A 243,793-nucleotide genomic window follows, 5' to 3' on the forward strand; every position below is an offset into this window, starting at 1 on the left:
GGAAATGTGAACTGGTGACAATAGATTTTATAGTTATTGTTAGAATCCTTACAAGCTGTTAAGTCATTAGAATTGATAGAGACAATAATTATCTAATTTAGCATGGTTCGGTACGATTGATCTGATCTTACAAGGAGATGTTATGGGCCAGAATTGAAACAAGGTACTAAGTGGAATTGATAGAAACAATGCTTGTGTTCACATCTTTAGAGAGCTCATATAAGCAAGAAGCTCTTAGGGCCAAAGAGCACTCTGGGAAAGCCAGAAGCCCTCTCTCAGAGGCAGGACAGATTCATTCCAACTTTCACTTTGGTGCTGGCTGGAGATATTTGGAAGAAGAGAAGCCAAAGCTGGCAGAGACAAAAGATTAGCAGCAAGAGTTCTTAGAACCAAGTAGATAGATAGGCCTCTAAGAAAGCTAACCGGGCCCAAGGAAAGCGATAAGAAATAAATGTTTGGATTTTATCCACTTGCTGTATTTGGAGTGATTATTACTCTGAATTGAAACTAAGGCTGCCTCCAGAAAAACCTCCCTGAGAAACCTGCTCCCAGATAGAACCATTATATAAAAGAAGAGAACACCACAGTTATGATCTCAGTTTATGAGAAAATATGCATGCTAAGCACTACCCCAGAGTGCTTATTTATTGACACAAAGTTGTTTCCTGAAACTCTGACCATCATTTTTTATCCTTTATTAGGCAATTCAGAAAATAGTTCAGATCCCCTGTTACCCTATGACACAGCAGTCTCCAACACTGCTACAAATTCTTTTTTTTCTTCTAAAACTAAACACAGACACATAACACTTTGAGTTTGATTCTGACTTCTACAAGAAAAGTGAATATTGAAATAAAAGAAATAACATGGTTTTTTTTGGTTTTCTAGTACATATAAAAGTTATATTCCCACTATACTTCAATCTCCAAAGTATGTGATCATATTTATGTATAAAAACATTGTAGAAACCTCAATTAAATTCTTTATTGACAAAAAATTCTAAACATCATGTGAGCCTTCAGTGAGTCATAATCTTTTTTGCTGGTGGAGAGGTTTATTTTGATGTTGATAACTATAGACTAATAAGGGTGATGATTATTAATGGTTTGGCTGGTTATTGCAAGTTTTTGAAATAATAAAATAAAGTTTGCCCCATTAGTAGACTTTTCCTTTCATGAAGATTTTTCTGTACAGCAGAACTTCTTTCAAAATCAGCTTAACTCATTTCAAATACTATTGCAATTTTATCAGCTATGTTTATGTAATATTTTTCAATATTGGTGAGCATCAAGTAACAGGAAGACCTGAGAAGAGGGAACTGAATGGAGGAATAGCCCATTGCAAGAGCACTCAGAACATAGAACATTGATTAAGTTCCCCATTTTATATTAGCATATTATATTTTGGTGCCAACAAAACAATCACAACAATAACATAAAGATCACTTATAACAGATCATTAGAACATTTGTGATAATGATGAAAATTTGAAATACTTAATAAATTACCAAAATGTGAAATTGGGAGAATGTAAGTATATGTTGTTGGGGAAAATGGAGCCATTAGACTTGTTCCATGCAGAATTGCCACTAATTTGTGATTTGTAAAAAACAAACAAACAAACAAACAAATAAAAAGCAATGTCTATGAGGTGGAATAAATTGAAGAGCACAATAGAACAAGTTATTTCCATACAATTTTGATCTATTAAGGACTGTAAGTCTTTGATCATACTGAAAATATTTTAAGGATTACATGTCCTGACTCATCTACTGCATGCTGTCTTTATTTTTCTATTTAATATTTTAATTTTTTTCCAGTAACATGGAAAAAATTACATTTTTTTAAAAAACCTTTGAGTTCCAGTTTCTCTGTCTTCTTCCTCGCCATTCCCTCACTGAGAAGGTACCTGTGAAATTATTCAAAATATTTCCACAAACGTCATCTTGCAAACAAACCAAAAAAAAAAAAAAAAAAAAAAAAAAAGATCTCCCCATAGATCTCCCCACCACACCAAAAAAAAAGAAGAAAAGAAAGCAAAAAACTATACTTCAGTTTGTATTCAGACAGTATCAGTTTTTTCTCTGGGTATGGAAAGCATTTTTCATCATAAATCCTTCAGAGTAATCTTGGGTCATTGCATTATAGACAGTAACAAAGTCCTTAACAGTTGATTATTCCATAACATTGCTATTAGATTATTGATAGTAAATTTCACTTTACTTGGATTCATGGAGGACTTTATGGATTTTTCTGAGAGAAAACTGCCAATCATTTCTTATAGAACAATAATATTCCATCATAACTACATACCACAATTTATTCAGCCATTCCACAGTTGATGGGCATCCCCTCAATTTCCAGGTCTTCTTGAGAAGAATTTTTGAAAAAAGTTCTCTTGGGGGCAATATTATCAAACAGAATTTCATGCTACAGAAAAATCTTTCATGAAAGGAAGAATCAGTTGAAGGAGCAAATTTTATTAGTGTCTTATTTTGAAACTTAGCATAGGTGCTCAATCATTCAGCCATCGTCATCCTGATTAATTAGCAGCCATCAACAGCAAAGAGACCAGGAGACTTAGGCTATATAGACATTTCCTTGAGGGAAAAGGAAAGGATATTTGAACATTTCCACATGAGAATAGTTCTCTCTCTCTCTCTCTCTCTCTCTCTCTCTCTCCCTCTCTTTAAACATATATATATATAACAGATAAGGACTTTTTCAAATATTTCATGGAGTGTGGAGAATTTGCATATTAGAAGAATGTTGTTTCTGAGAAAGAATCGTAACTCTCTACAAAATCCTATTCCAAGGGAATACAGGGGTACCCAAAATCAAGTAGTAGTCAGAATCATAAGAACAAAACAGACCTCAAACTCTGAGGTTCCTAAAAGCAAATCAACTTCAGATGAAACCCCAAAGGGAGATATGAGCTGGTCCCCATGTCACAAGGCTTTCTTGAAAGATCTCAAAAAGGATTTTCAAAGAGAGTTAGGGAAAAATGGGAAAAGGAAATAAGATCTTTGCAAGAGGGGATAGAAAAGGGAAAACAGAAATTAACTTAAGAAACCTCATTAAAAATAGGTCTGATGAAACGGAAAAAGCATATACCTCCCTACAAAATAGAGTTGATGAAATGGAAAAAGTATATAACTCCTTACAAAATAGATATGAAAAAGATGCCAATTCATTGAAAAACAGAATTTGTGAAATGGAAAAAAATGCAATGAACAAACTAATTTCACTAAATGAAAAGGGAGCTAAAAAGGTAACTGAAGAAAATAATACACTAAAAATTAAAATTGAACAAATAGAAGTGAAAGACTCAATAAAACTTCAAGAATTAATCAACCAGAATGGGAAAAAAAGGTAAAACAAAAGAAGAAGAAAATATGAAATAACTCCTGAGAAAAATAACTGGCCTGGAATATAGATCTAAAAGAGACAGCTGAAGGATTATTGGACTTCCAGAAAGCCAGAATGAAAAAAATAGAGCTTAGACATTATCCTTCAGAAAATCATAAAAGAAAACTGCATTGATGTCCTAGAATCAGAAGGCAAAATAACCATTGAAATAATTCAATGATCACCTCCTGAAAGAGAGCTCAAAATAAAAACCTCAAAGAGTATTGGGGTTAAATTACAGAAACATCAGATCAAAATAAAAATATTGTAAGTACCCAAGAAGAAACAACTTAAATACAGAGGGGCCACAATCAAAATTACACTAGGACTTTGCAGCTTCTACTTAAAGAATCAAATATTATGATAGGCAAAGGAACTTGGAGTACAGAAAAGAAAAACATGTCCAGCTAAAATAAGCATTATCTTTCATTTAAGAAGATGGACATTTAATGATACAGGTTTATCTATTTCTGCTGAAAAAACCTGAACTGAACAAAAAAATTCTTCTTGAAATACATAATTCAAGAGAATCATAAAAAGGTAAATTATATATCTGTTATGGGTATACTTAAAGAGTGCTGGTATAATTTGATTTTATTATGATAATATGAAAAATTTCTAATGTTCTTGGTTGGTTTTCTGGAGGTCTCTGGGGCAACCTTCTTTTCAGTACAATAATCACCACAAGAATAGCCAGGTGTTAAAGTTCAAATCTTTTATTATCTTCTTCAAAGTCTTGTCTCCTTGCTTGGGGCTTCAGCTAGCTTTCTTAGAAGTCTTCCAGAGTATTGGTTTCAGTGAAGAAGCTAAGGAGGACAGCCCTGCCAACAAGGTGGTGTGAGATGGGATGAATTAATCTGTCTCTCAGTCTCCCAGGAGAGCCACCAGGAACCTGACCAAAGATAGAAAGAATCTCTCTCCCACCTCCAGTCCGTTGTCTTCTCTAGCTCTGACTCTGGCTGAGGCTCCCAGTTTATTTTCTTTACACTATGTATACACCAATCATTATATTACTAGGAAAATATTATTTGTTGTAAGATTAAATCAACCACACTGAACTTAGAGAATTATTAAGCACCATGCTAAACTAGATAGCCATTATCTCATCAATTCTACTGACTTAACATGTAAGAATACTTGTTTCAGAGTTCTGGACCATAACAAAAAGTAACAAGACATACAAAGGGGATTGTACTGGAAAAAAAGGAAAATGGAGGTAACATTAGAGAACTTACAACTCATGAAGAGGCAAAAAGGACCTATTATAAATGAGGGAAAGAACGGAGAGGGTGAGCTTTGTGTGAATCTTACTTTCAACAGATTTGGGTCAAAGAGAGAATATCAGAAATATTTGCTTTCAAAGACAAACTTGTCTCACCTTATAGGAGAGGAAAGGGGAAATCAAAGAGGAGTCTAATAGGAGAGAAAACAGAAATAGTAAGAGAAAGATATAAGAAAGGGAAAGGGGGCTCTAAAAGGGAAGGGCTATCTGAGGGAGGTGATAATCAGAAACAAAACACTGTGGAGTAGGAAAGGAGAAAGGAAAGAAAAAAGCCAACAGAATTGTTGCAGGCAAGATTTTTATACCAGCAAAATTAATGTAGGCAAGATTAGAAGGGAAGCAATAAATTGGAAAATATTTTTCTGTTTAAGGGTTTTGATAAAAATCTTATTTTTAAAATATATCGAGAATTGACTCAAATTTATAAAAAATCAAGCCATTCTCCAATTGATAAATGGCCAAAGGATATAAACAATTTTTAAATGAAGAAATTAAAGCTATTTCTAGTCATGTGAAAAGGTGCTCTACATCACTATTGATTAGAGAAATGCAAATTAAGACAACTCTGAGGCATCATTATCTGAATCTCAGATTAGATAAGATGACAGTAATACATTGTTGGTGGAATTGTGAACAGATATAGATATTCTGGAAAGCAATTTGGAAGCATGCTCAATAAGTTATCTAACTGTGAATATCCTTTAATGCAATAGTGTTTTTACTGGGATTATGTCCCACAGAGATCTTTAAGAAGGAAAAGGGATCCAAATATGGAAAAATGTTTGTGGGATCCCTTTTTAAAGTGGCAAGAAACTGGAAACTGTGTGGATGCTCATCAGTTGGAGAATGGTTGAATACATTATGGTCTATGAATGTTATGGAATATTATTTTTCTTATTTTTTATTAATTAATTTATTTTTTTAATATTTTTTTATTGACAGAACCCATGCCAGGGTAATTTTTTACAACATTATCCCTTGCACTCACTTCTCTTCCGATTTATCCCCTCTCCAAGATGGCAGGCAGTCCTATACCTGTTAAATAGGTTACAGTATATCTTAGATACAATATATGTGTGCAGAACTGAAAAGTTCTCTTGTTGCTCAGGGAGAAGTGGATTCAGAAGGTATAAATAACCAGGAAAGAAAAAGAAAAATGCAAGCACTTCACATTCATTTCCTAGTATTCTTTCTTTGGGTATAGCTGCTTCTGTCCATCCTTGATCAATTGAAACTGAGTTAGATCTTCTCTTTGCCAAAGAAATCCACTTCCATCAGAATACATCCTCAGAAATTATCATTGTTGAGGTATATAATGATCTCCTGGTTCTGCTCAATTCACTCAGCATCAGTTCATGTAAGTCTCGCCAATCCTCTCTGTATTCATCCTGCTAGTCGTTTCTTACAGAACAATAATATTCCATAACATTCATATACCACAATTTACTCAACCATTCTCCAATTGATGGGCATCCATTCATTTTCCAGCTTCTAGCCACTACAAACAGGGCTTCCACAAACATTTTGGCACATACAGGTCCATTTCCCTTCTTTAGTATCTCTTTGGGGTATAAGCCCAATAGAAACACTGCTGGACAAAGGGTATGCACAGTTTAATAACTTTTTGAGCATAGTTCCAAATTGCTCTCCAGAATAGCTGGATGTGTTTACAATTCCACCAATAATGTATCAGTGTCCCTGTTTTCCCACATCCCCTCTAACTGGATTATTATTTTTCTATAAGAAATTGTCAGAAGGATGATTTCAGAGAAGACTGGAGAGCTGTACATGAACTGATGCGAAGAGAAATGAAGAGAACCAGGAACTCCTTGTATATGGTAATAACAGCATTAAACAATGATTAATTCTGATGGATGTGGCTCTCTTCAACAATGAGATAATTTAGACTATTTCTAATGATCTTGTGATTAAAAGAGCCATCTACACCCAAGGAAAGGATTGTGCGAATTGAATGAAGACCACAACATAATATTTTCACTCTTTCTCTTGTTTGCTTGATTTAGTTGTCTTTCTCAGTTTTTTTCCTTCTTGATCAGATTTTTCTTGTGCAGCAAAATAATTGTATAAATATGTATACATATATTGGATTTAACATATATTTTAACATATTGAACATGCATTGGATTACCTACCATCTAGGGGAGGAGTTGGGGGGAAGGAAGGAAAAATTTGTAACACAAAGTTGTGCAAGGGTCAATGTTGAAAAATTACCCGTGTGTGTGTGTGTGTGTGTGTGTGTGTGTGTGTGTTTTAATAGCCTTTTATTTACAGGTTATATGTATGGGTAACTTTACAGCATTGACAATTGCCAAACTACTTGTTCCAATTTTTCCCCTTCATCCTCCCACCCCCTCCTCCAGATGGCAGGATGACGAGTAGATGTTAAATACATTAAAAAATAAATTAGATACACAATAAGTATACATGACCAAACCGTTATTTTGCTGTACAAAAAGAATCGGACGCTAAAATATTGTACAATTAACCTGTGAAGAAAATCAAAAATGAAGGTAGGCAAAAATATAGGGATTAGGAATTTAATGTAATGGTTTTTAGTCATCTCCCAGAATTCTTTCACTGGGTGTAGCTGGTTCAGTTCATTACTGCTCCATTGGAACTGATTTGGTTCATCTCATTGCTCGGGATGGCCAGGTCCATCAGAATTGGTCATCATATAGTATTGTTGTTGAAGTATATAATGATCTCTTGGCCTGGCTCTTTTCACTCAGCCTCAGTTCATGTAAGTCTCGCCAATCCTCTCTGGATTCATCCTGTTGGTCATTTCTTACCAAACAATAATATTCCATAATATTTATATACCACAATTTATTCAGTCATTCTCCAATTGATGGGCATCCACTCAGTTTCCAGTTTCTGGACACTACAAAGAGGGCTGCCACAAACATTTTGGCATTTACATGTTCTTTTCCCTTCTTTAGTATCTCTTTGGGATATAAGCCCAGTAGTAACACTTCTGGATCAAAGGTTATGCACAGTTTGATAACTTTTTGAGCACAGTTCCAAATTGCTCTCCAGAATGGCTGGATGTATTCACAATTCCACCAACAATGAATCAGTATCCCAGTTTTCCCACATCCCCTCCAACATTCTGCATTATCTTTCCCTGTCATTCTATCCAGTCTGACAAGTGTGTAGTGGTATCTCAGAGTTGTCTTAATTTGTATTTCCCTGATTAATAATGACTTGGAGCATCTTTTCATATGGCTAAAAATAGTTTCAATTTCTTCATCTGAGAATTATCTGTTCATATCCTTTGACAATTTATCAATTGGAGAATGACTTGATTTGTTATAAATTAGAGTCAATTCTCTATATATTTGGAAATGAGTCCTTTATCAGAAACTTTGACTATAAAAATATTTTCCCAGTTTAATGCTTCCCTTCTAATCTTGTCTGCATTAGTTTTGTTTGTACAAAAACTTTTCAGTTTGGTATAATCAAAATTTTATATTTTTTGATCAGTAATGATCTCTAGTTTTTCTTTGGTCATAAATTCCTTCCTCTTCCACAGGTCTGAGAGGAAAACTATCCTGTGTTTGTCTAATTTATTTCTAATCTCATTCTTTATGCCTAGGTCATGAAGCCATTTTGACCTTATCTTGGTGTACAGTGTTAAGTGTGTATCAACACCTAGTTTCTGCCATATTAGTTTCCAATTTTCCCAGCAAATTTTGTCAAACAGTAAATTATTATCCCAAAAGCTGGGGTCTTTGGGTTTGTCAAACACTAGGTTGCTATAGTTGTTGACTGTTTTGTCATTTGAACCTAACCTATTCCACTGATCAACTAATCTATTCCTTAGCCAATACCAAATGGTTTTGGTAACTGCTGCTCTATAATATAATTTTAGATCTGGTACAGCTAGGCCCCCTTCATTTGATTTTTTTTTTTCATTAATTCCCTTGAAATTCTTGACCTTTTGTTTTTCCATATGAATTTTGTTATTATTTTTTCTAGGTCATTAAAAGAGTTTTTTGGGAATCTGATTGGTATAGTGCTAAATAAATAGATTAGTTTAGGTAGTATTGTCATCTTTATTATATTTGCTCGCCCAATCCAAGAGCATTTAATATTTTTCCAATTGGTTAGATCAGATTTATTTTGTGTGAAAAATGGTTTGTAGTTTTGCTCATAAAGTTTCTGATTTTCCCTTGGCAGATAGATTCCTAAGTATTTTATACAATCAGTAGTTATTTTAAATGGAATTTCTCTTTGTAACTCTGACTGTTGGATTTTGTTAATGATATATAAGAATGCTGATGACTTATGTGGGCTTGTTTTATAACCAGCAACTTTGCTAAAGTTGTGGATTAGTTCTAATAACTTTCAGTAGAATCTTTGGGGTTATCTAAGTATACCATCATATCAGAAAAGAGTGACAATTTGGTTTCCTCATTGCCTATTCTTATTCCTTTAATCTCTTTCTCAAGTCTTATTGCTAAAGCTAGCATTTCTAATACAACATTAAATAATAAAGGTGATAATGGTCAACCTTGTTTCACTCCTGATCTTATTGGTAATGGCTGCAGTTTTTCCCCATTACATATGATGCTTACTGATGGTTTTAAATAGATCCTGCTGATTATTTTAAGGAAAAGTCCATTTATTCCTATACTCTCAAGTGTTTTTTAATAGGATTGGATGTTGGATTTTATCAAATGCTTTTTCTGCATCTATTGAGATGATCATATGGTTTTTGTTAATTTGGTTATTAATATGGCCAATTATACTAATAGTTTTCCTAATGTTGTTCCAGCTCTGCCTTCCTGGTATAAATCCTACTTGATCATAGTGTATTATCCTGGGGGTGATTTTCTGTAGTCTTTTTCTAATAACTTATTTAAAATTTTAGCATCAATAGTCATTAGGGAGAGTTGTCTAAAATTTTCTTTCTCTATTTTTCAACCTACCTGGTTTAGGTATTGGTACCATGTTTGTGTCATAAAAGGAATTTGGTAGGACTCCTTCACTTCCTATTTTATCAAATAATTTATATAGCACTGAGGCCAATTGTTCTTTAAATGTTTGCTAAAATTCACATGTAAATCCACCTGGTCCTGGGGATTTTTTCTTAGGGAGTTGATTAATAGCTTGTTCTATTTCTTTTTCTGAAAGGGGACTATTCAAGAAATTTGCTTCCTCCTCTGTTAATCCGGGAAGTCTATATTATTGGAGGTAGTCATCCATTTCACTTAGGTTATCAAATTTATTGGCATAAAGTTGGGCAAAATAACTTTTTATTATTTCTCTAATTTCGTCTTCATTGGTGGAAAGTTCTTCCTTTTCATTTTAAGACTACTAATTTCATTTTCCTCCCTTCTTTTTCTAATCAGATTTACCAAAGGCTTTTCTATTTTATTGGCTTTTTCATAGAACAAACTCTTAGTTTTATTAATTAATTCAATCGTTTTTTTTACTTTCAATATTATTAATTTCTCCTTTTAATTTTAGAATTTCCAATTTAGTATTTGATTGGGGGTTTTTAATTTGGTCTTTTTTTAGTTTTTTAATCGTAAGCCCATTTCATTGATCTTCTCTTTCTCTGTTTTATTCAAGTAATCCTCTAAGGATATAAAATTTCCTCTTATTACCACTTTGGCTGCATCCCACAAATTTTGGTATGATTTCTCATCGTTGTCATTATCTTGAGTGAAATTATTAATTGTATCTATAATTTGCTGTTTCACTCAATCATTCTTTAAGATGAGATTGTTTAGTTTCCAATTACTTTTTGATCTATTTACCCCTAACTTTTTGTTGAATGTAGCTTTTATTGCATTGTGATCTGAAAAGAAAGCATTTACTATTTCTGCCTTCTTGCATTTAATTTTGAGGTCTTTATGTCCTAATATATGATCAATTTTTGAATAGGTTCCATGAACTGCTGAGAAGAAAGTATATTCTTTTCTGTCTCCATTCTGTTTTCTCCAAAGATCTAACATACCTAATTTTTCTAATATTCTATTTACCTCTTTAATTTCTTTCTTATTTGTTTTGTGGTTTGAATTGTCTAACTCTGAGAGTGCAAAGTTGAGATCTCCCACTAATACAGTGTTGTTGTCTATTTCGTCTTGCAACTCTCTTAACTTCTCCTTTAGGAAGTCAGATGCTATACCACTTGGTGCATATATGTTTAGTATTAATTTTGCTTCGATGTCTATGCTACCCTTTAGCAAGATGTAGTTTCCTTCCTCATCTCTTTTAATTAGATCAATTTTTGCTTTTGCTTGATCTGAGATAAGGATGGCTACCTCTGCTTGTTTGACTTCACCTGAAGCATAATAGATTTTGCTCCAGCCTTTTACCTTTACTCTGTATGTATCTCCCTGCTTTAAATGTGTTTCTTGTAAACAACATATTGTAGGGTTCTGACTTTTGATCCAGTCTGCTATCTGCCTCCTCTTTATGGGAGAGTTCATCCCATTCACATTTATGATTAAAATGACTAATTCTGTATTTCTTGTCATCCTAATATCACCAGATTATGCTTTTCTTTTCCTTCCCCCCAACCCTCTTTCCCCTTTTTAAATTTATGTTCCCCACTTGTATCACAATGCTCACCCTCTTTAGAATCCCTCCCTCCCCCCCCATTGAATCTTTTCCCCTTTCTTGTACCCTTCCCTTATTACTCTTTTTCTTTTCCCTTTTCCTCTCCACCTTTTTAATGAGTCAAGAGAGAATTTACTCTAAAACAAGTATGTCAATTATATTATCTTTGAGACGCCTCTGATGAGAGTAAGATTCACACAGTGTTCCTCCCCCTCTCTAAATTCCCTCAGATATGATAAAGTTCTCTTCATGGGATGTGGTTTCCCTCTTTTTATCCCCCCTTCCTCCTTTTCTGCCATCATCCCTTTTCCATATCTACTTCCCTTTTTTATGTTATATCAGTAAAAGCAAATTATACAAGTAGTCTTTTTGTATATTCACAGCAGAATTCCAATTCTCAAGAGTTCCTTTTACCTTTTCTGCATCTCTTGAATCCTATATGAAATTCATTTGTTTCATTAAATGTCCATCTTCTTCCCTGGAAGGAAATGCTCAGTTTATCTGGGTAGGTTATTCTTGGCTGCATTTCAAATTCTTTTGCCTTTCAGAATATTAGATTCCAGGCCCTTCGATCCTTTAATGTGGAGGCCAGATCTTGGGTGATCCTTATTGTGGCACCTCGGTATTTAACTTGCTTTTTTTTTTTTTTTTTTGGCTGCTTGTAAATTTTTTTCCTTAATCTGATAGTTCCGAAATTTGGCCACAATATTCCTTGGGGTTTTTATTTTTCGGTCTTTTTCAGAAGCTGTTCAATGAATTCTTTCAATGCCTATTTTACCTTCTGATTCTATTACATCTGGGCAGTTCTCTTTGATGATTTCTTATAAAATAGTATCTAGGCTTTTTTTTTCAATCATAATTTTCAGAAAGTCCAATAATCTTCAGATTATCTCTCCTAGATCTATTTTCCAAGTCTGTCATTTTTCCAATAGATATTGCATGGTTTTTTCCAGTTTGTCTTTTTTTTGGTTTTGCTTGACTGATTCTTGCTGTCTCAATGAATCATTAGTTTCTACTTGTTCAGTTCTGATTTTTAATGAAATATTTTCATCATTAGCTTTTTTTTTTTTTTTACTTCTTTCTGTATATGTCCTATTGAGTTTTTAAATGAATTGTTTTGCTCTTGGAGGTTTTTTTCCATTTCACTAATTTTTTTTAGTGAGTTATTTTCTTTTTCCAATTCACAAATCCTACTTTCTTGCGAGTTCTTTGTCTTTTCCAATTCACAAATCTTACTTTCCAGAGATTTTTTTTTTTACTTTTTCCAGTTCACAAATTTTGTTTCCCTGCACTTCCTGGGAATTTTTTATCTTTTCTAATTCATATTTCAGGAAGTTGTTGCTCTCTTGTAAAGCTTCTCCTTTCCCAATTTTTCTTCTACCTCTCTTTTGAGACTTTTAATGGTCTCTTCTATGAGAACATTATGTAAAAGGGGACAGGTAACATTCCCCTTTGGGATATTGTCTGGTGCCTGTTTGCTATTTTAGTCTCTTCAAGTTTGCAGACCTGCTCTTTTTCTGTATAGAAGCTGTCGATTTATTCTTTTCATTTTTTTGTTCATTTTTTAAAGCCTTTAGGGTATGCCTATTAGGCAAGGGGATTACCAGCTTCCTCTGCAGAACAGGGAGAGATGTAAACTGGCTTCCAGCTCCAAGGTATGGGAGTGCTCTGGGTGAAAGTTTCCCATTTCCCCAACTGGAGGTGATTTAAGACTGGCAAAGCTATTGAAGTGCCCAGTTGAGCTGTGTGGTTTAGTGATTGTCCTAAGGCTAGAGACTAAGCAGTGAAAGTGTCACTGCCCCAGGACAGAGCCCCTTGTGGGGCTGTGGGTATTAGCAGCTGACAGCAGATAGCCCGGCTCTACCAGAAGTCTCTGTCCTGATGCAAATCTCCCTGCAAAAGCTCTATTGCCCCAAGCTGAGCCCCCTATTGTGCAGATTAGAGGCTGCCCTGGGCTGTGCCCCCCTGGTGTGCATGTTCACAACTGTCCCAAGGAAAAGCCCCATACTGTGGACTAGGAGCTTGTGCTGAGATCTGTGCTCTCATTTCTGGTTTGGGGCTCTGCTTGAAGCCTTAGTTCCTTCCCTGATTGTGCTGATCTCCCTCCCAGTCCAGAGGACAAACTTTTTCTGGTGAGACTCCAAATTTTCTTCAGCTGGTGAGTTGTTATACTTCTAATCTTTATGAATTGCAGCAGTCAAGCCTATTTTTGAGGCTCAATATAATATTGATAAAGAGGGTAAGAGAGGAGCTTAGAAAGTCATCATGTGCCTTCTCCACCATCTTGGCTCTGCCCCCCCCACCATATGTTTTGTAAATAAAAATTTTCAACTAAATAAATGAATGAATGAATAATGGAAGAAAAATGTCATCCCCAGGATAACACATCATGACCAAGTAGGATTTATACCATGAATGTAGGGCTGGTTCAATATTAGGAAAACTATTAGCATATTTGACTATATCAATAACCAAATTAACAAAAATCATATGATCATCTCAATAGATGCAGAAAAAGTATTTGAAAAAATCCAACATCCATTCCTACTAAAAACACTTGAGAGTGTAGGAATAAATGGACTTTTCCTTAAAATGATCAGTAGTATCATCATCATCAAGCATCATAGGAAACATTCCCAATAAGATCAGGAGCAAAATTGCCCACTATCACCATCACTATTCTATATTGTATTAGAAATATTCATTTTGCCAATAAGAGAAGAAAAAGAATTAGAGAAGGTAATAAGGAAACTCAATTATCACTCTTTGCAGAAGATATGATGGTATACTTGGAGAACCCTAGAAAATCAACTAAAAATGACCAGAAACAATTCACATTAGCAGAGTTGCAGGATTCAAAAATAATGAACATAAATCATTAGCATTTTTATATATTACCAACAAAGTCCAGTAACAAGAGATACAAAGAGAAATTCCATTTAAAATAGCTGTCGATAGTATAAAATGTTTGAGAATCTATCTGCCAAAGTCAGAAACTATATGAACAGAAACACAAAACACTTTCTACATAAATAAAGTCAAATCTAATCAAATGAAAAAATATCAAGTACTCATGGGTAGGCAGAGCAAATATAAAAAATAAAGCAAAAACATTACAATGTATATTTTAATAACAAGATAAGTAAATGCTATAGTTCTGGTTAGAGAATAGGGGAATGAGAGAGAAAAGCCTTTGGGAAGGTAATATTACCAAAGTAGTACAAGAATAGCTAATCATAGCAACAGCTGACTAAACATAGGAACAATTAATGAAAGATAAAAAATTGATAAGAAAATGAATTACAGTAATCATTATATATAAGAATTGCATAAAATACACATATGAAAATGAGAGGCTGGACAAAAATATCATAAGCTTTAAGAAAATTTTTTAAAAAATTGAAATTGAAACCACTGAAATTGAAACATTGAAAAGGAAACAAATATACTTGAAAGATTCACACACAAGGAATAAGTTCCAATACTAGACATATATGTGTCAAATATCATAGAGTTTTAATTTGTAAAGAAAAAATATTAGTAAAAATATCTCTTCTTTCAGAAATCTTGGTGATTTTCTTTGAAAAAATTATTAAAAACAAATATATGTATTTATGTACATGTATGTATGTGTGTATATATATATATATATATATATATATATATATATAGCTACTCAGATAGAATGGACTGGGTATTCCTCCACATCTTGGCACTCCTGGAGCAAGGATATCTTCTCAACAAATATTGCATTACAAAAATGTAAGAATAACAAAGAATTAGAGAAATATAGAATTAGTTAAATATTTGTAATTCTAGCTATTGATCATGATTGAGCAACATCAATGAATGCTTTTGATCTAAATGCAATTTCCAACAAAGAGCTTTCCTGTTTTTCAATTTTTAAAAAAAAATAGGGAATTCTTCCCATTATAATTTTTATATTCAGGCTTCTCAAATACTGATATATTGAGTTCAGCTGAGTCTAATCCTTTCTTATCTAATCAGTTCCATTGATTTACTTTTAAAAAAAGAATCAAATAATTTTAATGATTTTTGCTTTAGAGAACAAATTGACATCTGAAAATACTATTTACATTCCATTGATACTTGTTTTCCACTATTTATCTTGAGGTTCTAGATATTTTTCTTACAAATTAATTTTGTTTTTTGTTTTGTTCAGTCCTATAAAGCATCCCATAGTAGTTTAATTAGTAAAGCAATAAATGTATAGGTTAATTTAGTTAGTAAAATCATTTTATTATATTGACACTGTATAGCAGAAAATATTAAATATTCCCTTAGTTTGAGTAATTATAGTGTCACTTTTTTTTTCTTTAAAGAGCTATTTGTGATTCTTCATGATATAAATTTCAAGGGTGCTTTGTAGATAGATTCTCATTTATTGTATGCATCTTATAGTTATTTTGATTAGAATTTTCCTTTCTATTATTTCCTCCTGGAGTTTGATTTTGCTATAGAGAAATATTACTGATTCCTTTATGTTTATTTTGAATAATATTACTTCTCTGAATCAATTTCTTTGCCTGTTCTCCAAAGCAAAAATCATGTTACCACCAAATAAGTTTCACTGTGTCACTATGATAGGGGTATCCCACATTATTTTGTATATTAGGGTTTCATTTTTATTTACTCATTATTTCAATTTGCTTATTTTTCTGCAAAGTTTTTCTCATGGAGATATTTTCTTCTTTCCCTATTTGATTATTATTTTCTTTACTTAATATAGTACTTGCTCTTCTTTTTTGATGTGGTGAATGAGCATTGCTTTGCTTTAATGAAATACTCAAAATCTGTCATAACATGTAGAATTGATAGTTCATTCAAATGATAAAGATAGTAGTGACACATCTTTGTTTAGAGACTTCAGTGATCACTGGTAAATCACATTGGAAGGACAATTTCAATGATTCATCCAATTTTTGGTAATGATCTTGGTATTTTTGTTTACTTTTTTAACTCTTTTAGGGATGATATACAAAAAGAGGTGTAATTCAGTGAATGGGCTATATTTGACAAAGTGCTATCCTAACTCTCCCACTGCCTTTCAACAACGTGGTATGAATTTTAGCTGGGTTCCTGCCATCTTGTTTATTTCAGTTTTAGTGATTGCCAAAAAACATAGTGATTAGCATCTGTGGACCTGATTTTTGTCTTTCTAGTCTATAGAGTGCTAACTGCCTCCACTTTTTTCCTTTGTGCTGAATGGCTTATCAACTACTGAGAAGACCTTTTAGCTCTGTATAAATCATGAACCCTGCAAGAGCCAGAGTTTCATCAAAGGGCAAACCAGTTACATCCTGCTCTACCTTCTCACATTTATGGGTAATCAATGTCAATTTAATTGTATTCTTCATAGTTATATAAAATGAAGGAAATTTGTGATATATATTAGTAGTTTTTATTGAGCTTTGTCTTCTAATAAAAAAAGAAAAGTGTTTTTTAAACTAGAGAAAGTAAAGAAAAAATTTACAAAAATGAATATTATCCCTCCAAAAGCAAACACAACTTAAAAGCATATAATATATTACTAAATGAAAGTCAAATCCCCAGGAAATCTTGATATGAAGTGGAATGTCAGGAAATATGAAATTTTGAATAAAAATTGCATCCAAAAGATAAATGAAAACTGCAGAAGGCAGGCTAATGCTTCCTGTGTAGATAGATAGATAGATAGATAGTCATGACGAGTTTTCTGAGAATTTTTTTTTTACAACTTTCTATATTTGTTCTTCCTTCTAAACTGGTTCCATTATGCTATGATAAAAATCCCAATTACAAATAAGAACTTCACAAACAATTGAATATGAAGAGTAGATGGAGATCTAGAACTGAAGGTCTTAGATGAAAAACAAGTGTCTGGCCATTTCTTACATCCTCTGACTCTAGGGTGGACCTAGTAATCTGAAAAGAAGCAAAAGAACTTCTTATTATTGCATATGAGAAAACTGGAAGAAAGGGAAAACGTTAACAAAAAAGCATGATGAGTTCCCTTCAAACTTCTTTACCCATTCATAATTATGCATCATGTATGAATAAGTGAGATGTATAAAAATCAAAGTATTTAGAGTTGTAATTGATCAATCACTTGGTCAATAAATATGTATTATTAATATAATTTATAAGCATTTAAGCCTACTTATTCCAGACACTATTCAAGGACAGACAAAAGACAATCCCTTTCCCTCACAATCCAAGAAAAGTGGCAATATTCAGAGCAATATGTACAAACAAACTATAAGCAAGAAAGATAGACAATAAACTCTTGATTAGTAAAGACATCTTATAGAATTTCATATTTAGCTATTACTTGAATGAAGACAAGGAATCTAGGACACAGGGAGGATAATGAAGGGTAACAAGAAAGAGAGAGAGTGAGAAAGAGAGAGAGAGAGAGAGAGAGAGAGAGAGAGAGAGAGATTGTCAAAAGTCATTTTGCTAACCAGGGACAACTGAGGAAAACATTGGGTTGGGGACTGGCCAAAAATGCAGTTTCGATTGCAGGACAGTTGAGGCAAAATAAAAAGTATTCATTCACCTAAGGATGGAAAAGGAAATCCAGAAAAACAAAACAAAACAAAACAACAACAACAACAAAAAATTAAGTCAGGAAGCACTGGAGCAGATAGAGGTCCCCAGGAATCACTGAATTAAAGATTGGTGTGACCAGCAGCACTATAACTCAATAACCAAGAAAAAAATTTAAGGAAATAAATAAAATATTGGAAAGTTTAGTAATCTTAACATCTGGATAATAGGAATGGGAATAGAAAGCATTATACCTATTCTTAGCTATGCATAGTACCGTCATTAAAAATGACTATATCTTAGGAAATAAAAATCTCATAAACAAGAAAAGCAGAAATATTAAACATATCCTTTTCTAACCATAATAAAAAAATTAATCAAGGATGGGCAGATAGAGTAGCCTTAAGGAATGCTACAATATATAACCAATAATTTCCCAAAAGATAATAACAGTAGTGAGATCACTCATTAAAACTGTTGGGTGCAGCTGAAGAAATTCTCAGATTGAAATTAATTTTTCTAAATGTTTATATCAATAAAAGAGAAAAAGATCAAATCAACAGATTGAGCATGCAACTAAAAAATCAACAGTTAGAAGCTCCAACTAAAAGAATTCTAAAAACAAAATATAAAAGTAAAAAACAAACAAAAAATAAACATCAAGATATTTTTTAAAATAATAATTTGTTTTAAAGAAAACAGAAAACTAAATTTCCTGTATTGAAATTTTAAAAGATAAATTCACAATCAATAAATAAAAAATAAAAATAATTACTTGAAAATATTTTCCCAACTATATGCCAACATACCTGACAATCTACATGAAACATGCATATTCATCACAATATATGCATTATCTTAAGAGAATAACATAATATTTAATTATGATTTATTATAATTAAATTTATTATCATAATAATTATAATTATAATTAAATAATGATATCTTACAAAAAGAAACTGAATGGGCCATAAATGAACTCCCTATAAAAAAACCTTGGATCAGACAAATTCATGAAAAATTCTGCAAACATTTATAGAACAATTCAAAATGAAATAAATTGTGTGAAAAAATAAATAATGAAGGATTCCTACCAATGTACAAATATAGTTTTTGTACCTAAGCCAGATGGAATCAAAACAGAAAAATAAACTGCACACCAATTTTCCTAATGATTATAGATGAAAAAAACAGAATAGCAGCAAGGAATTGTGTATAATGTCATAAGAATCATATATTATGACCAAATTGACTTTATACCCAGAATGTAGGGCTAGTGTAATGTTTCATGAATCATAAGTATTATTAATCATATTTACAATGCCATGTTATTATTTCAACAGATACAAAGGATAAAAAAAAGGGTTTTCCAAAATAAAATACCTGTTGCTGTTAAAAAAAAAAATGGTGGAAAGCACACATAAATGGAGATTTCCTTGAAATATCTATCTAACTTCTAAAAAGTATCTATTTAAATTCAAGAACAAACATTGTGTATAATGGGAATAAACTAGTGCCCTTTCCAAAAGATCAAATTTGAAGCAAGGATAGACATTATCACTAGCATTGATAATGAAAAAACAAACTTATCAGTTTTTGAAGATAACTAAATCTGATAGAAATAATTAACAACTTCAACAGCAAAATTAGAACATTAAAATAAATTTACAGACATAATCAACATTTATTTTTATTGTGAATAAAACCCATTAGGAAGAGCTAGAGAAATCTAATCAAAATAACCACAGACAGTATAGAATACTTAACAATTTATTAACCAAGCCACAAAGAGTAATATGAACACAATTACAAAGCATAAATCTAGTGATACTGCTTCTAGTTCCATACCTGCAAAGAGTTGAAAGAAAGAAAAAAAAAAAAGAGTCAAAGGATCCATTCATATATATATATATATATATATATATATACATATATGTATATACATACACATAAACTATTCATATTTTGTTATGGTGATAAAAGCTTTTAATTGAGGAGATTCTTATCTATTGGAAAATGACTAAACAAAGTATGAGATATGAATATGATAACACCATTTTGTTAGTAAGAAATTATGAAGCAGTTGATTATATAAAAATCTCAATTTTTAATATCTGCCTCAATGTCAAATGAGCAGAAACAAGAGAAAAAATTTAATAGTAATAGCAAAAATATAAAACTTTCAAATACTTAATAACTCTCATTAACCCAGTGAAAAATCACAAAGTCCAAAAGATTCATGATAAAACATGTTATCCACCTCTAGATGGAGAACTGATAAGCTCAGAGCACAGATTGAAGCAATTTATTTATTCTTTCTTCTCCCACCATCACCATGGGGAAAGGTGGAACATTCCTAATATGGAAATTTGTTTTCTATGCTTATACTTATTTGCAAGGAATTGTTATTCTTACCTTCTTAACGGGTGAGTGAGTGGCAGAGGGAGAGAATTGGAATTAAAAATAAAATAAAACTTAATTTAAAAATCAAGAAGTATTTAAGAATCTTTTTTCTTACATGCCTAGGTATCAAGAACTGTCATTTCCACATATGATGTAATCAAAAAAAAACTTGGCCTAAAAGAGCTCTAATTCTATCAGATAAAACATAAACAGATAATATACAAAAGAATGTAAAATGAATTATAAGGTAACATAACTATAATTGTAATCTGGTGGAAACATCAGAAGCTAGAAGGATGCAAAACATCTTTATATAAAAGATGTCAGGTGAGCTGATTTTTGAAAAAATATATATGCTGAGAGGCAGACATAAAGAGGAGACATATTCCATGCATGGAGAAAACATTATGCAAAGGTCCAGAGAAGAGAGATGAAATGTTACATGGGATGAATTGTAAGAAACTCAATGTGACTGGATCAAAAAGTGTGTGAAGAAGAGTATGATATAATAATTTGGGGTTGGTGCATTAGGACCATGCTGTGAATGAATTGAAATGTCAAATAATATTTGTATTTTAACTTAAAGATGATAAGAAATCATTCAGATTATTGAGTAGGGGAGTGACACAGTCAAACCATTGATAGTTCAAATGAGAGGTCATAAAAGTCTAAACTATAATAATGATAATATTAACATAAAGAAGAGTGCTCTGGAGGTAGAAATGACAAGATTTAGTAATTAATTATTTGGGGTAGTTGGAGAAAATGAAACAATTGAGGATGATTAAATTTTTTAAAATTTTTAACTAGAAGAATGATACTCTCCTAAACAAAAACAAGAAATGTTTTAAAAAGTTATATATGTTAAGAGGAAAAAGTCCATTTTGTACTTGTTCAGTTTGAAATGTCCACACATAGATAAAAATTTGAAGTATTTTAGAGATTATGTGCTCAAATTCAATTATTGTGCTGAAGAGGTAAACATGGAAGAACATGATTAAGTAACTTTCCTATTTTATATATGGTAGCAAGTAGCAGAACTTCTAAATGACAAATAAATTAGCATCTCAGGATCTTCATTTTTTTCCCTTATAAAAATTAGTGTTTTAGACAAGCTTAACTCTAAATTCACTTTCTACTCAAATATATGAATATTTACTTCTATGATTTCAAGTCCAATATTATAAATGGCCTTCAAAACCATATACAACAGAGGAAATGTCACTCAAAAGTAAAAACAGATGAGTATTGTAATCAGTAGAGTTAAATTTAACATTATACATATCCTCAGAGTCTGATAGAGTGATATGCTTGAGAGGCAAGAAATTTATAATTATACTTTTTTTTTTAAATTAAACTCAGTTGACTTAGGTATGATGTAATAGAAAAAAGGAGTAGACTTTAAGTTGATGGGCCCAAATTCAAATTCTAATAAGTCATTTTGATTGCTCTAGACATTTTAGTTTCCTTATTTGTAAATTGAAGATTGAAGTATATGACCTCTGTTGATCCTTTCAAGTTCCACTTCATGGACTTTGACATTATAAATAACAAATAAAGGATGATTTCCCTCCCTTTTGCCATTTCCTCTCACTTAAATTCTCACAGTATAGAATGGAAGTACATGTTCCTTTTCCCATTCTTATTAATTGAAATAGCACTTTTGGGTCATTAGGTGAGTGGTAAATTGGATATTTTTTATTTGTCTCACTAAAAAAATAACTAGCTATTTATATATTGGCTTCTATTTTACTCATTATGGGCTTTTTGCTCTGACAAAAAAACACATCTCCTACCTGCTTATGCTGTTTACTGTGTGGAAATCAAGTGCTAAAACCTTAAAAAATAATACTAAGATAACTCATTTATTTTGGATCCAGAATTTATTAAACATTTATGATATGCAAGGAACTTTATAGTCAGGGACCAAAAAAAAAGTGGTATATTTTTAGTGATCAGTTGGTTCCAGTGGATGCTGCAAATTTTTTGAACTATTGCACAAAATACATATTGATTGATAAAAGATCATGGCTGCTATGTGTCTCCAAATAAGAATAAAATAAAAATATTAAAAATGGCTTTCCAAAATTCTTTTTCTCTGTACCTTTACTTTTGATTTACCGAACCAATAATTTAAAAAAGTAATTATAAACAAATCCAAGTTTAATTGGTATTAAAGATGTCCCTGAATACATATTTCTCACATACCTGGACATAGCATTACTGTTATATTAGAATAATACTTTGAATTCCAACATGATGTGATTTTAATAATAGTTCTACAGTTCCATCACATTTTTTCTCAGCATAGGATATAATGATCATAATATTTTATGTTGATATTTTATTGCTGAAAGCTAAAGCAAATTTACATGACTTTTTGGTACTATCTACATAAAAACCTATTTATAATCATAATATTTCTATGTGAGATTAAAAAATCAGTTTTTTTTTGTCCTCATTGTACAGAGAAAGAAACAAGTTCAAAGATCAAAGAGTAGAAAGAGAATTTCCAAATCATCAGGTCCTCTAGCTCCATCATCCTTACAAGTAAGGAGATAATGATTGAGAGAAGTTAAAATAACTTGTCCAATATCACAAATAGTAAAGAGAAAGATAAAATTCAAAGTCTAATCCCCTGATTCCAGATACTGTGTACTTACTATGATGCAATATGAACTTCCTAAGGCCAAGAGGCTAAGTACTTGGACTGAAGTCCATTAACAGGTTATATAATATGGAAAGTTTTTTATTCTAACTCTGCTGTGCCTGTTACCCAAGCCCTTCCCCTCCTCATAACTCTTAAAATAGAAGTTATTTCTAAAGTTTTTTCCTAAACCTTAATTCTATATTGTTATCTATGGTAGATTATTACATAATAATTCATACAAATGGTGCTTTAAAATGTTCAAATTATGGATAGATGCATATTTGTCTGTGCATCTGTATATTTGTATTTGTGAATATATGTATATGTATATATAAACATCTAGGAGCTTAACAAGATTTCCACAAGGAAGATATTACAGCTATTATTATTCCCATTTTACAGATAAGGACATTGAGTCTTAGAGAAGTAATTTTCTGATAATTCCATATCTACTTACTGTTAAGGTTCAAACAGCCCTCTTCTGAGTATAACTTCAGCATTCTTTATCCTAGACCAAATGACCATTCAACATTAGAACTAAAAATTTATCATAAAGTGTGAAGTTAAAATAAAGAATTTTCTTTTAAATTTAATAATGAGAAGAAATCATAGGCCTTGGTGTGTTCATCTCTATCACTGTGGGCAAAGTTGGTGAATTCTTTGCATCTAGAATAGCTGGGGGGGGGGAAGGAATTAAAAAGGTCCTCACTTTCTAAGTTAACTATGCAATTAATAGAAAAATTTATGTACATGATTATATATACATTTACAAGAGGAAAATTGAGAAATTCATATGCAAATTTTTATCATTTGTTTATAATCCAGTTTAATACAAAAATCATTTTTATAGAACTCTTTTCATTCATGCAAATCAACTCATAGGTTTGCAGAAAATGTGGGTTTTGTATGTAATATATTCTAGGCTATATATATGTGTGTATACATATATATACATACATACACATATATGTTATTCTTTAAAACAATAATAGAATAAATAAAATGAAATTAATTTTATTGGGTCCTCAGGCCACAATATCTAGATGATATATTTTTACTATTGTGAGGCAATGAGGAGTTGTAGTGGATGAAATGTAGTCCTTGGAGTCAGGAAGACTTGAGTTTAAATCCTTCCTCAAACACTTATTATCCATATGACTCTGGACAAGTCACTTCATCCTTGTTCTTAATTATAAAATAGTTAAAGAACAACATTTCTTTTGAGGATTGATGTGAGGACCAAATGACATAACATATGTAAAACTATTTGCAAACTTTAAACTGCTATATAAATGCTATTAGAAACAAAAAAAGTTGCTATTCTTTTTTAAATTTTTTTATTATTAAATAATATTTTTCAAGTGTTTTCCCCCATTTACATTTTCCACTGATCCACTTCTCTATATCTTAGCCAGTAGCACATAGCAAATGAAAAATGCTTATATTATAGTTTGAGATCTGGCATTGCTAGGTCATTTTCCTCAGTATTTTTCCCATTAATTCTCTTCATATTTTGGACTTTTATTTTTCCAAATAAATTTTAAAGTTTTTTTTTATCTCTGTAAAATATTTTTATTAGATTGCTGTGGTACCAAATAAGGAATTTGAATAGAATTGTCATTTTCATTGTTAGCTCAGCATATCCATGAGCAATTGATATTTTGCAGTTGTTTAGATATGACTTTTTTATCTAAAATTTGTTTTGTAGCTGTGCTCCCTGTATTTGTCTTGGCAGGAAGACTCACAAATATTTTATATTGTCTACAGTTATTTTAAATGAAATTTCTTTTTTTATCTCTTCCTGTTGGGGTTTGTTGGTGATATAAAGAAATTCTGATGATTTGTGTGAGGTTTGTTTTATCTCCTGCAACTTTGCTAAAATTGTTAATTATTTCAAGTAATTTTTAGCTGATGCTCAAAGGTTCTATTTTTATATCATCAGATCATCAGCAAGAAATGATTTTTTATTTGTTGCCTGTGTTTCTTTTTCTTCTCTCATTGCTATATTTAACATTTCTAGTACAATAGTGAACAATAGTGAGGATAATGAATGTCTTTAAGTCACTTTGTGACCCTTCTGAAATGGCTTCAAGTTTATCCCCATTACAGATAATACTTGTTGATTTTAGATAGATATTTCTTGTCATTTTATGAAATATTGCCTTTATTCTTAACCTCTATAGTGTTTATTATTATTATTATAGCTTTTTATTTACAAGTTATATGCCTGGGTAATTTTACAGCATTGACAATTGTGAAAGCTTTTGTTCCAATTTTTCCCCTCCTTCCCAACATCCCCTCCCCCCAGATGGCAGGTTAACCAATACATGTTAAATGTGTTAAAGTATAAATTAAATTCAATATAAGTATACATTTCCAAACAGTTATTTTGCTGTACAAAAACAATCAGACTTTGAAATGGTGTATTATTAGCCTGTGAAGTAAATAAAAAATGCAGGCAGACAAAAATATAGGGGTTGGGAATTATATGTAATGGTTCATAGTCATCTCCCAAAGTTCTTTCTCTAGGTATAGCTGGTTCAATTCATTATTTTTCTATAGAAACTGATTTGTTTAATATCATTGCTGGAGATGGCCACGTCCATAAGAATCGATCATCATACAATATTGTTGTTGAAGTATATAATGATCTCCTGGTGTTGCTCATTTCACTCAGCATCAGTTCATGTTCATCTCTGCAGGTCTTTCTGAAAAGATCCTGCTGGTAATTTCTTACCAAACAATAATATTCATAATATTCATATACCACAATTTATACAGCCATTCTCCAATTGATGGGCATCCACTCAGTTTCCACTTTGGGGCCACTACAGAGAGACCTGACACAAACATTCTTGCACATACAGGTCCCTTTCCCTTCTTTAAGATTTCTTGGAATATAAGCCCAATAGAAACACTGCTGGATCAAAGGATATGCACAATTTGATAACTTTTTGAGCATAGTTCCAAATTACTTTCCCGAATGTCTGGATGTATTCACAATTCCACCAACAATGTATCAGTGTCCCTGTTTTCCCACATCCCCTCCAATATTCTGTATTATCATTCCCTGTCATTCTAGCCAATCTGACAGGTGTATAGTGCTATCTCAAAGGTGCCTTAATTTGCATTTCTCTCATGACGGGGAACATCTTTTCATATGACTAGAAATAGTTTCAATTTCTTCATCTGAGAATTGTCTGTTCATATCCTTTGATCATTTATTAATAGGAGAATGGGTTGATTTCTTATAAATTAGAGTCAGTTCTCTATATATTTTGGAAATGAGGCCTTTATCAGGACCTTTTACTATAAAAATGTTTTCCCAGTTTATTGCTCCCCTTCTAATCTCGTCTGCATTAGTTTTGTCTGTACAAAAATTTTCAATTTGATATAATAAAAATTTTCTATTTTGAGATTAATAATGATCTCTAGTCCTTTTGTCATAAATTCCTTCCTCATCCACAGGTCTGAGAGGTAAACTATCCTATGCACTTCCAATTTATTTAAAATCTCATTATTTATGCTTAGGTCATGAACCCATTTTGACCATATTTTGGTGTAAGGCGTTAAGTGTGGATCAATGCCTAGTTTCTGCCATAGTAATTTCCAATTTTCCCAGCAATTTTTGTCAAATAGGTAGTTCTTATTCAAAGAACTGGGGTCTTTGGGAGTATCAAACACTAGATTATTAAAGTTATTGGCAGTTTTGTACTTTGGATATAACCTATTCCATTCCTCAACTAGTCTATTTCTTAGCTAATACCAGATGGTTTTGATAACTGCTGCTTTATAATATAATTTTAGATCTGGTACAGCTAGGCCACCTTCATTTGATTTTTTTTTCATTAATTCCCTTGAAAATTTTGACTTTTTGTTTTTGTGTATGGACTTTGTGGTTATTTTTCCTAGGTCATTAAAATAGTTTTTGATTGGAATAGTGCTAAATAAATAGATTAGTTTAGGTAGTATTGTCATCTTTATTATATTTGCTTGCCCTATCCAAGATCACTTAATAGTTTTCCAGTTGCATAGATCAGACTTAATTTGTGTGCAAAGTGTTTTGTAGATTTTGTCTGATTTTCCCTTGGCAGATAGATTCCTAAATATTTTATACTATCAGTAGTTACTTTAAATGGAATTTCTCTTTGTAACTCTAACTTTTGGATTTTGTTAGGGATATAAAAGAATGCTGATGACTTATGTGGGTTTATTTTGGATCCTGCAACTTTGCTAAAGGTATGGATTATTTCTAATAACCTTTTTGTAGAGGCTCTGAGGTTCTCTAAGTCTACCATCATATCATCAGCAAAGAGTTATAATTTGGTTTCCTCATACCTACTCTAATTCCTTTATTTTTCTCAACTCTTATTGCCAAAACTAGCATTTCTAACACCATATTGAATAATAACAGTGAAAGCGGCAACCTTGTTTCACTCCTGATCTTATTGGAAATACTTGCAGTTTTCCCCCATTACATATGATGCTTATTGATGGTTTTAAATAGATGCTACTGATTATTTTAAGGAGGAAAAGTCCATTTATTTCTACTCTCTTAAGTGTTTTGAATAAGAATGGATGTTACATTTTATTAAATGCTTTTTCTGCATCTATTGAGATGATCATATGATTTTTGTTAATTTGGTTATTTATATGGCCAATTATACTGACAGTTTTCCTAATATTGAACCAGCCCTGCGTTCCTGGTATAAATCCTACTTGATCATGGTATATTATCCTGGAGATGATTTTCTATAGTATTTTTGCTAATCTTATTTAAGATTTTAGCATCAATATTCATTAGGGAGAGTGGTCTATAATTTTCTTTCTCTGTTTTCAACTTACCTGGTTTAGGTATCAGTACCATGTCTATGTCATAAAAGGAGTTTGATAGTACTCCTTCATTCCCTATTTTTTCAAATAGTTTATATAGCATTGGGGCTAATTGTTCTTTAAATGTTTGGTAGAATTCACATATAAATCCATCTGGTCCTGGGGATTTTTTTTTAGGGAGTTGATTAATAGTTTGTTCTTTTTCTTTTTCTGAAATGGAACTATTTAAGCAATTTACTTCCTCCTCTAGTTATGTGGGAAGCTTATTATTTTGGAGATAGTCATCCATTTCACTTAGGTTATCAAATTTATTGGCATAAAGTTGGGCAAAGTAACTCATTATTTATTTAATTTCCTCTTGATTGTTGGAAAGTTCTCCCTTTTCCTTTTTAAGACTACTAATTTGATTTGCTTCTCTCCTTTTTCTAATCAGATTTACCAAAGGTTTATCAATTTTATTGTTCTTTTTTTTCATAAAACCAACTCTTAGTTTTATTTAGTAGTTCAATAATTTTTTTTACTTTTAATATTATTAATTTCTCCTTTTAATTTTAGAATTTCAAGTTTAGTAATTGATTGGGGGTTTTTAATTTGATCTTTTTCTAGCTTTTTAAGTTGCAAGCCCAATTCACTGATCTTTTCTTTCTCTATTTTATTTAAGTAAGCCTCTAAGGACATAAAATTTCCCCTTATTACTGCGTTGGCTGCATCCCACAAATTTTGGTATGATGTCTCATCATTGTCATTATCTTGAGTGAAATTATTAATTGTGTCTATAATTTGCTGTTTCACCCAATCATTCTTTAAGATGAGATTATTTAGTTTCCAATTACTTTTTTGGTCTATTTACCCCTAACTTTTTGCTGAATGTAGCTGAATGCATCGTGATCTGAAAAAAAAAAAAGTATTTACTATTTCTACCTTCCTGCATTTAATTTTGAGGTCTTTATATCTTAATATATATTCAATTTTTGTGTATGTTCCATGAACTGCTAAAAAGAAAGTATACTCCTATGTGTCACCATTCAGTTTTCTCCAAAGATTGATCATACCTAATTTTTCTAATATTCTATTTACCTCTTTAATTTCTTTTTTATTTATTTTGTAGTTTGATTTATCTAATTCTGAGAGTGCAAGATTGAGATTTCCCACTATTATACTTTTGCTGTGTATTTCTTCTTGCAACTCTCAACTTCTCCTTAACTTTAGTGGTAGATGCTATACCACTTTGTGCATATATGTTTAATATTGATATTGATTTGTCGTCTATAGTACCCTTTAGCATGATATAGTATCCATCCTTCTCTCTTTTAATTAGATCAATGTATGCTTTTGCTTGATCTGAGATAAGGATGGCTACCCCTGCTTGTTTGATTTCACCTCAAGCATAATAGATTCTGCTCCACCCTTTTATCTTTACTCTGTATGTATCTCCCTGCTTTAAATGTGTTTTCTGTAAACAACATATTGTAGGGTTCTGACTTTTGATCCAGTCTTCTATCTGCCTCCACTTTATGGGAGAGTTCATCCCATTCACATTTATGGTTAAAATTACGAATTCTGTATTTCCTGCCATCATTATATCCTCACATTGTGCGTTTCTTTCTTTTTTTTTTTTTTTTTTTTTTTTTTTTTTTTTTTTTTTTTTTTTTTTTTTTTTTTTTTGCCCACTCCTTACCCCCTTCCCTAGTATTAAACTTATGGGCCCCACTTGCATCACACAGCTCTTCCTCTTTAGGATCCCTTCCTCCTCCTTTTGAATACCTTCCCCTTTCTTGTACCCTTTCCTTATTGCTCTTTTTCCTTTTCCTTTTCCCTCTCTCACTTTTTAATGAGGTGAGAGAAGATTCTCTGTAAAATAAATATGTCAATTCTTTTCTTTGATCCTATTCTAATTAGAGTAAGATTCACACAATGTTCTTCCACCTTTCTAAGTTCCCTCAGATATGATAGGTTTCCTTTGTCTCATCGTGGGATGCAGCTTCCCTCTTTTTACCTCCCCTTTTCCCTTTTTCTGACACTATCCCCATTCCATTTCTACTTCCCTTTTTTATGTTATATCAGTAAAATCAAATTATACATATAGTTTTTATGTATATCCACAATAGAAATACAGTTCTCAAGAATTCCTTTTACCTTTTTCTGCTTCTCTTGAGTGTTATCATTGGAAATCAAATTTGTGGTTTAGATCTGTTTTTTTCCCTTAGAAACAAATGGAATTTTTCTCTTTTATTAAATGTCCATCTTCTTCCATGGGAAAAAAAAATTGCTCAGCTTAACTTGGTAGTTTATTCTTGGCTGCATTCCAAGTTCTTTTGCCTTCAGGAATATCAAATTCCAGGCCCTTTGATCCTTTAATGTTTTGGCAGCCAGATCTTGAATGACCCTTATTGTAGCACCTCAGTATTTGAATTCTTTTTTTTTTTTTCCTGGCTGCCTATTGTAATATTTTTTCTTTAGTCTGATAGTTCTGAAATTTGGCCACAATATTCATGGCAGTTTTTATTTTAGGGTCTTTTTTCAGGAGGTATTCAATGAATTCTTTTAATGCCTATTTTACCTTCTGGTTCTATTACTTCAGGGAAGTTCTCTTTGATGATTTCTTGTAAAATAGTATGTACGCTCTTTTTTTTATCATAATTTTCGGGAACTCCAATGATTCCCAGGTTATCTCTCCTAGATCTATTTTCCAGGTCTGTTGTTTTTCCAAGTAAATATTTGACATTTTTTCCCTAATCTTTCATTTTTTTTTTTGTTTTGCTTGACTGATTCTTGATTTCTCAATGAATTAGTCATTTCTATTTGTTCAGTTCTGATTTTTAGTAAGTTATTTTCTTAATTAGCTTTTTAAACTTCTTTTTATATATGTCCAATTGAGTTTTTAAATGAGTTATTTTGCTGTATAGAATTTTGTTTCCATTTCACTATTTTTTTTAGTGAGTTATTTTCTTTTTCCAATTCACAAATCCTACTTTCTTGGGAGTTCTTTATCTTTTCCAATTCATAAATTCTGTTTCCCTGTACTTCTTAGGAGTTTTTTACCTTTTCCAATCCACATTTTAGGAAGTTGTTGCTCTTTTGCATAGCGTCTCTTTCCTTTCCCCATTTTTCTTCTAGTTCTCTTTTTAGGTTTTTAATAGTCTCTTCTAGGAGAGCCTTTTGTGTTGGGGACCAACAATTGTCTGGAGACTGTCTGCTATTAGTCTCCTTAGGACTGAAAACCTGATCTATTTCTGTATAGAAGCTATCAATCGTCCTTTTGATTTTTTTATACTCATTTTGTGAAAGCCTGTAGGGTCTGCCTTCAGGGCCATGAGGTTACCAGCTTCTTCTGCAGAACAAGGGTAGATGTATGGATGGGAAGCTGTCCTGCCAACTGGCTACAAAAAGCAGTGAGGTATGGGAGTGCTCTGGGAAAGAGTTCCCCCCAAAGTAACTCAGGCCTTCACTACAGAGCTGCAGAAGTGCAAAGAACCCTGCTGTGTGAGTTAAGGACTGCCCTGGGGTTAGCAGCTGGGCAGTGAAATTGTCACTTCCCCAGGCCAAATTCCACTGTGGGGCTGTGGATATTAGTGCCTAACCATCAAACAGCCCACAGGGACTGGAAGTTTCCCTGCCCAAGGAAGCAAGTTCCTGCTGGAAAAGTTCTATTGCCCCAGGCCGAGCTCCCCTACTGTGAAGATTAAAGGATGCTTGAGGCTGTGCCCCCCTGCTGTGCAGATTTGTAACACACCCGCAAAAGCCCCATACTATAGGATGTGGCTGCAAGGCTGTGTTATGGTCTGTGCTGAGTCACTTCTGGTTTTGGGTCGTTATAGCCAGATCTTGTTATGTTCTGGCATCTTTTAGAGAGTACCCTCTGTCCTTGACTTTAATTTCTCTGCTGGTTTACTGCTTTATAATTAAGGCAGAGCAGTTAGCCTATGGGAAAATCATCTCTAGCCGCAGATATCACCCCCGCCTCTGGTCTGCTCCAGACACTAGTCTCTCCCTGCCAGCACTGGTCTGTTCCTGGCCCCTCATGCCAAACCTTTCCTGGTGATCTTCCTGGCTATATCTTCAGCTGGTAAGTCATTGTGTTTCTAAACTTCGTGGGTTTGGTTGTGAGAGCATGAGAGGAGCTTAGAAAGTCAAGTGTGCCTTCTTCATCATTTTGGCTCTGCACCCCCTATAGTGTTTTTTAATTAGAAATAGGTGCTGAATTTTGTCAAAATCTCTTTAGCACTTATTGAGATAATCATATGATTTCTGTTGGTTTTGTTTTATAGTCAATTACATTGATAGATTTTCTAATATTGAATAGCCCTGTATTTCTGTATAAACCCCACCTGATCACAATGCTTAATCTTTGTGATATATTGTTGTTATAACCTTGCTATCATTTTATTCAAAAATTTTTCATCAATATTCATTATGAAATTTCTTTCTGTTTTGCCTCTTTCCAATTAGCTATTAGCAGCCTATATGTGTCATAAAAAGAGTTTATTAGGATTACTTCTTCACCTATTTTCCAAATAGTTTACATATCATTGGGATTAATTTTCTTTAAATATTTGGTAAAATGAAGTTGTAGACCCATATGGCCCTAGGGACTGGAGGTAATTAATGGCTTTTTCAATTTTTGTTTTCTCTTAGGTGGGGTTATTTAGCATTTCTATTTACTTATCTGTTAATGTATGTAATTTGCATTTTCATAAATACTAATAAATTTCAGATTGCCATATAATTGGGCAAAATATTTCTTAAAGAATTATCTTTTAAATTACTTTTTATTGACAGGACCCATGCCAGGGTAATTTTTTACAACATTATCCCTTCACTCACTTCAGTTCCGATTTTTCCCCTCCCTCCTTCTACCTCCTCCCCCAGATGGCAAACAGTCCTACACATGTTAAATAGGTTACAATAAATCTTGGATACAATATATGTGTACAGAACTGAACAGTTCTCTTGTTCCTCAGGGAGAATTGGATTTAGAAGGTATAAATAATCTGGGAAGAAGCATAAAAATGCAAGCAGTTTACATTCATTTCCTAGTGTTCTTTCTTTGGGTGTAGCTGCTTCTGTACATCCTTGATCAATTGAAACTAAGTTAGATCTTCTCTTTGTCATAGAAATCCACTTCCATCAGAATACATCCTCATACAGTATCATTTTTGAGGTATATAATGATCTACTGGTTCTGTTCATTTCACTCAGCATCAGTTCATGTAAGTCTCGCCAATCCTCTCTGTATTCATCCTGCTGGTCGTTTCTTACAGAACAATAATATTCCATAACATTCACATGCCGCAATTTACTCAACCATTCGCCAATTGATGGGCACCCATTCATTTTCCAGCTTCTAGCCACTATAAACAGGGTGGCCACAAACATTTTGGCACATACAGATGCCTTTCCTTTCTTTAGTATCTCTTTGGGGTATAAGCCCAGTACTGCTGGATCAAAGGGTATGCACAGTTTGATAACTTTTTGAGCATAGTTCCAAATTGCTCTCCAGAATGGCTGGATGTGTTCACAATTCCACTAACAATGTATCAGTGTCCTTGTTTTCCGACATCCCCTCCAACATTCCGCATTATCTTTCCCTGTCATTCTGGCCAATCTGACAGGTGTGTAGTGGTATCTCAGAGTTGTCTTAATTTGCATTTCTCTGATCAATAGTGATTTGGAACACTCTTTCATATGAGTGGTAATAGTTTCAATTTCATCATCTGAAAATTGTCTGTTCATATCCTTTGACCATTTGTCAATTGTAGAATGGCTTGATTTCTTTTAATTAGAGTCAATTCTCTATATATTTTAAATATGAGTCCTTTATCAGAATCTTTGACTGTAAAAATGTTTTCCCAATTTATTGTTTCCCTTCTAATCTTGCCTGCATTAGTTTTGTTTGTACAAAAACTTCTCAATTTGATATAATCAAAATTTTCTATTTTGTAGTTAATAGTGATCTCTAGTTCTTCTTTGGTCATAAATCCCTTCATCTTCCACAAGTCTGAGAGGTAAACTATCTTATGCTCTTCCAATTTATTTATAATTTCATTCTTTATGCCTAGATCATGAACTCATTTTGACCTTATCTTGGTGTACTGTGTTAAGTGTGGGTCAATGCCTATTTTCTGCCATACTAATTTCCAATTTTCCCAGCAATTTTTGTCAAACAATGCATTCTTATCCCAAAAACTGGGGTCTTTGGGTAGGTCAAACAATAGATAATTAAAGTTATTGGCTGTTTTGTCCTTTGAACCTAGCCTATTCTATTGATCAACTAGTCTATTTCTTGGCCAATACTAGATTGTTTTAGTAACTGCTGTTTTATAATATAATTTTAGATCTGGTACAACTAGGCCATCTTCATATGGTTTTTTTTTTCATTGATCCCCTTGAAATTCTTGATCTTTGTTTTTCCATATGAACTTTGTTGTTTTTTCTAGATCATCAAAATAGTTTTTGGGAAGTTTGATTGGTATAGTGATAAATAAATAGATTAGTTTAGGTAGTATTGTCATCTTTATTATATTTGCTCGCCCAATCCAAGAGCATTTAATATTTTTCCAGTTGGTTAGATAGGACTTAATTTGTGTGGAAAGTGTTTTGTAGTTTTGCTCATAAAGTTTCTGACTTTCCCTTGGCAGATAGATTCCTAAATATTTTATAGTATCAGTAGTTACTTTAAATGGAATTTCCCTTTGTAACTTTGACTGTTGGATTTTGTTAGTGATGTACAAGAATGCTGATGACTTATGTGGGTTTATTTTATAACCAGCAACTTTGCTAAAGTTGTGGATTATTTCTAATAACTTTTTAGTAGAATCTCTGGGGTTCTCTAAGTATACCATCATATCATCAGCAAAGAGTGATAATTTGGTTTCCTCATTGCCTATTCTTATTCCTTTAATCTCTTTCTCAGCTCTTATTGCCACAGCCAGCATTTCTAATACAATATTAAATTGTAATGGTGATAGTGGGCAACCTTATTTCACTCCTGATCTTATTGGGAATAGTAATAATTTTTTAACTTCTTTTTTATTGGTACAGATTTCACCCCTTTTTGTTTTTAATAATGCATAGTTAATTTCCTTTCTTTTTGTTCAAATCAAATTAACTAATGGCTTATGTATCTTTTTTTCATAAAAGAAGTTACTAGATTTATTTATTGGCTCAATATCATATTTTTTTCATCCGATTTTATTTTCACCTTTGATTTTTAGGATTTACAATTTGGTGGGCAATTGGGGATTTTTAATTTGTTACTTTAAAGGTATTTTTATTTGTTTGTTTAGTTTAGTTTAGTTTTGCTACCTGCCCATTTCATTGATCTGTTCTTTTTGTATTTGTTGTAAGATTTTAGGGAAATTAATTTCCCCCTAAGCACTTCTTTGACTGCATCTTAAATTTTGGTATACTGTCTCTTTGCTTTCATTGTCTTTAATGAAATTACTAAATGTTTCTGGGATTTATTTTTTTTTTTGATGACCCACTTGTTTTTTAGCATAAGAATTTAATTTCCAGATAATTTTAATTGATCTTTTCACTGCCCTTTATTGAATATAATTTTATTGCATTATGATCCAAAAAAAGAATACATTTAATATTTCTGCTTTTCTGTATTTAATTTTGAGGTTGTGTGTCTTATTAAATGGCCAGTTTTTGTGTGTCAGGTGCTGCCAAGAAAAGTTAATTTGTGTTCTTTGTGTTCTCATTCTGTTTTCTACAAAGGTGTCTTATATCTATTTTTTCTAATATCCTATTTACCACCTTACTTTCTTTCTTTTTTATTTTTTGGTTGGATTTTTAAAGTTCTGAAAGGGAACAATTGAGATTCCCCCATTACTATAGTTTTGTTGTCCATTTCTTTCTGTAACTAACTTAACTTCTATTTTAAGAATTTGAATACTAAACACATGGGCGCATTTATATTTAGTACGGATATTATTTCAATGGTTATGGTGATTTTTAGCAAGATATATATTTTTTTCTTATTTTTTTATTCACTCTGCTATCTGCTTCTGTTTTATCAAACAGTTTTTCCTATTCACATCCATAATTATGATTACTATATGTGTATTTCCCTTTATCCTATTCTTCTTTCTCTTTGGCTTCTTGCAATATCTTTTCCTTGACTTGATGTGAATTTTTTTTTCCTTGGAGTTCTTATTTTGGGATCTTTTTCTGAGATGATCAGTGGATTCTTTAAATGCATATTTAAATGCATAAATGCCACAAATACAGGACAGATCTAACTACATCTGGATTTTATGGCACCTCAATGGTTTTGATATTGTCTCTCCTGGTTCTATTTTTTATTTCAGTTGTTTTTTTATTTATTATTATTTTTATTATATCTTTTTATTTACAAGTTATATGCATGGATAATTTTACAGCATTGACAATTGCCAAACCTCTTGTTCCAATTTTCCCCTTTATTTCCCCCACCTCCTTCCTCAGATGGCAGGTTGACCAATACATGTTAAATATGTTAAAGTATAAATTAAATGCAATGTAAGTATACATGTCCAAACAGTTATTTTGCTGTAGAAAAAGAATTGGACTTTGAAATAATGTACAATTAGTCTGTGAAGGAAATCAAAAGTACAGGTGGACAACAATAGTGGGATTGGGAATTCTATGTAGTGATTCATAGAGCTCTTCATGGTTTTTCTATTTCCTTTCCCTCTTTCTCTGCTCCCTAGTATTTTGCTTCTGACCACCACTTACCAGAAACAGCCCTTCCCCTTTAAAGCCCCTCTCCCTTTCTTATACCTTTCCCCTACTACTTCTGTTTTCCTTTTTATTAACCTCCCTCTTTCCTTTCCCCTTTTGCCTCTCACTTTCCTACATAATGAGAGAACTTTCTCTGTGAAACCAAATATGTCAAACATACCCTTTTGAGTCAGTCTGAGGAGAATAATATTAGTTCTTCTTTGCTTCTTCATGAGATGTAATTTTCCTCATTTTGTCTTCATTTTTCTCTTTTTCCAGTATCCCCTTTCCATCTCTACTTTCTTTTTTATATTATCACAGTAAAATGAAATTATACCTGCACTCTCTAAGTATACATGTAACACTTATTGTGTATCTAAGTTATATTTTAATATATTTAACATCTACTGGTCATCCTGCCATTTAGGGGAGGGGGTGGGGGGGGTAAGAGGTGAAAAATTGGAACGAGGTTTGGCAATTGTTAATGCTGTAAAGTTACCCATGTATATATCCTGTAAATAAAAGGCTATTAAATAAAAAAAAAAGTATACATGTAACAGAGATATAGTTCTCAGGAGTTCTTTCCTTTTAATGTTTTTATCCTTCTCTTGAGTTCTGTATTTGGAAGTAATTGTTTTCTTTAGGCTTTTCATCATAAATAATTGAAATTCACTGTATCTTTGAACGTCCATGTTCTTCCCTGAAAGATAATGCTCAGTTTAGCTAGATAGTTTATTCTAGGCTGCATTTCAAGTTCCTTTGCCTTTCAGAATATCAGATGCCAGACCTTTTGATTCTTTAATGTGGAGACTGCTAGGTCCTGGATAATACTCATTGTGGCATCCCAATATTTGAATTGTTTCTTTCTGGCTGCTTGCAATATTTTTCCTTGATCCAATATCTCTGAAATTTATTTACAAAATTCCTGGAATTTTTCACTTTGGGGTCTCTTTCAGTAGGTAATTGATGAATTCTTTCAATGGTTATTTTACCTTCTGATTCTAGGACATCAGGACATTTTTCCATCATAATTTTCTGAAAGATGAAGTCTAGGCTCTTTCTTTTGATCATGGTTTTCAAAAAGTCCAATAATACTTAGATTGTCTCTCCAAGATCTATTTTCTAGGTCAGTAGTTTTCTAATTTTATTTCTTTTTTACATTTTCTTCTATTTTTTTTCTTTTTGGGGGGTTTTACTTGACTGATTCTTGATGTCTCATTGAATCATTCATTTCCATTTGTTCAGTTGTAATTATTAGTGAAATATTTTCTTCAATTACCTTTTTTTAGTTTTTTTTTTTTTTTTTTTTTTTTTTTTTTTTTGCATTTGGCCAATTGAATTTTTAAATGAGTTGTTTTGTTCTATCATTTATTTTAGTTTCACAAATCCTTTTAAGGAGTTGTTTTCCTTTTCCATTTCATAGTTTCTGTTTCTCAGGCACTTGTTTTCCTTTTCCATTTTATCAAATCTATTTTTATGGTAATATGCTTTTTCCATTTTACTAAATCTATTTTGTAAGGAGTTTTTTTTGAGATTATTTCTGTTTCCTTTTCCAAATCCTCTTGCAAAGTTCTCATTTCCTTTTCCTATTTTTCTTCTAACTCTTTTATGATTTTTTAAAATTCTTCCAAGAGAACCTTGTAAGATGGCAACTAATCCATATCACCCTTTGGGGCTTCATCTGGAGATGATCTCCTTTTAATATTCTCAAGATTTGAAATCTGTTCTTGTCTTTCTTCATAAAAATGGTCTGTGGTCAACCATTCTGGAGAGCAATATGGAATTATGCCCAAAAAGTTATCAAACTGTGCATACCCTTTGACCCAGCAGTGTTTCTACTGGGCTTATACCCCAAGGAGATACTAAAGAAGGGAAAGGGACCTGTATGTGCCAAAATGTTTGTGGCAGCCCTGTTTGTAGTGGCTAGAAGCTGGAAACTGAGTAGCTGCCCATCAATTGGAGAATGGTTGGAAAATTTTGGTATATGAATGTTATGGAATATTATTGTTCTGTAAGAAATGACCAGCAAGATGAATACAGAGAAGCTTGGAGAGAATTACATGAACTGATGCCAAGTGAAATGAGCAGAACCAAGAGATCATTATATATGTCAACAACGATACTGTATGAAGATGCAATTTGATGGAAGCGGATTTCTTTGACAAAGAGACCTAATTCAGTTTAATTGATCAATGATGGACAGAAACAGCTACACCCAAAGGAAAAAAAAAACAGTGGGAAATGAATGTAAACTGTTTGCATTTTTGTTTTTCTTCCCGGGTTACTTCTACCTTCTGAATCCAATTCTCCCTGTGCAACAAGAAAACTGTTTGGATCTGCAGACATACATTGTATCTAGGATATACTAGGACATATTCAACATATATAGGACTGCTTGCCATCTAGGGGAGAGGGTGGAGGGTGGGAGGGAAAAATCAGAACAGAAGTGAGTGCAAGGGATAATGTTGTAAAAAAAAATTACCCAGGCATGGATTCTGTCAATAAAAAGTTACTATAATTTAAAAAAAAAATGGTCTGTGGTAAGAGTTCTTTTTGCTTTTTGCTCATTTTTTATAAAGGTTGAGGTCTGATTTTAGAACAAAGGAGAGATTTTCCAAATTTCCTCTACAGGTGACAGTGACTACACTGGGTCAGTGCTGACTAACTTCCCATGCTGGGTGGGCATAACCAAGTTCTGTGATATTCTGGTATTTAGGGACTCACTATTTGCCTTTTCTATTTAGCTGTTTTACAGCTAATGTGTTGATTTGCAACCAAGACAGAGTAGCCAACCCTGCTGTACATTCTTTTCAGTAGACTCTCTGGCTGCTGCAGAGACGCACCACTTTGGGTCCCTGTGCTTGCCTGCCCATGAAACCCTGTATTTCCATGCATATACTACGCCCACCTCCCTCTGTCCCCAATCTGTATCCAACAAATCTTTTCTGGAGATCTTCCAAATTATCTTCTGGTAGAAATTTGTTACACTCCAAATATCTGTGGGTTTTATCACTCCCAAACCAGTTCTGTTGCTGGATTTTCTGTTAAATTGAAAGACATGCAGAGAGTTGCAGAGAGTTCAGAAAAAAAAAGATGTTTCTCCTCTCTACCATCTTGGCTCTCCTTCCCCCTTCAATTCTAACTTTTAAGGAGTTGTTTTCTTCAATCAGCTTTTATGTTTTCTTTTTCATTTGACCAAGTCTGCTTTTTAAGGATTTTTTTTGTGTTTTTTAAATCTCTTTTTTATCATTAGGTTAATTTTGCTCTTCAAGAAGTTTTCCAAACTATTGTCTTTTTTCACAATTCTCTTGCATCACTTTCATTTTTTTCAATTTTTTCTAACTTTTTAATATTATTTTTATGCTCCTTCATGAGCTCCTTCTGGACTAAAGAACAATTGCAACTTTTTTTTGAGATTTTGGTAATAAGTGTTTTGTCCTCTTCTGTGTTTGTGTATTGGTCTTCCCTGTTAGTATGATAACTTCCTGTGGTCAAATTATTTTTTATTGTTTTTTGTTCATCTTTTTTTTTTCTTTTGATCTTTTTTTTCATTTCTTTCAAATTTGAGCTCTGCTCCCTCAATGGAAAGAGTACTATCTCAAGTTTTTGGTTTGTTTATTTGTTTGTTTTGAGGGAGCAGTGGCTGAAGACCCTGATGCTGCACTGATGTGGCCCTGAGACCCACAGGACATCCTTGAACTTAGTGCTGGGATAAAAGATTTTTTCACCCCTTGCTGATTTGACTTTTCCAGGACCTGTGTTGGGGCACTATTTTATGGTAACCTAAGATGAACCTGGGAGAATTATAGTAATTCACTGTTATTCAACTCCTAGAAGTAGTCCCATTTGTTTTTATTTTTAAAATATTTTGGTAACCACATTTCCTTTGAAATCTTCCTTATTTTATTTTATGCATTGAAAAACATATACTGAGAAAGGATACATAAGCATTACTAATTTACCAAAGGGATCTGTATTCCAAAATTCTTAATTTTGTTGTATAACTCTGTCCTAGTTTGCTAAGGGAATGTTTTTAGATTTATCATTGCTCTGTTTTTGTTTTGTGCTTTTTGTGTCATTTTTTTAGAATAAGATTTAAGAACACAAGCACAGAATATCTGAATGTTGGAAAAGATCTCAGCACCCTTGAGCCCAACAATTCCCAAAAGTAATTTCTACTATAATATACTACATAAATGATAATCTAGCTTAAGAGAATACTTCATGAAGACAAATCTCAACTATCCATTTCATTTTTGCAAAATGTCTTAACATTGTCAGGAAGTTTTTTCCCCCTAATACTGAGATAAAGTTTCTGCTTTTGTACTTCCAATTCATTGTTTATGACTATGCCTACTTTTGCCTAATTATTGCAATTTCAGATCTTTTTTCTTACTTACTGAAACTATATGAATAAATAAATGAGATAAACATTGAAAACAAAAAACTGATTGGGATATTTTCAAATTATTAGTATTCTTATCATCTAATAGATCAAATACCAAGCTTTATTTCTCTTTGATAAATACGTAATCCTACACAGTCTTGGTTTTTATCACTTGATAAATAATCTAGAGAAAGCCATTTAACCTCTCTGATGTTAGAGGCTTAAAAGATAAAAAAAAAATTGGTGCATCTTAACTACTTGCAAAGAATGAATGTATTTTGAAATTGATACTATTTGGCAATGTTTAAGCTTCCTTTAAGAAACATGTTGGATAAATAGTTGCTCTATTGCAATCATTGATTTCATAAGAGAGTAATAACTAGGTACCATGTCACAATCATTCAACTCATATTGAGGTTATTTTGCAGAGAGATTTGCTAATACCATTGTGTTCCACAACAATCTGCACACATCATCATGTATAAGATGATAAAGAGTATCAGGTCACTTGTTATTGTCTCCATGTAATGTCATTTTCCAGAGGCATTGGTATTCTTAACTCCATTGACATTTCACTCTAGTCAACATATGCTTTGAGGCAACTTTCTTAACTGGGATCCAGGTAATCAGTAAAGTACAAATTTAGCCAAAAAGATATATTTTCTTTCTAGCCATTTATAAACCCCCAACTGCATTCATGCAAATGCCCATATCAGAATCTAAACATATTGTTTTGGGGCATGATTTGAAGCATTCCTTTCATATATCTTGGATTGACCCCAGAGAGAGAACAATTCTGCCTTTCACAGCCTTATTAAAAAGCAATGTGAGAGAAAGAAAGGAGATAAGAGATCAGAGGTGTAGAGAGAAAAATGTGGATTTTGAAAGTTGTGCTAGATAATCAATATAGCTAAAAATATTTTCTTTCATGAGCATTCAATTCTCCAACAGAGTCTGAATGCTGATCATTTATTGCTTGTTTTAACCACCATTTCTAAGGATTTGTTGTTTATACTTCATACAAACAAACAAATAAATAAATAACTCTCATTTCTCAGAAGTGCTTTCACTACAAAGCTAATTCTAATACTGATGTAATTTTTCTGAGGACTAAGTTAGGTTTTAAATAGAGAAATATAAAGTCAAAAAGCAGATTTGTTGCTGCTTTGTAATTTTATCTAGTGTTTAATCCAAAAAAAAGATACAAGCTTAGAAAATTTTACTTTACTTTTCAGTTAACTCTGCATCTGCTAGTCCTATATCCCTTTCTCCCTACTCCACCAAAAAGGACCAGTTCTTATCAAATCCATTATTCACCTTTCAATTTATCACATTGTCTAATTGCCAATACAATAATTCTAGTCATAGTTCATAGATACATTTTGACCTTGTATTCAAAGAGTAAATAGTTAGTAGTAAAGTTGTTGTTGTTAAACTCTTGATAATTGGAAAGAACTCTAGAAAACTGCATTGATTATGGTATTGTATACAAACATTAACTGTATGATCCTGCAGAAGACACTTACCCTCTGCCTCAGTTTCCTTCATTATAAAATGAAGATAATAATTCCACTTTTAGGGTTGTTGTGAAAATAAAATAAAGTAAAACTTGCATAATGCCTGGTAAATATTAAATGTTAGGTAAATTTTAGTCATTATTACTGTTTTTATAATTATTATACAGTTAAATTAGCTATTATTTTTGCTTTTTAATTTTCATCATCATTATTACACATGTAAAATTGAATTGTATGGGATTTAAATGTATTACAGTTGTTTTATTTCTTTAAAATTTTATTAAAGCTTTTTCTTTACAAAACATATACATGGGTAATTTTTCGACATTGACCCTTGCAAAACTTTCTGTTCCAAATTTCCCCTTCCTTCCCCACACCCCCTCCTCTAGAGGGTAGGTAGTCCAATGCATGTTAAATATGTTAAAATAGATGTTAAATTTGATATATGTATACATATTTATACAGTTATCTTGCTGCACAAGAAAAATCAGGTCAAGAAGGGGAAAAGACCTGAAAAAGAAAACAAAATGCAAGCAAACATCAACAGAAAGAGTGAAAATGCTATATTGTGGTCCACAGTCAGTTCCCACAGTTCTTTCTCTGAGTAAATATGATCTTCTTCATCACTGAACAATTGGAACTGATTTGAATCATCTCATTGTTGAAGAGAACAATGTCCGTCAGAATTGATAATTATATAGTCTTGTTGTTGTCATGTATAATGATCTTCTCATTCTGCTTATTTCACTTAGCAGTTCATGTAAGTCTCTCCAGGCCTCTCTGGAATCATCCTGTTGGTCATTTCTTATAGGAAAATAATATTCCCTAGCATTCATATACCATAATTTATTCAGCCATTCTGCCATTGATGGGCAGATATTATGATATTAATATATAAACTCAAAATGTAACAAATAGACACAATGTAGCCCTTAATCTATCAACAGAATCTAGGCAGAAATTGAGAATATGTAGGGTTATACGGTATAATATGATATTAATATATAGACTCAAATTGAAAAATGGTAAATTATATGTAGACACCTCTGGTATAAGTGGTATTTGTGAATGTCTGCAAAGATTAGCATAAGAAAAAAATGTTTACATATATACTGATCTGTCTGGCTTAACGTAAATCCCACTCAGAATCCACCTTTTTAGGAGAATTCTTCCCCAACCACTGAACTCTCTTTCCTTCTTAAATTATTTCTTATTGATCCTGTATACATCTTGCTTTCTATATATATATTTTTTATATATTGTCTTTGCAACTGGATTGAAAGTACCTTGAGGACAGGGACTATCATTTGCCTCTTTTTGTATCCTCAGCATTTAGCCTAATTTCTGACATATATCAGGAAATTAATCAATGTTTATTAATTGATTGATATATATGTGATGGGGGAGAGGAGGCAGGAAAAGGATTGCACAATATACACTTCCTACAATAATTTACACAATAATTTATTCAGAAAGAATTTCAATTCTTCTCCTATGACTTAGAATAACTATGATAGGGAGAGCAATCAGGAATTAGTTGGATACATGAATTATAATCTGGGTCTCCAAAGACCCAAATTCTGAACTTTATTACTAGAGAGCATAATCAGCGCACATATACCTTGTAGCAGCAAAAAATCTTTAATGGGGTCAAGTTTCTCTCTCTAGTCACTCACAAAGGGAGTCAGAGGATTAGAGAATACTATTTACTACCTCTTGAATGAATAGGTAATTTGGTAACTACTTTCATATTCACATTGGTGATATAGGAAACACTGCAAATCTTCTAGAAAATACCTTGGAATTAGGAATTGGCTTTGTGGAGTGAAAAAGGTTAGTTGGTATTACCTTAACCCAATGAAGAAGTTGGTATTTCTTCATTTCTACAAGTCAGAAGAAGGGAGAAAAACATTCTGCTTGTCCAGTGCTAGCTGCTTTTATCCATACTATCTAAAGGATTATCCATGATTTAAGCCATCTCTTCTATTTTTCAGTCTCCAACTATTAACTACTACTGGGCTCTATAAGGTATGTCTTAATTTCTGGCTATGCAGGTCAGTCATTTGCTTTGGTTAGAGAACTTTTTGTTTCTTTATAGATTTCTGTAATGTAATCTTTTCAAATGTATCCAGTGGGTCATTTTAGCTTACAGTGCAGTATCTATTTGAAAAAGCAATTCAGCCCAATCATCTAAATTGGAGTCCTTCATTTCCTTCTCTCTGGGATATTGAAGTTTTTAAACTTTCTCTCCTTTACCTGTTGCATATTTTCTATTGCATCTCAGGCAGCTAGGTGGTACAGTAGATAAATGACTAGACCTGGAGTCAAAAAGAGTTGGTTCAAATCAGTCTCAGACATTGGCAAGTTATTTAACTTCTATCTGCCTCAGTCTCTTCAACTATAAATGAGAATAAAAACAACACCAGACTAATTATACAGGATTGTTGTAAGGATAAAATGAGAAAATATTTGTAAAACATTTAGCATAATGTCTGGCACATAGTAGGAATTTAACAAATGCTTATTATCTTCTCTTTATGTGGCTCTTTTAATATGTAATTTAATTTAAATTTCATTAATGTACAGTACTGTGATGTACAAGGAATCTTATCAAATGAAAAATCTCAGACATAGAGAGACTAAGGAACTTTGAAACATAATACAAGCTAACAGAAGAATAAGGACCAGAAATCAAGCCTACTCTATGATCTTCAAAACATACTTCAATATATTATATTAACAGTTCTCAGTTATTTATAAGATATAAAAATGTTATTATTGGGTGCATGCAAGTGATACAGTGGACAAAGTACTAGAGTTAAAATGAAGATGAATTTAAATCTTGCTTCAAGTATTTTATCATTCAGCTGCATTTTCTTTATCTATACAATATATATAATAATAACAGCTACCTCACAGAGTTCTTTTGAAAATAAAATAAAATATGTAAAATGTTTTACAAACCTTAAAATTCTAAATAAATCTTAAATATTTATTATTGTCATTATTTCTGATGTTCCTTTGCATTCTCCATTTACTTTTTAACTACCTCCATTGCAAGCAGCTTTCTTTTCTCATTTCTGTTCCATTCCCCCTTTTTTGTCAAGATGTTTCAACAATAATAATTACTTTTTCATGATACTTTTAAAACCCTGAAACATAAGTGTTTTCCTTCACCACTTACACAACACCACAATCCAATTTTTTTTATCTTAAATATGTTTTGTTTTTCCCTTATTACACATTAAAAGAAATTTTCAAACTTTTAAAAAAGTTTTGAGTTCCATATTCTATCCCTTCTCCCATCTCTTCCTTCCTTTCATTCTTTTTGACAAGAATAGAAGAAAGAAGGAAGCAAGGAAGGAAGGAAGAAGAGGAGGAGAGTAAGAAGGAAGGGGAGAAGGGAGGAAGGAAGGAAGGAAGGAAGGAAGGAAAGAAGGAAGGAAGAAATGAAGGGAGAGAAAAAGGAGGGAAAAAGGGAGGGAGGAAGGAAAGAAGGCAGAGAGGGAGGAAGAGAGGAAGGAAGGGAGGAAGGAAAAAAGGAAGGGAGGGAAGAAGAAAGAAAGAGAGGGAAGGAGGAAGGAAGGAAAGAAGGAAGGAATGAAGGAAAGAAGGAAGGAAGGAAGGAAGGAAGGAAGGAAGGAAGGAAGGAAGGAAAGAAGGAAAGAGGGAAATCATTCGGTTTGTATTCAGATAGTATTAATTCTATGAAGGTAACCAGTTAATTTCATCATCAGTTCTTTGCTATTGTTTTAGAAAAATGGATTGCTGAGAATAGCTAATTTATTCATAATTCTTTATTGTATAACATCATTATTACAGATATACAGCATCCTCCTTATTCTGTTGACTTTATTTGCATCAGTTCATGCAAGTTTTTTTAGTTTTTTTTTAACTCACTCTGTACAATAATATTTCACAATCATTTATTAAAGCTTTTTTATCCATTCCTCAGTTGATGGCCATTCCCACTATTTCTAATTATTTGTCATTAAAGAATTACTATAAATAATTTTGTACAGATAGGTCTCCCACATACACATCTTTATTCCATTGGATAGAGACTTAGCAATGCTATTGGTGGGATCAAACAGTGCATAATTTTATAGCCCTTTGAGAACTGTTCCAAATTACTCTCAGGTATGGTTGTGTTCCCAAGTTCACCAACAAGGCTTGGTGTTTCAGTTTGCCCAGAATTTTCCCAACATTATTTTTCTTCTGTGATATACTAGCCAAACTAATAGATGTGAATTGCTACTTCAGAGTTCTTTTAATTATACTTTCTCTAATCAATAATGCTTTAGAACATTTTTTCATATGACTATAGATAGCTTAGATTTCTTTGAAAACTACCTCTTTAATCAATTCCTAATAAAAATACTAAAGAGCATAGGAGTAAATGGAGTATTCCTTTAAATAATAAGCAGCAACTATCTAAAATCATCAATAAGCATTATATGTAATATGGATAAGTAAGAAGCATTCCCAATAAAATTAGAGGTGCAACAAGGATGCCAATTATCACCACTATTATTAGATATTGTACCAGAAATTGTGGTTTTAGCAATAAAAAAAAAAGAAATTAAAGAATTAGAATAGGCAATGAGGATATAAAACTTCTACTCTTTGCAGATGATATGATAGTATAATTAAAGAATCCTTGAGATTCATCCAAAAATCTACCTGCTTTAGCAAATTTTCAGGATATAGCATAAATCTACATAAATCATAAGCATTTCTACACATTTCTAACAAAGTACAGCAGCAAGAGTTAGAGAAATTCCATTTAAAATAGTTATAGACAAAATAAAACATTTGGGCATTTACTTGCTGAGACAAACCCAGGAACTATATGAATACAATTAAAAAGACTTTTCACAAAAATAAAGTCAGATCTAAATGCAGATTGTTGGAGCGGATGTGAGAAAACAGGGACACTAATACATTGCTGGTGGAATTGTGAATATATCCAGCCATTCTGGAGAGCAATTTGGAACTATGCTCAAAAAATTATTAAACTGTGCATACCCTTTGACCCAGCAGTGTTACTACTGGGCTTATATCCCATCTTAAAGAAGGGAAAGGGAACTGTATGTGCAAGAATGTTTGTGGCAATCCTCTTTGTAGTGGCCAGGAATTGGAAACTGAGTAGGTGCCCATCAATTGGAGAATGGCTGAATAAATTGCGGTATATGAATATTATGGAATATTATTGTTCGGTAAGAAATGACCAACAGGATGATTTCAGAAAGGCCTGGAGAGACTTACATGAACTGATGCTGAGTGAAATGAGCAGGACCAGGAGATCTTTATATACTTCAACAACAATAGTATATGATGATCAATTCTGATGGACCTGTTCCTTGTCAGCAATGAAATGGACCAAATTAGTTCTAATGGAGCAGTAATGAACTGAATCAGCTACATCCAATGAAAGAACTCTGGGAGATGACTAAGAAGCATTACATTGAATTCCCAATCCCTATATTTTTGCCCACGGCATTTTTGATTTCCTTCATAGGCTAATTGTACACTATTTCAGAGTCTGATTCTTTATGTACAGCAAAATAATGATCTGGACATGTAGACTTATTTTGTATTTAATTTATACTTTAATATATTTAACTTGTATTTGGTCATCCTGCCATCTAGGAGAGGGGGTGGAGGGAAGGAGGGAAAAAATTGGAACAAAAAGTTTGGCAATTGTCAATGCTATAAAATTACCCATGCATATAACTTGTAAATAAAAAGCTATTAAAATTAAAAAAAAATAAAGTCAGATCTAAACAATTGCTCATTGTTTGAGTAAATAATCTAAATCCATTGCTCATGAGTAAGCTGAATTAATATAATAAAAATTATAATTCTACCCAAATTGGTCTACTTGTTTAGTGCCATATCAATCAACCTGCCAAAAAATTATTTTGTAGTGATAGAAGAAATAATAAGAAAGTTCATCTGGAAGAATAAAAGATCTAGAATATTGAGGGAATTAATGAAAAAAATACAAAGGACAGTGGCTTAGTAGTAGCAGACCTCAAATTTTATTATAAAGCAACAGTAATCAAGATCATTTGGTACTGAATTGGGTCGTGTTCCCTTTAAGAAACTGTATTTTCTATTGATCTGTGATTCCTTTCAGATTCCCAGCCCCTCCTGGCTGAGGCATATCCTACCCAGACAGGTTGTCTTTCCCAGATGCCAGAGCCTTTGATTCAATTACAGATCCTGGTCAAAAAGCATCCCTTTGAATTCCAATAGGAGATCTGGGCTTGTCCATTCTGACTTGCTTGGGTTCTCCCAGCCTCCACTGATTCTGATCTGCTCGGGCTTCCCAACTCCCACCAATAAGCTTCCTTAAACTAAAGTCTTTGCAAATGGACCTTGGCACCCCTCTTTATTGCCAGGACCTTCTGTCCATTGACAACTGCCTTCTCAGTGCAAAACTCCATTTTCCATATAGATCTGCCACTATAGAAGTCAGTCTCTTGGTAAACTGATTTCTATCTAACAATAAACTTTCATTTTGCAACTAATATTCGGGAATGAGTGAATTCTTTCACTCCTAAAACCCACAGCCAATTTAAAGGGGATTCTTAATAGTCTTTTATAGCCACTAACTTCTAGACCACCAGGAATCTTGACCACTTTAAACCTCATCAGTACTAATCAAAATAGAATATTGGATCATGGAATAGGTAACACATATATTACACAATCATCAATGATTATAGTAACTGAGTATTTCATAAACCCCAAAACTCTAGCTTCTGAGTTAAGAACCTTTCTGTCCCCTTTACACTATTCCTCCCTTCCAATACCCTTACTCTTATATGTCTTTCTAAATTTGGAAGACTTCTATACCCTTCTAAATATATACATGTTTATGTATTTGTGTGTGTGCATATATATATATATGCACATACATACATACATACATACACATATAATTGATCCCCAATAAGAGTATTGTTCCAACTTGTCTCTTTTAAACAATAAAGTGTTTCAAGGTAATTTCAATAGATTAGGAATGGAAAATGCCATCTGCATCCAGAAAGAGAGAGAAATAATTTGACTGAAGGTGGATTTAAAACATATTATTTTCAACTTTTTAGGGGCTTTTTCCCCTTTTACTTGTGCAACAAGACAAATATGGAAAGGTTTTTAAATGATTTTATGTGTGTACCTATACAAGATTGTTTTCTTTCTTGGGGACAGCAGGGGCAACTAAGGAAAGAAGGGGGAAATTTTGGAACTCAAATTCTTACAAAAAGTGATTGTTAAAAACTATTTTTACATGTATTTGGAAAAAATAAAATAATATTAGGGAAAATCTGTTCATATCTTTTCATTATTAGTTGGATACTAACATATTTTTATAAATTTCATTGATATCTTTATATATTTGAGCAACAAGGCCTTTTCAGAGATACTTGTTATTTTCTTTGGTCCTAAGTACTTTCCTTATCCATAGTTCTGATAAATAAACTGTCCCATGCTCTCCTAATTAATTTACTCATGGAATCACTATTTATGTGTGAATTATGTACCATTTTTGTTGTAAGATGTTGGTTTATATTTAGTGTCTTCCATATTCATATTCTAATCTAACTGTGATATTATCTGACACTATTATAATTCAGTCACTTTGGAAGAAGACTAAACATGTGATTTTATTGATGTAAATATTTCACAGAGAGGAACTTAACTCTACAGATGTGATTAGTGGTTTTTTGGTAACTTGAATAATGGGGAGGTAACAGAATCACTCAGAGATTAAATTACTTTCTAAGTACCACATAATAAATATGTAGCTGAGGTCAGACTTGAATCCAGGACTTTCTGATTTAGATTAGCTGAAAATTCAACTTTCCTATGTTTTCTTCTAAAAAGCATGTTTAGAAAGTTTAACCAATATCAGCAGTGTGTTTTGTGTGGGGGAAGTAGCAGTTATTAGCATTAATATAAAGGCATGACTAAATTTTGCTTTATCAAATCATTTTCTTTTTCACAGTTTTGAAACTTATCAGTTAATTCAAAACACCCATGAGAAAAGACATTTAGCAGTATTCAAATATCTCATAGAAGACATTTTTGTTTGTTGCAAATGGTAAAGACTCCACAATCCTGTCTCTGTTCAATTTCTGAGCTTCATTATATTTTGCCTTTGAGAAAACTTACAGAAGCTAATGTGGTAATGATCAATCACTTTAAAATCTTCAAATTTAAATATTGTCACCTGAAATTTAATGAAGTGCAATTTAATATCGTGGTTACAAATTTGGGTATTTTTCTTGTATTGAAATACCCATGGCACTATCTTTGAGTATATATGCAAGCAGGTACCTTTTCTTGTTAAAATAATGCAATCTGATTTATAAAAGAGAAATATGTGTGACTATATATGACACATATTTGTGATAAATTCATAAGATAAATATGTTTATACATAGTACAAAACAGATGAATGACAAAAAACTCATAGGAATTGTAACAAATAATTATTTCAGTACTAGTTAATACAGAATGACTATCTGTGCATTAATTACATCACATTATTCCCATTTCTTTTATGTAACTTCACTGGCAGTGAGGATGTTAAATCAAAGTAACCAGGACCAATGAGAAATAAGATCTCTTTCTGTATGTAGCTGTTGAAGAATTATTTCCCTTAGGGGAAAAGCAAGCAATACTGAATAATTGCAGTGTGATCAAGAAACCAATGAATACAATTAGAGTTAGCAAGCCCAAGGAATATTGATGATATCTTTGATTCTTTCTTATAACTTCAAGATTCTTGTGACCTCTTTGGGATGTGCATTTCCCAGAAAAATTTTAAAATATATATGTCTCATAAATGGACAAAAATCATGTTGTATGAATTGGTTTTTATGTAATTAATAAAATTATGGGTGTCTTATTGAGATTCCTAAATATTTGGTCTGTGAGTTTTTACCTAATTCTATTTTGTTACAACTATAGAGGGGGAAATGAACAACAGAGAACATGGGGTTTAAATAATTGCTTTCTTTAGATGAGGAAATGTGCATTTTAGAGAAATTACATTATTTGTCCAAACTTCAGATGAAGCCAACGAACCTAAATTCTCTGACTTCAAAGTCCAGTGCTATTTGTACTGTGTTATATATTATAGGATAGCTAAACAAAACAAAACAAAACAAAACAAAACAAAAACAAAAACAAAAACTTTATAGTAGTTTGTTTTCAACCTTGTACAAGATTTGAAAATCTCAGTAGTTCTTAGTTCATACATACTAAAAGTTAAGAGTCTGCTAGTCAGGAAACTGATAATTTACTAAACATTTACTATAAGGCAGACGCTGTACTCAAATTAATAAAGGCAAATTAAAAAGGGCAATATGCTCCTATTGATCGAATTCAATTCTCCATCTAGTACTGCTATTTCACTCTTTTCTTTTAATATTAGTGCTGGGGTAAACAGAAAAGTCCCTGAATCCCCTTAGTGTTCAGGCTTACTTTATTAAAAAGAAACTTTTTTTACCCCAGAAAATTTGTAAATCAAGGGGTCATAGCCTCTGACAAGAACAGTTTATTAGTATACTTGGTATTTCTCTGAATCAGTCAGAACTTTTTCGACTCATATATTTTGAACTGGAAGGGACTTTTGAGTTTAGTTAGCCTAATCATTTTATTGTACAGATAAAGAAACTGAGACTCAGGGTAAGTGACTTGATAGTAAATGGCAAAAAGGGATTTAGAACTATTTTTTTCTAACTGCAAATGCAGCATTCCTTTCATTTCATTTGTAAGAGAATAAAAAAAATTCAGTGTGAGATCATTCCAATGATATATTTCATTCTAATAGTGATGCAAGAGGATGTTTTCTGGCAAGATCATGATAATTACTTCCCATGATAGCAATATTAAGTGCTTTTAAGTATGATCTCAACATTCTTGTTTCTCCTGTTATGGAGATGTCCATTACCTATAACAAGACAGCCAGCTGATAATAAGAAAAACTAGGTTGATGTGGCCAGTTTCTCACTTCTCTGAGTTTTGTTTGCTAAACAGAGTTTATCTTTCGGTTGCTGGTGTTTGAAATACCTTTGTTGAGATAATTTTGGTTTAGTTCCTTGTTTATAGGCTTCTTAGCTTTTATCCTAAACTAAATTCTATTTACCTCTTTGACTTCTTTCTTATTTATTTTGTGGTTTGATTTATCTAATTCTGAGAGTGCAAGTTGAGATCCCCCACTATTATAGTTTTGCTGTCTATTTTTTCTTGCAGCTCTCTTAATTTTTCTTTTAAGAATTTAGATGCTACACCATATGGTGCATATATGTTTAATATTGATATTGCTTCATTATCTATGCTACCCTTTAGCAAGATATAGTGCCCTTTCTTATCTCTTTTAATTAGATCAATTTTTGCTTTTGCTTGATCTGAGAGCAGGATGGCTTCCCCTGCTTTTTTGACTTCGCCTGAAGCATAGTAGATTTTGCCAGCCTTTTACCTTTACTCTGCATGTATCTCCCTGCTTCAGGGGTGTTTCCTGTAAACAACATATTGTAGGATTCTGGCTTTTAATCCATTTGGCTAATCACTTCTTCTTTATGGGGGAGTTTACCCCATTCACATTTATGGTTAAAATTATCAATTCTGTATTACTTGCCATCTTGTTAACCCCTGTTTATGCTTTTCTCCCTTCTTTCCCCCTTACCTCCTTCACAGTATTAAACTTGTGAACACCACTTGCTTCTCACACCCCTCCCTTTTTAGTATCCCTCCTCCCCACCTTAGAGTTCCTCCCCCTATCTTACTCTTTTCTCTCACATTTTCTGTATTCCCTTCTGCTTAGCTTATTCCTTCCCTTTTCACTTTTCCCTTCTCACTTTTCAATAAGGTGGGAGAAGTTTCACCATGAATTGAATATGTCTAAAATTTTTCTCTTTAAGCCAATTCTGATGGCAGTAAGATACCCACTATATTTATCCCCCTCCATTCTTTCTCTCCGATATAATAGGTTTCCTTTGCCTCTTCATGCAATGTAGTACCCCCAGTTTACCCTTTTTCTGGTACAATGTCCTTTCCACCTCTAGTTTCTAGAACAAGGTATACATGTATTCTTTATACATCTTTACAGCAGAAATACAGTTCCCAAGATTTTTTTTTACCTTTTTAGGTTTCTCTTGAGTTCTATATTTGTAGATCGAACTTTTTGTTAAGTTCTGGTTTTTTCATCAAAAAATAGGTGAAAATTGCTTATTTTGTTGAATGATCATCTTCTTCCCTGGAAAAAGATGCTCATTCTGGCTGGGTAAGTTATTTTTGGTTGCATACCGCATTCCTTAGTCTTTTGGAATATCATATTCCAGGCCCTTCGATCTTTTAATGTGGATGCTGCTAGATCCTAGGTAATCCTTATTGTGCTTCCTCTATATTTGAATTGGGTTTTTCTAACCCCTTCTAGTATTTTTTCCTTCGTCTGAGGGTTCTGGCATTTGGCCACTATATTTCTTGGTGTCTTGATTTTAGGATCCCTTTCAGTAGGTGATTGATGAATTATTTCAATGTCTATTTTATCCTTTGTTTCTATGACTTCTGGGCAGTTTTCTTTGATAATTTCTTGGAAAATAGTGTCCAGGCTCTTTTTTTCATCATATTTTTCTGTGAGTCCAATAATTCTCAGATTGTCTTTACTAGACCTATTTTCCAGGTTTGTTGTTTTCCCAAAAAGTTATTTCACATTTTTTTCATTATTTGATTTTTTTTGAAATTCCTTGACTGATTCTTGTTGTCTCCCCGAGTCATTCAATTCCATTTGTTCAATTCTGATTTTCAATGAAGTATTTTCTTCACTTACTTTTTTAATATCTTTTTCTAATTGTCCAATTGAGTTGTTTTCTTCTATGGAATTTTTTTCCATTTCGCCAATTTTATTTTTTAGAGAGCTGTTTTCTGTTTCCAGTTCACTAATGCTATTTTTCAAGGATTTGATTTCTTTATCCACTCTTTCTTTAAATGAGTAGGATGACTTCTCCAGACTCTATTGCCAAGCCTCCCTCTCCTTTTCCCATTTTTCTTCTACCTCTCTTGTGAGAGTCTTTTTAATTTCTTCTATGAGATTCATCTGTGCTGAGGAACAGATGATCTCCTCCTTTGGGGATTCACCTGGAGACAGTGTGTTTTTAGTCTCCTCAGGGTTTAGAGTCTGCTCTCTATCCATGTAGAAGCTGTCAGTGGTTAAGGTCCTTTTCAATGTTTTGCTCATTTCGTAAGAGAAAAATCAAAGACAAACTAGGAAAGAAATAAAGAAAAAATCCCAAAAGGTATCTGCTTTTTTGGGGGGAGGGGCTGGGTGGTATTATCAAGCTTCCTCTACAGACTGCAGGGGGTGTGGTAGAGGTGTGGGGGGGGCAGCAGCAAGACACTAGCAGGACAGCGATGGCTGTGCTGCACCTGTGCTTTGAGACTCTTAGAGTGTGTTGAGACACTCTGGGGGAGGGGTGGCCAGGTCTTGGAGAGACTCCAGTTGTTTGGGGTTATATTCTTCACCCCAGGTGTTTTTAGCTTCTCTTCTGGGCTACTGACTTGCTGCCAGGGCAAAGTATCTAATCCTGTAGCAAAGCTCTCCCCACAAAGATGGCTGAGATCACACCCCACCCCACTCCAGTCTGCTTGGCTGTGAACTGTCTGTCAAGCTATCCTTCCTGCTGCCTGCATTCAGCCAGCACCTGATCTAAAACTGTCCTTGCCCTCAAGCAAAAACAGACCTTTCCTGGTGAATTTCAAGGATATCTTCTCTTGGTAACTATTTGTGTTTTTTTTTTCAGTCAAACATTAATTCAGAGGCTTATCATGAAATGAATTCTGAGAGAAAACACAGAGCTTACACAGCTGTGTGCCTCCTCTCTGCCAGATTGGCCGCAAGACTCCCTTTTTATTTTTAAGACTAACAATTTTATTTTCCTATTTCCTTTTTCTATTCAAATTTACCAAGGGTTTATCTGTTTTATTGGTTTTTTCATAAAATCAACTCTTAGATTTATTTATTAATTCAATAGGTTATTTTAATTTTCAATTTATTGATCTCTCCTTTCATATTTAGAATTTTAAGTTTAGTTTTTGATTCAGGGGTTTAAATTTGCTCTTTTTCTAACTTTGTTAGTTGTGTCCCTAATTCATTAGTTTTCTCTTTCTCTATTTTATGTAAGTAAGCCTCTAAAGATATAAAATTTCTCCTTATTACCACCTTGGCTCCATCCCACACATTTTGCTATGTTGTGTCATTATTGTCATTCTTTTGGGTGAAATTATTAATTGTGTCTATGATTTGTTGCTTCATCCAATCATTCTTTAGGATGAGATTATTTAATTTCAAATTATTTTTTCATCTATTTTCGCCTGGCTTTTTATTGAATATAATTTTTATTGCATCCTGGTCTGAGAAGAGTGCATTTACTGTTTCTGCCTTTCTGCATTTGAATTTGAGGTCTTTATGTCCTAATATATGGTCAATTTTTTTATAAATTCCATGCACTGACAATAAAAAAGTGTACTCCTTTCTATCTCCATTCAGGTTTTTTCCAAAGATCTATCATACCTAACTTTTCTAGTGTTCTCTTTGCTCCTTTAAGTTCTTTCTTATTTGTTTTGTGGTTTGATTTATCTAGTTCTGAGAGTGCAAGGCTGAGATCTCCCATTATTATAGTTTTGCTGTCTATTTCTTCTTGCAGCTCTCTTAACTTCTCCTTTAGGAATTTAGATGCTATACCATTTGGTGATATATGTTCAGTTTTGATATTGCTTCATAATCTATATTACCCTTTAGCAAGAAATAGTTTCCTACCTTACCTCTTTTAATTAGATCAATTTTAGCTTTTGCTTAATTTGAGATCAGGATGGCTACCCCTGCTTTTTTGACTTCACCTGAAACATAGTAGATTCTGGTCCAGCTTTTTACCTTTATTTTGTATGTATCACTTTGCTTCAAGTATGTTTCCTGTAAACAACATATTGTAGGATTTTAGCTTTTAATCCAGTCTGCTATCCACCTCTGCTTTATGGGGGAGTTTACCCCATTCACATTTATTTATTATTTTTTTAACAAATAAATAATATATGAGCATATACATATATAAATAAATAATAAACACATTTGTTATTTATTAATACTACTAATTCTGTATTTCCTGCCATCTTATTATCCCCAAATGATGCTTTTCAATTTCCTTTCCCTCTTAGCCCCCTCTCCAGTATTAGACTTATGAACTTATGAGTACCACCTGCCTCACAGTTCTCCCTCTTTAGAATCCTTCCCTCCACCTTGAAGTCCCTACATTTTTCTTCAACATTTTCCTTACTATTTCTGTATTCCCTTCTGTTTACCCTACCTTTTCCCTTTTCACTTTCCCCCTCCCACTTTTCAATGAGGTGGGAGAAGTTTCTATGTAAACCAAATATGTCTAATATTTTCTCTTTGAGCCAAATCTGATGAGAATAAGATTTGCACTGTGTTCAACCCCCTTCCTTCATTCTCTCAGATATAATAGGTTTCTTTTGACTCTTCATGAGACGTAGTTTCCCTCTTTTTACCTCCACTTTTCCCTTTTTCTGGTAAAATTTCCTTTCCATCTCTAGTTCCTTTTTTATATTATAACAATAAAGCCAAATTATTCATGTACTCTTTATGTATACCCGTAACAGAAATACAGTTCTCAAGAGTTCTTTTTACCTTTTTATGCTTCTCTTGACTCCTATATTTGGAGGTCAAACTTTTTTGTTTAGCTCTGGTTTTTTCATCAGAAATAAATGGAATTCACCTATTTCATTAAATGTCCATCTTCTTCCCTGGAAGAAAATGCTCAATTTGGCTAGGTAAGTTATCCTTGGCTGTTCTTTTGTCTTTTGGAATATCAGATTCTATGCCTTTTGATCCCTTAATATGGAACCTGCTAGATCCTGAGTGATCCTTATTGTGGCTCCTTGGTTTTTGAAGTGTTTCTTTCTGGCTGCTTGTAGTATTTTATCTTGGTTTGATATTTTTGGAATGTAGCCACAATATTTCTTGGAGTTTTGATTTTGGGATCTCTTTCAGCAGGAAATCAATGAATTCTTTCAATGTCTATTTAACTTCTGTTTCTATAAGATTTGAGCAGTTCTCTTTGATGATTTCCTGAAAAATAGTGTCTAGGCTGTTTTTTCATCATGATTTTCAGGGAGTCCAATAATCCTTAAATTATCTCTCTTAGATCTATTTTCCAGGTCTCTTGTTTTCCCAAGTAGGTATTTAACATCATTTTTCTATTTTTTCATTGTTTTTTTTTGTTTTGTTTTGCTTGACTAGTCTTGGTGTCTCCTTGAGTCATTCAGTTCCATTTGTTCAAGTCTGATTTTTAATGAATTATTTTCTTCATTTACTTTTTTATTTCTTTTTTGTATTTGTCCAATTGAGTTTTTAAATGATTTATTTTGTTCTATGGAATTTTTTTCCATTTCAGCAATTTTTTTAAAGAATTATTTTTTTCCAATTCACAAATTCTGTTTTCCTTGGAATTATTTACCTTTTCCTATTCACAACTTCTTTTTTCCTGGGAGTTGGTTATCTTTTTTCAATTTGCAAATTCTGTTTTTCAGGGAGTTGATTTCATTATCTACTCTATCTTTTAATGAGAAACATGATTTATCTTGACCCTCTTGCAAAGCTTACTTTTCCTTTCCCCATTTTTCTTCTAGTTCTTTTTAAAGATCCTTTTTAATTTCTTCTATGAGAGTCTTGTGTGATGGGGACTAGATCATATGTACCTTTGAATCTAGAGACATTGTTTTTAGTTCTCCTTAGAGTTTGAAGTCTGCTCTTTCCATATAGAAAGTAAGAAATTATCAATAGTTAGAGCCCACTTTACCTTTTTGTTCATTTTTTTGGGGGGAAACTATGGTCTGCTTGGGGGGGGGGGCAGGCAGTGGGACAGTACCAATTGCCTGCACTGGGATTAACAGTTGTGCTGAAATCAGCAGCAGTGGAAAAGCAGCTAATAGGTCTGTGCTGGGAGCAAAAACTTCAACTGCACTGGGTCTAACAACTGCAACTGCGCTGGGACCAATACCTGTGGCTGTGCTTGGATCATGCTAAGTCACTCCGGGCATTGGATGGGTGTGCCCAGGTCCTGAGAGAACCTAGCATTTTAGGGGTAAGGTCTTTATCCGCTGTGTTTATAGCTTCTCTGCTGATCTACTGACTTGCTGCCAGGGTAGAGTAGCTCACACTGTGGTAAAGTTCTCCCCATAGATTTTCCACTAGCAGATATCTCACCTCCCCTACCCCCCCGATCTGTTCAGTGTGAGCTATTTCCCATACTCTCACTGCCTGCCTGAGATCTATGTCTGGCCTAACCCTGTTCTGCCCCATGCACAAGCTAAACAGACCTTTTCTGGAGAATTTCAAGATTATCGTCTTTTGATAATATGTTGTACTCCCAATATTCATGGGTTCTGAAAGTCAAGCACTAATTCTGAGGTTAAATTTCATTAAAAATAGATAAATGGAAAAGGGGGAAGTTTAGGAAGATGTGTATGTCCTTTCTGCCATCTTGGTTCCTTTCTCTGGCTCTGTCTGTCTCCCTGCCTGTCTTTTTCTGTATTTTTTTTTGTTAATCTCTATCTCTCTGTGCCTCTTTCTTTGTCTGTACTCTGTTTTTTTCTATCTCTCTTTGACTCTTTCTCTGTCTCTCTGGGTCTGTATCTGTCTCTTTCATTTGTATTTATATCCCTAATTAATGGCATAATATCAGGCATATTTTAAGTATCCAATAACATTTTTGGCTACAATATAGACATTATCCACCTTATTGAATTTCTAACACTAAGACTTACCTCAATTCCAAAAGCTTATTATAGGGCACACAATTTTTCAGTCTTGTCCTGGTACGAGGGATATGACTATGGTTCAATTATACATTAATCTACCTGATTCTGCCTTTAGTATATTTATATTTGCTGAGAGAGTAATGGAGTTTTATATTATTACTACTTTCTGTAAAGTAATTTATACACTTTCTTCTTTTGACTTACTTTAATTGAATATAAAAATAGAATTCCATGTTGTCATTAATTAAAACAGAATTATATGTCTGAAATCTGGAAAAAGCATTATGAAGTGGAAAGAATAACTGATTTGAATTTTAAAAAAGCTTGATTTGAATCCCAGCCCTGGTTGAAATATTGGTCCTACAATTTTCTGCCTGTATAACTTTGAACAAGCCACTTCACATTCTAGTCCTCAGCTTCTATATCTATAAAGAGGAGTTTGGACTAAATGGCCTCACCAATCCTCATCCTAAATCTATTCTCCTGGATCCTTTCACTTCATAAACAAGAAAACAGAAGCTCAGAGAAGGAACATGCCTTATACAAGGTGTCACAATATCTTTATAGTAAAGTTAAAACTAGATTTCAGTTCCCTGATTTCAATCTGATGCCCAGTGTTTTTGGGGGGATAAATTGTGATGATTCACTTTCATTACTCTGATACATGTGCTTACAATTAGAAATGTTTTCTTTTATGTAGAGTTTTAGAGGTTCCCATAAAACATCATCCATATTTCCAAATAGGAAAGATATCAGAATTTCATTTAATGTTCCAATGGAATAGCAATTACAATTGTCTAGCTTCTTGATGACTTATCATTTCATTTTCCCTTAGCTGTTTTTTCTAAGTAACAAAGATTTTTTTTTTAAATCTCAGTTCTGTTCAAAAACTAGAAAGTACCCTAAAATATATGAAAGCTTATTTTTTAATTAAGGAAAAGAGAAAAGTAAGAGAATATTTTGCTGGTCATTTAAGAACTATAACATTAGAATCCTACAAAATAGACTTTTCAGAGCAAGAAAAAAATAGAACTTTATGCATTTCTAGTAAAAATTAATAGCAAAATGATGCATAGTGACTGTTAGAGCTTAAGGGAAAAATAGAAATTTTCCTCCCACCTCATTCAATTTTCTTTTATTTAACATTGACAGATCATTCTTTTCTCTCCTTTCCTTAACTTTGCTAAGTAAAATCTATAGATATAGCCCTTACTTAGGATCTTTTCTACTGATGCACTCAGATGTATTGAAGGCTTCAAAGAAATAAATATTCATAAAAGGAAAAAAATCACTTTTTTGTCCATTTTGAAGATTGAATCAATCTCTTTAAAAAAAATAAAATAAATGCCCTGAGTGCCAATTAACACTAACTTTTATCAATGCTATGATGAAACTAAGCCAATGTTCTACCAAAGTGAAGAAAAGGAATGGAGTTTGGGGGAAGAAAGCACATTATGATCTTTTTCTAAAGACTTGTAGCAATATGTGTCCTAAAGATTATATAGGATCAATGAATAAATTGTATTAGTAGGCAGCATATTTTGTGGGACTATAAACTAACATACTAATCAAAAGATTTGACTCAAGTGCTGAATCTATCACTGACTAGGTGCAACCTGAGCTAAGATATATTTTTAAAATTCCCTTTTTAAAAATAATGGAGTAAATTATTTTTCATCTCATTAAACTCTATCCACATTCCAAGCAATTGGTGAGAAATAGATAAGGTGAGGAAGATGATAACTCATCTATTATAATAATCCATATGTTATAAAACATTAAAAATATATTAAAAAGCATTCTTTATTATTTTTTCTTTCACAAGAAGTTTATTGTGAAAGAAACATCTGATTCAAGTTATTATTAAGCTCATTTTAAAATGAGAAATTGGATATTGTGAAGGCCCAAGGTCATGGTCAACTAACATTTAATAACTACTATATTAGGTGGTATGCTAAATTGGGTATACAAAAAAGAAAAGGAAAAGACAATCCTTGATCTCAAGAGGAAGGCTTGCCTTATTTTTTCTCAGGTAAGGCTCTTTTTAACTTCTAGAAAAACAAACAAAAAACTCTCTCCTGTCTTGTTTTAGAAAGTACTTGTAATGACCAGATTAAATTGAAAACCTACAGGTAGCAATCATGATTTTAACTGGAACAGATAAAAAGACAGTAAGCAACTTCAATTACTGCTGTTTATTTCAGAGCCAGACCATGAACTAGCAGATAATTAATAGAGAAAGTCATTGATAAAGGGGTGAATATATCAACACACACACACACACACACACACACACACACACACACACTCGCACATACATTTTCCCCATGCAGAATGACTACCAATTGCTTCACTGATTCTTTTCCTTAGTTCTGCTCTAGTTGCCACTCCCCAGAGTTTCATGTCTATTACATCTTCTCCCCAGGCCACAGTACTACTAGACTATACATCCTCTGTTGTTCCAAATGAACTGGAGATCCATGCCAGAGATAAGTAGCAGGATCAGTAAATGATAGTAAGTCACACAGAGGCAGAGAGTGAGAGATATACCTCACTTGCTTTGTCTAGCACCCGGAACAGTATCCTTCATTGGAATAAATACTAAAGAAATGTTGTCCAATGATTATAATAGCTGGAGGTATGACTGCTGCCAAACAAATAATCTATTATACTCTGATCCTTTTATAACCAGCTAAAGAGCAGCAACAAATTTTATGGAGATTTTTGCAGACTATATTAATAAAACTTATAATTTGATTTTTCTCTACTTTCCATGTATGTCCTTGTTTTACACACCTTGTGACTGACTCAGAATTGCCCTTGCCTAGGCAGAAATGTTCTCCCCACCAGTTTCTTCCCTGCCAAGATCAGTCATAGGGTTATCTTCTGCTTTCTTTTTCCACTGAGCCTGTTAGAATTTAGTGTTAAGTAGCTTCCAGATTTCATCTTCTCACATTTCTTCTATATCCCAGTATTTCCCTAAAGATCCTAAAATTCTCAGTATTCTTTCAAAGGCTGGCAACAACTTCCCATGCAGTCTCTGAGCCAAGAGGAAAGATCGCTTTATACCTTCCTCTGCAATTACCACCCAGCAAACATCTTTTCTACCTTTAAAATTGACTGCATCTTGCTCAGATTTTTGTTGCTGTCATTTATAATTGTACTAGTCACTCTCTCATTAACTTCAGTACTTGGCTATCATTCTTCTTAAATCCAGTTACATTTCCTTCAAAACATTAGCCTCAAAGTTATTTAAACTTTGCAGTTTCGATGTCTTAATACTACTAAAATCATACACTGGAGATGTGGTACCTTAAATGGTCATACCAACCAACTAAATTTTGACTAGATTTTTTATTACAACTATTGCAAAGCCTTACCAAGTACCTATTAAGGCCAAATAATTTCATTCAAAGTAAAGAATAGATTAATAGGAATAAATAAGAACTCCTGGGTATTTGAATCCTGAAATGGAAAAAAGAATGGTTTAGCTTTAGTTTATAAAAAACTAGAAAAGCAACATGCCATACTGGGCACAATTGGCCTTAGAATCAGGAAGACACATGTTTTATGACTCTCTTGAATTTTGTGTTTGTAGATTAAAATTTCTTTTTAGTTCTGATTTTTTCAATAGAAATGACTAAAAATCTCTTACTTCATTGAAGTTCAATCTCCTCCCCTTAAAGATGATTGCTGGGTAGTTCATTCTTGCTTGCAATCCCAGGTCCTGGGTCAGGATTACCCTGACTGCTGCTCCTTGATAATTGAATTGGTTTTGTCTGGCAGCCTTGCAGTGCTGTGTCCTTGAAATTATAGTTTTGGAGTTCTGAAATAATGTTCCTTGGAATTTTCCTTGTAAGATCTCTTTCCGAAAGTGATTGATGGATTCTTTTAATGAGTATGTTCCCCTCTGTTTTTAGAATATTGGGGATGTTTTCCTTGATAATCTCTTGTAGAATGCTATCTAGGCTCTTTTCTTAGTCATGCCCTTCAGTCAATAATTTTTAAACTGTCTCTCTGGATTTATTTTCCAAGTCAGCTGTTTTGCCAATGAGTAGTTCTCATATCTTCCATTTTTTTTATTACTTTTAATAGGTTTGACTGATTCTTGCTGTATCACAGTCATTAGCTTTCATTTACCTTGTTCTAGTTCTTAATGTGTAACTTTCTTTAGTTATCTTTTGTACCTCTTTTTCCATTTTGTTTATTCTACTGTTTAATCAGTTATTTTCTTCAGACAATATTTTTCCTTCCTTTTCCAGACTACTGGCTCTCTCATGCATACCTTTCATTTCTATTTTTCAGTTTTTTCTCCTAACTCTTTTATTTGCCTTTTGAAATCTTTTATGAACATTTTTAAGAAGCCTTGTTGGGGTTAAAACCAAACCCAACACCCTATTAGACCTAAACCTCGGACTTATCTTCGTCCTTTCCCTATCTGGCCTATCAGTTTACTCAATCCTATGATCAGGATGAGCCTCTAACTCAAAATATGCCTTAATTGGAGCTCTACAAGCAGAATTTATAGAAGAATTGCATATGTTTAACATATTCGATTATTTGCTATTTAGGGGAGAGTGGGAGGGAAGTGAAGGGGGAAAAAAGTTGGAACATAAGGTTTTGCAAATGTGCATGTTGAAAATTATTCATGCACATGTTTTGAAAATAAAAAGTCTTAATTTAAAATAAACTAAATGTAAAATTATAAATTGTAGAGTAAATGCAAATCTACATGGATGGAGGGAGATTTATATCAATGAAGAATTAGCATAGTAAGGAGAAAGGTCTATTAGCACCCCAGTATTGAATTTTGTACTTAGTTTCCAGATAATAACAGGATTTAGAGCCAGATGAATATGTTTTAGAGAATATGGCCCAGAGAAACAAATGCTGTGTCTAAGCCCAGAAGGAGAAGGATATGTTTGATATTTATTATTTTTATAATCTTGAGTCTTATTCTTTGTCTTTCTGGGCCTCAGTTTCATCAGCTATAAAATAAGACTATTGAATTAGTTTCACCTATCAGGTCCCTTTCCAATTCAATGACTTCCATAATATATCCAAGAAAACTTCCAGTTCTTCAGTAAATTTATCCTGAACATACTCTTTTCACGAATGTCCTTTTTATACTATTATCACTGAGATATAAATTTATTCATGAAATCTCAGTTAGCATCCATCTGAATGGTAGAGAAAAGCTTGCCAAAACCTGTCACTAAGATGATTATGGAAAAATTACCAGCTTATGGATACATTATAGATTATATCTTATATCACCTAGGAAAGGTTATAAAATACATTTATCACAAAGTTTTTTTTTTTTTTTACTTTTCAGGAAGTTGCATGGTTCCTTTCATGTACTATTTGAGAGATAGAAACCAATAAATAATGAAATAAATAATTGTTTGAAAAGATGATGAGCAATAACAAGTTTTGAATATTTGGAATATGACTTAAAATGTAAGAAAGAAGAGCTTTTGGCCCAAAATGGAATACAACTAGAAAAGATTGGGAAAAATAAATTTTCTTAGTCATGCAAATATAACTGTTTTACAAATACAGAATGAATATGTATATTTCCACCAAGCTACAATGTTGCAACAAAAGTTTATCTGCAAAAATTGAGAATAGATAAAAATCTACAAAAGGACTAATTTAAACTCATAGTCTCAGATTTCTATACTTAATTTACAGATTATAAGTAAAAAATAAATGAATACTCATGTAAAGTTGTTGGAATCCTAGTGTCAACTCAACTTGAAACAAAGTGAAAACTCAAGGGTAATTTCAGGGTCCTGGTGTTAACTCAATAGAATTGATACAGTGCTTGTTGGCTCACACCTTAGAGCGAATCCTTGCAGGGTGATGGGTTGCTAATACTGATAGACAATAATGCTTGTGTTCACACCTTTAGAGAACTCATAGAAGCAAGAAATATTTAAGTACTCATTGGCGTTCACACAGTTTAGTATGAGATATCTGAATTTACACCTCCCTTAAGCCCTGCCTCCAGAAGGAGGAGTTAACCTTTGGGAGATCATATATATGGAAGAAGCTCTTAGAGCTTAAAAAGAATTTCTCCGGAACATTGACTGGGGTCGGAGAGGAACACTCTGGGAGGAAGCCCACAAGCCCTATCTTTGAGGCAAGAGAGATTCATTGCATCTTCCACCTTGGTTCTGGCTGGAGGCTGAAGAAAGCAGAGGCAGAAGCCAAGGACAAAGCTGCAAGAGCTCTTGGAACCAAGCAAAGAGATAGGCCTGAGCTAACCGGGCTATATTGAAGGACACAATAAAAGATCTGAACTTTTATCAGCTGGCTGTGATTTTAGAGTAATTATTTACTTGTAACTGAAACTAAGGCTGCCCCATAAAACCTCCCCAAGAAACCTGCTTTCTCCCAGAGAGAACTATTATTATTATTTTAAAGAAGAGAAAAACACCAACATAAAGTGAAAATGTAAGTTCAGAGTTATTATTAAAACTTAGTTTTTAATTTTATTTTCCTCAATTATATATAAAAAAACAACATCTTTGTCATACACATTCTTTTTTTTTTCTTTATTTCATTTTGAATCATGTTGGGAAGGAAAAGTCAGAACAAAAGGGAAAAACAACAAAAGAAAAATAAAGAGAAGAAAAAAGTGAACATAGGATGTGCTGATTTGCATTCAGTTTCTATAGGTCTCTCTCTAGATATGGATGGCATTTTCCATCCAACATTTAATGTGATTGCCTTGGATTAATGTACTCCTGAGAAGAAGCTAATCTTCTTTTTTTATTAAAGTTTTTTTATTTTTCAAAACATATGCATGGACAATTATTCAACATTAGTCCTTGGAAAAACCTTGTGTTCCAGTTTCCCCTCCTTCCCCGCATGCTCTCCCTTAGATGGCAAGTAGTCCAATATATGTTAAACATGGTAGAAATATATGTTAAATCTAATGTATGCATAAATATGTATACAATTATTGTGCTGCACAAGAAAAATCAAATCAAACCAGTAAAAAAAGAAGCAGAATAAAATGCAAGCAAGTAACAACAAAAAGAGTGAAAATACTATGTTGTGTTTCCCTCAGTCCTCTCTCTAGGTGTAGACAGTTTTCTTCATCACTGCACTATTTTATGTATATCAGAAATGATCATCATATAATCCTGTTGTTGCCATGTATACTGATCTCTTGGTTCTGCTCATTTTACTTAGCATTACAAACCAAATCTTTCATAGTTGATCACCACACATTCTTGCTATTATTGAGTACAATGTGTTCCTAGTTCTGCTTGTTTCTCTCAGCATCGCTTTGTGCAAATCTTTTCAGACCTTTCTAAAATAAGCTTTTCATAATTTTAGAACAATAAAATTCTATTACCTTTATATGACACATCTTGTTTAGCCATTCCCCAGTTTATGGGCATCTACTTATTTTCCAGTTCTTTTCTATCACAAAAAGAGTTGCTACAAATATTTTGCACATTGGATCCTTTTCTCTCTGTTTCCTCTGACTTCCTTGGGATACAATTTCAGTAATGGTTCTTCTGGGTCAAAGGGTTTACATAGGCATTTGTGCCATTAGGCATCGTTCCAAATTACTCTTCAGAATGGTTGAATTATTTTACAACTCCAGCAATAATGCATTAGTGTCTTAGTTTTCTCACATCCCCTCCAAGATTTATCATCTTTTCTTGTCATTTTAACCAATCTGAGAGGTATGAGGTGGTTCGTCAGAGTTGTTTTAATTTGCATTTCTCCAATTAACAATGATTTAGAGCATTTTTCCATATCACTGGCTATAAAGCCAGGCTAAAAAACGCTGGCTATAAAGATTTTTCTCATCTTTGAATTTCCATTTTAACATAGTTTCTGTTGGTTTTATTTGTGCAAAAGTTTTTAATTTCAGTGTAATCAAAGTTGTTCATTTTGCTTTACATAATGTTCTCTAGTTTTTCTTTGGTCATAAATTCCTCCCATCTCCAAAGATCTAATAGGTAAATCATCCCTTGCTCTTCTAATTTATTTATAATGTCATCCTTTATGCTCAAATCATGGTACTCATTTTGACCTTATTTTGGTATGGGATGTGAGATGTAGATCTATGCCAAATTTCTAACATTATTTTCCAGTTTTCCTACAAATTTTTGTCAAATAGTGAATTTTTATTCCAGAAGCTGGAATTTGGGTGTTTATCAAATACTTGATGATTGTTTTTCTTTCTTTTTTTCTTATTTTGTGACTTTTAAAGTCATCCTCTGTTTGGGGGGTACAGGGACAATATCCCAAAGTTCTTGTGCCATTTTCAGCCCTGGCTTTGACCACAGGGGTGCCTTGTGTTTGATAGTAGCATGGGATAGCCCTACCTTCTCTCTCCAGGAAACAGCTTGATTTTGCTAGCTGGCATTTTGCTTTCTGCAATGGGACTGGGAGCTGCTCCACTGCTCTGCTATGCTGCTGAACTAGGACTGAGGAACTTAGTTGCTCTTACTGACTTTCTCAGACTTCATATGAACTGGGCTGAACACCCTTTTTGCCCCAATGAGACTGACCTTTCCTGAAGTCCTTCTAATCCATCTTGAACTGGAGTGTGGTTTCATTCCATTCAAGATCTTTTCAGAAGCATGATTTCATGTGATTTTTGAGGGAAATTGGGAAAGCTCAACAAACTCCCTAGCTTCATTCTGCCATTTTAGCTCTGCTGCCTAAACTCTCTCAAGGCTTCTTGAAATAAGACCCAGGCCAACATTATAGTCCTGGTGACATACTTAATTAAAAAGAAATATTATAGGTAAATGGATGCAGATCAGCTTTGTATGATAAGAGAATATTTTCATGGATAAGCATCTGGAACCAAGAGACAATGCTAGAGAATATTTTGATAAATATGAATAGACTAAACATGTTGTCAAATCTAGTAAAATACAATTTAATAGAGATGAATATAAATTCTTACACAGATTAATAACTCAATTTCAAAAGTACAAGATTCTGGAGGGATGGATGAAGAACAGTCAGTATGAAGAGATCTGGGGAACACAAGTGAATTTAAGTGCAACATGAGTCAACAGTAATGTAGAAGAGATTATTACTCAAACATCAATTATATAGCTGACTCCTGAGGTCTCTTTTATCTCTGATGTGTTCCAATTCTGTGAATAGAAACTCTTTTTGATTAGAAAGCTGTTAAATGTTCTCTTAAAATAATGGATCTCAAAGTTTATTTTTGGGGAGTGGATTTTGGTTTTGCTCATGCCACCCTTTTCTTTTATTTTCCTTTTTTTACTATAAGGAAACACAGACAAAATTGATAGAGTTCAGAGTCTTATACATATTATTGTGAAAGTAAATTTCATACACTTCACCAAACACCAGACAAGGCCTAGCAGTAAACTTCTCGATATTTGTTATCTTAGAATGATCAAATATTAGAGATGGAAGGGAACTTAAGAATTGCTTAGTTTATATTTTTCTGGATAAAGAAATCAGGGGCCTTGTAGTTAAAGCAATTAAAATGGATTGGTTAAGATAATAAAATAAGTCAAAGAGAAAAAATTGGACTACAATTCAAGTCTCCTAATTCTCAATCTAATCCTCTTTCCTCTATGATGTGTCTTTTGCTTTATATCTCACATTCTCAAAATCCTGATCAAAATAAGTCTTCATCAACATAATTGGGGAATTTTAACCCTATACAAAAATTAAGCTGAAAAATGTTACAATGTTAAGAACCAAGCACCTGAATATCAAAGAAATGGGCTAGGTATCAATGTTTAACTCATCCTTGCAACTCTAGTGAAGTAAGTCACTACAATTCACCATTGTCATTTGTATAATGAATAGCTTTGGGTCTTCATTTTTATTATTTTGCCATTTCTAAAGGTCACTAAATTATTATGAGATTATCCCCTTGCCCAGTCATTATGATGACACTATTTTTTTGTTTCTACAACTGTTGAAAACTGGAATCAAGATTAGATGCAAATTAGCACCAATTGAGTTTACTTTTCAGAAACTCAAGCAGTGAACTGTGAAATGATTGTGAAAAGGGAATATTTATTCTTTCTGACTCAGGGCATCATGATGCTGTTTTCAGGTAGGGAAAAAAATGTATAATCTTTCAAATTACAGCTGTGTGGCTAATTTTTATAAGCTTCAAATAAGTTTTAGAAGCATTAAAATCAGGAAAGAGGAGGTTTTCTTTTCTTAGCCCTTCTCCTTTTCACAATACATGACGTCTATTTCCTACCGTATTTTGTTATGTATAGAACTGCAGTAATCATTGGTTACTCTATAGGGATTTTACTGTTTATCATGTCATGTAAGTCAGGCACAGACTGGAAAGAAATTGTTTGCTACTCCCCAAAAATATGAGTGATAATGGCAATTGAGAGAAACATTGGGAGAAACAAAAGTGAAATTAGATTTTCACTGTATTCAGTGGCACATGGGCCACATTTGTATTAAGGAAAATATCACTGTGGGAAAAATACACATATAGAAAAGAATCAGTAGGATCACCTCCCTATTTTTTTCAGCTTTTGAGATTTCCACCACTGAAGATATGATGTGCAATATGAAGATATTTGTGCTAATGGGTATTCTCATCATTTGAGGCAAATAATGCTGAGAAATTATGTCTTATCACAGATGGTGGGCCATTAAAAACACTAACAATAAAGAAGGAAAAAGAGATGAGACACTTCAAAAAAAATTGTGTAGCTTATACTACTGCTGTGCCATATTAATATTTTTTGTAACTCAGTGAGAGAAAGAAAGCAGCACTATAGTGCTGAGTTAAAACAAAAAACAGATATGAGTTAATTACAGGTTAGGACATATGCATTCCAATGTTACCGGGAACCTGAAGTTGTAAAACCTGATTTTAAGGAGTTTACTTAAAAATGCAAGGCATCATGCAAATTTAATGATATGTTATGATTCATCTGAACTTGTCAAATGTCCCCAAGCAGCGATAATCAACTTTTCAATGTCAGATTCATTCACTCCACGAAGAATCCTAAAATAACCATTCTCTCCCCATGACTTTCCCCAGGAATTGGCAGCAATCTGCAGAGAAACAGAAGTGTAACTATTCAGGTAGGTTACTTGTAAACTGCTACAATCCTACATAAAAAACACAACACTTAAATGTAATTGATTGGTTAGAAAAAAATGTAGTAAAATAAGTATTTATAAAGCATCACATATATTGTAATTTTCATCTTTTATTATTTTATTCATTTGGACCCAGTGATACAACAAAATTCTGGCTGTTAGCCTCCATTTTAATAATGTGGTAGAGTCATCCAGTAACAGGTATTTTCTCTTCTATTCCCCAATATTTACTCATCTACTTATTTTGCTCAATTGCCATGAGTATATATGCCTCTGTATATGATGACAAATGAACAAACATTTTGCAAAAAAGAAAAGCAAGATATATCCCTTGGGCAAAGTCTGGGTATAGTGTGAATACATTCATACCTCTTAGAAAATCCTAAATTTGCCTTCATATTCCTATCATTTTCCTTATGGAGTGAGTACAATAGGGAAAATCAAAACTAACTGGAATCTGGGCTTGCTAAATACCAATTATTTGTTCTATCTATCAGGTGACTCTGTGTTAAACAACAGATGCCTTGGGAAATTTTATTTTCAAAATCTCTTTATAATATTTGTAGTCTTTCCAGAGTAAGGTCTGACTAATTCAGAACTTAATTTTGGTATATAACATTAATATATTGTTTCCAGTAAAGAATGAACATTTAATTATCTAGAAATAAGACAATTGCAAAGTTTGTGACAGCAGTTTTTAAATTATATGATCTTTTAGGTTTCTAATCATCCAAGAAAATTGGCTAAATATCATAAGTAAACTAACATATAACAGAAAACATAAGGAAGGAGGCAAGAATTTTACGAAACCAACAAGTTCAGGATCCACAATTTCACAAGTATGAGAACGCCTTCAACCAATCTGTGAAGAATGTATCCATTTTCTAGTTCAACTTTAGTAGAATAATCAATTTATCAATTTAATCACATTTTAAAATATGACACATATTCTGAAGGCTGTGAGATTCCATTAACATTCTAAACATTCCCTTAAATACAAGTAAAAATCAAAAAGAATGGAAAACTTATGTTCAGACAAAAAGTTTTTGGTGTGGGAAAGTTAAAAGGGAAAAATGTCTAAAATCATTAAATTTCAATTGTACTGCTTTGCATCAGTAATTTCTTTGAAAATTTCCTTCTGAATTTCTTTTTTATATTTCTACCAATTATATATAAATAATTTTGATGTCCATTTTAAAGTTTGGAGTTCAAAATTCTCTTCATTAATTGAAAAGTCAAGCAATTTAAAAGTTACTTAGATATGCAGCACATATTTCATTATTAGACATGCTATGAAAAAACATAAGCAATTAAAAAAAACAAGAAAAAACATTTTTAAAAATTGATTTTAAATCTGCATCTAGACCAAAGAAATTTTTTCTCTGAAGGTGAATATCATTTTTTTATCATAGGTTATTCAGAATTGTCTTACACCATTATATTGCTGCGAATCGTAAAGTTTTTCATAGTTGACACTACAATATTTTTGTTCGCATGTACAATGTTATCTTCGTTCTGTTCACTTTGCTTTGCATCAGTTCAGGTAAACTTTTTCAGGTTTTTTTTCTGAAATCTGCCCACTTATCTTTTCATGTAGCACAAGGATGGTTCATCAGAATAATATATCACAATTTGTTCAGCATTCTTAACTGATAGGGCATCCCTCAATTTCTAGTTCTTTGCCAACAAAAAAAGAGCTGGTATAAATATTTTTGTTCAATAGATTCTTTTCTTTTGATCTCTTTGAAGTATAGATTCAATAATGGAATTACTGGGACAAAGGATATGTTGAGCTTTTTTGCCTTTTAGACATAATTCCAAAGTGGTATCCAAAATTATCGGCTCAAAGTACTTCAAAATTATTCAGTGTAAACTGAAGTCCATTAATACCCTAGCTTTTCCAAATCCCCTTCAAAACTGCTCCATTTACTTTTCTGTCATATTAGCTGCTCTAATAGGTATGAACTTAGGTAACTTAGAGATATTTTATTTTGTATTTATCTAATAAAAGCCACTTAAGGCATTGTAATATGACTATAGATCACTTTGATTTTTTTATTATTAAAACTTTTTATTTAAAAAAGCATATGGTGGGGTAATTTTTTCAACATTGACCCTTGCCTAACCTTTTGTTCAAATTTTCCCCTTCTTCTCCCAACCCCATCCCCTAGCTGGCAGGTAGTCCAATACATGTTTAATATGTTGAAATATATATTAGATCCAATATATTAATACATACATATACAGTTATCTTGTTGCACAAGAAAAATCAGATCAAAAAGGAAGAAAAAGAAAAACTGAGAAAGAAAACAAAATGCAAGCAAATAATAACAGAGAGAGTGAGAAAGCTATGGTGTGTTCCATGCTCTGATCCCATGGTTCTCTCTCTGGATGTAGATGGCTCTTTTCATCACAGTACAAGTGGAACTGTTTTGAATCATCTCAATGATGAAGAGACTCATGTTTGTCAGTAGTGATTGTCATATAATCTTGTTGTTGCTGCATATAATGATCTAGTTCTGCTCATTTCACTTAGCGTCAGTTCATGTAGATCTCTCCAAGCCTCTCTGAAATCATTCTGCTGATGGTTTCTTACAGAAAAATAGTATTCCATAGCATTCATATACCATAATTTAATCAGCCATTCTTCAATTGATGGCCATCCACTCAGTTTCCAGTTTCTGGTCACTACAAAGAGGGGTACCATAAAGATTTTTGCACATGTAGATCCCTTTCCCTCCCTTAAGATGTCTTTGGGATATAAGCCCAGCAGAAACACTGCTTGATCAAAGGGTATGCACATTTTGATAACTTTGGGGGAATAGTTCCAAACTGCTCTCCAGAGTGGTTGCATCTGTTCACAGTTCCACCAACAATGTTATCAATGTTGCAGTCTTCCCACATCCCCTCAAGATTCATCATTATCTTTTCCTGTCATCTTAACCAATCTGACAAGTGTGTAGTGCTATCTCAGAATTGACTTAATTTGCATTTATCTGATCAATAGTGATTTGGAGCACCTTTTAATGGGGCTACAAATAGTTTCAATGTCTTCATCAGAAAATTGTCTGTTCGTATACTTTGAACATTTATCAATTGGAGAATGGCTTAAACTATTATAAATTTAAGTCAATTCTCTATATATTTTAGAAATGAGGCCTTTATCAGATCCTTTGGATGTAAAAATGTTACATGTAAAAATGTTAGTTATCACTTCCCTTTTAATCTTGTCTGCATTGGTTTTGTTTGTACAAAAACTTTTTAACTTAATATAATCAAAATTATCTATTTTATGATCAATAATGGTCTGTAGTTCTTCTTTGGACACAAATTTCTTCCTCCTCCAAAAATACGAGAGGTAAACTATAGTATGTTCTTTTAATTTGTTTATAATATCATTCTTTATGTCTAGATCTTGAACCCATTTTGATCTTATTTTACTATATGATGTTAGGTGTAGGTCTATGCCTATTTTCTGCCATGCTAGTTTCCAATTATCTCAGCAGTTTTTGTCAAATAGTGAATTCTTACACCAAAATCTGGGGCTTTGTCAAATACTAGATTGTTATAGTCATCGGCTATATTGTTTTGTCAACCTAACCTATTCCACTGATTGACTTCTCTATTTCTAACCAGTATCATATGGTTTTGATGACTATTGCTTTATAATATAGTTTTAGATTTGGTACAGCTAGACCACCTTTCTTTGCTTGTATTTTCATTAATTCCTTTGAACTTTTGTCCTTCCAGATAAATTTTGTTTTACTTTTTCTAATTCAGTAAAATTGAGTATTGTCATCTTTATTATATTCGCTCAGCCTATCTATGAGTACTTGATATTTTTCCAGTTGCTTAGATCTGACTTTATTTGTGTGGAAACTGTTTTACAGTTTTGCTTATAATGTTCCTGACTTTCCCTTGGCAGATAAATTCCCAAATATTTTATACTATTGACAGTTATTTAAAATGCAATTTCTCTTGTATCTCTTGCTGTTGGATTTTGTTAGTGATATATAAAAATACTGATGATTTATATGGATTTATTTTGTATCCTGCAACTTTGCTAAAGTTGTGGATTATTTCTGATAGCTTTTTAGTTGATTCTCTATGGTTCTCTAAGTATACCATCATATCATCTGCAAAGAGTAATAATTTGGTTTCCTCATTATCTACTCTAATTCCTTTAATCTCTTTCTCATCTCTTATTGCCAAAGCTAGTATTTCTAATACAATATTGAATAATAATGGTAGTAGTGGGCAACCTTGTTTCACTCCTGATCTTACTGGGAATGCTTCCAGTTTCTCCCCATTATATATGATGCTTACTGATGGTTTTAGATAGATGCTTCTAGCTATATTAAGGAAAAGTCCATTTATTCCTATACTCTCTAGTGTTTTTAATAGGAATAGGTGGTGGGTTTTATCAAATGCTTTTTCTGCATCTATTGAGATGATCATATGGTTTTTGTTAATTTGGTTATTGATATAATCAATTATGCTAATTATGAACCAGTCCCACATTCCTGGTATAAATCCTACTTGGTCATGGTGTATTATCCTGGGGATGATTTTCTGTAATCTTTTTGTTGATATTTTATTTAAGACTTTTGCATCAATATTCATTAGGGAGATTGGTTTATAATTTTCTTTCTCTGTTTTCATCTTACCTGTTTTAGGTATTTTATTATTACCTGTTTTAGGTACCATGTGTGTGTCATAAAAGGAATTTGGTAGGAATCCTTCATTCTTTATTTTTTCAAATAGTTTATATAGTTTTGTAGTTAATTGTTCTTTAAATGTTTGGTAGAATTCACATGTAAATCCATCTGGTCCTGGGGATTTTTTCTTAGGGAGTTGTTTTATTTCTTTTTCTAAAATGGGACTATTTAAGCAATTTACTTCCTCCTCTCTTGATTTACTAGCTTTTTAAAGATCCTTTTAAATTTCTTTTAGGAGAGTCTTGTGTGATAGGGACCAGGGTATATCACTTTCTGTGGCTTCATCTGGAGACAATCTCTTACTCCAGTAAGAAAAGCATTTCCAAAAGTTATGTTATTACATTACATGGATGACATTTTGGGGTGTGCACCTGAGGAGCAAATATTAGAAACATATCTACAAATTGCATATAGCTCCAGAAAAAATATAAATGCATGCTCCTTTTCAATATTTGGGACATGAAGTATATCCCAAGGTGCTTACAACATAAAAACTTTCTTTAAGAACAGAGAAATTGAACACCTTAAATGACTTTCAGAAATTGATAGGAGATATCCAATGGATGCATCCAGGGTTAGGCTTAACTAGCTATTAATTACAACCATTATATAACATTGTAATGGGAAACACTGCCCTAAATTCACCATGCCAGCTTACAAAAGAAGGTCAAGAGACTTTTAAAGAGGTTGAATTGGCTTTATCCAATGTGGTTGAAAGAGTCACTCAGAAACCCTTGGAAATATCAGTTTTTGCTACAAAAGAGGCACCCACAGCAATTTTTCATCAAAGACACAGTGTGATAGAGTGGCTGAATCTCTCAGCACAACCAAACCAAAGACTGACTCCTTCCTTACCCAGTGCTTGTAGCTACAATCTTATTAAAGGTCATTAAGGAAGTAATATAATTATCTGGGATAAGACTTGACAAGATATGCAAATTTATACCAATGCACAAATTAATGTATGCTGTGAAACCATTCCAGAGTGGCAAATTTTATTGGCCACAGCTCCAAATTTTATACACACATATCCAATAAAGATAATCTGGCTATTACATAATTGGCGATGGATTTTTGAAGAAGATTTCTAAGCTTCCTCTTAAAGGACCACCTATTTTTACAGATGTATGCAAATATAACATTTGTGCCGTATACTCTCATGACTTAACTATAAAGAAAGTAGTCAGAACTCCTTTTCAATCCACTCAGCAGAATGAATTGTATGCAATCATGCTAGCTCTTATTATCCAGGAGATGTAAATATAATATCTGATTCAGCTTATTCAGTAGGTGTGGTACAAAGAATTTCCACAGCCAAAATAAAATTTGTAGCTTCTAATATATATAAGCTCTTTAAGGAAATTCAAGAGCAAGTATTAAAGCCTCAAAGTAAGATTTATATCTTGCATATCCGCTCTAATAGTGAACTTCCAGGTCCTATTTTTTATGGACATTCAAAGGTAAATAGCCTTCTAACCATGTTAGCCAATACTCCTTTATTTCAGGCAGCCCAAGAATCTCATTTTAAATATCATCAGGTTGCTCAAGCTTTACATTTGCAATTTGGGATAACAAAAGAGGAAGCTAGGAGCATAGTAAAGCCTGCATAGCTTGTCTTCCTTTCCAAAATCCTATGCTCCTTCCAGGGAAGAACTCTAGTGGTTGAGACCCAATGAAATTTCATAAATGGATGTGACCCATTATAAAATATTTTGGTCATCTGTCTTTTATCCATGTTGCAGTAGACACCTTTTCAGTATTTATGTTTTGCAAGACCAGTAGCAAAACAGATTGCGTGAGTGGTTACTGAATTCCTTATACAAGCTTTTCCAATCATGTGTATACTATAAGCAATAAAAACATAATGGACCTGCATATACTTCTAAACATTTTGGATACTTTTGTGAACAGTATCAGATTTTACACACCACTGGCATACCTTTAACTCCTCAAGGACAGGCAATAATAGAAAGGAGAAACAGAGCCATCAAGACACTCTCCAAAAACAAAAGAAAGATAGAGCCACAGGTAACCCTAGAGAATTCCTAAATTTAGCTCTCTACATTATTATTTTTTTTTATTTTTGACAAAGATGCACTGGCTCTGGCTTACAGGTTTTATAACCCACTGGAAGAGCAGTGTCCATGGCAAGCAGCTCCACCATCATTAGATAATCGCCAGGTGATGTGGAGAGATCCAGAAAAATGGTGAATGGAAGCAAATAGACAGTTTTACTGTGTGGGGGAGAGGCTTTGCTTGTATCTCTACAGATAGAGAAGAAATCAGATGGGTACCCATGAGCCATATTTGCCTTCTCTATCAAAGAGAGATGGAGCAGACCCCTGAAACAAGGGAAAACACCCAAGAAACATCTGGTGGTTCCATCTCTGACTACACGTGCCACTGAAAGAGCATGGCTGTTAACCCAATGTGTAAGGCAAATGACTCATGAACATCAAAAATTGTTGATGAGACTGTTTCAGGGCTTCAAAACCTGCAGGAATCATTGGTTTCCCTGACACAGGAAGTAATGGACAATAGATTAGTTTTGGACTATCTCTTGGCTGCTGAAGGAGGTGTATGTGTTATTTAATACACCCTCTTTCTAAAACTTATGGACATGTATAATTCCTCATGTTGATTCACATAGTTTGTTACATCACTACTAGTCTGTGTTATATTACTATGTTCTTGTGTAATACCTCCCATGCTGATGGATTTATGTATACTTGTTTCAAGTAAAACAAAAGAAAGTGGAAGACGTAGAGGGCCACAGAGAGTGGAAGAACTCTGAATGAGGTATAAGCCCCTTCAGCCCAGAGAAAACTTGCTAAAAATATCTGGTTTGGCTCCCCATATTTCCCTATGTAATTTCTCACTTCTTCTCAGACAAGTCAAGCAAGGATGGTGTGGCCACCTGTGTTGTACATGAAGCAAGGATACTTACAGCAGAATGCTTACTCAGTGTGATTGATGAGATGATGATTCTCTAGTTCACACATACTTAGTGTGATATAATGATGTAATCACTCTAATTGGCATGTACTTAGTGTGATGTAATGATGTAATCACTCTAATTAGCATATAATTAGTGTGATGTAATGATGTGATCATACTGAGGTATTTAAGAGCTGAGAGGACTGAAACAAGATCTCATATTTCAGATTCAGATATCATTCTTGTACTCAGACACAGACACAGTAAAGACACAGAAGATGGAGATAGAAACAGAGATTTCCCCTGGTGAGTATTTTGCCTTCCTCACTCCTCCACCTAAGACCAAGGCTCATCCAGAGTTCCCCAAAAGAGCTAATCTGGACATTGCATCTTTCCATCTGTATATATGAGTTTGAAAATGTTCATTTTATTATATTTGTGGTAAAAATATTCTTTTAGCTCTTTTCACTTTATTATATATTCATTTAATATGAGACTTCCGGTGTTTCTCTGAAATCATATTGTTGTTGTTTAATTTTTCCCAAAAAATAAATAGGATATTACTTAGAAGACTCTGTCTTTTTCACTGTATTTAATAACTATGAATTTTAAAAGACACAGTGGTGGTAAGAATAGAGAACAGTGGAAAAGAGCAGGAGAGGGAGAGAAAACACAATTATAGATGCATATTATATGCCAGGAACACTATAAATATCTCAATGAAAACTTTAACTTTTAAGATTTCAATCTAAAATTCTATGAGGGTGATCTTTTTGGAAGTTTTATTTTGTTTGGACTATCTACTCCACACTATTTTTATAAAGAATTCACATATTTAAAAAAAATTACTAATAGAAATAATGTTAATCTAATGATCATAGGTCAAAATTAAATCATTTCTACTTTCAAAAAAATAAAGATAGTATTGATTTGGGAGTAGGATTCTAACTGAATAGGATGATTCAATAAGAATAGTTATGTCCTAGCATCAGTCATTGTGACCCAGCTCAGTTGGATAAAAGTAGAAAAGAGGAGCATACTTGAATAGAACACAAAATAGAAGATAGTAAGAATGAACAGGAAAGCAGAAAGACTAAGCTTCAAACCACAGAATATTATAAAGAAAATGTTTTTGAACCAGATACTCATTGTCATAATCCTATAATATATGAAAAATATTAAATGAACAACAAAATGATATCTGCAAAAGTTTTCCCCATCCACTCATCATTATGATATTTATGGCTGGGAGAATATTTCCCATGAAGGAAATTTTCTTTGTATTGTGTCTCCTAAAAGCTTGAATGTTGGCTTAGTAGTGTGACAGTATCACCAAAAAATATTGCTTAAAATGAGTGTGCTTTTCATAGGCATATCTTTAAATTAACTAAGGATTTTATGTTGTTGTTATAAGGTGATGACTAATGGTGACATTAGATATTAAAAATAATTTTTATGTTGACAAGAATTGGAAATTGAGTGGATAACAGTCAATTAAGCAATGGCTGGACAACTTATCGTATATGAATATGATAGAATGCTATTGTTCTATAAGAAATGATGAACAGGCAGATTTCAGAAAAACCTGGAGAGATTTACATGAACTCATGCTGAGTGAAGTGAGTAGAACCAAGAGAACACTGTACACAGCAAGAGCAACATTGGCTTATGATCAACTATGATAGACTTAGCTCTTCTCAACAATGCAATGATCCAAGAAAATTCTAAGAAACTTATGATGGAAAATGCTAATATCCAGAGAATAAAATATGGAGTCTGAATGTAACTCAATATATACTGTTTTTACTTTGTCTTTCTTTTTTATTCTTTCTCATTTTTTTCTCTTTTGTTTTGTTTCTTCTTTTACAACATAGCTAATGTTGGTATATGTTTAATATGGTTGTATATGTATAATCTTATTTCCAATTGCTTTCTGTCTTAGGAAGGGGAGACAGAGAGTGACAAAAAAATTTTGGAACCCAAAAGCTTACAAAAATGAATGTTCAGAACTATCTTTACATATAATTAGAAAAAATTAAAACATTATTTAGAAAGGGGAAATAACTTCTATATCAAAACAAAAGGTATTGACAAAACATTTTTAAGGCTAGGATTCTCCTTATGTAGGGATTGGTTGGAAGAAAGAGAGAGAACAAGATGAAAAAAAATGCCAGCCATGTAGATACAATGCCAAAGCTGGCATAACCTGCAGAGGAAATTGCAATATTAAGAGATCTCAGCCTACACCCTACAGCACTAAGTGCTATACTCTGGACAACAACTTTTGTGCCATGAAAAACCATCAATAAACTATATGATGTTTCTCTCTTGTATCTAGCAGGAAGTAAACATTCTTAAAAGTGTTATTTAGAAGAAAATAAAATCCCATAGGGTCTTTCTGTGAGGGTATGAAGTTACCCTTCTACATTATGTTAAAGACTCAGGAAGTAAGTAGGAAATGATGTTCCATTTTCTCCTTGTATTCATGTTGAGGGTGACATTCATTTAAGAATGAACACCATGGGCTTTTAATATTTGATTCATTCTTTTTATACTGCCTTGCTATTGCATTTCATGATATGTTTTTAATAAGTATGTGCGAGAATAATATTAAATGCTGTTCTTTTTAAAATTGTTATTGTTATTTTTTAACCTTAGGAGTAAAAGTGAAGGAAACTATTAATATGAATTAGTGAGTATGATGGATTCTGTGCTAGAGAAACATCAAAATCATGATCTTGTTTCAGTGATTTACAAAAGTAAGTCTGCAGATAAATAAAAGTGTTTCTTCTTATACTCTAATTGGAAATTAATTGAAAATGTTTACATACCCAAAATTTTTCTTTTTTTCCTTGTGCTCCTCTGAGTATTCCCCATCTAGATAAAGGATGTTTCAAAATAAAAAAAAAAAGAAAAGGAAGAACTGTCAGACTTCTTACAACTTAATGAGCAGTATGTATCCTAAAATAACAAGTTTTTGAATTTTTCAATTCTTTTTAAAGTCCTGTATAACCATATGACCCTCTCCGTTCTCTTCCAAAGATCTCCTCGTACTGAATCTCAAAAAATTATTATCTTTATCAGAATGAATTATTTCCAAATTAAGGTCAATTCACCAAATATTCATTTACTAGCTAGATGGCTCATTACCTGGAGTCAGAAAGACTTGAGTTCAAATATGGAATCAGACTTTCGTTAGTTGTCTGGACAAATAATTTAAGCAATATGACATTTGGTAAATCAATAACAGCATTGGATTTGTTTTCTTTTTCATAAAATGATTGTGCTCAAATCAGCAACCTCCAATATCATGTCCATCTTTTAATCTGTGATCGTAAGAAGTCATATTTTCCCATATAATTGGCATGGCACAATTCTTTAATAATAAACTTTATATTCATAGATGTTCTTGCAAAAAGGAAGAATATACATATGTGTGTGTTTATATGTATGTATATATATATATATATATATGTGAGTGCATTTATATATGTGTGTATATATATATAATATATATGTAAATGTGATTTTTGGTGTGTTATTTGAGGTCCTGTACTTTTTACCATTTTATTTCCAATATCCAAAAACTTGCCTTTAGAAATAATTATTTTGGATTAAAGTATTAATTATCATCATATAAAACTAAATTATACCTAGATATAACATATTCTCACACTTGATATGAATTAGTTTCAACAAGAGAGAAGTATCTGATAAGTCTATTACATTAAACCAGGGTCAAGTGGTTTCCTAGGAAGGATACACTTTCCAGGATGGCCTTGAACATCAATGGGCCAACATGCCAATATTTTTTAATTATCTTTTTTTTTGGAAGGAATAAAAGGCTAAATAATTAAAGGGAATGTGGGAGGACCTCAAGAGGTAATTTATATTTATATCATATGGAACATGAACATGACTGAGTGAGCTGGACATCTTTTCCACTTTGTCTTTATTTATCTGACTAGGATCAGGGGTCCTCAAACTTTTTAAATAGGGGGCCAGTTCACTGTCCCTCAGACTGTTGGAGGGCCAGACTATAGTAAAAACAAAAACTTTGTTTTCTGGGCCTTTAAATAAAGAAATTTCATAGCCCTGGTTGAGGAGGATAAATGTCCTCAGCTGCTGCATCTGGCCCATGGGCCATAATTTGAGGACCCCTGAAAGATGCTTAAGCATAATTCTTGGGTAACATAATCTCAGGCTTGAAAGTAACCTTATGAATATAACAAGTATGGAAGTTTTGGATCTCACTGAATCAGAGCTGAACCTTAGTAAGAATTTCAGGGAAGCATCCCAATGCTTTTGGAGAAGATGCAAACTGACTCTGCCTGGCCTGGTAGAAACATATACTAGAAATTATTTGTAGAGTCAAAATATAATTTAAAATTTCTAATTACCAACTCAAAAAATAAAATATAGGTACTTTTTAAAAGTATCAACATAATATTATATTTGTAGTTAGTATAATCACATTTTAATTTCTTTTGTAATTAATATGCACATGTAAATTTTTATAAAATTTCTGTCCTGTACTTGATTTATATTGCTCATTGCCTAATATATATTATAACCTACCATTTCTTTCACTTACCTTTTTTGCGAAGCCTAAATCTGAACCCAAGTCTTAACTTTAAATAATATGTTCCTGGAATTCCAGGGTCAGTGTTCAAAGACAGAATGATTATCATAAAAAGTAATATATCTTCCATATTCTTAAAGTCCAGGGTTTCCAAGACTGAATAGAGTGAACATTGTATGTAGGTGAAGAACAAAAGGATGTCCTGGTGGAAATGAAATTTTCACAATACCCCAACTGCTACAGATAGAGAAGTTTTATATATGAATGTTTGTGTGTATGTATATATATATATATATATATATATATATATATATATATAATTATGACACATCTAAAATATAGTATACACTATATGCATATTTTAGTATACACAGACACATAGATACACAGATAGATAATGTTTTAAAAATTAGCAGTTAATATTGTTATTTTTCTTGTTCTTATTGCTCTGCAAGTCTATTACATACATTTCTAAAGCCTATTACTGCATTCAAAGACACAATATATGTATTAAACATATACTATGGGCAGAAAATTATGCTAAATACTTAGAGAAAAAAAAGTTTAGCTATAAAAGGAATAAATGGGAATGTGGCAGGGACTGGGGCCAATATTGTAGGGCAAAGGCAAAAGCTCAACTGAACTCTCCAAAATTCCAATGGAAAAATGAATTTTGAAGGAGCAAAACAAAAGAGTGGAATGAAAGAATTTTCCAGCCCATAACTGATTAAGAAATGAGCATAAGGTCCATCCCATCAAAGAAACAGGCCAAAGTGCAATGCAGTGCTGGCCATGCCATGACAACTACCAGTAGGTTTGGGAAGTAGTTACAACTGTAGCAATTTTTATCCCATAAGCACTAAGGGAGTAGTCAAATAACTTGTCAGAAGAAAGGATCAGAAGACACTTTGCTGTCACTGGGAGCAGGATCTTGTTGCATTGCTTATACAGATTTTTGGGTTGAAGTCCCAGGGTGAAGAAGAGTTAAACCCAGAGGGGTAGGGGCCCTAGGCTTAGTTTCAAGCAAGAGTGCTTGAGGTCATTTGCCAGGGCACATGAACTCTGGTCTACATTAGAGTTTTAAAAAAGAGAACTAGTACTTGAAATTATAGGAGAAAAGTGACCCACCTCAAAAGGAAAAAAGGCACTTTTGGTCACAGGTAAGGATCACAGTTAAGGGACAGTGAAGAGTACCTGTCGGGGAGGGGTCCTCAAAACTTAGAGTACAGATGAGTTCCTTAGATCAAAACACCTTGACAGAACTGAAAACTTTTAGATTCCCTTCCTCTCCACCACTTCCTTGAACAAGCTCTGAAAACAGTAGCAAAAAAACCAACCCTGAAATTTGGGATAGTACCCCCATCACCCAAGGAGCAGAACAAATCTTTAAAACAAAGTTTGATTTTTTTAAAAATCTGGAAAAATGGGCAAACAACAAAAAAGAACTTGACTATAGAAAGCTACCATGATGATGAAAAGATCAAGAAGAAAAAAACTCAGGGAAAATCACATAAAACCAAACCTCTGAATAAAGTCTGATGAAATGAAGACTCTCCAGCTCAAGAAAAATTGGAAGAACTTCAAAAAAGGTCAGTCTCACTGGAGTAAAAGGGATGTTCAGCTCAGCTTAGATGGTGTATAGGAAAGTCAATAAGAGGGTCTAAATCACAGCAGATCAGCAGCTGAGACTCTTAGTCCTGGCTCCATGAGGAACAGATTGGTGGACCAGACTCAAGTGCAGCTCAGAAAGCAAATTGTCAGCTAGGGAAACTAAGCAGTTTTTTTTTTTAAATATAACTATAGTAGCTTTTATTTTTTATCTGAAAACTACCTGTTCCTGTACTTTGATCATTTATCTTTTTTTTTTTTTTTTTTTTTTTTTTTATTTAATACCCTTTATTTACAGGATATATACATAGGTAACTTTACAGCATTAACAACTGCCAAACCTCTTGTTCCAATTTTTCACCTCTTACCCCCCACCCCTCCCTAAATGTCAGGATGACCAGTAGATGTTAAAATATATTAAAATATAACTTAGATACACAATAAGTATACATGACCAAAACATTATTTTGCTGTACAAAAGAATCAGACTCTGAATTATTGTACAATTAGCTTGTGAGGAAATCAAAAATGCAGGTGTGCATAACTATAGGGATTAGGAATTCAATGTAATGGTTTTAGTCATCTCCCAGAGTTCTTTTTCTGGGTATAGCTAGTTCAGTTCATTACTGATCCATTAGAAATGATTTGGTTGATCTCGTTGCTGAGGATGGCCTGATCCATCAGAACTGGTCATCATCTAGTATTGTTAGAAGTATATAATGATCTCCTGGTCCTGCTCATTTCACTCAGCATCAGTTCGTGTAAGTCTCTCAGGCCTTTCTGAAATCATCCTGTTGGTCATTTCTTACAGAACAGTAATATTCCATAATTTTCATATACCACAATTTATTCAGCCATTCTCCAACTGAGTGGACATCCATTCAGTTTCCAGTTTCTACCACTACAAAAGGGCTGCCACAAACATTCGTGCACTATACAGGTCCCTTTCCCTTCTTTATAATCTCTTTGGGATATAAGCCCAGTAGTAACACTGCTGGATCAAAGGTATGCACAGTTTGATAACTTTTTGAGCATAGATCCAAACTACTCTCCAAAATGGTTGGATTCTTCACAACTCCACCAACAATGAATCAATGTCCCAGTTTTCCACATCCCTCCAACAATCATCATTATTTTTCCTGTCATCTTAGTCCAATCTGACAGGTGTGTAGTGAGTATCTTAGAGTTGTCTTAATTTGCATTTCTCTGATTAATAATGACTTGGAGCATTTTTTCATATGACTAGAAATAGTTTCAATTTCTTCATCTGAGAATTATCTGTTCATCATACCTTTGACCATTTTCAATTGGAGAATGGCTTGATTTTTATAAATTAGAGTTAATTCTCTATATATTTTGGAAATGAGGCCTTTATCAGAACCTTTGACTGTAAAAATATTTTTCCCAGTTTATTGCTTCCCTTCTAATCTTGTCTGCATTAGTTTTGTTTGTACAAAAACTTTTCAGTTTGGTATAATCGAAATTTTCTATTTTGTGATCAGTAATGATCTCTAGTTCTAGCTTTGGTCATAAAGACCTTCCCCTTCCACAGGTCTGAGAGGTAAACTATCCTATGTTCCTCTAATTTATTAATAATTTCATTCTTTATGCCTAGGTCATGAACCCATTTTGACCTTATCTTGGTGTCGAGTGTTAAGTATGGATCAATGCCTAGTTTCTGCCATATTAGTTTCCAATTTTCCCAGCAATTTTTATCAAACAGTAAGTTCTTATCCCAAAAGCTGGGATCTTTGGGTTTGTCAAAGACTAGGTTGCTATATTTGTTGACTGTTTTATCCGTTGACCCTAATCTATTCCACTGATCAACTAATCTTTCCTTAGCCAATACCAAATAGTTTTGAGTAACTGCTGCTCTATAATATAATTTTAGATCTGGTACAGCTAAGCCACCATCATTTGATTTTTTTCATTAATTCCCTTGAAATTCTTGACCTTTTGTTTTCCATATGAACTTTGTTGTTATTTTTCTAGATCATTAAAATAGTTTTTGGGAGTCTGATTGGTATAGTGCTAAATAAATAGATTAGTTTAGGTAATATTGTCATCTTTATTATATTTGCTCGCCCTATCCAAGAGCATTTAATATTTTTCAATTGGTTAGATCAGACTTAATTTGTGTGAAAAGTGGTCTGTAATTTTGCTCATAAAGTTTCTGAATTTCCCTTGGCAGATAGATTCCTAAATATTTTTATTATCAGTAGTTACTTTAAATGGAATTTCTCTTTGTAACTCTGACTGTTGGATTTTGTTAGTGATATATAAGAATGCTTGATGACTTATGGGGTTTATTTTATAACCACAACTTTACTAAAGTTGTGGATTATTTCTAATAACTTTTTAGAATCTCTGGGGTTCTCTAAGTATACCATCATGTCATCGGCAAAGGTGATAATTTGGCTTCCTCATTGCCTATTCTTATTCCTTTAATCTCTTTCTCAGCTCTTATTGCTATAGCTAGCGTTTCTAATACAATATTAAATAGTAACGTGATAGTGGGCAACCTTGTTTCACTCAGATCTTATTGGGAATGGTTGCAGTTTGTCTCCATTACATATGATGCTTACTGATAGTTTTAAATAGATGCTGCTGATTATTTTAAGGAAAAGTCCATTTATTCCTATACTCTCAAGTGTTTTTAATAGGAATGGATGTTGGATTTTATCAAATGCTTTTTCTGCATCTATTAGAGATGATCATATGGTTTTTTTAATTTGGTTATTTACATGGCCAATTATATTGATAGTTTTCCTAATATTGAACCAGCCCTGCATTCCTGGTATAAATCCTACTTGATCATAGTGTATTATCTTGGAGATCATTTCTGTAGTCTTTTGCTAATATCTTATTTAAGATTTTAGCATCAATATTCATTAGGGAGATTGGTCTATAATTTTCTTTCTCTGTTTTCAGCCTACCTGGTTTAGGTATCAGTACCATGTCTGTGTCATAGAAGGAATTTGGTAGGAATCCTTCATTCCCTATTTTATCAAATAATTTATATAGCATTGGGGCCAATTGTTCTTTAAATGTTTGGTAAAATTCACATGTAAATCCATCTGGTCCTAGGGATTTTTTCTTAGGGAGTTGTTTAATTGCCTGTTCTATTTCTTTTTCTGAAATGGGACTATTCAAGCAATTTACTTCTTCCTCTGTTAGTCTGGGAAGTCTGTATTTTTGGAGGTAGTCATCCATTTCACTTAGGTTATCAAATTTATTGGCATAAAGTTGAGCAAAATAATTCCTTATTATTTCTCTAATTTCCTCTTCATTGGTGGAAAGTTCTCCTTTTCATTTTAAGACTACTAATTTCATTTTCCTCCCTCCTTTTTCTAATCAGATTTACCAAAAGGCTTATCTATTTTATTGGCTTTTCATAGAACCAACTCTTAGTTTTATTAATTAGTTCAATAGTTTTTTTACTTTCAATATTTTTAATTTCTCCTTTTAATTTTAAATTTCCAATTTAGTATTTGATTGGGGTTTTTAATTTGGTCTTTTTTTAGTTTTTTTAGTTGCAAGCCCAATTCATTAATCTTTTCTTTCTCTGTTTTATTCAAGCAAGCCTCTAAGGATATAAAATTCCCTCTTATTACTGCTTTGGCTGCATCCCACAAATTTTGGTATGATGTCTCATCATTGTCATTATCTTAGTGAAATTATTAATTGTATCTATAATTTGCTGCTTCACCAATCATTCTTTAAGATGAGATTGTTTAGTTTCCAATTACTTTTGGTCTATTTCCCCTAACTTTTTGTTGAATGTAGTTTTTATTGCATCATGATCTGAAAAGAAAGCATTTACTATTTCTGCTTTCTTGCATTTAATTTGAGGTCTTTATGTCTAATATATGGTCAATTTTGAATAGGTTCCATGAACTGCTGAGAAGAAAGTATATTCCCTTCTATCTCCATTCAATTTTCTCCAAAGATCAATATACCTAAATTTTCTAATATTCTATTTACTTCTTTAATTTCTTTCTTATTTGTTTTCTGGTTTGATTTGTCTAATTCTGAGGTGCAAGGTTGAGATCTCCTACTATTACAGTTTTGTTGTCTATTTCTTCTTGCAACTCTCTTAACTTCTCCTTTAGGAAGTTGAGTGCCATACCACTTGGTGCATATATGTTTAATATTGATATTGCTTCGTTGTTTATGCTACCCTTTAGCAGGATGTAGTTTCCTTCCTTATCTCTTTTAATTAGATCAATTTTTACTTTTGCTTGATCTGAGATAAGGATGGCTACCCTAACTTTTGACTTCACCTGAAGCATAATAGATTTTGCTCCAGCCTTTTACTTTTTACTCTATATGCATCCCCTGCTTTAGATGTGTTTCTTGTAAACAACATATTGTAGGGTTCTGACTTTGATCCAGTCTGCTATCTGCCTCCTCTTTATGGGGAGTTCATCCCATTTACATTTACGGTTAGAATTACTAAATCTGTATTTCCTGCCATCCTAATAACCCCAGATTGTAGCTTTACTTATTCTTCCCTCCCCAACCCTCTTTCCCCCTTTTAAACTTATGTACCCCTCTTGTATCCCGATACTTATCCTCTTTATAATCCCTCCCCCCCCCTTTGAGTCTTTCCCCCTTCCTTCCCTTATTACTCTTTTTTTCCTTTTCCTCTCCCCCGTTTTTAATGAGGCGAGAGAGAATTTTCTCTAAAACAAATGTCAATTATTTTTCTTTGAGCCAACTCTGATGAGAGTAAGATTCACACAATGTTCCTCCCCCTCTCTAAATTCCCTCAGATATGATAAGTTTCCTTTGCCTCTTTGTGGGATGTGGTTTCCCTCTTTTTATCCCTCCTTCCCACCTTATTCTGCCATCATCCCTTTTCCATATCTACTTCCCTTTTTATGTTATATCATGTACAATCAAATTATACATGTATTCTTTTTGTATATCCACAACAAATACAATTCTCAAGAGTTATTTTACCTTTTCTGCATCTCTTGAGTTCTATTCTTGGAGATCAAATTTTTTGTTTAGTTCTGGTTTTTCTTCAGAAACAAATGGAAATTCATTTGTTTCATTAAATATCCATCATTTTATTCCCTGGAAGAAAATGCTCAGCTTAACTGGGTAGTTTATTCTTGGCTGCATCTCAAGTTCTTGTGCCTTTCAGAATATCATATTCAGGCCCTTCTTTCCTTTAATGTAGAGGCAGCCAGATCTTGGGTGATCCTTATTGTGAGCACCTCAGTATTTAAATGGTTTTTGGCTGCTTGTAAATTTTTTTTCCTTAATCTTATAGTTCTGAAATTTTGCCACAATATTCCTTAGGGTTTTTATTTTAGGGTTTCTTTCAGAAGGTGTTCGATGAATTCTTTCAATGCCTATTTTACCTTCTGATTCTATTACATCTGGGCAGTTCTCTTTGATGATTTCTTGTAAAATAGTATCTAGGCTCTTTTTTTCATCATAGTTTTCAGAAAGTCCAATAATCCTCAGATTATCTCTCCTAGATCTATTTTCCAAGTCTGTCGTTTTGTGAGTAGATAATTCGTGGTTTTTCAGTTTGTCATTTTTTGTTTTTGTTGACTGATTCTTGCTGTCTCAATGAATCATTAGTTTCAATTTGTTCAGTTCTAATTTTTAAAGAATTATTTTCTTCAATAGCTTTTTTACTTCTTTCTGTATATGTCCAATTGAGTTTTTGAATGTATTGTTTTGGTCTGTGGAATTTTTTTCCATTTCACTAATTTTTTTTTTTAGTGAATTATTTTCTTTTTCCAATTCACAGATCCTACTTTCTTGCGTGTTCTTTGTCTTTTCCAATTCACGGATCCTACTTTCTTGCGAGTTCTTTGTCTTTTCAATTCCACAAATCCTACTTTCTAGTGAATTCTTTATTTTTTCCAATTCACAATTCTTACTTTCCTGAGATTTTTTACTTTTTCCAATTCGTATTTCAGGAAGTTGTTGCTCTCTTGTAAGGCTTCTCTTTCCTTTCCCCATTTATCTTCTAACTCTCTTTTGAGACTTTTAATGGTCTCTTCTTGAGGAGCATTATGTAAAGGAGGACAGTCTGATGCATTTTTGCTGTTTGAGGTCTCTTCAGGTTTGCTGACCTGCTCTTTTTCTGCATAGAAGCTGTCGATTGTTCTTTTCATCTTTTTATTCATGTTTGAAAGCCTTTAGGGTAGGTCTCCTAGGCAAGGGGGTTACCAGCTTCCTCTGCAGAGCAGGGAAAGATGTAAACCGATTTCTGGCTCCGAGGTATGGGAGTGCTCTGGGTGAGAGTTTTCCCTTCCCCAACAGGAAGTGGATTCAGCACTGGCCGAGGCTATTAAACTGCTTAGTAGGGCTGAGTGGATTATCGATTGCCCTCGGCTAGAGACTAAGTGGTGAAAGTGTCACGCCCAGGCGGGAGCCTCTTTTGGGACTGTGAGTATTAGCAGCTGACTGCAGAGACGCAGACCGCCACAAACTCTGCCTAGTGTCTCTGCCTGATGCAAATCAGCCCTGGAAAAGCTCTATGGCCCCAAGCCAGCTCCCCCTGCGCAGATTGGAGGCTAACCCGGGCTACGTCCTCCTGCCGTGCAGGATCACACTGCCCCAAGGAGAAGCCCCGTACTGCGGGTTGGGGCTGCGTGCTTGTGCTGAGATCTGTGCCTTCACCCTCAGTTTGAGACTCTCCTTGGAACCTAATTTCTCTCCCGTCTCGCTCGATCTCCCCCTGGCCCCGGAACCAACCTTTTTGGTGAGACTGCAGATTTTTCTTCGGCCGGTGAGTTGTTCTACTTCTTATCTTTAGGAATTGTAGCAGTCAAGACTATTTTTGAGGCTCGATATAATATTGATAAAGAGGGTAAGAGAAGAGCTTAGAAAGTCGCGTGTGACTTCTCCGCCATCTTGGCTCCGCCCCTGGGAAACTAAGCAGTTTTTTGGAGAGACCAGGTGGAGCTATTTCTTTCTTGCGGTCCTGCTCTATTGCTACCTCCACTGAGAGAATGACTGAAGAAAGACAATATGTGCACCTCTTGGTTGATCTGTCTCTGTGGGATCTGGGTTGGTGCCCAAAGATGGGTAACTGTGACCTAGCTGTGCCACCGATGGGTGGGCAGTTAAAGTAGCTCTAAGGGGATGCTACTAGGTTCAATCATTTCAATGGAAAAAAAAACATAATTAAAGAGAAAATTTGATTTTCAAATAAAGAACTCAAGAGAAGCATAGAAAAGTAAACATAGGGGGAAATTATATATCTATATATATATATATGTGTTATTATAGATATATATATATTTAAATGTTAAACTGTTTCCATCACTAAATCAGAAAATGATATCTGTACCTCCTGAGAACTGCAAAACTAAATCTTTTATTGGAGCAGTTAGAGGGGGCATACATGAATGGAGAGTGTAGATATGAATGGACTAATGTGATATCAGAGAAAAAGATATTAAGGCATGGAAAAAAAAGATTGTACTAAGAGAAGAGGAAAGAAGTGGTAAAATGATACAAACTAGATCACATGAAAAGGCATAAAAAATCTATTACAATAGAAAGAAGGAAGAGGGATGAGTATTGTCTGAAGCTTAATCTCATCAGTTGTAGCTCAAACAGGAAATAGCAATTACTCAATTGTGTATAAAAATTTATCTTCCAAAGATAGTGGAGAAGACAAACATGACTTTCTGAGCTTCTCTCATGACCTTACTACTAATTATTAAATTCACACTCAAAAATAGCATTTGACTGGCAAAATTCACAAAAATTAAAGTTAAAATTTACCAGCAGAAGATAATCTGGAAGATTGCCAGAAAAGGTTTGTCCTAAGTGACATGAGCAGACCATTTCAAACAGGAATAGAACCAGAGGCTTGCATATTGAGCAGACCAGGCAGGAGTGATCTCGATGGTTGGAAAATTTACAGAGTGGACTCTACCACAGTGTGGCTGCTCTGCTTTGGTTGCAAAGCAGTAGAAGGTAGAGGGTACTCTAAAAAATGCCAGAAGCTTACAGGATCTGGCTATACCCACCCAAAACTGAAAGTGAGTACATGAATAAGCATAGACCACAGCATAGCTGTGCAGCGACATTCTGCAGCACGGGGGCTTGCTTGGGGCAGCCTCTAATCTGCACAGTGTGGGGCTTGGTCTGGAGCAATAGAATTTTCGCACAGCATCTGTACTTTCCTGGGCAGAAACACTTCAGTGCTGTGTGGGCTAGGGCAACTGCTTATATCTACAGTGGGCTTTTGCTTGGGGTAGTGACACTTTCACTAATCAGCCTCTAGCCCCAGGGCAATTGCTCATCTGCACAGCAAGGACCTTTGCAGGGCTCTTCTGCAACTCTGCAAGTGCTACCCAGGCTTGAGTCACTTCCTGTGTGGAGTTTTTCCCAGAGCACTTCTGCAGCTCAGCTGCTCTTTGCAGCCCACGTGCAGGATAACAACTGTCCATATACCTATTCCTGCTCTGCAGAGGAAGCTGGTAAATTCCTTGCCCAGAAGGCAGACCCTATTAAAAAAAGAGTAAAAAAATCAAAAGGACCATCCCTAACTTCTATACAGAAGGAGAACAGGTTTTTCAACCCCGAGGAGACTAATAGCAGACAATCTCCAGACAATACCCCAAAGGGGGGATTTAACCTGGTCCCCATCACACAAGACTCTCCTAGAAGAAACTATAAAAAAATTTAAAAGAGAGCTAGAAGAAAAATGGGGAAAGAAAAGAGAAGCTATACACAAGAGTAACAACTTCCTAAAATGTGAATTGGAAAAGGTAAAGGACTCCCAGGAAGTGCAGATAACAGACTTTGTGAACCGGAAAATGTAAATAACTCCCAAGAAAGTAGGATTTATGAATTGGAAAAACAAAATAACTCAGTAAAAACAAAATAGTGAAATGGAAAAAAATTCTACAGAGCAAAACAACTCATTTAAAAACTTAATTGGACATATACAAAAAGAAGTAAAAAAAAGCTAATGAAGAAAATAAATCATTAAAAATCAGAACTGAGCAAATAGAAATGAATGATTCATTGAGATATCAAGAATCAGTCAAGCAAAACCAAAAAAAAAATGAAAAATTAGAAAAAAATGTTAAATATCTACTTGGAAAAACAGCAGATCTGGAAAATACATGTAGGAGAGATAGTCTGAGGATTATTGGACTTCCTGAAAATTATAATGAAAAAAAGAGCCTACATACTATTTTAGAGGAAATCATCAAAGAGAACTGCCCAGATGTAATGGAATCAGAATGTAAAATAGGCATTGAAAGAATCCATCGAACACCTTCTGAAAAAAGACCCTAAAATAAAAACTCCAAGGAATAATGTGGCTAAATTCAGAACTATCAGACTAAGGAAAAAATATTGCAAGCAGCCAGAAAAGAACAATTCAAATACCAAGGAGTCACAATAAGGATCACTCAAGATCTAGTTACTTCCACATTAAAAGGTAGAAGGGCCTGGAATCTGATATTCTTAAAAGCAAAAGAACTTGGAATTCAGCCAAGAATAAACTACCCAACTAAGCTGAGCATTTTCTTTCAAGGAAGAAGATGGACTTTAATGAAACAGATAATTCCATTTGTGTCTAAGGAAAAAACCAGAAGTAAACAAAAAAATTGTTCTCTAAACATAGGACTCAAGAAATGCAGAAAAAGCTAAAAAGAACTCTTGAGAACTGTATTTCTGTTGTAGATATACATAAAGAGTACATGTATAATTTGATTTTACTGATATAACATAAAAAGGGAAGTAGAAATGGAAAGGGGATAGTGTCAGAAAAAAGGGGATATAAAAAGAGGTAAACAACATCCCACAAAAAGGCCCCCATAACTGAGGGAATTTAGAGAGGAAGAGGAATATTGTGTGAATCTTACTCTCATCAGTTGGCTCAAAGAGAAAATAATTGACATATTTGTTTTACAGAGAATCTTCTCTCACCTCATTAAAAAGTGGGAGAGGAAAAGGGAAAAGAAAAAGAGTAGTAAGGGAAGTGTATAAGAAAGGGGGAGGAATTCAAAGGTGGTGGGAGGGATCCTGAAGAGGGAGAGGTTTGTGACACCCCTGGTGTCCATAAGTGGTGCCCATAAATTTAATACTAGGAAAAGGGGATGGGGGGGTGGGGCGAAGAAAAGGAAAAGCATAATCTGGGGATAATAAGATAGCAGGAAATACAGAATTAGTAATTTTAACCGTAAATGTGAATGGGATGAACTCTCCCATAAAGTGGAGGCATATAGCAGACTGGATCAAAAGCCAGAACCCTACAATATTTGGTTACAGGAAAGACATTTAAAGCAGGGAGATACATGCAGAGTAAAGGTAAAAGGCTGGAACAGAACATATTATGTTTCAGGTGAAGCCAAAAAAGCAGGGGTAGCCATCTTTATCTCAGATCAAGCAAAAGCAAAAATTGATCTAATTAAAAGACATAAGGAAGGAAACTATATCTTGCTAAAGGGTAGCATAGATAATGAAGTAATATTAGTATTAAAATATGTGCACCAAGTGTTATATCATCTAACTTCCTAAAGGAGAAGTTAAGAGAGTTGCAAGAAGAAATAGACAACAAAACTATAATAGTGGGAGATCTCAACCTTGTACTCTCAGAATTAGATAAATCAAACCACAAAACAAATAAGAAAGAAGTTAAAGAGGCAAATAGAACACTAGAAAAGTTAGGTTTTCTCTTTCGAGAAAACTAAATGGAAATAGAAAGGAGTATACTTTCTTCTTGGCAATCCATGGAACCTATACAAAAATTGACCATATATTAGGATATAAAGACCTCAAAATTAAATGCAGAAAGGCCGAAATAGGAAATGCATCCTTCTCAGAACATGATGCAATAAAAATTACATTCAATAAAAAGCCAGGGAAAAGCTCATTGGAAACAAATAATCTCATCCTAAAGAATGAAAGCCATGTATACTCTCTACCACCGTGGCTTTATCCCTTATATGATTTTCAAAATCTCTTTTGCACTCTTCCATGGCCTAAGCCCAATTCTTATTTTTCTTAGAGGCTTTGGATGTAGGAGCTTTGACTTTGTTATTATCTTCTGAGTGTGTGTTTTGATCTTCCTAGTCACCATATTAACTTTCAGTGATCATAAACTTTTTCTGTTGATTGTTCATTTTCCTAGCTTATTCTTTGGCTTTAACTCTTTCTTTAAGTAGAGCTTTGTTTCCAGTGTAGAGAGTGCATTGTTCTAAGCTTCAGGGGGTTTATGCAGCTGTTTTCAGAGATCCTTCTGCAAATTTGGCCACAAGCACTGTTTTCTGTCCTGGAGATGTTTGGTGTGTCCCTGTTCCACTGCAGCTGTATGATCTAGTGTCCTAAAGCAACAGAGTCCTACAGTGCTGATGCTGGGGCTGGGGCTGGGGAAGGGACTGTACTGGAACAGCCTGTGTGAAACTGTTAGGGGCCTTGTTGAATGCTTAGCCTGGAAAAATGAGAAAATACCAAGCTGGATTAGTACAGGTCAATGATCGTAATCTCAGTTTGATGAAAAGCAAGCCCTATGCACAATGAAATCTCTAAGTACCAGCACCAGTTCTGTTTGTACCCATTTTTATTCAATGCTGCTATCTATCAACCTGATAAGTTGACCCTGCACTAACCCAGCTTGGTATTTTCTCATTTTCTCAGGCAAACCTTCAACAAGGTCCCTAACATGAAACTACATGCTGGAATCCCACCCTAGTACCACAAACCTTCAACAAGGTCCCTAACATGAAACTACATGCTGGAATCCCACCCTGGTACCACAGACTATCTCTGTTAACCTTCAAATCCTCCCTGGTGTTTCTAGGCGGAAAAGTCTGAAACCATCTAGTACTGCTGCAGGTTCAGAGGTTCTGCCATGTTGGCAATGGGATTTGGATTGAGGCCAGGCCTGAAATGGGGTCTAAAGCTGGGTCTTGGCTCAGTGGCTGGACTGGGACTGTGCTGTCATGACTTATACTGGGATTCTGCACTGGACTCCCACCATGGTTCCACAGACCTTTTCTGCTGACCTTCCAAGTCCTCTTTGGTATCTCTGTGATGAAAGATCTGGATGCCACTAGTACTGCTGATGATTCAGAGGTCATGCTGAGACCTGAGTCAAGGTCTAGGTCCAGGGCAGGGGCGGTACTTGCATGGTCTGAACCAGGTTGCATGCTGGACTCCCACCCTAACATCACACACCTTTTCTGCTGAATTTCTAAGTTGCCTTCAACTAGAAAATATTCTTCTCCATCTTTTAGGGTGTTCCGATACTCTAAAATTTGTTTAGAGATATTATTTAAAGGAATTTGGGTGGTTTGGGGGAGAGGTTAGACAAGTTCCTGCCATTCTTCTGACATCTTGGTTCTGACCTCCACCCCATATTCTTTTCCATAGTCAATCTTTGAAAAGAAAATGTATTGCAAGTTTCTCTGATAAAGACTCATTTCTTCAGCAAAAAAGACATTTCTCAAGTATATAGAGTACTGAGTTTAAATGTATAGAAATAAGTTTCATTTTTCAATGGATCAAATGATCAAAACATATGACCAGGTAGATTTAAGATGAAGTAATCAAAGCTCTCTATAGTCACATGAAAAAATGTCCTAATTTGTTATTGATTAGAGAAATACAAATTAAAACAAATTCCAAATTATCATCCCACACTTATCAGATTAGTTAATATGACAGAAAAGGAAAATGATAAGTTTTGGAAAGTATATAGGAAAACTGACACACTAATGCACTGTTACTGAAGTTATATACTGATTGGTCATTTTGTAGAATTATCTGGAAATACACTCCAAAGGCTATAAAGCCTGCATATTCTTTGACCAATTAATATCATTATTAGGTTTATATCACAAAGAAATAACAAACAAAAGTATACAGCAAAGAAATTTACAACACTCTCTACTTGGTGGCAAAAAGTTAGACATTGCAACAATGTCCATCAGTTGGGGAGTAGCTGAGCAATATTTTACATAGGATTGTGATAGAATAATGTTGTGCTATAATAAAGGACAAACTGGATGCTCTCAGATAAACCTAGAAAGGCTTACACGAACTTTTTCCAAAGTGAAATGAGCAGAACTAAGGGAACATAATATATTGTAACAATATTGTATTATTATCCATTGTGAATGACTTAGATATTCTCAGCAATGCAATGATTCAAGATACTTCTGGAAGACTTAATGATGAAAAATATTGTCTATATCCAGAGGAAAAAACTGAAGGAGTCTTAATGGAGGTCAAAGCAAGTGTTTTTCTTTATTTTTCCTGGGGCCTTTTGTCTGTTTTCTTTCTCCACATGACTACCATATATTTTGCATAACTACACATGTATAACCTACTCAAATTGCTTGACTTCTCAAAGAGGGGGAAGGAAGAAAGAGGTATGAAGAATATCTGAAACTCAAAAAATATCTTCAAGACTTTAAAAATTTATTTTTATATATAATTGGGAGAAAATAATAAATAAATGTTCCTGGAAGGCTTCTCCATTAGACAATGTGATAATGTCCACAAATGCATTGTTGAGGATACATAGGAAATTTCTGGTAATTGCATGACTGTTACTGAGTTAAACAAACTCTCACAAAACAATACCCTCTCTCTAAGATTTATAATAGCAAGTTGACAGCTCTCATTACTCCTTTGCACTTCTCTTTTACTTTCTTTTGTTCAAAATATAGACCAGTAAATTATAGAGAAATCTTGGTCATGGTTGGAGTTAAATCTACATAATCCCAATCTCCACAGTAACTGCATGTGGCTATTTTAAGACAGATAGGAGTTACATCTTCTTACAAAATGCCTTAGAAGGCTAATCTTTATAATTAATCTTTCCAAGGCAATGAGATCTTTTTTTACAGAAGCATGTGGCAGAAGTTGACATTTGCATGACTACTTCGCCATTGTGTGTCTGTTTGTATTCGCATACATGTATAGCTGCGGGCTTTGGGGAATGTTACATGGATAAACACATTTCAAAGTTCCTATATTCAACTTTTCAGGAATTAAAATTCATGATAGATAAAATGATTTCCTGATGTAGTATGCTTCTTGCAGGGAAAAAAAAAAAGATGTTTTCCAATATATACTATTTATTACATATCTCCTTTTTTTGAAGTCTGAACTGAAAATTCATCATTTTCTATTGAATTCCTGATCTGTATACATGGAATTTTTTTTGTATTTTTGCATTTAAGTCCAAAATGAATTTTTAAAAAAGGAAAAAAAAGATGTTTTTTTTTTTGCATTGTTCATTAGCAGTGTTCTAGTTAGAGAACAATCAATTAATTATTAATACAGAGGGTAATTCTTAAGGATCAAGTCATATTTGCTTTTTGGGGAGAAAACCAAATGACAAGGGGAAACTACAAGTATGAGCTGTGGAAAAGCCAGTAATCTTCCTGAATGTAATAACATGGCCCTAGTAAAATAATCAATTTCCATTGCCTCCTGATGGGATTTGATGATCTATTTGATGACCATTATATCTATTGTTAGGATTATGTAAATCCATAATAATGAGCACATAGACACAGAGACATAGATGTAGATATGTTCACAGTCATACTTAAATCTTCTCATAGAATAACTTTTCTAATTATAGAGAACTTTAGGTTCTGCTAAGTATTTTCCTCACAATAATATTAACCCTTTTTATTACCTCTCTTTTACAGATGAAGAAAGTGAAGTCCCAGAGAGTGGAAGAGTTTGCTACAGATTTCTGCTGTCTCATTATTGAAAAATTGACTTCTTTACATATTTAGAGGGATTTGACACCTTCTTATAAAGGAAATAGCAAAAGGTTCTGATAGGCACCTTTCCTTTTGCTGTGTGGCTAAGGCAATTTCTGTGTATCTTTGGAAAATAAGATATTTAAATCATCATCTTCCAATCTTTTATTTTTATACAGATGCTGATGTTTATCAGCATATCCCTAGATGTTACTTCAAGATCATACAAGTGATGCATGAGGAAAGTCATAATTTTTATTTTGTAAATCTGTCAGCCCTTGGGTTTGGTTATAAATGATATTTAAACAAAAAAAATTCTCCTTAGCACCATTTTTAATAAGACTACTCATCTTATAAACATTGTAGACATTCAGCATTCAAATGGTTACAAACTTTCATTAAATGATACCAAAACAAATTATTCAAGACAGTCTTCTGGTTGTGGAAGAGGTAAACAGAGCTGTAGTAATTTAATTCAGGCCCACATTACCTCTTGCCTGAACTCTTATAACAGCCTCCCAGATAGTATTCCTGTCTTCATTTTTCTCTTTAATCCATCTCCCACAATTCTGTGATTCCCACAGAATCACCTTCATAACCTTGTTATTTCCTTGCTCAAACACCACCATTGGCCCTATAGTGTTCATTAGCTAGTGAAAGCCTAAAGTGGGAAATTAATGCAGAGGTTCTGACTTTATTACTCTAAAAATCCCTTAGTCTAAATTTCCCCAATCTGTCTCCCACCTTTCAAGCTTTATTTCATATTTTTCATCTTCAGGTACAGTGTTCTAGGTACATTCCAGAATTTAGATATTCTCTGTTCTCACTAAAAATAGGCTTCAAATGTTCTCAAGTCCAGTTTGAGTCTTTTGGGAGTGAAGCCAAGATGATGGTGTGAAGTCAGGAAGCTGCTCAAGTCCTCTCAGTCTCCCTCCAAAACCATATGAAACCAAGCCTCTGAACAGAAATATGACAGAATTTAACAACTCTCCAGCTCAAGATAGATTGGAAGAGCTTCAAGAAAGATCAGTCTCACAGGGATGAAAAGGATATTCATCCTAGCTCAAACAGAGTGTGGGAAAGACAGTAAGAGAGTTTAATCACAGCTCATCAGCAACTGATACCCTTAGTCATGGATCAGTAGCAGAGCAAATCAGTAGGGTTGTCCTTTGTCCCAGCTCAGAAGGTAACAATTTAAAAATCATTGTTCTATTTGAAGGCCATGACCAGAAAAAGAGATTAGAAAGTACCCTTCAGGACATCATCAAGAAAACTGCCCCAATATTCTAGGAATAGAGGGATAAATAGTCATTGGAAGAATGCACCAATCACCTTTAGAAAGAAATCCCACAAGGAAAACTCCAAGGAACATACCTGCAAAACTCCAGAACTATAATCTTAAGGCAAAAAATATTTCAAGCTGCCAGACCAAAAAAAAGTTTAAATATCAAGGAGTAATAAACAGGATTATCAAGGATCTGGCAACTTGTACAATAAAGTATAAGAGAGCCTGGAATGCCATGTTCTAGAAGGCAAATGACCTGGGGTTACATCCAAGAATTAACTACCCAGTGAGACTGAGCATCATCTTTTAAGGGAGGTGATAGATCTTTAATGAAGTAAGAGACTTTCAATCAGTTTTACTGAAAAAAAAAACAGAACTAAACAGAAAATTTAATGTACAAAAAGTTCTCAAGAGAAGCATAGAAAGCTAAGTAGGAGAAAATACATATTATTTAAAGGTTAAAATGTTTACATCCCTAGATGGGAAAATGATATGTATAACTCTTAACAACTGTATCTGTTACTGGGGCAGACAGAGGGGAGCATCATATGAACAGAGGGTGTGGTTGTGAAGGGACTCTGATGTGATAATATAAAAAAAGACAATAAGAAGTATAAAAATGGAAGAAAAAGAAAGGGGAGGTATAATGGGACAAATTATATCATATGAAGAGGCACAAAGATTTCTTAAAATGGAGAGAATAAAGTAAGGGGATGATCATTTTCCAAAGCTTGATCTCATCAATGTTGGCTCTAAGAAGAAATGACATAATCATTTAGTTAGGTTAGAGGTAAAAGAAAGAGGAAAGAAAAAGGAGGAGGTGGATAAAAGGGGGGTAGAAACATTGAGAACAAAGGTAAGAGAAGTGAGGAGGGTGATAAAAGGTAAGGTAGTGGGTGTAATGGGTAAAAAATAAAAAAAAAAAACACTAAGAGAAGGGGAAGGGATGATAGAACATAAGGTAGTGGGATAAGAAAAACCAGTATTAAGTACAGGGTGGAAAGAGAAAGCTAAAGTATATACATTGGAGAAAATAAGATGAAAGGAAATGCAAAGGTGGTAATCGTAATTGTGAATGTGAATGGGACAAACCAGACCATAAAATGGAATAGAAGAGTGGATTAAAAAACAGAATTTTACAATATGTTTTTAGGAAGAAACAAATTTGACACAGAGTGATATATACAGAGTAAAGGTAAAAAGTTAAAACATAAGTTATTATGTTTCAGCTGAAGTTAAAAAAAAAAGCTGGGATAGCCAATCTGATCTCAGATAGAGCAAAAAGTAAAAAGAAATCTTATTAAAGAGAGAAGGAAGGTACAACTTGATAAAGTGACCATAAACAATTAAGTAGTAACTATATTAAACAGTATGTACCCCAAGATGCATTTTGTTACCCCAAGGTAGAGCTTGCAAAAGAGAAAATATTAAGCCTGTTATAGGAAGAAATAAACAGCAAAACTATATTAGTGGGGAACCTCATTCTTCTCTTTTCAGAATCAGACAAATCTAACAACAAAATAAACAATAAAGAAACTAGGGAGGTTAATAGGATCCTAGAAAACCTAGTTATGATAAGACTCTAGAGAAAACTGAAAAAGGTCAGAAAGGAATATACATTTTTTCTTGGTAGTACATGGTATCTACACAAAAATTGACTATGTATTAGTCTTAAAAATCTCATAATCAAATGCAGAAAGGGAAAAATAGTAAATGCTTCCTTTTCAAACCACTATGCCATAAAAATTATATTTAATGAAGGGCCAGGGAAAGATAGACTAAAAACTAATTGCAAATTAAATTGTGGAATTCTCACAAATGAATGCTCAACAACAAATCCAAGAAACAATACATAATTTCATCCAAGAGATTGACAATACTGTGACAACACACCAAAACCTGTGGGACACAGCCAAAGAAGTTCTTCGGGGAAATTTTGAATCTCAAAATAGCCTCATGAATAAAATAGAGAAAGAGTCAATGAATTGGACATGAAACTAAAAAAGCTAGAAAAAAGCAAATTTATAAAGCCCAATTAAATACCAAATTAGAAATTCTGAATAAAATTGAAACTAAGAAAACTATTCAACTAATTAATAAAACAGAGTTGATTTTATGGAAAAGTCAACAAAATAAATAAACCTTTGGTTAATTTGATTAGAAAAAGGAAAGGAAAAAATCAAATCACGAGCATCAAAAATAAAAGGGGTGAATTTTCCACCAATGAAAAAGAAATGAAAGCAATAATCAGGAGCTATTTTGCCCAATGTATGGCAGCAAATACAATAAGCTAACTGAAATGGATTAATATTTGCAAGAATATAAATTACCCAGAATGATAGAAAAAGAAATATATTGTTTAAATAGTCCTATTTCAGAAAAATAAATTAAATAAACTATCAATGAATTCCCCCCCAAAAAATCTCCAGAGTCAAATGGATTTGCAAGTGAATTATGTCAAACATTTAAAGAACACAGTTCTAAAACCATGCAAAACCTATTTGGAAAAATAGATTAAAAGGAGTACTGCCAAATTCTTCTGTGACACAAATATGGTACTGATAACTAAACCAAGAAGAGTCAAAATATAAAAGAATAATACAGGCCAATTTCCCTAATGAATATTGATTTAGAAATTTTAAGTAAAATATTAGCAAAAATAGTAAAGTAGCATTCAAGCAGGATAATGCACTATGACCAAGTGGGATTTATATCAAGAATGCCGGGCTGCTTCAATATCAGGAAAACCACAATCAAAAGCAATTGATGCCATTAATAACAAAACTAACAGAAATCATATGATGATCTTAATATATGCAGAAAAAGCTTTTGATGAAATGCAGCTTTCACTCCTATTAAAAACACTAGAGAACAGAGGGATAAAATAAGCTTTCCTTAAAATAATAAGCAGTATCTATATAAAACCAACAGCAAGCATTATTTCTAATGGAGATAATCTGACTGCTTTCCCAATAAGATCAGGGGTGATATAAAGGTGCCCATTATCACCACTATTACTCAATATTGTACTAGAAATGTTAGCTTAAGGAGCAGGTAGGTGGTGCAGTGGATAGAGGACCAGCCTGACATCAGGAGGACCTGAGTTCCAATCTGACCTCAGACACTTAATACTTCCTAGCTGTGTGACCCTGGGAAAGTCACTTAACCCCAATTGCCAAGAAAGAAAGAAAGAAAGAAAGAAAGAAAGAAAGAAAGAAAGAAAGAAAGAAAGAAAAAAGAAAAGAAAGAAAGAAAAGAAATGTTAGCTACAGCAATAAGAAAAGAAAAAAGAAATTAAAGGAATTAGAATAGTCAATGAGGAGATAAAGCTATCACTTTTTGCAGATGATATGATGATATACTTAGAGAATCCTGATCATCCAAAAACTTACTTGAAACAATTCACACCTTTACCAAAGTTGAAAGATATAAAATAAACCCACACAAATGATAAGCATTTCTATATATTATTAACAAAGCCCAGCAGCAAGAGATAGAGACATTCGATTTAAAATAACTATAGAAAAAATAAAATATTTGAGTGTCTAGTTATAAAGACAAATCCAGGAACTATATGAAAACAATTACAAAACATTTCTCACACAGATACAGTCAGATTTAAATAATTGGAAAAATATCAAGTACTCATGGATAGGCCAAGCTAATATTTAAAAAATGACAATTCTGCCTAAAGGGGTCTATTTGGTCTCTTTGTTCAGTGTCATACCAATCAAAGTGCCAAAATATTATTTTATAGAAATAGAAAAATAATAACAAAATTCATTTGGAAGAACAAAAGGTCAAGAATATCAAGGGAATTAATAAAAAATACAAAGGATGATGGTTTAACAGTACCAGACATCAAACTATGTTATAAAGCAGCAGTCATCAAAATCATTTGGTAGTGATTAAGAAATAGAGTGGCGGATTAGTGAAATAGATTAGATACACACAATACAATAATCAATACCTATAGTAATGTAGTATTTCATAAATCCCCAACTTCAACTTCTGAGATAAGAACTTATTATTTGACAAAAATTGCTGGGAAAATTGGAAAAGAACATGTCAGAAACTCACCATAGACCTATATCTCATAATCCAAACCAAAATAAGCTAAAAATCAGTACATGATTTGGGCATAAACAGTGATACCATAAGCAAATTAGGACAACAAGGGATAATTTAACTATCAGATTTTTGGAGAAAAGAGGAATTTATGACCAAAGAACTAGAGATATTATGAAAAGCAAAATGGACAACTCTGATTACGTTAAATTAAAAAGATTTTGCAAAAAAACAAAATGAACAGAAACAAGATTAAAAGGGAAGTAAAAAGCTGCGAAAAAAATTTTACACCCAGTGTTTCTGATAAAGTTCTCATTTCTAAAATATATAAAGCACTCTGTCAAATTTATAAGAATACAAGTCACAAAATGATCAAAGAGTATAAACAGACAACTTTAAGATGATGAAATTAAAGCCATGTTTAGTCATGAGAAAAAAAAAAAAAGATCTAATCACTATTTATTAGAGAAATGCAAATTAAAGCAATTCTGAGGTACTACTTCACATTTCTCATATTGGCTAAGATAACAGGAAGAAGTATTGATCCATGTTGGATGGAATGTGGGAAAACTGGGAAACTTTTGCATTGTTGATGGAATTGTGAAATGATCCAACCATTCTGGAGAATAATCTGGAACTATCTCCAAAAGGCTATCAAACTGTACATACCCTTTGGCATAGCAATACCATTACTGGAGCTGTAGTCCAAGGAAATCATAAAGGAGAGAAGAGGACCCACATGGGCAAAAATGTTTATAACAGCTTTTTTTATGGTAGTAAAGAATTTGAAAATGAATAGATGTCCATAAATTGGAGAACAGCTGAACAAGTTGTATAATATCAAGGTAATGGAATGCTATTATTCTATAAAAATGATGAACAATCTGATTTTAGAAGGATCTGAAAGATTTACCCAAACTGATGGTGAGAAAAATAAACAGAGCCAGAAATACATTGTACACAAAAACAGCAAGAATGTGTGACAATCAACTATGAAAGATTTGGTTCTTCTCAATGGTTCAGTAGTCCAGCACAGCCCCATTAGATTTTGGATAGAAACTGTTATCTGCATCCAGAAAAAGAACTATGACGATTGAATGTAAATCAATACATTCAATTTTCAATTTTTTTTATGTTTTCTTTTTCTCTCCCATGGTTTTCCCTTTTCTTCTGATTTTTCTCCCCCAATATGATTCAGAAAGCAATGTGTATTAAAAATAAATAAATATTTTTTCAGAGTCCAGTTGTTCAGTGTATGAGCATTTATTACTTACAAACTGGCAAATAATATAAAGAGTTAATGTATACTTGTATGTATTGTATAGATGTAAGAAATTATTGCAGAAAATGTTAATAATGCAGAATGGACTTTAAAATGCTATGCTTTTTGGAAAGCCAGTTTTTAAACACTTATTAGCATATCCCTGCAAATTGATGCTTAATTTTCAATCTACTATGCTTCCTTCTCATATCTACCTGATAATATGCTCCTCTTTCTTCTAGACAAAACTCTATACATCTCAACTCCCCAGAATTTTTTCAGATATATAGATAACCATGCTTCGCTTATCTTGTATAGTTGTTTATTAAAAGTTTCAGCATATTTAAAAAGAGATGTCTCTAAAACATAATTAGAGGAATTAGTTATAACCTTTCACAAACTCTAAATGGAGGCAGAAGTGTCATGCTTCACCATAGATGCAGTTACACAATTCTCAGGTTAAGAAGATCTGCATGAAATGGCCAACAATTACCATCTACCTTAGGAATTTATAGGTTTCCCTACAACTCTCAAGTATTTTCTTTGTCCTACATTTTTTTTTTCTTTTTTGATCCTGAGCCAGGAATCAAATATAACAAAGGATAGCTTATGCAGCACATAGACATCAGACTCACTTTCTATTCTCAAAATCAAATGCCCTAAGACCTAGTTGAAATTATTACTATTTTCCTTTTCAGAAGCATGTAGAATTCATGAGGTCATGCTGTTGAGTCTCTGCTTGAGAGAAATAAAAATGCCAATATTTAAAAGAATGCAATAAGAAAATCTTATAATTATACATAAAACAGAGAGACTTTACTTGGTGATGATATTTTTTCTTGATTCATCTCATTCCTGAATTTTTCTCCTATTAAGTATTACAATACCCAGGAATCTATGGCTGAATATATATAAAGATAGATAGATAAATATTGATAAATAGATGATTTAGACAGGTAGATGAATAGACATACATACTATGTATGTACAAATGCACACATATACTTATACCTGTTTTTGTATATAACCTCTCTAAAATGTATACTTTTTCTGGTATAGTTTATATATGTGTGTATTTGTGTGTGTGTATATATATATATATATATATATATATATATATACATATACACATATGTAGACCTATGTGTATGTAGAGATAGTTACATGCATACATACACACATGTGTACATGCATACCAGAAAGAATATTCATTTTAAAGTCAGAAGATATGGGTTCAAATTCTGCTTGCACCATTGACTACCAATGTGACCTTGGGTAAGTCACTTAAAGTTTTGATGATTCATTTTTCTTAACAGCAAAATCAAGTAGACCCAGATACTTTTCAAAGTCCCTGCCATTTCTATAGTTGTGATTTTTTGATCCTAATATATGTGCAAAAAGTTCGATAATTATGTTACTGGTTATTATACTGTCTAAAGTATTGTCTCCTTATAAGCAAAAAAGTATTCTATGGAATATAAAGATATAATCTTATACATTTGCACATTTGCTCTTAGCATAATTCTTTCTGATCTATTCCAAGAAATATTATTCACAGACATTGTATTGAATAACATGGAAATATAGCCTCTATTGATATTATTTCTGATATATCTATGCTATGTCTATTTTAATATCTGAAATTTAATTATAAGAGGGGGAAATATTAGAAGTTACTTTCATGCTGAAAATAAGTCTATTTCCATTTGGTCCAAGAGACCCTGTTCAAAGGATTTTATGGGTCTAAATTTGATGAAAATTTCCTAAATGTAATGGTCATTGGATACTTCAAAATTTCCAGCTATATTAGTAGCTCTTTTGATTCTCTATAAGAAGTTTCATTCTTTAATACCTTTCAATCAGAACATGTCTGCCACACATTATGTTAGTAGATCCAATATAAAGTAAAGTTTCTAATAAGTGAATAACCTGGAAAGTTTTGTACTATTTACATGGACAGGAAATTCTGAAAAATAAGAGGGAACAGATATATAAGGGAGACTGATATGGAACTCCAGCTATTCTTATTAAGGAAATGAAAGTACAGTAGGAAAGAAAAAAGAATTCACTAAGATGTGAGTTGTGATAATAACAAAGAAATGATTATTAGGCATACAGAGATTTGCTTTTAGAGCTAAGATTGAAGATGAAATCTTAGCTTCCCATGTGCCCATACTTATAAGATAAATGTAGTGAGGATGAGATAAAGATAAACATGGTTTTTCTGTCTTTTGATTTTTTTTTTCTGGTGGTGATAGCACCTTCATTGCAAAAATTCTTATTATTATCTATTGAATAGGACAGAATTGCAAATGCAGGGGACTTATGCAAAAATTTTCAATATAAGAAAATTTCTGTCAAAGTTGAGTAAAAATAGATTCCACAACAGGGGGAAAAGAAGTCAAGGTGACTTGTCATTGTGTTATTTTTTTTTAATTTCTATTGAACTGGGCTTCAGTCAGAGACTAAAGTCAGGTATTTCTACTGTTGTGCAGAAGAAAGAGACTGAGTATCATTATGTATTAGATCAGAGAGGTAGAAAGAGACTTATAGAATCTTTTTTTTTCTTCTTGTTTTAGTGTGTTTCTTCTTTAGTGTTTTTTTCTTGTTTAGTTTGTATTGCTAGCTTTTGTTTGTAAAGGACCTACATTCCCCAATACAACTCTCCCCTTTTTTCCACCTAGAAGGCCATACCTTCTAATGGGGGATGGAGAGTGAGAAAACAATAAAAAAGACAATTCAACAAAACCTAACTTACACATTAATCCTAACTGATAAGGTATGTAGCATTCTATATTCATATTGCTGCATCTATGGAAAAAAAATAGGTATTCTTATACTTGGGATGGGGCAGGGGGAACTTTTAGTATCATCTCATTATACTACAGTGGAACCTTTTTTGTGGTTGGTCTTTGGATTTATGTTATTATAGTTACATATACTTATACATAATTTTATTTATTATTATGTTTATTTAAACCTATGCACATACCCACAGATACATACATATGTATGTATATACATGGGCTGTTTTATTCCTTTAGAATCAGTTCATTTGTCTTTGATATGGGAATATGCCTTTCCATATTCTTCATATTAATTATCATCATAAAGAAAGATTTTATCACATTTAATTTAATTATCTATTCTCCAACTGATGAGCATCAGATTTTCAGTGTTTTACTGCTACCATAAAAAACTATACATATAAAAATTGAGATTTTTTTTTCCTATTTGCTTTCTCTGGAATCATACCTTGCAAGGGGTTTTCTGGGTCAAAGAGAATGAAAAAATTAAAAATTTCTTTTAGCATAATTTCAAAGCATTTTTGAGAATGGCTTTCTAATTCAAATCTCCATCAATAATGCATCAATATGCATGTCTTTTCACAGCTCCTCCAATATTGATTAGGTTTATCCTTTGTAATTTTTGCCAATATTAAAAAAGTATTATTATTAATACTTGCATTAATATAAGTCTTAATTATTATTAAGGCCTTCAAAGTATTATTAAGTCCCTGAATTACTGTTAGATATTGTCAGAACTTTTATTCTAAGAATTAAAAGTGTTAACTATTGATTCAACATTCCTAATATTAATCCAAAAGATGTATCATATTTCAGGAGAGAGAAAAATCAGCACAGCATCAAAAGTTGACAAGGATATACATGATTTGTGCTTTAGTAGGAATCATCTAATTTAGTAATTTCAAGTTTTCATTGTTTTACTATTATTAAAATGCCTCTATGAATATAAAAATAAAGGCTTTTTTTCTACCATCAACTTCCTCTGAATACATAGCTTGAAAGAGGTTTTCTGGATTTAAGGGAATGAAGATTTTAAAAATGTCTTTAGCATAATTTCAAATCACTTTTGAAAATGAAAGATTCATCAGAGCAGATAGGCAACATGACAGAATATATAAATGGAATAACTCTGTTTTTTATATAAACTAAAAGAGTAACTCTGATCAAGTCACTTCATCTCTCCATATAAAGTAATTCTTTAAGTCTGAAAGAGGCTAATGTGCATTGTCCAAGGGGGTTTTCACATCAAAAGTTCCCTATACCAATTAATAAAGGAATATATCTAATTTCCCATTCTCCATCACCCCTCAAAACCCCCAAAATTTCACATGAGCCCATTGTGATATTTCCAGATAAATTAAAGAGTCAAAATTAACTATCAATACCAACATCATTTTTGTACAAATCTGTTCCAAGAAGATGAAAAACTTCCCAGAATTATTATTTTAGAATCTGTCATAAATGCACTTTGACATCTGTCCTTATTTGAGCATGAATTTTCAAATATCCATATGGTTATAGGCAGAAATTTCAGCCATTCTTAGTTAAGGATCACATATAAGTACTCAGTGGAAACCAAGAACAATCAATTGAACAATTCCCTTCATTTTTATACTTCTTTTATAAGTAAAATACATATAAATGAAGACAGACAGTAAACAATTTACATAAATGGAAAATATGTCATATTCACTTTTATATTGAATAAAATAATGATATATAAATAAGAAATGTTTTTATTGATTCAATAACTATTGAGCACCTATGCTTAATGCAGTTTTAGATGCAAAAAAGATAAAAGTTCTATGACTTTTGGAAAATTATTTACCTGAGAATAACAATATTTTTGATCTGTAAAATCATTATATAAAGGACAGTTTGCCCAACTATAAAATAATTATATAGAAGACAGAGGAAATAATGTGAAAAAATTACTTTTTTTTCCCAACTAACTCTAATGATGACAACTACAATGCCTTATTATGTTGTGCAAGATATGATTGTCTCCCACTGCAGATGAGTTAACACTCAACAGGAAGAGATGAGACATGTATACAAATTTCTACTAAGCAAAGTAGCACACTCAGATTACTTCTGCCACTAGCTCATTCATCCATGTCTCACATAAAGAAGTGCACCCTTCTCCTTGAGAAAACAAGTAATCCCATTCTGTCCTATCTTTTCTTGAAGACTGTTTCCTCTATCATCCCCATTTTGTAGATAATCTTCAGTTTTTCCTTTTCTATTGGCTGCTTCTCTGTATTTACAATCAACATGCCCAACTTTTCCTAATTATGATAAAAAAAATTACTTGATCCATTAATTCCTGATAGCTATTATCCTAAATGTCTGTTCCACTCTTTGGCTAAGCTTCTTGAAAAGACTTTCTTCAATCTCTATGTTCATTTTCTTCCCATCTATTCTCTTCTTAATTCTCTGTTCTGCCATCATACAACTGAAACTGTTCCCTCTAAATTTACCAATGATCACTTTACTGCAAAATTGAATGACTTTTTTCTCAATCTTCATTTTTCTTAACCTCTCTAAAGCCTTTGACCCCTTTCTTGAAGCTCTTTTCTCTAAATTATTGCAACAGTACTCTCTATGTTCTTCTATTTATCTGAGCACTCCTCAAAATGTTTTTGCTGGATTTTCATCTAGGTATAGCCCATTAACATCAATTATTCTCTAAGATTCTGTCTTAGTTCTCTGCCTCTTCTCTCTTTTTATTCTTTTACTTGGTGATCTTATCATCTCCAAAGATTTAATAACCATCTCTATACATATGGTACTCAGATCTATTTACATTTGGGTCTTTACTGACTCCAGTATCATATTTCATATTGTCTATTCAACATCTCAAATTACATTTTCCATAGACATCTACATGTCCAAAACTGAATTGTTTTTTTTTCCACTTATGATCTCCTCCTTTTCTTGTTTCCTTATGTCTATGAAAGGAACCATCATCCTCCAAATTACTCAGATCTGTCACTTAGTTGTCACTTTTAATCCATCATATTCTCTTACTTCACCTGGGTTAAGTTATGCTTACTCTTCATACCATTTCTTCTCTATGGCTCTTCTCTTCTTTCAATGATACTATCTTAGTGTTAGTACAAATCACCTCACACCTGGACAATATAAAGAGCATTCTGATTTATATTTATGCCTAAATCTCTCCCCATTTCAGTATATCTTCCACTAAGCTGTCAAATTGATCTTCCTAAATAGAAGTCTGACCCAGATGCCTCCTCTTTGAATAAAGTCCAGTGGCTCTGGACTTCAGAACCAAAAATAAAATTTTCTGTTTATCTTTTAAATCCTTTCATGACTTAGCTTGGCTTTCACCTTATTTTCTAGGATTTTTGCACCTTATTCCCTTCCTTGCACTCTTAAGAGCAGTAATACTTACTTCCTCGATTTTCCTTAAATACAAAATTCCATAACTTTATTTGAAGAATTTCACCTGGTTTTACCTCATGCATGGAGCTCTCTCCATCCTTAACTCCACACTCCGATTTCTATAATTTGCTTCGATTCTTGACTAAAGTCCCACCTTCTGCAAGAAATGTTTCTCATATATCAGTTTTAGTGCCTTCTCTCTGAGATTATCATCTATAAGTACTATTTTTACAGCAGTTTTTATGTTACCTCAATCATCAGACTATGAGTTTCTTGAGAGCAAGGACTGCTTCTTGCTTTTATTTGTACCCTCAGTACTTAGCACATTGCCTGACTTTTAATAGGTTCTTAAAAATTTATTGACTTTTCTTAAATTGATAAATATAAATAACAGAAATAAGTATGACCATTTCCTTTAATAAGAAACTATGTCACATAATAAGTCTTGTAGATGGTGGGAGGAAAAAGAAAGGAATCGTTACTTCCATTTGAAATAATCAAGAAACACATCTGATATAACATTTGAAATGAACCTTGAAGTGAAATTTTAAATAAAGATGAAAAGGACTCTCCATTAGACAAAATAGTATGAGAAAGGAATATATAACACACATTCTGGATATGGAATGATCTATGATAGCTAGGGCAATGGAGTTCATGTTGGAAAATGGAACCGAGGGTTCAAAAGTTGATGGAAAGAATCAAATACTTTGAAGGACTTAAAAAGATATTTGAGTTGTAGTCAGTAAGAAACAGTGAATCACCTTAGCTTTTTGAGCAGAGACATACTGAAAGCATTAGAATCTACTTAAAGAGCAGTCCAATGGTAGCTTGAAGGGGTGAAGTCTGAAGATAGAAATTTTCATTATGACCCTATGGGGAACAGGATTTATGCTCTATTTAGATTATTTGAGTCTACTAATTTTACTGGCAATGTGTAAACCCAAATAGTCATTAATTGTATTTCATTAAAATCTGGTGATGGTAGAAAATAGCTTATCAGTAGTTTTTGAAAATCATACTAGGAATTGTTGCCTGACAAAGAAAACTATCCTGTTATCATCTGCAAAATTAGATTTTATGCAACCTTTTGCATCTGTTATTGAGTAAGCTTGGCCTGACCTTTTCTCTACTCTCATTGAGATATCAGGTAATTTCCTACATTTTATTGTCTCAACAGAGGAGACTGTGCAAATTGCCATAGCAACATAAGCCTTGAAACAACTTTAAGTTCATTCATCCATCAGAGCCATCACATGTATCACACACAAGAGGGGTGGGAGAAGTTTTTGATACTGGATTTTTAAATAGAAATTCTGTACCATATTTTTTTCTCTCTGTTTATGTAATAATAGAGTTTGAATTTCCTGGGTTTACCCTATTTCTTTGAGGTAGCAATCAATATGCAAACTGCATATGCAAAGTAGAAGTCTCAGAAGACATGGTTTTTTAATGTACAAAGGCAATTTAATTTTTAATATTGCAAATATTAAACATTATAAATCATATAGTTAAGAATTCTAGAGGAAGTAGTCTCAATAATTTTTAAGTCTAAAGGGCTACTGAAATTAAGACAATTTACAAATAGATAGATATAGATATCACATAATGCAATATATAACAAGCAATATACAGAAATATAAAGAAGGATTTAAGAACAAATATAATAAAAATGAACTTATAAAATCTGTAGGCCCAAAGATGAGCATAAATCAGAGTGAGAAAAGAAAATAATGGAGATTTTTTGAGAAATAAGGAATCAATGAATGTAGCAAGGAAAGGACATCCTTAGCCCTCTTGTAATCCTCACAGCCACACATATTGCATTGTACCAAGGAAAAGGTTATTATCACATTCTGGGCCACCAGGATCATTTCTTTAACTACTTAATCTTTTCATGGAAGTCTCCCAATTAAAGAATGAGCAGTTCTATCCATTTGAATTTACAGAGCCTTATAAGGATAAAATCAAGTGGTTTGATTCTTATGAAACAAATAATTAGCTTCATTTAACTCAAATCATGTGCTCTGATGACGTGGAAAAATTCAATTTCATATTTGATAAAGTATTGCTTATCTCCTCATATTATTATATTTCTACTTCAAATTAATATTCCCTTTTCCCTTTACAAGAGGTCATCATGTTCATTCTAAATTTAAATGTTTTAAGGGTATTAATATGATAAGTTTAACAGTACCATTATTAGTATATTTATCTAAGAAGAATCAGTACCCATTACAGGAAGTATGATTAAAAATTTTTGTTCTAATATTTTTGTAGCAGCATCACATTGCATTTTCATTTCCACAAACTAGTAAGAACATTAGAATCTGAGAACTACAATAAAACACAGAGATTGATCTCTGGAGCAGATTTCAAATTTTTACTGGGTTTCAGAAAAAGTAAGGAAATTTTATCTCTGTGAAATAAATAACCTTAATCTTGATGACAATGAAGAATGATAGAAAGTGAAGCCAAAAATAGTATTACAGCAGGTTCTTAATCCCAAAGCAGAATTCTAGCATAATTTGAACTATATTATAGCATAAATTGAACTATATACCCAGAAGTTTACAATTCCTTTTGATATGTATTCTAAAGAGAATGTCTAAGCATCATGGTTATCCTGATATATGGGAACAGAAGAGAACCTGATAGTACTCAAATGATAGAAAAGTATATGGAGATTGCTACCTTTATTCCTCTGCAACAAAAATCTATTTACTTCTCAAATGCTCACATATATTCTCCAAAATTTCCACATAGAAGAAGGTAAAATAATAGTAAATATGCATTTTTATTCTCCCTTTCCATATTGTTATTGTTTTGTTTTCAGAAAATATTCTGGTCTCTTTAGAAGTGCTATCTCATTTTAATTAAAAGTTTTTATTCCCAAATAATATACATAGATAATTTTCAACATTCCTCCTTGCAAAAGGATTTGTAATCCAAATTTTTTTTCTCCCATCCTTCCTCACTATTTCCTCCTCTAAATGGCAAATAAGCCGATCTAGGTCAAACATGTGCAATTTTTCTATACATATTTTGATAGTTATCATGCTGCACAAGAAAAATCAGATCAAAAAGAAAAAAATAATGAGAAAGAAAACAATATGCAAGCAAACAACAACAAAAAGAATGAAAATGCTATGTTGTGATCTAAATTTAGTTCCCACAGTCATCTCTTAGAATACAGATGGCTCTCTCTATCACAAAACCATTGCAACTAACCTGAATCACCCTGCTGTTGAAAAGAGCCATGTCTATCAGAACTGATCATCATATAATCTTGCTGCTGCAGTGTACAAGATTCTCCTGTATCTATTCATTTCACTCAGTTCATGTAAGTCACTCCAAGTCTCTCTGGAATTATTCTGCTGATAATTTCTTATAAAAAATAATATTCCATAAAATTCATATACCATAACTTATTTAACCACTCTCCAACTGATGGGTATCCACTCAGTTCCCAGTTTTTGCCACTACAGAAAGGGGTATCACAAACATTTTTGTACATGTGGGTCCTTTTCCCTTTTTCACAATCTCTTTGGAAAATCTCTTTTCACATGACTAGAAATGGTTTTAATTTCTTCATCTGAAAATTGTCTTTTAAGTATTTATCAAGTGGAAAATGGTTTTTATTCTTATAAATTTGAGCTCTATATTTTAGAAATGAGATGTTTATCAGAAACATTGGATGTAAAATTTTTTTTTGCAGTTTACTGCTTCCCTTCTGATCTTCTCTGAATTGGGTTGCATCCCATAAATTTTGTTATGTTACTCATTATTGTCATTATCTTGGATCAAATTATCAATTGTGTCTATCATTTGCTGTTTCATCCACTTATTCTTTAACATGAAATTATATAGTTTTCATATTTGTTTTATTTCTCCCTAGCACTTTATTAAATGTAAATTTATTGCACCATAATCTGAAAAAGATGCATTTCCTATTTTTGCCTTTATGCATTTGATTTTGCTACTACGTAGGCCTACTACATAGTCAATTTTTGTGTAGGTTCCATTAGAAAAAATATATTCCCTTCTGTCTCTATTCAATTTTCTCCAAAAATCTATCATACCTAACGTTCCTAAAATTCTATTTGCCTCCTTGTTATTTCTTTTTTATTTTGTGGTTTGATTTATCTAGTTATTATAGAACAAGGTTGAGATCTCCTACAAATATAGTTTTTTTCTGTCTGTTTCTTCTTGCAGCTCTCTTAACTTCTCTTCTAGGAACTTGGATGCATATATGTTTAGTAGTGATACTATTTCATTATTTATGGGATCCTTTATGAAGATATAATTTTCATTCTTATCTCTTTTATTTAGATCTTTTTCTTTTGTTTTGTTTTTACTTTATCTGAGATCAGGATCACTACTGCTGCTTTTAAAAAAAAAAACTTTAGGTGAAGCATAATATATTCTGCTCTAGCCTTCTACCTTTATTCTAAGTGTATCACTATGCTTTAAATGTGTTTCTTGTAAACAACAAATTATAGGATTCTGGCTTTTAATCCAGTCTGCTATCTCCTTCTGTTTTATGGGAGAGTTTAGACCATTCACATTCACAGATAAAATTATTAAGTCTATATTTCCTTCAATCTTATTTTCCCATTTATATTTTTTTCTTTTTCCCTTTTCCTCCTTATTAGTTTTTTGCTTCTAACCATCACCTCCCTCAATAAGCTCTCCCATTTTGCAACTTCTCTCCCTTTTCGTATCTCTTTTCCCTTCTATTTCTGTTTTCCCTTCTATTACCTTCCTTTCCTTTTTTCTCTTGTTCTTCCCTATAGGGATGAGACAAGTTTCTATATTAAACTAAATATGTCTGATATTCTCTCTTTGAGCCAAATCTGATGAAATTAAAATTCATACAATGTTCATCATCTCCCTTCTTTCCCTCAACTGTAAGAGGCCACATATGCCTCTTCAGCTGATATAACTTACCACATTTTACCTCTCCTTACCTCTTCTTCCAAAACAATCCATTTTCCACCCATAGCTTCTTTTTTATATCATCACAGTAAAGTCAAATTATAACAATAACCTCTAAGTATAGCCTTAACAAATATATAGTTCTCAAGAGTTAAACATCTATCCATATAGACATGTAAACATTTTAATCTTTTAAAAAACATAGTTTTTATGCTCAAAAAGTTATCAGACTGTGCATACCATTTGATCCAGCAGTGTTACTACTGGCTTATATCCCAAAGAGATTTTAAAGAAGGGAAAGGGACCTGTATGTGCAAGAATGTTTGTGGCAGCCCTCTTTGTAGTGGCCAGAAACTGGAAACTGAGTGGATGCCCATCAATTGGAGAATGAAATTGTGGTATATGAATATTATGGAATATTATTGTTCTGTAAGAAATGACCAGCAGGATGATTTCAGAAAGGTCTGGAGAGACTTACATAAACTGATGCTGAGTGAAATGAGCAGGACCAGAAGATCATTATATACTTCAACAACAATACTATATGATGATCAATTCTGATGGACGTAGTCCTCTTCAACAATGAGATGAACCAAATCAGTTACAATACAGCAGTAATGAATTGAACCAGCTACATCCAGTGAAACAACTCTGGGAGATGACTATGAACTACTACATAGAATTCCCAATCCCTCCATTTTTATCCACCTGTATTTTTTATTTTCTTCACAGGCTAATTGTACTCTATTTTAAAGTCTGACTCTTTTTATACAGCAAAATAACTGTTTGGACATGTATACATATTTTGTATTTAACTTATACTTTAACATATTTAACATGTATTGGTCAATCTGCCATCTAGGGGAGGGGGTAGGGGGAAGGAGGGGAAAAATTGGAACAAAAGATTTTGCAATTGTCAATGCTGAAAAATTATCCATGCATATATCTTGTAAATAAAAAGCTATATTAAAAAAAAGGTTTTTTTCCTTCCCTTTTTAACTTTTTATGTTTCTCTTGAGCTCTGTATTTAAGATCAAATTTGCTGTTCAGCTTTTTTCTTTTCATCCAAAATAAATCAATATCCCCTATTTCATTGAATGTTCCATCTTTTCCCCTTAAGGATGATGGTTAATTTTGCTGGATAGTTGATTCTTGGCTGCTGTCAAAGTTCCTTTGCTTTAGGAAATAATCACATTCCAGGCCCATCGATCCTTTTAAGTGGAAGCTGCTAGGTCCTTGTAATTCTGATTGAGGCTTCTTGATATCTAAATTGTTTCTTTCTGGCTGATTAAAATATTTTCTCTTTGATCTGATAATTCTGGAATTTAGAGACATCATTCATTGGAATTTTCATTTGGTATCTCTTTCAGGAGATGATTAGTGTATTCTTTTAATGGCTATTTTACCCTTCAGTTCTAGAATATCAGAGAAGTTTTCCTTGATGATTTCTTGAAAATTTTTGTCTAGGCTCTTTTTTGCATGATTTTCAGGTAGTCTAATAATTTTTAGATTATCTCTTCCGTATCTCTTTTTGAGGTGAATTGTTTTTCTGATGATTTATTTAAAATTTTCTTCTATCTTTTCTTCATTTTTTGTTTTGTTTGACTGATTCTCAGTGTCTCAATGAGGCATTCTTTTCAGCATGTTCAGTTCTAATTTTGAATTAATTTGAATTAATTATTAAAAAATAATTGAATTATTTTCTTCAGTTAGCTTTTTATCTCATTTTGTATTTGACCAAATGAACTTTTAAATGAGTTGTTTTGTTCATTGATTTTTTTTCCATTTCAGAAATTCTTTTTTGCAAGGAGTTGATTTTGTTTTCTATTTTGCTAACACTACTCTTTAAGGAGTGATTTTCTTCATATAATTTCCGTGTTTCCTTTTCCAGCATTCTCATTTCTTTTTTCCAAGTTTTCTTCTAATTTTCTTTTAAAATACTTTTTGAATTCTTCCAAAAGAGCTTTGTGAAATAGAAACCAATTTATATCACTCTTTGACACTTCATATGGAGATGTTTTGTCTTTAGTTTTCAAGATTTGTGGCCTATTCTTCTCTGTCACCATGAAAGCTATCTATAGTTAGAGCTCTTTTTACTTTTTTCCTCATTTTTAAAAGTTGAGGTATGCTCTTAGAACAAAGAGGAGATTGTCCTAAGCTTCCTCTACAGGTGACAGTGGATTCATGCTGCTCTGTGGTGCTGTTGGCTTCCTTCCCATGTTGAGTGGATTTGGCCAAGTCCTGCATTATGTTGGGGTTCAGGGGTCCACTAGTTACCTTCTGTAGTTGTGTTGGAGGTCTCACAGCTAATCTGCTGATCCACTGGCTTCTGAACCAGAACAAAGTTCCAAAGGCTGCTGTATTTTGGCTATGTACCTCCCATTAGGTTCTCTCAGTAGGCAGAAATCTCTCTGCCCTGGGTCTCCCTGAACTGCTTTGCACCATTCTGTGCTTGCACTGGCTTGCAACCACTCCCACTGCGTGATTGAGACAGACCTTCCCTGAACTTTAAGGGTGGGGGAGTTACAACATTGGAAAGGAGAGAGGGAAGGAATTAGTCCCAACCTCAAGTTTAAAGGTACCTGAAAACTTTGCCTTGTTTTATAGCTTCACCTGATAGAGATGAAAAAACATTGAAAATATCTTTTATTACATAACACAATAACTAAAACAAACTAACAAAAATTCATTAGAAAAATAGAATATGGTGCAGCTAGATGGCACAGTAGATAGAGCACCAGCCTTGACATCAGGAGGATCTGTGTTCCAATCTGGCCTCAAACACTTAACACTTCCTAGCTGTGTGACCCTGGGCAAGTCACTTAACTCCAATTGCCTCAGGAAAAAAGAAAGAAAGAAAGAAAGAAAGAAAGAAAGAAAGAAAGAAAGAAAGAAAGAAAGAAAGAAAGAAAGAAAGAAAGAAAGAAAAATAGGATGTACACTAGTTATAACAATGAAAGATGAGAGATGATTGATGAGGAGAAAAAAATTGATACAGAGATAGGAGTGATGAAAATGTTACTATAATTGTAATATATTGAAATGTATTTAAATGTAAATAGTTACAAAATGCATTTAACTGTGTGAACTGTGTGAAAGCTCTGTACTAACTGTGAATTTGAACAAGTACCTTAAACTTGCTGTGCCTCATCTCTAAAATGAAGGGATTAAGCCAGATATTTCCCATTATGATATAATGGATAGTAAGTCTACTTCAGAGAGGGGATAATTTGGATTCAAATAGGTCCTCTTAATGACAGTGACTATGTCTCTAACAAGTCACTTAGCTTATCAGTCTCTAATAACTGTACAAGACTCCAATATTCTGATAAGTATTGGTAGTATGTATTCCATTGCTTCAGAAGCTTCTGTAATGATAAAAATCACCATTTTAGATTATTAATAAAAAATGATGTTAAATATTGGGTTTTTATTAAATAATAATAATCTCATGCTCCACCAAAACTAATTATATAACAACTATAAATGTTACATAACTATAGAAAATAGTATAATGTATATTAGTAGTATATTATTCTTGATCAAAAAATCTATAGGAAGAAAACCATCTTTAGGCTTATCCATGCCATATAATTTTGAAAGAGAACTAGAAAATATTTCTGAGAATACTTTTAAAAAAAGTCACAATCATATACAACTGATTTCATTTTATATGCAGGAAATTCTCAAGACTGGAGATAACAAATGAAAAACCACAATCCTGACAGTGATGGCAAATGATGCAAAACCATTTCTATCAGTTTGATTCAGCACCAAGGGGTCAGATGACAAAACTCAATCAGCACTGAAAACAGGAGTAAATGAAATGTAATCTGTAAAATTTCAAGTTGATGAAATGATGTCACTGCTAGAATACAATTTCTTCATATGCCATAAGGAGACACACTTAGATCCAAAAGTAGATCTTTTGTTTAGGAAGGTGATTTTCTTGTCCACTGACAGATGATGTATTTTATTTTTATATATTTTTGTGTCTTAATGCTAGGAAAGCAGCAGTGTTACAGTTAAAAGAACAGTGCATTTGTAAGCAGAAAATGCTGATCAGCTCTGTACTAACTGTGTGAATTTGAGCAAGTACCTTAAACTTGCTGTGCCTCATCTCTAAAATGAAGGGATTAAGCCAGATATTTCCCATTTCTGTCCCTATTTAAAATAGTAGTGTCTTTTTATGCCTTATATACACATCAGAATTAATTCCATTTTAGAAGGGGGGATAGAGAAGAATAAATTCAAACAATCTTTTGTGTCTTGGTATGATTCCAAGGGAGTAGCTAGGTCGAAGAGTGGAGATAGGGTTATGTCAAATGACTTCCCTAAGGTCATATAGCTAGACCATGTAAATGATGCTATATGAATACACGTTTCCCCCAAATTGCTTGCACCTAGAGTATTTATGCATTGTTCTATAGTACTTTATATTATATAGTTAGGATGCATAATATAGTTTTCATTCCAATGATAAAGAAACTATGCATAGACAGGTTAAAGGACTTGTCCTAGCTCATACAGATCACTATCTATGTAGGAGAATTTGAAGCTAGGTTTTCTGTTTCTATTCCTATTCTTTTTAGTATAATGATACTAAATGGTCTCACTTTAAAGTCATTTTATAATAATCAGTAGTGGTTACTTGAATTCAGCAAATTCATAAAATGAAATAGTGATCATTTGTACTATTAAAAAGTATATACTTTTAAAATTCAACAAGTATTAGAGACTAAACTGTCTTATCAATTATTGAATAATTAATTTATTGTTTTCTGCTTGTTAATTATATTCTTGATATTTTACTTTGCCCCAGAATGGGACCAATTACATCAGAGGTCAGTCTAGTAAATGCAAGGGAGAAAAGAGATTCATATTTACAATTTAAGCACACTATTGAAAATGCAAAACATGACTTTAGTACATAGCATTTGAAAATTTCACAGATTCTAAGTGATAATATTTAACAATTTAATTGATCCTTATTACTAATACCCTTAAAAATGTAACATAATCCCTTTATTGATGACTGATCCTCTAGTGAAGATAGGTCCCTTTTTCTTGCCAAGGACAAACATATGTATTTTTTTTATCTTATATCCTGTTTTCTTCCACTAATTGTCCCTACTAATATTGGCCATCTTTAAAAACAAAACCAAGCAAAAGTCTTGCTAGACTCTGTTATCTCTGTTAGTTATCACCCATACCCAATCACTCTTTTCTTTCTCAGCCAAACCCTGTAAAAACACTTGTCTACATTTGCTGCTTTTACTTCTCCTCACATGATTCAAAAACCTCTAAAATCCTGATTGCAAAGTCTCTATTCAATTGAAATTGCTTTTTCCAAGTTAGCAATAATCTCTCAACTGTTAGATCTAATGGTGTTTTCTCAATCCTCATCTTCCATAATTTCTTTCAAGCTATTAAAGGAGAAATTTTTTTTAAAAGTGTCTGTATATCATCCCCTTTTCTCAGATACAAAACCACTCTGAGTTTTCAGGAATATCTTGGGCTTTTAATTACTTTACTGGCATAGCTCTCAGCCTTCCTTGATGAGCCTTTATCTCTGTCATACTTACTCACTACAGGTTTATCACAAGAATTTTTTTTCCTAGTTCTTCTCTTTTTTTTTTCTTTGCATTGTCTCAGTGGCTACCTTGTAAACTTCTATCACTTTAACTGTCCTCTCTTTGCAGATAACTCCCTTATTTATATGACTTTAGTTTCCTGAGTTCTAATGTCACATTACCAAATTGCCTTTTAGACATTTAAAACTAAATCCCATACAAAACAGAATTATTTTTCTCAGTCTCTCTCCCAAAAATACCAAAAGTCTTCCAAATTTCCTTATTTTTGCTGAATCTACCATGATCCTTCTAAGCATCCAGGTTTATAACATTGGCATCATCCTTTACAATTCAAAATTCCTCACTCCTAATCAAATTTTAATCTTGTATCTACTGTACCTGTTGGAATCTTTACAAACTGTTAAGCCATTGGAGTTGATAGAGACAATAATTATCTAATTTGGCATGGTTCAACATGATTTATTTGATTTTAGAAAGAGATATTTTGGGCCAGAACTTGAAACAAGGTACTAAGTACAACTGATAGAAATGATGCTTGTATTCACACCTTTAGAGAGCTCATCCAAGTACTCAATGGAGTTCACATGTTTGGGAGATTTCAGGGATTAGTATGAGATATCTGAATTCACACCTCCCTTGAAGTTCTTAGGGCCAGAGAGCACTCTGGGAGATAACCCAGAATCCCTCTCTCTCCAGAAAGAGGAGTTAACCTTTGGGAGATCATATATATACAGTAAGCTCTTAGAGCTGGAAAGAGTTACTTGGGAACATTCCCAGGGGTTGGAGAAGGAGCACTCTGGGACGAAGCCTACAAGCTCTCTCTCGAAGGCAAGAGAGATTCATTGCATCTTCCACCTTGGAGCTGGCTGGAGTCTGAAGGACAAACCTTTGGATTTGGAGACATTCGGAGGGAGCTCTTGGAACCAAGCAGAGAGATAGGCCTCTGAGCTAACCGGGCTATATTGAAGGACACAATAAAAGATCTGAAGTTTTATCAGCTGGCTGTATTTTGGAAAAAGAACACCACAGTAACCAAAATACGTTTTGCATGTATTCTCTGCTCTATGTTCACATAGTTATCACTGTAGTTTGAAAAATCATAAATTTCCACCTGAACCACTGAAATAGTTTCCTAGTCTCTTATTTATCTTTTTATAATACAGCTTTTATACAACTGCCAAAATAATTTTCCTAAAGCCCAAGTCTGTCATTTTTCTTTTATTTGCCCAAGGGTTCCCTATTCTTCTCTAGAATCAAGCAAACACTTTTCTGTTTAATAATTTAATATTTTTACAACTGCTTCTATACAATGTTTTCTGTCTTATTGCATGTTGCGCTCTCCACAAATATCAATCAAGGGTTTATTGCTGTTTTTCATGTCTGACAATTGATTACCCATTTCTATGTCTTTACACTGGATTTCTTTACACTGTCTTGTACATTCTATCCACATGACATCTCTCACCTATGTTCCCTTGTCTCCATACCAATATCTTTATTTCAACTCTTTTCACCTAGACTAGGATTTTAGTCTAGGCTACCATAATAGCCTCCTAACCAGCTTCACTGATTCAAATATCTCTCCAATTTATCCTCCAGAAACTTAACAAAAGAGCATTGCTACAACAGTTCAGATATGCTAATAGAGATATGCAAAGATCCATAACTTCAGGCTCATCAAGGAAGGCTGAGAGTGATGCCAGCAAAGTAGATAAAAGCCCAAGATATTCCTGAAAACTCAGAGTGGTTTTGTATCTGAGAAAAGAGGGTGATATACAGACACTTTTTTAAAAAATTTCTCCTTTAAAAGTTTGAGAGAAATTATGGAAGATGAGGATTGAGAAAACACCATTATTAATTCTGTGATAAAAAGACTTCATTTTCCAACATTTTAAAAAACTGATTCCCACCTGCCTTTTTAATCTTATTTCATATTGCTCCTTTTCATGCATTCTCTACTCCAATAAAACTGGCCTATTTGCTGTTCTTCAAACATAATATTTCATTGTTTGCTTCTCTCTTCTTGCATGCATTTCTGGATGATTAAAATGTACTTTCTAATCAATTCTATTTCTCAGAATCCCTAACTTCCTCCTATTAGAGCCTTTTTTTTGATCTTCCTCCTCCACCTAAATTTTTGTGCTCTTACTGGCATAAAATCACTTTAGATATATTTATCTAGGGATATATTGAATTTACCCAATAGAATATCAAGTCTTTGAGTGCAGGAATTGTGGGGTTTTTGTCTCTTTTTCCAGAACCTGGTACAGTGCCTCAAATAAAATAAGTGCTTAATCATTGTTTATTGCATTGAATTAAATTCAATAGAAATTGAAATTCGAGTTCTATGAAATAATATTTGGGCAATTTGATTGATATGTTACTGCAAAAGTAAATCAATTTAGGCAGAAGTATCATTTTTATTATATTAGCTCAGCCTACTCATGAGCAATTGATATTTTTCCAATTATTTAGATCTAACTTTATTTGTGTGAGAAGAGTTTTGTAATTGTGTTCATATAGTTCCTGACTTTGTCTTGGCAAATAGATACCCAAATATATTATTTTGTCTTTACTTAATTTTAAATGGAATTTATATTTCTATCTTTTGATGATGGGCTTTGTCAGTAATATACAGAAATGCAAAGAATTTGTTTGGGTTTATTCTATATCCTGTGACTTTGCTAAAGTTGTTAATTGTTTTGAGTAGCTTTTTGGATGATTTTCTAGGACTAAGTATTTAATCATGTCATCTGCAGAGTGATATAGCTTTATTTCCTTATTACCTGTTCTAATTCCTTTCATTTCTTTTTCTTTTCTTAACATTAAAGGCAACATTTCTAGTACAATGTTAAATAACAGTGTTCATAACGGGCATCCTAGTTTCATCTCTGATTTTTTTGGGAATGCATCCAGCTTCTCTTCATTAAAGATAATGTTTGCTGATGGTTTTAACTAGATACTGCTTATTATTATAAGGAAAGCTCCCTTATCCCTATGTTCTCTAGTGTTTTTATACCAATGGGTGAGAAATTGACATTCTAATAGCAGGAGTTTGGTTTAAAATTAAGAGGAAGTACTATTTCTATTAAAAATACTTAATATTTTTAGCTTCACTGAGATATTGAGAAGTAAACTAATAAAACCTTACTCTAGAAATATATAGAGAATAAGAATCAATAGATTTTTTCTTACAAAAGCCTAACCAGACCTTCATTTTAAAAAGTAAAATTTTATTAATGTTTTTGTCATCATAGCACATAAATTTCCCTCTCCATTCTCTCTCCCAGAAAGTAAAATTGCATTTTTAAGGATAATTTACATTCTTCCTTAAACATTTATTGATTACATGTCCTTGAGCTTCTATTTTCTCATTTGTAAATATAGATAATGCTCCTTTTATTACCTGCCTCACAAATTTATTGTGAAAATAAAATAAGATAATACATTTTTAAATGATCAGGAAAACATAAAGTGCTGTGTGAATTTCAGTTATTATTATTAAATCATTTGCTTGGGAAATTTACAAATGGTAGAATAAAAGAATTGAATTCATTGCCTAAGTTCTATGATCTAACAAACCTTTAAAAATAAAAACCAAGAATTAATTAATATAAATGTAAATGATAATTTTTCAAACTGAAAACTAAGCATCAGTAGATTCATTCAAAGTGCCATTTTGCTTATTTGAACTGTCATTAACTTCCAGTCATCCATAGAGGAGCAGTAAAACTTAAAAAGAACTCAAAAACATTGAATCCAGACTTTATTTGGTAGGAGCAAAAAATGTGGTGAAAATAAATTCAATTCCCCAGCACATATCTAGTAAGAAGTAGAGTTGGGACAAACAACTAATTCCTTATTCAATTCAATGAAGAACAACTTATTGGGTAGGGGAGAATCCAAGATGACAGAGAGTTTCCAGAAAGTTGCATGAGTTCTCTTCAGTTTCCCTTGCATATAATAAATACTAAATCAAACCCACAAAACCCAGGAGCAGAGCTCAACTTTAAAAATCATAAAATAGGCAGAAAAATGAGCACAAAAAGAAAAACAAAAGTTCCCTTACCAACAGACTACTACTATAATGACCAGGAAAATCAAAACACAAACTCAGAAGAGGACAATGTTAAAATGTCTATATGCAAAGCTTAAAAGAAAAATAGGAATTGGTTTCAGGGTCAAAAAACTTCCCTGGAATAGGTAAAAAAAAATTTTAAAAATTAAATAAGAGAAGTAGAAGAATATGTGGTGAAAAAATTAGAATTATGCAAGAGAATCATGAAAAAAGAGTCAACAGCTTGGTAAAGGAAGCACACACACACACACACACACACACACACACACACAACACACAAATGGAAAAAAGTATATAAAATTTCTCTGAAGAAAATGATTCCACAAGTAAAATTGACAAAATTTGGAGGGTGGGGGTGAAGAAAGAGTACAAAAATCCACCGACAAAAGAAACATCTTAAAAAGTAGAATTGACAAAACAGAAAAAAATGGTGCAAAGACAAATGGAAACTAATAACTCTGAGACATCAAGAATCAAATAAGCAAAATTAAAAGAGTGAAAAAATTAGATTCAAAAAAGATAATTAAAGAACTATTAGACAGCCTTCTGGTGCCAAGATGATCAAGTAAAGAAAGAGGAAATCATTATACACTTCCACAACAATACTATATGATGATCAATTCTGATGGACATGGCTCTCTTCAACAATGAGATGATCCAAATCAGTTCCAATTGTTCATAATGAAAAGAATAAGCTACACCCAGAAAGAGAACTATGAGAAATGAGTATGGAGCACAACATAGCATTTCTACTATTTCTGTTATTGTTTGCTTGCATTTTTGTTTTCCTTCTCAGATTGTTTTCTTTCTAGATCTGATTTCTCTTGTGCAGCAAGAAAACTGTATAAATATATATACATGTATTGGATTTAACATATACTTTAATACATTTAACATGTATTGGACTACCTGCCCATCTAGGGGAGAGTGGAGGAGGGAGGAGAAGGAGGGAAAAAGCGGGATCAGAATGTTTTGCAAGAGTCAATGTTGAAAAATTACCAATGCATATGTTTTGTAAATAAAAACTCTAATAGTCGTAGTAGTAGTAGTAGTAATAATAATAATAATAATAATAATAATAACAGAATTAACTCACTCTCCTTCACTCTCCCTCACTCTCCCCCACCCCCAGTGGGTATGACTGCTTCTTAGATGTAAAAAAAAACTCCACTCACTGTAGCTTACCCCTCTGTGGCATCCCCACACACCTCCCTTAAATAAAATTACTTTAACATTGCTTTTATTGTTTAAAGGAATTGCTTACATTTACAGTTATTATCATAATTGAATGTTTGCTTTTATTTTTCAAGTTAATGGCTGCTTTAAGCAAGGTCATTTTTGATGCTGCATCAAATATTCCACTGCTTAGCAATACAAGAAACTTTTAAGAGGTTTGTTAGAATTGCAAGTTGTCTGAAAATGATGATTTCTACCAAGATCTCCATCTGTCTTCAGTAAATTATTTAATATTTATTTAAGTACATACATTCTCCTTGTTTAATAAATATGATAACAAATAAGACCTATAGATTTCTTGAGGTACCTAAAGCAGAATTTTAATTTAATATCTCTGCACGAGTTTTGACTGTTTTTCAGTTGTATTTGATAGGTTATGCACAATGATTGTAATAATTTTTTTGTTTTGTTTTTATATAGATCTGAAGCACCTGATTGATGAAATTTGCTATTAATATGAAATCTTTTGGGACTGTAACTAATATTGTTTTGAGTTTCAAATTTGAATATGATTGCCTGATGGATCATCAAGCCAGTGATCTACCACCTGAAAGAAATATGCCATAAATTACTCAGAGGAATGCCTTACAGGTAGATGTCTTATCTGGGTTGAGAGGACAACTTTAGCCTCTGCTTAAGATGGGATCCTGTTGACTTAGTTTCCCAGTTCTGTTTCTTTTATTTCTATCTGATTATTTCTGAGTCTGGCTATGAGGTAGAAATTGTATGATTGGCTGTATGATTGGTTGTCAGAGCTAAGGATGCTTTATCCTGTAATGTATGTGCTCTCAGATTGAGGCCCTGAAGAATCAGTTTTGACTGATAATATGTTATAATCATGTCCCTGATTTTTCCTCTTATAGCAAATTTCTGTAATCGGAGCAAGTGGTCAGTGGAAGATATGAGGCACAATACAAATATGTAGATGATATCTTGATCTGCAATGCAGCTCTAGAGGGTTCTCTGCCTGTAGCCATAAAATCATTAATTCTCTTGCTTCCTGAACTAGAGCTTCTTTGTCTAAAGGCCCAATTTGCTTATAATTTTGGGCCATCTCCCACCTTCCTTTTGCTCAGTCAGAGAGGAAGCAGGCACTCTTAGAATACCCTGATCAGGTCAAGGTTTTTAGGACCCTGAAAGATAAACTAATTTCTTGCCCTAGCCTTAGCTCTACCTAAAGCTTTTTACACTGTACACTGATAGAAGGTGAGGTCTGGTCCTAGAGGTCTCTGGAACTCTATGCTAGACCCCTTGTTTACTTCTCAAAGAAACTTGGTGTTATTGGGGTGGCCCTCCTGCCTTAGAGCTAGCTGCCATAGCTCTTCTAATTGAGGAAGCTCCTAAGTTTATCCTGGGCTAATGGCTGGAGATTCTGGCTCCCCACCAGATTTGGAAATTTTTTACCTTTATCAGAGATTTAGAATTGGGTAAAGGAATAAGAATGAACATTTATGCTGACTCCAACATGTTTTGTATGTCTCATGAGGCTATATGGAAAGAAAGGGGATTTTAACAGCCAAACATTCCCCCATCAAGTACACAGGGGAACAATTACTTCAAGCTTTCCATGGATGTAGAGATGATTCTGTTCTTTCATAAAGGAAGGGGATTCACTTCAGGCCAAGAGAAACAGGCTTACAGTAGATTCAGCTGCCCATGCTACTGCCTGTTTGCTCCTGACCATGGCATCTTTAATTCCCCAACTCTGACTTCTACATCCCCTCAAATAGCTCCCAGGCAAGTAAATTCTGAAAAGACTGCTCAAAAGGCCATCACATATGCTCCCTTGCAGGAGCTTCAAATTACTTTCAGTTTTGTTAACACCTGCACTAATTGAGTAAAAGCCTTCTCTTTTAAGACTGAAAAGGCTCTAGGGTTTTTGCTAAAGGAAATCATACTCACTTAAGTCTACAATATTCCATTGCCCCTACTCCTTTGAGGAAACAAAAGTAGGGATTTGGAGAAAACATTCTTTAATATTTACTTTGGGAAAAGCTGTTTGGATAAGAGGCATTAATGATAGCCTCAGCTGCCTCTGAGTGGAGTTCCTGGTTACTGTCCCTAGTAAAATTATTAACTCCATATTAACTCCACTTTTGTTTATTCTTTCTCTTTTGCTCATATTTGCTTCTTGCATTTTTAAATGTGAGAGTTGTTTCTTCCAGACTGTAAGCCATGAAATTTCAACTACTTGGTCAACTTGAAATCCTCTGATACCTGATGCTGCTGATGTCACCTACAAGTCACTTATTTCTCTCCTCAGTTTGGACCCCACTGCATAGGGCCAGCTCTACACTCCTTATCAGCCTGAAGCAGCTCCAGAAGATGAGACCTTCATCCCTCTATCCCAAATGAACTTGGTTCTGGACTGCTTGAGGTAGGAACGATGTAACAATGGCCCTGAGGCCCCTGGGCAACCACAGTGCTATAGTTCTATGGATAACTGGCTGCCAGATGTCAATCTGTTGGTCTGTGATGCCTGGGTTTCTAAAACAGATAATGAGAGTTGGTGGAAGCAGGGTCTGTGGTTTCTGCTCATTGCTTTAAGCAGTAATATCCTATCATGCTCTTGTGTATGCACTTAATCAACTAGAATAGTTCAAGATTTCTTAGGTAAAATGGATCCTGAAAGTTTCCACTTATGTGTGGGTATTGGTTCTAAATGGTAGAGGGTGGGTTACAGTTGATACTGAAGAGAGGGATGACTCTAATGCCTAGATAACAAGAATGTATTAGTGGAAGAAATGTATCAGGATTGGTGTGAGAAACCTTCAAACATGAAAAAGAGAGAGGACTGAATGGGACCACTTGAAGTTTTCTCAAAAAAGTCTTTGGGATGGAATGAGTCAGATCCTGGACCTAAGTTTCATATGATCCCTATTCTCAGAGGGCTGAAGGGCAGGAAAAGTCAGATCCTAGGCCTAAGCTTCAGGAAGTTACGTGACCCACAGGAAGTAGACAACCTTGATGACCATTGATAAATGGTAACTTCCTTTTCAATCCATCTAATGAATCTAAGTCTTTTGCTATTCAACCAAATTCACTATTTGGGGCTGGTAAGGCCAGGCACAATGCTGGAAATGGGAGCTGAACAGCTCTGGGTCTGCACAGCTGGTGTGTTTGGGCGTCTCCTTGCAAGGACTGAATAAATGCTTCCTGTTTTTATCTGAAGAGGCCTCTGAGTAATCAATTTAGGTAAGGAAGTCTAGCAAGATGGATATACATAAGTCACCAAAAATATAATTTTTTTAAAAGACATTCAGAAGATAGAAACAAGTCAGTGCTAAAAGATGAAAACAAGAGTGTGCTAAAGTCCTATAAGAATAGTGCCAAGGATGCTAAAGTTCAGCATAAGCATAGGTTGTTGAAGAAATCTAAGGATTAAAAAAATGGGGGACTTTATCATCAAATAATATTATTTAATAATAAGAATAAGAGGACAATTAAAAAAAACCTAGAACCAGTAGTTGAGATTGATGAAAACTGATCAGGAAAACATCAATCTGTTCAACTGTTGTTTACTTCTCATTTTCTCTGTGAAGGAAGTTGGACTGAAAAAACAGAACAACAAAATGACTCATGGGAAGATAAAACTAAGATTATATCAATTTAGAACTGTAAAGAATCTTATTCAAAGCTCTCGTTTTACATGTAAGGAAATTGAAATTAGAAAATTCAGTTGACTTGACTAGGGTAAAAATGCATAAAAATAGAAGGGTCAGGATTTGAAAATAACACCTCTGACTCCACACCCAGCACTCTTTCCCAATGAATCATTCTAAATAAAAAAAGTAACCATCTATCTTTTATGAGTTTGTCACCTGGCATAGATGAATTACAGTACTGAAAGTTTTGGCAAGTTTTGACAATGCTGCGCCAATATTAAAGAAAGGGATGAGTAGTAAATGTCCTACAAAACTAAAGAAGAAAAGGAAAGAAAATGGAATTGGTGAATTGTACTTCAATTTCAAGAAATCTTCTAAAATAGAGATTAAAAGAGAAGACTAATGAACATCTAATAAATGAAATAGTCTAAAAGAGGTAACATGGTTTTATCAAAAACAAGTTTTGTCAAAATAACCAAATGTGATTTGTTTTCTAGAGTTACTAAATTGGTAGGTCAGAAGAATGTTATAGTTAAAATATTCCTAAATTTTAGCAAAATATTTAATGGAATCTCCCAGCATTTAATATAGTAACTGGTTCATTAATTCAGCACTCAACAAACATTTAGTGAGTTGAGGAAAAAATGGAGAGGTAGATTCTGTGGCAATTCAATTAAAGAGATTCAGTACCTAGTAGTCTCTAGCATCTAACAAAAAGTTCAGCACATAGTAGGCATTTTAAAGTGTTTATTAAATTGAATTAAATTTAATGTAGAACTGATTAAATGTTTAGACCCCAAAAGGGATTGTTAACTATTTGTGTCAACTTCAAAAGAGTTCTTCAGTAAAATGTTCTCAAAGAATCTGTGCTTGGACCTGTTATTTGCACATTTTTTTTCAATAACTTGAACATTGATGATATGCTTATCACATTTGCAAAAGATGGAATGCTGGTAACAAAAGATGACTCAATGGACAATAGTAAGAGCTTTCAACATGACCTTAACAGTCTAGAGCATCAGCCTGTGTCTGGTAAAAGTTTTAATTAGAATAAAAGCAAAGTCTTTATTTGCACTTAAAAAAAAATCCCACCCTACAAGTATGAGAGAGGGAAAAATAGCTAGAAGATCAGTTGTCTGAAAAATAAAATAAAATTTGGAATTTTAGTAGACTGCAAGCTCACAATGAGTCAGCTTTGAGATTTTGAATCCAAGAGAGGCAATGCAAAATTAAACTTCAGTGAGAGCCATAGTGTTAAGGATTAAGGGATAGGTAACAATCCCGCTTTACTTTGTCCTAGTATGATCATATCTATACTAGATTTACTATAAATATGCAGTGTCTTGACAAGTGTCTTAACCTCTCTAGGTTTCATGACTTCCTAATATCTAAAATGAAGGTATTATACCAAATAAACTCAATGGTCCTTTGCATCTCTGAATACCACAATTTCATGATCTTTAAAGTTTCTTCTAAACACACAACTATAATTCCAAATAAGAATGGTATGCTGATCAGGCTTCATATGGTAACTCTCTTCTTCATGAACTAATAAGCATTGTTGTGACAGATTTAAAAGCTACTTCATGGGAAAATCAGACTCTAGCAAGGTACATTGACTTATTTGAGCCCTTGGAATATTTTTTAAATTCAATGAAGCACCATCTTCCTATGTGTCTTAATTACAAAATTAGCAGTTACAAAAGAAATAAATTAAATTACCACTGAACTCTAATGTTTCCAAGTTGTTTGGAATAATTCTAAAACAACCCAATTCATTCCCAGGGAGTAGTTCACCCACTGAAAGAATTGGCCTCATTAAATGCTAATTGGATATACCAAATTAAAAAAAAAAGTCCCACTTCTCTAAGAGCTTACAAAGTGAGAGGAGTAGGTGGGGGGGATAATTCTTGCTATATAAGCCAAAATACAAATTAGATGAAGTTGGCTAGACTAATTAAATATCAAAATAATGGCATGTCATCCAAGACTTCATGCATGTCTTTACTTGGTAGTAAAAAACAAAAAGCAAAATACCATGAGAGTGGATAAGGAGCCAACCTCTGAGAAGACCTGGAATCAAGGCCTATCTCTCACATATGTTTACAGCATGATCTTGGATAAATGACTTACTTTTCTATGGTCCAAACAATTATATAATTTGAAAACAAGTAGAGGAAATTTCCAAGTTAGTAGTTACATATATTGATTGAATAACATCTAGTTTAAAAATAAAGGCCTAAAAACATAATAGGTCCTAATAAAATTAACTTGTCATTTCCAGTTCATTAATATAGGCTCCATAGTAAGGTCACATTTCAAATATTCTTTTTATGGTAAAATGAAGTGAAATTAATCATCTGGCCATGTGAAAGATCTCCTCTGTCAAGGAAATAGATGAAGAGGAGTCGTCTTAGGATAGTCTGAGGAAAAAAAATAAGAGGAAAAAATAAGAGGAAAAAAATATATATATATATCACCTTTCTATCTGTCTATCTAGTATCTATCTATCTCCTCATTGAGGCAGAAGTGGTACAGCCATTCCTAGACTAATACTATGGTGAAAGGATCAGGAAATATTATTATACACTAATTCCCTGAAGACATAAATAGCAAAGTGTATGAGAATGCTGATGTAAAAAGTAAAAATCAATGAATATGAATTCAAAATACCTATTCTCTTCCAGATTTCTTGCATGTTCTAAAGTGAATGTTGAACAAAAAAGGAGAGGTTTAATAATGTGGCTTTGTGGAATCCAATTTGATTTGGCTGTAATAAACCTTACCAAAAATCTCACAAGAAATACTTTAAAGACTGGACACAGGTGGGGAGAGTAATGACCTAGACTAGACCTTTTGAATAGGGTCTATCAGAAGAAATGTAATTGAGCTACAGTAACCAAAAAGATTATTTGATCCTCTATTTCTAAGAAGGAATCATTTTCTTACAGCTGTATTATGGCACGTCTAGAATTAATCTGATGATGTAAAATTATGTGAGGCTGGTGACCAGAATTACCAAAGAAAATCCTACTCTCATTCACTTTCTCTTTTGAAGATGGTATTTCTTTCTAATCACTCCCTTGAGTACTGTCCTTTGAAGAAATGTTTCTTTTCAACTGGCTATGGAAAAGCAAAGAGAAGAGAAAATTTCCAAAGCCCCATAACCCAAATCACACCAAGCTCTCAGTAGTCATTCCCAGACAAAGCTGCTGGCTTATTTGCCTTAAAATTTGAAATTTCAATCTCTTTCTCTGATCTGGGAAGTTAGAAAAAATATAAATCAATAATATTATTTCCACAACAGATTCTTCCTCCTATCCCAGGGAAAAAATATTGTTTGTGATGAAATATATCTCTCATTTGCTAAAATTTTCTCCTGGGCACTCTCTCCTCCCAAACTGCTACAATGACTCACCAAGATTTTTACATTATGGTAAACTATTAATCATAGTTGGTGACATAGTAAACAGAAAACTAAGAAAACTCTTAAAATTGGACATTCAGAGAGTAGGCACACCTTTTCTAAGAATAGAGAAGAAAAAAGTGGAGGAGAATCAGCTCTTCTGTACAAATCATTCTAGCAAACTCAGCAAATATCTCTTCTATGAATGTATGCATGGATTTGATCACATAGCCCCAATCATAATATTTTGTCTCTAAATTTCCTGGGAAATTCTAGTGGGTTCCTGATATAATAACTATTTGGCACAAAGTAATATGTACCTGTGAACCTGCTTTCGCCCTGGCATACTAACACCCAGGCTGCCACACCTATGCGTGGTGGTTCCTGGTTTCAGCCTCTATAGTCCTTCTTAGTATGGAAAAGGTTAGGTAATGATTTTATCCTTCAATTCCTATACCATCAGTATAGAGTTAGGACAAACTATTAGAGAACTAAGCAAGGGAATGATGGTAGATTTATCCCTCAACCAAAGGATATCCATCTTTAGTGTCTTATTTCCTTGGCAACCCCAATGAGGTACTACAAATGTTTTGTGTTTTTTCCCTTTGTTTTTATTTGAACATAAATTAAAACAAAAATATTTCTTTACATAGATGTGATATTATATTAAGTCAATGAGCATCAATATATTTTGAGATGTATCTGGCACTCAGTTTCTCCATATTCTCCAATCTTTCTTGCACTTTGTACTTATTAATAGCACTCAAAAAACACTTGTATCCCTGCACCACTCTCTGTGCCAATTTCTTATTAAACATCCATGCAAAAAATTCTCTTTTATGTTATGGATGGATTTTAAAATGAAAGGAAATTATGGGGTAGACAAGGTTCATCCTTCCCATTATCTAACAATCTAGCTAATAATAACTAAACAATCAAAAATTCTTCTTTAAGTACCTACATACTAAGTGTCAGGAATTATGTTAGATATTGAAGATAGGAACACAAAAATGAAATAGTTCCTGTATTTAAGGAACTTAACTTCTGCTGAAGAAAACAACCTATATAGGTGACCGTGTATGTATACACACATACATACACATATATGTTCATATGTGTTTATTCAGAACAAGTACACTTAGATGGCTCAATAGATAGATTGGGTTTAAAAAAAAATCAAATCCAAATTCAGACACTTACTAACAGTGTAATTCTAGGTAAGTCACTTAACTTGTCTTAATTCACAGAAGAAGAAAATGGCAGAACATTCCAGTATCTTTGCCAAGAAAACACCATGGAGAGTATTGGTGCGCTCTGGTCACAAAGAGTGGACACAAATGAATAACAACAACAAAGTCATTAGTTTGAGGAGTTTACAGAATGGTTTCATGTAGAAAGCAGCATTTGGCCTGAATCTTAAAGAAAATAAAGGGTTTCCTTAGGTAGAGATGAGGTGAGATTTCATATCTGACAGAAAATAGCCAGTACAAAGGCAAAACTTCTGTAAAGGAATTCTCTGTGAGCAATAGCATAAAGTGTAGTTGGATTTTACCATAGAGACTTGGAAGATGAATGACATATAATGAAATTAGGTGAGAAAAGTGAATAAAAGAAAGACATTGATGCTTGTGGAATTGTCCATAGTAGTTGCTTAATAAATGCTTATTGGTTAATTTACTGTGGAAATAGCAACATTCATCTACAGACTTTTCTAGCACTTAGGCCTAATAATGTCTTAAATATCCTATTTAATTCTCATAAATACAATCTTGTTAGGTAGGTATTATGTAGCCTTCTTGAAAACAAGGCTCTTTTCACAAAGTGTCTGCCATAGAACCAATACTGAAGAAATGTTTGTTGAAATAAATTGAAATCCTATTTTTTGGATGAGAAATATGTTTCTGGAAAAGGTTTTTACCTTTATATACCACTGGAAATGTCAAGTTAAATACATCTCTTTTGACTAAACCATTTTCAACACAACAAACTCTTGGATGTTATTATTCACTGAAATATCAAAAAGTTGTGGACTTCTTTGAAACATTGTTATGCTCCTATACAAAAGATATATTCTGTAGTACAGTTGAACAGACCATTGGTGATGGAGTCTAAAGAGCAGAATTCAAATCAAACCTTTGGTGCTTTACTATCTTTGTGACCTTGAGCAAAGCATAACCTCTCTGGACCCCAGTTTCTATCAGAATGGGGGATGGAATAAATGGCCTCTAAGATTCATTCCATCTCTAAGATATATGATTTATAATTTTCATTTACAGGTTCAATTCCCCAAGGATTTTTTTCAGAAGCATTTATAAAATACCTAGACCAATTTGACTTACCCAGTGAGTTTGACTGCATGAGCGCGTAGATTTTGATATTTTTCTGATTTATCCTTTATGCTGCTGACATGTCTATATATCCCTGATTTGTAATGGAAGAAATCCTCATGGACTTGCATTATTGCTAAAAGAAAAGTCAACAATATAATTGGCAATAAAAAAAAATACTGTGGTCTTTTCCCAGGAAAATCTCTGAATATTTTCCCTGAGATTTCAACTTTAAAAGGAATAAGGAATACAGAATTGAATTCAATATTCTCTTTTTAATTTAATTAATTGTGATTTTCCTTATCTTTTTATAACAATATTATATTTCTATTTATAATATTTACAATATTATTTATAATATTTATAATTTTATTGGAATTTGGAACTTCATGAGTTCAAATCTGTACTCAGACACTTAATAGTTGTTCATTAAATGAACTAAAAAAGGAAATGACCAACCATTCCAGCATTTATTATATTATTTATATTTATAATATTATTTATACATACATTATGCTTATGAAAATCCATCTAATGTAGATCAAAGAAAATACAATATTACTAGAAATTGAACCTCTAACAATCAAGTCCTTCCATATTGGGCAAGTGATTGCTTATTCTCTCTTAATCCTGTTCCCCACCACAAGACTATAAAAGCTGCTATTAAACCTGCAATGAAGGGTGAGCCTCACAAAAGAGGTTTAAAATAATTGTTCTTAATCCTACAACAGATACAAACCTTGGCAAGTTTGAATGAAAAGCTGTATCTTGGAGTAGGGACATGAGGCCAAGATTTTATTCTTCAAATACTTAGGAAAGAAGCCAATGACAATATTGTTTTTTTTTTTCTTTTTTAAAGAATAAAGCATTCGTAATATACAAAAATGAACTCTGATTATTTCTTTCTGATATTATTGGTTTGTCTATTAAAGAGCTGGAATAATACCACATGAAGGGCTTTCAAATTCCTTACAAAAGCCAATATCCCTTTAAAATTGCATAGGACATTTTTACCGTATTTGCTTGCTATCTAGGGGAGAGAGTGAGAAGAAGGCGAGGAAAATTGGAAGACAAGGTTTTGCAAGGGTCATTGTTGACCTAAAAATTATCCATGCATATATCTTGAAAATAAAAAACTTTAATAAAAAATGAAATGAAATTTCGCAAGACTATAGGCAAAGGAAATGGAAACTATGTAAATTGTTGGACTGTAAGTTTGACATGCATTTTAACACTGTATGAAGCCTTAATTCTACTGTTCAAATCACTTTTCAATCATGTCCAATTCTTCATGACATCATTTGGGGTTTTATTGGCAAAGATGCTGGAATGGTTGGTCATTTCCTTTTTTAGTTCATTTAATGAACAACTATTACGTGTCTGAGCACAGATTTGAACTCATGAAGTTCCAAATTCCAAGCTTAGTGCTCTATTCATTTGCTCTATCTAGTTGTCTTATAATCAGATCAATTTTATGATAAGAAATGTGGCATAATAGAACAAAGACAGAAAAAGAGAGAAAAAAAAAGAAATTCGATGATAATTTAATATTATATTTTAATGGAATAGCAAGTTGTGCTTAGTAGATTTTCAATTTTGTGTCAATCATCTTTTTCTTGTACTGTTATAAAAATGTTTGTTTTAAATACATGAATTTAAAAGAAAAGAAAAGAAAAAGAAAAGACACTAGGATGGAAAAAAAAAGTCTAAGTTAAAATCCTATCTCTGGAATTTACTGTCTGAGTAAACTTGGACAAGACATTTCAACTTTCTAAGCCCCTGTTTTCCTCCTCTATAAAATGAGAGCACTAAACTAGATATTTTCTAAAGAGGGATTATTTTCTAGATTTAAAATTATTGCCCTATGATCCTAACAGCATTAAGGGACCATAGAATCTGAGATTTGGAAGGGATCTCAGAACTCATATACTTGAAGCTGTATCTTACAGTAGAAGTAGACCCTCTATAGTATAGCAATAATTGATGATCCAATCTCTGCCTTAGGACCACTAATAATAAGGAACCTATCACCTTTGTAGACAGAATACTCTACTTTCAGATAGTGTTCTTTATTAGGAAATTTTTCCTTATTGAGCCAAGAGCTATGCCTATAATATCCACACATTGCTCCTAGTTCTGCCCTTTGGGACCAAGAATAACCAGACTAATCCTCATTCTATAGGAAAGCTTAGATCAATCTAGATTTGAAAGAAAGATAAGAGGGGAAAATGTTTGTGGTTATATAATCATCCCTGAACCTATGCAATGCAGCAATGTCAGAAGCATTACATTTTATATAGCCTCGTCCTCTCTAACATTTTTTTCTGATAATACTCAGACAGTCTCAAATGAAGACAATTCTCTTTTATCTTCTATTAACAATATATATATAATATTGAAAGAATTTACAGTACTGTAATGCCTACAGCTTTTTGTCTTCTTCATATCACCTTTACCTCTTTTAAATTCTATAGAATGTGAAATAGGTGATTCTTGGAAATACTGAGGAATATAGAAGAATTCAAGTTATATTATTTATTCAAAATTATCTTGTTTTTCATATTCTCTTGTTCCACTGAAGGGGGAAAATCAGCTCTACATTGGCTCAAGTAATAAAACCAGACAATCAGATTGCATCTCCAGCAGAATGAGTCAACCAGCACTTAACCATTTATAAAAATGTGCAGATATTGCCAAAAGCTTTTCTCTTCTATAGAAATATCTAGTCCTCTAGCACTTATGACTCACCTCCTTTTGTAAATATCATGAATGCTATATGTTGTCCTGTTTGGCTAAAGAACTTTAAAACAGGGTTCTTCAACAGGGACTCCTTGAATTTATGATTGTTTTAAATGTTTGGAACTATTTTGATATAATTGATTTCCTTTGCAATCCCATAAATTTTATGTCTAACTCTTAAAATATCATTTTGAAATGATGTCTATAAGCTTGCCCAAAAAACCAAAGGGGCCTTGCCAGGGAAAAACTGATTAAGCAACCCCTAAAGTAATATGAATAGTATAGCAGGACAATTAATTTAAAGGAGTCCTCCACCTCCAATTTTCTACATCAAGTAGAAGGAGGTCTTTTGTAAAGATGAGAACAAAAAAATATGAATTAAATCCAAAGGTCCAAAGTTTCCTGAACTGATTGAAGTTGAAAGGTAAATAATACACTGGACTGGGAACCTGAGTCAAAGTGAAAATTTTGCTACTGTATGACCTTAAATTATATCACCTCAGGCAAATCAGTCAACATCTCCAAGCTAATTTTCCCAATGAAAATGAATCTATAAGTTATTTATTTTAAAAATTTTATTACATTTCAGTTTACCTTTTCCAACATTTTTTTCCAATTTGTGTAATTCAAATGGCTTTTTTGAAATATTCTGAACAAAACTGAATCTAGAACATTCAATGACTACATAAAATTGACTATTAAAAATATGTAATGCTGAGAAAGAAACAGCATAAAATAATGGAGAATTATCCAGCCTTTATGTAAGGAGGACCTGGAATAAAAGACCTATCTCTGACATGAATTGCCAGTGTAACCTTAGATAAACCACTTTAACTCTTAGTGTCCCAGGAAACTTTCTGAGATTAGATGTTATAGAAGTGTCACTACATGAGTAAATTGAGCTTCCACTCAAAATTTCCCTGTACTAGGAAATCCATTGGTTAAGTCCCTAGTCTCTAACAACAAAATGTGTGCTCCTCCCTTCTCCTTTAAAAAACTTACCTAAATACTACCCTTGAATGTCTTTCAAGATCTGATCCTTTATCTTGTCTTCTTTTCACAACAGTGTCCTAGAAAAATAATGTTTAACCTAATTGATTTATCTTACTCCTCAGTTCTTTGCATTCTAGTTAAATACTTACTTGAGCCACTGAAATTTCTTTATTCAAAGCTGCAAATTCCTTCTATTTTTAAAAAAAATTTCATTTATTTTATTTTATTTTAATTAATGTAGTCAAAACCAGCATTTCAATTACATAGCATATATTTTTTTTAATGGCTGCCCATGAGGCTGAAAATATTTTATGTTATAACTTGCTATTCCTTTTAAATATATAATAAAGTTATCATGTAAATTTCTTTTTGTTGTTGCCTTCCCAGCCTCCCTAGAGATGGCTACCATTAAACACAAATATGCATGTAGATGTTTTCATATTTCATGGGTTTCTTTCAATCCTCATGTTTCCTGATTTCTTCTCAACCTTGATCTCTATTGACCATGCATTATTCCAGACATTTTCCTCCCTTGAATTTCCAGTAATTTTTCTCTCTTTATTCTTCCCCAAGTGTTCCCCAACTCCTTCTCAGTCTCTCGACTTATATTCAAAATCATGCTAATTGTAGTTGTGTCCCTAAGGCTCTACTCCAATCCCTTTTCTCTTACCACTCAGTGGGAATTCTCTTTGTGAATTTATCAGGTCACTTGTATTTAATTATCATCTGTATGCAGATGATTCACAGATCTAGCCTTAATCACTTCTATTTGCATTCCACATATTTTTGTTAGACATTTCAAACAATACCATTCATGCCTACAATTCCTCTTCACCTCTGCCTCTCACAATGGTTGAAATCCTTAAAAGTTCTTTTCATATATAACCTCCTATAGTAATTTTTCTCTAATTCCCCCATCTGCTTAAGTTCAGTATTATATTGTATATATTTTTCATTTACATAATTATTTATATATTTATTTGTGTGTATTTATGCATGATAAGCTTAACGCAACTTCATTTTCCTCTCCAAATTAGAGAAAATTTATTTGGAGTCCCCATAGTTCATGGCATTAATTAAAGGGAAGGAGGAACCATTTGTACTCTGCATTCATTTAGTCAGATTTCCCAAAAATTACTAAGTTAGCTGGCAAGGAGAATTTTCATCTGTTTAGAATCTCTTTGGAGCTATAATAAGGATTTAATTCTCCAAACAATATTAGCCATTCCAACTTTTTGATGCCTACTAATTTATCTATCTCTTTCTCCTTCAAAATTTGCCATGATGCCAAATGTAGCAGTAAAAATAGGTTAGTATTATATATTATATAATTAAAGTATGTTTCTTAGTGATAAACATGGATTCTAGTAAATCATTCTTCCAGGGACTTGGGACATGACTCAGAAATTTGAGAGTAGAAAGGAAGATAGAATAATTATTAACCCATCAATCAAACAAACAACAAGCATTCATTAGGTATCTTATAATGTTCCAGGCACTACTCTAGGACCTGGGGTCATAAGTACAAAGAGTCAGACAATTCTTACTGCCCATGAACTACATTTGTACAAATGTAGTGTGTTCAGTATCTTTGGCAAGATACTGTAAAAATTTACCAATAAATGGAAATTGAGGGAAGATTCAGAAGAGGTATCTATCAAAGGACACAGATATTAAAATGGAAAACAATAAAACTATTTTAAAAAACTTCTTTGTTACAAGTGAAATTAAAAAAAAAAAAAGAAAGAGGGGGTGAGAGTAGGGGAAAGTTTTAATGCCATAGTAACTTCAGAGAGGAAAACTAAAGAGACAACCTAAGGTAACAGGCAGAAAAAGAAACACTGTAAACATAATAATTGCTGATAATTTTTTTTTCAAATGGACACAACCTTTGTTATCTATATCATTGAGTACAATTCATAAAAATATTGTTTCTAGATCTGGAGCATCTTCCTGCACATTTAAAACTGGAGATTTTTTCTCCCAAAAAGAGCTTTACCTGACAAACATGCTTTTATACAAAAGAAATAAATCTTATATTATTCTTTGCTTTCATCACCAACCTTGTACTGGCCCATTCTGCATGATTTCTTTCATTATTTCCGTTTCCTGGAAGGAAACAAGAAAGCAAAAGTAAACATCATTTCTACTGAGAACTATTTGCTATAGAAAAAAAAAAGTTATATCTTGCTGCACAGAGTAAATCAAATAGAGATTGATATTGTTTGCTAATAATTTATAATTGAATATGCTTTGGAAAAGAGATTAGCAGAATTTTAAAGTAAGACGATAACTAGTCCATTCCCTAGATGAACAAGAATCCTCTAATGAAATACTATGTGTAAAGCTTTTTACAAACTTTACAATGTTACATAAACATCAATTATCACTACTAATATCACACATGGGCATGTCTTCCAACTTTTGTTTGAAGAGTTTCATGGGGGGAATATCCCTTATCTCTCAAGGCAATCTATGCCTCTTAAGGATAGTGTTAATTGTTAGGAAGATTTTCCTTTCAACAAGATTTAATTTTGCTCTGCAAATTCACAGGATCCAAGGACATGAAATTGAAAGTTTAAAGATTAAATTAAAAAACTTAACTTTAGTTGCCATCTCCATTTTCCAGGATGAAGAAATAAAGAGAGGAGTAGATTTATCAAAGGTCACATAAGGTTAAATGACAAAGAGGATTTGAACTCAGAACTTCTGATTTTGAATCTCAGCAATTTGCCATAATTTTAATTAGATTTATTCATTGTTCCTAGTTTTGCCCTATTGAGCCAAGGAGAATACATACAATTTCCCTATCATATTATAGTTCTCCTAGATACTTGAAAATAGTTATTATATATTCCTTAAGTTTTATTTTTTTCCAATCCCAACATATCATATTGCATCAATAGGTTCTCATTAAAGTTAAGACTTCTCAATATTCTGGTTGCCATTTGCTAAACACTCTCTAATCTGTCAATATGCTTTCTAAATATGATGCCCAGAGCTCAATATAATATTTACTTCCACATAGATGGAACCAGACCAAAGCAGAAACAAAAAAAGACTACACTATCACTACCTTGTGCCTTGGTGTATTACTCCTCTCAATGAAGCCAAATAAAAATTTGACTTCATTTATTCATTCAATTCACTCAACAAACTTTTTTTTTTATAAAATTATGTATTTAAACCAAATAGAAAGTAAAAAAAAAAAATAGAAAAAGGCAGAAAAAGAATAAAAAAATTTTTCATGTGCCTAGCAAAACAACAAACTTCAAAATTTATAACAATAAATTTCCATTTCAAGAAAGTGTATATAATAATAGAGGCTAATATAACCATGACTGTTTATCTTTTCTTCCTTGTAGATTTTCTTATGCTTTCTGCTGTGCATTCTTTACTTTATTCCTTTTTTTCACTTTCATCCTTCCCTATTCTTGTACTAAGTAGATTACAGTAAAATAGGGATATATCTTCCCTATTTAACCCATTCCTGAAATGAGTAGGTTTTCAGAAACATCAACCTTTCTCCCCCATCTACTCTCTCTGTGGCAGTTCTTGGTATCATATCTCATAAAGCATAATTACTATTTTTACTCTCTTCCAAGGTTGTTTTGCTTATTGGAGTAACATGACAACTCCAATCTTTCTTTTGGATTATCTAATTACTAATGTCTATTCTAAACATTTGGTTTATATTATAAACTAATTATATATATATATATATTATATTATATATATAAATAAACTAAATTATATATATATGTTAATATATATTATACATAAGCCAATTATATTATAAAACATAAATATTTTGTTCTTATTGAATCTCTTGAAATTTATCTTTGATATGGCCTCATACATTAATGTTCTCTGGAGTTCACGTTTATTTAAGAAAAACTCCTAAAAAGAAATCTGATAGTTCATTGAATGTCCCCCTTTTTCATTCATTATTATACTTCATTTTGCTGGATATAATGTGTCTGGCTACAGGCCTATTTTTTTTTTAATGTCAGCATATAACATTTTGATTGTAAATATATAATATTCCAGGACCTGTAGTCTTTATTGCAGCTGCTAATAAATCCTGTACAATTCTTATTGTAGCTTCAGCATATTTGAATTGATTATTTGTTTCTTGTAAAATTTTCTCTTTGGTCTAGAATTTTCAGAATTTAGCAATAAAGTTTTTCTTATAGGATGTCTTTGAGTTTCTATTTCTCCTTTCCTTTCTTGTTCTATCACTTAAGAACAATTTTCTTTGTTTATTTCTTGTATTGTCGTATCAAGGTTTTTAGTCATAGCTTTCAAGTAGATCAATCATTTTTAAAAATTTTCTCTTCTTGATCTGTTCTTTTGATATGTTGTTTTTCTTATAAGATATTTCACATTTGTTTCTATTTTCTCACTCTTTATATTTTGTTTTGTTATAGCTTCACTGGCTTTCCCTTGTCCAGTTTTAATTTTCAAGGAATCATTTTCTTCTTTAAGATTCTGGATATCTTTTTCTAGTCACCTGACCTTCTTTTCATAATCTTAACTCCCCAAGTATCCAGGAGGTGACAGTTCCTGTGGTTCAGGTTGAGGCTCCTTCATAACTGAGCTAGTTTACTATTTCTGTGTAGATAGCCTGAAATGATTTTCACTTTATACCCATTAAATCTGGATCTTAGGGTCTTTCCTCACTTCTTCTCAGGTAGTTCCAGGAATACTGTTCTGCCTCAAGTTTTATTTGTTTTTCACTGGTCTATTGCACCCTGAGATGCAATTTTATTCTGTTTGTGGGGGAAATTTGGAGAGTTTGGAATTTTCTGACCTATACCACCATTTTATCAGAATCGTCTCCTTTAAAAAAAAAAAAAAAAAAAAAAAAAGATGTTGAGCCTCCAGTCCACAAAATATTTCAGGTATTTTCTCAAATGAAGTATCTAACTACACCTTCTCATTTATTTTTAATTCATGAATCTTATTAGACATAGAGGTTATGTGTAAGATTTCTACTTATACCTATCAAATATATTTTATTCATTAATTTTGCTTTTAACATTCATTTTTGTAAACATTTTTCTATTCCTTCCACCCCTTTCTCATCCACTGAGAAAGTAAGCAATATTATAGCAGTTATACATGTGAAGACAAGTAAAACAGTTCCATATTAGCCATGATATTTTTCTCTGGAGGTGAATAGTATGTTTTATCATGGGCTCTTTGGAATTGTCTTAGATACTTGCTTTGATCATACCTAAGTCTTTTACAGTTATTCCTTACAATAATAATGCTGTTACTATGCACATTATAATCCTAATTCCAATAACTTTACTTGGAATGAGTTCATATAAGCTTTCCTAGGTATTTCTGAAACCATCATGGTTGTCATTTCTTTTAGTACAATACTATTTCATTGCTCATATGCCACAACATATTCAGCCATTCCCCAATTGATGGGCATTCAATTAAAATCCAATTATTTATCACTACAAAAAAAGCTGCTATAAATATTTTTGTACAGTAAGTCATTTTCTTTTGTCTTTGATGTCTTTGGAATCTGGACTTAGTATTTATAGGTAAAAGAATATGTCCTGTTTTAAAACCTTTTGGGTTGAACCCTTTGGTTTAAGCAATTCAGAAGTTTATCAATAGTGAATTAGTGTACCTATTTATGCACATCAGCTTCAATATTTTTAATTTTCTTTTTCTGTCATGTTAGTCAATTGGATAAGTATAATATGGTTCTTCAAGGTTATTTAATTTGTAGTTCTCTAATCAATAGTGATTTAGAACATTTTTTCATGTGACTATTAATAGTTGTGATTTTTTCTTCTGAAAAATGTCTGTCCATATCTGTCCATATCTTTTAAACATTTATCAATTGGTGAATAGTTCTTATTTTTATAAATTTGGCTCATTTTCCTAATATTTAAGAGAACCTACCAAAGAAACTAGATATAATTTCCCCCAAAGTTTCCTATATTCCTTATAATTTTTATTTCTTAGGATTTATTTGTGAAAAAAAATTATTATACTTTTATATTATTAACATTATCCATTTTACTTCTATCTCTTTTTTGTTCATAAATTTGTTCTTTTATCCATAGATATGACAAGCAATTTCCCCATGTCTCCCTAATTTACTTGTAATATCCCCATTTATGTCTAAATTATGCATCTTGACCTTATTTTGATTTGTGTTATGATATGCTCCTTTTTGCAGTTTCTTCCCCATAAAATCCCACTTTTTTGTTATTTTTTATCTTAGCTTTATAAAATAATGCTTTGATAGTTTGGTATTCCAAATAGTTTAGATCTGTTTTTATTTACGTAAAAAATATTTTATAATTGTATTCATGTAGTTCCTGAGTTTGTCTAGGCAGGTAGACTCCTAAGTGTTTTCTATTGTTTACAGTTATTTGAATTGAAATTTCTCTTTCTATCTCTTCCTCCAGGGCTTTGTTGAATATATAGAAAGGCAGATAGTTTTTGTTTATTTCATATCCTGTGACTTTACTAAATTTTTAGTGTTTTATATACTTTATAAGTTCTCTACACATTCCTAAAATTATTCACACATCCTATCATATTATCTTCAAAGAGTTATAGTTGTGTTACCTAACTACTCATTTGTTTTCCTTTAATTTCTTTTTTCTTGTCTTATCACCGTAATTAACATTTGCAATACAATATTGAATAACAGTGACAATGATCAACATTCTTGTTTCATTCCTGATACTACTGGGAAAGCTTCTAACATATGCCCTTTACAGATAATACTTCCTTTTGGATTTAGAGAAATAAAACATCTTTTTAAGAAAGGATCCACTTATCTTTATGCTTTCTAATGGTGTTTAATTGGAATAAGTGCTATATTTCATGAAAAGTTTTATTGATATGAACATTTGGTTTTTATTGTTTTTATTACTGATCTGGGCAAAATTAAAATTGACCAAATAAAATCAAACTAATAAATTAATAAAAAACATAAGCTGTTTTAAGCAATAAAATTCAATAAAGCAAACATATCATTATTAGATGTAAAAAGAAAGAAAACCAAATTATCAAATCTTAAATATCAGCATAAAATATTAAAAAGATCAATTACCACCGATGAAGATAAACTTAATCAATTATTAGGAGTTATTTGTGCCAGCATTAAATTATGCAATGGTAATACAAATAAGAAATAGAAAGACAGCCCTTTCCATCAAGATGTTTACAATCTACAGGGAAAAACAATATATCAAAATGCAATTGGTCTTGAATTCAGATCTTCTTGATTCCTGATTTAGCTCTATGCCAGGCTCTTCATCTTCTTTCCAAATTCTGTATCTATTCCCTCTTTCTCTCTAGGAGATATATTTATGCTCTAATGACAATGCTAGTTCTTTTTCTGTCACTTCTGAGCTTCATTCAAATTCTCTACAAGAAATAAAATGTCAATGTAAACAAAAGTCATGTTCAGCCTCCAAGTACCCTTTTCACATTTACATTCATATTTATATTTCAATGGTTCTGTTTTCATGAGTAAGGATATTCTAATAAGGAACTAGGTGGTAGAGAGAATATAGGGCTTGACCTCAAGTCAAGAAGGTTTGAATTTGAATTCTGCCTCTACTTCACATTGCCTTTTATCCTCACTCCTCCTCCATACAATGAGGATTATAAAAACTTCTAATACCTACCAGAGGTAGAGTTCTTCTGAAGAGAAAATAAAATACATTCATATGTAAAATACTTTACAGAACTTAAATTTGTAAATATGAGCTAAAATTACTTGTTTTATAAGTACAAATCATCATCAAGAATTACACAATATAGTTTTTTCTGGTCCTTTTATGAGTTTATGAATGCCAGTGCAACAGTAGGGCAACTGAGCTGTTTTCTTTCCCTCTCATTGTGTGATCAGCCCAATAATGTATATGCATGTATATGTGCATATATGTATTTTTTCATTTTTATAGTTGTTTCATTTTACTGTAGTAAGTTTATTATTTATTTTTAATGCACATTGCTTTATAAACCATATTGGGAGAGAAAAATCAGAGCAAATGGAAAAAACCAAAGGAGAGATAAGCAAAAAAAAAAACACACAGAAAAAAAGAAGTAAACATACAATTTATTCACTTACATTCAATCTCCTTGGTTCTATTTCTAGATGCAGATAGAATTTTTTCTCAAAAGTCTATTGGGATTACTTTGAATCACTGAATTACAGAGAAGAACCAAGCCTTTCATAGTTGATCATCACACATTCTTGCTAGTATTATGTACAATTTATGCCTGCTTCTGCTTGTTTCACTTAGCATCAGTTCATGTAAATCTTTCCAGGATTTTACATAATTAGCTTGTTCATTCATTTTTATAGAACAATAATATTCCATTATTCTCATGTATCATAACTTCAGCCATTCCTGAATTGATAGGCATCCATTCATTTTCCATTCTTTGCTGTGTGTATATGTTTATATATACAAACACATATATAAACATTTATGTGGGCATATATAATGCATATATATATATTCCTTCATAACATCTTTTTTTTCATTCCTTCTCTCTCTAAGTCATTGTTTGTAGACTACATATACCCAGAATATATCTTTCCCTTGACCTAAAGGTCACTTGTAATACATTTTTTTTTCTGATATCATTGTGTTCCATTATTCATTGCAACACAGCATCACTCAAGGTCATATCTCTGAGAAAATGTTATATAACCTTAACAAATGCACAGAACATATCTTATTTAATGAAATTTTATGAAAATTTATGAAAAAGATTTAATGAAAATCTTGAAGACTTTGATAATCTCCACAAAATCAATTTTTTATTGTTTTTTAAATTTTTAAACAACAATAGAAAGTGGAATCTTTCCTTTATGACTCACTCAACTATATGACTGAAGATATGTACTCTTGAGAATGATCTCACAAGGTTATTTCAATGATAACCTTGATGCATACAAAAATTAATCCTATGAAGATTCTGCAAACTGGGTAGTCAGAGATCCAGCATAGAGACTGGAAATGCTTCTCCAGGAAGCTGGTTATAAAATTCATGAATTCATGAGATGAACATTCTGATTACTCTATGACCCAGCAAACATAAAAAAGCTAAGTGATCTATAGTCCTGTGTAGATCCTTTTGATTCTGCCATGATAGCAATGTTATGTGCTCAGAGAATACAATGAATCATAATTTTTAGAATATCTACAAACATTAATTTTTACAGCTTTCAGGTTGCATTTTTGTCCAGTAATGAACAAGTGAATCTAACATTGAAGGAACTGAATTGCATTGATTTTGAGTTTAACAATAAATAGTATTGAAATAGAAAGAAGATATTATAAATAATTTTGGTCAAGAAAGGAGAAAGCAATGGAAATTATATTGAAATTTGTTTTAACTACCTGGATCTCCTCTAGCACCTCCCCCCATTTTTATGAGGACACGGCCACTCACAGATGACTTTCTAGTAAATTGCTCATCTAACTGTAAAAAATAAATTGACATTTATATAGCAACTTAAAATTTTCAAGGAATTTTTCTCATTTGTATTTTACAATAGTGGTTTGATGCAATCTTTTAAATACCAGTGCTCTTTTTCTAGATGAAAAAACTGAAGTTCAGGGAACTTAAATGATTTATCTGAGTCATATAGCTAGCAGTTCTAGTGGAAGGATTTGAACCCAACTCTTCTTTGCTTCTGGTCTAGTTCTCTCTCCAAAATCCAACATTGCCTCCCATATACCATAATGTAATTTAAACTTGTAGCACATAGTTAAAAGGTATTTATGTAACACTTCATAATTTAAAAATACTTCCAAAAACTTTTATTCTATTCTCAACTTTACAGAGAAGAAAACTAAAATTCTGAATAAGCAACCTCTCCAAAATCACCTAATTAGTTAGTTGCAGAGACTAAATGAATCCAATTTCTTTTCCCATCACTTCATTTCTACTATTTCCAAAACTGTGTTCAAGTATGTTATATAATTTTATTGAAAAAAGAGCATTATTGTGAAAAGAACTAGAATGAGGTACTTACTATTGCTATGAAAACTCATGTGTAAAGGGGCAAAATTAGATATGTAGATTTCAAAATAGTGAATGAAAACATGTGAGTGAATGAGATGGCCCAAAAAATCATAGGATAAGAAGAAATGACCCATAGAACTGAAAAGGAGGAAAATTTTACATAAGTAACCAAGCATCAGAACAACTAATGTGGTAATGTGTCACAGAAAAAAAAGAGTGCTAATGAGAAAACGAAAAAAAAATGAGAAAAAAAAATGGTCAACAATATAAAATACTTGAGAAAGATAAAGAAGAGATCAGGAATGATAATGCAGCAGGTTCAAAAGATGTCTTGTTACGTGCCTACCATATGCAAGACCATGGGAATACCAAGAAAGAGTTCCTATGCTCAAGGAACTTACTTTATACTAGAGGAAATAAACATGTTCAATGCAGAAATTTAAATGTATAATTTATACAAATTAAATTCAAAATTAAGAAAGAATTCACTCCACACAAATTAAATCTGCTCTAACCAATTGGAAAAATATTAAATGCTCTTGGATAGTTCAAGCAAATATAATAAAGATGACAATACTACCTAAACTAATCTATTTATTTAGCGCTATACCAATCAGACTCCCAAAAAACTATTTTAAGGACCTAGAAAAAATAACAACAAAGTTCATATGGAAAAACAAAAGGTCAAGAATTTCAAGGGAATTAATGAAAAAAAAATCAAATGAAGGTGGCCTAGCTGTACCAGATCTAAAATTATATTATAAGCAGCAATTACCAAAGCCATTTGGTATTGGCTAAGTAATAGACTAGTTGATCAGTGGAATAGGTTAGGTTCAAAGGACAAAACAGTCAATAACTTTATTACTATAGTGTTTGACAAATGCAAAGACCCCAGCTTTTGGAATAAGAACTCATTGTGTGACAAAAATTGCTGGGAAAATTGGAAACTAGCATGGCAGACACTAGGCATTGACCCACACTTAACACCATGTACCAAGATAAGATCAAAATGGGTCCATGACCTAGGCATAAAGAATAAGATTATAAATAAATTAGAGGAACACAAGATAGGTTAATTCTCAGACTTGTGGAAGAGGAAGGAATTTATGACCAAAGAAGAGCTAGAGATCATTACTGATCACAAAATAGAAAACTTTGATTATATCAAATTGAAAAGTTTTTGTGCAAACAAAACAATGCAAACAAGATTAGAAAGGAAGCAATAAACTGGGAAAACATTTTTGCAGTCAAAGGTTCTGATAAAGGCCTCATTTCCAGATGCTCCAAGTCATTGGGGGAGGGGGTAGAGGGAAGGAGGGGAAAAATTGGAGCAGAAGTGAGTGCAAGGGATAATGTTGTAAAAAATTACCCTGGCATGGGTTCTGTCAATAAAAAGTTATTTAAAAAAAAATAAATAAAATAAACTTAATATAATCAAAATTAAAAAAAAATACTATATGCTGGATCATTCTGATCCAGATGTCCTGATCCAGAATCTGATCAATTCTGATGGACCTGGCCATCTTCAGCAATGAGATCAACCAAATCAGTTCTGATGGAGCAGTAATGACCTGAACCAGCTATACCCAGAGAAAGAACTCTGGGAGATGACTAAGAACCATTACATATAATTCCCAATCCCTATATTTTTGTCTGCCTTTATTTATGATTTCCTTCACAGGCTAATTCTATACTATTTCAGATTCCGATTCTTTTTGTACAGCAAAATAACTGTTTGGACATGTATGCTTATTTTGTTTTAATTTATACTTTAACATATTTAACCTGTATTGGTGAACCTGCCATCTAGGGGAGGGGATGGGGGGAAAAGAGAGGAAAAATTGGATAAAAGTTTTGGCAATTGTCAATGCTTTAAAATTACCCATGTATATGACTTGTAAATAAAAAGCTATTTTAAAAGAAATCTTAAAAAGAAAAAAGAAAAAGAAAAGAAAAAATTCACATAAAAGGTGGCAGGGGGCAGAAGATCATATCCACAAATATATATACAGGTTGACTACCAGGAGCATTTGATTAGAATGAAGTACATTTGAATAGGAGATTTTAGACTTGTACTATTATTGTAAAATTTATTTTAATTGCAAATTTTCATTTATTTATTTATAAATGTTCATAATACCCAAACACATTAAGTTTTATAAGTCAAAATTAAATTATGATACTTCTATTTTTTACTTACATTGGAAGAGACTCTATATGGAGGAGAACATTGATATATTCGATTGGATTTCTCTATGTTGTTTGGACATGGTTTTGTGGCATGCCTTTTCCCCCGTCCATCAGATCGACTTGCCATGTTACAGCCATTGTTGAAGAATTGGTCTTTAAAAAGTGGGTAGCATGCATGAGATACCAACCTAAGCAGATAAAATAAAACAACTGGTCTTAAAGGTTTCTATGCATAAAATATAAAAATGTGCATTGCAAAATTTTACATAGAGAAAAACTACATGCTAAGTTACTTGAAAATGCTTTTTTCAGAACTCTAACGTGAGTTATCAAGATTAATTATACCTTTGTCTTATCATCAAGAAGAAGTCACTCAGTTCCTTATGTGTACATATATCTATATATATGTATGTATAATGTGCATATATACATACATACCTACGTGTGTATGTATATACTGAAGCTGGATTTGAATTCAGTACCTCCTGATGCCAAGTAAAATATTTTATCAGCTGTATTGTCAAAGCACCTTCCATGAATTATCTAAATCAGAGTTTCTTGGAAATAAAATAATCAAACAGAATATGAGAGAATTTGGACCCTTAAGAACAAATCATGCCCAAAAGTTTAAAAAAATTGCCTAAATTAAATTAGCTGAGAAATAACCACTAAAAGGAATTCAGGTAAACACTTTTATTTTTTCAATGGGCAATTAGGTGGCACAATGGATAAAGTGCCAAACCTGGAGTAAGAAAGAAAATAGCAAACTACTTCAGTATCTTTCCCAAAAAAATTGGAGCCAAAAAAGATGTTATACACTACTTGAAGGACTGAAAAATGAGAACAACAAAATAGAAATATCATGATCCCTGCTGATGCAGAAAGTCATATATAAATTCATATGGCACTGATTTCCTCAATACCAATAGGACATAGATAATATGATTTTTGAAAACAAAAAGGCATAGAGATATACTGCCATCCCTGAAAATGTCTCCCCACATATGTATCCCTCCACTTAGAGCATATAGACCATAGACTTGAATCATGGTCTAAAGAAGTCTTTAGTCTTTTCAGATTGAATACTGTAGCCCTTTAGCAGATTATCAATCAAGTTAGAAATAGAAATACCATGATCAACTTGAAATACAGTATGAAGAGCAGAGTAGCCCACTTTTATCACATTAGCATTATCAAAAACAAAAATGGACACATGGGTTTCTACTTGTGATGATGAAATAGATATTAAAAAAAAAACAGCAGATATATTAATCAGATGTAAACCTGATATGCTAAGTTAGTAGACCTGAAGTATCATAGATTTAAAGTTAGAAGGGACCTCAGAGGCTTGTTGCTTTAAGTACCTCAATTTAAAGCTGAAGAAATTAAATTTTGGAAGTTTAAGTGACTTTTCCAAGAAAATGGATCAAGACCCAGGATTTAAATCCAAGTCTTTTAAATCCTGTGTCAAGGCTCACTCCACTATACACACTGAAAGGGTAAAATAGGTAAAGAATCTGAAAAGTGACAATAGAAAAAGGTCTGCAAATTTTTTTTGCCCTGAGTTTTTCCACAAAAAGAACAATGTGTCCCCCTACATTTTGCTTTGGCAAGTCTGAGGCAAAGTACTGAGCCTAGAGTCTTGAAGACTGAGCTCATACCTTTACTAGTTATGTGATCCTGGTCAGGTCATTTATCCTCTGTTTGCCTCACTTTCTATAACTTTAAAAGGGAAGATCATAACAGCATCTATTTCATAGGGCTGTAAGTTGTTGTGAGTCTCAAATGAGATAACATTTGTAAAAAACCTAGCATAGTTCTAATCACATAGCAGGCATTTGATAAATATGTTTCCCTCTTCCTTGAAAGATGACATAAATGGAGTGGGATAAAAGTAAAATTGGGTGGGAGAAGAATAAAGGAAATTGTAGCTGGCTGATGAAGAAGAAAGGAAAAAAGAAAAGGAGGAAGGGTAAGGAAATGAGATGGAAAGAAAAAGAGGGAAAAGGGGGAGTGAAGAGAAGGAAAAAGGAGAAAAGAAAAGGAAGGAACTCAGAAGAAAGAGGAGGAGACAAGTCCTGGCAATGGAATAATAATGAGCCATCCTTATATCATGGTTTTTGTGGAATAAGGTATTAAAAGGAAGGAAATCAATCAGCTGATAACCATTTATTAATGCCTACTTTTTATTAGGTTTTGTTCTAAGCACTACGAAGTCAAGGAAAAGAAGGATGAAAGGACATTATTAAGAAAGGAATGATAAAATTTTAGAGTTGGAAAAGACTTTAGTGGTTATAGACTAAAAAAAAAAAAGACAAATAAAAAAGAGAGAAAAGGATACTTAGCTAGTGATCACCCATATTCTACTTGATTTTTCATAAGGAGGAAGTGACAATCTCTAAAGGCAATTCATTCTACTTTTGAAGAATTAATTTAAGAAGATTTTGTTATTGTTGTTTTTGGTTCTCCACCCCACCCACACCAACACCAAGTCTAAAGCTGTCATTTTATTACTTGCATTCACCACAACTTGATCTGCCTACTGAGATAGGTATCTCAGTAAACAAATCTGATCATTCCAATACTTTAAAATTAGTATTATTTTACCTATGCTTCATCCCTTTTCTTGGATTCCCTCAATTTATTTAATTAATCATCATACCTCATGGATTCATAAGGTGTCTTCTCATCTTACTTACTGAGCTATAACCCATCTCTACCTTATTACTATCATTCCCAAAAGTTGGCATGAATATCTGAACACAATATTCTAGATTCTGACCAGAACAGAGTACAACAGGATTGTCATCTCCTTATTCCTCTTAAGGCAATCTTAGATAACAAACATTTTTGCTTGTCTTATCATATTTCTGATTCAACTGAGCATGCAGTCCATGCTCTATAAGCTCAATTGTTTGTTTTCATACTAATTTCTAACTATGCCTGTGTTGTACGCTTGAAGTAATTTTTCTGCAACAAAGTGCATGACTATAATCATCCCCATTAAAATTATTTTATCAAATACTGCCAAATATCCCATTATAATAAGATTATTTTTTATGTAGACTTGAACTTCTGTGTCAGCTATCTTTACCATCTTTGTGTCAAATGCAAATTTGACAAGAATACCAACTATGTTTTTTTTTTCCCTCTAAGTCAATGACAAAAACACTAAATAGTATGGAAGAACTATGTATGCTAATAGGGACTTCCTTCCAAGATAACATGGAATCATTTAAGGATCACTCTTTGAGGATGGTCCTAAAACTAATTATAACTGTACTATCTCTTAGCTCACCCATCTCTGTGAATTCCATAAAAGAGCATGACTTACTTTATCAAATTGTTCACTTGGCTACTAGGTGATACTATAGACAGAGTACTAAATCTAGGGTCAAGAAGAACTAAATTTAAACATGGATTTTGATGCCAACTGTATGACCTTGGACAAGTCACTTATTTTCTGTCTTATTTCCTATCTTTACTCTACCATCTTGTCTCTAGCCCTAACCCCAACCTCACTCTTTCTTAATTTCCTTAACTACAAAATAGCAATACAAAAAAAATAGCACCTATCTCCTATGGTTGTTGAAAAGAAATGAAATAATATTTGTAAAGCATTTAACACACTGTCTGGAACAGAATAGGAACTAAGTAAATGTTTGTTTTCTTCTGTAGTCTAGGTAAAACTGTATTTATGACATTTCCCTGACCTCTATAGTTGTCACTTTATAAAAAATTATATTTAGTCAGAACGATCTGTCCTTGATGATATCAAGCTTACCTTAAGATCAAATTATATTCATAATTTCCAAATGATCTCTCATCCTACCCACAATAGCCTTTTCTAAAATGTAGCCAGAATTGTAAATGAAGATGATTGGTACATATTTTCAACCTCTAGTTTTTTACCTTTTTGTATGTAGGTAAAAATTAGAATCTTTGTTTGCTCTATTCTAATCTTACGTTCTCTCTTCCTTTCTCCAGGATCCTTCATATATTACCAATAGTGGATCAGAAATCATATTGACAAATACCTAAAGCTGTAGTTCACATGGGCCAAGTGATATGATTTTTTTAAATTTTATTATTATATCTTTGTATTTACAAAACATATGCATGGGTAATTTTTGCAACATTGATCCTTGAAAAATCTTTTGTTCTAAATTTTCCCCTACTTCCCCACACTACCTCCCCTAGATTGCAAGTAGTCCAATACATGTTAAAATGTTAAATTATATGTTAAATGCAATATATGTATACATATTTATATAGTTATCTTGCTGTACAAGAAAAATCGGATCTAAAAAGAAAAAAAAACTGAAAAGGAAAACAAAACTGCAAGCAAACAATAACAGGAATGAAAATGCTATGTTGTGGTCCACACTCGGTTCCCATAGTCCTCTCCCTGGGGGTACATGGTTCTCTTCATTACTGAACAACTGAACTTGTTTGAATCATCTCATTGTTGAAGAGAGCCAAGTCCATCAGAATTGATCATCATATAGTCTTCTTGTGGCCATGTATAATGATCTCTTGATTCTGCTCATTTCACTTAGCAGCAGTTCATGTAAGTTTCTCCAGGCCTCTCTGAAAGCCTCCTTTTGGTAATTTCTTACAGAACAATAATATCCCAAACTATTCATATACCATATTCTCCAATTGATGCACATCCATTCAATTTCCAGTTTTCTAGCCACTACAAAAAGGGTTGCCACAAACATTTTGCACATGTGGGTCCTTTTCCCTCCTTTAAGATCTCTTTGGGATATAAGTCCAATAAGAAACAATGCTGGATCAAAGGGTATGCACAGTTTGATAACTTTTTGAGTGTAGTTTTAAATTCCTCTCCAGAATGGTTTGCATGCATTCACAATTCCATCAGTGTCCCAGTTTTCCCACATCCCCACCATCATTCCGCATTATCTTTTCCTGTCATTTTAGCCATTCTGAGAGGTGTGTAGTGGTATCCTAGAGTTATCTAGGGAGATTGATCTATAATTTTCTTTTTCTATTTTTGTCCTACCTGGTTTAGGTATTAGTACCATGTCTTTGTCATAAAAGGAATTTGGTAGGAGTCCTTCATTCCCTATTTTTTTCTAATACTTTAAATAGTATTGGAACTAATTGTTCTTTAAATGTTTGGTAAAATTCCCATGTAAATTCATCTGGTCCTGGGAATTTTTTCTTAGGGAGTTGATTAATAGCTTGTTCTATTTCTTTTTCTAAAATAAGACTATTTAAGCAATTTAATTCTTTCTCTGTTAATCTGGGCAACCCATATTTTTGTAGGTATCCTCCATTTCACTTATGTTATCAAATGTATTGGCATAAGTTGGGGAAAAAAACTCCTAATTATTGCTCTAATTTCCTCTTAATTGGTGGAAAGTTCTTACTTTTCATTTTTGAAACTAACAATTTGATTTTCCTCTTCCCTTTTTCTAATCAAATTTACTAAAGGTTTATCTGCTTTGTTGGTTTTTTCATAAAACCAACTCTTAGTTTTATTTGTTAATTCAATAGTTTTTTATTACTTTCAATTTTATTAATATTTCCTTTTATTTTTAGAATTTCAAGTTTGTTATTTGATTGGGGGTTTTGATTTAAATTTTTCAAAGGAAGATAGGCATTCCTTTATTATTTCTTTATTTGAACTAGGTATGTATTCCTTTTTAGACTTGTTTCCAGTCATTCCTCTAATTTCTGAACAGCTATCTGGTGCGATGACACAGGGCAGAACCTAGAGTCAATAAAACTCATCTTTCTGAATTTAAATCTGGCCTCAGACAATTACTAACTTTGTGAGTCTTGGCTAGACACTTCACCCACTTTATCTCACATTCCACATCTGTAAAATGAGCTGGAGAAAACAAAGTAAAATGTGGAAAAACAAAATAAAAGTAATTTCTATTCCATTCATTCTGAGAAGGTCTAATTTCTCTCCTAAGATCCTCTTTTTTCCCAAATTCACAATTGATCAATACAATACATCAACAGTGACAAAAATAAAACATTTTTTGTCCTCAGCTTTTTTTTTTGGCAACTTCTATTTATTCTGAGCTTTGATATTCTTGATATTATTTCTACAGGAGCAAATCATGCTTTTAAATTCGTCCTCTATTAATTTCTCTTCCTTCCATCTATTACTATTCACTACTTTTTTTTCCATCCAAGTTAAGTATCTGAGAATCTACCTTTGTCTCTTTGCACAGTTCTCATTTTTCCCTTTATTTAGATTGTTTTCTTTAGTGTCTTCAGAATTTCCCATCTTGCTAATTGCTAATATTAATCATTAAGGTTTTATCTACCCTTGTCTTTAAACTTTTAGAGTCTTCTTTTCCAAAATACAGAGCTAACAGCAGATTTTCCCCAATATTTCTCTTCTCTATATGATAAATATTCCTACTTCTACCGTCAGGGACCAGTTGTTACTGTTGTGGAGGATAAGACCCAGAACAAAAGCATTTCACTTGTTTTCCTCTACCTCTTTAGTGATGAAATAATCATTAACACATACCAATAAGTCATTACATGTTCTGCTTTTACTAGAGACAATTCCACTACGCATCTGGATAATTTAGGTTTCCCATCATTCTATGAGCATGTCTCTATGTAGTCTTACCATTTGTTTCCTGAATTCCTATATATTTGTTCTTTCTGTCCTAGTGGTTCATAGTAGACTCTTATGATAAAAATCATTCCTGTTTCTTCTTCCACTGATCATAGATCAAATTAATACTAACATCTTATCCATTTCCTTGTCTTACTTAAAAATAATAATAATTTATAAGAGATGGAGTCAATTGACAGTCTCAGGGTGAGGAGAAGCCACAGTGGAGCAAAGAATCCTCCTCACCATTTCAAGGCAGAAAATAATTCACAGACCAGAGCACAAACCAGATCAATAGTAAACATATCTCTAATTATATCATACCAATTTAGAAGGTCTTAATCACAGGTTCCTATAAGTATCTCTGAAAACAGTCTCACAAAACCCCTGAAGCTTGGGACAATGCACCCTCCAACCCAGAAGCAGAGTCCTGTTCTAACAAAGTGATAAAAGTCAAGTAATAGGCTGGAAAAATGAGCAAATAACAGAAAAAGGTGTTGACCATAAAATTTTACTAGGAAGATCAAAACACATACACAGAAGATAACAGAATCAAAGCTCCTACATCCAAGGCCTCCCAGAAAAATATGAATTGTTCTCAACACAAAACTAATTTTGAAAATCAAATAAGAGAGGGAGAGGAAAAATTGGAAAGACAAATGAGAATGATGCAAAAAAATTATGAAAAACAAGTCAACAGCTTGTTAAAGAGACACAAAAAACATTAAAGAAAATGCAATCTTAGAAAATAGGTTAGGTCAAATTGTAAAGGATATACAAAAAGTCAGTGAGGAGAAGAATTCCTTTAAAAAAGCACAATTAGTCAAATGAAAGGAAAAGTACAAAAATTTACTGAAAAAAAAAAACTCTGTAAAAAGTAGAATTGATTAAATGGGAAAAGAAATCCACTGAAGAAAACAACTCCTTTAAAAGTGGAGTTGGACAAATGGAAAAGGAGGTACAAAAGCTCACTGAAGAAAGAAATTCCTTAAAAATTAGAATAGAACAAATGAAAGGAGAGTTGAGTGAACTTTACTCTCATCAGAATTGGCTCAAAGAGAAAATAAGATAAAGAAATTAACCTTACATACAGGATGTTGATAGAGCAAAAAGTTGAAGGGAGGGTAGTGAGATGATAAAAGGAAGGGCAGGATATATTAGGGGAGAGGATAATCAGAAGCAAAACACTTTTGAGAAGATTTGTAATGAAAGCAGAGCTAGAATAGAATAAATGAGGGAAATACAAATAATAACATATGAAACCAATTTTCTCAAACATAGAGAATTGAGTCAAATTTATAAAAATAAGATCCATTCATCCTGGTTAAGAAATAATCAAAAGATAAGAACAATTTTCATATGAGATAATCATGGCTGTCTATAGCCATATGAAAAAATGCTCTAAGTAACTATTCATTGGAGAAATGCAAATTAAAACAAATCTGAAGTTCTACTACATATATATTAGATTGGCCAATAAGACAGAAAAGGACAATGACAAATGTTGGAGGTCATGACAAAAAAATATGATGCAACAAGGCACTCTTGATGGAGTTGGTGAAATGTTTCAAATATTCTGTAGAGCAATTTGGAACTATGCCCAAAAGTCTATAAAAGTATGCATAACCTTTGACTGAGCAATATCACTGCCAGGTCAGTACCCCAAAAAAGATTTTACAAGTAATCTAACAGATAAAGGAGCTATATATACAAAAAAAAAACTTTATAGCAGTTCTTTTTCTGGAGGCAAAGAATTTGAAATTGTGGGCATGCCCATCATTTGGAGAATGGCTGAATAAATTGTAGTATGTGATTATTTTAGAAATACTATTGTGCTGTAAGAAATGATGAGCAAGATGTTTTCAGAAAAATCTAGAAAGGTTTCCATGACCTGATTCAAAAAGAAATGTACTACATACAAAGTAAAAACAGCTGATCATCTGTGAGTAACGTAACTATTCTCAGAAATACAATGATCTAAGACAACTCTGAAGGATTTATAATGAAAAAAAAAATTCTATCCATACCCAGAGAACTGACAATATCTTGATTGACCACACATATTGAAGCGTATTTTTTTTAAACTTTTTTTTTGAGATTTCTGTTGTTGTTGTTTGATTGGTTAGCTAATTGATTAGTTTGGTTTGGGGGTTTTGGGTCTGTTTTCTTTCACAATATGACTATTAAGAAAATGTTTTGCATGAATACACACATATAAACTATATTGAATTGCTTGCATGTTCAATGATGGAGGTATAAGGGACAAAAGAATCTGAAACTCAAAGTTTTAAAAATGAAAATTTAAAATTGTTTTTATGTGAAATTTGGGGAAAAGAAAATACTATATAAATGAATAAAATAAAAATTATGTATACCCATGCAAAGCTATATTCTAGTCAAGAGATTCATTCCAGCCTACCTCCATAGTTTTTATAGAAGTCAGAGTTGACTATGTTCTTTAGAATGCTAATTTTTCTTGTTTACTGATTAAACTTTAGATATTTGTGTATATTTACCTGAAATCTGAAATTTACCAGTCCTTAACTTTCTGGGTTTCTGTTTCAGTAAATTTGTGAATATCTCAAAGGTGCTGCTCTAATTCACTACATCTATTCTCCCAGTTTTTTTAAACTGTGGGCTTTGACCCCATATAGAAATTCATAACTAAATGTGAGGGTTGTGAAATTATGATTTATCATCAGTAAATACTTTATTTGTATATGTATCTTAAATACCTGTGTACCATGGGTCATGTAAAAAAAAAATTGAGCAAAAAAGAGTCTCAAATGAAAAAAAGTTTAAGAAGTATTGTTCTAGAACATTTACTGTAGTATATATAAATAGCCAGTTTTCTACTGCCCTCAAGCTTTTTAATTTGGCTTTATATTTGACTTGGATAATACCAGGCAAATATATGCTTACCAGTTTTTGTTATGTACATCCCAACTCTGGCTAGGATACTGTGATTCCTATATTTTAAGTTCTGACCAAGAAATCCAAACACATTCTCAAATAGTACCTTCTTAGACGACTATGAATTTTCCAAACCAGTTTTTTTTCCTCTTCTGCATCCCTTGCCTTCATGAGGAGCCTTGAAGAAAATACCATCTGTGTCCTCATCACCTTCAATTTCTCATATGAGATGCCATAATCTTTGGCAATGTTTTCAAGATTCTATCCAAGAGGAACTTTCACAGTAAATGCTACAACTTAATTTGTTCCTTGTTCCTCTCCCCTGCACAGGGTAAATTTCTGTGGTTTTAGTTCCTTGTATTTCACAATAATATTTACTGCCCTGCCTTTCCTTGACTTACTATTTCTCTATCTCCTTTGTCATAAGAGAGAAATGAATTATTTAATTAAGTAACAATCAGAACTAGCAGTATCCTTTAACTAAGTGAATTTTGTGATAAAAGTAGTGTATCTGACATAGTTCTTAATCTGCTGTCATGGGAAGCAATGAACAAAAGTTACATAGACAAATATAGATGTGTTTCAATCTGCATTTTTAGAGGGAACATCTATTTTAATTAGATTACAGATCCATTTAATAAGTGGCATTCACATACATCCAAAAAGTTTGCAAAGTGATAACAATTCCTAGGAAGTAGGGGCTAAAGCAAAGAGAAATTAAATTAATTGTCCAGAGTCACAAAGTTAGTAAATAAAAATTTGGTCCCAAGTTATCTTTTCTCTAAATTCAGTATCATATCCACTAAACCACTTCTTTCAATAAATAACTATAGTTTTTAGTACAAATTTTATCCCATAGCACACTAATAAAAATGCCTTGGAGCCCAGAGTGACCATGATGTTTAGACATTGGATATTAAATATATCCCCTGAAATATTAACATAAGGAAACATTTAGTGTAATGTAAACACAACCCTAGCTGATTGAATTTTGATCTTCCTATCATAATACATTATTAGACTACACTCACAAAGATTAGCATTGACCTTTAAACCTTCATCTAAAGTAAAATAAGCACAACTAGTAAATCAATACACATAATAATTATAGCAATACAAATCAAAAGAAAACAACAGAAATAAAAATTGAATGCCTTGTAAGTGTAATGATCAAGCTCAATGGCAAAGAAGAAATACAAAAACAAACCTCTTTGTCAAGATAGAGGACTATGGTAGCGTAACTTAGAAAACTATGATCAGACATGATAGATTCTATGGTTAATTTTGATGGACCCTTTTTCGGCCCTCTGTTTTACCTTTTCTTTTAAGACATAGATTTAAATAAATGATTGGTTAATTTTTAAAAGAAAGAAGAAATCAAATTATTGGATCAAAAATTAAAAGATGAATGTATCACATGAAAAGTAAATTAAAGAAATTGTTAAGAATAATTTTGCACCATTAACTGTCAATCAATTTGTCTATCTAACTGAAATGGATGTATATTTACAAAAATAGAGAGCCATAGAAATAAATAGATTGATAAATTGATTTTAGACAGACAGACAGATAGATAGAGTGATAGATAGATATAGATTGACAGACTGCCCAGATTAATGGTAGAATAAATAAAATAAATAAACTTATCTTAGAAAAAGAAATTGAATAAGCCATCAATGAGATTGCTAAGAAAAAAGTCTCCAGAAACCTTTGGATTCACAAATCCAATTTTACCAAACATTTCAGAAATCATTAATCCCAGCACTATATAAAATATTTGAAAAATTAGGTCAATATGTAAGTGCCAAAATGTTTGTGGCAGCCCTGTTTGTAGTGGCTAGAAACTGGAAAATGAATGGATGCTCATCAATTGGAGAATGGTTGGGTAAATTGTGTTATATGAATGTTATGGAATATTATTGTTCTGTAATAAATGACCATCAGGAGGAATAAAGAGAGGCTTGGAGAGACTTACAGGAACTGATGCTAAATGAAATGAGCAGAACCAGGAGATCATTAAATACTTCAACAACAATACTATATGATGATCAATTCTGATGGAAGTGGATTTCTTTGACAAAGAGAAAATCTAACTCAGTTTCAATTAATCAATGATGGACAGAAGCAGCTATACCCAAAGAAAGAACACTGGGAAATGAATGTAAACCATTTGCATTTTTGTTTTTCTTCCCAGTTTATTTTTACCTTCTGAATCCAACTCTTCCTGTACAACAAGAGAACTGTTCGGTTCTGCACATATGTATTGTATCTAGGAAATACTGTGACATATTTAACATATATAGGACTGCTTGCCATCAGGGGGTGAAGAGAGGGAAGGGAAAAGTTGGAACAGAAGTGAGTGCAAGGGATAATGTTGTAAAAAATTACCCAGGCATGGGTTTTGTCAATAAAATGTTATAATTATTAAAAAAAAAAAGAAGAAAAAATAGGTCAATAACTGCTACCAAATTCTTTTTTATGACACAAGTATGGTTTTGAAACCTAAAACAATTAAACAAAACAGAGAAATAAAACTATAGACCAATTTGTTTAATGAATATGAATGAAAAAATTTAAATAAATTAGCAAAAAAAATTCCAGCAATATATCACAAAGGTCATGCCTTGTGATTAGGTAAGATTTATATCAAGAATGAAAGGCTAATTCTATATTAGAAAAACTATCAGCATAACTGACTACATTAATAACCTTAATAAGTATTATATGATTATCTCAATAGTTGTAGAAAATTTTTGATTAAAAAACAATACTCAATTCAATTAAAAATACTAAAAAGCATAAAAATCAATAGATCTTTTCTTAAAATTATGAATAGTACCTATTTAAAGCTAAGAGTAAGCATTATTTGTAATAAGAATAAAACTTGAAGCCTTTCTACTAATAACAGGAGTGAAGCAAAGATGCCCATTATTACTATTTTTATTCAGTATTGTACAAGAAATGTTAAATATAACAATAAGAAAAGAAAAAAAATAAAGAAAAATAAGCAATGAGGAATAAAAATTATCACTTTTTGCAGATGATAAGTGAGGTAGAGGAATATGGGAAAACTGGTTCACTAATGCACTAATGGGGTTGTGAATTCATCTAACCATTCTGGAAAACATTTTGGCACTATAGCCAAAGGACTGTAAAACTATGTATACTCTTGGATTCAGTAGTGCCACTACTGGGTCTATGTCCCAAAAAGATCATAAAAAAGGAAAAAGGACCCACATGTGCAAAAATGTTTATAGTAACTCTTTTTTGGTGGCAAGGAATGGAAAATTGAGAGGATGTCCATCAATTAAGAAATGAATTCTATTATAGTATTATATAAAAATTTTATTAATAATTAATAAATTATAGCAGATGAATATAATGGAATACTATTATTCTATAAGGAATGATGAGCAGGCTGATTTCAAAAATGCTTGAAAATACTTACATGAACTAATGCTAAGTGAAGTGAGATGAACCAATAGAACACTGTACACAGCAACAATCACATTGTGAGATGGTCCACTGTGATAGACTTAGTTCTCAGAAATACAATGATTCAAGACATCTTCAAAAGACTCATATTGGAAAATATTATACACATATGGAGAAAGAACTATGAAGTCTGAATGTAAATCAAAGGATACTAGTTTCACATTTTAACTTTTATTTTCTTTCTCTCACAACATGACTTAATATGTTTAACATAATCATACCTCCATAAAGTATGTCAGATTGGAGTCAGATTGATAAGGAAGGGAAAGGAAGAGGTAGAAATCAAAATCTTATCAAAAAATGAGTATTGAAAACTATGTTTATGTGTAATAGGAAAAATACTATTAAGTGCAAAAATTAAATAAACAAAATTTCTCCAAGTTCATTCATATGAAGGGTAGTTCTCTATTTAGTCTTCCTAACAGACTGTATCTCACATTTTAACAGAAAAATTACATTTCTTCACATGTAAATTTTCTCCAAGTTTGAGGGGAATGAGAAAATGACTTCATTTTCCCGATGCATTTCAGTAACCAAAGTGCTCTCCTTTACAAAAGGGGAAGTCTCACATACTAAGTATATGAAAAAGAAATGCAAAATAATTTGAAAAAGTTAGGGAGACCAATACAACTGAGAGAATAAGGGAAAAAAAAACCATTCAAGATAGCACCTGAGTGTAGTTTATATTGGCACTTGAATGACAATATTCTAGCCAAAGAATCTTCCATACACTTTATCTCTTATAAGTTCTCTCAGAAACCCTTTACTCGCTTTTTTGTCTTTAAAAGAACCTTCTTGGGGTTCCTCACACATGGCATTCTATGTAATATTACCCTCTATGTTTTTAAACTGGTCTCATCCTTACTTATCACCTCATCCTCGTAGAATCCTTCACTTTTTTAAAGACAGCTCAAATACTACTCTAAATAAAGACCTTCTTAATGTCCATAAATTCTATGACTTTTTCTTTCTAAACTAAACTTATATCTATTTTTATGGATACTTATACATGTACATGTTATCTCCTCTGATAAAATTTAAGTTCACTCAATTTTTATTTTTATCATAGTAGAGTTTGTTATATATAGTATGTACATAATAACTTTTTAATTATTAATAGAGACATTTTTTGTAATGTCTGGGCTAGCTCTCTGGAGGGCCTCAGAATCTCTCCTATAAAGAGGAGTGTAGAGTGGAAGTGAAATCATATAATTACTCCTGAGGTGAGGAGTGCGGAGATGGCTCCTGTGAATGGTCATGGGCTGGGGTTTACTATGTGGTAAGCATGAGTTTGGTGGGTCAGTTAGAGTCAAGATCAGTCAAAGTTCTTGATCTTTAGGAAGAAAAGTGAAGGAGGCAGGCAAGCCACCACATGGCTCCTCAAAGATGAATCCTGGACTCTGGAATCTGGAGCCTGAAGTCTTCCCTGCTGATTGTGCCAATGCTCCCCTAGGATTACTTCACCACAACACATTCAGCCACTACCAATCATGAAGAGAGCCATCACATGACATCACATCATATCACATCACCATATCATCTAAGTATATGTTTATACAACCATTACCTCACATTGAGTAGGTACTTAGCCTTAAATACTCTGCTGTATACCTTTTCAAGTATATTCAAGTATACCTTTTCAGAGTTCTAGCCCTCTGCAATCTTTCCAGCCCTCTAATTTTTTTTTTTATGTCTAGAGAAGTTTGTTTGTTTGTTTTTTAGTTTGATGAGCTGTATTCTATCAACATGTATGGATTATTATCAAAAGCCAAGTATTTTTAAGGCATGTCCACCTGAAGTTTACTTAACTAGTCTCCTGACTTTCCAAAAACCTAAATGAAGATAACCAAGATTTCTGTGGCATTTTCTTTTTAAAGATAAGCAACAATGACATTCCTCATAATTCCTCAAGCCATTTAAAAAATCTTTAGAATTTCCATGACTTAGACTAGGAATGCATACATTCTTTAAATGGTATGGTCACAGTACAGCAAAGTGTAGATAAATATCACAGCATAGCAAACAATTTCTTGCAAAAAATCATTAATCATGCCAATTTAATTCAATTCAGTTTAGCAGATATTGTCCTACACACTTTCTGACATTGAGACAATACACTGCAGTTGAAAATACCCTTTCTTTGGAATTAAAAGAAAATAATTTAAATATTATTCCAAATTTTGGTATATCAATGGACAAGTCATTTAACCTTTCCTTTTTGTTTTTTTTTATTTTTATCAATAAAATAGAAAATTGCCTATAGTATTTATCTCTTACAGATATTGTAAGGATTAGATGTGTGAATATATTCAATGTGCTTTACAAATAGTAAAGGCCTATGTTAAAACTGGCTGTTATAATAGATTCAATGTTTGTGACAAGCAGACCATTCCCCTTGGCCCTGAGGTAAATATAGTGTAAATGAGGTCCCTATCTTTGCAGATTTATACCCAATAATCAAATACATTTTTCAATATTTGATTATTAATTCTAACTCTGAATGGTTCCCATAAGAAACCTGAAAATACATTTTGAGCTGCTATTTACCCACGTTTTCTCAGGTACCACCAAGCTTTGTCAATGCTTCCTCCTTTGCATCCTTGACGATTTTTGACACAGCAAGAGATCAAATTCTGAGGGGATAGATTATCTGTATAACGACCGTTGGACTGAATTGCTATTCGATCAGCTGCCACACCTGATTGAAGTAAAGTATTGACTTGTCACAATATATAACATTTTCATTCATATACATATATAGTATATAATACCTTACCAATTGACTTTCCAACCTACTAAAATGTAATTAAATATATTGTTATTAGGTATATAAATACATTGTATCAATATCCAAAGTATACCACACTAATGTTCATTGAGCCCAGATATTTAAAGAGATATGCCAGAGCATACTTCAATGATTTTTTGCAGTATTTATCAGATCTTAACTAACACAGTAATTTTTGTTTGCTTGTTTCTCTTTATTTTTCTGGCAGGTTTTGTTCTTGTTCTTGTTTTTGTTCTTGTTTTGTTTGTTCTTGTTTTGTTTTGTTTTGTTTTGTTTTTTGTTTTGTCGTTACAAAATAAGAAAAAAGCAAAATAGAAAAAGAAATACAGAAAAAAGGAAAATTTAACAAGACACACACACACACACACACACACACACACACACACAACCCTACAAAGCACTGCCATGTGTCCAACAGAACATTGGGGACGATTCAAAATATATAATAAATTTCCATGTCAAGAAAGCATATATAATAACAGAAAAGATTATATTCATGAGTGTCCATCTTTTTTTTGCTTCCTAATAGATTATTCTTGTTTTCTTTGTGTTGTACTTTTTACTTTATTTTTTTTCCACTTTCATCCACCCCATCTACCCCAAGCAGGCTACAGTTAAGCACATACACACATACATACACACATATACCATACACACACAATCAATCAATATACATATATATGTGTGTGTGTGTGTGTGTGTGTATGTTCATACCCATCCACACATATACATATATCTATATACACACATACGTACACTTAAACATGCATACATGCTGACATTTACTCACCCACATAAAAACACACATATACTCATTTACACAAGCATATAAAACAATATGAATATAGCTGAAATAATGTAGATGTCTCTCTTGATTGAATCTTTAAGTTTGATTTTGTCTAAAATTATTAATTACTAGACATACTTTTTTTCTAATAAATTCCACTCCTGATACCTGCTGTGGTGTTTGCTTATATCTCTTATTTCCTACCCTTGCTAATTCTTCTTGTTTAATTCTGTTCCTTAACTTGCCTTGCTATACTTAACCTCTCCCCACCCATGAATCCCTCCTTTATCTTATCCCCCCACCCTTTCCTTCCCTCTGTATCCCAATCCCACTATCTACATACCTTATCCCATTCCTGTTAAACATGCTTCTATATCCCACCTTATCCTATGCCACCTTTCCCCTCTTTATCACTTTACTATGAATTTGCAGATATTATCCCATTTCCATAACTCAACACACTTTTCAATCCCATATTATCTTTTATCCTTTACTCATTAATCATACACCTTTCCCCACTGACACTCTACATACACTCTACATATTCTTCTATACCCTATCTTATCCTATTCTCTCCTCCCTTCTTTCTTTATAGATTTTGGAGGATACTGTATCTTTCAGTGTGTGTGTGTGTGTGTGTTTGTTTGGAACCATTGCTGATGTGAGTAGATTTTCAGAATTACAAGCCCTCCACCTCACCAATGCCTCAAGATTGGCTCTTCCTATGCTTCTTATTTTCATAACATAATTACTAATTTTACATTTTCCTAGATACTTTTGCTTTTTAGAAGCAGATCATACTCAACTCTGCCCCAATCTTTCTTTTAAGCTACTCAATTACTAATGTCAGTCTTAAACATATGGTAAAAACTTCCATGTAAAAACATAAACAATTCATCCATGTTAAGTTTCTTGAAATTAATCTTTGCCATTGGTTCATATATTAAATTTTCTATTGTTTGGGTTTGATTCAAAGTCCTGAAAATCTGCAAATTCACTAAATATACTTTTTTTTTTCATTCAATATTATGGACAATTGTGCTGAATTTTGGTCACAGGCCCAGTTCTTTTGATTGCTTGTATATATGATTCTAGGACCTGCCATAATTTTTTGTGGTTGCTGATAAACCCTACACAATCCTAATTGTAGCTCCAGCATATTTGAATTGTTTTTGTCTTGTTTCTTGCAAAATTTCTTTTTGATCTGGAGGTTTCAAAATTTGGCAATAACATTCCTATGTATTTTCCACAAAGGATCTCTTTGAGGTGATGATCAATGAATTTTTTCCTATTTCTACTCCCCCTCATGTTCTATCAGTCCAGGATAATTTTCTTGGATTATTTCTTGCGCTATCGTGTCAGATTCTTTTTTGGTCACAGTTTTCAGGTAGTCTAATTATCATTTTATTTTCTCTTTTTGATCTTTGCTTCATATCTGTGGTTTTTCTTATGTTTCACGTTTTGTTCAAACTTTCATTCTTTAAGTTTTGTTTGATTCTTTCTTAATCTCTTATGCTTCATTGTCTTCACCTTGTCTAATTCTAATTTTCAAGGAATTATTTTCTTCTTTAAGATTCTATATCTGCTTTTCTAGTTGGTTAATTTTTTTTCCTAATCTTCTTTTTCTTGAATTTTTTTAAAAAGTTTTTTTTTTTTCTCAACTCTCTCACTTGATTTTTAGTCTTTTATGAGTTTTTCTATAAATTCTTTCTTGGCAGGTAGCTTTTAACTACCTGGAGTAGAAGAGGCACCTTTTTAACTTCACTGTCCTCCTTTGAAGATGAACTCTGGTCTTCTCTATTCCCATATTAAGTTTCTTCTTTAGCTGGTTATTTGAGTGTGTGTATATGTGTGTGTATACACCACTAGTGTAAGCATCCCTAACTCTGGATTTGAGAGGATGATACCTCTAGTTTCACTTCAGCTCTCCTCTTTTCCCTGAAATCTTAAACCAAAACCTCTGCCTTCCTGGAAGTGCCAGCAGCCATCAATATCCCTATCCCACTGCTTCTAAACTGAGGGAGTGTGCTGGACCCTTCTCTGTAATATTCTGGTTTGCTTTCTGGAGGTCTTGGGAACAGCCTTCATTTCAGCACAGTAATCCCAACTAGAATAGCCAGGGATAAGTCCAAATTCTTTATTGTCTCCTTCAGAGTCTGTCTATTTGCCTGGGCCCCGGGCTAGCTTTCTGAAGGCCCTTCAGATGGGTTTTGGTCTCAGTGGGGGAAGCAGGAGGACAGGCCAGTCACCAGGAGGCTGATGAAGATGGAATGTCTCTCCGAATCTAAAAGCTTGAACTCCAGCCCTTCAGTCCTCTGTCCTCCCCGAGTCTATCTCTAGGTCTGACTCTGACCTCTTAAATACACTATTACAATTAAATCCATTCATCATATTTAGTATAAGCCAATCATTATATCACTAGGGAACCATTATTTGTTGCAAGATTAATTCAATCATACTGAACTAGGGAACTATTAATCACCATGCTGAACTAGATAACCACTGTCTTATCAGTTCCACTGAGTTAACATCTTGTTGTAAGAATCCTTGTTTCAAGTACATTTCTCCAGAGTTCTTGCTCTCTACACTTCTCATCTAGGGTCACATCTTTGCAGCACAGCCAGACTTAGCATTGCTAATCAACAGAGGTTCCTTCAGTTTTGCCAGCCTCAGACCCCTAGGTCCTCAAGCTATCTGCAAGGTGAAAGTTCCTATGGCTCCACCTAGCCCTCGGGTTCCCTACTTGCTATTTCTGTGGAACTAGACTGAAGGTGTTTACATTGGTTAAACCTGGTCCTGAGGTGTTTCATTGGGCCTTGTCCCAAGAATACCTCTTGTTCTTTCCTTAGTTGTCTTTGTTTTTCATCAGTTTATGTTCACCCTGAGGCACATATTTTTTCTATTTGTCAGGAAAACTGGAGAGTTTGAAATTTTCTGTCCTACTTCACCATCTTCTCAGAAATCTCCTGTTTGATTATTTTTTATGATACATTTGAAATGTATTTTACATTCTAAAAACAAATCATCCAGTCATTAAAATCCATATAAGAAGCCTTAAAGAATGTATCAATCTATTATCACATCTTCTTTTCCTGGTGCCAAATAATGCCATACTATGATTTTTGCTGAACTATTTTGATAGTAAAAATCTGTAAATATTGCATATTCCAACCAAACTGCTATATAAACTTATCTGAGATTTATAGCATCAACTGAAACTTGACAAGAAAGAAATCAGAAACATAAAGTCCTCAAATATACCAAAGTATTCGTAGCAGAACATTTTGTTTATAGCAGCAAAAACTTGGAACAAAATGGACTCCAATTGATTGAGGAATATATTAATAGAAAGAATTCAGAGAAATGTGGAAGACTTTTATAAATTGAATAGAGTAAAATCATCAAGAAGAGGGAGAAATGTACAAAACAATGAAGATATAAATTAAAATAATACTGATAAACATCTTATCTCTCATTAAATCCTGGTCCTAGGAAACTGATGATGATATAGACTATCTCCATCTAATTAGAGAGGTGAGGAGTTGAGAGACAGAATGTTACATATAGTGAGAAGCATCATTATTATATTAATTTTTTCTCCTAAACCATTTTTCTTTGTTAGAGGAGTAAATTCAGAGAATGGAGAGATAAAGAAGAAGAAATGGTATTCTACATAGAGTCCTGGACTTGGAACTAAGAAGATCTGACTTCAATTCCAGTCCTTAGCATTGTTTGACCCAAGTTAAGTCATTTGCTCTGAAATTTGGTTTCTTCATATATTCAGTAATAGGTTCAAGCTCTAAATATATGATCCTAAGAGTATTTAAAAAATAAAAAACTTAAGATAAGAGCTATTATCAAAAGATTCTCCTGATATATATCAAGGAGGATTTACTCTTATTTAGGGTCATAGAATTAGAGTTATTTTCTCAGAAAGGACATTCAAGATTATTTGATCTAATCTCTTTATTTTACAATTGAGGAAACTGAGACCCAAAGAGGTTGTGACTTTTTCAGGTTCACAAAGGTACTAAGCAGCACAGAGAGGGGTTGAACTGAGTTTCAAGTTCTATATAAATATGTGTATTTTTTTAAAGTAGGCCATGCCTGTTCCCCTAACTTCCCATGCTTTACATTGAGGCTTTACTTTGAGGTTTGCCTTTTGGAATTTTCCTCTCTCATCCTCTTAATGGAGTTATAAAATTCTGTTGCCCAAAATTGCCTTTGTAGTCAGTCTACTCAAAATGCTCATGTTAGAAAAATCTTCATTTAAAAAAAATTATATCTAAGCATCTTTGTTATAGCTCCTATTCTCTTAAACTCCTCAATTCTTTTCACTAGGATTTGCCTGAGGTCACAAAACAGCATTCAAAATACCACTGTTATTCTTATATTCCAGTAACTCCCCATTCAATTTAAAATCCAATTTTAAAGTACCTCATTTAAAGTACTTCATTGCCTTGAAAGTAGAAGGTTCAGTACAAGGGTTCAGAATCAACAAAGATTTTTTTTTTTTTTCATGATTTAAGGTTACCTTTTATTTGCTCTAAAATTCAATACTTTTCAATGAAATACAATTGAAGTACATGGGTTTTCTCCTGTTTTCCCCTATATATATAATCTACAGAATATTCCCCATCATTTATCCAGATATGTCTGCATCTCAGAGTATTTAGTTCAAATTTACATGTAATATTTAGAAAAAGATCAGAGAGCAGAAGAATGACTCAATTCATTTGAAGTTGTTTTAATCTCCCTGTTTTAAAAGCTTTATTGAGCATTACTCATGGGGCACATTTGCTTGTTATTTCTGTTTATTCATTGCTGTCTAAAAATTTGCCCTATGTTGCTTGCTCATTCTTGCGAAAATCTTTACTTCTTGAGTTTCTGCCATTCAGATTGAATTTGATTTGTCTTTGTAACTAGCCACTTTTTTTGCCATTTTTTCTGAAAACTCCCCTTTTGTCCTTTACCTCTTTATTTTTCTAATTTATTTTGACTTGTTTACATAATTATCTAAGTCTCTATGAAAAATAGTATATTCTTATTATAGCCTTATATCCTGCCTCAGATAGTTACTAGTTCAATGATCCTGGTTGTTACTTAATCATTCTGTTTCTCAGTTTCCTCATCTGTAAAATGAAGTTAACAATAGGACCTACCTCATAAAGTTGTTGTGAGAATCAAATGAGTTAAAATATGTAGAGTGCTTTGAAAACCTAAATGTGGCATATAAATGCTAGTTGTAAATATAATGATAAAATATTTATATTTATTAGTATAATACAACATAATATAATGCAAAAAATGATGTGGTGCAGTTTGGATAGATAACTGATTTTAAAACTGGATTGATCTGAGTTCAAATTCCACCTTTGACACCTATTCACTATGTGACTCTGGTAAACCTATTTAACTTCTCAGTACTCAACATACCTTTCCATAATAGTTATGTTGCAGATACAGTGCTAGTTTGCTTTGAAAGAAGCCATTTCCACATTTAAGACTTCTCTATATCAATGAAATGAGAAGTGTAATGCCTACCCACAATGCAATGCAATATAATGTAGTGTAAATATAATATATTGGGCACCTAACATATTCATAGAAATCATCTCAATTAAGTGAAAATATTCATCTATTATCAAAAAGCAAAGAGGAGAATAGAACACCACACAGATAACTGTGGTAAGGGAAAGAAGATAAAGAAGATAGGAAATGGTGCAGAATATAAGACAATTTGTTCTATGTAGCTACAGGCAAATAGGAGATGATGTGAACATGATCTTTACAAAGAGTATCCCTGAAAAGGGATGGAAAGGTGTTAGAACTAATGACTAAATCTTACCAGAGATAAACACGGCTGTTTTTACAGTTTTGATAAATAAAATATTTCTTTTAGGATAAAGGCCTTTTTGCAATGCAAAGGGTGACTAAACAGTAATGAATGGGACTTTAAAGTAGTCACCTGAGATTGACTAATTGCAATAATGTTGCCAATGCTCAAACTTCTATTGAGGGTTAAACTTGGCCTCTAAGGTCCTTTTCAGCTCTCAGTCTGTGATTCTAAGATTGTCCTCAGAGTTTTGGGGTTCATTCTTTGGTTATACTTAATTCTAACAGAGCTCATTGTTTGAAAGTGATTTTGATGTTTGAAAGGTGCTACAAAGGGTAAGTGGTCTAGGTGAGTAATATGATTTCTAATGAAAAGTAAAAATATGATATAATAAAAAAGAAATGAGATGTACCCATTTTGACCTTGTTTTGGTATACAGTGAGAAATATAGGTCTATGCCGAGTTTCTGACATATTTTCCAGTTTTCCCATCAATTTTTCTAAACATTTAAAACAATATTAATATGACTGACATATAATATAGATTTCTCTGTTGATTGAATCTTTGTTTGACTTTGTATAAAATCAATGATTACTAGTCTTTTTTTCTAATAAATTCTACTTCTGATTCTATCCATTTTAATTATGCAAACCTTCATCAGGCATAATTTAGAATCTTATAGATATACTCATTATTTAATTTTTTGAAATAATAGATATTATAATTGTAATCTATTTAGCATTGGCACTGGAAATTTTCATAAGTCAAATGCTATACAAGGGATCATGGAACCTGAGTTTGTTTTCAAAGTCTGTTACTAATTGTATTATTACTCTCTGTCTCACTTTCATTGTTATAAAAGAAATTGTACCAGATAATCACTAAGGTTCTATCTGGTTCTCATACTATAAGGAATCAATAGAGAAGAGAATCAAAATAACATTACTTGCAGTGGAAAATGCCCAGGATGCAGCACAGTTTTTTTGATCCAAGGGGTCATGAGTCCATCCAGGCCACTTGTAGGAGGAGATAAAAAACTCTGGAAGATGGATCTCTGAAGGCAAACTGACCTAAAAAAAATATGTGTGAGAGAGAACAAGAGTACCAGTTCATCACAAGACCACATTGTCATAGATTTAAAGCTTGAAGGGATCTTAGAGTTCAACTATTTCAACTCCTTCATTTAATAGTTAGTCTGACACCTAGAAAGATGATTCTACAAAGCAATACATATAGTAAGAAGCAAAGCCTGGAGTTGAAGCAAATCCTCTACATTTTGCTCTATTCTGCCTCTATATTCCAAGACAGATACAATTAAAGTGGGTTAGCTAGGTGATTCAGTATATTGAACACCTGGCCTGGAGTCAGGAAGACTTGAGTTTAAATTCATACTGAGACTCATATTTAGCCATGTGACCCTGGGCAAGTCATTTAACCATGTTTGCCTCAGTTTCCTCATCTGTAAAATGAGCTAAAGATGAAAATAAGAAACTACTTTGGTGTCTTTGCCAGGAAAACCTTAAAAGGGGTAAAATGCTGGATATTTGGGTAGCTAGATGGCACAGTGGATAGAGTGCCAGCACTAAAGTCAGGAGGACTTGAGTTCAAATCTGACTTCAGACACTTAATATTTCCTAGCTGTGTGACATGGGGCAAGTCACTTAACCCAATTGTTTCAGCAAAAAAAAGTTGGACATTACTGAACAATAACAAAATAACTGCAGAGTAAAAAAGAAATGTCCAGACAAAAGTTTTATTTGTTTAAAAAATCTATTTTAAGTTGGAAATGGCTCAATAAGAGTATCCAATTGCCAAGGAGAAATAATTAAAGAGTTTTGTTGTCATTTTGTTTTGTTTTGTATTGGCTGGTTGATTTTTTTCCCCTATCCCCTAGAAGTTAGTTCACTTGAGAAAGTGGTTTTGGCAATACTGTGAAGGATAAGTTGCAGTAAACAAGACTGGAAATGTTGAGGAAAGAGATGAATGATGGTGGTAGTGGTGGTAGTGATGGTGATTAACAATTACACAATGATATTTTATGCTTTACAACATTCACATAGTTCTCTAATGAATGTGAATTTTTTTTGTTAATTCATGATTTTTGAATGGCAAAGCTAATCACGTCAATTTTTCAACCCAAATTTTTAAAGGTGACAAGGTGGGAAGAGAGAGAAACAGAGACAAAGAGACAGAGAGACAAGGATAGGGAGACAGAGAGACAGACAGAGAGAGAGAGAAAGGCAGACACAGAGACAGAAAGACAGAGACAGAGAGACAGTCAGAGATAAACAGAGGGGAATAGATTATTGATAGATAGATGAATATAGATTTTAACAGCAAATGTTTATTAGTGATAATTTTTTGGAGTATGATAAAGGGAACTGACAGGGAGAGTGGTTATTTTGGGTTATTGTATAGCAGTGATGCTTTTATCCTCCCTGATGTTTCTATTATCCTAAGTCAGAGATATATTCATTAGAGAAGAAAATAAAATACTGTTATTTAAATTCATCCTCTATAAAAGCAACTATTTCCAAGGTTTAGCACATTTTTTTTCTTTCTTGCTTCTAATCTGAGTCAGGAGAGGATTTTCTACATAATAATCCAGGGATTGATTATTCTTGATTAATCTGAGGAGATCAGAAGACAATCCCAGGCTTGGAACCCTAGGCAATATATCAATTTGATACCTTGAGAGTTGACTATTGAAATACTTTGATAATTTGATTTCCTCCCCTCAATTACTATTTAGGTTCTATAGTATTCATCCCCTCATGGGCTTAATATTAACATGTGTTGACTCCATTCTATTAAGTACTTGAGGAAAAAACTGCAGCATCAATAGTATACTATAAAAACATATCGCCCTAAGATACTATGTTCAAATTCATCACATCAAAGAGATGAAAGGGATCCCAGAAGTCAGTTAGTCCAAGTTCAACTTCTTATAGATGAGAAAACTGAAGTCAAGGAAATTTAAGTGACTTGTCCAAGATAATATAAAGCCAGGATTAAACCCAGGATATCAGAGTCTAGAGCAAATACCCTTTCTAATGTGTCAAAACCTTCTTTTCATTACTTTTAATTTTAATAGTATCCATCCATTTATGTAATCTCCTTTCTGAAATGGGAAATAAAGTGATATGAATTAAATGAATGAGTTAGTTAAAGCGAAATCTCAAAGCTCTGTTTATTTTAATCTAAATTATGTTTTTAATTTGAATTTTCTGGAATGGTCCATCTTATGTACTGTTATTTTTATACAAATTATGTTTTAAATCTATATTTTCTGGAGAGGTCCATCTTATGCGCATTTTCAGAATGCAATAGGAAATATAAAATAGATAACCTTTTTTTTTTAATTGGAGGATAACAAGTAGAATAGAAGCAAAATGTAGGTAAATTTGTTGCTATTTCTAAATTTTTGAAAATGTGTGTGCACATACATACCATAGATGTAAATGTGTGTTCATTTTATATAGCTATAGAAATAGATAAAATGCCAGGATACTGCTCAAGTCTCTTACAAAAATTCCATATTACATGCATACATGTCAGATAATTGAAAAGAAAAGTTAGAATGAATCTATTTGAAAATGTGTACCTTCATAACAACTCCTGAGTTTGAGCTACAATAGGAGAGAAAAGATATTTGTTTGTCTTCCTTGACAGTGAAAGACATTAGTCACTGGATCTATGTACTTAAACTATGTCCACATGGATGATAATTGAAAAAGGGAAAAAAAGACTTTTAGTCAATTGTTCATCATAAGATGTCAATTAAAATATCATGGATAAAGCCATTGAAACCATCCTCAGACATTTATTAGTTACCCAATTAGTGATCATAAGTAAATTCACATAACTTGTTTGTGCCTCAGTTTCTTTATTTGTGAAATGGGAACTGTAATAACACTGCAGGGTTATTGTGAGGATCAAGTGAGATAACATGTATAGTAGTTTTTCTAAACTTAAATGGATGGTTAGGTAAATATTTTATATATGGAGATAAGGACTTGTTAGCCCACTAAGTTTAGTATCCAAGGAGGTCATACTCACTTCATTATCAAAGCACAGGAGGTACAATCATAAACAAATTTCTATTTTTATTTACAAGTATCTGAAAAGCAAAATATCTGAGATAATGCATATGAAACACTTTGAAAATATTAAAATACTATGTAAACATTAGCTGTTATTGTTGTTAATACCTATTTTTATATAGTACTCTAAGGTTTTTTTTTAGAGATTTTATCTTATTTTTATCCTTAAAATAACACTAGAGGATAGAAGCTATTATTATGTCCATTTTACCAAAGAGGAAACATTCAAAGAAGTATGGCCTTGGATAGATAGATATAAATATGTTAGATAAAATTATAGATAAGAAATTATTTAATAAATGGGACAGAAGAGATTAATGGATAAATAGACAGATAGATGAATAGAGGGCTAGACAGAGCATTTTTAAGCACTTACACTGTGTCAGACAGTCAGCTAGTGGCACAGATAAGAGAGTGCCAGGTCTGGAGTCAGGAAGACTTGTCTTCCAGTGTTCAAATCTAGCCCCAGATACTTATAAGCTGTGTGATCCTGGACAAGTCACTTAACCCTATTTACCTTAGTTTCCTCCCATGTAAAATGGGCTGGAGAGGGAAATAGCAAACCACTCCAATATCTTTGCCAAATAAACCCCAAATGAGATCACAAAGAATCAGATATGACTGAAAACAGATGGAAAATAACAAATATATCAGGCACAGTGCTAACTACCAAGGATATTTATCTAAACAGGAAGATAATACCTATTCTCAAGAGGTTTCTAATTGTGGAAGGTAGCATTTAAAGAAAAGCTGGATCAAGGCAAATGGGTAAGGGAATTGATGAGGAGGAAATGCAGGAGCTAGAGTAGTCTACAACACTGAGTTGTGAATGAAGTGAAATATGATTGACAATGCTCCTGAAAGAGTGATCCACAAAGATAGTCACTAGTCAATAAATTAGAACTTTACAGTGGAATTATCATGGGCATGATAAAATTGTTGATAAGAAAGGATGAAGTCCAAAGGGTTGAGATGAGTTAGCAAAGCATGGCTGGATTGCTTCATTAAAGACTAGTTTGCCCATTGAGTTTTTAATTAGGAGAATGAGCTTCCTCCAGGAAAAAAAAAAGAGGAGGATGGTGTTCAAGGCCCTCAGAGAGGTTAGATGATTTGCTAAAATTAACACAGTTGGGGGGCAAAGCCAAGATGGCAGAGAGCAGACACAACTTTCTGTGTCCTCCTCTGACCTTCTCTCAAACCAACAATAGATTTAATCTTTAAACTGATTTGGAATCACAAGACCCACAAGTATTTGGTGTATAACACATTTCTAGAAGAAGATACCTTGAAAGAACTTCAGAACAAGTCTGTTTCAAATGGAGAGGGGAACAGTCTGCTGAGCCCAGACTGCAGCACAGGGAGTATGGAGCAAAGACCTGGAGTGCGGAGTCAGAGCATTGCAGTTTCCACCCACCTGGGAATCTTCTGTGACCCTCTTAGGCTAATCTGTCCTGGTTGCAAATGGGTGATCTAGCAGATTTGTTATACAAGGTAAATTGTAAACCACTGAGCCCCAGAAGAATGTGGGCCCTAACCATAAATTACTCAGCACTGGAAGTCAATCAGTAGAATTGTCCCAGAGCAAACTAAAGCAGCTGTCACTCTTTTGTTTAAAAGCATACTTCAAGCCTTATTTTTTTTCAAATGAGGAAAAAAAAAAAAACAAAAAGAACTCTCACCATAGACAGCTTTTCTGGAGAAAGAGAAGAATGCACCTCAAATCTTGAAGTTGCTAAAGGAAAATCAACTCAAATGAAACCTCAAAGGGAGATATGAGCTGGTCCCCATTTCACAAAGCTTTCTTGGAAGATTGCATAAAGCATCTTAAACAAGAGTTAGAAGAAAAGTGGGGAAAGGAAATGAGATCTTTGCCAAAAGAGATGGAAAAGGCATATAACTCCCTACAAAACAGATTTGATGAAATTGAAAAATATATAATTCCTTGCAAAATAGATATGAAAAGGATTCCAATTCAATGAAAAACAAAATTTGTGAAGTGGAAAAAAATGCAATGAATAAAACAATTTGATTGGCCAAATACAAAAGGAGCTAAAAAAGAAAATAATATGCTAAAGATTAGAAATGAACAAATGGAACTGAATGATTCAATAAGACTTCAAGAATCAGTCAAAGAAGATTTAAAAAATGAAAATATAGAAGAAAATATGAAATAACTCCTACAAAAAACAACTGACCTGGAAAATAGGTCTAGAACAGAATCTAAGGATTATTATTTCCCAAAAGCCATGAAAAAAAAAAGAACCTAGACATTAACTTACAGGAAAGGAAAACTGCCCCAATGTCTTAGAAACAGAAAGCAAAATAGCCATGGAAAGAATTCACCCATCATCTCCTGAAAGAGACCCCAAAATTAAAACTCTAAGAATATCATGGCTAAATTTCAGAACTATTGCATCAAGGAAAAGATATTGCAAGCAGCCAAAAAGAAACAATTTAAATACTGAGGAGCCACAATCAGGATTAGCCAGGACTTAGCAGCTTCTACAATAAAGCATCAAAGAGCCAGGAATCTGATATTCCAAAAGGCAAAGGAACTTGGATTACAGACAAGAATAAAGAATTTCACTAAAATGAGAGTTATCTTTCAGTGAAGAAGATGGCGATTCAGTGATATAGATGAATTTCATCTATTTCTGATGAGTAGATCAGAACTGAACAAAAAAATTGATCTCCAAACACAGAACTCAAGAGAAGCATAAAAATGTAAAAAAGAATGAAATATTGAGAATTATATTGGGTCTACTTAGAGAGTGCAGGTATAATTTGATTTTATTATGACAATATAAAAGTAACACAGCTAGCAAGTAACTAAAATGGAATGTAAATTCCAGTCTTGCAAAGACCCCAGGACCAGTATTCTATTCAATATTGCTATGCTTTCTTTCAAGTAGCTAGACATTATTATTATTGTAATTGTAACACTGCATGGAACAAATGTTAAGACTGAAAAAGAATCATTTTGTTATTGTAGATGCTGATCATAATGTTAGGTTTTGAAACTATATTCACTAATAAATTTTTAAAATTCGGGGGTCAAAGCCAAGATGGCAGAGAAGGCACACATGCATTTCTAATCTCCTTTCATACCCTCATTACCATTTTTTAAAATCAGCCTCAAAAATGCCAAAAAAAAAACCCAAATGGTAAAATTCATGAAGATTGGAAGTACAACAGCTTACCAGGCGAAGATAATATGGAGCACTGCCAGAAAAGGTTTGTCCTGTGCGTGTGGGGGAAAGTAGCGGGGAACAGACTAGTGCAGGCAGGGATAGAACCAGGAGCAGGGTGGCCTCCATGGTTGGAAGGTTTACATAGAGCTCTCTGCCATAGCCTGACTGCTTTGTTTTAGTTGCAGAGGAGTAGACCAGCAGAGAAATTAGAATTTAGGGTAGAGGGTACTCTGAAGGATGCCAGAGCCTAACAGGATCTGGCTATACCCACCCAGGACTGGAAGTGACTCAGTGCAGACCATAACACAGTTCTGTAGTGGCATTCTGCAGGTAGGGGCTTTCGTGGCATAGGGGATGGGTGAGAGGGGGTAATCACAAATCTGCATGGCAGGGGGCACAGTTATTGACTGTTTTGTCCTTTGAACCTAACCTATTCCACTGATCAACTAGTCTATTTCTTAGCCAATACCAAAAAAAAATTCCATAGAGCAAAACAACTCATTTAAAAATTCAATTGGACATGTACAAAAAGAAGTAAAAAAAAAGCTAATGAAGAACTCATTAAAAATCAGAACTGAACAAATAGAAATGAATGATTCATTGAGACATCAAGAATCAGTTAAGAAAAACTAAAAAAAATGAAAAACTAGAAAAAAGTGTTATATATCTACTTGGAAAACAACAGAAATAGATCTAGGAGAGATAATCTGAGGATTATTGTAATTCCCAAAAATTATGATAAAAAAAGACCCTATTTTACAGGAAATCATCAAAGAGAACTTCCCAGATATAATAGAATCAGAAGGTAAACAGGCATTGAAAGAATTCATTGAACACCTTCTGAAAAAAGACCCTAAAATAAAAACTCCAAGGAATATAGTGGCTAAATTTCAGAACTATCAAACTAAGGAAAAATATTATAAGAAACCAGAAAAAAAAAAAACAATGCAAATACTGAGGTGCCACAATAAAGATCACTCAAAATCTGGCTGCTTCCACACTAGAGGATCAAAGGGCCTGGAATTCATATTCTGAAAGGCAAAAAAACTTGGAATACAGTGAAGAATAAATTACCCAGCTAAGCTGAGCATTTTCTTCCATGGAAGAAGATGGACATTTAATGAAACAGATGGATTCCATTTGTTTCTAAGGAAAAAACCAGATCTAAACAAAAAATTTGATCTCCAACCATAGGACTCAAGAGAAGCAGAAAAAGATAAAAAGAACTCTTGAGAACTGTGCATATACATAAAGAGTACATGTATAATTTGATTTTACTGATATAACATAAAAAAGGGAAGTAGAAATGGAAAGGGGATAGTGTCAGAAAAAGGAAAAGATGAGATAAAAAGATGGAAACCACATCCCACGAACAAGCAAAGGAAACCTATCAAGTGTGAGGGAATTTAGAAAGGATGAGGAACATTGTGTGAATCTTGCTCTCATCAGAATTGGCTCAAAGAGAAAAGAATTGATATATTTGTTTTACAGAGAAACTTCTCACATCCCATTAAAAAGAGAGAGAGGAAAAGGGAAAAGGAAAAGAGTAATAAGGGAAGGGTACAAGAAAGAGAAGGGATTCAAAGGTGGGGGGGGGGGGGGGGAGGGATCCTAAAGAGGGAGACCTGCATGACACAAGTGATGCCCATAAGTTTAATACTAAAAAAAAGGGGTGGGGGAAGAAAAATAAAAGCATAATCTGGGAATAATAAAATGGCAGGAAATACAGAATTAGTAATTTTAACCATAAATGTGAATGGGATGAACTCTCCCATAAAGCAGAGGTGGATAGCAGACTGGATCAAAATTGAGAACCCTACAATATGTTGTTTACAGGAAACACATCCAAAGCAGGGATATACATACAGAGTAAAGGTAAAAGACTGGAACAGAATCTATTATGCTTCAGGTGAAGTAAAAAAAGCAGTGGTAGCCAGCCTTATCTCAGATCAAGCAGAAGCAAAAATAGATCTAATTAAAAGAGATAAGGAAGGAAACTATATCTTGCTTAAAGGGTAGCATAGAAAAAAGAAGCAATATCAATACTAAACATATATGCACCAAGTGGTATAGCATCTAACTTCCTAAAGGTGAAGTTAAGAGAGTTGCAAGAAGAAATAGACAGCAAAACTATAATAGTGGGAGATCTCAGCCTTGCACTCTCAGAATAAGATAAATCAAAGCACAAAACAAATAAGAAAGAAATTAAGGAGGTAAATAAAATATTTAAAAAATTAGGTATAATAGATCTTTGGAGAAAACTGAATGATGACAGAAAGGTGTATACTTTCTTCTCAGCGGTTCATGGAACCTATACAAAAATTGACCATATATTAGGACATAAAAACCTCAAATTCAAATGCAGTAAGGCAGAAATAATAAATGCATCCTTTTCAGACCATGATGCAATGAAAATTACATTCAACAAAAAGTTAGGGGAAAGTAGACCAAAAAATAATTGGAAACTAAATAATCTCATACTAAAGAATGATTGGGTGAAACAGCAAATCATAGACATAATTAATAACTTCACCCAAGAAAACAACAATAATGAGACATACCAAAATGTGTGGGATGCAGCCAAAGCGGTAATAAGGGGAAATTTCATATCTCTAAAGGCCTACTTGCATAAAATAGAGAAAGAGAAGGTCAATGAATTGGGCTTGCAACTAAAAGTGTTAGAAAAGGAACAAATTAAAAAACCCCAGTCAAACACTAAACTTGAAATTCTAAAAATAAAAGGAGAGATCAATAAATTTGAAAGTAAAAAATATTGAATTAATAAAACTAAGAGTTGGTTCTATGACAAAACCCAACAAAATAGACAAACCCTTAGTAAATCTAATTTAAAAAAAATTTCCTTAAAAAAGGAAAGAGGAAAATCAAATTGTTAGTCTTAAAAATGAAAAAGGAAAATTCACCACTAATGAAGAAGAAATTAGAGCAATAATTAGGAGTTACTTTGCCCTACTTTGTGACAATAAATTCGACAACTTAAATGAAATGGAAGAATACCTTCAAAAATATAGCTTGTCCAGATTAACAGAGGAAGAAGTAAATATCCTAAACCGTCCCATCTTAGAAAAAGAAATAGAACAAGCTATTAACCAACTCCCTATGAAAACATCCCCAGGACTAGATGGATTCTCATGTGAATTCTACCAAACATTCAAATAACAATTAACTCCAATGCTATATAAACTATCTGAAAAAATAGGGATTGAAGGAGTCCTACCAAATTCTTTTTATGACACAGACATGGTACTGATATCTAAACCAGGTAGGCTGAAAACAGAGAAAGAAAATTATAGACCAATCTCTCTAATGAATATTGATGCTAAAATCTTAAATAAAATATTAGCAAAAAGAGTACAGAAAATCATCCTTATGATAATACACTATGACCAAGTAGGATTTATACCAGGAATGCAGGGCTGGTTCAATATTAGGAAAACTATTAGCATAATCGACTATATCAATAACCAAACTAACAAAAAACATATGATCATCTCAATAGATGCAGAAAAAGCATTTGATAAAATCCAATATCCATTCCTAATAAAAACACTTGCAAGTATAGGAATAAATCGACTTTTCCTTAAAATAGTCAAGAGCATATATTTAAAACCGTCAGCAAGCATCATATGCAATGGGGAAAAATTGGAACCTTTCACAGTAAGATCTGGAGTGAAGCAAGGTTGCCCACTATCACCATTATTATTCAATATTGTATTAGAAACATTAGTTTCTGCAATAAGAGTCAAGAAAGATCAAAGGAATTAGAGTAGGCAATGAGGAAATCAAACTATCACTCTTTGCAGATGATATGATGGTATACTTAGAGAACCCAGAGATTCTACTAAAAAGCTATTAGAAATAATTCATAACTTTAGCAAAGTTGCAAAATACAAAATAAATCCCCATAAATCCTCAGCATTTTTATACATTACCCACAAAATCCAACAGCAAGAGATGCAAAGATAAATTCCATTCCAAATAATATCGACAGCATAAAATATTTGGGAATCTATCTACCAAAGGAAAGTCAGAAATTATATGAGCAAAATTACAAAAAACTTCCCACACAAATAAAGTCAGACTTAAATAATTGGAAAAATATTAAGTGCTCTTGGATAGGCTGAGCAAATATAATAAAGATGACAATACTCCCCAAACTAATCTATTTATTTAGTGCTATACCAATCAGACTTACAAGAAAATATTTTAATGATCTAGAAAAAATAACAACAAAATTCATATGGAATAATAAAAGGTTGAGAAGCTCAAGGGAATTAGTGGAAAAAATAATCGAATGAAGGTAGCCTAGCTGTACCTCATCTAAAACTATATTATAAACCAGCAGTCACCAAAACCATTTGGTATTGGCTAAGAAATAGATTAACTGATCAGTGGAATAGGTTAGGTTCACAAGACAATATAGTCAACTATAGCAATCTAGTGTTTGACAAACCTAACGATCCTAACTTTTGGGATAAGAATTCATAATTTGACAGAAACTGCTGGGATAACTGGAAATTAGTATGGCAGAAATTAAGCATGGACCCACACTTAACTCTGTATACCAAAACAAAATGAAAATGGGTCCATAATTTAGGCATAAAGAACGAGATTATATATTATTGTTCTGTAAGACCAACAGGATGATTTCAGAAAGGCCTGGAGAGACTTACACGAACTGATGCTGAGTGAAATGAACAGGACCAGAAGATCATTATATACTTCAACAACAATACTATATGATGACCAGTTCTGATGGCCCTGGCCATCCTCAGCAATGAGATCAACCAAATCATTTCCAATGGAGCAGTAATGAACTGAACCAGCTATGCCCAGAGAAAGAACTCTGGGAGATGACTAAAAACCATTACAATGAATTCCCAATCCCTATATTTATGCCCACCTGCATTTTTGATTTCCTTCACAAGCTAATTGTACAATATTTCAGAGTCTGATTCTTTTTGTACAGGAAAATAACGGTTTGGTCATGTATACTTATTGTGTATCTAATTTATATTTTAATATATTTAACATCTACTGGTTATCCTGCCATCTAGGGGAGGGGGTGGGCGGTAAGAGGTGAAAAATTGGAACAAGAGGTTTGGCAATTGTTAATGCTGTAAAGTTACCCATGCATATAACCTGTAAATAAAAGGCTATTAAATAAAAAAAAAAACAAGATTATAAATAAATTAGAGGAACATAGGATAGTTTATGTCTCAGACTTGTGGAGGAGGAAGAAATTTGTGACCAAAGATGAACTTGAGACCATTATTGATCACAAAAGAGAAAATTTTGATTACATCAAATTAAAAAGCCTTTGTACAAACAAAACTAATGCAAACAAGATTAAAAGGGAAGCAACAAACTGGGAAAACATCTTCACAGTTAAAGGTTCTGATAAAGGCCTCATTTCCAAAATATATAGAGAATTGAATCTAATTTATAATAAATCAAGCCATTTTCCAATTGATAAATGATCAAAGGATATGAACAGACAATTTTCAGATGACAAAATTGAAACTATTACCACTCATATGAAAGAGTGTTCCAAATCACTATTGATCAGAGAAGTGCAAATTAAGACAACTCTGAGATACCACTACACATGTATCAGATTGACTAAGATGACAGGAAAAAATAATGATGATTGTTGGAGGGGATGTGGGAAAACTGGGGCACTGATGCATTGTTGGTGGAGTTGTGAACGAATCCAACCATTCTGGAGAGTAATCTGGAATTATGCCCCAAAAGTTATCAAACTGTGCATACCCTTTGATCCAGCAGTGCTACTACTTGGGCTCATACCCCAAAGAGATGCTAAAGAAGGGAAAGGGACCTGTATGTTCCAAAATGTTTGTGGCAGCCCTGTTTGTAGTGGCTAGAGTCTAGAAACTGGAAAATGAATGGATGCCCATCAATTGGAGAATGGTTGGATAAATTGTGGTATATGAATGTTATGGAATATTATTGTTCTGTAAGAAATGACCAGCAGGATGAAGACAGAGAGGCTTGGAGAGACTTACATGAACTTACATAAGCTAAGTGAAATGAGCAGAACCAGGTTATCATTATATACTTCAACAACAAAACTGTATGAAGATGTATTCTGATGGAAGTGGATTTCTTTGACAATGAGACCTAACTCAGTTTCAATTTATCAATGATGGACAGAAGCAGCTACACCCAAAGAAAGAATACTGGGAAATGAATGTAAACTGCATTTGTTTTTCTTCCTGGGTAATTTCTACCTTCTTAATCCAATTCTCCCTGTGCATCAAGAGAACTATTCGGTTCTACACACATATATTGTATCTAGGCTATACGGTGACATATTCAGCATATATAGGACTGCTTGCCATCTAGGGGAGGGGATGGAGGGAGAGAGGGGAAAAATTGGAACAGAAGTGAGTGCAAGGGATAATGTTGTAAAAAATTATGCTGGCATGGGTTCTCTCAATAAAAAGTTATTATAATAAAAAAATTTTAAAAATGAATGAGAAAAAAATAAAGAAAAAAAGAAAAGAAATAACTGCTGCATTTATACACACACTGAAATGTGATTTTAACATATAGGATAGAGTATCCTATAGTATTAAAGCATTTTGATAAATCTTTCAGTACAAAGTAAAAAAAAAAAACTAGAATACCCTTAAAAAAATCTTCTAAAATTGATCAACACATCAAAAAATGCTAATGACAACTTATGTCTTAATTTTGTTAATCAAGAAAGATTTCAAGCAAAACCTTTTCAATTTCATATAAACAAAGTTGTTTGTTTTCTAATTTTATCAATGTTTTGGTTAAGAATTTATCCCTTAACTCTTTATTGTGAAAAGTATACCATCTGTTTCTTTACTATTCTTTATAGTTTGATCTTTAACATTCCATTTGTGTATACATTTTGAATTTATTTTGTTATATAGCATAAGATCTTGATCTCAGCCCAGTTTCTGGAATTGAGATGTTTTTTAATGATACATACCAAAAGTAGAAGCAAAAATACATAACCAAAAGCAATTCATCATCAAGAAGAATGTGAAAAATTGTAAAGCCTCAAATGATTTGAGCCATATTAAAAAATTGCTAAGATAAATGAGAAGATTATATGAGGGGAAATTTAGAGCAAAATTTAAGAGAAATAAGCTCATAAGCCTACTATTTTGAGTAGGTGATATAATGGCAACAAAGGGAAAAGAAAAACTAATCCTTTTTTTCCCTAATTTGTTTCTATGCAACAGTTCAAGCTCATTCCACTGGAAATTTAGATTTCATAATTGACTCTGTCTGGCTCTGATAAAGTGAGCCTCTTTATGTTTTTTGTTTGTTTTGTTTTTGTTTTTGTTTTTTTTTTGTTTTTGTTTTTTTTTTTGCCTTGCCTTGTTGGAAATCAGATTATAAATGAATCTATTGGTAAATATTTAACAGCCAACTCTCCAGGGGAAAAATAAATACATGACACACTTTTAAGTTTAAATCTCTATTATTTTCTTCAGTCTAGAAAGTCAACAAAACAATAAATCAAGGCCCAATTTGTAACATTTGCCAATTTTTGAGATATAAATATTTTCATGAAAATTTTACAGTTATACTGGGTCAAACTACCTTCAGCACACTCTTGCCATAACTTTCTGTAGTAGCATAAATATTCAGTGAAATATTGAATATGAATATGAAGGGATGAATATCTTATACTCTCTCAATGGGGTATGATGAGGTGGAGGAGGGTACTGAACTTTTATGTATTTTCCCATCATTAGAATGTAAACTACTTGACTTTAAGGACAATTGCAAATATCTATCTCCCCAGGGCTTAGCAAATTGCCATAATACCAAATAGAAAGAATTTAATAAATACGTTGTCTATTTATATAGATTAAGTTTACTGCAAATTGGTGCAAAAAATGCTACAATAGATTATCAAAGAGGTGATTAGTAAGCACTTGGAAAGTGAAGAAATGATGACTTCGAATGTTATGCCATATTAATATCATTTCCTTTTTTGACAGGGCTACTCATCTCATAGACAAGGGGAATGTAGTAAACTATATAATAACAATATATTGTTTTATATATATGTAATATATTCATGAATATAAATGCATATATATTTATAATATGATTTATAGTTTTGTATAAATACATAATTTTACATATATATATTTCAGCAATGTATTCAAAAAATTCTTCATACTATCCTTGTGAGTAAAGCAGAGCAATACAGATTGGATGACAATACATTAAAGTGATTTTGAGTTATTGAATAATTAACAATTAATTGAGTTATTGAATAATTAACCAGGAATTGGTGAAAAGAGAAAAAGAAATGAAAGAGGCAGGTGAAAAAAAAATCAACAAGGATTTATTAAGAACTTGTTATGTATGAGTCACATGCATGTCAAGTTCTGGGATTACAAAAAAAAAAAAAAGAATCAGACAGCTCCTATTCTTTACAGACCTTAAAGTTTAAATGGGGAGAAAACATGTAAATGTATATAAAAATAAGATTTTTTACAGGATTAACAAGAAATAAGTAATGGAGGAAAGGCACTAGATTTAAGAGGAATTCATATAAACATTGATTTAGAACTGGAAGGAATCTGAGAGGTCATCAAATTCAAGCCATTTTATATATATAAATTTTATCAATCTAAAATAGGAAAAAAGGGAACTGAGGCCTACAGATATTTAGTGACTGGCCCAGAGTAATCCAATTAGTGTCTAAGTAATGATTAAAAATCAGGTCTTCCTGCCTCCAAGGCCAGTAAAGTCTCAACTGTACCATGCTAGGAAAGAAAGTTCACATTTAGCTAACACTTAATAGTATACAATGTACTGTCATAATGGTCTACACAGTAGATAGCAGGAACATTTTTATCACTATTTTATAAAAGCTGAAACTGAAAACCAGAGAATTTAAGTGCCTACAAATATCTAAAACGATCAAAGAAAGAAGAAAAAGTCTTCTATATAAAAAATTTTGTAGTGACTTTTTTTTCAGGTGGAAAAAAAAAAAGCTCGAGATTATAAGAATGTACAACAAATGAGAAATGGCTAAATAAATTATTGGTATTTTGATGTAAGAAAAAGAGGAACTAGGTGATTTCAGAGTCATAAAAAAGAATTAAATGATGTGATTCAAAGTAAAGTAAGCAGAAACAGAACAATTTTTACTATAACAATGTTATAAAAATGAACAATTTTGAAGACTATAACAACTGAAGAAGAATGAAATGAGCAATAAAAAGAGAATAATTTGTACAATTACATTACTCTAAAAACAACTCTAAAAGTCATATTAACTATGATCAATATAATGGCCATGAATCCAAAGAACCAATGATAAAGATATATAGGGACAGGATAGATTTAAGGTAAAGAATAATTTATATATTTTGTATGCAACCATTGAAGGGATCTTTTTTTTCTAAATGATCTATATTTGTTGGAAGAAAATTTTCTTTTTTTCTAATGTCAAGGCCATTTAGGGGGAGAAAATATTGATCTTCATAATTTTTCCCTTAATTTAGAGGTGGGGGTGCAACAGATTTATACCTTCAGATGAATTCACTGTACTATTACTTTTTCTTTGCAATTTTACTTTATTACAAGAGACTTCTAGGTAATTTGTAAATATTTTTAACATAAAAGAAAAAAATAATAAAAAATTTAAAACAAATTTATCAAAAGTATAAAAAAATCTTATACATGATAAAAAACGTGTCTAGTCTAAAATGGGATGCTTAATCAAGAGAAAATTTAGAATTTAGGTAAGAAGTCACAAGGATAGTATAGTTGTCTTTGAAGTACCCCTCTAGCAGAAAAAACAGCTTAGCCTTATTCTCTGTAGTTCCAAAGGCTATTCCTGGAACAAACACTTAAGAGATATATGATAGTAGGTTTCATAGGTCAATAGATAAATACTTGTATGCATGCATATATATATATATATATATATATATATATATGAATGAAACCCTTCACTAAAAATATGCCATTTAATTATCTGTAAGTGATAGAATAAAGTGACTTCATGAATCAGATTGGACATCAGTTATTTTAAAGATACATTCTACTAAAAGATTTTATACTTCTATGATTTAAAAACATTAAAACAGGAAAGGACATTTCCCCTCTTGTTATTAGTATTCTTGAAACAGAGCTTTTACCTAAAAATAATTTTCACTTGTTAGACAAAACTGCTTTTTTCCCTTAAAAGTTCAATAGCAATAATGTTATGCCAGGAATTCTATTTTGAGAGCTCACTTTTAGGATTTTTCAAGGTTTTACAACTTGTTTTAACCTAAAATTATTGCCTCGTTGTCCTACAAAACAAGTCCATTATGTCATGGTAGTTGAAACAGGATAGACACCCACAATGCCTTGCAATTATCTTTGCCACTTGACATCAAATAATCTGCCATAATCAGCACAATGCAAATTGTGTATCCCTTCATTCCATGATAATTGCATTGCTCTGTAAATTACAAGTGCTTTTCAGAGGCTTGTGAATAAAAGTAGGAATTAGTCTCTAACTATACCTCCAATGCTTTGCTAATGAAATGAGTATGACTTCCTTGGAAGGTAAACTTGGTTAATGGAACAAAAGGTCCTCCTCTTTGCATTTATATGTTTTTTTTAAGGTTTTTAAAAAGAACTGTACATATTTTATCTTATTTCATCTTCATGGTGGTAATTTGATTTTTTTGCCTTCTTTTTGACCATGTTCTCTATGAACCTCATTTTATTTCAATGAACCATATTTTACTTTTCTTAATGTATATTCTTTCCATTTGCTAATTAGTCTATTGATGTTCTCTTATTATGATGTTCTCTTTTGTATCTATACTAGATTTATTTACTTTCTAGTTTTCTTAAATTCTTGTTTATTTTATTATCCCTCTTTTCTATTTTGTAATAAGATGTAAGATACATAATATTTTCTCTAAAATTGTTTAAACTACATCTGAGAAACTGTGACCTGTTATCTCATTATTGTTGTTGTCTTTCATATATTCATTAACTAATTCTAAGATTTATTCTTTGATCAAATCATTATTTAAAATATCACAAAGTCACACCTTAGGTCTGCATATTTATTCTGTGTTCACTATTCTAAGTATTAAATTCATTTTATTATGGCTTTTAAAGAATACATTTATTTTTTCAGCTTTTAAATATTTATTTAGAATAGCTTCTGGCTATGCATGGCATTTATTTTTGTAAAAGTTAACATGTATATGTGTATATATACTTAAATACACATATATATTGCAAAGGGGAAGCCAAATGGCATAATGGAAAGAATATGAAACTTGGAATCAGAAAGACTGATATGCCTAAGTTCAAATCTGGCCTCAGACAAACCACACCAATATCTTTGACAAGAAAATCCCAAAAAGGGGTCATAAAAAGTTAGACACAACTGAAAATGACTAAACAACATTAGATAGATAGAGTAGATTGATGAATAGGTAGGCAGATAGATAGATACAGACAGACAGACATATGAATGTAATATATGCAGATGTATATATATAGTGTGTGTATGCATATATATGCATATGAACACATGCATTTTACATATTCTTTGATTTTTTTTCTTTCTAAAAACACCTTAAGTAAACATTTTGAGATCCAAGCACTGTAACAGTTTGCTCAGTTTAATATTCCCCACTTTTTTGGACCTGTATGTTTAATTTGCCTAGTTAACCAATTAAGAAAGTAACTTTAAAATCCCCTACAATTATTGTTATACTCTAGGTCATTCTTGCAATTCAAATTACTTTTCCTTTATGAATTGTTGTAGTGGGCCATAGTTAGTGGGGAACCCTGGAGAACGTATAAGAACTTTTAGTACAGTAAAAGGAATCCTGCTGATGCATCTCATTTGTCTCCCCATTCCCCTAAGGGTATCTCAGCCTTCCCAAGAAGTCAGGTGGCCAAAAAAAAAAAAACATTTGCACACAATAGCAAGTTATTTATGTGGTTGCCCAGGCAAAGTATCCTATAGTTATCATATTGCAGTATCCTATAGTTATGTAAGTGTATTATATAAGCATAGGCTATATAAGGCTGAGAATTTTTTTTTAAAAAAAGGATTCCTGTTTGACCATCCTCATGAGTTCCAAATCATCTATGATCAGAACTTGGACTGGTACCACAATTCTCCCATGAGCAGGGTCAGACAATTAGTGCCCAACGTGGGGCTTTCTAGAGCAGGGCACACAGCAGCTCAGATGATCTGAACAGAACCCAAATGGTGAAGAATTCCTGGGATACCCAGGAACAGGGTAAGTTTAAACAAGCAGTAGGAAAATCTAGTCACTTTCATTTTCTAGCTGAAATGGGGCAAGTGCTAACAAAAGAGTGTCCCTCTCAATGGAAGTATGAAAAACATTTGGTTAGCTTAATAAAAGAACAGGGCTTGTTAGTAACTCAGAATCAGATCACTAAGTTCTTAGATATTATTAAGTTCATGTCTCTGTGGTTCCCTAAGGAGGCTACGTTGGAGACAGAGAAGTGGGAGATAATGGGAGAACATCTATCTGAATACTACTATACTATGGGTTCTGGCTCAATTGTGAGCACACATTCTTTTTGTACAATGTAATAAAATTGGCTTTGAGAGATCCCACATATTTTCAAAAAAAGAAAAAAGGAGGGCTTTTAGTGTAGGATGTCAAACAAAGGAGGATAAGGAAAACAAACAAAAAGACGATGCTGACAATTCTAACAAGTGTAGCACATTAAACAAAGACAAAGATGGTGCTAGAGAGTTTGAGGGGTGTGGTAGCTCTGCTCTCAGCCTGCCTCCACTTCAGCCAGTGCCTGCACTCCTGATGTATCTCCCACTTCCCGACCCACTATTTTTTCATCCTCCTCCCTCAACTCCACTTTTGTGGGCAGGAGACAGAAGAATGGGAAGGGTGCAGCCATCTTGTCTTCCTCGTATGTCCCAATTACAGGATGCACTGGTTAATGCAAAGGAGGAGGGATGGGAATATGTTTGGATTGAGAATGAAAGCATACTCAGTAATTGAAGAACTGGATCTCAATGGGCCTCCAGGTCAAATCAAGAGAAGACCCATTCCTTTTAATTTGGAAGTTATCAAACATCTGAAAAAGGCTTGCACCCTCTATGGGTCTACATCATCTTATGTTAAGATGCTGTTAAAGAATTTGGCTTATGAAATCTTAAACCCTAATGATTGGAAATCCATAGCAAAAACATGTTTAGAACCTAGACAAATCCTGTTGTGGCTTTCTGAGTATGCTGAACTCTGTCAAACACAAGCTCAACAAAGTAGGCAGACTGGAATTAATACACCAGTCACTTTTGACTAACTAGCTGTTGAAAGCCTGCCATTCCTTATACCTATCCCCATCCAATGGAAAGTTAATACACTGGTATGGGTAAAATAGTGGCCCTTAACCACTTAAAAAAATTCAGGCCTTATTACATATAGTACAAGAACAACTTGGCCAAGGGAACCTACAACCTTCTCTAAGTCCTTGGAATTCTCCTGCATTTGCTATAAAAAGGAAATTTAGAAAATTGAGGATGTTGACTGATTTGAGGAAAGTAAATAAATAAATTGAGACAATGGGAGCTTTTCAGTCTGGGCTTCCATCATCTACTCAATTGCCTAGGGAATAGCCTCTCTGGGTTACAGACATTAAGGATTGCTTCTACTATATCCCTCTGGATAAGGATATGAAAAGATTTGTCTTTTCAGTGCCCATTGTTAATTTAGCTGAGCCTTATAAAAGATTTGAATGGACAGTTTTGCCATAGGGAATGAAAAATAGCTCCACCATGTGTCAGATGTATAAGGCTGGTACTATTGCTCCAGTAAGGAAAGCATTTCCAAAACTTATTAGTCTACATGGATGTTATTTTGGGATGTGCTCCTGAAGAGCAAATGTTAGAAACATGCCTACAAAATACCATAGAAACACCAAGGAATTACTGATAACCCCAGAAAAATATTCAAAGACATGCTCCTTTTCAATATTTAGGATATGAAGTATACCCCCAAGGTACTTACAGTACTTTTATGTATAGAGAATTTGAATACTTTAGATGATTTTCAGAAATTGATAGGAGATATCCAATGGATGGGTCCAGTTGTTAGGTTTAACTATTTATCAACTACAACCATTTTAAGACATCATAAGGGAAGACACTGCTTTGGACTCATCCTGCCAGCTTATGAAAGAAGCCCAAGAGACTCTGAGAGAGAGGTTGAACTGGCTTTATCCAATGTGTTTGACAGTGTCACTCAAAAACTCTTAGAAATATTGGTTTTAGCTACAAAATAAACACCTACAGCAGTCCTTTATCAAGGAGACAGTGTGATCAAGTGGGCAACCCTCCCAGTACAACCAGACCAAAGCCTGATTCCTTACTTAGTGCTAATGACTAGAATTTTGTTAAAGGCCGTTTAATGAATAATATAATTATCTGGGATAGGACCTAACAAGATATATACATTTTATACCAATGATCAAATTAATGTATTCTGTGAAACCATCCTAGAGTGGCAAATTTTGTTGGTCACAACTCCAAATTTCACACACAGGTCCCCCTTAAGGATAACCCAGCTATTGCATAATTGGCCATGGGTTTTTGAAGAAAAGGTTTCTAAGATCCCTCTTAAAGCATAGACCATCTTTACAGATGCATCCAAATATAATGTTTGTGCTGTATATTCCCTGATTTAGCTATAAAAAGAGTAGTGATAACTTCCTTTCAGCCCACCCAGAAGTATGAGTTGTACACAATTATATTAGCTCTTATTTATTACCCAGGTGTAAATATATCTGATTTGGCTTATTTAGTAGAAGTAGTACAAAGAATTGCCAAATAAAATTTGGGCTCTAAAATATTTCCGATTTTAAGGAACTTCAGGAGCAAGTACAAAACTACCCAGGTAAGTATTCTTGCATGTCCCTTCTCATAATGGTCTTCCATGACCTAATTTTTATGGAAACTCGAAGGCAGATCACCTTCTCACTATGATAGCCAACACTCCCCTATTTTAGTCTGCCCAAGAATCTCATTCTAAATATCATCAGGCTTCACGAGCTTTACCTCTGCAGTTTGGGATAACAGAAGAGGATACACCAAGCATATTAAGAGCCTGTATGGCTTGCCTCCCTTCCCATGCTCCTATACTCCCTCCAGGGAAGAATTCTCACAGTTTGAGGTCCAATGAAATTTGGCAGATAGATGTGACCCATAATAAATCTTTTGGCATCTGCCTTTTCTCCATATGTCATGGACACCTTCTTAGGATTTACTTTTGCAGTACCAGAAGCAAAAGAGATGGCCAAGGTCATCACTGAATTCCTTACACAGGTCTTTGCAGTTATTGGCATAAAACAAGCAATAAAAACAGATGATGGACCTACATATACTTCTAAACATTTTACACACGTTTGTGCACAGTATCAGATTTCACACATTACTGGCATACCCTTCAACCTCAAGGATAGGCAATTGTAGAGAAGAGGAACAGATATCAAGATGCTCCTCCAAAACCAAAAGAGACAGAGAGGCATGGATAACCCTAGAGAACTTTTAAACTGAGCCCTTTATACTATTAATGTTTTGGTTTTTGATGAGGATTCACTAGCTCTGGCACACAGGTTTCATAATTCGACAGAAGGGCTCTGTCCAGTGAAAGCAGCTCTGGTATCCCTAGATAATTGTCAGGTGATGTGGAGAGATCCAGAGAGTAGTAAATGGAAGGGACCAAATAGGTTAACTACTTATGGTAGAGGGTTTGCTTCTGTCTCTACAGATGGAGAAGGAATCCAATGGGTGCCTCCACACTGTATCTACCTCGTCCATCAAAGAGAGGTACTCTTAAAATGGAGGAGAAGACCCAAGAAACATCAGGTGGTTCCTCTCTGACTCGGCCTGCCATGGAAAAAGCATGGCTGTTAGGTCTAAGTGGATGGCAATTGACTAACAAATATTACCATGACCATAAAAGTAATTGTTAACGAACGTGATGCAGGATTTTAAAACTTGCAGGAACCATTGGATTCCCTGGCACATGAAGTGACAGACAATAGACTGGCTTTGGACTATCTCTTGACTGCTGAAAGAGGTGTATGTATGGATATGAATTCCTCTTGTTGTATGTATAACAATAACTCACAGTAAGTGACCACAAATGTACGCTACCTACATGAAGTGGCTGAGTGGATGAGAGATGCAAGACAATAGGAATCTATACCTTCCGCCTGGGACTCATGGAAGTCTTTTATAGTATCTTGTTCACTCATATTGTTTATTATATTACTACTTGCCTGTGTGATTGCTCCCATGCTGAAACTAGTTGTGTTTTATGGATTTAACCACTGATGTATACTTGCTTCAATTAAAACAAAAAAGAAAGGGAGAGATGTAGAGGGCCACAGATAGTGGGGGAAGTCTGGGTGAGGTATAAAACACTTTTAGTTCAGGAAAAGGAATCCTATTGACAGTGCCTGATTTGGCTCCCCATCCCCCCACCTCAAGGTGTCTTGGCCTTGCTGAAAAATCAGGGGGCATGACAACCTGTGTTGTACTTGAACCAGAGTTATGCTATTGTGGCAAGGAAACATCTGCACACAATAACAAGTTGTTTATGTGGTCCCACATGCACAATATCCTATAGTTATATAAGTGTATTATATAAGCATAGGATATATAAGGCTGATGATTTTTTTCAATAAATGAACTCCTGTTTGCCTATCTTTGTGAGTTCTGCCTCACCACTCCTCACCCATGAACAGGACTTGGACTGGTACCGAAATCCTCTTGTGAGCAAGTTAGGATGAATTGTGATCCAATGTTATTTGGTGTGTGTATGTATATAAATAAACAAATAAGCAAGTGAATTAGTGAATATATATGTATATATATATGTATGTATATACATATACTTATACAACTTTGGTTTCTTTTATGTAATACTGTCTCATAAAACAGAAACAGTAGAGAGTAAAACTTGTGTAAAGAAAGCTTGGAAGTCTGTTTAAGCTAAACAAAGTAATCTCAAACATATTCAAGATTAAAAATGACAAATACCACAAATAGAAGAAAAAAGAAAAAATATATTCCTCAAAATTATCACAGCAATCTGTTTTCTCCATTAAGTATATTGGACTGCCACTAGCACTACAATCTATAAGGTGTTCATAGAAGTAAAAATGATTCTACAGAAAAGTATTCCAGTACATTGGATTAAAGAGGGAGAGATCTACAGCTATGTTATTGCATTATGTATATTTGGATTGTATACAAATATAATATGCATAAGTATCTATTTGTAAATGTGCATATATATCGATATTAATTTTTTTTAGGGGAAAAAAGGTGATAAAGAGGTAATTAACAATTATAGAACTAAATATCAATTCTCCCATATATACCATATCTTTATAAAGATTATCAACATATGAATTAAGGGAATCCTTGATGAAGATATTAGCAAGGAAGAAGTGGGCCTTTGTAAATGATACTGAAGAATGGAACATATCTTTACCATCTCACAATTATCTGGGAAAAAAAGGTCTCTTGTTGTTCAATATATTTGACTCTTTGTGACCTCATTTGGGTTTTCTTAGCAAAGATATTGAAGTAGGTTGACATTTCTTTTTCCAGCATTTTCCAGATGATGAAACAAAGGCAAACACAGTTAAATGATTTGTCTAAGATCACATAGCTATTAAATATCTGAGGCCAGATTGGAACTAAGGTTTTCCTGGCTCCAAATCTCATGCTCTCCTCATTGTCATTTAGCTGCCATTTAAAGATTTCATTATTAATACTGTTTGTCTATTATTAAAAAATAATTTTACTTGGTAGAAGACAAGTCTCTTTATGAGTCTTTTTATCCAAGATATCTCCTCATTCAGTAGATAGTTAGAGAGAGGGAGACAGGGAAAGGAGAGAAGGAGAGAGAAAGACAGTGAGGGAGGAGAGAGAGAAAGACAGAGAGAGAAAGAGAGAGAGAGAGAGAGAGAGAGAGAGAGAGAGAGAGAGAGAGAGAGAGAGAGAATTGGAACATTCAGGCTTCCTTGGAAGATGTAACAGAAATCCCATTCAATGATCATCTGATAAATATCAAGTAAGGCATAAAACAGAGGTTTGTACATTCACCAAAAAATATTAGTCACTCTGTCAGAGGAGATACATGTGTAAGTGTTGATAAACATGGAAAGATGTGTGATGATCTTCTATATATTCCTGTGTAAGGACAGCATAGCTTGTTTGAACTTTCTTCTGATATATTTTCCTTTGCTCTATCATTCTCATTATTCTTCTTCCTTTCAGAAGGAAGTTTTCTAGTTTTTGTATTAGTTTTATTTTCTAATCATTGAACCCATAAATTCTATTTTCCAATTATTTGTTTATTCTTTATTCTTTTTGTACAGCTCATGAGCACGAAGTTCCTAAAGTATCATATTTGAGGTCTCTTTTCTATTCAATTTGTATATTATTGTTTTTGTAAGTCTGATACTATTCTCCCTCTTTTCTGTTTTATCTCACATAATGACATAATTCCTTTTAATTCTTTTTCTAACTGGTTAACATTCTCTAATTTTATTTGATTGCTTTAATTTTTTTCTAATTTTTCCTCATTCTCTTTGATTTTTAATTACTCATTAAATTCTTCAAAGATTTCTTTTGGGGCTTGTGACCATTTGACATTATTTTTTAGATTAGGAATGGTTTTTTCCCTTACTATCTTCATGTAAATATGAACCCAGGTCTTTTTGTACACTAAAGTAGCTATCAATAGCTGAGTTATTTTTTCCTTGGCTTACTAATTTTTATTTTTAATTTGTCTTATTTTGTTTTTAACAGCTTAATATTATGTGAAATGAGCTAAAGAAAGAAATAGCAAAAAACCTTCATTATCTCTACCAAGAAAACCCCAAATGAGGTCACAAAGAGTCCAACACAAATGAAATCACTGAACAACAAAACAGTTCAACAAATATATATTTAATGATAAGCATTGTGCAAGTCATTGAAAATAAAAAGATGAGAAATACAATAAAGTCTCTCCTGTTATACTCTACTAGGAGAAATATAGTTTGGATAAAACAGACAAAATCTCCTAGGGATACAACACTGAAGAACAGGGATTATAATAAATGATATATAATTTCTAAAGCAATATGCATATGTTAGGAATGCCTTGTTAAATCTCTTATTTATGAGACACACAAATCACCAAAAATTTGGAGACCATAACTTTAGGTAATAAGGAGTCACTGCAGGTCTTCAAGTGAAAGAATAAGATGATAAGGCATGTTACGAGTAAGATTATTATTGACAACCATGTGAGGAAAGAATTGGAAAATCCAGAAAAAGTACAATAGACTAATAGAACAGGGAGAGGTAGAAGGAAGGACTTGAAGCCACAATGAGAAGAATGAATGAGTTTAGGAAGACTGAGACAAAAAAAGAGAAAGAAATGAATCTGAATCAATCTGAAGTTATGATGAAAAGGAGGAATTTCAGAATTTTAAATCTAAATTATAGTATAATAGTAATACACAGTGGTGGAATTGAATGTATCATGAATCCTATTAGATGACTAAGATTAAGTAAAGATATAAACCATGGGAGTTGAAAAGGTAGTTTTACTGTGCTGTTTGAATTAACATTGATGAACATATTACCATAAATGATTCTTCCCATAAAGCATTGAATTTGGACTTGGAGGGTGTTGGTTAAAGAAATGGTTCTGCTTTTGAATTTCTGTGTTAGTATGAGTAATATCATTTAATCTCAGTTTCAATTTTCTCAGTATCAAATAAGATGATCAGATTAGGTGATCTTTAAAAACTTATCACTAAATCTTATGATGCTATGTTGTCATCGTTCAGTCATTTTTGTCATTTCAGACTTTTCATGACCCTATTTTGGGTTTTCTCAGAAAAAATGCTGGAGTAGTTTGTCATTTCTTTTTCCAGGTAATTTTACTGATAAGGAAACTCAGGCAAACAGAAGTAGGTGACTTGCCAAGGGTAACACAGCTAAATATCTGAGGGCCAAATTGAACTCAGGAAAAGGTATTTATTTAACTTCAGGCTTTGCATTCTATCTACCAGTCCACCATACGCCACCATGATCCTATGACAACAAAATAAGCCATTTGCTACAGAGAAGAGTGGTCATACTTGTCTTTTCATTTTTGCAGCAAAACATGGAGATGATAGAATTTTCACTCTTCAATATCAACGTATTGCTTCCTAAACAGGCTTTGTTATTCTAAGACAATAGGTATAAATCAAACTTTTTTGTTGAGCCTCCAATATAGGCAGAGGAATTTCAAACGACAGCTTACCTTTCAGTAGCCAATAGAAAGATATAAAACTTAAAAATTACCACTATATAAAAGTTTTATGCACAAAAATTTACTCCACAATTTCAGACTGTCTTTTTCCTGAGACAAAACATATTTAAATCAATCAGATTCAACAACTGCCATCATGTGATGTGTTCCTGAGGAAAGTAAATTAAATTTCATATTAGTTCAATCTTGGATTAAAAATAAAAAAATATCATCAATCAACTACATAGTTTGTCTATACTATGTAAAACATGAAGTTGATCAATGGAATGTTTCAGTTTTCACCCAAACTTATGAGTGTCTTATAGTGGCAGCCTTCACATGTTTATAGATATGTATATGTACCTATTATCCCTTCCCTAATCCCATTAAGGCATAATATTTTTAGTCAAAGGATATGAACAGACAATTTTCAGATGAAGAAATTGAAACTATTTCTAGCCATATGATAAGACTCTCCAAGTTATTATTAATCAGAGAAATGCAAATTAAGACAATTCTGAGATACCACTATACACCTGTCAGATTGGCTAGGATAACAGGAAAAGATCATGTGGAATGTTGGAGGGGATGTGGGAAAACTGAGACACTGATATATTGTTGGTGGAATTGTGAATACATCTAGCCATTCTGGAGAGCAATTTGGAACTATGCTCAAAAAGTTATCAAACTGCTCACACCCTTTTATCCAGTAGTGTTACTACTGGGCTTATATCCCTAAGAGATCTTAAAAAAGGGAAAGGGACCTGTATGTGCAAAAATGTTTGTGGTAGTCCTCTTTGTAGTGGCCAGAAACTGGAACTAAGTGGATGCCCATCAATTGGAGAATGGATGAAAATATTGTGGTTTATGAATATTATGGAATATTATTGTTCAGTAAGAAATGACCAACAGGATGATTTCAAAAAGGCCTGGAGAGACTTACATGAACTGATGCTGAGTGAAATGAGCAGGACCAGGAAATCATAATGTACTTCAATAACAATACTATATGATGATTAATTCTGATGGATGTGGCTCTCTTCAACAACTTGAACCAAATCAGTTCCATTTGTTCAATAATGACTAGAACCAGCTACACCCAGGGGAAAAAAAAACTCTCAGAAATGAGTGTGAACCACTACATAGCATTTCCAATCCTTCTCTTTTTGACCACCTGCATTTTTTATTTCCTTCACAGGTTAATTGTACATTATTTCAAAATCCGATTCTTCTTGTGCAGCAAAATAACTGTATGGATATTTTTACATATATTGTATTTAACATATTTAACATGTATTGGTCTACCTGTCATCTGGGGAGGGAGTGGGGGAAGGAGGGGAAAAATTGGAACAAAAGGTTTTGAAATTGTCAATGCTGAAAAATTACCCGTGCATATATCTTAGAGATAAAAAGCTATAATAATAATAAAGGGCATACTATTTTTAAACAAGAATCATAATTTTAATTACTCTCAAGATCTAGTACATAATAATTCTAAACTTAATGTGTACTCAATAAATCTTTGTTAATTTCCTAACATTGATTTGATATAAACACAGTGCCATATAAATTACTTTTACAAATGTCAATTAATATAATTTCTGAAATGTAATTAGTGCTATGTAGTTTAAAAATTGTTATACAAATGTTTCCCTCATCATAAGGTAGGGACCCTCATTTTTTGTCCCTATATCCTCAATACGTGCCCAATGACAGGTATAGAGAAAACACTTAATAAAATTAATTTACAGCTTAAAATTACTGTTAGGCAGGTATTGTTATCTTTATTTTGCAAATGAGAAAACAAACTGAAAAGTTAAATGTATTTCAAAGGTCACTCACTCACTTAAAAGTATGAGAGACAGGATTTGAACCCAATTCTTTTTGAATCTTAAGTTCAACATTATCTATTACACCACAGCTGCTCTAGAATAGGATATGTATATTATGTTTCAGAATGTCAGTCATAAATACATTACCATTATAGTTTCTTCCCAATAGATTTACTCTAGACTTAATGCCTATCCCATACCCATCATAATTTATGTAACTTTGTTCTACTCTTGCAGAGATTTTTTCAAAATATATACTATTTTTTAAATAATGACTTCTTTTTATTGATAAGGCAAATTAAAGTTAGATTAAATTACTTATTAGCAAGATTTCTTTATGAATTCATCTACTTCTTCAAGCACCAACCTCTGAAGATCAGGGTTTTTTTAAGGGTATAATAGAATAAGGTTTGTACAAAATATTCATCAATCTAAATAAAGGATTTTGATATTGTCAATTGAAAAACTTTTGGAAGATTTTTATTATTATTATTATTAGTTTTTTATTGACAAAACATATGCCTGGGTAATTTTTCAACATTGACCCTTGCAAAAACTTCTGTTCCAACATTTCCCCTTCTTCCTTCCACCCCCTTCCCTAAATGGCAAGTAGTCCCATATATGTTAAATAAGTTAAAGTATATATTAAATACATGTATACATATTTATATCCTTATCCTGCTGCATGAGAAAAGTTGGATTTAGAAAGAAGATAAAAATAACCTGGGAAGAAAAAAGAAAAATGCAAGCAAACAATAACAGAAAGAGTTTAAATGCTATGTTGTGGTCCACACTCATTTCCTAGTGTTCTTTCACTGGGTGTAAAAATATATACTTTTGAAAACACATTTTGACTGAATAAATACAGAAATGAGTTTTGAATATTTCCCTCTTTCCACTCAATAACAGTAATTATTCCCCCAGAAGCATTTGTCATTTACTTCAGATATATATAACCTGGTTAAACTTCTTGGAAATATGTTTGAGGATATTGTTTATTATACCTAGAAAATATTCAAGTGGAGAGATGTGTTGAATTGATGTAGAAACTTTAATGAAAAAAGTCTTCATGTTCAAAAGAGAGATGTGACTTCCATCAGAGTTGATAATTGGTCTTGGAAGATGTCTTTCTTAATGAAATAAAGGTCTCTTAGTAATCATGATCTGACTAATAGAGCCAATCAGATTGTGATCTGACCTTTCCCAGCCTCCATGCAGAATTTCTATGAACTGAATTCTCCTCATTCTCTCAAAACTATTAAAAAAAGAAAAATGAGGAGAGTTTTTTTTTGGTCAAATAGAAATGTGTATGCACATCAGTAGGAATACAAATGTCTACTATCCCATCTATAGTGGTACCATTGCTCTTTGTGATTACTACTAGATAACTTCAGCTAGCAGAACCTGTTATTCCTCAGGATTACATTCAATAAAAGCGATCCAACAAGACCATAGGAAATTCCAGTCTTATATAGAAGTAAATTTGGAGATTGACCCTGTAATGGTTTAATTTCACAATTTCTAGGAAAGATTTGCTTCCCACAGAATTCCCCAATTTTTTCAACTCTCTGTCAAAAGATTGAAATTATGTTATCAGAACTCCAATACTTTATCTTACAGTTTTGATCCCTGTGAAATATCTGAGTCTTCATCCAGGGAAATGACTAATTCTTTAAAATTTGTAAAAGAAAAAAACTACCTCATCTGCTATCACTTCGAGTTATTATTTCAGCTTTCACCATCAAATTTCTCAAAGCAAGTGCTCAGATTTACTATTTCTATTACATCTCTGTAATTCATTTGGTAATACCATGAATTCTGACCACCATGCCATCATTCTATTGAAACTCTAGTTGTCCAGGAGTCCCATTACAAAATCAAAGTTCCTTTCTTAGTTCTCATCTCTCTTTATCTCTGTAATCTGAATCTTTTCTAATATACTAACAGTTTCATTTCTTGACTTCTTTTCATCCCCCTATCTTCTTGTTTAATTTATTATGTTTTTAATTTTTAACATTTTTTTTTAAAAGTTGAGTTCCAAATTCTCTCCCTCTAGGCAGCCCTTGCCCATTCATTTAGAAGACAAACTATATTTGAATTGTAAATGTAAAATAATTCATATCATATTCCTAATTAATCATATCTTTAAAAATAACAAAATAAAATATATATACATATACATATATGTGTATACATATGCATATAATTCAATTTTCATTCAGAGTTCAGCAGTATATTCTCTGGAAATGGAGTATATTTCTCAAAATGAGTCTTTGGGAACTGTTTTGGATCTCTGTAGTGATGAAAATGGTTAAGTCCTTTAAAGCTGATCATCATTACAAAACTAATGTTACTGAGTACAATGGATTCCTAATTCTGCTCAATTCATTCTACATCAGCTCATAAAGGTCATACCAGGTTTTTTTTTTCTAATACCATATACCTCATTATTTCATATAGTAAAATATAATTTCATCAAAACAAATTGCTTAAGCATTTCCCCAAATGATGGGCAACCCTTCAATGTCTAATTCCTTAATACTACAAAAAGAACTGCTACAATATGTTTCTTTACGTAGGTCCTCTTTTTCCTTTGATCTCTTTAGGAAACACACCTAGAAGCAATATTGTCAGGTCAAACGACATGCATAGTTTTATAGCCCTTTGGACATAGTTCCAATTGTTCTCTAGAATGCTTAGACCAGTTAATAACTCTACTAATATAGGCCATTAGTGTACCTTTATTTCCATATCTCATCCAACATTTATCATTTTCCTTTTCTGCCTTGTAAATCAATCTGATAGGACTGAAGTGGTACCTAAAAGTTGTTTAAATTTGCATTTCTTTAACAACAGTGATTCAGAATATTTTTTTCATTTTGCTGTAGACTACATTGTTTTATCATGTATAAACAGCTTCTTCACATCCTTTGGACATTTGTCAAAGAATGGCATTTTTGTATAAATTTTACTTAATTCATTTAACTTAGTTCACTTATTTACTTAGTTCACAAGGTACATTTGAAGAATGAGGTCTTTATAAGAAAAGCTTGATAAAAATTGTTTGTGTTACTTCATTATCTATGATACCTTTTAGCAAAGTGAAGTTTCCCTGATTATCTTTTAATTAAGCCTGATTTTGTTTTTGTTTTATCTGAGATCATAATTGTTACCACTGCTTTTTTTTTTTTTTAAACTGCTGCTGAAGCATACTTCAACCCCTTATTTTAATTCTGTGTGTCTTTATAGTTCAACTGGGTGTCTCTTATAAACAACATATAGGTGATTTTTTTGGTTCCTAATCCATTCTGCTATATGCTTCTTTTTATTAATGATCTAATCCCATTCTTATTCACAATTAAGATTAATAATTATGTAATTGCTTTCATGTAATTTTCATCTATTTATCCTTCTCTCTTCTTCTTGCTCCTCCACAAAAGTGACTTTTGCTTCTGATCCCTATTCCTTTAATCTGCCTTCCTGTTTATAACCCTGTCCTTTCTGTTATAGCCTTTTCTTTCTACTTTGTTGTGAGATAATTTTCCCCATTTTTCCTCTCCTTTTCACAGAATTCTGCTTTCTGCTTTTTTAAAATGTGATCTAATCCCATTCTCATTCACAATTAAGATTAATAATTATGTAATTTCATCATCTGAAAATTGTCTATTTTGACCATTTATCAATTAGGGAATGACTTGTATTCTTATAATTTTATATATTTAGAAATATGTATTCTCTACATATTTTAGAAATGAGACTTAATCAGAAACACTGACTATAAAAATTGTTTTCCAGCTTTCTGCTTCCTTTCTAATCTTGGTTATATTGGTTTTGTTTGTGCAAAAACCTTTTAAATTTAATGTAATCAAATCACATATTTTGCAATTTATAATGTTCTCTAGTTTTTCCTTGACCACAAATTAGTCCCTTCTCCAAAGATCTGACAGGTAAGCTATGCTTTCCCAATTTGCTTATATTATGAGCCTTTATTCTTAAATTATGAAGCCATTTTGACCTAATCTTGATATATGATGTGAAATGCTGATCTATGCCTGGTTTCTGCTATACTATTTTTCAATATTCCCAGCAATTTTTGTCAAATAATGAGTTTTTATCCCAGGAGCTGGAATCTTTGGCTTTATGAAACAGTGGATTACTATTGTCATTTACTGCAATATCTTGATTATGTAAGCTATTCCACTGCTCTACCGCTGTATTTCTTAGCTAGTAACAAATGGTTTTAATCATTGTTGTTTTATAAAATAGTTTTAGGCCTCATATGTTTAGGCCACCTTCCTTTGTATTTTTTTCCCATTCATTTCCTTGATATTTTTTATATTTTTTCTTCCAGGTGAATTTTGCTATTATCTTTATAATTCTATAAAATAATTTTGGCAGTTTGATTGAAATTGCCCTAAATAAGTAGAACTGTCATTTTTATTATATTATATTGGTGTACCTATGAGCAATTGATATTTTTCCAATTGTTTATATCTGACTTTATTTTCATAAAAAGTATTTTGTAATTGTATTTGTAAAGTTCCAAGGTTTGCTTTGCCAGTAGACTCCAAAATATGTTATATTATTTTAAATCGAATTTCTCTTCTCTTAAAGTGGGGGAAATGTGCAATATATAGAAATGCCAATGATTTATAAGGGTTTATTTTATATCCTGCAACTTTATTAAAGTTGTTAATTGTTCCAAGTATTTTAATTGATCTTCTAGGATTCTCTGGATACATCATCATAGCATCATAGTATCTACAAAGGATGATAGATTTTTTTTTTCCCTCATTGTCTACTCTTAAGTCCTTCAATTTTTTTTTTATCCCATTGCTGAAGCATAATATTTCTAGTATGAAATTGAATTTAGTGGTGATGATGGACAGAATTGTTCCATCCTAGATCTTATTGAGAATGCTTCTAATTCATCCCTACTATATATAATGCTTGTTGATAGTTTTTGATAGATGCTACTTATAATTTTAAGGAAAACTACATTTATTTTTCTTCTGTCAGTTTTCAGTTGTTTTCAGAGGTTTTCTTGGTAAAGATCATGGAGTGGTATGCAATTTCCTTTTCTAGTTTATTTTACATATGAAAAAACTGAGGCAAAGAAGGTTAAATGATTTACTGAGGATCACATAACTAGCAAATGTCTGATGCTGGATTTGAACTCAGGACAATGAGTCTTCCTGACCTCCAGGTCCAATACTATCTATTGCACCACCAAGCTACTCCCCTTAAACCATATTCTCAATTAATTTTTGTCAGTGGTCTCCAGCTTGCAAAGTTGTGAATTGTGCCTCATTAAAATTTTGCATATTCTTTAAGACCAAGAAATCAAATACTTGAATGAATATCATATCATAAAATTGAATTTCCTCCAAAGATGCCTGTTATGCCTACCCATTCTATGCAACATTTATCATATTCTCTTCAAGCTTAATGAGAATGGGTCCATCAAATATGCTGGAGACCATCTTCTCTTTCTCCCAAAATTTTCAAAGTAATAATACAGCATTTTGTTGTTCACTAAATATAAATTGATCTTGCCACATTACATCATGCAATTTCTAAATGGTGTCCATCACTCATGCTATTCTTTTTGAGTTTTTTATTGGTTATTTATTATAGCCCACTTACATTCACTACAAGTTTTTCCATTACCTTTAGTGAGATGTTCAGCTTTGGTTTGGAAGATTGTGCTATTCCATATTTTATTGGCATAAAGCAAAACTAGTAAAATTTTTTATTGGAAAAATGGGCCATTGTTTTCCTGAGAAATTTGGGATTATTAAAAGTATTTTTAATTCCACCAAAGTAATTCAATGCATTTTTCTTCCCCTCTGCATCCCTGGACTCAGTTCATTGTTCATCTGTACAATATTCCAGATACAGTGGATTCCAGAATCATGTGTTATTGAACAAGCTCCATTATCATGAATATTGAATGATCCAGAATCAATATGGCAGAATAGCAGGACAAAGCTAGGTAATAAACTCTCTTCATTCACTTGGTCTTGCCTAATCCACAGTCCTTTGAGCCATTTCTTTGAGTCCATTTCTTTCTAGACAAGGTCTTTAAGAACAATGTCATCTTTAATAGGATCATTTAAAGGAGCTCATTACTCACAGGGATTCCCTCCTCAACATAAATTCTGCATATGATTTCCTTCATTACAGTGAATATATTTTGCAAACACAAATCCCTGTTTTATGTCTCACAAGAGATTTGTTATCAGATTACTACTGAAAAAAGTTAATTTCTGTTGCTATATTTTCAAAGGAATACTAAGTGATCCTTATATGGATGGCAGATATCTTGCTGTATGAGCTTGCAATGGATTACAGAAATGAAATAAACATCAACAATAATAATTTTATCCAGAAGTCTAACCAGAGTAAATTAAGTAACACAAAAAAGACCCAACAAGCCTAGAAGGCAAGGATCTATATATGTGTCAATGGGAAAAAATGACTGCCAAAAACATTTTACTGAATATAAATTGACCTGTAAAATCTTATGCAGAATGATAAATTGTAATGAGTTGAAACTCGAGTTGATGCGCTGAGGTCCCAAGCAGGTGAGGCTAAATAGTAATTGGACCATACTCTATTAATATATATGCTTGGAGAAAGAATGGCCCTCGCCCACCCTTTGTGCAAGTCCTGATGGGTTGCATAGGAAATGATGATTTTGGTGGGTGGAGGCAGAGGGGCAGGAAGAGAAGCAGAGAGAGAGCTGGCATCTTGTTGTAACTGTTCCCATTGCTATCACGATCCCTCTTTCACCTCTGATCCCCCTTCACCTCCAATTCTTCTTCACCTCCACAGAGAATAAAGATCAAAGACTTTCCCTTAACCTGAATTCCTGACTCCAGCTGATTTTAAATACACGGTCATCACAATTAATGATAATTATGAGCAGAACCATTTCATAGAAAAGAGATGGACAGTGAAAGGGAAAAATAGTTCAAAGAAAGCTTGTAAATATAATCAATTGAGGAAAGTTATCCCACAGGCAATCATAGATGAAAATGGAAGATTATAAGAAGAAAGAAATAAAAAAGAATTGTGGAAAAAATTATTAAACTGTTTTCTCCTTCAAAGACAGTGGAACCACCTCACTTAGACCCTAACATTACAGTCTCATAGAAACTTACAGAAGAGATAAAATGGAGCTAAAGAGAATCAAAATGAGAAAATAAATTGGATTATAAATTCTATCTCTGATGGAGGTTATAAAATTGTGAAATTATTGCTCAATCTTTACTAATACTTAAAAGTGTGGCCATAAGAATAGCAATAATAATAGATACAAACATGCATACACACATATACACAAACATTTACCATATATTCAAAAGCATAGAGAGATTTTTGCATTCATAAATGAAGGACCTCCTTGAGAAGGTTTTTGTGTGTGTGTTGAGAAAAAACATACTTTTAACATGAAATATTCATCACTGAATCATATCTTTAAAACATCACAATTAACTTAAAGATGGAGAGAATATAAGGTCCGATTGTGTTTATTGCTTGTTGATAGTGACAAAAAGTTGGTAGAATGTAATGAGCCAGAATTCTGGAGAAATATACTTGGTGCAAGGATTCTTACAAGAAGGTTTTAACTCAGTGGAATTGATAATACAATGGTTATCTAGTTTAGCATGGTAATTAATAGTTCTCTAGTTCAGTATGATTAATTTAATCTTACAACAAATAATGGTTCCCTAGTGATATAATGATTGGCTTATACTCAGTATGATGAATGAATTTAATTGTAATAGATTATTTAAGAGGTCAGAGTCAGACCTAGAGGACTCAAACAGACTCAAAGACAAAGACTCTCCTGGTGGCTGGCCTGTCCTTCTTCACTTCTCCACTGAGACCAAGGCTGGTCCCAAGGCTCTCCAGAAAGCTAGCCCGAACATTACAGTAGAACAGAAAACTACCTTTCAGGTCTATAATAGTGCATATTCAATTCATCAAATCCAATCAAAGATAAATACCACATACAATCTTTCAATTTTGACTTTCATATTCAATCAATAATGATTTTAAATAGTTGTCATGTTTATGGCCCAAGACAAACATGAGCCCTACTCCTAAAACTAAGACAAGGCAGAAAGGACTAAAAGTGAGGGAGTCACCATTTCCTAGCAGGCAAAAATTGTCATATATTATTGGGGTTTTTTGATATGTATCACATTGATTATATGCACAAATACCAGCTGCATATAATTTTAGTATAATTGTCATATTTTAGGTACCTAAATGAGCACTGTGCTATATAGTTGACATAGTAATTATAGCTGGTCAAGCAAATCCTCTGTACTTGCAGTGCACTGCATATTCTAAATTTATGGACCACTTGACAATTTATGGGCTTCACTAATAAAGATAAGATGTAGTACAAAAATCAGAGAAATCAAATTTGAACTGGAGGTACAGGTTAGCATATATAAAATACATCAGGTGAAAGGGATGGGTATGATGGGTGTTTATAATAGCTATTTAAAAGACAGAGTAAAAAGAGAGAGGGAAATGGAAATGATAGACTGAGGAGTTTCTCTTTCAACCCAGTCTACATTTTATGTCAATGTCCTATTTCATAAACAATAACTAATGTGGAAAGAAGTAGTCAGAGATTCCTGATAGTGACAGCTAAATAGAATTGCTGAGATGAAAAGCGACAGAAAGAACCCAGAAAGGAAGTACCAAGGAATCATTAGCCAAATCAAGAGTTACTGGCTGCTTTAGGATATTTGATAATCCTGGCATGAAGACAATATATGAAGTCTTGCATTGGGAAGGTTTGAAGCTCAGAAGGCGAATGAATGAAGTTGAATTTTGGCATCATGAATTGGGTCCTATAATTCCCAAATTTGCGTAATATTTATAGACTTGTGAAAGATTGCTTTATCCTAGGAGAAGCCATAAGGATGTAGTTAAAACATAATAATTGAGTATGTTCCTTTGTTGATTCTATATCTTTGAACAAGAACTCTGTACAATAAAGTATAATAAAGCAATAAAGCTAATAAAGTATAGCTGTTTATTTAGTTATGTGACCAATTCAGTGTCTTTTGGATACTTGCTTGGAATTCAGATAAATAAAGGAGGACCCAGGTTGGTGGTAAGTTTTCTCCTAAAAAGGGACTCAAGAGCTATTCTGAGTGGGCATATTCACATTACGCATATCCCTTAGCCTAAGGAGTACAATCACTCAAACAGAAATAGGTAGATATTAGATTGGACCATCTGCTCTTTAGGAACTACAAAGATCACAGCACTTGACCTAAGTTCCTCTGATACTCAGTGCATCTATCACTAGAGTGGGATGTGGACCTTCCCAGAATATGCCTTGAGTCAAAAATGGGATTTGGTTAATGATTAGCAGCACCTTCTGGGGTAAAATGAAGTATTACTGTAAGATACATTATAACTTGAAGATTCTACTATGTTGTAAGTTTTAAGAGGCTAAGAATATTGTTACACTTGTATCCTTATCATTTTTTTTCTTTCTCTTAGCCTTGCCTTGTAAATAGAGCACTTTATAATTATCTATTGAATTTAATTTATTTGAATTAGATGTTATCTGTTATGTACATATAATTTTGAAGGAAGGAAAAAGCAGTTTTATTTCAAGGTCTAGTCTACATCTCCGTGAGCTCATATGTCAATTAACTTCAACCTCAATCCAAGCCAGTATTTTCTACAGAAATATAATTGATCCAATAGAAAAGTAATCATTAAAATAGCCAATAGTTCAACCAATTCAAACCATTTTCCCACTTAAACATTTATGACTTCCATAGAGCCACAAACTTAAATAAAAAACAAAATGCTCCAATAAAGAATATATGTTTCAATTTATTATAAGAATCTTCAATGAAATAAATTGTTCTCCAGGTATGAGTAGATGACCCAAAGGGATAATGATGATTTGGGGGAGAGAGAAGGGAAATGTCAGTTCATTTATCTTCAATGTATTCTTTCCTTTTTTTTCTTTCTTCTACTTCCAGGAAACCCCAAGATTCTATAGTTCTTCCTCCTTTCAAAACTGCAAGTCCTTCTATTTAATTGATGATATCTTGGAATTAGGAGGAAATAAATTCATTAAACTAATTCCTATTAAGATTCAAATAAAAACTATTGGTTCAGCTTTACTCTCTTGGTAGTATTTACATTTTCAAAGGAAAAGGCTTGTTAATAACCCAAAGGAAGCTCTAATTCTAGACTCACTAGTAAAAGTAAAATGTTATTTTAGTTAGAATAAAGATGAAGAAGTCTATTCTGATTTTACTTTAATCCTATCCATAAACAGCTATCTAAAGGAACTAAACATAAGTTCAGAATCAAAATTTGAAAGCTAAGGCAATGTGATGCACTGGAAAGGATGTAGACCTTAAATTCAACAGGAAAGAAGGTTTAAATTTAGATTCTGACAATTATTATCTTTATAATACTAGCTAAGTGACTTTCCCTCTCTAATTTCTTCATACTTCACTTCTGATTCTCTTGACTTTGAATACTATACTATGCAAGTCTCCTCACTCTGGATGATCACTGAATCCTTGGACTTATACTCCACCCCTGCAGCCCTTTCCAATTAAGTGACTAGAACCAGACTCAGAGACAAGAAGATCTATGTTCTACCTTTGACCTTGATAAGGTCAATCTGTCAATGACACCAAGAAATTCTCTAAGACTGTTAAGTTGCATATAATGCATAGAAAGAACAACTTCACTGGCATTGCCTGTAGCAACCTTTTACAACAAGATCATAATTCTTATCCCATTCCCCAAAAAGTTCACAAAATACTTTGCTAAGGATATAAAGGATATAAAGATGGAAAATTATATATTTTAAATAGCTTATGATATAATGTAGTTTACAATATCATAGACAACATAAGTTGAATTTGGAATTCTAAAACCCAATCATCTTCCAAAAGAGTAGAAGAAAAGTCTAATGCATTACAATGTCAAGGCCAAATAGTATAAATGGCTGACCTTGGAATTGAGAAAACCTGTATTCAAGCCCTGATAAATAACACCTGTATGACCAGGGACAAATAAATTAAGCTTCCAATATTTTCTTTTTTTTAAATTTTATTATAACTTTTTATTGACAGAACCCATGCTTGGGTAATTTTTTTTTACAACATTATCCCTTGCACTCACTTCTGTTCCGACTTTTCCCCTCCCTCCCTTCACCCCCTCCCCCAGATGGCAAGCAGTCCTATACATGTTAAATATGCCACAGTATAACCTTCCAGTATTTTCAATCAATTTTCTAAGATTCTAAATTATAAATTAATTATTAGTCCACAGAAGTGACTGTTACATCAAGAGTTTCCAAACATTGATGAGAAGAGCTGTTTAAATTATAAATCCTAATTCCAATAAAAGCAATCCCATCAAGAGGAACCTAAAACACATGAATAAATGAGCCATCTTAACATCAGAAGCAATAGAAAATATAATTAGACATTTCTACATGAGATATAGTTAGTAATAGTGACTGGAGTTGTGATTTCTTTTGTATAGGGAAAGGCCAGGTGAGGAAACTTCTATCAATGAAGCCTGGCACCTTTTCTGCCACTTAAAGACTTATAGTTGCCTAGATTACTAAAAAATCAAGTGACTTACCCAGGATCACACAGCCATTATATGTCAGAGACAAGACTTAAATCCAAGACTTCCTGTTCCAAGACCAGCTATTTAGCTGCTACACTACACTGCTTTGCTCTAACTTTAAAACTTGTCTTTGAATTGAAGCAAGATTTTAGATTGTTTTGTCTTTAGACAGTCAAGTCAATAGACAGTGAAAATTCAGAATTTTAAATTTATGTTTCAGTCTCCCAGAAAGCATCTCTATCCACACTTGCTGGTCCCAGACACATTGAAAAGACAGAGCTAGGTGAAACTTCTTTCCCTCCTTTCATGGTTTCTTTTCTAACAGGTCTTGATTTTAAGTAGTAACTAGATCTGTACCTTGATTGTCTTAAGAAAACAACTGATAGATATCAGTTGGAAGACTTGGTCAGCTGCAAGACAGAACTGTTTGAAAGACAACCCGTATTTATATGTTAGGAATTTGTTCTAGTTTCTTGAGTAGAAACTTACTTGTGTATTGCTCTCATCATTAAATCCTAACATTTGTGAAAATAATACCAAAAAAAAAAAAAAAACACCTTTGCAATTCTTTGTCAAAAAACTTTTAATAAATTTTTATTTTACTGTTCAAACTTTTGCTAATACTGGCATAACTCATTTGAATAAAGATGAGATTTATACAATGGTTTCAATGTGGAGATGTATAGCAATTAAAGAGTTATTCTAAATGATTTTGATAAACTGTATACCAATTAGAGTTTGTTTGTTTTATTGTTTCTTGTTTAGAGAGAGGATTAGACTTTATAGTAGAAACATCAGGGCTGGAATTTGAACTCTTGTTACATACTAGATATTTACCTCCATCAATTTACTTTGCCTCTCTGATACTAAGTATCCTCAGCTATAGATATAATATAGATATAATAATATTTGTTCCCCCAATAAAGAAATCTTTTAGAAAATGACTTGATAAATTATAAAATATTGTGTGAATGAACTATTAATATTATCAAGCAATTAAACAATCAATAAATATTCATTATTTATTGTAGAAGGCTGAAACCTCAAAAAGGTATGCTTGCATCAGACAACCAAGCCCTTAAGGCTAATTACCTATTTGATGTAAGATAATGATTCTATTAGCATATATTTGGATAAATGGCTCTTCTCACTGTTGGTGCTTACTGAATGTTTGGTGTTAAGATAATCATAGGCAAGGACTGTAACTTGGCGATAGGATAAGGAGGAGAGAGGTTGGTGACTCGGGACTCCAGAATCGAGGATTTTGCTTGTCTGTCTCCTTTACTTTTCCCCCTAAAGACCAAGAACTTTAATTCATCTTGACTCTGGCTGACCCCAAAGCCTCCAGGGAGCTAACCCATACTTTACAATTTACCATGCCTATGTCAAGCTCTCTGTTGGCTCTAGGAATACACGACAAAATTGAAATAGCATTTGCTCTCAGAAGCATTTAGTCTATTTATTTTCTTTATAATAATCTTTAGTATTTCAAAATAACTGCAAAGACAGCTTTCCATATGCACTTCTGCAAAACTCTATGTTCCACACTTCCCTTCTTCCTCTCTTGTCTCTCCCACAGGAAGCAAGCAATGAAATATAGGGCATATTTATTTTTAAAACAGAAATCTATTTATTCTCAAAACTTTAGTGAAGGTAAGACAATTGGAAATTTTCTCTTAGGTATTTAAATTTAGAGAATACTGACATTATTGGCATTCCTTCAAAAGGAGTTTAGGACTCTAATTAAAAAGATTAATTCCTTAAACTAGGAAACTACCACATGGACTTCTTCTATTGATGGTTTCATCATCTTTATCCTGGTCTTCCTGATCTTGGTCTCCTATTGGGGATGAGCTTTCCAGTAATGGCCTCTCCATTTTATAGAGGTTCTGTTCTTCCATCATATTATAATAATAAGCTCTATTTTCTCTCCTCCAAGTGAATTGATTCTCAAAAGCTGATTTCATTTTCATAGACATGAAAAGTATCACTTATAAAACAGATCATGATCATTAGTTTCAAGAATAAATGTATTTCCTTAAAATTAATTAGGATAACTTCATAAAGATGAATTATTTTTCACAGATTACCTAACAACATATATATTTAAATGAAATCTTTGATAACATTTTTCTAATTTGGTATTACTCCATTAATCTTACTCTTCAATCATAAGACTTTATTTGATTGGTTTGGTCATATTTGGTGTCACTGAATTTGCAGGCTCTAAGTTTAATCTCTGACTGATATCATAAATAATGTTTGGGGGGAGCATTTAAAAAAATTGGTTTGGAGCATTACTAAAACACAGAAACACATCATCACCCAGACCTTCAAAAGCAGAGATTGAATACCTACTGTCATTTCATTCATGCTCAGAAGTGTAGGCGAGGGAGGGAAGGTACCAAGTCGAAATTTGTATCCTTCTTCTAAAGTCATTCCCCAAAATTGACTGTAATTGTGAGCCTTCCATCTGCCTCATAAATAGAAGAAGAAAAAATATGTATACATTATACAATACAGTTTTAATACATGCACTTTTATTGATAAGGCTAATATTTCACATTAAAAATTCAGTACTCAAAAGAGAATTTTTGATACTCAGTTTTTATTTTAGAAATAATCAATTACTACATTTCTTTTACATAGCAAGTACATGGATTAATCTCTAAATTAAATTGATTACAAAAATTATAAATGCCATTCTTTAAAACTAAAGATAATGGAAAAAAATAGAGAAACAAGTCTGATGGCATTTTAAAATAGCATTTATACCATATGTTAAAATAAAAAAGCTTTCAGCAAGAAAAATCAAGCAAAAATGTAAGTGTGTATATATATATATATATATATATATATATATATATAATCATGTGTGTGTGTGTGTGTGTATATATATATATATATATATATATATATATATATATATATATTATAGGCCCAATGAGATGATTCTTCTCAATTCTAAAATATTCATTCTTAAATCACTTAATACATTGACATTAAAAGGCTTAATAAAATGAGTGAAAAATGTTTTGCCTTTAAAAATCTTAGGATTTAATGCTAAGGAATCACCTTTAACTCTCCTCTACATGAATCAGTGTGGAATTTATTTTCACATGGCAAATATACACTTATCCAGGGGAACAGATTCTGTTCATTTTACAAAAACAAAAAAGCTGCCTATATTATTCAAGCATATGCCTTGCAGCAAAATCTATTGAAAATCAAAATATTTTCCTGAGTCTTGAAGTCCCCAAAAAATCATGATAACAACTTAATGTACATGTGACTCCTCTTCAATTTTAGGATCATGGATTCTCAGAAGGTGAGATGTCTTAAAGCTATTATTTATCTTTTCACAAAAATTATCTATATTGCATGAGCCTCATGACTACTTAAAGTACAATTTCTAATAATATGCTTGGTAAACCTCTAATTTTATTTTATAATATCTGAGCACTCATAGAATCATAAACAATGTTCAAAGATCATTTTGAGATAGTTTTCATCACTAAAGGAATCACAGGAAGGAAGTCAGTGAATATATTTGTAAAGGGCTGAAACTCTTGAGTTCATACATTGAGGTTTGGATAAGCAAGCACTTAAGATTAATTACCAATTGGACAATATTCTATTAGCATTTGCTTGGAAAATGGCCTGCCCCACCATTCTGTGCTGGCCTGATCGGTTGGTATATAGGGAGATTGGGAGGAGGGAAAAAGGGTAGAGTAAGAAAGCCAGAGTTACTCCTGGCTGGATTGGTGTGGCCATTCCGTTCATGTCCACAAAGAATAAAGATCAAGGACTTTTGCTGATCTTGACTCCTGCTGATTCTAAATTATCCAGAGTGCTAACGCAGTCATCCCATTTGGTGCATGAATGTAGGACCAAGGACCCCACTTTCACTGAAGAAGTCCCTGGTGACCAGGAAATAGGGTGAGTAAACAAACAGGGAACTTACTTTGTTAAGGGCTAAACTTTTTCTGGCTGAAATGGGGCAGATATTGGGAAAAGATTATCTCCCAACCCCAACTCCACCCCCACACCCAACCCCACCCCAAAGGAGATCTGCAGGAAGGATAGTCAGACTGATAGAGACAGCATTTATTTATGACTTGGGAGCAGATTGATGGATTCCTTAGAAAGTACATCCCCTTGGTTCTTCAATGAAGAAGAAATTATGCTATAGATAATTGGAAACTTTAGGAGATCAACTATGTGATTATAATGACAATTTCTAGCAATTTAAAGGGAAAACATTTTTTATTAATGTTTATATTAATAGAAAGATAAGAAAAACTAATACTTCCTTAAAATCCTGCCAGTTAAAAAAAAAGTTTTCAGAACCCGATTGAAATGTGAGAAAAAATAACAAAGCAAAGAACATTTAAAGACCAACCCCCAGAAGAATTTGAAAAGGGAGGTCAAAAGGGTTAATTTTTTAAGGCAACTTCCCTGCCTGAAACAGATAATTGAACCTCCCCCAACTCCACCTTTCCAAAAGGAGAGGGAGGAGAGGGAAAGGGAAGTATACCACCAGATTTCCTTAGAATACCCCCTTCTATGGGTGTGCAAAAGGGAAAAGCAGTAAAGGCCAAGGAAAAATATAATGAAAGTTAAACTAAATATATAAGGAATATTCTGTAAATTCCTTTTTCCCTCAGATAAGAAAGTAGAAAAGCCCTTTTGATTAGAAATTCAAAAGACAAAAAAAGTTGACTCAGGGCTAATAGTTAGTTAAGGTAAATTTATTCAGAATTTGCGGAAATTTAACCCCTATAAAAATCCATAGAAGGGTATTTAGAACCTCCCCAAAACTTTTGGTTTTGAAAATAACTCTTAAACAAGAAAAAAGGTAAAGTGAGTTAAAACTTACAATTAACAGGTATTCTTTGAATCTTTCCAGTTTAATATCCCAAGAGCTAGAAACAATTTTTCGGCATCAAACAGAGCTTTCCCTAATAAAAAAGCAAAAGGGGGAAGCCCACAAAAAAACACAAAATAAATAACCAAAATTTAGGTTTAGTTATAAATATCCCAAGAAATAGGGCAAAAGTAATTCCATTTTAAATACAAAGGATAAAAATTCCCCCCCCCTAACCATTTTTAAAAAAATTGGTGGGTGGACAGAGAGGGGGCAAAAAACGGGAGATTCCGGGTTCAAGACCCGATCGGTTTGTCTCTTTGAGCTAGTTTCTTGACCAGCGCACAATTGCATTCCTTCCCCCCCGATCCCTTCACGAGAATAAAGACCATTTTCCCCTAACCGAATTTCCCACCCCTTGATTTAAAAAACATTTTAATTTGCCCAACGGGTGGAACAAGGACGAAGAAGTCCAGGACCAGAACTGGGGTAGATTAATAGACAAATAAAACATTTTCTTAAAAACTAAACCAGTATTTTTTTTGGCTAAAATGGATAAATGTAGCTAAAGATTTCCTCCCCTTCCCCCACCCCAAGGTTTTTAAAACATGTGCTGATAGAAAGACATGGGTTACTTATAACGGAACAAAGCGGAGCTTTGGGACATTAAACCATCCCCTTGGTTTTGAGAGGAACAGATCCCCGAATAACTGGTCCCCTGGTTGGAAAAAATTCAATCAGAAAAATGGTCCCACCCAACCATCAGGCATTTTTATTTATAAATATAATTCAGTTACACAAAAACCATCCCTAAAGAAAAAAACCTTTCCCTTCCCTTTCAAATTCCATGATATTAAGGAGGAAGAAAATGAAAATTAAAATTTCCCCAAGGGGCATGAACTTAATAGCAATTTACCTTCCCCTAGGGAAGCCCCCCAACCCCAACAATGGTTGTCCCTCCAAACCCCCTCCGGATGAGGAAGGGCATGGGGCTAATACACAACAATTTTAAAACTAAAAGGGGAAAACCAAAGAAAAAATAGGGACATCCGGGACTTACCACTATTTTCCAAATTTTAATCTAACCCTCTTCAAATCCAAAACCCCTTTAAATAGAAATCATTAAAAATCTTAAAAATTAAAATTTTATGAGGCTACATCACTTTTTAAATTGTTACTTTAGAAAGGACTTATATAAAATCTATAAAAGGGAAATTAGAACCGGACAAAAATTAATGTGGGTTTTGAATATATAAATTCTTAGGATACAACCCAAAAAAATCAAATTTTTATTCTTGATACCTTGACCCCAATAAAGGGCCCCATCAAACTCACAACAAAATTATTATTCAAAAAACAAAGAAATTCTCTAATCTATCAAAGGTCTTCATTAAAAAAAAACAAAGGTAAATTTTCCAAAAAAAATAATCAACCCAATACCCCCTTTTTGACTTTTGGGATTTTCAATCACACAAGAACTAATGGGGAAAAATCCTCAAAGATTTTTAATAAAAAACTTCTAAAAAAATCTAATAGGTTGCAAAAAATTATAAATCAAAGGATCCCCACAGGATTAAAAACCTGTCCACAGTTACAAATCCTTTTAACCAACTAAATAAACCCAAATCCCAACTGGTAATAGGGCCTTCCGGCAAGGGACTTCTTAGAAAATTTCAATCCTTTTGTGGAAAAAGGGGCACTAAAGCTCAATTTGGTATAAGGGAAGTAAAAACAGGGTGGGAAAAACGCAACCCCATTCCAAATCAACAACTTCCATTGGGCCTAAAATATAACAAATTCAAAAGGATGAGGGGCCCCCCCCACCCCAAAAAAAAAAAAACTGCACCCGAGACCAACCCAAAAATACCCCAAAAGACAACCAAAGCCAGGAAGCCAATAGGCAAAAATTAAAATCAACACCAAACAATGAGGGAAAAAAGGGTTTGAAAAATTGTTGCCTGAACAACAAACCCCTGGAAGGGTAAATTGTTCCTCCCCCCCATGGATCCCTTGCCTCCCAGGCCATATTACCTTTTACCTCCAAAATCATAAAACAAGTCCATCCAAAAGGGAAAAAAATTTAGAAATACCCATCACCAAACAGGAGACAATTGGGACTTACCCCCGAAAAATAGCACAACCTTACAAACCCTTTAACAGCCTGGGATTCACCAATTTGATTCCAATCACAAACCATTTTACACACACAAAAAACACCATTACTCTATATAAATGCCCCAAAAATTGGAACATTTAACCGGTTAAAAGGTCCGCCCCGTACCCAAAAAACCCTTACGCGGTCACCAAAACCCTTTGAAACACCCCAAAAAACACCCACAGCATCCCCATCAAAACATGAAAAAGGGTAACCTCCCACCCAGAACAAACCCTCCCTCCGGGCGGGCGAAATTAAACCCAAACACAACAATTATTAAAACCAAAACACAACCAAAACAAAAATTTTGGGAAAACCATCCTGGGGGCCGGCTTTTTTGAAGGGTCTCCATTAAAATAACGCAACAAATTGGCAATGGATTCTTGAAAAAAGTTTTAAATTCCTCTTAAGGAAACATCTTCATGGATGCATCCAAACATAAAGGGTTTGTATTAGATCTAACTATAAAGAGAGGTCAGAACCCTTTTTCATCCACTAGCAGAATGAATTACCATCATTCTAGTTTATTATTATCCAAGGAGACATAAATATAAATTGATTCATATTCAGTAGGTGTGGTACAAAGAATTGCCACGCCCAAATAAATTTGAGCCCTAATATATACGCCTTAAGAAACCAAGAGCAAGTGAGAAACATCCGGTAAGATCTATATATTACATGTCCATTCTTAGTGGACTTCAGGTCCATTTTTGATGGTAATTCAAAGGGATGCCTTCTAACTATTTGGTTCCCCTTTTGTTCCAAAAAGTTCAGGCTCTCATTCTAAATATCACGGCTGGCTTTACGTTACTTTGGAAAAAAGAGAGGAAGTTAGAGATAAAGCCTATGGCTTGCCTTCCTTCCATGCTCCTACACTCCTCCAAGGAAGAACCCCGTGGTTTGAGACCCAATGAAATCTGGCAAATGGATGGACCCATTATAAATCTTTTGGTCTCTGTCTTTATCCATGTTTGGTAGACACCTTTTGGGTTACTTTTGCAATGCCAGGAAAAGAGACAGCCCAGTGGTCACTAATTCCTCATAAAGTTTTCCAATTATGGGTGCCCAAACAACAAAAAACAGACAATGGTCCTGCAATTTAAAAACATTTTAAACTTTTGTCAAAGTATAAGATTTTACACCATGGGCATGCCTTTCAATCCTCAAGGACAGGAAAGTGGAAGGAGAAAAGAATATTAGGGACCTCCTCCAAAACAAAAAGAAAGGGGCCCAGGTAACCCAAGAACTTTAAATCTAGCTCTTTATACTGTTAAACCTTTGATTTTTGAAAAGATCACTGACTCCGGCGACAGGGTTTTATAACCCCTGGGTCAGTGTGTCAAACCCATTCTTTTAGATAATTGCCAGGGTGGGAGACCCAGAAAGTGGTGAATGGAAAGGGACCAGATAGGCTAACGTTTTGGGGAGAGGGGTTTGTTGATTCACAGGTGGAGAAGGAATAGATGGGCAACGAGCCATACCTTTGTCCATGAGAGAGGAGGACCCTTTGAAACAAAGGAGAAGACCCAAGAAATATCGGGTGGTTTGTTTGTTGTTACCATTGAAAGAGATGGCAGTTATGGCTTTGACTCATGGACATCGAAAATTGTTGGACTTCAAAAACCCCTTATGAATCATTGATTCTCTGAGACATAAGATTGAAAATTCAGGAATATTTGGATTTCTGAGAAATGATAAGACGTTACAGGACTTAAAAAACTAACATTTTCCCTAAACCTAAAAATAATTTTCGGATTCAAAACTAGGGGATATTGGATTCCCCTGACATAAAAAAATGGACAAAGATTGGTTTTGGACTATTTTTGGGCTGAAGAAGGATATGTGTGACTGTTTTTTAATATCCTCCTTCTAGGACTTCTGGTGATCTTTTCCAACACCATGTTGATTTATATTGTTTGTATTCTGCTACTTGCATGTAAATGTTTGTTACACCCATCAGGCCTGCACTGACAAAGGGAGGGTCATCCCTAATAGCCTTTTATTGTTTATTGCTTTGTAATACCTCCATGCTGATGGGTTTGTGCATAATCCCTTCAAGAAACCCACTACAACCCCCCATTTCCCTTGGTGCTTTTCATCTCCCTTCCTGGGATTCAGATAGGGGATCATCTCCTTTTTAGGTCTTTCCCGGGCCTTTCTAGAAGTCAGGAGGCTTGATCCCTCCTTTTTGGTGCTTTACCTCCTTCCCTGAAAGTTAGAGGCTGTGATACCCCCTTTGAGGGCTCGACCCCTGAGGGTCAGGGGATGGCATGACACCTGTGTTCTAAAAATAAAAGAAAAGGGAGATGTAATGGTCTGAGGTTTGAGTTGATGCACTGAGGTCCCAAATGAGGGCAAATAGTAATTGGCTTCCTATTAATATACAGATTGGAAAGAATTCCCCGCCCACTTTCTTGCAAGTCCTGATGTGTTGTATAGAAATGATGATTTTGGTGGGTGGAGGCAGAGAGGAAGACAGAAGAAGCTGAGAGATTGGCCTGGGTTCGAGACTCGAGTGTGGTTGTGTGGCTGCTGGTCGAGCTATCTTCTTGACTCAGCTGCAAACATTCTATCGCCTTTCCCCCGTCCCTTCACTGAGAAAAAGACTGATGATTTTCCCTAACCTGAATTCTGACTGCTGATTTAAAAATACACGTCTTCCAGAACCCTTTGTTATTTTGTAAATTTTGGACACTACACATGAACTAATGGTGAAAAATGATAAACATTGGGATAAGGAACTTTAAAGAAAATGCTAATGAGGTTTGTAGAAGAATTATACTAGGACTATGCAAAGATGCTCCTTTAGATAAGATCATAAGACCCTGTGCCACAGTGGGCACAAATACCTTTTATAGCCAAATTATGATGCAGACTTCCCAACATCCCAACATGGGAAGACAGGGTCCCTTCTGGCAAGGGACTTCCAGAGATACTCATAAATGCTTTCAATGTGGTAAAGTAGGGCATCTCAAAATTCAATGTTGGCATAGAGACAGAATGAGAAAACATGGGAGAACAAGACCCAATACCCCATGTCCAAAATGCAACAGAGGTTTCCATTGGGCCTCAGAATGTAGACTGATTCAGGGAAATGAGATGAGAGGCCCAGCTCCTAGGCCCCAGGCAAAAAAGACTTGGGGTATGATGGCAGCCGATGCTATATCCAGAGAGTGCCTAGAAGTGCAGTACCCAGACATGACCAATCATCCAGGAAGCCATCTGATGGGAGAAAGAGATTACAATTGGGGAGAATAGAGTTATATGCAGGTGGGACAACTGAGATTCCCCCTGGAGAAGTGAAATCTGTTCCTTTCCAGCCTATGGATCCCTTGCCTCCAGACACAGTAGGCTTGCCATTTCACCTCCTGAGAGTATATACAAAAGAGTGTCTATCAATACACTGATATGGGAAACTGGGGAATGTGTAGATAATATCCCAGTCACTAATACAGGTAGACAATGTGTGACTTATCACCCAGGACAAGTAGTAGCATCAGGTTTACTGATACAGACTCCTAATAAGCAATCGGGTGATAGTTACCCAGATTCTGACTCCAAGCAACAAAATCCAGGAATACACTAGACAGCAGCTGTGACAGCTGACTGACCTATGCATACTATCTATATAAAGGGCATACCATTAGAAGGATTGATAGACACAGGTGTAGATTGTACAGTCATTAGAGGTGCCAATTGGCCCAGTCACTGGCCAAAGATTAAAGCAGAAACCTACATGTCTGGTGTAGGAGGATCAATAGCAGCTGAAGTTAGTGCTACCCCTTTGAGATGGATTTTTAAAGGTGAAACAAGAGTTTTTACTCCTTTTATAGTGGAAAAAAATCCCCATCAATCTGTGGGGAAGAGACATTTTACAACAATTAAGGTTAAAAATAAGTACTTTGGTTTTTTAGGCAGGGCTGCTATTGAAGGTCTGCCAACACTTTCACCTGTTCCTATCCAATGGAAAACTGATACACCAGTGTGGATAGAAGAGTGGCCCTTAGGTAGCAATAAAATTCAGGCCTTATTAGATATAATACAGAAGCAACTTGACCAAGGACACTTACAACCTTCTCTAAGTCACTGGAATTCCCCAGTATTTGTTGTAAGAAAGAAATCTGGAAAATGGAGGATGTTGACTAATTTAAGAAAGGTAAATTAACAGATAGAAACTATGGGAACTCTTCAGCCTGGACCTCCATCTCCTACTCAATTGCCTAGAGAATGCCCTCTTTGGGTTATAGACATTAAGGACTGTTTCTATTCTATCCTTCTAGATAAGGAGGATACAAAAAGATTTGCCTTTTCAATGCCCAGTGTTCACTTAGCTGAGCCTTATAAAAGATATGAATACATGTGTTTTGGCACAGGGAATGAAAAACAGCCCTGCTATGTGTCAAATGTATATTGTTGCTGCTCTTACTCCAGTAAGAAAAGCATTTCTGAAAGTTATGTTATTACATTACATAGATGATATATTGGGATGCTCACCTGAGGAACAAATGTTAGAAGCATGTTTGCAAAAGACCTTAGAAACACTAAGAAACTACAAATTGGACAGAGCTCCAGAAAAAAATTCAAAGACATGCTCCTTTTCAATATTTAGGATATGAAGTATACACTACAGGGCTTACAGTACAAAAGCTGTCCTTAAGAACAGAGAAGCTAAATAACTTAAATGACTTTCAGAAATTGATAGGAGATATCCAATGGATGTGACCAGTGTTAGGCTTGACTACCTATCAATTGCAATTGTTATATGGCATTTTAAGGGGAGACAATGCTTTAAACTCACCACGCCAGCTTACAAAAGAAGCTCAAGAGGGTTTGAGAGAAGTTGAACTGGCTTTATTCAATGTGGTGGAAGAGTCACTCAAAAACCCTTGGAAATATCAGTTTTTGCTACAAAAGAGGCACCCATAGCAGTCTTTCATCAAGGAGACAGTGTGATAGAGTCAGTGAACCTCCCAGCACAACCAGAACAAAGCCTTACTCCTTACCCAGTGCTGGTGGTTAGAATTTTATTAAAGACTATTAAGCGAGCAGTACAATGATAAGACCTGACAAGATATATACCTTTTATACCAATGCACAAATGTTTTTAATGTGTACTGGGAAACCATCCCAGAGTGGAAATTTTTATTAGCCATGGCTCCAAATTTTACATACGGGTCTCCATTAAAGATAACCAGACTATCATATAATTGGCAATGGATTCTTGAAGAAAAGGTTTCTAAAGTTCCTCTTAAAGGACCAACTATCTTTACAGATGCATCCAAATATAATATTGGCACTGTATACTCTCGTGACTTAACTATAAAGAGAATTGTCAGAACTCCTTTTTAGTCCACTCAGCAGAATGAATTGTATGTAATCATTCTAGCTCTTACTTATTATCCAGGAGATATAAATATAATATCTGATTCGGCCTATTCAGTAGGTATGGTACAAAGAATTGCCACAGCCCAAATAAAGTTTTTAGCCTCTAATATATATCAGTTCTTTAAGGAACTTCAAGAGCAAGTGAGAAAGTATCCAGGTAAGATTTATATCTTTCATGTCCATTCTCATAGTGGACTTCCAGGTCCTATTTTTGATGGTAATTCAAAGGCAGCCTTCTAACTATGTTGGCCAATACTCCTTTATTTCAAGAAGCCCAGGCATCTCATTCTAAAGATCATCAGGCTGCTCGCTTTACATTTACAATTTGGAATAACGAGAGGAAGCTAGGAGCATAGTAAAAGCCTGTACGGCTTGCCTTCCTTTCCACGCTCCTACACTGCCTCCAGGGAAGAACCCTCGTGGTTTGAGACCCAATGAAATCTGGCAAATGGATGTGACCCATTATAAATTTTTTGGTTGCCTGTCTTTTATCCATGTTGTGATAGATACCTTTTCAGGATTCACTTTTCCAATACCAGCAGCAAAAGAGACAGCCCAAGTAGTCACTGAATTCCTTATTCAAGCATTTGCAATTATGAGTGTGCCGTAAGCAATAAAAACAGATAATGGGCCTGCATATACGTCTAAACATTTTGCACACTTTTGTGCACAGTATAAGATTGTATACACCACTGGCATACCTTTTAATCCTCAAGGACAGGCAACAGTAGAGAGGAGAAACAGAGACATTAAGAAACTCCTCCAAGAAAGGGGGAGCCACAGGTAACCTTAGAGAACTTCTAGCTTTTTATACTATTAACTTCTTGATTTTTGACAAAGATGCACTAGCTCCAACAGACAGGTTTTATAACCCACGGGAAGGACAGTATCCAGTGTGAGCAGCTCCACTATCTTTAGATAATCACCAGGTGATGTGGAGAGACCCAGAAAGTGGTGAATAGAAGGGACCAGGTAGGTTAACGGCTTGAGGGAAAGGATTTGCTTATATCTCTACAGGTGGAGAAGGAATCAGATGGGTGTCAACAAGCTCTATTTGCCTTGTCAATTGGAGAGAGACTGAGCAGACCCTTGAAATGAAAGAGAAGACCCAAGAAACATTGGGTGGTTCCATTGCTGATTGTGCCCACCTCTGAAAGAGCATGGCAGTCATGGCATTTGAATCATGGACATCAAAAATTGTTGGACTTCAAAATCCTCAGGAATCATTGGATTCTCTGAGACATGATAAGACTGTTGTAGGACTTGAAAGCCCTCAGGAATCATTGGATTTTCTGAGAAATTATAAGACTGTTGCGGGGCTTCAAAATCTGCTGGACTCATTGGATTCCCTAACACATAAAGAGACTGTTGTAGGACTTCAAAACTTGTGGGGATCATTGGATTCCCTGACACGTGAGGCAATGGACAATAGATTGGTTTTGGACTATCTCTTGGCTACTGAAGAAGGTCTATGTGTGACTGTTGTTTACATAGCCGCCTTCTAGGACTTCTGGAAATCTTTTACAATACCATGTTGATTTATATTGTTTGTTATACTGTTACTTGCAGGTACAATTCATGCTTGTTACACCACATCGAACCTGCACTGTGGGGAGAGTCATCACTAATAGCCTATGGGTTATTGCTATGTGCTTGTGTAATACCTCCCATGCTGATGGGTTTGTGCATACCTGTTTCTAATAAGATTCTTCAGCCCATAAACCTGCTAGCAATCCCCACTTCTCTTTGGTGCTTTTCATCTCCTTTCCTAAGCTGTCAGGGAGGGCATGATCATCTCCTTTTTGGTGCTTTCACTGACCTTCCTGAGAAGTCGGGGGGGGGGATGATCACCTCCTTTTCATTGTTTTCATCTCCTTTTCTGAGAAGTCAGGGAGGGCATGATCACCTGCCTTTGGGGGCTCTCACCTCCCTGAGAAGTCAGGGATGGCTAGACTACTTATGTTCTAAAACAAAAGAAAGCAGAAGATGTAAAGGGCTGAAACTCTTGAGTTCATGCACTGAGATTCAGACAAGCAAGCACTTAAGGCTAATTACCAATTGGACAGTACTTTATTAGCATTTGCTTGGAAAATGGCCTGTCCCACCATTCTGTGCTGGCTGGATCGGTTAGTGTATAGGGAGATTGGGAGGAGGGAAAAACAGTGGAGTAAGAAAGCCAGAGTGACTGCTGGCCATATTTGTGTGGCCATTCTGTTCACGTCCACAAAGAATAAAGATCAAGAACTTTTGCTGATCCTGACTCTGGCTGATATTAAAGTATCCAAGGTGCTAACGCAGTCATCACATATATTGAACAAAGGACATATGGAAACAGACCAATGAGGCCAAGATGTAGGACAAACTAGTGAAACAGGTACAATTCCTTCAGGATGACTACTGTGAAAGTATCCTTATTCATCTCCTCAATATATCTTGCTTTGCAGCTCTGTCTGTCTTATGTTACCTTATCTGTACCACATACTTGGTATTCAGTGTTCAACTGCCTCCCTTCATTAAAAGTGTTTATATTTTTGTGAGTTTTGGAAAATGAATATTCACAATTATTGGTGATAGCCCAGTGACAGTCAAGAGAGAAAAATATTGCTCCTGATGAATACCTTTTTCATTTTACTTTTTAAAATATAAAAACATGCAGTTTCCCTGATCCATATGGTTATCTTCGACAGGATAGGTTGTTTTGTACAAAGAGTGTCTAATTTCTTTTTTTCTTTCTTTTCAATTTTATTTAATATGTTTCTCCAATATCATTCAAAACAGAATTTTTTTTAACATTTGCTTTTAAAATTGTTGAGTTCCAAGTTCTCTCCCTTGCCATTCACAATTTCACAATTAAGAAACCCCTTATGAAATTATGCAAGACATTTCCATAAAAATCAGGTTATGCAAAAAAATGGATCTCCCACCTTAATGAAAATAAAAACACTCAAGAAAATTAAGGAAAAAATTAATCATCTAAAAACTACCTGTTCCCACTAATACATTGTTGATGGAACTGTAAATACATCCAACCATTCTGGAGAGCAATTTGGAACTATGCTCAAAAGTTATCAAACTGTGCATATCCTTTGATCCAGCAGTGTTACTACTGGGTTTATATCCCAAAGAGATCATAAAGAAGGGAAAGGGATTTGTATGTGCATGAATGTTTGTGGCAGCCCTCTTTGTAGTGGCCAGAAACTGGAAACTGAGTAGATGCCCATCAATTGGAGAATGGCTGAATAAATTGTGGCATATGAATATTATGGAATATTATTGTTCTGAAAGAAATGACCAACAGAATGATTTCAGAAAGGCCTGGAGAGACTTACATTGAACTGATGCTGAGTGGAACGAGCAGGGCCAGGAGATCATTATGTACTTCAACAACAATACTATATAATGATCAATTCTGATTGACCTGGCCATCCTCAGCAATGAGATGAACCAAAATCAGTTCCGATGGAACTGAACTAGCTACATCCAGTGAAAGAACTCTGGGAGATGACTATGAACCACTACATAGAATTCCCAATCCTTCTATTTTTGTCTGCCTGCATTTTTTATTTCCTTCACAGGCTAATTGTACACTATTTCAAAGTCTGACTTTTTATACAGCAAATTAACTGTTTGGACATGTATATATATATTGTATTTAAATTATACTTTAACATATTTAACATGTATTGGTCAACCTGCCATCTGGGGGAAGGAGGGAAAAAGTTGGAACAAAAGGATTTGCAACTGTCAATGCTGAAAAATTACCTATACATATATCTTGTAAATAAAAAAACTATAATTAAAAAAAAGAACTTCATATAAAGCAACAAAAACAAATAAAAATCAATTTTTTTCTCAAAAAAAGAACAGAATAAGGACCAGAACTTTAATGTATTCCCATCTCAGTTCAGACCTCTTTATTTAAGACTCAAGTTGGATTTTGCCTTATATACTGCAATTGACTTTCCCTTTTATATCTTATTTATATGCAATAATCTTTAAGTTCCAGTCATTCACTTCAATCTTTTGCATAACATATACTTTATGCTCTCTTAAAAACTTTTTAATTTTTCTCTTTTGTTGGTTTTTTTTTTTTGTTCTATTTCAAAAATGTTCATTTTGAAAGCAAAAAAACAGGAATCATTTGGAAACCAGCAAGTAAACAGCAATTGCTGGAATTCAATTGTGTCATGCAAAGCATATAAAAGAAAGATTCTTTCCTCACCCATGATCTTGAGTGTTGATGTTTTCAATTAATTCTGGATGAACAAGGCATTCATGTTGAGAGCATTGCCATTGCTGTTCTGAGCAGGTGCTGAAAAAATATAAGAAATACAAATAAAGACTAGACACAACAAGCACATTTCAAATTAAGTGACAAAAAAATGATGTCTTAATATTACAAAAATGCATTTCCTAGATTGATTTCTAGTACTTTGTTGGCTTCTTACTGAAAATACCCAAATTTAAATGCCTATAATAAAATGTGCCATTCAATATGCTTGAATTACTCTTTTATCTTTTTTACTCTAGTATTACTACTCTGTCTGACTTTAGGGAAAGATTAGAAACTGAGAAAAATATATATGCTGTTTCCATTATTTGTAATGCTTCTTTGGCACCAGCTCTTTTACATTCATCTTTAAGTACCCTCAGTCACTCATTCTAATGGTACTACCCTCATCCATGGTATTTTCTTGAACCACTATACAACTTCTTTTCCTTTATTCCACACTCATACTTTTAGAATGGAAAAAATATATTTACTATTCCAAATTCCTCAGTACAAATACCAATTGTACACAACATGGCTTCTATTCATTTCCCACCTCTCTGCAAAAATTGTACTCAAAGATCATCTCTCACACACACAGTCACGTGGGTGCACACACAAACACACACACACACACACACACACACACACACACAATATATATATTAACACCATTAAGGATCATACTAGTATCTACCTTTTAGGGACTTCGTTAAGATCAAATGATATAATGTTTTGTTATATTTAGAGTGGTGCTTGTTGTTTTTAAAGGTGCTTAGTACAGTGCCTAAAGCATATTAAGTACTTAAATTTTTGTTGCATTGTTTTGGATCAGATTTTACAGAACACCTCTGCTCCCATTGTTTGTTTTATATTCAGTGGTGTGCTGGAGCAAGTTCTTACTGGCTTCAGAGAGCCAATTGTTAAATTTTCATTATCATCATTGACATATTGGAAATGAGATAATTACATAATGCTACAAATGTGGGCTTGATTTATTGCTTGTCTAGATGAAGAAATTGTAAATAATTCAAATAAAAGTTAAAAGTCTTTGTCACATATATTTGGAGAAATGGTTGGTAAACATTTATCAGTGCACTAATGCCCCTTTCATTCTCTAAGTTTCATATGTCTTTTCCCACAGCTCTGCAAAGAAATTCTAGTATTACATCAAAACTCAGCTCAAAGGCTATTTCCTCCCTGAGATCACCCATAATCTTTCCAAGCAGAAATCAACTCTCTCTCCTTTGAATTGTAATAATATTTTATTTGTGCCTTTTTTATAATGTTATCTTATGAAAGTTATTGTTTTATTATGTTATTATTATAGTCATTTTTGTAGTTGTCTTATTCCTCTTAGAAGATTGTAAGCTACCAGAGGACACTTTGGTTTATCTATCTTTATATCTCCCCTAATTATCACACCATGCAAGGCATAAAGGGGTGTAATGATAAATATTTAATAACTAAATTTCCCTCTGGTAGGGAGATGGGGAGGGGATTGACATATGCGTGATACACTATTAAGGTTAATCTACATATTAACATTTTCTGCAATGCTTTGTTAAATCTACACAATCAATGAAGGGATAAATCAAGCCCTTATTTGTAGTATTTGCCAATTTCCAAGGTGGAAATGCTCACTTTAAAAATTATATAATTGAAGTTGGTGCCAATATATACAAATATATAGATTTTAGATGCCTAGCAAGAGTTGACTAAATTAATATAGAATGAATTAGTATGTATTTCCAGTGACACTGCAAGTCAATCAATTTTATGAGGGAATTTCTTAAGCCTATTTTTAAATTCAGGAACCAACAGCTGACCCATATGTTTGCTAATATGTAATATAAGAGTAATAACTGTTTTTCTGTTGTATTTCAAACCTTTCTTTTTCATAGAAAAATTAAGCATATTTATTTTCCCTTTAAAAAGTAGGAATACTAAATAGTGATTTTTAAAGGTGTATCTGTATTTTGACTGATAATTTTCATGAAAATCAAAGAAGCTTGGGATGGAAGATATAAAGTTACAAGTTACTTTTTAAAAAAGTTTAAAAAAATCATTTCTGGCATTTCCCCTCTCTAAATGTTTAAATAAAGAATAATTTCACAAATGATCATACTACTGACAGGGGAAAAGAAAAAAATTATCAAAAAGAGAAATTTACTTTTTAGGCTCTTAGAGTTATTACCAGTTATTGCAGTTTTCTTTAATTACAGCTCCTTCCCCATAATATTGCCGATCTCTGAAGCAACCTGCCAACATAATATACAAATGAGTGGAAAAAATGCTAAATTCAGTTTAAGTACATTGAAATAAGCATGCTGCAATTTTAATTGCTTTTATGAAATGTACAAAATTGTTTGGTGCCATTTTGACAAAGGAGATTTCTAGTTTGATGCAGTATATATATATATATATATATATATATATAAAATCACAGGAGTTAATCATGAACTACTCTCATTCAAAAAATATTGAATGAAAAAATAGAATTTAATAAAATGCTAATATTTCTTCTCTAAAGAAATATAAAAACCTAAGCAATCTTTATAAATAGGAATAACTAGTTGTTCCCTGTACAAGACAGTATATCAAAGCTGGCTAAAATATAAAATTGTTATGGCTAATTCATATAAGAATGAAAAATAAAAATTCTCTCTGAGATTTCTCTCAGAAGAAAATTTTGTGAAGCAAAAAAGAAAAATGCAGCTCCTATCTACATCCATTTTGAAAAATCAAATTTCAATTTATTATAACTGAAAAATGTTCTCAGATTGTCAACTAAAATTGATTGACAATCCAGCCCAAATATATGAACTAAAAAGAGCAAAGGCACATCAATAAGATATCTGGGAAATGTCACTGCACAACTAAATTGATCATCCATGTCATCATTCGTGGTAAGGTTTGCAATGCTCACAAACTCAGCTTATTCCTGTATTCTAAATAAATGCTATTGTTCTTAGAATAAAAATATTGTTCTTAGAATAGAACCAGGACCTGTTTTTGATATAATAGATGCTCAGCCATGTTCTCTGTATTGAATAAATATTGGAGGATATACCTATCTATGATAAAAGAGTTTGATTTATAAATTTGATTTATAGATTCCAAGTAATTCCAATTAGTAACAAAAACTCATTGACTCAAATATTGACTACAATGTGCAAACCATTCAGATTTTTCATAATCTTTGTAGTACTAGTTAATGTATGTTTTAATTTTTTTTCAAGAAGAATATCTCATAAATATCCTCTTTCAGTAGTCACCTTCTTTCTAGGTAATCCATTTCTAAAAGATATTGGTATTTCTGTAGCCATATAATCTTGAAAGTACTTATTAAACACCTATCATGTACCTAGCAGTATGCTAGTCACTGAGGATACAAAGGCAAAAGTGAACCAATTTCTACCCTGAGGAAGTTTATACACTAACATGAATAGTAGCAAGTGCATACAAAGCTACATATAACTTATACTGAACTAGTTTGTATATATAAATAGATAATATAGGTGATAGGTATATAGATGAACATGTATATTTACTTTACAATTGTGTTTTATTGATTTTTAAATTTTTATTTATTTTATTCTAAACTTAAGAAATAAAACAAACATTTCCATATCACAGGATAAAGAAAGATACTTGTACATAAAGCTGCAAATTAACTTGCACAGCTTATTATTTTTTTAAATTTATATTAAAGCTACTAATTAACTTTTTCCTTTTTTTTCCCCAAACTTGTATATGTACATATACAAGTATGTGTGTGTATGTGTGTGTGTGTGTGTGTGTGTGTGTGTGTGTATACACACACACATGGATATATTTGTGTGCATATGCATGTTTATAAAGCCACTTTATACATACTTTTATGCATCAGTTCTTTCTGTGGATGCACATAATGTTTTCCTTCATATGTTTCTTATAGTCTTATGTTTAATTTGGATATATATATATATATATATATCAAAATTATTTATTCACTCAATGATGTTCTTAAAACAATATTAATATTATTCTATACAACATTTTCTTGGTTCTACTAATTATGCTCTTTATTATTTCATGTAAGTTTATTTTTTATACATTTTAATGAAACATCTAGGTGGCTTCATGGATAAATCAGGCCTGAAGTCAGAAGAACCTGAATTCAGACCCAGTCTCAGACACTTACTGGCCAAGTCACTTTTCTTCTCTTTACTTTCCTAGAGAAGGAAATGGCACACCACCCCAGTATCTGACAAGAAAACCCTATAGACAATATGAGTCTTGAGAAGTCATATTGAACATGTCAGGAGTCGATTGAACAAGCATACATTTAATATATGATTATTGTTTTCTCCATTAAAATGTAAGTTGATTGTCTGTGCAGATATTTAATTCTTCATACTTGTGTCAGGCATATAATAATTTTATCCTGACTTAAGAATGGTTAACACTATATATATATATATATATATATATATATATATATATAAAATCTAAGAGGAAAATGGGATAATTAGGAAACATATTACACAAAAAGAAATGAGAAGTCTATAAATATCCAAATCCATATTTTTTTATACTTTCTTGTATATATTAGGAAAGAAAGGAAACACAAAGGAGGAAAGAAAAAGGGAAGGAAGAAGAAGGGAAGACAGAATAGAAGTTACAGTCCAAAACATGAGGAACAATTTTGCTCAAAATATCCTGGATTTTTTGGAGGACTAAGGGTGTAAAGTTTAATTTATTTCTCATCCTATCAATTGTGTTTCATCATGAGTTAAAAATCCAAGTATTATTGTTGGTGGAACTGTGAATACATCCAACCATTCTGGAGAGCAATTTGAAACTATGCTCAAAAAGTTATCAAACTGTGCATACCCTTTGATCCGGCAGTGTTACTACTGGGCTTATATCCCAAAGAGATCATAAAGAAAGTGTATGTGCCCGAATGTTTGTGGCAGCCCTCTTTGTAGTGGCCAGAAACTGGAAACTGAGTGGATGCCCATCAATTGGAGAATGGCTGAATAAAGTGTTGTATATGAATATTATGGAATATTATTGTTCTGTAAGAAATGACCAACAGGATGATTTCAGAAAGGCCTGGAGAGACTTACAGGAACTGATGCTAAGTGAAATGAGCAGGGCCAAGAGATCACTATATACTTCAACAACAATACTATATGATGATCAATTCTGATGGACCTGGTCATCCTCAGCAATGAGATGAACCAAATCAGTTCCAATGGAGCAGTAATGAAGTGAACCAGCTATGTCCAGTGAAAGAATTATGGGAGATCACTAAAAACCATTACATTGAATTCTCAATCCCTATATTTTTAACCATCTGCATTTTTTCTTTCCTTCACAGGCTAATTGTATAATATTTCAGAGTCCGATTCTTGTTGTACAGCAAAATAACGGTTTGATCATGTATTCTTATTGTGTATCTAATTTATATTTTAATATATTTAACATCTACTGGTCATCCTGCCATCTGGGGGAAGGGGTGGGGGGGAGGAGGAGAAAAAATTGGAACAAGAGGTTTGTCAATTGTCAATGCTGTAAAGTTACCCATGCATATAACCTGTAAATAAAAGGCTATTAAAAAATTTTAAAAAAATCCAAGTATTGTATAACTGGATTGTACATTTTAATTATGTTGAGTGGAAACTTCCTACTTAAAAGAGGAAAAAATGGCTTTCTAGATTTTTTATATCATTCCTTGCTGCTTGATGAATGTTTAAGTTATATACACTTGTACTATAAATCTAGAGGTTATGAACTAGTCACATTTTTCAAAGCAATTATGCATGTAGACAAAACCATCAGTTATTGTCAAACAACTTTTAAAAATGGTTACAGAAAACTGAAGAGAATTTCTACAGCTTAAACTATACCACAATAAGTCAATCAGATATTTGAAAGGAATAGATTGAGCCCTAAGTGGAATGGGGAAATATGAGATTGTAAACTTTCTCCTAAAGTTCTATAGTATGAGTCTGTCATTGCTCCCAAATTTTGCTTCTTTTCATATGGTTTCATTTCCAGCTCTATATTTGATATTTGAAATCATCCAAATAGCCATGATTATCACAAAATACAAAAAAAAATAACATTTTCTTGTCTGCAGATCGAATGTAGTGACTTCACACATTTCTGTTCTTAAAACTGCATTCATAACTAGCTGATTAGAAGGAAAAAAAGATTTTTCAGGGTAAAGAACTGAGGAAAACAGAACAGCAGGATGATGCAATAGATAGAGTACCAGTCCTGAAGTCAGGAAGTAGCCTCAGCCACTTAATGCTTCCTAGCTGGGTAACCCTGGGGAAGTCACTTAATCCCAATTGCTTCAGGAAAAAAAAAAGTGAAGGAAACAGGTTACTACCACATAGCTAAAATTGAGAAATGCCTATAAATAAAATTCTTGTGCGATAAATCTATTTATGGCAACTTGGGAGAAAGTGTCTTTATATGGATAAAGTATTAATACAAATAACTTTTGGCTCTTTAAATAAAGGTAACTATGCATTCTTTGAAAATGAAAGTACTGAGCTACTTTCTTCAGCAGAGTATAACTCTAGACATACATCTTGATCAGTAGCATCATCATCATCATCATCAAGCAAGCAATAATAATCCAATATGAAAGTTTTGACATAAAATAAAATGATCAAATGTGCTATTTCTAGGATGGAAAAATAATTTTGTAAGATTCAGATTATTCAATTTAGGTACAAATAAAGAATACAAATTCTTCCTGTCTTCTGGAGTGAGTTTATAACCTCAAATAAGGTCACAGATTCATAACAGGAAGGGATCTCAGAAGCCATCTAGGTTCACCCTCTTACTTCTACAGATAAGGAAACTAAGCCCTGAAAAGTTTGAATGACCTGCACATGGTCACAGGCACTTGCAGTAGGCAAAAGGAGGATTGAGGTACAGGTCCTCTGAATTGCAACTCAGCTCACTTAGTATTGTTTCAGTGATTCCCACAACATTTATTGAGGAATTCAAACATATTTCGATCTAGCATAAGCGCTTGAGCCTTCAACATCTTTTTAAACATCAATATAAACAAAACTGTAAGTAATAAAAATCACAACGCTGGCAATAAACATAATTAGTATTGCACTAACAATTTTATTGTCCATTAGGATGTAACCTGATTGGACAACCTTAATTTTTAAACACCTGAAGATAGAACAAGATGGGCCAGGTGACAAAACAGACCCACCAAACCATCTGGTTGACCTAACCCAATATGTGTATGCAGATCATCAGGAATCAGACTCTTGGAAAGGCCTGGTTGGAGTGGTGCTACATAAAGAGAGACTAACTTTGCACTACATCCTGATTTTTGTCACAGGAAAATATAAAGTCTTCTGTTCCACAGGCAAGATGACTTTATTAGGGAGCTAAATGGTAGTTTTGATTTTTGAAGAATATATGCTGTTAAATGTTTTCCTCAAGGTTATTGCTAATGGAACACCAAGTTTAATGGTACGACATTCAAGGTACAATGAGCCTAAAGAACAACACACTCCCATTAATTTTATAGGGAACAATACAATGACAATTGACCATTTTCTTAACCTGTCTTCTATTTTTCTGTGATGGGTCAAGACATGGGGAAAGCATTTGAAATTGACCTGTGATTTTGTAATTTTATTGGCATAGAGAACTCATAGACAAGGAGTTTACCCTCTACTACTATATGTTACCTTCTCTAAAACTTCTATTCTAAAAGAGTTTCTTAGAGCATGAAGAAGTTAAGGGTGTGTATGACCAAGATCACTCAGATACTGTGAGAGAGTCAGGGCTGGAACACAGGTTTTACTGACTCAGAGACCTATTTTCTACCAACTATACCATTCTATTTCTCATAAAAATAGGAAGGATGTAGAAAAACTTGGAGTGAAATATAAAATGATGTAATGTAAATTAAAAAGATTCAGGAAAACAATATTCACAGTGACAATAATAATAACAAAACCAAAATTACAATGCAATTATAAAGTACAAACTTTGTCCCAAAGAAGGGGGGAGGACATATTCAGAAATGAGGTAATCATAGGATCATAAATTTAGAAGTAGATAGAACTTTAGAAACTCATTTAAGCCAATTCTATTTTACAAAAGAAAACTGAGGCTGAAAGATGTTAAGTGACTTGTGCAAGTTCACACATTTGGCAACTATCAAGGTTGATTATTGAACTTCTGTCTTTTTACCATCAAAACCAGCATATAATAATACTACACAGACTACCAGTATGGAACATTGCATAATTCAGACTTAATTGTTGCATTATTTAATTTAATTTTCAGAAATTGGTTTTCTTTTCTTTATTACTATAAAGAATAGCTCTTTTGGTAAAGAATGAAGAAAGATATATTTCAAAATGAAATATAAAAACAAAAAATAATAATAATTTTAAAAATAATGTAATCTCCACCAATAGGTGTCACCATTCTACTCTGAGCCAAAATAAAATATTCCAAAGGAAAGTAGCTAGATTTTTAAAGTGTTCACATGCTATTACAGATACCAGTGTATAAGGATATCTATGTAGAGCAATTAAAACTACTCTAGTCCCATTAATTTAAGCAAATAGAACAAATTATAACATTAGTCTTAGGATTTTTATTTTTCCATCAGGAAAAAAAACACATTATAGGTCACTGATTTCAAACCCTTCCTTTGATAGATGAGGTAACTGAGATCCAAAAAATGTGAAGCAATTTAATATTTCAGGAATATGATGGACTTTGAGCTTCTATGATTATGGATCTGTTTCAACTAATGAGACATCAATTAGAGAACTTTACCATAAAGTATAAGATGTTGTGTTTGACATTTTACATACTATTAAGAGGTACTGGTCATAAAGAGTAGAAAGAATGAGATGGTCCCAAAATCAGAGAATCAAAGAATTTGAGTTTGCAGGAAATAACTTAACTAGTCTTACATCCTCTGTGTAGATGACAAGAACCTGAAGTCCCAGGAAGTAAATGACTTACCTAAGAATACTCAGATCATTAGGAGGCTGAATAAATTTATTTCAAGAAGAAACTCCATTTTTTACTACCAATATTTCCATGTGGTTCTTATTCATGTCAACAGTTGTATTCACACAACATCAAAATGACTGATTAAATGATTTTTTAAAAATGAATCACTTTAAACATTGTATGACTCCCTTAGTTAACAATGGCATCATTGGAGAAACAAATGGTTTTATAGAAAGAATATTGACTCTTGAGTTAGAGAACCAAGATACTTCTGATATTTAATACCTATATAATTTTGAACAAATCATTTGAATTCCTTGTATCTCCACCAAGACCTTTCAGAGATCAAAACCATGATTCTTTGCAGAAATACCAGAAATTGGAGGAGAAAAATGTAGCAGAACACCTTCATCAGCTGAGTGTTATTTTAAAATCATTCAAACTCACTACTTAGCATCAAAAAAATCTTGAATATATCTCTGGGGAATTTTAATTTAGACTGACTTGTTTAAAGATAAATTTTAATAATAACATAAGTAGATTTATTTATTCATTAACTCATTTTTGCTTTTTTAGTTTAATCTTTATTTATTTTGCTTTTATTTTTCTCTTTTTTGATTTATTCATCTAGATCTATAATTCCATCAATTAGGAAAATAACTTTGTGAGAAGTATAGTTAATGCCCCTATAAGTATAATTCTTAAAAAGTCACTTGGAACAAAGAGGTTAAGTGGCTTGCCTGTGGTCACATAGCTATGTGTCAGAGGCAAGATTTACATCAAAATTTCTTGATTCTAAAGCTGACCCTCTTTTTCTACAGTCTTTTCAAACACCCATGTCTACTCTAACAAGTCCTAGTATTTGCCACTCAGCTTATACCTGTAATCTCAGGTTTTGGCCCTAAAGTTAAACCCTGCTATATGCATTGCTTTCCCAGTACTTACCTTTTTGATATGGATTTTCTCCTTGGCAAAAGGACTTGTAATCAGGACAGCAATCAGAATTTTCCCTTTCACAAAATTTATCACAGTAACACATGGCATTTGCCTCATAGAAATGAGTTACACAGTCATCATTTCTGTCTTCACAACAACCACGAGTCCTACAGTAATGACCCTTATAAAGGGCTCTTCTAAATCTTGTCCTTTCCAAATCAGTAAAGTTCGAAGTTGAATGAACTTGCAGGTTCATACCTCTCCGGGAGACAAATTGCTTTTCCATCCAAATTCCTGTTGTGAGGTAAGAGAAAATTAATATTTTGGGCCAACTCCACATCCTCTGGTCACCAGATAACTTCTATCACCTTCTGTTATGGTAATAAGGTAATCCAATATCTATCACAATGGTGATCCAATTGACGACTCCTTAGATTCCTTTGAATATGTCAGTTTTGGTTGGCAGTATGTCTCACAAGGAAGCAACAACCTGGACTCTTACTTGAACTGAATAAACTTCATGTAGTTAAACATTAATCACAAATTTCAGTGTTTAATCAAGATATAAGTAAGTGTTTAAACAGGCCATTGTCATTCCTCAAGTAAAATCTTTTGTAGCACATTAAAATTCTTCTTTGCCATAAGGAAAAAAATACATAAATTTTGTGAATGGCACATGAAGCATAGGTTGATAGCAAATATTAGAACTTAAACCAGACTTCCTCACAATACCCACGACTCAGATAATTCCTGAGAGGACCATTCAAAATGCTATGAGACAATCCATTCACTCCTT

General features: G+C 33.1%; 1 protein-coding gene and 1 long non-coding RNA gene across 2 annotated transcripts; one reads left to right on the forward strand and one right to left on the reverse strand.

Annotated features, from left to right (window-relative positions):
• Positions 1-68,282: 68,282 nt before the first annotated feature.
• Positions 68,283-243,509, reverse strand: TINAG (tubulointerstitial nephritis antigen). The gene is made up of 11 exons (XM_031964710.1): positions 243,007-243,509; positions 235,250-235,313; positions 233,005-233,094; positions 218,734-218,848; positions 176,181-176,304; positions 168,371-168,521; positions 152,816-152,993; positions 142,650-142,695; positions 136,867-136,990; positions 80,766-80,811; positions 68,283-70,231 (listed from the first exon to the last, which is right to left on the reverse strand). Exons 1-11 carry the CDS (start codon positions 243,335-243,337, stop codon positions 70,097-70,099), a joined length of 1,404 nt encoding a protein of 467 aa, XP_031820570.1. The 5' UTR covers positions 243,338-243,509; the 3' UTR covers positions 68,283-70,096.
• LOC116423183 lies at positions 70,216-81,367 on the forward strand. Its single transcript, XR_004233674.1, has 3 exons — positions 70,216-70,261; positions 78,162-78,240; positions 80,593-81,367. It is a non-coding gene; the product is annotated as an uncharacterized LOC116423183 (long non-coding RNA).
• Positions 243,510-243,793: the final 284 nt, after the last annotated feature.

Source organism: Sarcophilus harrisii, chromosome 4 (assembly GCF_902635505.1).
Source record: "Sarcophilus harrisii chromosome 4, mSarHar1.11, whole genome shotgun sequence".
In the NCBI taxonomy this organism is placed as follows: Eukaryota; Metazoa; Chordata; class Mammalia; order Dasyuromorphia; family Dasyuridae; genus Sarcophilus; species Sarcophilus harrisii.

Bases quoted from the DNA above. Each gene is read 5' to 3' on its own strand.
- TINAG (XM_031964710.1), bottom strand. From the start codon at position 243,337: ATGTGGAGTTGGCCCAAAATATTAATTTTCTCTTACCTCACAACAGGA. The intron at 218,849-233,004 runs GTGAGGAAAGAA...TTTATGAGGCAG, and splicing joins ATCAACACTCAAGATCATGG to ATGGAAGGCTCACAATTACA. The intron at 70,232-80,765 runs GTATGTAAACAT...GTTTCTCTGCAG, and splicing joins GAAAAAAAGAAAAATTTTGG to ATTGCTGCCAATTCCTGGGG.